Source organism: Haemorhous mexicanus, chromosome 11, assembly GCF_027477595.1.
Source record: "Haemorhous mexicanus isolate bHaeMex1 chromosome 11, bHaeMex1.pri, whole genome shotgun sequence".
NCBI classification, from domain to species: domain Eukaryota; kingdom Metazoa; phylum Chordata; class Aves; order Passeriformes; family Fringillidae; genus Haemorhous; species Haemorhous mexicanus.
The window spans coordinates 18,404,445-18,692,139 of record NC_082351.1 but is presented as its reverse complement, the minus strand read 5'-3'; the positions used below and the strand labels follow the sequence as shown (position 1 = coordinate 18,692,139).

The 287,695-nt window shown below is 45.5% G+C and overlaps 3 protein-coding genes and 1 long non-coding RNA gene across 12 annotated transcripts in view; 1 reads left to right on the top strand and 3 right to left on the bottom strand.

Moving 5' to 3' along the window:
- KBTBD8 (kelch repeat and BTB domain containing 8) overlaps window positions 1-3,735 on the bottom strand; it is a 9,349-nt gene extending 5,614 nt beyond the window's left edge. The window contains exons 1-3 of the mRNA XM_059856773.1: window positions 3,613-3,735; window positions 2,152-2,362; window positions 418-1,532 (exon numbers count right to left, since the gene is read on the bottom strand). Of these exons, the coding sequence (XP_059712756.1) occupies window positions 418-1,532; window positions 2,152-2,362; window positions 3,613-3,628 (1,342 nt within the window). The 5' untranslated portion in view covers window positions 3,629-3,735. The remainder of the gene's footprint in view (window positions 1-417; window positions 1,533-2,151; window positions 2,363-3,612) is intronic.
- Window positions 3,736-107,509: 103,774 nt separating this feature from the next.
- On the top strand, window positions 107,510-198,536 carry LRIG1 (leucine rich repeats and immunoglobulin like domains 1). The gene is made up of 19 exons (XM_059856763.1): window positions 107,510-107,747; window positions 141,504-141,575; window positions 146,408-146,482; window positions 164,175-164,312; window positions 165,238-165,381; window positions 167,590-167,733; window positions 168,902-169,045; window positions 173,404-173,547; window positions 177,562-177,642; window positions 182,607-182,678; window positions 183,967-184,038; window positions 186,121-186,284; window positions 188,228-188,548; window positions 189,545-189,826; window positions 190,795-191,214; window positions 192,489-192,611; window positions 193,192-193,338; window positions 194,398-194,694; window positions 194,933-198,536. The coding sequence occupies exons 1-19, from the start codon at window positions 107,581-107,583 to the stop codon at window positions 195,163-195,165; spliced, it is 3,240 nt and encodes a 1,079-aa protein (XP_059712746.1). The 5' UTR covers window positions 107,510-107,580; the 3' UTR covers window positions 195,166-198,536.
- On the bottom strand, window positions 155,921-161,145 carry LOC132332432 (uncharacterized). The gene is made up of 3 exons (XR_009487899.1): window positions 160,491-161,145; window positions 158,606-158,696; window positions 155,921-157,462 (listed from the first exon to the last, which is right to left on the bottom strand). It is a non-coding gene; the product is annotated as an uncharacterized LOC132332432 (long non-coding RNA).
- A 2,394-nt stretch (window positions 198,537-200,930) lies between the features above and the next one.
- On the bottom strand, window positions 200,931-284,737 carry SLC25A26 (solute carrier family 25 member 26). 9 transcript variants are annotated; one of them, XM_059856764.1, is made up of 11 exons: window positions 284,582-284,737; window positions 281,069-281,225; window positions 279,414-279,523; window positions 265,945-266,049; window positions 264,719-264,766; window positions 226,134-226,178; window positions 218,308-218,385; window positions 215,149-215,218; window positions 207,231-207,295; window positions 205,792-205,865; window positions 200,931-201,376 (listed from the first exon to the last, which is right to left on the bottom strand). In XM_059856764.1, the coding sequence occupies exons 1-11, from the start codon at window positions 284,675-284,677 to the stop codon at window positions 201,280-201,282; spliced, it is 945 nt and encodes a 314-aa protein (XP_059712747.1). In that variant the 5' UTR covers window positions 284,678-284,737; the 3' UTR covers window positions 200,931-201,279. The 9 variants fall into 9 exon arrangements, with proteins under 9 accessions (XP_059712747.1, XP_059712749.1, XP_059712750.1 ...); XM_059856765.1 differs by lacking the exon at window positions 200,931-201,376 and adding an exon at window positions 203,831-204,112; XM_059856766.1 differs by lacking the exon at window positions 218,308-218,385.
- Window positions 284,738-287,695: the final 2,958 nt, after the last annotated feature.

Here is a 287,695-nt window from a genome sequence, read left to right as displayed (position 1 = left end):
GAAGTCGTTAATCAACTTTGACAAGTCACCAAGAATAAGACACCAAGAATTTTCTCAGCTTTAGCCAAGTAAAATGCTAAGTGTTTTTTCACAAGACAGGATCTTTTCTTCAACATTGGTGCATTTCACACAGGTAAAGATTTAATGAAGAATTTTCAGAGTTAATTTTAATACTGTATTGTTGACTCAGAATACCAGCAAAAATGCCATCTTTGCAATAACTCAGCACTATACCTTAGTGACACATTCCCAGGGCATGAGAATTAAAGCAGCAGTCTCCCTCTTCCTAGTTCCCCCCCTTCCCTCCGACCCCATTGCCCAAGGGACTTTTCCAAATTGCTTAAGAAAACATGGACAGTCAGAATGAACAATCCCCACTTCCAATAAAACACCACAGAGGCAGTCAAACCACCTTACCCTGTAAAACATAGATGTTATCCTTATACTCCACAGCACTGTGGAACTCCATTGCCACGGGCATGGGACACACAGCTGTCCAGCAGTTCTCCCGGCTGTCGTAGCACTCCACAGACTTGAGGGAGTTGCGCCCATCTCCTTCGTAGACTCTGCCCCCGATGGCGTAGAGCTTCCCACAGCAGTGAACCAGCTTGCAGCCTATTCTGGCCCGCAGCAAAGGAGCCTTGGGAATCCACCTATTGCCAGAGTGATCGTACATCCAAAAGTCACTCTCGGCTCGGTGGTCGATGGAGACCTCGCTGCTGCTGGGCCTGTACCCACCCGCAATGTAAATGTCGTTATCAGGAGACACCAGAATTCCCACCTCCCTCAAGTCATTTGGTGGCTTGCATAGTTTAAACACTCTCCCTGTGACCGAATCTAAACAAGGCACTGTTTGCTTCTTTCCTGAGTGTTTGTGGGCAGCATCGAAGCATATGATCATTTCGGAAGCGGTCATTCCAAGCCGTTGTGTGTAGCCATTGGCACTGGGTTGTCCCTTTTGTACACAGCTTTTGGCCATCGCCTGTGCAAACACGGGAGGGATTTTCTCTAAAAATGTCTCGTCCAACAGAGGCATACGGATGCATTTGGCAAATATTTCTGGAAGGTGCATTTCTCTCTTATTTTGTTCATGCTCAAACCACCTTATAATGCTCTCATAAACATGTTCTTCTTTATCTACATTTAAATCATCACTGTTGAGGATACTTATCAGTTGGTCTTTTCTCAACTGAAGAAACTCTTGCTCTTTGGTGACACTCAGAAACTTCTTGCGAATGTAGTCTTGTGACCTGTCTTTGAGTTCCTGATGACCATAGTGATCAGCAAAGATGAACACCCCAATGGAGTTCTGTGGGTCCAAGTGACTGATCATGTATTTAGCACACTGGTCTTGTATGGAAGGGATCTGGAAGATACTGGCTGCAGTGAACAAAGCTTGAACGTTGGCCTCTGTCAGCACTACTCTGGAGGTATATGCATAGTTCAACACTAAATGCATCGACTCTGCCTCGACACCAACGATCCGAACTTCCTTCTGCGTGCTCTCGGTAAGGCCGCTCGTGAACATCGATCTGCAAGGCAGAAACACCCAGCAGTTTGTCTGCAATTACCTCTAGCTACAGGCATAAAATTAAACATATTGTACTGCCAGTCCCAATGTGTTTGCACAAACACATTCATCACAGGTGTTACACTTTCCTGTTGGGGTACCTAAATGTAAGATCATTTCAGCACTTACTGAAACAAAAGTGGAAATTCTTGCTTAATTATCCCATTAACCCCTTGCTAAAATTCACTGAGTTTACAAGCAAAGGTCTTGACATATCCAAGTCTTTGTATTCAACCTTCAACAAGTTATTTCAGATGTATACTCTAGCATGCTAAAATATGTAACTTGAGAAGAAAACAAATAGTTTCAATATGTTCTTACTGTATCTCTGAAACTCTCAGTACAGGGGGCAGTTTTGCTTGGTTTAAAATTGTGACATTGTCTCCAGTGAAACTTTCCTTTGAGAAGCAGACACTGTTAATTCTTTAACCTTAAGAGAACAATAATATTTACTTGCTAGGTGAACTATATTATCTGTAAATACACAGAACTTATTTTCATTAAATGAAAATCTAAAAAAATCATATCTATACTAATATTCTATCTATTTTGATCTCCACTAGAACAAGGGATGGTTGTACCTGAAATAAGGACTGATTGCAGCAAGAACATTCCTATGACAGGAGAATGTTTTCCCATGATCCACTTCCACCACAATATCTGTCAGCTGTCCTTCATCATACATGGTCTTCAGCTGTTGGAGAATACTACAGGCATGGAAGGGGTCCATTCCACTGGTGACTTGGTTTGAGGGAGGGACTCCGTTCAGTGTTTGTGAAAACTGACTTGGTTCTACAAAGCAAAATTGAAACTTTAACAGCAAACAACCAACAACAACAAAAAGCCTCCAAAAAAAATTCACACACCAGCCAAAAACCCATGCATGTCCAAGAATTAGAACAAATTGATATTCCACACTTCCTCAGCATCATCATCCTTCAACAAGCAAGCCAAACACTGTCAAGGGTGAGTAAATACATAAACAGACCTCAATACTTTTTTTTCCTTTTCACAGTGTCAGTTACCATTCAACTATAAAGTTCTGTTCTATAAAGTTTATATTCATTAAGGAAAACAATACAAATACTTCATACAATTGGGAAGGGGAAATGAAGTCAAGAAACACAACACTTATTGACCTTTAAAACAAAAAGGGACACAGAGGAATAAAATAAGTCCCCAAATTGCCCCATCATTACACAAGCCTGTATGTAAATATTTAACTTCACATTGAAACAGGAACTGGCTCCTGCCTTACACAAGTAATGGTTGGAGCAGAGGCTCATGAAGAAACAACCCTACAATAAGCCTTAACTTAAACTCCCATAAATTTGTAGATAGTTACAGGTTTTCTCTACAAATAAAACAGAATTATAATTCGAAATTTCTCAGGTGTGAAGGAGCTCATATATCACCGTGGAAACATATTTAGCAGAGCATATGCTACTAAATAACATGTGATAAGCCTAATGAAGCAAATCCCAAAGTGAAAATTGAGCAATAGCTCGAGCATAAAAATCTGTTTCGTAATAGCACCAAAATTTTTACGCAACAAAAACAACAAAGGAGAGCTCAAAAGAAAAACATTAGGTGGCCAGAGCTGCAAATCAGGTAAAGCTGCTGACTGCAACAGAGTGCTTCCAACAAAATTTAGGCAACACAAAGGGGCAAAGAGGAAAGAGAGCACACCTATTTTCATAGAAGCCTTTCATCAACCCCACTCTCCTGTCCCGGCTGCGCCCCCCTCACACAGCAGGGGGGGTCCCTCCCTCACGGGACAGCCTCACACAGCACACTGCCTCGCACAGCCCCCTCGGGCGCCCTCTCCCCTCACGCCATCACCTCCCACAGCCGAGCACCGCTGCCCTCCCAGGGACCCCTCTCACCCCCGAGCCCCTCACACGGCGCTCCCCCCACCACAGGCCCGAACCCCCTCATCGCCACTCTCCCCCCGCCAGACACCGCTCAGCACACAGGCCCCGGTACCCTTCACCAGGACCCTCCCTCTCGCCCCGGGCGCTCCCCCGTCGCCCCGCACCGACCTCCCAGCGCTGCCATCCTGGGCCCCGCTCGGGCAGCGGCTCCGGGGGCGGCCCGGCAGGAAATGTCACCGCGCCGCTTCCCCCGCTCACCGCCGGCCGCGCACCCCGCAGCATCAACAACAGCGATTGGTCGGTGCCCCCACTGCATGCCGGGATATGTAGTGCGGGCCGGCAAGCCTTCGCGCGCGGGGCCTGCCGGGAGTTGTAGTCCCTTCGAAGAGGGATGTCTGGGAGTTGTAGTTTTAGGGGGGAGGAGGGCCCTGTCGGTCGCGTAGCAACGAGGCGGCGGCGCCTGAGGGCGAGCCGCCATTTTGGGCCCCGGGGCAGGGCCCTTGGATAGCGGCAGCGCCTTGTCCCGGGGGTTTGGGACCTGTTTCCTCCCCACCAGGGACACCCGGCCGAAGTGGCCTCACCAGAGGGGTAAATTACCCCCCTCCACTCCCAATCCCTGCGGTTCTCCTGCCGACGCTGAGCTCCTGGGGCAAGCCCTGGCTGAGGGGAGCGGAGGTGTCCCCCGGAGATGCCCGGCAGGGCTGCCGCCACCGTCGGTGCTGAGGGCCGGCAGAGAAGGGCACAGGAATGCCTGCCAGCGGCCTGGTCCTGCAAGGGTGTGCTGAAGGGCAGTTTGTGAGCCCCACAGCTGTGCAAGGCTGAATTCACCTTTGACAGAAACCAATAATTGCCTACGTGGCCTGAAAACTTGTTACACCAGGAATATTCTGAATTTTTCCAGGGTTGGTAATCCCAGCACGCTGTGGGCAGCCAGATCATCCGTACCTGTCCCACTGAGCTGCTGAATGACTGAAGCACACAAATCACCATTTTGTTGTCCCTGACCCTTGATATCACATTTCTCTCTCCATCCCAGAGGTGAAGTGAATGATAGTCATCAGGTTTTCCAGTTTTCTAAAGCAATTAGCCACTGGTCTCATTCTTGGGAACAGTGTCATTATCACACATTTGCTGTGAAAAAGGTTTTGAGTTTTTTTTTCTTTGTGAAACGCAATTAACAAAGAAATAAATAATGGAAGCGTTGCAAAATCAGGTATATTTCTCCTGGTTTTATGCAAAATAGATGTAAGACAGCTTCACAGCTTTTACCTGGGAAGTTTTGTTCAGGGAAAAAAAGCAAACAAAACCAATTGGAATAATATTTTTAAATTAATTTCCCATTAACTGTCAGAAATTAGTAGCCTGAGTAGATGATCACTTCTCCAAAGCAGGTGAATTTAAAGGCAGTGCCACCCCACTGGTTTTACTTTTGCTTGCAAGGCACAGCCTTCCCCTCACTCAGCAATTATCAGTGGTGTCCAGGCTGCTCCGATGATAATGCTGCACAAGGCAGGAGTGATGGAGACTCTGATGAAGGAGGTGTAAAAGAAAATAGAACTTCACGTCTGCAAATCGATTCTGCAGTTTTCCAATTTCCCCATTCAGCGACGGCACAGCCTGTGAAATTGTCCCTAGAAATGTGAAACGAGGGGATGGAGAATTCCTCTGCTCTTACCCTTTAGCAAATGACATTGCCTGATACAGTTCATTTCCTTCGGTGTGGGTGTGTGGGCCGGGCTGGATTAGTGTTAAAATGCAGAAGCCAAATGTAGAATGTTTTTTAATACAAATCCCGCACTGAACTGGCACTTTGGAGCACTTGAAATAGCTTATCTTTGTATGGTTTTTGGTGAAGCAAGCAAATTGCCATACAAACAGGTTTAGATGTGCTTTAGGAGGTATCAGTAGCAGCACTTTTGCTGAGGCTGAAGCCTTCCTCAAGTGGAATAACTCCATCACCCTCTCCCCTCCCTGGAAACCTCCATCAGCACTCCTAGGATGCAGCACCATGGAGCACTGCCGTGGAACTCTAGGGATCTGGGTTTTTCACCCCGTTCTGCATCCTATTCCCTGGAACTCTGAAGGGCAGAATGAGATGTGTTGTCTGTGCAAGCTGCTCTGAAATCCATAAAAGTCACACACCATGTTAAAGCTTCATATAAATGGCATTTGCATTGCACACAAATTTTTGAGCCTGTTCTTTCATAAAGCACAAGATGCTTAAAGAATTCCATCTCCCTTCTGCTGCATCATTTTCTTTCTCCTGTTGTTGTTTTGTCTGTGGAGTGATGCAGGCCCATATTTGAGTGTAGAAGTGAAAAACTGGGTTCTTAGCTTGATGATGCCACAAATTTCTTCATGCTGTTGATCAAATAATTTGATTTCATAAATTCTGGCTTTCCAGGAGACAATGGGGAGCTATGAATAGACATATTCATGTAAATCCTTGTATCTTTTAACAGTTTTTGGTATGTATTTTCATAATTTTTGGTACTTTTTTTTTTTAGTTCTTCTGTCAGCAATTCACTGAAACCTATTTTAGGATTTTGCAAGGATTCAAAGTCCTTATTATTGAGGGACCAGGACGCTTTCACTTGTGCTTTAATTTCACACCTAATTTATCATTTCTGGAAATAGAGCTTGAAAACATACACTTGGTGGCAAAATTTTTCCATTTGATATTCCAAAGGTTCAAAATAAAAATGAAATTGTGTCAACTGATAAGGAACAAATAGTCTGTCTGTCTTTTATAAGTGATTAGAGAGATTGGACTCCTTATAAACTCACAATTGGCACTGTGTGTTCTGGGATTCTTGCCTTCAGAATAAAAATGTCTTTGTCATGAGCTCGAGAGAGAAAAGAGGAAAAGTAAAATGTTTCAGGAGCAAGTGGACAAAATACAAACTTTTTCAGATATTTGAGAACTTAGAAGATATCCATAAAAAGAGTTTAAGCAAACAATGAAGTTATTGAAAAGGTTTTCCTTTGGCATTGCACCTGCAGAACAAGTTAATTAGCAAACTGGTTCATCTGGTTGCCTTCAGCATAGGGACAGAGAGAACATGCTATCTCTGAAATGGTTGGTTTGGGTCACCTGGGAGGAGCCTGCCCCAGTGCTCCTGCTGCACAAGGGAGGGTGCACAGAGCCCTTTTGGAACAGGCAGCTCTTGCCACACAGTATTTGGTGTGTAGGAAACTCCCCATGTTTTCTGCTGTCAGTAAAATGAAAATAAGAAAAGCAACTGGAGGAAGGTTCAAAGAAAATGTGAATCATGATTGCAGCTTTAAAAAGGAACAAATTTTAATCCACATGAATATTCCCATTTTCATTTTGGATATCATGTTTACTTTAAAGTTGTAGGAAGAGGTCACAACATCCTGTTTTCCTTTTTCTCTTTGCCCTTTTTTCTGGTTTTTTCACTGAAAAGAGGGCATTGTGAAAGAAAGGCACAGCCTATCCCCACATATAGCCTGCAAAGAGAAAACCAAGGGCTGCAGAAGCTCTTTAGCTTTTTTTGACAACATTATGAATGGTGACATTTTTCATGACTCTTGAGTTTAAACAAGAAAACAAAAATCCCACCAAAATAACCCCACAGTGATTTCCAGCAAAATTGTTTACCTATAAAATTGAAATACAAACTAGTAAAAAAAAAAAAACAGTATCACTTGCTAACTCCCAAATATGTCTCAATTACTATTTCCACTTTTTCAGTTATTTGTACCTGTTAATTTGCACTGTGACACTAGGTGAGAAGCAATAGAGCTGATGCAGCTCTGAAAACCCCTCATATTTTAATTGGAAAAATCTTGATATTCACTGTGGAACAATCTAACCTTGAAAAACAATCTTTTACTAGGTTGTCTTTAATGCATAAAACACTGCTCATTTTCTGCAGTTCTGTCACTGAGGGGCACATTAATTTAGCTGCACAATAATTTAATACATCGATCCATTGATTGGAGCAGAGAGGTTTTTGTTTAGCGGTTCCAAGAAATCACACATTTCTTGCAGAATCTGTAAAAAGACACTTCTGGCTGCAGTTTAAGTGGGGGGAATTGCAGATCATGAGGGAAAGTTGCCCTTCAAAGGCGATCGATCGTGCCCCACCGAGCACAGTGGGCGTTCCATCAGCAGAGAGGGCAGGCTGGCAGGGGGCAATTAATGGGGCAGATATGGGAGCACCTCCCTGATTACCCCATGCTGGACAGTGGGCTCAGCCGTGCTGAGCCAGCCTGCTAGAAACAAGAACCCTGATGAGATATGGCTCTGCTAATGTCAAGAAGTGCCACTTCCTAGCAGCAGGAGCAACTTTATTGAAACCATCTGTTGTTTTGGAAAGCACATGTGCGCACACACACACGTACTTCCTCCTCCCAAAGTCTTTAACCTTTCTCTTAAGGCTGACTGAAATCACAGAGCTAATCCCTCCTTAATCTCACAATGACAGGCTCTGCTGCGGTCAGCAAGTCCCAGCAGCTGCTACAAACCGGGGTGACTGGTGCCATGTAGGTGATGTGACAGTGATGTATCCTGGAGCACTCACTGCAGAACAAAATAGCCATTCTTCCACTGTCAAAATAAAATTTGGCAGGAGCGGTGTGTGGTTAGCAGGAGCCTCAAAGAGAAGGCTGGGGTACCTGCACTGAGACAAGAACTCGGTTCTCAGCTGGATCTCACTGCTCTGTGCAACACAGGGAACAGGAAGAAGAGATTTAATGAGTTTGGTCTCCCTAAAAACCTCATTTTTCAGCAGATATAACCCAAAGCCATCTGAAAGGACACAGCTCTGTTCCAGCTTGTCAAATCTCTAATCATCAGTTTTATGATGCTCCTTTCTTAAAATACCAGGACTCTCAAACTCCTCATGGCTGTGTTAGAGGTGAGCACAGAGCCCAGGTTGCCAGCAGAAAATGTGGCATGACCAGAGCATCCTCTGAGACAGAATTACCTCCAGCCTCTTTGCAAGTTAAGTATTTTTTTGGTCTTTCATGCATATCTGTGTGCTTCTTATTTCTAATTCCTAAAAATGGTGTTTAAAAGCACCACTTAAAAAATAACCAGCTCCCAGCTCATTGGAACAAGCACTGCATATCAGACCTGGAATCTCCAAAGTTCCTCCTGCCCACAGACATGACCCATATCCCCCAGGCTTCCTGGTCACTCTGTAAAACAAACCACACACACATGTCAAATAATGCCCATCCAGAGCAGGAGAAGGTGTGTTTGTGTCCTTGTCTCCAGGGTTTGAACAAGTGGTTCAATCTCATCTCCAAGCCCTTCTGGCTGTGTCCCCTCTACTTCCAGACAGCCCAGATCAAACAGGCCCTTGCAATGATGGAAGAGGTGAGAACAGAGAAGAGCAATGATGTCTTGCTGCTCCTTCTTTCCTCCTTCCAGTTTTGTTTCTGCCTGCATGTGTGGTACTGAAACTGCATCTTGCATGGACAAACCCAGAGCAGCCTCTGCAGAAATATGTCACTGCTGGCCTGACAGTGACAGCAAAGAACTGGGACTTGAGTGCACTGTTGTAGATGCAAACTGATCTCACTGTGGTCAGAATGGGATTCAACTGTGGGAAGAGCAGAGCTGGATAGAGAAAGGTGAGAGCAAAATTAAAGTGCCATTTCTGCCTAGAAGAAGCCAGAAAGGCAAGAGCAAACTAGCTTTCCTCCTTAGTTGTGGAGCCAGTGAAGCCAGAGGGATCTTTTAGCTGAAGTAAACTTGAATTACTCAGCACCATCCTGTACCCTGGGGTATTCTGAAGTCATCACTCAGAGCTAGTGTGTTTTTGAGTTCTTCCTTTCCTCAGTAACTTTTTTCTTTTGCATTTTGAAGAATTTGAATATAAAACATAGAATCCCCAGAGCTGCAATAGGAAGGAATGTAGCATTCCCCTTCATCCTTTCAGCCTAAAGAAAACTGGAAGCTTAATACACTGGAGTTCTTTTTATGTCTCAGAAGTCCTGTAGCTTAAAAACAAACATCTCAGACCTCTAACTTTTAATGGCTATTTTGAGTCAGTACTATCTGAAAAGATGGGCCAGTGTGGTGTTCCTCAGAAAGGTAACAAGCAGAAACAATCTTAACATCCTGGAGAAGGTCATGGGTAGTGTGGCCATTTTGATAATAGAGGAAAGCCCCATTTGTCAGCTTCCACAAGGGAATAGTTTTATTACAGGGAATTTGTTTATTTTTTAAAAATAATGAAATAATGGGTATGTTACAGATAACCCAATAGCTTCCCTTACTTACTTGCCCCATCCAAATTCAACTGCATAATTTATATTCTATGGGCTATGATTATATTCAATTTCGAATATTTGACTGTAAAATTTCAGTTTACATATTTCTGTTTATTGGAAATTTTTACTTTCTCCTTGTTGTCAGTATCTTTTTTATTGAATGGAGGGACACTGAGCTGAGGTCCAGAATTAATAAGATAACTGGAAGTCAGACAGTGCCTGGATTCCTAGAAATTATTTGCAAATACTGCATTAGAATGTACAAAAAGGAAGATGACTGATTCTGAAATCTAAAGCAGCAAGATGGATAATGGGCTTTTCCATCATTTGACCCCCAGCACCCACATATAAGGAAGGCCACACAGGCTTTGCTCACTCATTCTTTTCCCAGATAAGGCTGTGTCCAACTGCAGTCACTGAGCTTTAGCCTGCCCCAGAGAGATTCCAGCAACATTTGAGCTGTGGTGATGCCAGCTGGGATACAGAGCTTCCACCCAGTTTGGGCTCCTAAAGCCTCGGTGACAAAGCTGCTCTTGGGTCCCTGGGCTTGTCACAGTGTACCTGGCTGCACTTCCCCACACCTCCTACCGCTGCACCTCTGAAGCACAGGAGCCCTTCCAAACTGAGTTCTCCTCCACAAACCTGTCTTAATCATCTATGGGAGATAATTCCAGTTTGAAAGGCCATTTGGAAAAGTGTCTTTTTGAAAGTCCTGACACGGCACAGCTTTAAAGCCTGGAACTGTGTTCCACATACAGGAGGCCTTGAACTCTCCCTGGGCAGCCCACTTTCATATCCTCTTGGATGGAACACTTTCATATCCTCTGAGCTTATGTATTTCATGGTAATAAGCTGTGGGATTTAACTGTGCTGAGACAACATGCCTGCTCCTTAACCTAGTAGAATAAAGAAGAGCTTTCCAAATAAAAATAGTTAAGATGAAATGGTTTATATTATACTGAGACCCGGCAGAGCTTTCACTTTTTGCTGTTGGGTGGCAAGGGGAAGTCTGTCCAAGGTTTCAATTCAGAGGTTTTAAAAACTACACCAAAAACCACTATGTTGACTACTGCACATCCCTAGGGTGTTTTGATAAACTGATATATAAATAAAAGTAGAAGTTGATATATAGATATCTGTATTATCCTGCTGTAACATCCATCCATATTTAAACTTATTTTGGTCTGCTACACAAGTTTAAGAGCAAACACTAAAGGCCACATGGGAACTGAAAATCAGGATTCTTATTTATTCATTTGCCCCAAGTCACATGCTAGGCAAGCACAGGACATACAATTCCCATAGGAAATCCAAGACAGTCACGCTAGGAATCAGGAAAGCACCCACCCTGGAGGATCCATCACTGCTACATCTGCACATTTTTAAAGCCTGCTTGTGCCTCCAGAACTAAACCTGCTGATCAGCCTGGGTACAAACTGGTCTGGCTGGGCCAGCGAGGGCCCTGTGTTCCCATGGGCTCCTGGTGAAATCCTCAGGCCACTGCAGCAGCTCTCCAGCAGGCTCAGCCTTCCCTGCCCACACCTGCCTTGGGAAGGGCTCCTCCCCTGCAGGGAATGACCTTTGTCTCCTGCTGCCCCAAACTAATAGGAAGGGAAAACTTGTCCACCACATGAGGAGCAGGGCAGGGAAAAAGGAAAGAATATCTTAACTCATTTCCAGATTTGTCATGCTTGCTTGTCATAGGCATGAAAAACTCTGAGTTTGGTTCTTTTTCTAATAGTAGCAATAGTACAAAGGGAAATAGTGCTAAAGGTACAAGGTACAATAGATATAAAGGTACAATAGTGCTAAAAGGGAAAGTCATTTTATTGCTACTTCCTTCTTTCTGAAGGAGACTGTTCACATTTCAAGCATGTGCTATGCAGGCAAGATCTCAGGGCAGTCCCTCTTATTCACCACTCTTTTTACATTTCAAATCAGGGGAAATTAAAATTTTCCTCTATTTGCCAAAGATGGCAATTGTACTTTGGGGACCTGGTAAGACAATAAAGTACCATTTTTAGCAGCCAGCATAGCCACTCAGCTAAAAGATTCAAATCTATATAAATAAGGATTTTATAAATTCAGATCTGAATAAAAGTTCATCTTTTTATCATTAAAAAAATTTTAACTCAGTTCTGTCATAGTCAATATGAATATCCCTTGGAGGCAAAGGAAATGCTGGGAGAATATTCACTGTAAGCCAGCATTTCTCCAGAGTACTGGAAATGAAACTTGGGACAGAACTTAGTTCTTTGAAAGACTGAAATATCAACAGTTGGGAAAGCAAAAGCATGTACTTGTTCAGGGGGCTCCTGTCTGCTAATGGTAGTAGTGCTCTCTGTCTTCCTGAATTTATATGCAGATTATTGATCTTGGCATTGCAGCTTTTATGTCAGGAGTAATAGCCCAAAGTATATACACATTAAACATAATATACATAATTTGGGCATATGTGTAATACATTATGTATTGTATCTACTTCCCATGAAATATATAGGCCTTTCATTCAGCTAAACAGAGATAGACCTGGAATTAGATACAGCACACATTCATAAGTGTAAAGCATCTGTTTCAACTAATATATTAAACCCTCTGCCTTGGAGCCAGGGGCCAGGCTCAGCTCCTGCCTCATTGTTCTCCTCTCGAGCTGAAATGTGGGATTAGTTCCACTCCCTGAATTCAATGCATAGCTAAGCTTACCTGATGTGACTTGAGGACAGCTCCTCAGCAGGGAGGTTTGAAACCTGATAGTGGAACAGGAGTAGAGAAGCTCCCCAGCGAGCGCAGCGCAGCAGCGGGTGAGAGGCGGAGCTGTCCCGCGTCGGGGGAGCTGGAGCTGCTCCTGGCAGCACACACGGGAGGAGCTGGGGAAGCTCCTGGCAGCACACACGGGGGGAGCTGGGGATGCTCCTGGTAGCACAAACGGGGGGAGCTGGGGATGCTCCTGGCAGCACACACGGGGGGAGCTGGGGATGCTCCTGGCAGCGCACACGACAGAGCAGGATTTAGCTCCAGGAGAAGCTGCTGGATTGGTCAGGGAAGGAGTGCCAGCATTTTTGAAAATTAGCTCGATTGAAAAGTTAGAATTGCAAAGTCTGGGATTTAATATGGGAGTCTCTTCCAAAAGCCTTTTGGTGTTTCAAGAGCATCCCGGTTTTCTTTCTTAAATGTTACAGTGTAGAGAGGAGCACAAAAGAATTAGCAACGGCACAAAGGAGATGAGCCAACTCTGAGTGCCAGAGGAAGGTATGAATGTCACACCACAGCACTCCACACTCAACAGCTGGGGCCATGTCCTGATTTCTGCCACCTCATCCCCTGCCAGACCTTACCTGGTGTGTCAGATGGAAATTCAGAGTGAAAGAAAGAGCATAGAAAATAAAGTGAACACACAGACCAGAGGAGAAGAGAGATGCCTTGCAGAGACAGGGAATTTGTGTCCTGAAGCAGTGATCTCACTCCAACCTCTGCTTCACCAGGTCTGCCCACAGAGCTGCCCATATCAGCATTGCTCTGTGAAATCTGTCAGCAGCACAGCCCAAACACTCTCCCTTCAGTGACACACTCCTGCCAGCAGGACTTGGCTGCTGTGCATGCCAGTGATTTTAGTTTGCTCAGACACAAAGGGCTGGTGCAGATCCACAGACAAAGGGGATGTGTCACCAGTTTAGTGACTTCTGGGTCAGGAGCAGCTCCCAGACAAGAGGCCAGGACAGTGGGCTGCCTGCTGTCATCATCCCAGCAGCCAGTGTATGCCAAACCCCCTGGGTTACTTCTGCTGGGCTTCTTCCATGAGGAATACAGGATGGATGCTTAACGGCATCACTAATTGAAATTTTCACTTCTAATTTACACAAACAAACAAAATACCCAAAACCAAAAAACCAAAGACTGTTTTGCATGACCTTTAGGTGGAAACAAAGAAAACAAACCCCAACCCTGTGTTTGCCCAGGCTGGCATTTCCCCTTCACTTTACTCTGATCCAGTTTACCTCCATCCTGTTGATTTTGAGGCTGAGTATTTCTGAACTGCAACTGTGCAGCTCAGTATCATTTCAGAGCCTAACTTTGCTGTTTTACAGCAGTGGAGCATCCTTAATCAAAGAAAAAGCTCAGGAGAACAGCAGCATGTAATGAATGCAGTCCAATTTCCATCCAGCAATATTCATTTCAAGGCCAGGATCTTTCAGCCTCCCTGCACTGCCACACATTACCTGCCAAACCTTCCCACACTTGTGGACTGGAACAATACCAGAAATGTTGATTAGAGTTAGTCAGTAAATAACATAGGATGAAAACAAATTAGGTAGTAAAAGGACCCTTGAGAAATTAGGAAAAAAGCTCTCTAGGCTTTCAGCTTATTCATGATTTACCAGAAAGTTGTATAATGTAGCAGGCCTAAGAGCCAGCTAAAATACTTCTAAGACCAAAATATCCCAGTTTGAATTATTATGGTACCTACTGAAAGCCTGGGGAAGTATTTAAAGTAAGTTAAAAAGAAAACTGACACCCTCCCTTCCCCCCACCCAAACCTTTGATTAAAAAAAAAAAAGGCAACAAAAATGCTAATCTTCTGTGGTTAAGCAGAAAGGCTTAAGAAGTGGCTGACAAACAACATGAATTATTCAGGGACAAGGTTACTGCTATTCCATACACATTGCTCCAGAGTGCCAGCACAAAGCCACACAAGCACAATAATTTCTACGAGTGTTACAGTGATAAAATAGTTTCGAGTAACCTCCTTTAATTGCATCAACATAATATAGCCTTTCTGGGTCTTTAATGCTCCATAAAAGACTCTCTAAAAATGAAGGGCCTGATCCCAGCCAAAATGGAACAAGTTTTATAAATGATGGGACTTAAGGAGGGAAAGTACTGCACTGTGTTGAATGGGAATGGTCAGAAGCAGCCCCATTCTTCCATCTGTTATCGTGACTCAGATTTAGAGTTTCCATGTTCATGATCATTACCATCTTCCCTGAGTCCACAAGAAACCTTGTCCTGTGGCAGACTGCAGTCACATCTCTATATCGGTACACAGGTACATCTCTTTAGCAAGAAAAGGAGAGGAGGAGCGGGCAGTCAGCTTTTAGAGATGAATGACCATGGCAATTGCCCAGACCTCAATGCACAGGAGGAAACCTGTGCAATACACTTGCTGCACATGTTTGGGAGGAGGCATTAACAGCCTCCACAAGCCTACTCTTGGCCCAGCTCCCAATTCAGCAGCTTGGGGTCTTGCTGAGAGGCACTGGAACACCTTTGTCTCCATTGTATCTTACTTTGGGACTCATCTGCAGATCTGCAAATCCTTTGGCCTGCTGCCCCACAGAGCTCATTAAAGAAACAAGGTGAGGCCTGGCTGGGGGAATCAGAATAAGGGACTTATTGATGAGCTGTTCTAAAGAGGGCTGCTCATGATCCAGCATCTCCAAAGCACAAAGCAGGGTCAAGTCTGTGAATGTATCTCTGACCAAACACCAGGCTAGTCAGAACCATACTTGCAGTTCTGTTAAGGAGCCCCTCAGCCCAGAAAGTCCCTTTATTGCCACCCATAACTACACAGCTGTGATTAGACTCTCAAGGGGCACAACATGGTGCTGGTGTTACAAGGAGCATCATCTGATGCTGCAACACATCAGGTTGATGAGGAAGGCAATGTGATTGCAAACAGCAATGCTGTTGACTGCACAGCTGTATGTAATGATTTGTCTTCTGCCAGTGGGTTTTGGAAGTGGATGGGAAGTAGAAAAACAGTCCCAGAGAAGCTCAGTTACAAAAAATCCAAAGGTAAAGCTTCCAGTTAAACACATAGCAGTCAAGTTAAAATTATAGGTGACAATTACTGTAACTTGATTAGGCACAATAGCAAATTCACTTCCCTAAATCACTTTCACAACTCTCCTAGGAGGTCTGAAAGATGTAGTATATGAGGTTCATTTAATTTCTAATGTAGTAATTATCACTACTGAAAAAAAAAATAGCGGTGACAGACCCAGGAAATAAATTTAGCACTTGAGGTTTTAATAAAATTTTTATGTGCAACCCCGTTGCTTAGAAATTGTTTAATCAATCTTATCTGGTTCACAGACTTTCTGCTGAGCTTTTGCTTCATGTTATTACAAGGCAATATGCTGCAGCACCTTCTCAGCATCCCAAGTTGCAAAGCCACAACACTGTTGTATCTAAAGCCAGTGCAAGCTCCTCTTTCAGTTGTGAGCACCCACAGTTTTGTTCATGTGCCACCACCAGTTGTTTTCAGGTTACAGAGCTGGTTTAAGAGCTGGTAACTCCAGAGTAGGTAGGGTCCTGTCCACTCTGCCTGGTGTAGGAAGGGATCTCTGCTCTAGGCAATAAGAGCTAATCCAGTGAGCTAAATCAGGGTTTCAAGGCAGCAGTGTGTAGGAGACACTGCCAGTCCTGTCTGAAGGGACTTCATGTTCCAAACTCTGATACAGCTCCTTGAGAGGGATCCACCCCAGCCTCTCCTGGCCCCTCCAGGCTCATCCCATGGGCTCACCTGCAAACCAGGCCAGAGGTTTGCTCAGGGGTAGTGGAGACAAATAAAAGAAACTAAGCCTGCAATCCAGGATTTGTGGATTTTCTGAGGTTTTCCTGACTCCAGAGGTTTTTCCTTAAAATTTGAATTTTCCCAATCTCCTGGGCACAGGTGAAGAGAATACTGAGCCCAGGTCTCCTATCCTGCTACTTGCAGGGTCACTGCCCTGCATAAATTAAGCTGTAATGGTTTGTTTCTGTTTGCATACCAGTGAGAGTAGCACAGAAGTTAAAATGCAATAATTAGTATCTAGGAGGAAAAACCCAGCAGGATTCCTGGACTATATCAGTATGTCTCTTATTTAGCTTTAAAAAGTCAAGCTCCACTGTTGAACCAAATGATTCTGCTGAGCTGTTTAAAACTGTTTTAAAGTGTGCCAGTGTGAATTACTTAGCACCACTTTAGTTGGTTTTGGTCCCATTCCAAAATCTGAGGAACAAGTATGGCACTTACTGGGGTTTCTCTATTTTTGTCCATTATTAAAAGTGATCCTTCAGTCAGTAAGATTTGGCTCTGTTCTTTCTCTTTGCTGGAACTCTCTGCCCCAACACACAGAACAGTCAGTCATCCAAGCTGGGTATTCTCTTTTCCTGTTTGCAGTTAGTACAGTAATAATCTCTGGAGTGGCTAACAGGTAAATTGATAGCCTCCAGATCAATTAAAAGAAATTCAATAAATATTTGGGCATCATCATGAACAAAATGCATTCAGGGCCTCATATTCCACTCCTGCAAAGGAGGTTTGTTAGGTGAGAGCATCTTAAAAAGACATAGCCTGTGTGTCCTGGCCCAGCTTTTGGTCCTTGGCACAGTTTCAGTGCTGACCCCTCAGTGGGCCTGGCAGGCTGGAGTGGCAGTGCAGGATTGGTGCCAGGGCACAGTGGACAGGAGGCTCTAAAATGATGGATCCAGAGCCATCCCACATCTTCCAAAGCCTCATGAGACCAAGGGCCAAAGATGCAGGATGCCACAAATCCTCACTTACCCTCAAGCAGCTCCTCAGATGGTCAGTGAGCAGTCACTTTAACCAGGCACCCTGAAGTTCCCATGACCTTCAAAAATCCTGGTCTTTGCTTTCACCTGTCAGTGCAGCATCAAAGCCACAAAATGATTAATTAAAGCACACCTGAAGATAGGAATTCTCTTTCTTGACTTTCTAAGCTGGCCTCTGTGTATCATTTTGATACACTAAATAACTACAGCATGTAGGTATTCGGTGCAGTTTCATTTTGAGGGCCCGTGCAGGAGCTGATTGAGCTCAAGGAAAGTGCAGAGAAAAGCTGGGATGCAGAGAAATATTTTCCAGCATCTTCACCCAGAGCTGCATCCGAAGGCCACTGCTGCCATCTGGTGTCACTGTCACCCTTGAGGAGAGCTGCGGCATCGCAGGCAGAAGTTGCAGCTGGATAAATGAGAAGTGACTTGATCCCAGACAGAGGAAGAACAAAGACTTCCCTGGCAGAGGAGGGCTCTGCACATCCAAGCTGCCTCACATCCCTCTCCATCTCAAAGGAACCAATTTGTGTGCCTGAAGGTAACAGCAGGAGATGCAAGAAAGAAGGGAAATTGGTTACAAGACTTTTTGCTGACAGGAGACACAACCTGGCACTGTGAGTTATGGATCAGCAGCTCTGGACATCCTGCTCCATAAAAACACCAGGAAATGCTCATGAAAAGGGGAGGTTTGCAAATTACAGAACAGAGCAAGAACTTCAGGTCTTTGGGAGCTCAAACTGGAGCCATGTGGGGAGGAGGGACTCTGCCATGAGTCCAAGACCTTCAAGCCTTGGCCTTAAGTAGTTTTACATAAGAAGGCAGCATTCTCTTAAGGCTAAGATGCATCTCACATTTCCCAGAGGGTGGTGTCTATTATGGCACCCACCTTGTTGGATGGGCTTATGGCTCCAGTGTTTTTCTCAAGTAACAATCATGGTGCACACCAGTAAAACCCCACAGGGGATGGGTTTCAGAACTCATCAACAGGCAAGGCCCCCTGAAATGGCTCTAGGTTTGGACAGCTGAACTTTAATCATGACCTGGGTTTTGGTCCTCCATTCTCACCAGAGTTTGCCAGCCCCATAGCCACAGACATGTCTCTGAACTTGCATGGAGAAAAGTAAAGGGATACAGCAGCAGTGGTTTGCTGCTGTAAATCCTATAAGGCTGTAAATCCTACAAGGTTGTAAATCCTGCAAGGATTTAGATGTGGACTTGACTTTACGCACTGTGAAGAGCTCCAAAGAAGCTGCAGGAGGGTGATAAATGGGGATTGGGGTGTTGGCCACAGGAGGAGCTGTGCTCAATTCCCTGCTTTGGCAGAAATCTCCTGTGCTGTTTTAAGCAAATCATGTAAGTTCAGCACCTCAAAGCCTCATGGGAGTCAGCCTTTTACACCCCTGGAGACTTAGCCTGAGAGCCACAGCTCTAAAATGAAATTCCCCTGCCCTGAGGTGAAATTCCCCAAAGGTGCTCTGATGCTAAATCTCATCATGGGACTTGGGTGCAAAGCTAATGGGAAAAGAGGGATTGTTAATCAAGAGGCCTTGGGCAAGACTGGAAAGGCAAACAGCCTGGACAGACCTGGTCAAACCATGAAACTGCTTTGAGAAAAGAAGAAAATAATCTCTTGGGAGAGTCTGTGTGGATAGAAATGTGATTTTTGGAATCATTCCCTAGCTAGTTTCTGCATCCTCCCCAGTCCTGGTGTGGCCAGTTCCTTGCAGCATCTCCCAGTCAGAGCCCAAGATGCCAGAGCTGGGGCAGGATGGGACCAGGATCATCCACCCCTCCACTGTGCTCCCCCAGGTCTGGGTGAGCTCCAGGCTCCCCAACCCCTCTTGGGTACAGCAGAGCCAAAAAACCCCAAGAAATACATAGAACATTTTCCAAAAACCTTCCTTTTGCTGCAATTTCTGTTCTTCAGTCACTGTCCCATTAAAAAAATAAAAAAAAAAGATCCAGAAGTTAAGCATGAAATAAAACCAGCAGTAAGGGAATAGTAATTATTTGATCAGCTCCCAGGGTATCAAACGGCAGTAAATTGAGCTTCAGTTTAAAAAGCAGACAATTTTCAGTGTCATACCATGACATTTTTCAAAGCTAATTTAACTATTCCATTAAAAAATGAAAACATATTCAAATTAAAACACCCATAAGATATGAAAAGGGGGAAAAAGCCTTGTTGGAGAGAGGACATGAAGTGCATCAGTAATTTCCCATCAGGCAACAGTTCCCTTAACTGACCATGACAGTCAAAGATGAAATAGAAATTTCTATATCAAACAGGAACACAAAGGAGAGCTGACCTTTGATCAAATGTCTGTTTGTAGTTTTGACAAGAAAATTTGCATTAAAATAATTTATGCTGGACACTTACAGGAGAAGTTAACTCCCAGCATGTAAAGGAAGAGAGAGGTCAAACCATCCTTAAAGAGCCTGTCAGATGAAAGCCACACTCTCCCAGCTGCACAGCTATGTGAAGTTTCCAGCCATTCAGGTTCTTTTTCTAAAATCCCAGTGCTGTGGGTTTTGTGATGCAATTTTTCAAAGTGCTATTTATGCAGGGGTGGGAAAAGCCTGCTTCAGGCAAACAAAGGCTTTCTCACACAAAGAAAACCCTCTTTTAGCATAGCAGCAGAAGGCATATAAAAAAATCAAAAGGCACCAATTAATTATAATATTTAAGCTATAGGTTTAGCTAATCCTCCTTGTCTTCCAGCAGGAAAAAACAAATTTTAAAAAAAAAAAAAAAGAAAGAAAGCTGAGGAGGGAGATGTGGATCTGTTTGGACCCAGAGCACTGCTTTGCCAGGCAGCTGCAGAGGGGTCAGTGCTGCCCCTTCCTGAAAGCAAATGTCAGTTCCCAGCTTACAGCTCAACTCTGCTGTGAGGTGCAGGTGTTGAAAGATGCAGCTGAGAAATATCAGTTGAATGAGGTATTTTCAGATGGTTACATAAATAAGAGGAATTTGTAGACAGCCATAAGAATAGGGGGATGTTTGGCTTATCTTGTCAGGAAAATTACTGCTGCTGCTTATTTGAATTCTTACTACAATTGCACAATAACCACAACCGTTTTTCATACAGGTTTAGCTGAGAGATTTACCAGATTCCTTCAGGGAATGATGCCCTTTCAAATACATGTGATAACCTCTTGGATTTTCTCCTTTCTTCTAATGCTTATTTAATATTTCCCAGGTTGCCCAGTTTCCTCACAGGCATCATTTTGCAGCCCTCAGTTTTGTCCCTTATTTTTCCCCAGTGAGGACTGTAGGACTGAGATGGATTTTTGGATGCTTCCAGGTCTCCTTTGTCCCTGTACTGTGATTTATTTCTGCAATAATAACTCACAATCACAGATGCTTTTAGTTTGTTAAGGACACCACAGAAGATCTCCTGCATATCCCCAGAGGGTTGGTTCTGCTTCTTTTGTTGCCTTTTAACTGGAAGTTGTGCCTTCCCAGCAGGAATATTTTCCCAGGGATGGTGTTGAGTTGGGAGTTGCCTGGGTCTGGCCAGGAGAGGTCAGTGGACACCCACACACAGAGCCCACGGGCTGCAAACCTGCCAGGAAACTTCTGCATTCCATGAACATGAGCGTTTGGCTGGGCTGCCAGCTGTGCAGGTGAACAGCTCACCCCAGGTCTCCCAGAGCTGAGTGCACATGGAGAGGAAGCACTCAGCATTTTGAGAATGCTTTGGCTGCAGAGGAGACATCTCAAGCTGATGTTTTCCATGGGACAGTGTCTCTGCTTCTCTCTCAATCAATCCCAGTTGATTGAGCTGCAAGAGCCCAAAAGTCCAACCAGAGAGGGGATGGTAACGGTGGCCTTGTGCCCAGGGAGATGTGGTGACACCAGGGATTGCCCTCCAGAGATTGGTGGGAGTGGGAAGAGAAACTGAGCTGGAATTTACAGCAGCAGCCAAGTAACCAAGGTTTCTCTGCTCCATCTGTTCCTTGGGAATCACTACTTTCATTCCTGTTCAATTAATTTTATAGATTTTGAGAACTCTCCATGAGCCCAAAACACCTATTTCCTGAGCCTGTTATGGTGAGCTGCTTATTTCAAATATTCACACTCTTGGTGTTTCCTCTCACTGCAGTTTGAGATTTAATTAAAGATTTCTTCTATTTCTTAGTAAAAAGGTCCTTCAAAATTAGGGTAGCTTTTTAATAAACTTCAGTTTGAATCAAGCATCTGCAACATTGTCAACACAGGTCCTTCCTTCCATCATGAGGCCCTTTAGAGGACAGGGTTACAAATACCATGTTGGCCCTTTAACATATTTAGGTAATAGATAGCAGATACATGCTGATAGCAGGCACACACTTGTCCTGGGGACTGCCAGGATATTAAATTAGTGTTTCAGAAGTGCCCTGAAATGCTTCTGCTGGGAGCAGGTGCACAGCTCAAATGCTACCACGGCATTTAGGGCAGGAGAGGAAATCTCCTGGTGAAGCTTACAGGCAATTTACAGCACCCACAAAGAGGGAGGTTGGGATTCATGACTGAATGAAAATGAATTTAATCTCAGAGGGTGGGATCAGGGCTGTGATCCCCAGGAGCAGCACAAGCAGATTTGCCTTCACCACCCTCTTTCTGCTGATTGCTTAGTGCTCAAAAGGAAAGACTTCAGCTGAGCAACCTGAGCTGCTTTTCCTGCTGCTTGGAAATTAGAGCATCTCATTTCAAGCAGATATTATCTGACTTCATTTGAGCTATACCATTTCATGCCAGCAATGGATCTTGTTCTCTGAATCAGAGCTGCCATACAAGAAGAAGATTCTTGCCCTGGTCCACCTGCTTTTTTACCCCAGGGCAGGGATTTTCATTCTGTGGCATCTCCACAGGGACCCCAGGGATGGTGTGAATGGTGCCTGGGAAAAAAAAAAAAAAAAAAAAAGCCCATATTCAACCAAGAGAGCCCTCCAGAAACCCCAGGACCAAATCTGTGGTCACTGGAAATCAGCTTTTATGAGTGTGGAAGAGTCTCTACCTGCCCCACAGGTCTAAGTATGCACAAGGGTGAAGGAAACCACATTCTAAGGTTCCTAAATTGCTGCAGCTGATTTTCTACCATAGATAATGAGTGAAACTTATGGTGAGAAGTTACCACAGTGCTTGGAAGGCCAAGTCCAAGTTTGATGGCTACAGCTTGTCCACAGTAAATGTTTTCCACCCAAGCTCCTGACTGTGAACTAAAAGCCAAAATTGGCTTCTGAATTATTACTTGCTGGCCTCTGTGGCACAAGATCTTGGTGTTGCAGGAAAGCAAAACCCCCTGAAGCAGAAGGCTGGGAAGGGTGAGGCCACCTGAGGCTAGGGCAGCTCTCTGCAGCAAACCATATCAAGCCATGGGAGAAGAACAGTGTGTTCAAAAGTAAACCCACAGGAAAGCAGCAGCAGTGCACAAAGAGGCAATGCACCCAGCTATGCTCAGGACATGTGGCCAAGTGTTTGGTCCTAGCAGGTGGATGGAGTTGGAGCAGCTTTGCCTGCAGTGCTTTGGGGACAGTGAGCAATGTCACAAGCTCCCAATGTCACCCCCAAGGAGTGGGTGGTGGCTGCTGTGGCCAGCAGTCCCCTCTGCTGGAGGTTCCTGCACAGGATGAGCACAGGGCTGAGCACAGCCTGTCTCTGCTAGCAGAAGCTCTGCAGCAGCTCAGAGCAGTCTGGTTTGGGGCTGAGCTGATCTGACTGTCAATATCCAAATATTTCACTCTGGGGAGGTGCTGTCTGCTCTTCCTCTGTGCCCTCTGTGCTCTTTGTGGTTTGATTTGCAGCCCAGAGCCACAGAAGCTGTGAGTGAGGACAGAGGGGTCTGTCCATCTTATTTCAAGGGTAGCCTTCTGCCCCCATAAAGGCACATCATAAATCCCTGCAGCACTGGGAAGAAGCAAAGGAAGGTCACAGGAGGTGGAAGTAAGCAGGTGGCCTTCTGTCCTGCCACCCATCCCTCCTTCACCACCAGGACAGGGACAGCAAAGCCAAGGCAGTGTCAGAGCTGCTTTCATGTCCTGCCAGCACAGTCCCCCCAGCCCCAGCTCCCCCCAGAGAAGGGATGGTGGGTCAAGGAGCCCTTCCCACTCTGGCACCATTCCTGGGGGCAGGTCTGGGGCTCAGCACCCCTTGGCAGGGCTGTGAACCTACTGGTGTGACTTGTCCCCACTTCATCCCCTCTTGTGACCACTGAAAACATTTGTGGGGTTTTTTTGTTTGTTTGTTTGGTTAGTTTTTATTTTTTTTTTTCCTCCCCTGAATAGTCCTTGGTTATATCAGCTCTTTTCCTTGCATGTTTGGGAAGGTGGCCAGAGACTATTAAACATAGAAAAGTCTCCAAATAACCTCAAAAATTAAAGACTTCCAGCACATCCCCTCATAAGCAGTGGCTGGGAAGAGCCTCCTTAAATCAGGAAACATTCAGGGACACACTTAAGCCCCACTGACCCCTGTGTTCTCCTGCAGAGAGGCCACGATCCCAGAGCCAAGGTGAAGAGCTCTCACCTGGTCCCTGGATGGTGTCTCCAGCAGGGTTTTTGGGTTCCATTCCACTGTTACCTCATTGCTACCAAATCAAACTGAGCTCAAACAACCCTGAGCCTGTCATCCTGCTGGTGTTCCCTGCCAGTGTCCTGTTCAGAGCCTGCTGAGCAGTGACAGGCCAGCTGCAGCAGAGGGACAGCACCAAAAACCAAAGCAGGTGGATTTGGTAAGGAAAACTGGCACATTCCTTGTGCTGTGTGAGAAGTACCTGGAGGAGAGCAGAAAGCTGAGCCCCTGCCAGAGGAATAATCTGGTAAACTTCCTAATGAATATTTCTGCAACACAAAGTCTCTTTGTGGATTTAAATTAATCTGAAGCACATTCATTAATTCATAGCTAGGAATTGAATTATATTTTGTTGCTGACCTCCATGTTGTTTGTCTGTAACGAGATTTCCCCTTAAAGGCAGCAGCCCTATTTAATCATAATGCCAACCTTTGGATCTACTTCAGCAGCAATTACCCTGAGCTTTGACTTTGATATAATTTATATTTCAGAACACATCATAAATAACTCTTTCTTCTCCTTTCAGTACAGCTGTGTGAATGTGCACAAACCCATGGAAATATGAATCACAGCCTATTTATCTCATTCAGGCTGTGTAAGTGAATGTTGCTGCCTTGGCCACATGTCCCTGACCACCCCTGTCTGCCCCTGGAGACATTTTCATGTTCTTGTGGTGTGAGATGAGAGCTGTGTGTGCTCATCATGGAGCTCCACCAGAAATACCACCAGGCAGAGGGTCCTGAAATTGCCATAAGATGGACCAAAACCCCTTGCTTGGATACAGAAGAAAGACAAATTCAGTGCAGGTATCAGTTAGGAAGAGCCTAAGAGCAAAATTTGAAAGCCAGCAGTTTGAGATTCCCAGCAACCCTAACAAAATTTAACCCCAAATCATCAAAAATCCCATGAGATTTCTGCTGCTTGGATCTGGTAGCTACAGAGCTGCAGTTAGCAGGAGAGGTAACTCATGCTAGGGCAAACCTGGTGGCAGTGGGCATTTTAGATGCTGGGTTTGCACCCACAAGGGAGTTAATCCTGCTGACTAACACTGCAGCTGTTGTGGAAACACACTCTGAATGCACAGGAGGGTTTGCAGGTCTGTGTTCATGAGAGAAGATAACAGTGAAGGTGCAGCACGAGCTCTGTCACACTGCTTTTCAATCTGCTGCCAGTAAAATGCAGAATTTGGAATGTGTCTGTCAAGACTGGCAGGAGGAGGGGGAAAGCTGCAGAAATCTTCAGTGTGTAATGAGCAGAGTTGGGTCTTCACAGAAGAAGTGGGTTTTTACTGTTCCTTAGTTTGTTCTGGATGAGTTTCACCCAAGAGGATGGCAGATGGCAAAAATCATTATGCATTGATTTTTTTTTTTTTTTTCATTTTTATCCTAATGTGAAAATGAGACTACAAAGTACTTCTGCAGGAGTCCAACGTAGCCTTGCAATTAAATTCAAGTTGCTCTCATGAAGAATGACAGCCCAGTGGTGGAAGAAACCTGCAAAAACAATGCCTAAGACTGTCAAAGCAATCAAAGAACATCTGTTAACTTCTGCTCAGGAACAGAACTTCTGGCATCTCCCAAAACCTCCTTAATCTCAACAAACACACAATAAGCCTGCATGATGAAGGCACAGCTTTCATGAATCCAGTGAAAACCCATGGCTCCCCAAATCCCAAACTGTTGTTCCAAAGAAATGTTTGTCACATCCCAGTGGTTGGGTACAGACCCTGCCTTTTGGCTACCCTGGGGCTGGTGCATCTCAGATGAGGCAGCCCAAAGGGGAACCTGAAACCCCAAACATCATAGCCATAAATTTAGGTCTTTTTAAAGGATGGGCAGTTCCCATAAATGTTTCATGTTGCTCAGCCAGCACAAGGGAGGACCTGAAATGTGAGGGCTTTGGAACATCACGATGCCCCTTGGCTTTACAGTGATTTTTCAAGAGAGTTGCTGTCCATCTTGTTTTCCACTTTGACCTGATGGGCCCAAAAAATCTCCCTGGCAGCTGCTGTGATTGTGAGCAGTTCTTGCAAAAGAGCTCCTGCCATCACTGTCTGGCCTCTCCCATCACTGGGAGAGCTCAACCAGTGGATTCTGTGTCAAGTTTAGCTTTGTGCTTCAGGCTGGTGGGTCAGGAACCTGCCCTGAAGGCTCCAAGTGGAAGAGACATTACTGATGCCCATCCTTTCAAAGTAAAATTCCTGTTCAAGTTTCTGCTTCTCAGCTTGAACAAGGCTCTATCACCCTGTCAGGATATCAGTCCTGCCTGTGGTGCCTTTCCTGGCCACAAGTCACACAATGGCTGATACAGCTGCACAATCCTCTGCCACTTTTCACTGTCTCTCAGTAAAAAGCCTTTGAGGTAACAACCTGTGTTTTTTTCTACCTGATTATTCTTCATTGGGATGCTTATAAGTGAAGTGCCATCCAGAGACAGTAGCCATGGCCCATAAATTTAATTACTAACCTTTAATTCATGGGTGGCAGAAACAGTTCTTCAAGCATCTGAGTTAATCAGGCTTTGCTGACAGTGGCAATCAATTGTTCAGCAGCCTGCTTTTTGCTTAATTACTGTTGGACTACATTGCATTTTCAAAATGTCAAGAATCCTCTTTTAGAAAAGCAATAAATCATTTCCATGTGGTGTGCCAGGCTGGGGTAGGAGACTATTATTCTCTCACACCTGACCTTGGTTACAAGGAACAGAAATTGATCATTTACTGTACCACTGAAATATCATTTAAGGAAAAGTGAGTATTAACTAAGAACTTCAGCTCACTGAAAGGAAAGAGAGTTACTTTCTGGCCAAGGAAGATGCTGGCAGGGGGATGTGGCTCCATTAAAACTCTTCTGTTAATGAGGCACCATCTACCTGGGAATCAATATCAGAGTATCAATTTCAGCAGGAATCCACAGAGCACTTGTGCCCAGGTTTTCAGGCAGAGACCCCCTGGTTCCTGTTCTTCTGGTATGAGGCCAGGATATTTCCATGTCAACCAAAGAGTTATCCAGTCCCTCTAACTTTCAGAAAGTTCCAGTGAAGGCAATTTAACCAGTTTGAACATGTTGAAGACAAAAAAACTTGGCTGTTGGGGATTGCATTAATTAGAAAGATTAAGGCACTTCTCAGAACACATCTCTGGGGCCCACCAGCCTCACCTGGAACATCTCACTGCTGGCACCCATGACCTCTGTGGGTGTGGGTGGAGGGACCATGAGGGGAGCTGTGGCCTTCACAGCAAATGCCTGAGACAGGCAGAGAAGAGGAAACTTTCCAGAGCACAGCCCAGCTCCAGCTCCTCAGCTGGCCCTGATTCTGCCCTGAGGGACTGTGCCAAGGCTCTGTCCATTCCCTTTGGCCTCCCTCTGTAAGAAGTAGTGAGCAGTTTTTAATTGTGTGTATTTACATCAACTAACACAGAAGAAACCTGCTCCCCATTCAGTCCCCAGAGACCAGTGGAAGTAGAAGTAATAAATGGGTAGAAGTAATAAATGGCACCTTCCTGGCTGAGAAATGGGAGGTGTCTTCAGCAGCAAGATTGTGCTCAGGTATGTTGGGAGCAGGACATGGCTTGTGGCTGGTGTCAGCCAGGATGAGATGAAGATAAAAGACATCCTCTGCGAATGCTGCCAGAAATAAGAAGGAAGAGGCTGTGTGGAATCATATGGATCAAATTTCCTTTCTCATTGTGTATAATAGAAAAGCTTTTCACCTCCCAAGGGTACCAATGAAAATTTTCTTCAAGCCAGAGGTAGGATGAGTTTTTGGGCTTTCTTTTGTTATTGAACATACATGCATACAGAAAAGAAAAACTTTTTTTCCCTACTAGAAAGCAGAGCTGATTAGACCCAGGAGCCAACAACAAACAAACTGTGATCAAGGAATGAAAATGAAGCCATAAAATGTTCAACACTTGCAAGACAATAAAAAACATTTCTTAGTGGAAAAAATAAAAGGAAGAAGGATACAAAAGAAGTCTCTAGCCTAAACTAATATTGCTGTTTTCCTAATTCAAAACAGATTTAACTTTTCTCCCCATTTTTGCCCATTTTTCTCACTAGGGGTGTGACTGTTATCACCTGTTGGTTGAAACGTGCTGCTCTGGTGGCAGCAGAGTGTGACAAGTTGTAAAGGAGCCTCCCAGTGTGAGTGTGCCACCAGTTTGGAGGAATCCTTGCCACCCGAGTGACATGAGGCAGCACCAGGAGAGGACATCCCTGCAGATCCACCACCCACTCTCCACAGATATGATCCCCACTCCAGACCTTCCTGTGATTCCAGGGGAAATCCCAGTGCCTAATGGGCTTTCCTCTGTGTCTCACCTCTCACAGTGTCCCAGTGTCTCCTCACTACTGGCCACCATGGCCACCACCAATGCAGCTCCTCCAGAGAGAAGGGCGCCCCTGCCCGGGGTGCTGGCAGAACTTAGGGATTCCTGTCCATCTGTCTGCGTCAGCTCAGACCAGAGCTTTGTTTTTCTCCTTATTTAACATTCCCAGCTTTGTCCAAAAGGCAGCAGCACTAGAGGGCACTGCTTGCACGTGTGAGAGAAGGAGACACAGCTCCAGCCATCTCCCAGGACACCCAATTTTGGCTGTTTGCTGGCACCTTCCCTTCTCACCTGTGCCCTTTCTCTGGGGAAAAACATGGAGCCAGCTGGGGCCGTTCATTTCCTGGCTGCAGATGAGGTTGGCAGCACAAGGTGATGTACAAGATCACTCCCAAACAAACAGATTTGGGGAAGCCAAAGTGAGACATTATCAGGCAAGCTTGTTCCAAGCCCAAAGCAGGCAGTGAAACAGCTGCACCCTCGTTTAGGCCGAAAGATAAAGTCATGCTGGGGGTGTCCAGGAGCACAGGGAACACAGAGCCTCACAGAGCCCCTTCCTGGGGTGGCCAGCTGTGCTGGGGGCAATCTCACTGCTGCATCTCTGCTCCAAACCCCTCCTGTGCACAGAAATTCCTTTCTGGAGCCAGCCACATGGGTAAAACCAGCCCATCCTGCTGCTGCGGCAGAAAAGGGCTCATGTCTGGAGAAAGCTGCTAATTCACATTAACCCAAAGTACCTGAGCCAAAGCCTTCAAGCAGATTTGAGCTCTGCTGGGCTGGCCTGGGTTACAGGGAGCTCCTCTCAGCCCTGGTGACAGGGGAGCTGAGCCCCTTCTGTTGCCAAAAGCATCTCACTGAGCCCAGAAGGAGCCAGGCTCTGCACCCAGCGCATGTCACAGGTTCAAAGTGCTCAGCAGCATGGCTGCTGCTTTGGTCCCTCTTTCTCCTTGCCACATCCAGCTTCACCTTGCCCCACAGATCCTCACAGGCTCCCTGGATGTCACTGTCCACACCACAAAGCCATCAGGCCTGGACAGTCTGCTGTGTTAGACAAAGTCCAGACAGAGCCAAACTCCTCCAATCTTTCCTCTGGGGCCCTGTGCAGCTGAATTGACACTGCTGTGACTGATTTCTTCCAGTCTGAACTATTTCCCTTGATGATCTGCCCTAATGGAAAAACAGCTTTTCCACCTTTCAAATGAAAGCAAGATAAAAAATGCCTTCCTGGTTCAAAAAGCATGTGGAAATGCTGCCAAAGAATATGCATGTTAATAACATATCCTTTGTATGAGAAGACAGTGCTGAAATTTCAAGTGATCTCCTTAGAATACAAACAATACCCAGAGAATGGCAAGGAGATTAAAATAATCCTTGGGATGCCTTTCAGTTTTCATGGCTTTTGTCAAATAAATAAATAAGTACAAATTAGCAGTGTATTACAGTCTTCTGAAAGCTGATGTTTTCACCCCAAAGGATTCCTCTCTGCAGTTAATAAAAACTACTTGCATAGATAGCAGGTCCCCGAGGCTGAGGAGTTATTTCTAAAATAAATTGCTTATTTGAAAAATCACAGGGTAATCATTGTGTTTGGGATGTTTGAAGACTTTTCTAATTAATCCAGGAGCATGAGGGGAAGGCACAGAATCCCTTGCCAGAACAAAGTTTCTCCAAGTGCTCACAATGTAAAACTGAGCCTGCAGCCCCAAGGAGTTTGGGGACTTGTTCCAGAGGAGAATGGCTTGGTGATGCTGTTATGACACTTTTTTTCCACCAGCCAGCAATCCACCAAGCTGGTTTGTCTGCTGGAATCAGGATCAGGGAGTGCAGCACTGCAGCCACCTCCACAACAGAAGATATTTCTGATATCTGATATCTTAGATAGAGAAGGACAAATCTGCCTTCTCTGGGGCAGTGCCTGGGCTCTGTTGCAGGGAGCATGTTTCCTTTTCCCACAGGGGGAAATGAGGCTGCCTTGACACCCCTGAGCATTCCTTGGCTGGGAGCTGAAGGCCCAGAGCAGCTTCAGAAACCTGCACGAGCTTCATGACCATTTCTTCTTTCTCCTGGTTAGAAAAAAGAAAAAGAAACACTGGCACTCCCAAGACAGGGGGGTGATATCCTCACTCAGAAAACTCATCTCCTGTGCTTTGTGAGAGTCCTTTCCACACTCTGGCACTTCCCTGTGGAGCTCCCCCATGGGATTTGCAGCCCAGTGCCCAGCTCAGCCCTGTAGAAGATCCCTGGGGCTGTGGCCTTTCCATAGGGCACCACAGCACACATCCAGATGAGATGAGTCCTGGAGCCCTCCAGGACAGGACTGTCCCTTAAAGACACAATGCCAAGGTCCAGGATGTCTTTTGGGCTTTGAGTTGTTGAAAGGAGAATATTCTGTATTAATTAAAGTCTGTGATGAATCTGCCAAGAGATATTCCTTGCTGCTGGAGGAAGCCATGGGCAGATTTGGAGATCAGAGAAGTCCAACACTCTTTTTCTCAGTGACAGCTGAGGAGCACAGCCCATCACAGGCATGGGTAAAACAGAAGGATGCTCTTGGGTCTGTTCATCTCCCAGTTCCTGAAACTCCTGCCCAGCTCCTGGAGGCAGGCAGAAGGAGACCATGCTGGTCTGCCATGAATACAGGTCATGAGAGAGGTGCAGGTGGACAGGATCTCCTCAGGCTCCTTTTTATTAGATGGAAACCACACTGGTTTGCCCACCCATGTCTTATCCCAGACCCCAGGCCTTGCCATGGACAGGGCTGAGAATTAAACCACCAACCTTTACCCAGCCCATTCCACTGGCTGTGCTGGCATTTCCCAAAATGTGTGGAAGTGCTGTACCCGGAGACAGAGAGGAGGGACAGTGTGAGTGAGGCACTGAGGGAGCCCATGGCCTCCTTTGGTTAATGGCCCTTGCAGTGGGCAGCACAGTATATTTTTACTCATTAAATCAAAGTGGCTGCTCCTTGCCCTTCAAGTCCCCAGAGAGCAACTATTTCTGATAAAAGTCAGTCCCCACAGACTCATTGAGCTTTCTGGAAGCTGTTTGCAGAGGCAGGGTGCTAATCTATGGAGATAAGAAGTCAAACCTTTCACTATGAGGTTTTTTACTACTTGTCTCCTGCTCTCCCTTGTAATTTCATCAAAGGCCAAACCTAAAAACCTATCTAATCTGTCAGAAAGGCCAATCTAATCTATCATTATTAAACACTTTTATGGTGAAAAATGGATTGCAACATTAGAGAACTTGTGATTTAGCACATGAAAGAGATGGAAAAAATGTCTCTGAAATGACAAACAATACAAAGTCTGCTTTCCCAAAAGAACAGATTAGCTGGTGACACAAATAAATAAGTAAATGCAGTTAAAACTGCTTAGGTTTACGGCAAGAGGTGTAGAAAATGCCTGAGACTTGCCAGTGATTGATAGCCTTTTATGGCAGAAGTAAATTTTATTTGAGTTACATTGAAATGAACCTTCACCTACTCTGGGAGCTCTGGGAGCCAAGTGCCTTGAGAGCAAACCATGCAAAGTCTGTCCTGGGCTTGGAAAAGCATTGAAAGGTGGTGGGTGAAGAGAGGGGTGGTGTTTAATGGAGAAAGCATGATGGGGAGAAGATTAGTGCTCATATAGTCTGTGGAGAAAAATGGGCTTTTCCAGAAGATAATCAAAGACAGGAACAAAATCCAGCTCAAATGTCCTTGTGGAGCAATTCCCAACACTTCTCTCTCCAGGAAAGACCTGGGACTTTCCCCTGTAGACACAGAATTGTTTTCTCCATCATTTCCACCTGAACAGGGAGGGCAGAGGCCTGGCCACAGGAGTTTTGGATGCTCTGGAAAATTCAGTCTGAGCCCTCCTTGCACCCACAAGGTGCTCAGTGAGGTTCAGAGCTGCCCACAGCCAGCAGCAGGGCTCTGGCACTCTGGGTGCCACGCTGAGTCCAGGGCTTTCTGCTAGAGTAAAGAGTCTGATTTCAACAAGAGGAAATTTGTCATCATTGCAGACAGAATAATTAGACTTGGCAGGTGTCTCACTAGTTGGAAATGAGATCTGCAACCATGAAAATGAGGGGGAAGAAGAGGCACAGGGTGATTTGTACAGGGGATGTATTTGCCTTGCTTGCCCATGCAGCCTGGGCACTGGTTGGCAGCACTCCCTGGAAGTCAGGGTCCAAAGCTTGGCCTGTGCACGGCCAGGGCTAAGATGGCATTGGGATGTTGTAGCAGCCCCAACCCTTCTTCCCTCAGCTCCTGCAGTGCTGGGGCAGGACCAGGGCTGGGGGTGACCTGGGTGTTCAGGCCTTGCATTGCTCCAGCAGTGCTCACCCAGGGATTGACTCAGACTGCCACACGTGAGTGCCAGGCCACCAAACTGCAGCATGAGCCATTGTGGCATTCACATTCTCTGAAAAAACTCCTTCACTTAGGATATTTCTTCTGGGAAGCTGAGAGGCCTCAGAGAAAAGGAAAAAAATTCTTATCTCATTTGCTTCTCCTGTGTTGTGCTCATCTAAAATGTGTTTGGAGATTGTTTACCCACAGGTGATTGTTTTATTAGACTCTGGTGTTTCAACTCATTGGCCAACTGGGGCCAAGCTGTGTTGGGACTCAGGAGAGAGCCACTAGTTTTCATCATTATCTTTTTAGCATTCAGTAAGTATCCTTTCTGTATTCTTTAGCATAGTATAATATAGCATTCTTTAATATAATATAGCATAAGAAAGTAATAAATTCACCTTCTGAGAACATGGAGTCAGATGCTTCATTCCTGCCTTCGTAGGGGCACCCCACAAACACAATAAGCCATGGATGGCATCTCCTGCAGAGCAAATGCCCCCAAGAAGGGGAGGGATGCTGAGCCTGGCTGTGCCTGCAAAGGGCTGAGGACAGGACCATCCCACCTGCACAGCAGGATGTGTGCCCTGACCCCTCCAGTGACATTTAGCTTAGAAATCTGCTCTTTAACTGCGCTGAACACTTCCAGATTTCCAGCATTTCAAGGGAGATTTGGCAGGGCTCGCTTGTGCTTGATTTTATTTCAGAAGCCATAACATTTGGGCCTTTTTATGCAGCTTTTGGCTGGTGTTGAAGCAATTTCTGTCTGTTTCTTCTTTCTCTTCCTCCTCTCCCTTGCCATCCATGGTGGGAGGCTGACAAAAGTCAGTGACTCAGCCCTAGAAGAGAATGGAAAACTCCAACAGGGCTTTGAATTGAAATGCAGGCAAGGAAGGAGAGACCCAAGGGGAGGTTGGAGAAAGGAAAGGAAAGGGATTGTAATGAGAAAAAACATGAAGAGAGCAAATAAATGCTCTATTTGAATAAGCAAGCAAGAATAACTTCTTACAGGAAAGTCACTCATACTTCACAGGCTGGGGGAAGATAAATTTGCACACAAAAAAATCCCAAATTATTTTAACAAACAAGGAATTTCAGAAGCTGCAGAACTATAGCCTGATTGAGCACAAATTTGTGTCTTCTGTGCCCTTATGAGCACTTCCTTTGTGCCTTTTACCAAGCAAGAGACTGTCTTAGGGCTTAAAATGTGAGCAGAGGGAAAAGCAGGAAAGAAAATAAGTGCCCCTAAACTTCATGGGGTGTGAGAGACATCATATTAAAATCCAGCAGTGGGTTTGAATGCCAGTGCAAGGCTCAAACAGAGTCCTCCAGCAAAGCTGTGCACCCCAGTACATCCCAGTCTGGAGGGGCAAAGACTGCCCCCTGCCCAGTGCATCAGGAAGGTGGCATCCAGCCCCGAGACACAGGTTTGTCCTGAGGACACTGAAGGACCTCTGTTCCCACTGGCAGGGTGCTGCATCTGGTGTCCCTGCAGCCACATGGATGCACAGCCTCCCCTCCAAATCCAGACCTGTCCCCACAGCAGTAACAGGGTGCTGCTCCCTAGCTAAAGGCTCTCCTTCTGTCACATTCCCACAAATCACACTGGGGCTTTGCAAGTGTTTCAGCTCCTCAGAGCAGCCAGCTTCTCTGCTACCCCAGGATTTGTGCACACCCCGAGCATGCACCATGGTGGGTGTGTGGATATCCACATCCTCCCAGGGTATCCCAGCACCAAATTGCTCAGCTGTTTGCTGCTCTGGGTCCTTGACACGTCTGTGCAACGCACCATGGAAATATTTCCAAGTCCAAGTGTGCCATTTTGGGCTGTGGGTCTCCCTCAATGCCTCATTGTGCAGAGGAAGGGCGACAACCGAGGCTTTGTCCTGGCCAGCATTTCTCACTGCTCTGGGGCCCTGGCTGAGCTGGGCCCACTCTAAAGGGCTGCTGTCTTTTGCTTGCCACCACACCACCATAACATATCTCACACATCCATGGCAGCCTACTCGCTTCCCATTCACAAATTCCTGCCTGAATAACACCAAAGAGTTAAGGCTTTGTCAAAAGGTTGCGCTCTGGGAAGGGAAACTGGAGGGAAAATGGCTTTCAATGCAAGGCAGCACAGACAATACTGTTTTGTAACTGCGCCGTTTGATGTGCAATGACAGGAATTAATCATTTTACTTAACAGAATTACTCTTTGTTATGTAAACTTTGTAAAGTCAGTCTCATGTGACCTCTTTCAATTAGGAACAAATTGTTTAAAACTGTCCTCTTTCTGAAGGCGCAGTATTGCTAAGAGTGACCTCGGGGATGGGTTGTCATTTCACCCTGGAGTACTCACAGCTGTGCAGTTCCACACCAAATGGAGACCAAAATGTGCAGAATTCTTCTTCTTTTTCTTCTTTTTTTTCTTTTTTTTTCTTTTTTTTCCAGCAGAGCAAGAAATCCCTCTGCGCTGATTCTAATATGGGGTGAACATTTGTTTCCCATTTCATTCCCAGTTCTGACAGAGCTGGATATATTTTTATAGGTTTCTCATCACCTCAGTCTGCAAGCACCTCAGTGGTGAGAACAGACGTGCATCCTGAGAGCCCCTTGGAGAAAAGGAAGCATTTTCCATCTACCAAGAGAGAACCCAGACCAGAAAAGATGAAGGACCCCATCATCAGCAAATTAAAATAATTTCTTCACAAAAAAAAAAAAAAAAAAAGGAAAAAAAAAAGTAGAGCTAATGTCATGCAGAAAGTCTGTAGCAGGGCCAAGAAGAGCCTCCAGAGGTCCATGATTTCCCCCCAACATCTCAGCCTCCTCTCCTGGTTCCCATAACCTTGAGAGCTGCTGCAGCTCCCTTTGCTGCCAAACTGTTTCACACAAACTATTTGACCTGGGAAGGCTGGAAGTGTCCTCTGTTACACACAGGGGTGCTCAGACTTTGCTGTGTTGGCCATATTAATGCACAAAGTGAGGCAGGCAGGCTGGTGTGTGCACCACAGATTTGCTTTCAAAGCTGCTTGCAGAAGTGAGGCAGCAGCAGCAGCAGCCTCGGGATGTGCTTGCCCTGACAATGCTGGGGATAACTGAGCCCCACCTGATGGGCTGTGAGTTCAGCCCTCTTTGGAGATCCCATTTCACTCTGCTGCCCATGGATGTGGCTGCCCATGTTCCCACTCCAGTCTTGTTTCTTGGAGAGGAAAACTCACTGCACCCTCATAACCTCTCTCAGCAGCATCAACAGGCCAAATTTTTGTCCTCTTAATCCTGTGTTCAGCTAATAACCAGCCCTGATTGCTCTGGGTGATAAAAGCATTTGCTCTGGGTGTTTCCCATACATAATGCAAGGTTTATGCTGGGTCCAGGCACTTTCAAAGGGTGGCTGTGCAGCTTTAGTTAAGAGCCCAATCAGAGGTTACACTGCTGCTTAGCTTTGAAGGCTTCGGCTGAACTTTGATCTCATTTCCCTGCCTGCCCTGCCCAGCAGCATTGGCTGCATTAGGAAAAACCAACCAGACAAGGAGAAGGATCACATCCAAGGGCTTTCATGTTGAGTTGAGCCATTATATACATCCCCCTGAAATCAAACATGGTCAGAGATTGCAGAAGGAGCAGTGACAGCGGCGCCCGTCAGCTGAGCTTGTCCCTCATGTGGCACTGCCCTACAGCTCCCTGAAAGGAGGTTGTGGACAGCTGAGGGACAGTCTTTTCCTCCAAGAACAAGAAAAAACAGCCTGAAGTTGCATCAGGAGAAATTTAGATTGGATATTAGGGAATATTTATTCACTGAAAGGGTGGTCAGGCATTGGAACTTGCTGCCCAGGGAAGTGGTGGAATCACCATCCCTGAAAGTGCTCAAATAGCAGGCAGATGCCATGCTTAGGGACAGGGTTTAGAGCAGGCAGATGCCATGCTTAGGGACAGGGTTTAGTGGTGGGCTTGGCAGTGTTAGGTTAATGATTGGATTCAATAATCTGAGAGTTCTTCTCCATCTGTAATTATTCTGTAATTCCCTCCTGGCCCATGTGGACTTCCCCAACCTGCAAATCACCAACATGACTGGTATGGCCTGGGACTCACTCACTGCTCACCCCAGTGTAAGGTGAGGAATCTGTGGGGTCTACAAGGCTGGATTAAAGCTGCAGCCACAGCCTTGTTAAACAGTAGCCCAGGGTTGCCCTAGGAATTCAACCACTGGAGTAGGTTTTTCTCAACATGGGAGTAACTGAACACATCCCCCATCTCCTCCAGGTGAAAGGTGCAGAAGGATGAAGCTCAAGGAGATGAAGCAGGTGCATGAAGGGGTCTGAGGAGCCTGCAGCACGGCTCATATCACAGCTGACATCCCCAGGGACACCAGCCTGGACTTTGCAGGATGCTGTCACGGGATGGAAACCACGTGGGCTCATGCTCTGCAATAAACCATGCTGCAAACCAAACTCCACGAGCAGCAGCTTATTGAACAGGCAGGCTGCAAGGATCTGCAGGAGCTAATAATAGTGTCTTCCTCTAACAAGCTCATTAGCTTCTGGAACAGTGAAATCATCTCTGGCATACCCCTCTCCATCACTGTGGTTGTATCTTGTGTTTCTATCGAGGCATTACTAATAGCTAATATTCATTGTGGTATTTCAATATGGGATTTACTCCCACTCTGCAAAATAGCCCTTGTTCAGCCCCAGGGAATAAAAACAACAGCAGCTATCGGAAGTGTTAAGTAGTTGAGAATTTTTCTCCTCTATTTTTGCCAGTCTTTTACATCATTTCATCAGTTCTTTGTGGAAAGGAGCCCTTCCTCCCTGGGACAGAGGCTGTGTGTGCTGGGCAGAGCCTGCCCTGGGGAGCAGCTGGGCTCAGCACAGTGCCCCAGCATCGAGGAAGGGAAAGTGCCTTGGTGGCACCATGGGTGGAAATAGGCTTTTATCTTGGCACTGCCACAAATATATCCCTGCAAACAACAGCCAGTGCTTTTGACCCCCTTGAGCCAAGGAAATCAGCCTAATGGTGGAGAACCAAGCTCTGATCCCATGAAAGAATAAGGCTTCAGCCCATGAGACCAAACTACCACACAACTGAAACCCCAGACAAGAGGATGTCCACTCTGCAAAACCATTCCCCAGCCTTCAGTGTCCTTCTCAGTCCTCTTCTGCTCTCTTTATGTGACACTGCATTTTCATACCCAGCCACAGCCTTCATGTTCAATGATGCTCAGGTACTCCCAGGGACCCAGAGCACACACTGCTCACTGGGAGCCACCAGCACTACTCACAAGCTGCACCATCTGACAGTACTGCAGCTCCCTTCACCTGCAGCATGGTTTTTGGTACCTTTAACACAGAGTGTGGACACTCTCCAGCCCCAGCTTGGATCCTGCGGATGGAGCCAATGGTTATCAGCAGAATCTGCCATCATCCCAGCCTCCTGCCATGTTTTCAGTTACAAGCTCCATTCCTCATGGGTTTTATTTTCACTGAGAATTCTTCATAACTTGTATTTATTTGCTCAGTGTCAGTTAGATGTCTGCTTTTCTGCCTGGACTATCTTTAGCTTCCAAAATATTTTGCAACTCAGGGAAGTATTTGAGTAACTTTTCTGAGAAGAAATAAGGAAGAGCATCAGCACACAGAAACTGTCCTATTTGCTTTTTCTCTTTTCTATGTGGGGGCATCCACCGTGTGTCCCAAAATGACTGAGTGAGGCTTGTACCCAAGGTGAGATTAGTGGGGCTCATAGAAATAGGGTGGGCATAGCAGCACACAGCCATGCACAGCCCAGCTCACAGTTTTTCACCAAAGAAGGATTTCCATCTAATGCCCAGGGACGGAATGTGAATAAAACTGAACTCCCAGAAAACTTGCAGGATTAGTTTTCTGTTTCTGTTGTCACTGAGACAGTTTGCCTTAATGCTTGCCATGTGGTTTAATTCCTGGTTTTCCTTCTCGAGTATTTTCCTTTAAGAATTAGAGCCTGCACTATTTGCAGGCAATCATTAGCATGTTAAATTCTGTTTTGCATATGCAAATTAGCTATTTGACTTTTTGATTTTAATTATAGCACATAAAAATAACAGGCAAAGAGAAGATCAGGAATAGATTGCGTTATAAATATGTTATGTTATATTATCATATAAGATGGGATATTTTGGAAAGTGTTTTGCACACAGACTCAGGCATTAATGGTAGGAAGTCCTCTTTGAGATAAGTGAGCAGGAGAGGTTTGACAGTGTCTGTCTAGGACTGTCACAGTCCCCAGCCACCCATCCTTCCCGTGCAGGCTGTCACAGTGCAGATCAGCTCTGCTGAATGCAGTCTGGGGTCTGCTTGGACCATGAGCATCACTCAGGGTAGGGGTTAACTCTTCCCACTGACTTTCACAGGCCTCTGCCACTTATGAGGACAGTTCACTGGGAGCTGGACCAGGTCTAGTTCTTCTCAACCCTCCCAGCACACACGGGTGGACCTCACTGCCATGGGGTTGTGCTGATGCCCAGCTCCATCCAAAGCCTCTCCCCGTGGTGCTGCAGAGCTGGCAGGGCCATTACCTCTGCTGTGGCTGTTCATCAAAACCCTGCCTCTGTGTGTGTGTGTGAGGGGGATAGACAGAGGGCTGCAGAGCAGCCCAGTGGAGCTTGTCATCCTTAATGAGATTACACTGCCCTAATCTCACAGCAAATCCAATTGTCATGCTGTGCACACTGACGGCGAGGGAGCGCGCAGCGAGGCGGGGGCAGCGCAGAGCAGGGCTCTGCAGCACGGGATCCACTCGTTTGCTGTCTCCTGAAACCAGACAGGAGGGGCTGGAGGTGGATTTGCCTTGGACCCCCGGGACTGGGAGTGGGTGTCACCATGCAGGAGAGGGCAAGGAACCCAACCGAGGCACGCACCTCTGGCAGGGAGCAGAGCGCAGCCCTTGGCGCGCTGTCCGGCACCAACAGCTGTGCTGTTTTCTACAGGGTTATGCAACTGCTTTGTTCCCAAATAATATAACCAGTGTTATGTTTAAATTCATACCAAATCTTGTTTATCTTGCTGCAGTTTCCCTGAGAAATCATGTGTGAAATTTTCGCGGGGCCCGAGGATCTCTGGCCACAACCGCAGCGCTCGCTGCCTCGCGCAGATCCTTCCAGGCAGGCTGGGGGCTCTTCCAGGCCTCCAGCCCCACACTGGGAGTGGGTTCTGCTCCTGTTTGGGGACACAGCCTCTTGTGATCACAGCTTGTCCTGTCTCAATAAGGGCTGCAATCCCAGAGAAGCATCCCCGTGGTGAAACCCCGTTGCCTGATCAATGTGGACACGGAGCAGGAGATGAGATGTGAGGCCTGAAGGAAAGGGCCTCCCCAAAAAAGACCCAGTAGGAAGAGCAAGTGCTCAAACCACAGGACATCCCTCAACCTAAAGGAGACCTTTCATCTCCTGGTGAGCCCAAAGCAACAATTACATCTACCACCAGCCAATCTGACAAAACAGCCACATTTCTTTTCATGCACTCATCAGAAACGTGGTAAGATGCCAAGGTTCTGCTCGGAGTGAGGAAAAGAGGTTCCTACAGCCTCTCTGGCCTCCTGTGCAGCCAAACCCACACTCCTGTGAAATGCAAGTACAAACTCAGTGTCTGTGGCATTGCTGGAAGTGGGAGCAGCATCCCTGCATGCTCTGGGCAGAGACTGCACAGGAAGTCATGTGTGTGCAACTGGATTTTAGGAGTCCCAGCCCAACTGTTCAGCTACACATTTAGGACAAAGTCACAGTAACCAGAGAGGCTTTTGAACTTGGGAACAATAGGAGCTATTTTCAATGGGTGAATAATGTTGAAAATCTGTCCCTTAATGTCAACTCACAAAATCATCATTTTTCCCAGCAAATAATATAAAAGTTTAATTTTTTTCTCAATGGATTTCAATGCAACATTTACTCTGAGGCTGTTTATTCCTCATCCAAGAATAACAGGGAGACACGCTAAAAAGGGGCAAGATAATCTTTATCATTTTAAAGAGAGCAATTCCAATTTTTTTGAACCATCTCACAGTTTGCATGCTTAAATGCATGCCAGAAAAGCAATTTTATTAAATACTTTCTTTTCATGTTTTTTGTCACATGCCTTTGATGAAGAGAAATAAAACTGAATCTCACAGATACTGCTACTGTTGGTGGAAAAAATTAAATAATTACTTTTCTATGCAAAAAATGAAGCATGTCCAAAGTAATATACTTCAGGAGGCTGTTTTGATGTTTAAAGGAAAAGAAACATTATTCAACTGGATTATTTTTCATGGTAATAATTTACAAATGTTCACTGAAGGCTTAAATATTGTAGGAGACATGTATTTTGACTGGCATAATATTTTGACACTACTAAAAAAAGTTTCTGAATAGACATTTCAGAAATCCAACTTGGAATGGAAACAAATTTTGAAATACTGGAATCTCTCTGATTTGAATGTAGGTCTCCTCATTACTCAGTGGAAGTATCTCTTCTTGATTAAAAGAATACTTAGAAGCATTTTTCATAGGCTGGCAGCAGTGTGCTGGGCAAATAATGAATCTTGCATTGTCTTTTTGGCAGTGCAGCCCTTTCCTGCAACACCACTTGGACAAAAGTTTATCCCTGCATGAACTAGGAGGGAGCTCTGCTAAAATAAATTTCTGATGTGAATATATTACAAGGACTGAAATTTTATTGTCACAAAAGCAGCTTTGCACAACAATTAGAAAATAGCAGTTTATTTAATCCTGTGTTTCATGAACATGGGTCTCATTTTGTCAACTCGGAGATACCATCCTGCCCACGTCAGACTCTGTGCTTGCAGTATTTCCTTTTTTGCTTCTTGTTGTACACATTCAAACATCTGTTTTCCATTACTGACCCCCCAAAATGCAACTTGCCACTGTAGCACAGGCAAAAGCGTTTGAGGATGGCCATGAAACCCCAGCTCATGTTTAGAACAGAGTTGCCAGATAAGATTATTTAAACTGATAAAACCTCACACAATCTCAGGGTCACCAATGTTGCTGTTCTGGCCCACTTCTCTTTATGAGATAGTTTTGGCCAAGGGGCTCCTGCTGATCTTGTGGCTGCTGCTTGTAACCTCCTGCCCAGTGATGATTGTAGCTGCTTCTTGACACCATGCTGCTGTGATTAGAAATGGTCATCTAATAACAGGCCTGAAACAGAGGGATGGGCAGAGCTTATGTCTCAAATACATTTGGGCAGTTTTCTGGTGCAATTCCATGAGTGATCAGCTGTGACATCCATTTCTGTGCTGCATCCTGTGACACCAGCTGGGTACAACAGGAGTGCCCCGCCCTGCAGCACCCTCACCTCAGTGCTCACCACAGGTTGTTGCTGATACAAGAGGGAGTAAGAAGCTGGCAGCAAGGGAACCAGCAAGAGAACCACCATCCTTTGATGATGTTCTGTACATGGAGGAGTTTTGCTTTAACTTAAAGGATTTCTGTGTTGGAAATCCTTTTAGTTAAAGCAAAAGGTGAGGATGGGGATGTTGGCTCCCTGCAATGTTCATCCCTTTAGGCAACAGTAAAGCAGAGCTGGAGCAAACTGCATTTTCCCCATAGTGACAACAGCAGCTGCTTCCCAAAGCTTCTGGCTGGCTGCTGTCCTTAAAAACCACCTGCTGCAGCACAGCCCCGGGCTGGGCTCATGGCACATCTGACAGCCACGCACCCAGCAATTTCCTGCCAGATTTCCACTGCCATGAGAGAAGGTTATAAATGCCTGGGTTGCTGCTGCTCTGCACTAATTGATGCTGTAACTCGACACAGCCCCATTTCGGGCCAGCGCTTTCTCACGCTTTGTAGCCCAAATGCTTTCCCTGCCTGTTCCAGCACTTGCTTCTCCTCTGACAGAACAGGGCAGAGTCCAGTGAGCAGTTTGCACCTCCCTTCAAGGCCCTGACACACTGGCAAGCACAGAGAAGGTCCCTTGAGTTTAAACTTGAACAGAACTGACTGAATGTGGCTGACTTCTACCACAAGTTCAAGAACACGGAAATTTTTAATGCGTGTTTTGATATGTCCTGGGATAATCTATGGCCTTTTGAGTCCTTTTATATCCAAAGCAAACTTCAGAACACAATCCTGGCAGATTTCTTGGAATCGTGACGCTGAGTGATTCTACAGATATCCCAAGTGATGCTCTGAGAGGAATGAAAATATTTTCAAATTATGTCCCATTTACCCAGGGATGAAAATGAACAGTAAATACTGAGTGCTCGTTGCATGGGAAGCTGTCAGAGGAATCCATTTGTATGTCTGTATTGTGTGTCCTAGTCCCAAAGGAATTCCTTGCATGTTTCTGTAAAATTTAAATAATGCCCACTCTTCAGAAAACAATTTGTTTCACAGCCTTCATATGCTCTTTATAGCATTTGGGGGTAGGGAGTTCTGCTCTTTCTCAGGGTTGCAGTTTATCTGCATTTGCCCATTTTACCAGCACCCAGAGTGTCCTGAGACACAGCTGCCTGGGCACAGCACAGCCAGGTGTCCCTGCATGGCTGTCCCCGTGGCCAGAGCAATGTCAGCATCATGTCCTTCACCCAGAGCAAAGCAAACTGCCCTAGAAATGAGATGGGACTTGCTGGAGACAGCTGTGGCTGAGCAGGCTTTCCTCAAGGACACCAGGACAGCAAGTTATGTTTTCAAAGCTGAGTTGCTCCCTATGCATGCAGAGCATGAGGAACTCCTCATTACTGTCTCAGTGAAAAATTTTCCCTAACCCTAACCTGTCTAAACTCCTGGAGGAATTCCTCCTGCAACATTTCCATGGAGCAGGGCAAACTTGGTAAAGGACTTCCAAATAAGAAGTTTTTAGCCCAGGATATCACTGCTCCCCTGCAGCAGGAACAGAATTTCTTTCACTCCTAAACTCTTGTGGCTGTATCTAACCCTACTGACAGCCAAGAGAAGATCATTCAGTGTTCCTCTAATGCCAAGTACCCATTTAACATGTTCCATTTTCAATACAACCCCTGCAGAAGCTCTGCAAACACCAGCCAAATGGATCACAGCTGAAACCCTGTCTCAGAGATTTCAAACAAATGCTTGACTCTGTGTAGGCGCAGCTCAGCACCTTTCTCATTGATCCTGGTTTCTGGAGTGTTTAAAGGATTATTTTAGACACCTGCTAGCTAATAATTTGGATTGGATGAACCTTTCTTTAGCTACTCCATCATAGCAAAGGGAAGTTCAAGGGTATTTGCCACAAAGAGGAAGAAGAGAGGACAATGATCTAAAACGACATAATGAAGACATAAAGGCAGTGGCATCTGTCAGGAGATGTTGTTGTAGGAAACACAGTGTTTGTGTGTTTGTTTACTTCAAAATCACTTTGTTTAGCTGCCAGGAGGACATTGCATGAGGAACTTGCTTTCCAAACATTGTGTAGATGCCATCAGCCCCCACTCCTTCCTTCTCCAGATGAGTTTGTTGCATGTGATTCCCAAGCAGAACGAGTGGTTGAACCTCTCTATTGAACTTGTTCTCGTTCCCATAGTGAAAAACACACGGTCTTGATTCTGGAGAGGACAGCAGCATGTGTGAAAGTCCATCTTTGTTCATCAAAGCACTCAAGCTCATGCTTAAGCTAAGAAAACACTTAAGTGCTTTGATAAAAAGGAGGATCCGATGAATTGGGACCAAAGGGATGCTACAGTTAATTGATTTCCTTTGAGAGCAGCCTGTATTCTCCCCAAAGGGCTAATACTGTAGTTCTTCTATTCAACTCTAAAGCTGTTCCAAAGCTGCAGCATGTTTGATAGAGATGGCATTTCTTAGAAGCTGTTTGTTCACCCATGACCAAAGTATTAAGACTCTCTCTCTCTGCAGTAAATATGCACAAGTGGACACACACTGGGAAATTCTTTGTCTTGTCCTGTTCTGCTGCTGAGGGAAGACACATGGTTTCAATGATGTCTTTGTTATCTGATCAAGCATTCAGTCCAATTTGCAATTTTAATGAAAATCAGACACCTGCACTGCAACTGATCTCCACTCCCAGGATTAACAACAACAAGGAAAAGAAGCAATCCCCCTTATCGGCAGAACTGAAGCCTCCAGTATCCTGTTACCAGAGCTCAGGCTGTGATTTCAGATGTTACCCAGAAGAAAGGAACCCTTTATCCCTCTTTGGACAGTGATCTCCTCAGATGGAGAACCAACCCAAAGTGGCCAGCTATGGGTAACATTAGCTTGAGTGCAGAGCCACTGGCTGGGGAGCTCTGGCTGCACCAAAGCTCTGCAAGCTCCAGAGACAGGCTGTGCTGCTGGCCCTGGAAGCACAAGCATTGCACTGACCACAGAGACAGCTCTCCTTTCAACATCATCTTCCCAGAATTATTACCAGATCATGCAGCTTTTGGTGTTGATTCAAGGTTTTTTTTCCCTCTTTTTAAGTCAGTAGGTTTATTTTTAGTCTGTCTTGCATATGAAGATGCCAAACACTGTAGCACTGAGAAAACTCCCAAAACGAAATCAGAAGGGGATTTGGAAATGGGACAGGTGTCCTGGCTCCAATGCCACCCAGGAGAGGTCCCCCAGCACATCACCTAGTCACAGCTGAGCCTGAGCAATGCCCAGGAGGGAGGATGGGCACAGGCTGCACAAGGGACGTGCAAACATCAGGGGTGAAAGAGCAGCTCAGCACATGCCTGGTCCCTGTTTGCAAAGCCACAGCTCCAAATGTGTGCTCCAAAAATCTCCACAGCTCTCTAAAATGGGAGAAGGATATGGTGTGTGCAAGAAATGAGAAATCATGTAACAGACTGCACCAGAGTGTATTCACCACTCCAAGACGTGAAGAAATCCACTTCCTCAGAGTTTTAGCCAATGTTTACTGAAGTGCTTTCCAAAATGTCTCCTGATTTCTCCTCTTGCCTGAAGCCCATTTCCTCCTGTCATCTGGGTTGTTTGTGTTGGTTGGTGTTTTTCACATAGGGAGAGAAGGATAAGAGAAGGAAAGGAGGAAGTAACAACACTAGTGAGCATCTTCAATGAGTTCATAAACTTCAAAGACTTTTGACCCCAAATCAAGCACTTCTAATAAAATAGGCAATTTTTTCCCACAGCCTTTGGTGTAAAACTTGTTTCAATGGAACCCCCACTCTGCTGTGGAGATGCTCAGGCAGATCTGATGAGATCAGGGGAGATTTACATGCCAGAACTCTTGGGATGTTCCTTGTCCTGGGAAGAAAGTTTTATCTGCAATAGGACAAGGAGAAATGGCCTCAAATTGCACCGGGGGTGGTGGGAGGGGTGGTTAGGTGAGGAGTTAGGAAAATCTTCACAGAAGGAGTTGTTTTGGAAAGCATTGGAACAGTGCCCAGGGAAGCTGTGGAGTCACCATTCCTGGAGGGATTTAAGAGATGTGGGGATGTGGCCCTGGGGGACATGGTTCAGTGGTGATCGTGGCAGTGCTGGGGGCATGGTTGGACTCGATGCTCTCAGAGCTCTTTTCCAGCCTGAAGGATTCTGTGATTCCATGATCTATTGCACAGCTTGTTGTCTCCTTTAACTTGAGCTCCCTCTTTTGCCCTGCTGAAGGTAAGTCAGGCAGCTCCAAAGAAAGGCCTTGTCAAATTGTTTCAAGCCGTGTCTCTCTTCCTGTCCTACAGCAAGGCAAACAATTTGGAGACCCCAGGTCACATGTATTGCTGAATTGAGCTCTTTATGTGCCTGGGCTTATGTTTCAGAGAGGCAATGATGCTTTTTATAGCAAGACTATTTTCTATTCAGCTCTGAGCTGGGCTCTGCTTCCCTGATAAGGATTCTTCACCCCATTTTGCAAAGGAAATTGCACTATTTTGAAACAACATTTACCCACCCCAGCCTCAGAAAATATTCTTGAAAACACTGTGCGCTTGAACCTACCACCCATGGAATAACAGAGGGAGCTTTCTCCCCAGGCTGTTTCTCTTTCAGTGTGGTTTAGGGACAGCCATTCCACCATGCAGTGGTTTGTGTCCTGTGGTAACACACCCAAGCCCAGCAGGCTGGTGCTGCTGCTGAGAACATGCACACTCATTTCTAACGTGACCCACGGCTCGTGTGAGTTGATGGAAAAATTCTCCCATTGATTCCAGGAGAGCTGGACACCCCTAAAACATCCCTGTGTGGCATTTGGACACAGCAGTGCAAGTGCTGCAGCAGTTCCAAGGCAAAGGAGGCTTTTTGATGTTCCCCTGTTCACCCAAATTACACCCACAGCACCTCAGCTCTCTTCCTGACTCCTGCAAACACCAAGTCTAAAAAAGTTATTAAACAACCACAAAAAATGTTTAATCACCATGTTCAGGCCTCTGTAATGTCCTGGATCTCTTCTCCAAGTCCCACTGTCCCTGTGCATGTTGGTTAGGGAGCATTTGGGGAAGATAGTCAGGAGCACAGTGGGACAGGAACAGGGAACTGAGAGATGGCGTTTGCAAACACCATCCAGGGGTGGGGTTATGTGTCTTAGTGCTGAAAACTGAATGTTTGTGTCCTAAAGCTCAGGGCTGTGATTACCCCATGGCCAGGTCTGCCCTGCAGAGCAGTCCTAGGAGGAGTCCTGGAGGCAGTGCAGCTGTGTTGGCTCTTTATCCAGTGAGGAGCTGTTCTGATACAGCCACGCTTTCTAACAACCCAAGCTTGATTTTTGACAGCTTCCAGGAGGATTTGTGCCCACCATGAGCAGAAGTGCCTATTTCAGTTGTGATAAAGGAGTTTTAGGAAAATTCTATGCAAAGAGATCTATAAGCTGTTATAGAGGGGATGTCACAGGGCTGAGCACAGCTCCTGGGAATGTGCCCCTGCTCTGGGAAGGGCCAAAGCAGAATCAAGCCTGTCTAAGAGCTGTGCACATGTCCTGGGCACCAGCCCTGCCCACTTGTCACTGGCTGAGCTCAGCGTGTCCCTGTGAGCCATCTGGGTATCTTCCACCACAGCCTCGAGGGACCATCACCATCCAAAACTAAATCAGCAACTTCAGCTCTGCCTCCATCCAAGGTTTTTAGCAGTTGTGGTGTAACTGTTGGGAGGGAAAATTTAAAGCTTTGTTTTTATCTCCCTCTCTCTCTCTCCGCTCCATTTTCCTCTCCTTTTGTTTTTTAAGCAGGCAAACATCTGCAGAGCACTTTGAGATATCCATAGCAATGACATGAGGACAGTTGGCAGGCACTCTCTGTGCTCCTCAGCTGTGATTCACTGGCCCAGCAAGGAGGGACCTCTCTGTACCAGGACCTTGCCCCGGGGTCAGAGATAGAGCAACGAGAGCTTTCATTGGAGCAGAACGGGGGGAATGCAGATATCAGGGGATTTTCAATGGAAATCACAGGTGTTTCTTCCCTGCCTCCTCCCTGTGAGAGGCCCCTCTATGTTCTGTTACAATTTGTTTTTCTGGCAGCCAGCGTGCTCTATTTTTCTTGCCTGTGTTTTTATGACTTATGTTTGGTTTCTGCTAAAACAACAGAAAACAGCGCAGGATTGGGGGTGGTTTTTTGAGCGGGTTATTGTCTCTTTCCTTTTCCTTTTAGGAACTATGCAAAGGGTCATTTGGAAGCCCTGGTTCCAGTGAAACTTTGCAGAAGGATTGATGGAGGTTTCGGATCAGCTGAAGGTCACAGGTCAGATGGTTTACCCCCCAGGCAGGCGAGAAGATGAGATTTGCAGCCACGAAAGGGGACACGGCTCCACAGGACACGCTCAGCAGCAGGAGGAAGGGGAGCTTTTAACAGTGGGCTTGCAAACAACTCCTTCAAAATGTCCCACTGAAGAGCCTCCCTTCCAGCCCATCTCAGCAGAGAAAGTGAATTGCAGCTGGCCAGAAGTGAGGAATTGGAAGGAAGCAGACACGAATTCACACAAGAGCAGGAGAATAAATATCTCATTTTTTAGGGGAAGAGGTTTTTTTTTCATTTTGGTGGAGGACAAAGGGGTTTTTTAAAAATATCTGATATTATGTTTAAAAGCAAAATCAATTGCGATTCAGTGCAGACCTGAGCCAAAAAACAAGCAGGGAGTAAGAGCAAGTTTAAATAAATCTTTAGAGGAGTTGCTTTCAAAGGCATCTATGCTGTGCTCTAGACATGAAGCATTGGTGTTGGTAAAATGCATTATCCACACACTTCCATCTAGCCAGTGAAGGATTTTGGCTGTTTCAAAGAAAAAAATCAGTGGCATATGGTCTGCATAAAGCATAAACATGACTTGTTCTTTTGGCTGATTTTGGCACAGGGGAGGTCACGAAATCATCTTTCAGAAACCCCAGCTGGACTGAGACAGAGCCTTCTCCCATTTTCCTACTTCTCCTACCAACGCCCTTATTCAGAACTGTGACTATCATTGTCATGAAACATATCTTCCCAGGACCAAAAATTTGCTGGTTTGATGCTACAGAAACATCTTGCTTTTTCCCAAGGAAAGGGATAGATGTTTAAAAAAAACCCAAACAAACCAACAGGTATTATTCCCTGAGAAATGCATGTAATTCCTCTGCATCTTTCATTATCATTATCAGTAGGGTTGGAAAAAACCCTTGAGATCATCAAGTCCAAACTGGCACAGCCAAGCTCACCATTAAAGATGTCTCTTAAGAAGTGTCCACACATTTTAAACACCTGCAGGGACTTGTAACATTTCAGATTTTTCCCCTAATGCATCTCTATTGCAGGGAGAGGAGTCCAGGCTCTCCACAGGGCTCAGGACCCAACTCGTGTTGCACATTCAATATTCACAGCAGCAATTGCTGCCAACTGTGCATCCCCAGCCTGAGGTAATGAGCACCCCTAACTTCCATGAGTAACCCTACCTGCAAGGCAGCTTTCAGGGGGAGGAGGACAGTGGAAAGTCTGGAAACAGAATATGGAAAGGAAAAATGCAAGGCCTCCATGTTATATGAGCTCATGGAGGCAAACTGCAGAACTCTGTAAGCAAACCCAGCAGTGCCTGTTGGCATGAACAAGCATCCTTGCTCTGCCTTCACAAAAGGTTTGCAGAGTTAAGGGTTTGGTTACTTGAGATCATGCAGAATGAATAAACCTTGTTCTCTGAGTCCTTGAGATGGAAAGAAATGTGTTATCCCCCAGCCCAGCTGAGAAATGTGTTTGCAGGATGGCCTGGGCATTTACAAATTTCCCATAGCTGGGAGGTTTTGCAGTGGGTTGGTTCCTCAAAGCAGAAAAAGAGGCTAGGCTGCCTTTTTTCTCTACACAAAAGGTGATTTATTTAAAGCCAAAAGGTGTGAAGGATTATCTTTTGAACCTGCCAAACGGACTGCAAACATCCTGAAGAGCAGATTTTATTGTTATTATTTTTCATTATTCTCTTTTTAAAAGAATGAAGGAAGCATTAGAAGCAGAGAGATGAAAACTGGCTGTCCCTTGACATATTTATTCCCAGATTAAGTGTGTGTAACTGTGCTGTACACCCAGCACTGCAGATAACAGAGGTGTGACTGTGGGACACTGCACATCCAGGATGTAATTGATATCTCTCCCCACGTCCTCACTCTCAAACACATGTGGTTCATCATGTTAGGCACTGCTGGACTCTGGCAGGCCCCAACATTTCAGCAGTCACTGTTCTTGAGGGGCTGGTTTGTCAACAGCCATTTCTGCTGTGTTTATCCAGGTATTATTCAGCTTTGTACCTCTGAGACAAGCTGGTTCACGCCGGTTCTGTTCCTCACATTGTTTATTCTCTGGTGTTTCTAACCTTTGAGTTCATCTATGAAATGTGTCCAACCAGCACTTCTAGAAGCTGCTGGGAGGCTGCAGAGAGGAGGACAGGGAGAGGATAGGATAGGATAGGATAGGACAGGACAGGACAGGACAGGACAGGACAGGACAGGACAGGACAGGATAGGATAGGATAGGATAGGATAGGATAGGATAGGATAGGAGATGGTGATGCAGAACACCAGTTAGAAAAAGATGAACTTGTCATTCCTGATGAACTTGATGTCTGTAAATTTAATACACAGCAGAGGCATCACTCCTCTGTCTCTAAACCTCATAGCATGAAGGTCAATCACAGCTTTGCCAATCCACTGAAGATAAGGCTGGGATATCTCAGGAAGGTACTTTTTCCCCTTGTTTTATATTTAACAATCACAGATTTTATCTCAAGGGGAAATTCTGCCCTTTTCCCACTCCAGCAAGTACAATTCCAAAGAAAATTAAAGCATCAGAGTACACCAGGTGACATTTGGAGCTCAACCCCTCTGCCTTCATGGAGCATGACTCTGGCAGAACATCTGAGGATGCCAGTGATGCTCCACCAAACCCAACCTGCAACTATGAAAGTGTCTGTTCCACAAAGCCCTGCAAGGACTGGGTCCAGACATTTTACAAGCCCAATTTCAGAGGATGGATATTCAAAGCTTTCTGAAAACCAAGACCTTTAGAAGTTTCTTCAGCTGGACACCCAATAGCTGAGGCATCCCAAATCCCTGGCTATTTCTGATCATCTTGGCACACAGTGCTGAGCATAGGAAATGCATGAGATTAACAACTTCAAGTCACACATCGAACAGGATATGAAGGGCTACATGTGCTATGTGCATAATATGTCCCTTTTGCCAGTGTCAATCAAATTTTAAAGCACATAAAAGACATTGTACCCACTTGGAGACCAAACATTTCACTTCTCTGGGCCAAAACTTAAGGGAAATATTCTCTTTCTTCTTGTCCTCCTGCCATCATCTGAGCTGGAGAATACAGTTATCCAATATTAAAAATAAAAGTAGATAGAGCAAGTAGTAGAGCAAGTTCACAAGCTAAAAATTCAGAGGGAACTTCTCCCTCTCTATGAACTCCTTGTGTTCTTGTTGCCTGAGAGAAGATTGAGGTTTTGCAAAGGTGTATCCAAGGATCTGGCACAAACACCTCTGCAGCAGCAGACATTCCTTATCAGCCTGGGACTGTGAAAGCAGTGATAGGAAATGAGCCATTCATTCACAGGGCTGCTGCTGCTGCTGCTGGGGATCTGAGGCATATCTTGAGCATGTTATCACACGCTTTGTATTGTCTACTCCATCCTGGGAAAGAAACACTGTAATCAGCTCGACATTTTCTCCTTCTGGAAATCACCAGCTCTTTTCTGTGCCTTTTGCCTTGATTACCTTGATTAAACACCTTCCTGTTGAAACAGTAACTGGACAACTGCAATAGCAGCAAAAAAAAAAAAAAAAAAAAAAAAAAAAAACCACAAAAAAACCCCTTGGAAACTCAGTATCAGCTTCCCAGATTCCTGTTCTCTTTCACATGAGAACAGAGTTATTCTGAATATACAGGCAGGGAATATGAGGAGAAGGACTGGAAGAAATTTGGGTGCTTGGTTTAATAATGTTCACCTCCTTGTGCTACCCTGTACCTGTGTACAAGTGGCTTGGATTTGATTCCTTATGGTTTGAGTAGGGCTCCCCTGCATGAAAGGATCTCTGGAGGATGTGCTGCTGCTGAACTCAGGGAGATTTCTTCCGTCAGCAAATTAATACCTACTTGAAATACTGAGGCCAAAAAATTGAAATCTGACACCACCCAGAAATTCTGGGAAATTTTACAGTTCACTAATTGAAACCAAGTCTGAATTTTTTCCAGCAGAATGTTTTTCCATTTTTCTACAGAAAAATGTTTTCCCATTTTTCTATCGAAAATGTTTTCTCTTGCACCAACTACACTCCCCATTTAGATATGCTCATTCTGATAAATTCCAGCTTTTTGAATACTTCTAACTGCTCTTCCCAGCATGGGATACTTTTGCTGTGTCCTTTTACATTAGCTAAAGTGTAAAAGGATATTTTCTAATAGGAAGGAGACCTCAGTCATTAAAAATGTACACACACAAGCCTCTGAGGCGGTGCACATGTAAGAGTAACATTTATCTAATCACACCAATATCAACCTGCTGTTACATTGCCTCCCAGAAAGGGAAAAAATTATACTAATGTTAACATTGCAGGAAGATAAAGGGGGTTTTAAAAGTAATTGTGCCTTTCAATTAGCTTCTAGCACTTCTGCTTCTAGGCTGTCCTCTTTACAACTGTCCTTTCCCTAAAGGTTTTTTTAACTTTTCCCCTCATGAAAATTCAGTGGAAGAAAACCAAAACTGCTCATCTTTTTTTTTCCCCTACACTAGCAAGCATCTAGATCTCAGGCTGCTTCTGGGACTATCCAAGAAAAAATGCAAAAATATAACATCCTGTCTATACGGGAAATTAAACATTCTGTGGATAACAAAATATTCCCTGTATTACAATTCTTATCAGCAGAAAGAAGAGAAATAATACATTCCAGAAGTTATTTTAATTTCAGGAAGCCCATAGCAAAATTCTAACTGCTCAGGGAGAATCCTTAACCCTCTCTTGTTTATGTCTGTATAATAACCAAGTTGAGCACTTCTCCCTTTCCCAGGCAAATCCTGCCCTGAACTTCAGGATGCTGTCTGGGTTTTGTGTCAGCTGCAGCTCCCTGACAAAGGACCCTGAGTTCAGTGGGGCACAGGGACTTTGTGAGTTTGCAAGGCAGTGATATGCAGAGAACAGGCTGGGTGCAGAATAAGCTCATGAGAATGAAAAGGCAATGCCAACAGACTTCCCCAGACATTGCTCAACCCCATGAGGACATTCAATTGTCCTGCTAAGGAGAGATCCCAAACCCATGGTCCCCCAGACTTCATCTCAGCTCTGCTCTGGATCTCTTCTTTGTTCAGTGCTCATGTTTCTTTAACCCTTATTCCACCAGCTGAAGGTTTTTCTCATGGCTACAACAGCACTTACTCTGGTGTTCTTGAATGACAATTTGGGGTGAGTATATTTAGCTTGGGCACTGCCATGTATGAAAAATACCAAAAAGTCAAAATGGCCCATTGCTCCACTCAGTGCATCACACACTGATGAAATAGCAAACAACAAGCTGTTTCTTGGTTAAAGACTTATTAGCAAGCACTTAAAATCCTTACAAAATTCACTTTATACCAGAGTTTGGCTGAAATTATTCATCAAATTCCACTCAAATCTGAGGCAAACAGTTCCCTGAGCTTTGTCTGGAAGGATGCTGAGCAGGAAGATGGAGCTGACTGCTCCATGCACACGTACACAGACATCCAGGGAAGATTTAAGAGCCACCTTCTGATGCAGCTGTTTTCATAATTTAGACCCAATGTTCTCACTCACTGCACGTAGTTGTATCAGTCAGGCTTACAGGCATGAGGAGGACCTAAAGATGAGCTCAAATCTAAGCCCTTCTCATCCATCTTAGTCATTTTACAGGCTTGCAGCAGGAGTTTGTCCTCAGCAGAGCACATAGAAGGCTTTCCTCAGTCAGACCAGAGCTGTAATTTATTGCAATCCAGGCACTTTGGGAGGATGACAGTGTGATGACAGCAAGCCTGTGCCATCAGTCTTTCTGGGAGCACCATGGTGATAACATCTTTGATATCTCATGAAATTCAAAGCTCATACAGAGCACATTGGAGTAGCAGTTTAAAAAGGGGATGAAAGTTTAGGCCAGTGAGAATGATCCAGACTCCTGAATTAATGGGACCCTGTTATCTGTGTGATTCCTGCCATAATTTGCCCGTCCTGTTACCAATCCTGAGCAGATTTTGCGTCAGTTCTTGCATTCTTAACCAAACTAGACACCCACTTTATAGTGAACTGCCTATTGTTTCTGGTTTCTTTACCTCCCACAGGTGCTGAGTTCCCTCTCAGAGCAGAGGCTGTGGGTAGCTGCTGTGCACAAGTGAAAGCTCACTGACAAGAAATCTCACAGTAAAAGGATCTCTTTGATCCAACGCCTATGATCACTCCCGAATATTACTGATAAGCTGAGATATTGTTTTGAGAGAGACAAAACAAATAATACCACAAGAAGAGATGGAGAACCACTTAGAGGAAGAGAGGCCTTAGGCATGAGAGTGAAGCTGTCTTTGGTCTGATCCATTTCCATTTAAAATTGCTGGGTTTTTCTGGGCAATCCTGACTCTTGAGACATCGGCATAAGAATGAATTCCTTGTTTTATTTCTACACAAAGCTCCCTCCTCTTGATCTTTCTTCATAAACTGTGACAGCTTCTTCTTTTTACAGCTGCTTCCAAATGCAATCTATTTTGTTTTGGGGGCTTTTGCATTTGGGTTTCTTTCTATTTGTCCACAGACCTATGCACATATATTGAGTATAAATCAGATTTAGCCATCAGTGATAAGGGAGGAGTCATTCCTAGAGAGTTTGCCTTTGTGAAGCAGTCCAATTTTCTGTCAAAGAATATCTGAGGTGGCTGCAGCTGAGCAATCCTCTGTAAATTCAGCCTTGCCTCAGGCAGGAGAAGTTGGGCCACAAGGCTGGGTCTCGTTTCTTGTTTAGATCACATAGAGCAAAAGGTGGCATTATTGCTGCATATCCCAATTACTTCTGCAGTTTTCCTGGGTACTACTGGCCTGTAGGTCAGTCTGTTGGATATGTGCAGGATACTTCCATTCCCTGCAGCATCTCCTCTCCCTTCTGTAAGAGGCTTTGTCCAAATGCCAAAATTCCATGGCTGGATTTCCAAAAGCACCATTTCTATAACTTTGTCCTACTGACTGCCCAGTGAACTATTAAAACACCAACCTCCAGGTCTAGAAAATTGAATGGTGGGTGATTTTCAGTGTGGGAAAATTCCCAGGTTCAGTGTTTGGACTCTGAAGGCACCTCCTCCATTCCCATCAGAGACCCAGACCTCCTTCCTCTTTCACTGACTGCAGAAGGAAAGAAGGGACTGAATCCCTGATTTAACACTCCAGCACTGGCTGGCCACACCTTCAGAGGGCATGGGGCATGCCATGGTGGGTGCCACGCTGCCTAGAGAATCCTCACCAAGGACAGCATCACATCCTGCTGGTTTCACAGCTGTCAATTTTTTTCTTCCTAAAATGGAAGCAAACCTTTGCAGACAAACTCATCCCTGGTGTGAGTACACTGAAGCCAAGCCCAGTGTCAATAAATCAGTGCCCTCATCAGGAAAGCAATCACATGGTTGTTTTTATCTGCTATTATCTGTAAGTTTAATTGGAGTACAAAAAGAAAGTAAATTTTTAATGACAGCTGCATTCCCCAGCACAGCCTGTTGTGTGACCTTCAGATATTGAAAACAAATGAATAATTGAAAACAATTTGATCATGCAACTTTTAGGTGTTTTTGAAGCTTGGCTAAGAGACCTCAAAAGACTCCTTGCTCCTGCCAGAAAGCAAATACTTCAATCAATCCTGATATTAACCATTTCTCTTTTAAAAATAATTAAAATCTATTTCTGTACCTCTCTGATATGGAAAAAAAATCTGTATAGAAGCTAAGTTCTGCTGGTTTTCCTGTGGCTTAAGTCAAACAAATTGCTGCAGATTTACATGAAGAATTCACTGTGTTTATGTTGGGAGATTTCAGCTTAGGTACTCATAAAGTCAATCTAAATTTCATGTAGAAACACTGAATTTTCTTGCAGGAAGAGGAGAAATTTATTTTTCCATAAATAAATTCGACAGGTCAGAGGTTCTGAACCAGCTCTGGACCATTTTGGCTGAGACTCTGTGTGTCTCTCCCAGGCTGCCCCGGAAAGAAACTGCAGGAGGAGCATCAGGGCCACACAGGGAGAGCCTGGAGATGTGGTGACAATCAGGAGACATCACACACCCATTCCTAAACACTCCATGTGAAAACCAAACTAACATCCAGCTTGCAGAACTGGGAAATGCAGGGAAATGTCAGTGGGAAAGGCAGGCCAAAAGTGTTGTTTCCAGTGAGCACTTGGAGTGATGGGGGACCAGGAGAGCATCAGCCCAGCAGGATGACAAGGGTTTCTCCCATCACACCTGGCAAGGTGATGCCTTGTCTCATTGCCCACTGACTCTGGGCTAGAATTCTGCCCAAACCCTCTTTGTTCAGGGGTCCAGGGTGTGGGAGCAACAACTCTGCCCATGAGCTGTTTCCTTGAAGGAAAAGGAACACACAACCAGCAAGTTCACCTTCCATATGCATCCAAAAAAAAAAAAAAAAAATAAAATCCCCCACTTATACAGAAACCCTCCTTTGCTCTGGCTGTGAGTCTCAACCCAGCATGGCCCACCCCAGCTGCTCCCCAGCTGCTGCCTGAGAGGTTGGGGCACATTTTCCAGGGATGGGGCTGAGCCAGTGTGAAATGCTGCACATTGCAGCCAGGCCCAGGGCACTCACCAGAGGTTTAGAAGAAGCCCCTGAGATTTCCTTAGTTGGAAGAAAAAACATTCTCTGAATTCCCTGCTTGGGCTTTTGCTTTGTCTTAAAGGAAAATAGCAGGGGGCAGGGAGGGTGTCCTGCCCATGCTGCTGTGAGGGAGAGAAATGACTCCTGCAATTGTAAATAATCACCTGTGCATGAAGCACAGAGTGGCAGGCAAGTGCTGCCTGCAGCAAAACTGGACCTGGTGACAGAAGACCAGGGAGAACAGGCTGTTGACAGCAGCATGAAGGAGTGCTTTAACACAAGTGCAGTTGCTGGTTGCAGATAAACCCCCCTTAGCTGATGTCCCTACACTGATTCAGTGCTCACAGGTGTCATCACCCTGGCTGGGCATCCTGCTCATCCCACTCACAACACCTTACTGTTCCTGGAGTTTTCTTGATTTTAAAAGCCTCTTAGAAAGGCTGTAATAGATTTTTTCCTGCAGGTAAAGTCTTTCCCAGTGCTGCACTGGGAAAGCTGAAAGTTGCCCTGGGGCAAAGTGCAACTGGAAAGGTTTTTCTGGAAAAGCTGGTGTTTTGTTTTCATTTTTTTTCTTTTAACTCTGAGGTGTTAGAAGAAAACAGTGCATGTAATAATGAGAAATGTGCAATATGTATATAAGTGTGTGTGTCTGTGCACCATTTCATATTTGATATTGCATAAAAAATGTAGTGTCATTGAGAAAATCATTCCCCAGGGCAAAACAGTCACTAACTATTAATTTCCAGTGTGGCAGGAGATAATTCTAATACCTGTAGCAGATTGGAGCACTTTTACCAGTGACAGTCTAACGTCTTGTCCCACTTTATGCCTGCAACTGCCAGTTCACTATTGGATTAATCATTATCCTTGGCAAGGAGGTATGGGGTTTTATTGGAAAAAAGTATGAAACTGATGGGGGGGTTATTTAAAGTATAGTGGATTTTAAACTGACTAAATAACTGGTGTTCCAGTTATTAGAAAGGAATATATTCTCATTTTTACCAACTAGATCTCCTTCATAAAGAAAATTATCTCTGTTTAAATAGCTAAATCAAGCAGCATTTATCCAAAAAGGAAAATGCTGTTTGCAGGATGTGACTGATCAACAGCTTTAGAAGTAAACAGGAACTGAGCACTATATCCCTAAAACATCTTTGCAAACCTCATACTGCAACTGTATTCATATGCCTTGACCCCAGTCTGAATGAGGCTTCCAGCCCAGATTTCTCCCCTTATCCTTTTTATTTTTCTTGAATGTACATTTTACCTATAAGAAATTAATCTTTTAAATATGAATTGCTCTTCTGAGATGCCTGGCTATGATAAAAGGCTCCAGACACTGCCAGGAATGAGATTACTATGAATATTGGTATTTGTCATGATTTACTGCCTCTTTGCCATTTTATTTTATGCTTTGAGCAGGATTAAACTGGGCCATGCATATTAAGCCCCTGTGGCTGCTGCATTCACAGGCGTGCAGAGAGAAAAAAGGACAAGTTTTGCTTCAGAGGGGCTGGGCTGCAGCCCCAGCCCATAGCCAGGGGAGCATCATCTCCATCTGCTCAGCAGGAGGTGACTCCCTCCTTTGTCAGGTTCTGGGGAAACTCAGAATTCCTGATGTTGAGCACAGCTGGCCAAAACACTCCATGCCCATGGTGGGGTTCCAGCCTGGTTTGGGTGCAGCATTGCCAAGGCAGGCATTGCAGCTGGAACTCAGGCCACGGGCAGCTGGCAGCACTGCTCTGTGCCCAGCAGGAATCACAGCCTGGATCAGGCTGCAGCTCCCAGGGGGGAGCCCCTGGGGGATGTGGCACAGGCAGGGCCCCGGTGGCACCTGGCACCTCAATCTGGCACAATGCCACAGGTTCAGGGTGAAGAAGGCTCTGAGTTTCAGCTGGCTGAAGGCTGATGGGGCACAAATTGGGAGCTCCTCCTCGCCCACCCCATCCCCATGTCCTCCAGCCCATGGGCACCAACCTGCCCAAACCACTGCTGCCACCAGCTGGGCCACAGCATTCAGAAATGGGCAAGCCAAATCAAACTGTCTTTTGCCCTCAGTAAGAGCTTCTCAGGCCTTGTTGGCAAAGATAATATCTATTTTTTTGGAAAGTAGATGTGTAAAGGCCTATCAAGTGCCCCTCCTTCCTTCCTGCTTGCTGGCCCCCATGAATGTGGGCAGTCGTGTTTGTACACCCTTGGTCTGTTCCCCATTCACTGTGATTTCTCTTGATGGAATAAAGCATTAATAAGATAATCAAAACAAATGCCACTCTTTGTCCCTTAAGCATGTTTGAAGCTACATAAATCATTTGACATGATGGCTGGAAAATGGGAATGGCGTAAAACCGTGCACGCTGTGCCATGTGGCTTCCACACAGCTTCATGATCAATCAGCATCAAATTAAAAGCAGGAATTATTATTGAAGTTGAAATGAAGTACAGATAGAGAATGTGAGTACTTACAACTTCTGGGTCACGCTTGAGCAAGGAAATGATGCTAAGAGCTATAATCGGTTCTTTTTCAAAGGAGCCTTTAGTAAGAGCTCAAAACCCTTTGAGAAGGAAAAGACTCCTATGGTTTAGCCACAAAGAGCAGCAGAAGGCAGTGAGCTAAGGGGGTGAAAACTGGGGCCTGGCTTTCCCCACTGGAGCCACTTTTTCTGGTGCTGCCTTAGTTCCTGAAATCTGTAACGTGGTTTGGTATTCCTAGCAGCCTTGAGAGTGGATCAAAGCAAGACACTGGAGACCACAGCCAGACCCTGTGCACCACTGCAGAGAGTGAAGCATGGCCACCTTTGAGCACTGAAAGGAGCCTGGAGCACCTTGAACTGACCCTGGGCCATGCAGCCTCTTCTCAGCAGAGCAGGGTGAGGCTGAAGGGAGCTGTCACAGCAGGGATATTTTGCATTTCTCCTCCCAGCTCTTCCAGAGAAGTGCATCGTTCCCAGTGCAGTTCCTGGCTTGCAGTGCCCTGGTGAATTGATCACATTAGAGATTTTCCAGGAAATCTCCTTTCCAGCAGATTAGCAGCTCCCTCTCCCCACCCTCCATACCCTCTCTAGCCCACGAGTCCTGGAGCAGTCAGGTGGAGTTTTGGTCTGCAGGGCAAGGTCTGGTCCTACTGCTAATTTAACTCACTTTTCCTTTTACACCAGAGCCCATGATGCACCAAGGGTTGCAGCATGCCCAGATGCCCACTCTCGCTTATTTCATTAAAATTTGTGGAATTTTTCCCATTAAATCAAAATATCTATGGTATCTTTGGGCAGTGCCATAAAAAATCAGTTCTCTTTTGAAAAGCAAGAGAGGCAGACTGAGCCAACAGCTAGAGGTTTGGGGCTCAGAGGACATCAGGATGTTTGGAGGGTTTGGGTTTTCTTCCAGTCTTTCAGACTGAACTAAATGAATTAGGGCAAAATGAAGATGAAAATTTAGCCAGGAAAATTACCATGGCTTCTCCTGCCTCCCCATCTAACATCCAAATGTGGCTTAGGACTGGGGCAGGGCAAGAAGGAAGAGTGGTTTTTAAAGTAATAAATGTATAAATGAGGAATAAAACAAACATTGCCAAAGGCCCCAAGTCCAAAAAAAAATCTCCAAAGTGAGCTGGAATGTTATGTAATCCAGGGAGCATCTGGGAGCACTTCCTTCACTGTTTGCATTACAACCGACACCCAAAAAAGTTCACACCTGTGCTGGGAACCTTGCCTAGAAAAAGCCCAGCCAAATATTTGAAACAAACATATTTTTTCAGATTTTTCTAACCCCAAGGCATTTTTTGCAGGCACTGCCAAGGCTCCAAGTCAAAGCATGGAGAGGAGAACAAACAAAACATCCATCAGCCAAGCCCAGCTCTCCTGCTGGGCGACCAGTGGGGGTGACCACAGCCAGGTTGGGAGCTGGATTGGGCTGGGATGAGTTTCCTAAAGAAAAGGCTTCTCCAGCTCCCAATCCCACCTTCCACTATGGGCATTGTAGAGAGGAACATTATCAGCTTGGTGTCTTCAGGAGGAGGGGAAGAGCACCCTGATTCCAACCAGAATTCTGGAGAATCAGACAAAGTCACTGTGCTAGGTTGCCATGAAAGAAAATTCAGAGCGACAAGAGGCGAGTCAAGCAAGCGTGCTGTGCTCAGGGAGGTGTTCTGCTCACTCTCCCAGGGAGGTTTGACAGTAGCTTAGTAACTCCATGTCACCAAAATATTGCTGGGGTTTCCAACCTGGCAGAGCCTGTGGACTGCATGGAGACCAACTGTGTCAACAAACAAAGCAACCCCTCAGTGCTGCTCTCTGTTTAGCCAAGCACATCTTCCTGAGAGAAAGAGAAAGGTAATTCCTCAGCTATTTATAGGGGAATTTACAGCACAAGTCTCTTGCCCTTGCCATGTCCTGCAGATGCCTGGGCTGTGTGTTTGAGCCCACCTTGCTCCGTGTGCAGGGGTGGCTCCTGCCAAGCAGTAGCCAGACAGCCGGGCAGACACAGATCATTAGCAGAGTGCTGGGATGGCCACACTGCCTGTGTGGTCCTGCCCTTCAAAGCACCCAGCCTCCAGCCCAGAGCCAGCACAGGAAAGGCTCAGGGGTGGTTTGTGGAGAGGACAAACTCCCTGCTGGCCGTGCCTGGAGGAGCTGGGCTGTGCTGAGAGCAGCTCTGTGCCTCACTCAGAAGGGCACAGGGAAGGGGAGCTGGCCCTCCCTGCTGTCACCCATCCTGCCAGACGTGGGGTGGGACATCAGCCCAGCCCCATGACAAATGTCCCCCATGGATGAGCACAGAGGTGCCTGAGCCAGGCAGCTCCACCAGGTAAAGGCAAGGTTCAAAGTCATCCCTGTGAGGCATGGATGGATGGCAGAGGCACCAGGGCTGGATGTGAGCTCCTGCCTGCCTGGGAGGGAGGCTTTAGGTTCAGGTCTGCCCTGCTGGGTACCACCAAGGGCCCCACCAGGAGCTCTGTGAGGGCTGCTGGCCTCATGGTGTCAGTGCCACTGACAGGAGCCCTTGGAGGGGATTTATCTAACACTCACATCAGCCCCATTGCCCCCTCAGGTGATGCCAAGTGAGAAGCCTCTTGTCAGTACTGATTTTGGGCTTCTTTTTAACATGGAACACCAGGCTCCCTGGGTAAAACTAATCCTTAAATTAAAATCTTTGGATTTCAGGATGAAGAACGGGAAAAGACCTCTGAATCCTAACTCCAGCCATCACAAAAAAAAAAAAAAAAAAAAAAAAAAAAAAAAAAAAAAAAAAAAAAAAGTGCATAAAACCTCTTTCAAAGCCAAAAAAGCTCCTTTTGGAAAACCAAAGGGTTTTAGCTCTCATTGTTTGTCCCAGGCTTGTAGGAGAGGAAGGTTTCCAAAGGCAGAGCTCAGCCCACCAGCATTCCCCTTCCAGTTAAGAGAAAAATAAATATATCAAAAGCTCCAAAAGAAGTTGGGACAGGCAGCTCCTAGACTGGCATAAGCCAACAAAAAGTTTTTGCTTCTGGGGCATCTTGTGTCAGCCAAAGAACTGTCTCAAGGTCTACAGGTGAGTAGTGAAGAAACAAACATCCTCATCTCCTGCTGTGACAGGAAAGAGGCAGCAATACACCACTGCACCTCCAGCTTCCAGTTATCTGGGAGAGGAGTCAAAACCTGCTTGAATTAGTCAAATCTGTGAGTATCCAGACCCCATATTCTCCTTTCAGCATCTAAAATCTGAATTCCTGACAGGAAAGGCAGAAAGAGTCAGCAAGGGAGTCAAAGGCACTTTACAAATGCCCCCCTGCAGGGCAGATTTTCTCCCACAGTAGCCCTGCAGTTTTCCAGCAGAGAAGAGCACTGCAGTTTGTTCCTGAGCTTCATCCCACCATCCTGGCCTGTCCTGGCTGGCATTGTGCTCAGCTGGCACCCAGCTGGCACCGTGCTCTCCAGTGTGGGTGGCACTGAAGTGACCTGAGCTGTGGGACAAATGGTGCCAGCCTAGGTCTGACTCTGTAGTGCACCAATGTCCCCATCCCCAGGGCAGCTCCCTGCATGCAGCATCTGCTCTGTTTCTCTCTCTGCTGAGAGAAATGTAATGGCATGTTTGTGACTGCTGCACACTTGCTGGAGTCTCAGCAGCTCTGCTGGTGTCTGGGCTCCTGAGGGAATAAACAGAGAGGGGAGAAAGAGCCAAAGCACCAGGGGAAAGGAGAAAGGAGGCAGGGAGCTGCCAACAAAGGCTGCCTCCTGCCTGTTCAGACAAAGCTTGTCTTGCTGCCAAAGTGGCAGAAAAATGCTGCCCCATAAAAGCAGGCAGGGAGAAGGAAAGCAAGAGGTGCCCCTCACTGCTGCCCTGTCACTGGGGTCTGTGTGCCACGGCCAGCCCTGCAGACCAGGAATGGCACACCAGGGAACTGCACACCAGGGAATGGCACACCAGGGAATGGGCACACCAGGGAATGGGCACACCAGGGAATGGGGACACCAGGGAATGGCACACCAGGGAATGGGCACACCAGGGAATGGGCACACCAGGGAATGGCACACCAGGGAATGGGTACACCAGGGAATGGGCACACCAGGCTCCAGGGAATGGGGACACCAGGGAATGGGCATGCCAGGAACTGCCCCTGCTGTGTGCACAGCCAGAGGGACACATCTGCACCCTGCTGTGGAGGATGGGAGGGAAGAGCATTCCCAACCTTCTGTCTCCTTAAAATGCCCCTCCTGGCATTAAAGCCGTAGGGAGCTCTATAAACTCCATTTTAAAGAACCTCTGTCTCCATCTTTTCTGGATTAAACTGTGCTGCCTGTCTCCAATCAGAATGTGAAGTCAAATCAGCTACATGTCTGCAGAAGCCCTGAGTGGAGCCTGAGACACTGTCTGGGTTTGAAAATACCCCTTTTGAAAATCCCCCAAGGTTTGAGCCCACCAGAGCTGCTGATAGACATCCCTCTCCTTCCTGTGGGCTTTGGGCTTGCTGCTGGAGCTTTGACAAAAGTCCAGCACTTTGGAGAAGACTGGGGTGGCCAAGCAGAGGAGGAACCCAGCTGCAAGTCAGGAGACTCAGACTGAGCTACCAGCTCCATGATTGTGGATGTGCTGTGTCCTTTCCCCATTTATTGCTGACAGCATGATAAAGCCTTTTGCAGCATCAATCATCTTAAAACAATAAAACCCATAAAGCAGACCAAACATCTTTCTTCCAAACACACCAGCATTAGTGACTTGAGATCTGCATTGGCTGTAAGAGGAACTTTATTGTAATAAAATAGGTTCTGTCAGTCCAATGTTCTTAGCAAAGGCTACTTTAATGGCCTGGAGTCTATTTTCCTGAACTGCCACACACAGTTAGCACTGAGGAAAACAGAGAGGGCTTGATGAGACTCCAGAGCACGCAGATATTTTTTTGCAGCTTTAAAACTGATTTACAGCTTGCACATATGCAACGCTTCTGGATGTTTTGGATTTTGACAAGCTGCACAGAGGGTTGTGCTCAAGGTGTCCAGGGGAAAGCTTTATTTGGGCAATTAAAACACAGAGACACCCCACCCTAACAAGCACAGGGATGCTGCTTGGCAAAAGCTGAGCTATTACTTGGTGCCTATTACCCTTTTTGTACTTGGCACTCCAGAAGCCATCACAAAGTCAACTTCAACTCTGAGAGTCCAATTTTCCTGGCAGCTGTTATTCAGCAATATCTTGAATATTTCCTGATTTATTTTTTTTCTCTTTTTCCCTGCATGGGAAACTAAAGCCCACTTTCTACAAATACTTATGGCAATGACATCCTGGTTTCTATGCTTGCCTGCTGCTGCCAGTAACACCTGATGGATTGGGTATCAGTAAAAAGTGGATACAAAGGGTGTGATCACAGGCAAATTCATGTGAAAATCCCAATGAATATTCATGATATTTTTGAGGCATTCAACAATCGACAGCATTTTGGATTTCCCCCAGCAGCATCACAGCCAGATGTGGGGAAGGGGAAAAGCTTTGCTCTTCACACAGGAGTTAGCAACCCTGCACTGCTAAATTAGGACCAATACAACTTCACTTTCCAGCACTTAGCACAGCCTGTAAACATCCTAAACACAACCCTCAATCCCTCCAGTTATCCTTGATGTGCTTTACCCCTGCAGCCTCAAAACACAGGGCAAACACCAACCTCTCCAAGTAATTTCAGATCCACTGACTCCTCTGCTAAACACCAAACAGCAAGTGGGGGACTGCCTTTCTCACAGATTTGGAGAGCATTTGGCACAGAGCACAGAGCCTGAGCTCAGCCAGGACCTCTGGGTGCTGCTAGAAGACATGCTAGGAGTAATATTTTCCCTTATCAACGAAAATTTTAACAAAACCTTTTGTATATTTACTCCTTGTTCATGGGAACCTTGTTGACTGAGAGAGCCTGTGGGTGAAGAACAGACACACTTCCCTCTGGCAGCCTCAGCCACCTGGAATATCATCTCCAGAGAAACATCTTCATTAAGACAGATAATGTTTGCTTGCTGCAGTGAACATGACAATAAATTTTGTTTAAGCACACCATAAAAATTAAATAGTACATCCATTACATCACAGCTACCACATTGCCAGGGTGTTTGGTTTGTTGGATCCACAATCCTTTAGTGAGAAAGGCTCTGTAAATTCAGTCAGCTTGTGATATTGCAAGATGCCAGGTCATGTCCTTGAAATGTGTTGTTTTATTGTGAAAATTTGGTTTACCAGAGGTTAATAAACCAGCCACTGCTGCTGCACCAGATTTTAATGCAATCCTGACCTGGCAGCAGGGCAGTGGTGCCCAGTGAAGGATGTCAGTAGGAGCAGGAACCTCAGCTCAAACATCTGAACACAGCTGGGAAGCACTGACACATTTTTTGGGTCATAATTTGAGGTTTCTTCCTGCCACCCCTTCCACTTCACCAAGCACACTAGGAGACCTTAAATCCAGTTCAAAACCCACCAAAGCCCTCTCCAGTCTCTTTTGAGGGACGTGATAAACTTGCACCAGCAAAACTGAAGGCTTCAGTCTGACCTGATGTAGCTCTGCTGGGATCAGGCTGACTTGGCCAAAGAAAAGACACAGAACAAGACAAAGCTGCAGAACATTGCTTGACAGCTTTTTGTCATACAGAGGCACTTTCAGAGTTGTCAGGACATGAAAGCAAGCGCTACTAAATAATATTTGACTTGAGTATTATGTCACATGAAGTAAACATCATCTGTTGCCCTGATGGCTTGCTTCGGGTTGGAAAACAACCACCACGGCCAAGGCACCCAGCAAATTCCTGAAAGAGGCTCTTGCCCAAGTGCTCAGAGCAGAGATTTGGCTCCACACTGCATTCGAGCTGGGGATGGACAGGCAGATACAGAGGACATTTAATCCCATGGGGCTCAGACAGATGAGTAGGACTGCATCCTGCTCCTTGCCTGATTCCCAGATGTTCATGGGCAGCCTGTGAGGCTGGGACTGGGTTTCCAGCTATGGGATAATCCCAAGGAGTCACTCATTTGGAGACCAACAGCCATGAGGAAAGCTGAGCCAAGCATGCAGAACCACAGGGGAAGGTAGAAGAGGTGTGCAGAGATTCTGGCTGTGGTAAAAGGCTTATCCAGTGCTATCAGTCAAGAAATTAAAACAGCAGAGAAGACTCTCCAAAAATTCACCCTGGAAACTAAACTGCTTGAAGGGTAAAAAAAGATGCAGGGGGAAGAGTCAAAACCAGAAGGAAGTGTTAGACTAATGGTTGGACTCAATCTTAGAGGTCTTTTCCAACCTAAACAATCCTATGATTTTGCTTGGGAGAGGAATACCACCTGATGCACCCAGAGAAACTAATCCCAATATGGAAAATAATGCTATAAAGAGCAACCTGGAGCAAACCCAGAAAAGGGTTTTGTTTTCCTCTAAGAATGTCCCTGGAGACACCAGGAGGGACAGAGGGCCCAACACTGTCCCCCTCTCCAGCATAAGAAGTTGAGATCATGGGGATGCAGCGAGGGTCTGTGCAGTGTCACAGAGAAGCCCTTGAGGAGTTCAGATCCTGGGCAGGGTCATGAGCAGCACAGTCACCCAAGGAACACCCACAGCATTGCAAAAAACCCAGCACCTTCAGCTCAGGGCAGTACAAAGAGCACCTGGAAAAATCAGTTTTCTTGGGAAAATTCCAGCGAAGTGCTGTGGAAGTGACTCCACCCCACAGAGGTTTTGCACATGGAGAATCACTCCTGCATGGAGGAGTCACATTTTTGGGGCATGCATGGTTCCCCCAGAGATCCCTGCAGGAAAACTGTCAGAGAGGCTGAGCTGAGCCCAAGACAATGGGGTTGGCTTGGGAATGGCTGTGATTTTTACAGCCCTAAATTTGATAGATTACCAAGATTTGTTCTGTTTGTTTTTTTAAGGGAAACGTTTTATGGAACCCAAAAGTATTTTGCTAACGAAAATAAAAAAGCCACTTACAGAAGGCTTTGTGAGCCACCACACAGACAAATGCTACTAAACACAGTGTTTAACTGGGATTAGAGACATGGACATTAAATACCAACAGGCAACTTCTGGTGTGGGAAGTCCCAAAGCCATCGAGTGCTGTGGATCAAAACAATGCTGAGGGTGGTATCAGGACCCTTTTGCTTTGTCCTTAGGGTTTTTTTCTCAGCATCTGCTCCATAGTCCCAAACACAAGGCAGGGCTAAGCTCTGATCTGGCCCACAGAAGGGTCCTAACACCCCCCACATACAGGATCCTGTTTTGTGGTCAGATTGCAAACATCTCCTGGAGATCCTGGGGATTTTTCCTTTGGATTAACTACAAAGGCCTGCTGGAGGTTTACAAACAAATGCCTTAAAGATAAACGCACTAATTTTTTTTTGTAGGAAAAGATGTTCTTTCAGGAAGAGAAGGAAAAGAAAATGTGAGCTAATCAGGGCAAAGACAGAACAAATGAGTTCATGGCCAAAAACCCCCTAAATTCATTGCCATAAAAGATAAAAACTGAATGAGTAATGAGAGCACAGCTCCATCACAGTGGGAGAAAAACTGGATAAAAATGCAGAGATCCTTTCACCAAACTAATCTTTTCTACAGGAGGAAAAATGGGAAAATATAAGAAACACAATTATCCATCAACTGCTTTGGCAATTTTCTCTTAGGGTCCAGTATAATAAGTGCCATTTAACACTTTGGGTTCACAAAGCAAGAGTTGTGTACTGGACCTGACAAACACATGATGGACCTTAGTAATGGAAATTCAAGTCTTCCCAGGCAGGCAGACTTGTCCTGGGAAGGGGCCACACTCTTACCAGTGAGGAAAGGGGAGAAAAAGAAAACAAAGACAAGCTAAGGAAGCCATCAGTGAAGTTGGGGTAATAGAAAAAAAAAATCCCAAACTTAAATTAGGTCCAGCCAGTCTCCCTTGATGTCTTGGCGCTGGTCCAGAGTGTCCTGGGAAGTCTGAGCATCTCTCCTGATGTGTTTCAATAGGGCAGGTCAGTGTCAAACCACACCCCAGAAGGTCTCCTCTGGCTGGGGGGCAGCCTCTGCCAGTGCCCAGCCTGCCCTTGCTGCAGCCCCTGCCCATGGACAACTCCACAGCTGCAGCCCTCTGGTTTTGTGGGAAAAGCTGCTTGAAGGAAGGAGAGGAGAAGTGAGCGGCAGCTGCCCCGGCAGAGATGGAGCACACGGGATGCTGGCCAAGCAAAGTCACTCTGCTGGCCAGCACAAGTCACTGTGAGCTCTGCTGACACTTCCCTCAACAACTGGGCTGTCCCAGTGGTGCCCAGCCCCACTGGCCAGTGGGAGACTGTACACAGTCCAAAATCAAGGAGAACACCACATGCCTGAAGATATCCTTGCCTGTTCGTTCATCTGCACAGCCTCCCCTGTGCATTAAATGATTTCCCTGCGTTTATTTTATGTTGCACTTCTCAATGGTTACGGTTGTCAGATGCTTTCAGTGACAAGACACTGGTTTTTCAGTTGCTGTTGCCAAAATTCCACTATCGAGGCTTAAATTTTCCAAGCAAGCATCTGCTACAGTCTGAGTCTTGGGGGGAAAACACTTGAAATAAGTCTCATGTTTTGCAGAATGAGCTCATGGAAAACAGGGTTGTTTGGTCTACGTTTGCAAAAAAAAAAAAAGAGAATAATCAATGTTTCACAGAGCAACACAAATATTTCCATACAATAGAGTGAAACATTTAAGCCTGCTGGAGGAGAGAAGAGATTGCAAGCTCAAAGCCAGGAGAAGGAAATCATCACTGCTGGGGAGGCTGAGCCATGGCCAGGACATTTCCTCCATCGCTCCAAATGGGAATCTGCCATGGACAGGGCCACGCCTGGGACAAGCCCAGCACCCCACCAGGAGCAGCTGGAGCAGTCAGTAGACCCTGACTGGGTGGAGCAATTGCTCTGAAGATATTCCAGCCCTGTCTGGGTGCAATCCTGTGCCCTGTGCTCTGGGACAACTCTGCTTGAGCAGACAGGTTGGATCTGATGACCCACTGTGGTCCCTTCCAAGCTGACCCACTCTGGGGCTCTGTGTCCACATGTGCATCTGAGAGGGTCTCCCTTGGATGCTTGGCCTGACACATGGTTTTTTGGAGGACAAATGCAGCATGGTCCTGTCTGGAGAGCACTGCTGAGGTATTTTCCAGCTACTTCAAGATGCAGCTGTGATTACATCATTCATTAATTTGTGGTAGAGACAAGTATCCCATAAGTCAAGCCCAAGAGAGATTTCTAGAGCTTTGACACTAGAGATTAAACAGAAATAAACATCAGTATCAGCGAAAGTGACTGCAAAATAGCAGAAAGGGTAAGTGGTTAAGAACAGATAAAGATCAGTTGTGTTAGCCTACAACAAGGATTTAACTGCAGGGAGGAGAAGGGCACATAGAGACCATGACAAATTGACAAGTTCTTCACTGTTTATGAATAAAGGAAGTATTTCAAAGAATAAATAGAGGGTTTCTAGAGAGGGGAGGTGTGTGCAGGCGTGGAGTTGTGCATAGTCCATTAAGCTGACTGTGCTGCATTTCAGACTTGCCTGGCTTGAAAAACGGCTCCAAGGTACCTGATACCAGCATGGGCTGCTGAACTTGACAGACTAATTAATACCTGTTTGTCCAAAGGGACAAATATCCCTACAATATACCTAAAACAGTGGTGCTTCCACTGGACTCAGCAGCTGCCTCCAAGCACACTCATCGCAGTCATGAAATCCTACTGCTTTCTAAATGTTTTGGAAAGAAGTGCACAAAAAAGGCCCATAAACAAGGACAGCAGCAGCAGATGCATTCTTCTGGGTCTTTATAGTGATGTGGGCTCTGCCATGCACTCCACAAGGAGTCAAATCCTGTGTTAAGCAATGCCAAAACCTTCCTAAAACCTCCCTTTTTTCAAGGTATTCCAGGGATTCACCACCCTCCATCCCTTTAGCAGGTCCCTGGCACCACCACAGCTCTTGCCCTGGCAATTGAGGCCAGCAGGATTTGGTCACTATGAGCCCTCACCCTGCTCTGCCCTTCACATGCTTTTTTGCCTTTTTAAGCCCCAAGTTTTCAGATGTACTTGACAACAACCCAATTGTTTTGTGTTTGTGCCATTGCTGGGGGGGCTGCACACACTTGGAAATAGCACCTTCATAATTTAGGCATCAAACAAAGGATGCCATGATACTGTTTCAGTAAGAAAGTCAAGAAAAGAAAAAAATGTATAAGTCAGTGAGTGATTAAACAAAATATGTTATATATACCTATTAATCTAGACCCAAAAGGAATGTTTCAGGAAAGCACACTCCTCTCCTCCCTACCCTTTCAGAAACTTCAGATAAAGTCTTCAACACATAACATGTTTTTTCTTCAATCAAAATAAAATATTCTGCATCACTTTTGAGTTACTCCAGCTTATTTTTTAAAAACTGCTGTTTCCAAAATTCTGAAATACACTCAAATCTGAAGGATGATAGAAGGAAGAGTGAGGGTTTTTAAAAAGCTTTAGTAGGAAAAAAAAGACTCAACGAGTTCAGTCTCAGCTCACAACAGTGCTACATATCCAAAAACTAATTTTAAAACTGTGTCCTTCTCTTTGAGGATTTGCCAGCTCCTTTGCAGCATCCTGTATGTAACCTGATGGAAACAGGACTCAGAGAAGCTCAGGGACATCAGTCTGGGCACTGTCCATGCCTTCCTTGCACCTGCAGGACATCCTCTTGCTGAGGGACACTGGTGACACAGCAGTGCCACAAGTGACTGCCAGCCTTGACACCCTGCAACACCTTGCCCCAGCCAAGACAGCCCTTACCCACAGGCAGAAGCACACACCTGGGAAACCCCCAGGAATATGAAAAAATCCCATAAAGGCCCATAAACCTGAGGAGTTTCCCTGAGCAAACTGGGCACATTCACGTGAATGAACTTGTGCAGGTTTTCCTGTGAGTGTAAAGAAATGCCAAGAACTATCTGTTGTGTAGGAAAGGGCTCCACTTCTTGCAGTACCACAGGCTCCACATCCTGAAGAGCTCAGAATGGACCAGACTGCAAGGAGGACAGGGACGATTCCCCAGACTGTCCTTAAAGGGTATTCTAAAAATTTGGCCAGCACGTGGAAAATGTTTGGAACAGCCTTCATAAAAAAGTTTTTGTTCTATCTGTTGGAGTGAAGATATTTATGGTGTCTGCTGTGTCATTCCAGATTTGTCATGGGCCATTAAATATCCACCTGGATATTGCATCATTTAACTACTGGAATGCATAAGCATTTCTGCTGCCTGTGAAAGGGCAGCTCTGAGCTGTGCAGAGCATTAAGTGCACTGCTCTACTTTAACAAATAAATCAGGAAGTGGAGCAGATAATACAACTGTGTTCAGTTGTGGTGGACTGACTGTTATGTATATTTATTTCTTTTAACTGCTCATGACAAGAATGTGAGTAGGGACTGTATATATTATTTCTGGCCTTTCCTTGAGTTTGTTAATCTTCTCTGGGTGTCAGCAGTGTTTTGGTGATCCATCTGAGCAGGTCTCTTCTCAAACCAGACCCTGCACAAAGTCAGAACGCTCACACACAGGCAGATGCTTGGCACGGACACAAAAAGCTCATCTTGATTCAAGACCATGCTCCAAACTTTGTGCACCTGAAGGTGGAAAACCACTGCTCAGCCCAGGTGGCTCCAGCCTGTCAAGATCTGGAACAGGATTCTGAAACAGCACCTCAAATTCTGCTGTAGTGCATGAAATGTCCACACAAATGCTGAAGTTTTTTGGCATGCAATGCCTCCAAGGTGTATCCAGCCTCAGGCAATGCTTTTCAGACTTGTCCCCATGCTGGCTGGTCCAGATGCTTCACATTTGTGCTCCAGTACCATCCACCTCTTTTAAGTGTGGCTGGTGACACGCAGGAGGGACCTTGGGGTCATCCAGCTTTACTACAAACATCAGCACAGTCTAGGGTGGAAGAAAGGATCCATGGTTACACAAGGCACTGAAATGGATACTCCTCAAGAGAAAGTGTCTAGTGACATATGACTACAGACCTCCTTGGTGGTCCTGGTTTATCCCAGTTTTTTTTTTTAATGTCACATGCTGAACTGATGGAAACAAGGTGACATTGTGGTTTATGTTGGCACCTGGCATACATACAGGGACAGACCTGGAAAGAGCTGATTCTGCCAAAGCTAGGGGGTTTAAAATACATCTATTTCTTTCCAATCCTCAGTGGGGGTGGTGGAAAGGAACCTAAACCCTCTCCAAAATCAAAATGTAGTTATAGAGGGTTATTAGGGAAATAAAGTGGTTTCAGTGGGAGTGATTTACCCAGGCTGGGGTGGGAAACTGGATATTTGGGCTGGATCTCCTGGGGCAGCCTGTGAGGCAAGTGCCTGCTTGAGGGCCAGCAGCCCCATGGCCTTTGGCCTTGGCACACATCATCTCACAGAGTCCCTGGGGGATGTGGATATTGGGAGCACGTCAAAGAGGTCAGGAAATCTGGCAGGTCTCTGCCCAGATGACATCAGCTTTGGAAGAACTTCGTAGGAATCAGAGTCCTGCTGGGGAGAAAGCAAATGTCTGCAGATCCTCAGCTGCAGGGGAAAGAGCAGCTCTTTCTGCAGGGGAGTTTTCTGGCTGTCTGCAGGTTGCCCAGCATGCTCAGGCTCCATCACATATCTAGTTAATGTCTCCTGGTTGTTACTGGAATGGCAGCAGCAGCTGCAGAGGCACAGGCTGGTCTCAAGTAGGAGGTTGCTCCCTTCCAGAGCAGCAGAATGTTTTCTTTTGCAATTCCAAGGCATTGGACTCTAAACCTGATGTGTTTCCTCTGATAAGCTGCTCACAACAGAGGCCCTCACCCTCCTGATGCCAGCAGCATGGAGCACTGGGCAGGCAGAGGAAGGAAACTCAGTAAGATCAGGTCCTCTCAGAGGACAATTTTATCAGCAATTCCTAAGCTGCTCAGCTCTTCCCAAGCCCAGCAGAGGCAGGTGTTCCCAGTTTACTGTAAACCACCAGAGAAGTGTGAAACAGCTCTTGCTCTACTGGGCCATACAGAGAGGAAATCTGTCTCCAGGACAAATGCATTTCAATAAACCCCTTCTCGAGACACACTCTAGGTTTAGCCTATAAAGTAAACTCTGTAGCTCTCATTTTGGAGGAGAGAGGGGAACTGTTTTCTTTGGCATTTCCCATCCCTTTTTGCCTCAGCTGCAGACAGAAGGAAAGCAAAACACACATGTGGTCCCTGGGACGGGAGAGGAGAGGGAGGTTTTGCAGGGATTGGCATTAGGATGCTGTGGTACTCTGGAGAGCCCATCCAGTGCCACCCAGCATGAAACCTGCAGCTCACTGTGAACAACCAGAACAGTATCTGGAGCAGATACTGCACTGATCAGCAAAGGAAAGCCTGGCTAAAATGTCCAAGCACAGCCTGTCAACACAAGGCAGAGAACAGGCAAATAAATAATGACGGCAGGTAGAAAAGTGATGAATACAAAATTTCCATCCTAAAAAAAAATGTTTTACTACTGCTCTGCCCACTTACATTCTATTACCTGAGTTTCATCAACAACCCTAAAATCCACAGGGTGGTTCATATTGGTTATTCCTCTAGTTTAAATACAAAATCTGCACATGACCAGCCATTACAGAGGAAGCAGGAGCCTTGGCAGTGGAACCCATTGTCAAGCAACCTGTCCTGATAGCTGTGAGCAAGCGGCAACAGGTAAGATGAAGGCTGATATTTGATTTGCTTCTTTCCCAGACTAAGATCTGGCTAGTAACAGCTGCCTACTTTATGGTGAGTCTCTTTTTATTACTTTATTCACCGCTGTGCCCCCCAAAAAGTGGGGGGGGTGGGGAAGAATGGCTAAAATTTACGGCTAGAAGAAACCGATTACTGTTGGCAAGTGAACTGAAGGGATCAATTGTTCCATACGGCAGAAGCCAAAGAACTCAGGGCTCTATTCACAAGAAAAGACTGATGTGCTAAAGGGCACAGAAATGCCACTTTTGTTGTGTGGCAGAGAATTTTCACATTTGAATCCAAATTCCATAGGAGAGCGTGGAATGTGAGAGAGGCAGCTCGGAGGGCTGGCCAGACGGCGCGTGCGAGCGGAGAGCCCTGCGCGGGAAAAGCACAATGGCCCAGCACAAAGGTTCTGTGTTCACAGCCTCCAGAACAGCATCAGGCTCTCACACAGGCAGGGAATTGTGTGCAAAATGCCTGCAAGTCAGCACCAAATGTGCTCAGAGACAGGCAAAGCCAGAGCTATGTGCTCCCCTTCCCCAGCCAGCGTGGACTGTTGGGTCTGTTGCTGGTGGTGGTGAGAGAAATCTTGGTCAAACTTGTGAGAATCCCTGGTTTAGTGCTGGGAGAACAAACCCTTCATGTTTCTATGCAATTCCCAAGCTGAGCAGGCTGGGACCAGGTGCCTGCAGGTGGGATCAGGGATGCGGGACAGAGTGAGCACAGCATCATTTACAGCATGTCAGGAAAAATCTTCAGAGTTAGGATGCGAAGAAATCAAGACCCTTGGCTCCAGGACAGACATGCAAACTGCTGATGTGTCTGTAGAGAGGGGCATGTTGACAGAGCAGTTAAGCATGATGGGTCTGAAGAAGCCAATCCATTTTTGGACTTGCATCAAAGGCAGCCCCAGTGGGGAAGAGAAGGGTTTGAGGCACCGCCCTGCCATCTCGACCCCACATGCTGAGCTCACTGGGGTGAAGTTTCCAAAGGTTCTGGGTGCTGCACAGAAAGTGGGGACAGATGGTTCCTGCTCAACACCAGGGACAGCTATGTATTACCAGCTCATTTGGTGTTTTCCCATAGACAGCTGTACAACAGCAGGGAGGAATTTTGATTTTCAGTTTTGCAAACAGAAAATGGGAGGTGGGCACATATTTAAATAAATCTTCCAATGACAGCTAGGCACCTCACTCCCCAAAGACCCCTGGAAATCACAGTCCTTGCTCAATAAAGTGAAAAACAAAAAAGTTCTCAGAGCAGCCAAGTACAGATTCTTCTAAAGCAAATGCCAGCTTCGAGATTTTCCAGGTTTTGTTTTGGGATGTTCTGTCTGCCGGTATCCGAAACTCAGGACACACAAGTGTTTATGCATTTCAAAGGATGCTTGTGGCTAAATTTGGGCAAAGGTTTGTGAACTGGAGGAGGGGGAAAGGCTTTGGGAAGGACTGCAGCAGTCATTCCACCAGTGCAGGCCTGCAGATGGGCGTTGGAGCACAGCTCCCGTGGGGCGGGATCGATGGAAGGCTGACAGCACAGATGTACTGCAGCTCAGCTTGTGACTAATTTTAACAAGCTGCTTGCACGGTTACAAAAGGCAGATCTGTTGGCATTTTTACTTTCAAGCACCTGGTCTTGACAAACATTTTCTGCAAATAGCACATATGTCATCAGGCTGGACTTGGGGAGGCGTGCAAGGCAGGGAGGAGTTTAAATCCTGAGGATGGAGGCAGGGGCTGGAAGTGGGGATGGCCAGGATGTCCCACCAAACAGTCCAGGTCAGCATAACCAACTGTGGCCAACAGGCTGAAGGAAAGCAACACTCAAAGGAAGAGATGAAATATTTATAATATAAATGGTGCAGTGGGACAGGTCTGCCACTCATGATGGACAAGGAGCAGTGTCCAGGCACGGGCTGGAGCAGATTCCCTGCTCAGCATCACCTACAGTGCATTGACATAAGCCTTGCACCAGTTCCTGTCCTTGCTGGGTCCATTGCTCTTCAATGCCAGAGAGAGAGAGACAACTTGAGGGAAAATGCCCAGAAAATGACAGAGGTTCGACCCTTTGAAGGAGAACATGTTGAACAGTTTTTATAGAAGGTTTCAACTTAAAAAAGGTCTCTCTGTGTTCGAGCCAGCAGGGGAGGACACAACTACAGAGATGTGGTGCTTTCAGGGATAATCCTGGATCCGTTTGCACCCTCAGGCAAGGCTGTTCTTTTTGCATGAGATCCAGAGCACAGGCTGATCTGGTGGACCTAAACACGCAGCAGTGACCTCCACACTTCTCCTTTTCTCACCCCACAGTAACACCCACTGCCAAAACTCAGGAAGGACTGGTGTGAATTTGTGTTAGAGATGAACATCCTGCAATTCAAGCTTCATGACTAAGCACAGAGATAACAAAGGAGCTACTAACAGCCTCCATCCCTTGATGTCTCCACTGGCAGGCCATTTTGGAATAAGAGTAATTGGGCTCATTGCCAGAGTGGCTGGTAAATCCCATGATTCATGAAATGTAAACTTCCAGTTGTTGATCTTGCGATACTCTCTGCCCTTCAAACTAATCCAGCTGTTCACAGAAGTTTTCTCTGTTTTCCTGGAGCCTGGCACAATGAGGGAGATTAAATGCAGGAGAACAAAAGAGTGAAATGATAAACTAGTGGGGCCATGACTCAACTGTTTCATAGGCTTCTTTTTGAGATGGGGATGGGGAGGGACTGCTGACAAGCTGGGCTTTGATCAGACCAGGGAAGGGAGGAGGACACCAAGTGATGCAGAAACTATCTCAGTGAATTTTTTTTCTTTTACAAGGATGAAGCTGGTTCTACTCTCTGCATCTAGAATTAATTTACTTTGGGTTGGGCAAGGAGCAGAGAAGTAGGAGAGCCCTGTAGTGCCTTTCCCTGATTAAAATATGTCCTGGCTCCCAAACACGAGCTGTTCCAGCTCGTTTTCAAGCTACACTGGAGCCATTTTCAGACTTCAGAGTAAATCAAAAAGCAAACCAAGCAAACAAGAAATTTATGTGTCAGATCAGCTGAGAAACTGGGTCTCTCCTCTCCAGAAAGCATTTCATATTTTTACTGCAGCATGACCAAAACAGGTCTCTGCTGACCTATTACATAAAGCTCATAGTCAAAACCAGACCACCAAAACCCTTCTGCACACAGCCTTACCCCCAAAAAAGGGTCAGTCAGGGGCCTCCACAGTTGGTAAAACACACATTTTCAGTTGCCTGCCCAACACACAACCTCTCATTGCTTGCTCTGAAATAGTTGTGGGACAGTGGAGAGGAATGAGAAGGAATTTGAAAAGATGGAGATTTAGGAACAAATGATAATTTATGTCTTTCAGAAAATGCAAGTCAAACCTTGCCTGCTCTGGCCCTTCAGCACTCCTGATTGCAACAGGATATGTGTTTAGCATATCTCCAAGGTATTCTCACATGAACATGACAACCAGGTGCCTACTGCGAGGACAGCTATAACAAATCACCCACATTCTTGTCAAGCCAACGCTGCAATTGTTCTCCTCAGATCATCTGGCTGCAGTGTGGGCTCCCTTCAATTTCTAACAAGGAAAGTATTTCCAATAGTTGACAGATGTCTTTCCTCGCTTTACACTCCTTTCTTACCCTCTTCAGTGTCAGCCTTGCAGGAAATACCGAGTTAATTGGAAAGATTAGGGAAGGTCTCCTACAGCTATTGCAGGAGAAAGTGGGAGCAGACAGAATGCAGTTAAGAAAGAATAATTCATTTAAAGTTTTTATTTTAGTGTTAAACTTTAAATGTTAACAGTCAGAGGAAGGAAAGGCTCTAAAATTCTGTTGGATGTTTGTCATCACTCAGCACAAAGCAAAGTGATCCCTCTCACAATAATTTTAAACTGGTAGGTTAATTCCAATAATTTTAAACTGGTTAATTCCTTGTTCACATACAGAAGACAGTTTCCAAGAAGCAAGCATTTGTAAACAGTTACTAGAAGTACATTTGATTTTGCTCTGCAGTACTAGAGTGTGTGGTTCAGCTCACTGGTTTATCCCACACACAGATCTCAGGTTTTTTGCCCATAAATTTCTCTCCTGTGGAAGATGAAATACTCATTCTCAGCAGAAAAAAAAAATTAAAAAGGAAAAAATAAACATAGAGAGGAATTTTTTGAGCATGTAGATAATGAGAATTTCTATAGAAATTGTCTCATGAGTCCATTGGATTTGAGTCAGGGTTTGATGCCAAGATTTCTAAAGGACAAGAAGTCCTCCTCAAGGATCCAGGAGTGGAATCCAGGTTTTCACCTCCACCCACTCTCCATCATTTCATAGGCAAAAAGAGCATTTTCACATTGATATTGGTTTGATATGGAGTTTGATCTGCTCTGATTTACAGGCTATATTCAAGTGTGAGAGGTTACCAAGAATTTTCTTCCTGAAAAGACACAAAACACAACCTGTGCTAATTATCTCCCTCAATGCACTGGAGCCAGCTCAGCTGTTTGGAGCCCACAGACACGAGTTGTAAGGGAAATATGTAAGCATCTTGATTTATTACTGCTTTGCAATGCTGTCCTTGCAGCAAGACAAGCACCATCCTCCTCAAAAAAAGAGGTTTGTACTGAGAGGTAGAGGAAGGAAAAGAACACCACTGTGCTGCAGGGACCAGCTGCAAAATCCCTGCAGGAGGAAAGTCAACCAAAGGAAAAAGCTCTGCATGAGCAGTGCTCAACATGCAGCTCTCAGCTCCTCAGGACCAGTTCAGGAGGACAGAGAGTGGGCATGGCTGAGCAGGGATATATGAGCAGAGAATAAATCAAAAATTAGTTTTGTATTTAGACCTCCTGAGGAAACAGGGACAATTAGCAGAAGTATGGTAATTCAAGGTACAAGTCAGTGACAGTCACTGCAGGGCTCTACAGGACCTGGCAGGAAATCACCCTCTGAGGGGCAGTCCCTGAGCTGTTACCTCCATTACAACCAGTGGGGATAATTTGAGATAATTTTCAAGATTGGTATTATTTGTGTCATGCCAGCCAGCATTTATCCTGCAGGCCAAAACTCAGCACTCATTTAAAACACATTTCAAAGCATTACCTGCTCAGGCATCTGGAAGTGCTTAGGCACATGAACCTGTTTGCTATTTACACTGCTTAACTGCTCCCATGCTGGACTGCCCTGGAAAGTTGGGTGACAGCAAAGAAAACAGCAAAGAGCAACACCCAGTGCCTTTTCCAAGGAAAAAGGAGGATAAAAGTCCACTGGTAGCTTTGTTTGCTCTTTGGCTTCTCCTTTTCTCATGCCTTGAGAGCCCTGGGGAGCAAGTTAAAGGACAAGGGATAGAAAATGAAGAGTAGCCATGACTTCAGATGAGGATCCACCCCAATGGCATCAGGGTGAAGGCTGCCAAAGTCTGGTGGAGAACTGGAGCATCCAGAAGGGAATCTGCAGGGAAGAAGACCTGAACAAAGGTTGCCTCAGCTGGGATGCTGAACAGATGGGATCCAGTGAGGAAGGATCTTCTGCCAGGAGCCAATAAAGCAGAAGGAAAGCCCATGAGAACTGCAATGAAGCTCTGCAAGAGCACTTCATGGGCACTACTGTACTGCCAGAAAGGAGTCCCAGCCCTGCAAGCCACAGAAAAACTGCCCACAGCACATCCTGGGTGATGCTGGCAAAGTTCAGTGCAGGTTTGCAATAATAGACCACACCTCCACGTGCCACATGTGGTGGCTGGCAGAAGAAAAGAGCAAGATTACAGCAGGAGGGAGGCCAGGATGGTTAAAACCTTCCAAATAGCCATGGTCCAGAGGCAGGACTATCTCCTTAGGACACAGAGCAGCACCAATGGAAGTTCAGTGCTGAGAGAGGCAGTGCTGGAAGGTGCTCACAGCCCTGCCCGGGGCACAGAGTGACCTGCAGAGGCAGAAGGGGCAGGGAAGAGCTCAGCTGAGTGGGGAACACCCTCCAGTGAAACTCCATCCAGGAGAGCAAGCCAGAGACAAGCAGGGATGTGCCACTCTGCCACAGGACACTCCATCCCTGAAGGGCAAAAAAGGATTCAGAGAAGAGAACAAACACTGAGGTAAAAAGTAAGCTCCTCTCTGAAGAGCCAGAACCAGTTACCTTAAAAGGAATCACAAAAGGAGGAGACAAAGGAATCCACTTTCTATTATTTGAAGAAAGCTGATGAGGAATTCCTGTCATCCTCCTCCCAGAACTGCCAGAGCAAGACCAGCCCAGAGAACAGCAAAAGGCACAGATTTGCTCAGTCTCATCACTGGGACATGAGGCCACTACTGCAAGGTGTCTCTGAAACTGAAGTCCCCACTAAATTCAGCTGCAGCTAAGATGGGTGTGAACATCCTGAATTACCCCTCAGACCCCAGGCTGGGCACGTTACATCTTGGAATTCTTCTGTGGAGCAGTTTCAGAGCTGCTGTGCATGGATCTGAATGCCCTGCCCAGCAGCAGGATGAGCCCCCAGAGCAGGGGCAGGGCAGGCAGCAGACGTGGCAGTGCTCAGTGCCAGGTGACACACGTGAGGACAGGCACCTGCCAGCTCCCAGAGCCAACAAATTCCTGAGCCAGCAGCAGGAAAACAAACACAACAACGACTTGCCCCAACAGCAACTCGAGGCTGCAGTTCCAGCTTGTCTGCAGTATCAATAAATTGCTCTTTGTAAAAGTGTGAGGTTTATTTGCTCTGAGAAGACCCGTGCAAATATTTAGGAGTATTTCTCAGAATACTCCTCCTGAGCTTGGGGGTTATTTTAAATCTTCACCCTGTGACCACCCCTGGACACAGAGCCTGTGGCAGTGCTGCCCTGCCAGCCTGCACTGCTCTGCATGCCACGCTGTGCCCATGGGATCCTCCAGCCAAAGTGCCCATCGTCCCACATCCAGATCAAATTTCATCCTGGGAATGGATGAAAGGTGCAGCCACAGCCCAGGATATCTTGCACCAGACTGAAAACTTATTTTACCCCTTAATGTACCTTAAGATAATTCAAAAATTTAATGGCAAAGTCTCAGATTCTTTTTCTCACCTCAATCACTCCACAGGATAGTTGGCAACAATTTTTCTTCATCGGGTCAGCTCTTTCCCTCTTGGTCTGCCAAGACTCGTACTCAAGTTCCAACTTTCTTTGAATCCCACCTTCTAATTATCATTGTTATCTAATTCTTTTTCAAGAGAAAGGAATGCCCCTTGGTCTTTCAATCAGCTCAGATTTGTGACCTGACTTTAAATACATTCAGCTGAAAGCCATTAGCAATTATTCAATTGCCTTTGCTGTAAAATGGCTTAAATTACTTGACATTAGTCTGTTATTTGAAGAAAAAATATCAATTAAACCTTCAGGTTTAAAGAACTTACATTTCTACATTAGAGGCATTTAACAGTATTTTGTTTCTAAATTTTTTCCATCAGTTTCATCCAGAGCACAATTGTGCTTCACACGAGTCCTGTTGCCATCTGAGGTGATGCTGGATCCAAGTGTGGCTTGGACCAGCATTGCCCCAGGGCTGGGTCCAGGTGTGCCATGGACCTGGGATGGTGCTGGGTCCAAGAGCTCACCTGGGACCATGGCTGGGCTGAGAGCACCCCCTGCTCCATGCCACTGACCTCCCATCACTGAACACTGTGTCCCAATGGTGTTGGCAGCAGGATTTGCTCTGATGACAAGGAGAAGGAATAAAACAAAAGAAGAGCAAAAGAAGGAAAGAGTCAAGTGAGCAGTTTGGTGGCAGTGCTGACCAGAGCATTGTTTCTGTGTCAGCCCATCCTCCCTGCTGCCTCTTGGCAGTGAACAGGGCTCAATTTCCTCCCCTCTTGCTCTGAGTTTGACTCTTCTTCAGGGCCTGGGATGTTGAAATACTCAGATACTGGCCATTGGAATCATCAGTCAGCACACACTTCTGGCACTGTTCTCAAGGAAGAGTGGCTACAATTGTAACTAGAATTTTAATGCAATTGATTTGATTTCAGGAATTCAGCTTTTCCCTAAGAAACACTAAACTGCATTTAATCTCTCCAACCCATGGGAAAATACATCAAAATTTTCCAAAATCTCAGACAGAGCCTCAGTGGAGGGTGCAGCATTCCCAGGGCTTCCATCCAGCCCAAACCTGTGAGGTAACAGAGGGAGCTGGCAAAGCCCTACAGCCAGACTATATATTCCAGCCTGTTTCTTCTGCAAGGTGCCAGGTCATCACCCCACTCATGAGTGAAAAACAGAGCAAACTGACAGCTGGATTAGGTTTGAGGGGACACAGACTGACCTGGGGACCACAGCATGAGAGACACCCAGGTGAGAGTTCACCCTTCAGGAGCTGCTGGAGCTGGCTAAAGCTGCTTGGGGCAGTTGTCAGGTGGCAACCCGGGGTGGGTAAGGGGCAGGGGATGACTCCCTACATGAGTTTTTGGGCCAATAGCACTTCCATTCAGTTACTCTGGAACCACTGTTTAGATAGTCAGTTTCCCCTGGATCCATCTTCAGTGCACTCTGAAGGCAGGAAAGGGCAGTATTGTGAAACAGACAGGTGTGAAACCTCTTCAAATGGGAGAAGAGAAGTTCAGGTATTACTGATGCTGTGCCTGATGCTGCTGCAGAGAAGCAGCATCAAACTGTCCAATTCAAACACCAGGCACTGTCCAATTCTAACACCAGGCCAAACTCAGATGTGGCTTCTAAGTGGCACGGATAGAAAGGCATTAATTGTTCAGAAAGAGGGAGCAAAATTTGCAGAGCATAAACCTCCCCCCCCCACCATTCTGCCAATTCCCTCTGGATTGTTTTCTTAGCAGTGCTCTCTGAGGCTGACAGTCCCTGCTGCAGAGGAGGCCAGCATGGATCCCTGCACCACAGTGGTGGTTTGGCAGCTTTATGATGTTTTACATCACTTTTGCAGAGAACACCAGAGCTATAAAATTTGTAGTTTTCCTAAACCCCCAGAATCCATTTAATCAAAACAGTCCGGTGGCCACACCAGGGCATTATGCAAGTGCATGGCTGCTGCTCCTTCAGCTGCTGGAGGAGGAATTTGCTGACAAGTCAAGATTAAACTTTCAGTTCCTTCTGCTCTCTGCACTCATTACAGGCTGTTAAGAAATTTCAAGTTAATTAATTCAACCTCAGGAGAGGAAAATAATTGTAGGATTTAACATGGTGCAGCTATGGAAGGGAAAGGCTGAGTGTGTTTGCAGCTGAGCAGAAAACAGTCCTTGTTCTTTGAAACTCCCTTCTCGTCCTCCACTGCGCTGGCTGTTGCCATGGGGTAGCCTCGTTGGAAATCATTTCACATGAAATTAATTCTGTAGCACCTAAACAGATTTGCACCACAAAACCGAGCGGTTTCTGAGCCACTTCTTGTCATGCATTTTGTTTTCTTCCCAGAAACTGCCTGTGTTCACAGCCCATAACTTGGCACGAGCACCAGCAGCCGCACCTCGCCTCCTTCCAAGCCAGGGGCTGGTAGGAGGCAGGGGATAGAGCCCCATAAAACACAATTAACCTTTTCATTAAACAACAGCTCCCCAAGTGAGAACCGGGCTGTACTGACAGGAACGAGACTGCTTTATGTTAACGGTGTGTCTCGAAACTTAAAATAAAATATTTGTGCTTGCAGAAATAGTTGGAAAGGTAAAAGTGTCATAACAGTGGGTGTTTGTTATTGGAGCTGGAGCTTGCCTCCTGCCTGCAACAAAATGTCATAACAAAGCCGGCGTGGGGCTCGCTGCGTTTACTCCTCGCTGCAGTGTTTAAATTCTGGTACAAACCCCAGCCATAAACAGATTGCAGGACAACTCCTGGCACAGGGGGCTTATTTTAGCCTGCCACGGACCCAGCATCGTCCCAGGGGTGCAAAGTGTGTCCTGCAAGCTTTGCACTCCCTGAGATGGCACCAGGTCCAAACAAGCCGTGGATGGAGATGATGGTGTGCCCAAGTGTGGACCCAGCACCTCTGCAAAGCTTTGCTCAGCTCCTGAGTTGATGTCAGGTCTGCAGAATGGTTGGGGCCCTGCCCAGCTTGGAACCTGGGACCACCATGGGTCATGGCAGGCTTGGAGCCAGGGTCACCTCAGTGATGGAAACCACAGCATGGTTGGGCTCACCACCATCTGGGGTCCACAGCACTCTTGTGCCCAGGGCCATCTCTCCTGCACAAAGGTTTGTGCCCCCTGAGACCACTCTGGGCCCATGGCAACCTTCAGCCCGTGGCTAGGTAGGTTGCCAGCTGCAGAGCACCAAAGCCTGCCCCAAAATTCTCAACAGAGAGTTGACTTCAGCCCATCCTGTCCTAAAATCTGCTTTTTGCAGAGTGCCTTCATCTCAAGTGCAAACTAAGCCAGGCTTTCCAACCCAGCCCAGCTTAGGTGATGCTGGAGGGAGACTTTTATCACACTTGGCCAGCAGCAGCATTTTCCCAGCTGCTCTCAGCACCAGAGCAGCCAGCACTGGGAGCTGTGAGCACTCCCTGCAGCTCCTCCTGGCCAGCAGGACCCACCTGCTGCAGCAGCATGGGCTGGCAGCCTTTCAGCCCTGGGTCCATGGATCCCATGGCTGGGAGAGGTTTCAGCTGCAGAGGAACCAGCGTGACCCTGGTATGCTGCAGAGTGCAGCAGGGGGTTCTGTGGCTTTTTGGGGATGGTTGCTGTGTCCCCACAGCTCTGAGGATGAGGAATTGGCACAGGGCTGCACAGGGCTCCCATGGCCAGCTTTGAAGCAGCTCTGCTCTGATGGTTGCTCCAAAGCAAGGACCACCCCCAGCAGGTCCCTGACACCCTCCTGCCTCCACCAAGTGCTTGTAACCCCTGGGGCCACACAGGTGCCTGTGCCACATGCTCAGTGTCTGTCCTCCTGACCTCTGCACCGTGACCCACCCTGGCCATCCAAAACCTGGATGAGGAGCAAGGGGAGATTCAATTCTGGACACCTGAGGCAGGAAAACCCAGCATGCACTCTGGCACAGTGTGACTGGGCAAAGGGCAGGAAAAGTAAAAGACATCTGGGAAATGTACCAGCATCCTTTTTATTTTAAAATCCTTTTTATTTTAAAATGCCTTAGGTAACCTACAGTTTACAGCCTGCTTTGCTAGCACAGATGAGTGCTGGTCTCTGTCTGTGTGCAAAGGTCTTGGGGAGCAACTGGCACTTCCCATGAAGCCCAAAGCAGGGACAGCCCACATGGCTGTGCCATACCAGCAGCAGAACCTGTCCCTAGGACTGCCTGGCTAATAGACTTCTGCAGCTGTGAGCAGCCACGAATTAACATTGAGCATAAAACAGCATGGTTCCCCCAGAACAGCTGTAGAAATGCTTAGCCTAAATTAAATAAGCATTACCATAGCAGCTAGGTGCTTATTTACAAATGAAGGCCTGGAAGCTGCAGCCAGATCTGCTTCCTCTGGTCCCCACAGGCCCCCAGGGTCAGCAGAGGCAGCCTGCAGCACAGGACTGGATGGTTGACTGGAGGAGCAGGGCTGTGGGCTGGACTGTCTGCAGGTCTTGGAGGTCATTCAAGAGGTGGAGGTCTCCAGGGGTTGGGGGATCTTTCTCTGAAGGGCTGAGCCTGTGACAGAAGCCACCCTGCTGCTTGGAGGTCGATGCTCTGAGCAGGGCTGATGAGGGCTGAGCAGCCCCATGGCAAGGGGTGTCCTCCTTGAGCTGAGGCACATCTCCATCAGCCACCAGAGACTCTCTCTGCCAGGGAAGGAGGTCACCCTTGTCCCTGCACCCAGAACTGTGCCCTTGCCAGCTCCCTCTGGCTCAGGGACCCCGCTCTGACACAGCAGCCTCAGCCCAACTCAACCCCACAGATCCTTTCCCACGTCCTGCACCCAACTGGTGCCCTTGGCATATATTTTCAGAAGCAGGTGTCTGTCTGGGGCTCTTCAATCCACACAAAAGCCCCTTAAACTGCCTGATTTCCTGAGCTCCTGCCCACTCAGCAATCTTCTCCAGTCCCCAGAGAGCCATCAATCATGGCAGTGAGGATCCACAGCAGGGCTGTGGCTGCACTCCCTGCCTCAGGAGAGCCCCAGTTTGTGTCTGTGCCTGCGTGGGCTGCAGCTGCCCCACACAGAGCCATTTTCTGCTCCTGTGGGGCTGGGGAGCAGCTGCAGCCTTGTCCCTGCTCGGGGTGAAGGCCAGCAGGAGGGGACAGGCAGCGAGCAGAGCGTGGGTGCAAGACCTCAGGGGAATAAGTGGAGGTTTCTGTTGCCCTGTCCCACCCCACAGGAATCCGGGGTCACACCGTTCCCACCGGGAGGGGACTGCACAGCTGTGTCCTTCCCTGCTCCCAAAAACCTGCCTTGCTGCAGCAGCACTTCAAAGGGCTCCACTCCTCACCAAGAGCAGAGGATCTGGGAGCCAGCAGTCCCAGGCTCTGGGGCTTCATTAAAAGTCCCTGAGGGATAGAGGGAAATCCAGATGCATGGGAACAGGGGTGGGTGAAGGCCTTGGGTGTTTACTGAGCTCAGCTCCCTCCTCCCCATGACATCACCTGGGGCCTTGAGGTTCAGTCAGTGCAAAGCTCCTGGCACAGCACCCGGGGGCCGGGGGAGAGCCCCGGGGCCAGGCACAGGTGGGCAGCACAGGTGGGGCTGGGGGGTGCCAGCAGGGCAGGGAGCCATTGCCACTATCACCCTGCAATCAAAGCCTCTCCTGTGAAATGCCTGGGCTCCAGCAAGCTGGCACCCTGCTATGGAAAAATGTGCCTGGAAGCTCTCCAGCCATGCCTGCTCCAAGGAGTCACTGATAACCCTGCTGCCAGCCAGATACCCTGGGATGGTCCTCCTTCCTCCCCACTGCAGAAGGACATTCCAGATCCCATCCTCTCCCTGCCTTTCAGAGCCTTCCATTTCTCAAAAGAAATTCCTGCGCAGCCAGAAGATTTTACCACTTTGTTCTCAGAATATCATAATATTTTCTTTTTTAATTAAATCGCATTCCCCATCTGCCTTGCATACATGTTTTGGGTAGTCTACTTTTGCCAAACATAAGGTCAACATCCCTGCTACTAACTTTCAATAAAAGCTCACTGGTGCTAGAACTGTGTTTTATCTAAACCCGATGTCTGCTCACAATTCTGACCACACCCAGACCAGGGCTGTGTGACTTCACTGCCCCGGATTCCCATCAAGAGCCTTTTAACATGAGTACACTCATTTAGCAGCAGGCATTGTCTTGCTTTCTTCATTAGCAAACTGAAAACTCACAAGAATGATTTACAATATTTCTGTAACAATGATGAACTTGTGGGGAAGAGTGGCTGTGTTTGATTTGAGCTGCAAGCAAATTAGCAGAGATGTCCTGGTTCTTAGTTTTAAAGCTCAAAAATGGGCTGAACTCAAGGGAATTCAAGAGAAAAAAGCTACAGCGAGGGCATTAATAAAAGAGGCTGAAGGGGAGACAGCCAGGAAAAGCAAATCCCAACCTGCTGCATACAGACTGAAAAAAAAAGGAAGTCTATGCAGTTGTACTGGAAAATGGACTGAAAAATACAGATATAGCAGGCATTCTCTGATAAATGCACTAAAATGAAAAAAAAAAAAAAAACAAAAACAAAAACAAAACTTCACAGAACTCCTACAGGTTTTTTGTCCAAAGTAGTCAAACTTTTCCAACAGAGGTTTCAACCTCAAACTCTCTCAATTTACAGAACAGAAGCACAAAGATTAATAATTCATAGCAGCTTCCATCTATATCTTGCAGTATGGAAAGGAGAGAAAGGAGCCCAGACTGGACCATGCATTACTGAAGTCCAGAAGCTCTATTTAACTCACAGGAGAAGGATTTTGGAGAAGAGCTCACCCATCCACATGTTGGGAAGCACAGTGCCTTCCCTCCCCATGCTGAAGCTGAAGACTGCGCTCAGCTATAAATCTGGACTAAGATCTGCAAGGCCAAATCAAGATAAGCACAAAGCAGAATGCCTGCAAGTATAAACTCATCTTCTTCAAAGCATTTCAGGCCCCAGCTGCAAATTGGTTTATTCCGAGAACAAATTGTTGCTCAACTACTTGGAAGAATCTCCACAAAACTTCAGGCAAAGTATCTTTGATTGAAAAGAACTTAATATCAGTGATAAATAATATCAGGTGAGAACACAGGAGGCTTTAACCTCCCCCAAAAGTGAGAGAAGTAACATCAGACATGTTCTATCACTTGCTGCTCCACAGCAGCCAATACATTGCCCAAGAGCCTCCCCAGGGGTTTTGAACAGAATGTCCTTTTTCCTCTGTGCAACTCCTAACAATCTTCCTCCACCAAGACAAACTCACAGTAAAAAAGGACAAATAATCCCTCTCTGTGAACAAAGGGTTGGCTGGCCCAGGAATTTGGGATGAGCTTCAAGGATGCCCTGAAAAATAATCTGACACCCTGTTAATATTAACTCCTGTCCTTGCCAAGGAGAGCACAGTCACATGTCAAGTACCTAACACTCTTTGAGAAAGATGTTACACAAGAACAGCTCAGGTCATCTGTGAATTCACCTTCCTTGAGCAGCTGGTGGCACTCTGGATTCAGCATCAGAAACACCTCCCACCTGCACAGCTATGGCAGGAGGAAAGGTGGAGACCAAGTCTCTCCTCTGTTGTCCCACTTGCTGCTCTCCACTGGCACCATTTGAACACGGGGGTATGAAGAGCCATGGAGCTGTACAGGCAGATGGTGTGATACTCTCACAGGTTATAATCTTATTTTTCATTTTGGTTTTTCCTACAGACTGAGAATTACAAGAAGAATATTTTACCTCCAGCATGTTCTGGTTTTTCAGGTGAAGAAACAAACATCAAACCTGTTCCTAAAACCCAGTCATCTCTTTCTTTCTCTTCTACTCCCCATGAGGAAGGGTGCATGATAAGGAGGGACAGAATGTGGGAGGACAACGGGGCAGGGAAGGAGGAACAGGAGAAACAATGTGAGAAGGCAAGGAAATAAATAGAAACACATGAGGTAAACCAACCCTAATCTAATCACCAGAGAACTCAGCAGGGTCACAGATGACATGAGCAACAAGCCCAGCAACCTCAAGGAAATATTGTCCAGGTTGTGTTAAGACAAGCTACTTTCCCCTCGAGCCCATCATAATTTGGGTTTGCCACCACGTTGGGTTGGTCAGAGGAGGTGCTGCTGGTGCTCAGTGGTACCTGTCCCCCAGAGACCAGAGCACAGAGCAGATGTCAGGTATCCCTGAGATCCAGCACCAGGACGATGTGCACACACCTGGGCAGGGTCCAGTGACCAGGGCTGTGCTGCAGGGACCCACCTTGCAGCAAGCATGCAAGATAAAGCCACTTGCAGGCAGAACTGCAGCAGAATGAGGAGCCTCAGATCTTGAGGGATCAGGCTATGGGAGCTCTCTGGAGCAGCAGAGCATCATCTGTAAATACTTTGCTGTTTCTGCATGGTCCACAGCCACCCTCCACTTGGTGGCCACATCTGGGGAAGAGCATCCACCTGCACTGGATTATTCTTCTGAGTGTCGACCTCATTTTGGCTCTCTTGCTTAGTGTTTGAAGTTCCTCTGCAGAATCAAATTTAGCAAGGTCCATACCTAGGCTGAAAAAATATATGTCCTGGGGGCACTTCCTCGGTCATCCTGGCTTTCATTAACCCAGTTTCTCCACTGTCCTTCTTTCACACCCATTAAACAGCACCAAAGGGAGCTGGCAATACATTTTCCTTTGCCCTTCTCCTTTGTGCTCCTCCTTGATGAATGGCTAAAGCAGATGCACAGTTGCCTTTGAAGGCTCTGGCCCATGAGCATGTTGAATCAATGATGGATTGGACCAAATGAATCACAGTGTGGGAGAAAGCACAAGGCAATGATTTCTAAGTGGCCTTCACATCTTTACACTTCAGAACTTGCTTTAAAAGCCTGTTTTCTTCTTTTTATCTGGTTCCAGTTTCTGCAGTGCCTTTGCATATGTTGAGGGAGGTAGGGGGGAAGGAGGGGAACCTTTACATATAAACAGAAGAATCCACTTCTCCATTAGACAATAATGAAGCATTGTCATTTAGGGAGTTCAAATAGCTGGGAAACCACTTCAAGGCCATGCAAAACAACTGGGTAGCATCAGAAAGAACAGCAGTTGGCAAACTGAGCAAGAGAGTTCAAAACTCCAGTGAGCAAGCTCTCAAAAAACCCACAGCTGGTTCGGTAGCCTACCTCCCTTTACTGGGACACAAGAGCTGCTTCAGCAAGAAGCTTTAATGAAACTGAATTTTTAGGATATGGTGAATTGCCAGGAATAACTTGATCTATAACTGCTGCTGCTGGATCCCAACTGGAGCCCTGTGTGCTCAGCTGAATCCTGCTTGTCCCTCCTCACAGTGAGTGGGAAGTCTCCAAAACCTATTCAGAGCATCAGCTGCTTCCAGCTTGGCTGCTCTTGGGCCCTCCCTGTGACTGACACAACAGTGCTCATCAGATGGATGTTCTTCCCCCACAGGTACACCAGGGGGGATGTAGGAAACCAAACCCACCCATTTTGCAGTGCTGCTTGGAAGAGCGATGCCTTCCTGGGCACAGCAGAGAGGCAGAGTTTGTGAGAAAAGGAAATTGTCTTTTTGGGCTGACAGTGCACTAGAGGGAGAAGAACATGTGTGAGGCTCAAACATCTGAAAAAAATCCCAGCAAAAGCCATCCCCCAGGCTGAGAATTGGTTTTTATGGTTAAGCAACATGCCACACACGTCCGCCCCCAGGTCCTTCCACTCCAGGCTGCACAGGCACTTTGTGCCCAGACAGCCCTGCCAGGAGGAGGACACTGGTGGCTGGTCCCTGCCTGGGCAGAGGTCTTCCCACACACCCCCCTCTGTGGGATCTGCTTTATGTTACTGCTCGGGACGATGCCGCGTGTGGAAATGCAAGTGGAAGCTTGTTCAGACCACAGAATTTGCAAAGCCTGTTTGCTTAACCAGAGCTAAGCACGAGCCAAGGACAGCTTGGTTTGAGCTCCTTTCTTCTGGGTACCCCACATGGAGCCCTGTGGCTCCTGCAGTAGCTGTGCCAGGGCTGGGCTGTGCCTCCTGGGCTGAGCCCTTCAGGGAGATCCAGGGTTGGCACACACAGGAGGACAAACTCAAAGCTGCTCCCGAGGTCCTTCTTGGAGACCCAGTCTCAGTAGAAAGCAGGGAAAAACTCCCTGAAGCACATGAAGGGTTTCTTCCTCCAGCGCCCTCTTCCCAGAGCCATCCTTACTCACTGAGTTGCATCCACACAGGAATTGCAGCACCAGCACCCCATGCACCTCACTGCCTGCCTCCTTGCCAGCCCAGTGAGGGACAAATCCCTCTGCTCCAGAGATAATGGACTTGGATGCATAAACCCTTCTGGAATTCTCAAATAGTCACTGCCAGCACCTGGGCAGGGACAGATCCAGCCCAGCTTCCAAGTAAATATTCCAAATCTCCATGGCCTGGCAAACAGGGCTCTGGGAAGGGCCTAATGCTCTCCACACAGGCAGGGATTTTTATGGAGTGCTATGAGGTTTGGATGTATTATTTTATCTGTGAACAAGGGAAGTAGGGATGAGCTGAAACACAATTAGCTCGAGACTTTTCCAGCCTGACACCAAGTGCACAAGTAAAACAGTGGAAAGGGCTGAACAAGCCAGAGGATGGTACTGCAGGAGGCAAGTGTGTGAAACAGGGGTGTTTAGGACAAAGGGCAGTCTGTTAAAATAAGAAAAGCCTGAATAAACAGGGTTCTTTTTCCCCAAATACCACTTTCAGCTTCATCCAGCCAGAGCTTAAAGATAAAAGGAAAAGGAGCTGCTGATTTTCCAGTGGGGGAAACTCAGCTGGGGGCTTCCAGGCTGTGTTTATTAAGCACCATGCTCACACTTGGGGGCCAGCACAACCAAGTGCTCATGGGAGCTGAATCTTCCTTGCTTTACAAACCCCTCACATTTTAAGGGAAGTGAAAGTTCTCCAGCTGAACACTCCAGGAGCACTGTTTCCCCCAGACACAGAGCCCAGTGCTGGGACAAGTAGGGGATGCTGGGAGTTGTCACCTCTGGTGAAGCCCTGTAGTACACAACATCCCTGTCCAAAGGCAGCATTTTTAGCCACCCCCATCACGTTTGTCACTGATTTTCAGCACTCTGAGATGCACTCACTGTACTCCTGTGGGACACAGCCCCAGCTCAGCACTGCCCTGTGCATCTGCAGGGCACCACAGGCTTTGAAGTTTTGCCCCTCCAACGAGAGCCCTGGTTGGTATTGGAGCTCACATGCTTATTAGGAGGCGAGGATGATGAATTGCCTCTCCCTCCGTGCCCCTCTCAGGGGGCTGCTCAGTGCTGTCTCACTGACAGTGATGTTTCAGGACCATATGGCACTTCCACATCCCATTAGCACCGAGCCTGCAGCACCCCCTCCGCTCCACACCGAGTCTCAGCTTTCACTGGGGTGGGGAACACAAAATGCCAAAACTCCGGCTGGAAACTTCAAGGTCAGGAAGAAGTTTAGGGAAATGCATTCTGTGAAGAGCTAAACCTGTCTGCTGCCATCAGTGGTGCTGGTGTCACACAGCAGAGGGTCACCAGCTTCACCCAGAGAAGGCTTCCCTCTCCTAAGGGACCTCACTGCAGTGGCTGCAGTGCTGTGTGAGTCTGTCATTACAATGCACTTCCATAAAACCAACTGAAACCCTCTTTTCCCTTTGCCCCCACACTGTGGGCTTCCCCCAGGGCACACGGGGCTGTGTTTGCTCCTTTTGGGACTGGCAGCAATGGCAGGGAATGTGCCCAATGCCCACAGTCCCATGGGAACCTGCAGACTTTGTGACATAGCATGGTAAGGCAGTGCCAAGGTGCACAATGCTGCAAACCTATAGCTGTATAACAGATAAATCTGGGTCAAAATGGATCCTCAAGTTGTTCAGGTTGCTGTTTTTTAGTTGGTTGTTTCCATACTCCATGCAATCCACTGGTTTTTGTCTCTGTGCTCCCCTGACAGTGCAGCACTGTGCTCACACCTGCATGGAAAGGGTGCATCCCTCTGACCACGGATCTTATAGAGGACACCTACGAGGGCAAATTCACAGCAGAAGCAATTCCCACTCCCTGCTGCTCCTCACCAGTGCCCAAGCACACCATGGGGACCTCTCCCAGCTCATTTGTGTCCCAGCAAAGAGCCCTCTGCAGCTAGGCACCTGCAGAGAATGGCGTGGGTGCTCTTGTCCCAGCAGCTGGTGCCTGACAAAAGCCAAATTCCCCAGGAGGGCAGGCTGTGCTCACATTCAGTCCCTAATCCCCACTGCACAGCCCCCCTTGGCAGGCAGCATGGAAAATGCCACTGCTCACAGATATGGTCTCCAGGGAGGACAGTTTCCACAACCTACAGCAAAGCAGGAGAGCCTGACCCAGAGGCCAGGGTGGCCAGGGGCCAGCACCCACCTCCTGAGGTGGCAGAGAGCTGTGACACCTGGCAGGCACTTGATCACTCACCCTATCTCTGGTTGCTGTTTTTGCTGCAGAAAGAGTCCAGCCAACAAAAAAATTATAAATAAATAGAAAAGCCAAGAAGAGAGCAGCTTCCAAGTTACATTATTTTACTTGGTCATTCAGTTCCCATCACAGAAAACAGCTGGTTTTTTCCAGAAAAAATAAAATATGGTTGTTCACCTCTGTCCCCCCTGTGGGAGCTGAGCAGAAAGAGGCACCAGCAGTGGCTGCCACCACCTTTGGGGCTCAAAGCAGCTCAGAGACCATCTCTGCAACCCCAGCAAGGCCTGCAGGGGCTAGGGACTGCTGGGCCAACACTGCCTCAGGGGCCTGAGCTGGGATCAGCACTGGGATTTCTGCCCCACAGTCACTGGGAGAGCTGCTGGGCTCCTCTTTCAGTGGACAGGGTCCTTCTCCTGCCTGACCCCAGCAATGGGCTCTGATGCTTCAGCTCCCTCCCTGGGAAGGCTGGGAAAACCCTCCCTCAAAGACCTTCAGAGCCATGTAAGGGGAAAAGGAGAGAAAGAGGGTGAGGGGAAAGCAGATGCCACAGATGATCCCCTGTGCCCACAGCACACGTACCTTCCCAGCCCCACGAGCATGCCAGCAAACCTTCCTGCTGCCTAATGTGTTCCATGTGGAGCCTGCACCTCCAAAACATTACTTAAAATGGGAATAAATCCTTCATGAGACCTCAGCATGACAGATACCACTTGATTGAATTGCCAAGCAAGGAACTTTTATTTTAAGGAAAAGCCCACATTTAACCTATTGTCACTCTGCAGCAGGGGGAAGCAATAAACTGTGTATGTCTGCTTTGCAGCCAAGTCCAAAAGGTTTATCCACAAGCCCTTTGCAGCAAATCTCCTCCACAAGTTCTTTTGATACCTTGTGGATTTGCTAAACATTTATAACATGAAAGTGAGAATATTATACACACTGCCCTGGCATAAATCACAGGTCTGATCCTCTGTATACACTAGCAATGGAAAGGGGACCTGGGAGGAGTGAGAGGGTTCTAGGATGCAAGGTGAGTAATTGGAAAGGTTTCTCTCATCCCTCCACCAGCACTAAATGCACACCAAGGTATTAAGAGAAGCTGCTTCTCCCCCAGCCCCTCCAGTTTTTCAAGTTTTACACCTGGGGAAAGAAGAATGAACAGCCCCTGTTAGACATCAGCGAGGTGAGTGTACAGGACATTTAAGAAGTGGAAAAACATCTGTTTAGTCCAGATAGAAACCAGATGGAGGTGGGGGGAGGTGGAGGATGGAGAAAGAGACGAGAGGAAAAACAGAAACCTGGTCAGGAAGAAGGCTGAAGGAGGAGAGATGCTTCCAGGAGGAACAAGCCTCACCCACCCAGACCTGTGCATCCTTCTGGGCTGGTGGGCAAACAGCAGGGCACAGCTCTTGCTCACAGGATGAGGCACTGGGGAAGGCTCAAAGCAACTGATTCTGGAAACTCAGATGCTGCCTGGCCCCTCTGGGACACCACATGGTCACCAAGACTGGGAATGGCTAAGGAAAAGTCTTGCTGGTGGGAAGAACTGTGAATGTGGGTTTGTTCCCACACCTCCCAGTTCTGACCTCTCAAATGCCCCAGTGGTGCCTGGACCAGAAACAGTTCCTACAAGGAAGGTACAAAATCCTACATTTGCAGTAGGAAGTGTTTTTGAAAGGGTCATTTGGCACCATTCCCCAGTCCTCCTTATCCTCACGTTCACCACGGTCATCAAGCACTTCTCTCCTGCCCTAGCCCAGCTCCCTCTGAGGCTTTCAGAGGCACAGCTTGGAGTTTTTCAGGTCTAGCAGGGGCAGTAAATGAAAGCTGTGCCTGGCAGACAGGGTGCAGCAAGCAAAATCCCACAGGGTATGGCACAAGGCAAGGCACACACACACTTGGGGAGCTGGTTGTGCTGCCTGCAGGCAGAGAACAGCAGAAAGTGCAGCAGGAGGGCTGGAAATCCCCAGAGCTGCAGCAGGATCCCGAGCAGAAACATTGCAACACCAGGGACACGTTCTCTGGGGGTGCTCCTGCAATGCTGCCAGCCAGGTTGGAAAGATCACTAAAGCCAGGACAGTGAGATGCAAAACTCACCCCTGGTCTGACAAACTGCTTCCTCCTGGTTTTGTGTCTGACTTTAGTCTCAGATTCCACTTTGGCTGGCAGAGTGAATGAAAAAAAAAAGAAAGAAATTTTTTTTAACAACTGTAAAAGGCTTCTCCAATAGTATCAAATGCTAGAACTAATGAGCTGTTTCCTCACTATATAATATTTTCCCACGGAAAAAAAAAAAAAATTTGCACAATGAACATTTTTGCAGGAAATGTTTAATTTTGAGGCCATTTTGATCCATTTCTTAAATCCAGGTGAAGTGTCTCATTTCAAGTGAGTGCCAAAATTGAAGGTCTTTTTTATGTTGCTGTTTAAAACGTGTCTGTTCCCTACATTGCAAGTAGGAAAAGGATCAGAATAACTTCTCCCTTGTCCCCAAACAAAACCCAAGTGTTAGAACATGGTCACTGTGCAATTTGAAAAACACTGTTCAAAGGCTGTCTGAAATATTCCCAGTTTGGGAAAATTCCTTCCTGCTCCATTTTAAAGAAATGCATTACAAATGGACCCAAGCTACCTCTAAACTTGACTACCACTGGATAAAAGGGGACCTCAAATGTCCAGAAATCATTTACAAAGAGGTGAGAACAAATCAGCCCTTTTTTGGCCAGGTCTTGCAGAGAATAAGTGGGGAATAAGAGAGAAGGAAGGATTGGAGGTTGTAGCAGCCAAAATAGAAAGGGAAGGAGGGAAAATGTGCCCACTGCCCCCCCACCACCCAAAAAAAAAAAAAAAAAAACCACATGGAATAGTTTGGGTTAGAAGGGAACTTTAAAGTCCATGTAGCCCAATTCCCTTGCAAAAAGCAAGGACATCTTCAACTAGATCTGGCTGCTCAGAGCCCCGTCCAGCCTGACCTCGGATGTTTCCAAGGATGGTGTATCCACCACCTCTCTGTGCAACCTGGGCCAGTGTTTTACCACTCTCATTGTCAAAAACCATCAGCAGACCATGCCCATGCAGAATCTACTTCCAGCCCCCGGTGCTCCTGCAGGCAGGACAGCCAAACAGGTGGCACTGAGCCACCTGGGCTTTGGGACCACCAGCTGGACAAAAGAAATCTGAATTCTCCAATTTTTAACCTCTAACATGAGCTCCCCCTACCCAACCACAGCAGGTCCCTACTCTTGAGTCCCTCACTGCAGACTATGCAGCTGTGCATTTACACCTTTCTTACCAGAGGTAGATCACTATGGTCTCCTCTCTGCCCTGATGACTATTTCTACAGAATTTTTGGAAACTCAGCTGTCCTGGAACCCTGCAAAAAGCTGTTCTCCCACCAGCTTCCTCTCCGGCCGGCTCCCAATTTGTCTGCAAACCACAAGTTTAATTGGAGCTGGCAAGTGCTTTGACTTCAAAAACGTCTGTAACACCTGGAAGACAACACTCAGGTTTAAGGGGGAGGAAATGGGATGAAATCCAAGTGCTATTGTCACGCTCTCAGCTGCCTGCATGAGAAGGAATGAGTAGCTGCAGGGTCTGGTGCATGCAGGCAACACCAGGCACGCACACAGCTCTGCCCTCCTCCAGCCTCAGACTGCAGCAGGCTTTTGAGGTCATGGTAAAGCTATGTAAAAACCTCTTCTGAATAAATAAATAAATAAATAAAATAGACACACCCCATAATGTTTGTGGAAAATTAATTGCAAGAACTAGGAAGAAATGGTGATGTGCCATTCCTGGAGCCCATAAAGCAGACAAATGATCTAGCAGAGAAGGCAGAGGATGGGAAAGGCTGCTCTGATGAGGGACATTGGGGAGGGGACTCTCAGCATGGGCTCTGTCAGCACCCTTAGGAGCTGACACTCAGTCTGGATCAAAACCACCACAGTGCAAATCTGCACACTCCATTATCCCAAAGATGTGACTTCCAGCTGCCCCGACCCCCCTTTTATGATCCTCCCCATTAGGGTGGGCAGAGTTTCAGGAGAGGCATTCAAGGGAGTCCTGGCTGGAGCTATGCCCTGGGCTGCCCTCCTGGTTTTTGGAAACTCTGAAAGCCTTCAGTGCCCACTGCTTGTTTGAGCTGTTGGAGAAAGAGAAGGAAGGGAGCCTGCTCCTGTTGGAGCTGCCCTGGCAGGGCTGGTGCAGTGAGTGGTGCTGTGAGTGCAGAGCTGGACCAGAACTACCTTTTATTCAAGAAACAGTGATGGACAAGTCTTGCTGAAACTTTCAAAGACCAGGTTGGGATAAATGATTCATTTCCTGTGACTTTACCTCAATGAAGGGTGGAGAAGATTTCTCCTCATTGTGTGTTTTTGTAATTTCAACCAGTTATGCCTTGTTATTCACAGTGGTCTTTCTCCAAAATGATGAGAATTTTGAGAATTTCTCTAAAATAAAGAGCTAAAAACCCCTTCCTCTCCCACAGCTTTGAGGGTGAGAAACATTAACCCTTAGAAGAGATTTAAAACAGGATAAAACTTCTATAGCACAGAAAAATCCTGCAGTAACATCATGTTTTAGTATATCATATAAACCTAAAAAAGCAAAACATCCATTTGTCAGCTTCTCCCACCAAGTTTCACCTTTTGTTTTTGTATATCACATTGTTAAAAGCCCCACTAGTTTTTTGGGGGTTTTTTTTCAGGTCAGTTTATTTTACTTAATTAATATCTAGATAGAGAGTAAACAAAATTTCAAAGGGGTCACTTGGCCATTTCTGCAAGTCTTTCATTCAAACCATTTATCAAACCTTTAATAACAGCCACTAACACATGAGAAATGTTACCAGAGAATGAATGCTTAAAAAAAAAGTAAGTATTTTGCAAGGTGCTCCAGCCACAGCCCTAGAGATCAGTGTGATTTGTGTAACAGATTTCCTTTTCTCTCAGGGAACCATGATGCAAAAGGACACAGGGGGCTACTGACACATTCCTGCTGTAAAAGCAAAGCATGCAACTAGAAATCAAGTAACTGTTTTATTTTCACCCCAAGCCTGCACATGCTGCATCCTGTCTTTTATTTTCTTGTAACAATCAGATGCTTTTCTAGGTTTTCAGTATCATGTTCAGTGAGTCCCCTAAACATGGGCAAATTCTTCTGAGCCAGATTTTGGAAAAAATCCCATCTGGAAAAACTGAGTGATAATTAAGGTTGTGACACTGGCATGATTGCCATGTGAAGGGATAGATAGTTTTGTTCATAAAAAAAAAATTCTCAAGAACTTCTGCAAGCAAGAGCAAGCATAACAAAAGCATGCACTGAGTTGTCTCCCATTAACAGAGACATTAGCACAGATCAAATGAGCCAATGCAACTGCTTCAGCTTTACCTAAATAAATGCCTGGATCAGCCATCAAAGTAGAATTGTTTTCCACAACACACTTCCTTGAGCACCCCAGATAGCCTTTGTGCTGGCCCCAGCAGTGATGTAATGGGAAAAGCTCCCAGGCAGGGTCAGAGCCCTGCAGATTGCTCAGACCCCCTTTCCCCAGGCTGCAGCCTCGCAGGTGCGCGCTCAGCGCCCGCCGACCCTCGCCGTGATGAACTGCCTTTTCTAACCTGCTGCCTCGTGCTAACACAGAGCCAATTCTATCAAATTATGGATCATCTGGGGGAGGATTCAGTCACCTGGAGGCTGCCATGTGTAAGGAAGCTGTCCCAGCCTGCACAACCTGGGAATCTCAGAGATGAGCCAGGTGATGCTCGGCACTGCCTACGAGCACTGTGGTACACACACACACACTCACACACACTCACACACACTCACACACAGCTCCTGTCTGCCTTGCTCTCTGCCAGAGGAAGACATTTGGGACAACTACTGCCCAATCCTCAAAGCCCTCAATCAAAGAAAACCATCAGTCCTAATGGAACCAATCTGAAAACGGTCCCACCCTAGAACCAGCACCCCCTCCTGACCACATCCAAGGGTGGGCTCTGTACAGAAGGCACCTGAAGTCCCAAGGAAACACCTCACACGGAGGCACCACTTCAAACAATGTCATTCAGCAACAATTAACAATAATAAAACTGGAGGTGAGCAGCCCAAAACAAGAGAGCACTTGATAAAATCACATTTAACAAGAGAAGGAAATCACTTTCACTTACCCCTTCCATTGTAGCTTGGGACCATGACAGATATTCCAAGTATCATAAGGCTTCACCATGCACTCAAAAATATCCAGCACACCCCAGATGCATTCCATTCTCCCAAAAAAAGGACAAGTCCTAGGGCTAAAAACAAGAAGTCACCTGAACCATAGCTCTGGTATTTCTGGCAAAATAGGCAGCAAGATCTTAATGGGGGGGGGAAGGCACCACCTGCTACTTCAGCCTCAGGGCTCCCTAGAAGGATAAAGGCTTGGGGCAGTGTAGGTGGTGCCTGGGAGGTTGATAGCCCACAGCTGGCTTTCTTCCCACAGGTGTAGCCCATCCAGGGACCTCACAAATTTTGGAGAGAGCAGAGATTATCTCTTCTGCAGATAGCCTTGGTTCAGAGGGATGGTTTGTGTAGCTAAGGGCTTGTGTAGCATCAGGTGGTGGTGATGTAGAAGAAGGGAAGGAGTTCAGCTCCCTTTCTCTCTCTCAGCAAGCCTGTGCACAGGACATGTGGCTATTTACTGTTTGGTTGCCAGCTGGAGTCAGTGACTGCAAAAACCTCATCAAAAGTGCAAAGTAAGAATGGCATTTTTTGGTTTCTTCTTCCACCTTCTTGCTTGGGGGTTCTGTTGGATGCTCCCTAAGTTGTGCTCAGGGAGAGCTCCCTCTTGGTGCCCCAGCAGCAGGTGATGCTGCCATAGCTCTGTGAGGAGCAGAGGGGGTTGGTTGGTCTGCCCTAACCTTCAAGGGGTCTGATTTTGGATCATCCAAAAGAAAATATTGTCCAGGGTAACCAGAACAGAGAGGTTTTGGCCAAGTGGTATGGAAGGGAGTAATTGAGGCCTCTTGGAGAAAAGCATAAAAGCTGAAGAACAGAAGAAATCCGAGCTGAATTTAGCTCCTCTCTGGAGCAGCAGAGGTGTGAGGCTAAAAGTTCTACACAGTTTCTTCTAACACAAAAGGCAAATCACTTCATGCTGGAGTGTTTCAGTTTAGAGAGTATTTTCTTTTTTAAATTTGGGTGGTGGGGAGTAGAGGGCAACTTGTGCCTCTTCACACAGTGCTTCCTCAGATCACAGGCTGGTAGGGGATCCAGTCTCTTTATTTCTGTGGGAGCTCTTCATCACAGTGTGCCTTTCTGCAGGGCTGATGGAAGCAACATCCTTAAGGCCAAATGAATGCAATCCTCCTGGGAGCCAATGGAAACAGTTGTTCTGCATCCCTGGAACCTCCCCTGGTCACTCACATCTTGTGGGAGAGGGAGGTATGTGCTGAGAAATGGTGTCACACACTGAGCTGATGCACAAATTCCAAACATCCATCACTGGAGCTGTGGACAAAGCTGTCCAGCTACTGCAGTGATGGTGGGGTATTGCCAGAGACTCATTCATGTGCCATGGCAGGCTCTGAGAGGAGTTTGAGACATTTTCCATCTATTGTTTCTAATTAGTTATGGTATTGGCATAAACTGGGATCTGTGTCTACTAAGCCTTTGTCTGCTCTTCCTTATTCCCACATGAAGTCATAATCCTTCATGTCACCCCAGCTGTTGCACTATGGGAGTGATTTAGGGTGTCTCAAATCAGAGGATCATAGCTCAGGTACTGAACAAATAGGATAACTGTGGAGGAAAACAAGCCTTGTGTCACAGGCTGCTGGTAAGAACACATGTGTTGGCACAGGGACACCAAGAGAGGAGTGGAGAAGAGGCTGATGCATCCACAGAAGAATTTGAAGAACAATCATGAGATTTTACACATGGCAGATGTCTAAGATATTTTGAGAGATTCTTCTCAGAGCCTCTAAGCCACAGCAGGGCCCTGCCACATATTTTGTTCTTCACATAATGATGCTGTGCCATTTGTATTGCAGTATTGATGCACTCCTGGGTGGTACCAGCAGGATGAGAAGTGTGGTTAATAGCTGGCTTCAAGGGCCAAACAGAAATATCAGCCTGCAGTTCAATCCCTAGCCAAGAATGAGGCACTCAAGCAAGGAAACAGATTTCTTTCCTAAACAAGGGATCAAAGTATGATGAAGCAGTGGACAAATCTTAATATCTTCCAGCCAGATGAAGCAACAAAAGGCAGTTTGGTAGTAACAGCCCATAGTAATCACAGAGGCAGTAACTGAGTCCCAATAAAAGTTGTCACAAGGTATCTTGCCCCACTTCCAGTATGGATAAAGATCAAGGACACAAGTTGGGAAAAACTAGCTCTGACCTGTGAAGGCAGTGCTTGCTTGCCAGCTGCTTCCAGAGCCTGGCTGCTGTGGACATTCTGCAATCATCTTCCTTTGATTGTTATATGGGATCTGGACCTCTGAGAACAGCCCCAACTTGTGCAACCCTCAGCTAAGCTTGCCTTGGAAACCCTGCCAGGCAGAGACCACCCCTGCTGATGGTGCCCTTCAGCTGCAGAATAAAGACTGGACAGTGAGCTATTAAATATGTTTATTAATTCTATATTTAAATGTTTATTAATTATTAACATAACTACTCAGCTTGGCAGTTTTTTTTCAGCAGGCACCCTGCATTTACTCCATGTGGGTTTTTCCTCATCTGAGCCCACAGAGAGGTCAGGGTTGTTTTGGGGCAAGGTGAGTTACCTTTTTTTACCATGGAAGTCAGGACAACAGCCATCAGCAAGGAAATTCAAACTTTATTCTGGAAACCCTTTGGAGCCCACTGCTTTCATTAAGCAACTCATGGCTCATCTTCCCACTTACACAGAGGCAAAGCTTACAGCAAAATAAAGCATCTACTGTTTTTCAGCTGTACAGGGAGTCTCTAGCCCTCTCTAGAGACTTATCCAGAGTGAATAATTAGTCTAGATTAAAGCATCCCAATCTGAAAGGTATTAAACTCCTCCACCAATATTTCTAATTTTCTTTTCTATTATTCTCTGAGCAGGGGCAGGTGACTCCAATTTTATCTGCAGCAGGATTCCAGTCTTCCTTGTTCCACTTGTATCTTTTGATCTAACACATTCCTCTGTGGCTGCAGGAACTTCGTGCTTCCCTCTCAGCCTAGAGGTGGGAGCAAGGAGCAGAAGTTGCACCATGTAATTATGGTTATTATGCCAGCTAATAGAGCTCCTCATGGCATAAACACTGCTGGGAACAGCTCTGCTCTTGCTCTTGGAGGCTTGGCACAGATCTGAGTCCAAGTCCAGATCTGAAGAGCAAAGCCCAAACCCTGCCAGCTCACACATGGGGCCAAACCTTTCCCTGGGCTTGGGGAAACCTCTGGGTTTTGGAGTTCAAGCAGGATTAGTGTAATGTTGTGCTGAAATGTGTGATCCAAGCAGACAGTGCTCAGACTTCAGGTCTACCAGCTTTCTTCCTGCACTTGGACTCAGTCCATTGTCTTGTCAACCAAAAAAAAAAAAAGCTTTTAAGCAATTGAGTGTAATCTCCAGGTTTGAGCACAACAGGTTTACATTCAAACCCTCACTCTTATCTTGTATTTTGCCCATCAAAATGGAAGGCAATATTCCAGTGCTGTCTCTTTCTCTCTCCCTTTTGTCTTGACAAGAAACTGCTCTCATGCTATTTTGCTTTCAGAAAGATGAGATAAATACACACACATTTATTCAACAGTTTTATGGGAAGTCCTTCAGTATGGGATAAAAAGGAATCGGAGGTGGCAAAGTTGTGACAGAATTTGGATGTAGTTAATTGGATCTACTTATTTGCACCATTTTTTGCTAACTGCCTGTGTCAGTCCTGGGCTAAGAAAGCAATTTAACTCATTGCCTGTGAAAAATGAAATGACAGCAGCTACTCAAGTGAACTTTCACATTAAGGAAGCATGATCTGCTCTTGATCAAAGACCTTGTGTTCCTGGAGGACCAGAGTTCAAGCACCAGCCTCTAATTTCAAGAGAAGAAAAGGTTTCTGTGTCATTGCAAGGTAAATTTCAGAGTTTGAGGCCAAGGTAAACTTTCATGTCAGCACTGTTAGTGACCCTATACTGAAGCTTGACTTGATCATCTCTTCCTTTAATTCTCACTGTCATATTCTGCCTCCTGCTAAGCTGAATTGGCTTCCCCCATTTCAGCAGTGAGAAGTGATGTTATCACCAGTCATTGCTTCCAGGCACTTGTGCACCACATCATGCATCTTGGAGGCTGTACCAACAAAACAAGCTCTGAGGAGTGGGGTTGGCATCCAAGAGAAACATGACACCAGCTTTGGGTGGCAACAAGCCATAAAATTGTCCTTGCAGGTCTGGTGTAACCAGAACAACTAATAAACCTCTGGAATGCTGATGCTGTGGTTGACCAGGTTACACCATCTCTTGCAACTGGGGTGGCAGGAGCCAAATCATGAGCAGCTGATACCAAAGGCCACTGCTAGAGATGTATTAATGTGACTGTTGCTGTGTGAATAATCACTGTGACTCTGTACACTGTCTCACAAAACACCTGCTGAAAACCTTTTAAGCATTTGGCATCGTGATAATATTGATTGGCAGCTCAATGTACCAAGTTGACAATACAAGGGATTGAAGCCATGGCAGCAGTCATTTTGCAAACCTCAACACCACTGGTGTTGGGTGTAAAGCCATCGTGAAAGTTATTAGAAGAAGACAAATGTTGTTACAGATGGATTTGTAGCCCTGCAAATAGAAGCAAATGGAGGAGTGAATGAAAAATGTCAGATACAAGGATGGTCAAAAAGAGCAAAGGTCCATCCTTTTCTATTTTGTTGCATCCAACCTTCAGCCTGCCCCAGGAGAAGTCAAATGCAGCCTTCCCAAAGCCTGACAGAGTTGCCATTGCTGCCCATGCAGTGTGACACCTCTGGGGTGCTCTGCAGATCACCAGGGCTCCTCCTCAATGCTGGGTCTTGCTCTGAAAGCCAAGACATCTGTAGAAAGGCAGCTGTAGATCCTGGGTGGTTAGAAGTTAATTGGAAGGTCTAGCTTTCAAATCAAACCAGAGAGAGAGATACTTCTGCAGGAACCAGCTCATGCTGAAGATGAAGGGTGCCCTGAGCCTGGGGCTCGTGTGAGTTCCTGGCTGTGCCCCAGGAGTGTGGGGTCACCCAAGGTGAATCATCTGGGGCTGCTTCCCCAGCTGTAAAGCAGGATGAAGCTTCTGTTCTCACCTCAGTTTGTCTTCTCTGTTTAGATTTCAAGCTCCTCAGGGCTGTGTCTGATACATGTATGTACAGTTCCTAGCTTAATAGAGTCATGATCCAAACTGAAGCCTCCAGGCACTCCTGGATATTATATCATTGCTAATTTCACAAGAGGTTGCAATCAAATTCCTGTATAGGGGGAAAAAAAAGCCCTGAAAAATCCCAGAAAATAATAAAGCAAGCTATTAAAAACTGAGGAGCATTTTTGCTGAAGTGGAAATAATGGTACTTTGTCCCAAAATGTATAAAATATGTATTGCAATTAAATTCTCTATTGGCAAATTGCTCTACAATTAAAAAACACAGAAGCTTGAGTGAGGCAATTAGAATAATAGTAGAGTGTTAATTATAGCTTGATGGATTTTGCATGCTGTCAGCAATTACCTTCCAAGTGTGCACTCCTGAACCAACTCCAAATCCACAGAAAGACACCGGCAGAATTAGAAATATCTTCCGTGTTGGCACGCCTTTACCATCTTAAAATTTGTTTTCATAAATACTTTTATAAGCTATTTAATTAGATTTAATGAGGTTTGAGGAAGAAACATCTTCCATGATGCACACAGGCTCCAGCCCAGGCGTTGACTTGGGGATGAGGGAGAGCACAACTGAGAAGTCTCATTTCCTCCCAGCTGCCCTTTTCTCTGTGCAAGGATATCTTGTGCACATCTGAGGTGATTGGACCCAGGTTCCAGCAGAGTTGCTTCTAGCTTTCTGTTTTATTAAGGTTATCTAAAGATTTTGGATCTTTCTCTCCCCCCATGGGAAACCCCATACTTACCCTCTTGCCCTAATACTGCAAAATATTTATATGAATTGTTGAAGTTAATTAAAAAGCCTGGTTGTCAAATCTGAAGCCACTTTAAAAGAAGCAAAAGGTCTCTCTATTTCTATGATACCATCCCTACTGAGCAGGAGAAATCCTCTCCATAAAAGTGCTTTTGGGTCCAGCAGAAGACTTGACTGCTGTCTGTGTTAGGCACCTGGCTGAGAAACTAAAAAATTCCTGTGCATTGTGTCAAATAAAATTCATGGCTCCATTGACCAATTTGTAAGCAACCTAGAAGAAAAGGAGAATAGGCAGGGGGTGAGAATGTCCTCACCCAGAGTGACAGCTTCCCAAAAATGTGTCTCTTCTCACACCTTCCTTCACACCATCAAGGCAGCATTTCATCACCCTGATCACTGATGCTGATGGTTGAGAAAGACCTTGCAAGATTTTTGCTCAGTTTTGGGACTACAGGCAGGAATGTCGAAGCCCAGGCTTCAAAAGCCAAATTGCTCATCACTCTAAAGGCTGGCTTGTCACCTGCCTTCCTCTTTTGTCAGTTGCTGATAATGCTCCAGTGTGCTGCCTTTTCTTGCTGCTGGTTCTTACTGATGGGTATGGAGAACAGATGTGCCTTCATCCTCCTCATCATACTCATGGAGCTGCCAGAACTCCACGTCCCTACATGGGGAAGAGACACTGAGGCTTTGACATGGGACTTTCACAACCTGTGGGTCAAATGGAGCTTCTTTGGCTGGGCTTACCAGCAGATTAACCATCACACCTGTTTATTTTGCTCAGCTGAACCTACTCTCTAGGTGACAGAAATCCAGCTTTGATGCTTTTCATGAGTTTGTACAGCTGAGGTCCCACGCTGAACAGCCTGAAATGCCATTGCCCTTGTGCAGCCTGTTTTTTTTTTTTGGGAAGAGATGAGCAGCACGATTGGAGCATCCTGCAGTGCAATGCCCCGTTCTGTTTCAGGAAGAAAATACGGCTCTGTCCCTGCACGCAGGAGGAACCTGCAGTAGAAGGCTGCAAATTTAATCAAAGGTAGTAGAAGCAGGACTGCCCTGTGATAGCTAAAATATCCCTTTCTTCCCACGTAACTCCTGCTGTAAGGGGTTAAATCACATTCCCGCCCGCCGTGGGTGCGCTGAGCACTCCAAGAGCTTCCTTCCCTAAATGCTGTGCTGGGCCACATCCAAACTTGACCCAGGGCAGTTGGATGCTCCCCGGTGAGCTCGGGAGCGGCCTCTCGGAGCGCACGGATGCTCCGAAATGAGCCGTGCCCGAGATGCTCCGGGTGCTGCCCCCGGCGAGTCAGGCTCGGACCCGCTGCGGGCTCGGTGCCCTCTCCATCGGCCCCGTGCTGGGCTCCCCACCCACGGGCACATCTGGGACGAGCAGCCGTGCTCAGGTGCGCTCTGGAACACGCGGCAAGAACTGACCCGCTCCTGCCACGGCGTCGTGGGGGACACGGGTATCCCTGCGGAGTGCAGCCCCACGGCAGCTTCGTGGCGTCCGGAGAAGGACAGCCCCGGGTGCGGGGACGCCCCCAGGCCCTGGTGCTCCCGGAATTGTCGGGATTTACGGGAGGGAGGGTTTGGGAGCGCGGGTCCGAGCGCGGGGCGCGGCTCCTTTAAGAGGGGCAGCGCGGGGGGGGGGCGGCCGCCCGCGTTCACACCTGGAGTGGGAAAGGGGGGCGGGCCCCGCCGCCTGTGATTGACGGGCATCGAGCACCAATGGGGAGGCGCAGCGCCGCGGCGGGGGGGGTCCCTGGCCAATAGCGGCGCGGCGGGGGCCGCCCGGCAGCCAATGGGCGGGCGCGCGGGGGGCGGCGCGGCTACATGTTGCGGTGTCGCCAACGTGGGTCCACGGCGAGAGGCGCTCGGGCCGGGCGGTAGCGGCGGCGACCCTGCGGGAGCGCACCGGGACCGGCCGACGCCCGCCGAGCCCGAGGCGTGCGGCGCGGAGCGGCAGGAGGAGGAGCAGCAGGAGGCGCTTCCCGCGGCGGGGACGCGGACTCGACCCGCCCGGCAGTGCCCGGTGGATGCCGGTGCCGTAGCGCCCCGCGGGGCCGGCGGCCAAGGCGATGCTGCGGGCGGCGGAGCGGCGCTGAGCGGCCGCGGCGTGAGCGCTCCCGCCGCCTCCTCCCGCCGCGGACGTTCCCCGGTGCCGGATACAAAATGGCGCTGCCGTCACGGGCGGCGGCGGCGCTGCTGCTGCTGGGGCTGCTGCGCTCGGCCGCCGCCGGGTGCCCCGCGGGCTGCGCCTGCGGCGGGGACACGCTGAGCTGCGGCGGGCTGGCACTGCCCACCCTGCCCCGGGACCTGCCCCGCTGGCCGCGGCACGTGTGAGTACCGGGGGGACCCGCGGGAACGGGCCGGGGGCGAGGCAGGGGGTTCGGGCAGCCAAACTATTGCTCTTTGGCTTGTTGTCAGGGCAGGAGAACTTTAAACAGAAATCCCCGCGAAACTCCGGGTTGTTTGTTTAAGTGGAGCAGGCGCTGGGCTGCGCGGTGCCGAACTTGTCCCGTGTCCCCTCTGGCACCCACCGGGCGCGGGGATGGGGGAGAAGGGGGCGGCGGGTGCGATGCTGGTCCCGGGTGGAAAGCTGGGGTTCCCCGTACCTCGGTCCTTTCGGGGCTGGCCTCCGGGTGTCCCGGAGGAAAGGGAGCGGGGAGCGGGTTTGGTCTCTTAGCGATGGGATCTGCTGGAGATGACGGCCAGCTTGAGCTTCCGAATCCTTATTAGGGCATCGTCCATCCATCCATCTGTCCGTCCGTCTGTCCGCGCCGTCCTGGGGCTGCGGAGCGGGGCGCGCCCCAATCCGGACCCCAGCGCTGCGGCCGCGCCCGCTCTTTTAATGCTGCCAACTTTTTAGGCTGTGAAATTCGGGGAAAGAAAGGGAGTCGAGGGCTTCTGGGGAGTTTCGGTAAAACCCAGGTGTTTTCCAGTCGGGGCTGGCTGCGCTCCCTCCGTGCTTGGTGTGTAGCGAAGTCATTCAGCTGCGCTGTATCGTGTGTCCTGGGCGGCAGCTGAGCTCAGAGCCCCGCACCTGGTGCTTGCTGCAGCACCGTGCGATGTTTTTTATCCCTGGAAGGATGGTTTAAAGTGCTCAGGTTCGTGTCCAAGCGCAGGACGGTGTCACTGCCATTTGCCGGGAAGCGCAGTGGGTCCGCTCCCGTTGGGTGGTCTCTGCTCTGGGCTCGTGGAAGTCGAAATAAAACGTCGGACACTTGATGCTCAGGAGACTTGGGTGGAAATGTGTGCTTAGCATCGACAGTTCGAGTGGTTTAACAGTCCAGGAGGACTGAGTATGTGTGCTCACAAACTTGTAAAAATAAGTGCCCTGAACTGCTAGTTAACTTCGGGAAATCAGTATCCAGAAAAGGAAACAGCGCTTCTGTTGCGGGGCTTTTCTGCTGTTTGAACAGATTCATAAATTATCGAATCTCTCAAACTCCTGGTTGTTACAGATACTCCTCAGTCCGGCCAGGAGAGAGGACGGTCACTGAAGTATTGCTGGAAATCATCCAGCTCCTTATTGAAAAGAATTGTTATAGAGAGTCGGGTTCTCCTGGTGGTATTCACTATTAGATGCAGAAATGCCTTGGTTTAGGTTAAATTATCGTGTCTCGTATTGAGAGGAACATGTGGTCTCTGAACTAAAGCCCTGACTCATCCCATTCACCTGTTGCTCAGAAGGATCTTTCCCTCACCTTTCAGAGCAAGCTTTTAATAATTCCAGCATTCCCATGCACCTCTTAAAATAGGACAGTGTATCTTTGTTTGGGCAAGGAAAGGCGTTAATAACCCAGACAGAACAAATTTATTTCGGGAGTGCTAATACCCAGGAGTGTCTTTTTCAAATGGAGCAGGTTTTGGAGTTTCTTGTGTTCAGTTCAAATTTTATTGGAGAAGTAAAAGCACGTATAAATCTTCTGTGGATGTTGATCTTTTAGATACGTAGATTACGGTTTGTAACTTTGTATATTGCAAATTAACCAAGAGTTGGTTAAATGATGGCTATTGTATTTGAAAATGCAACATCAAGGCTTTTTTCCACTCCATAGCTAGTGTTAAAAGAAGACGTTGAAGCTATTGCAAGTACTTTTGTTTTTAGAGTAATACTTTTTCTAGAGTTTTTAGAGTAATACTGTTTCTAATTGTTAAAAATTACTTATATTACCTATTTCAGTTTAGAAGCACAAGGATGAAGCATGTTTTTCAGGCTTAATGGGATCATAAATGTTCATTTTTTGTGCAGAGAGTTGATAACTCACTTCTTTACTGGTTTAATGCTCTCTATAAAAGCACCATGTGCTAGCGAAAAGTTATCTCTGTGCGAGTATCTCTGTTTCTTTTTGGATTTTTTTTTTTTAACGTGCCCTTTTAAAGAAAAAGAAGGGAAATGTGAAGGTCTGCAGTGGTCCATGGCTGTTGGGGGAGCGCAGCCCGGGGGGTGCGGGTTCTCCAGCCATGAACTGGGGCGAGCCAGGCGATGCTGGAGCTGCGCATCCCCATCTCCGTCTCTGCTGGGCAGACTGGATCCCGCCGGAGCTGTTCGCTCCCCGCCGTGATAAGCTTGGGCATGTTCGATCGCTAATAGGAGACGAGATAAAACCCAGCTTCCAGTGACTCTGGTGGCAGTGCTTTAACTTCATTAAGGCTCTATTGAACAATCCCTCCTTAGCAGTTTATCTTTATTCCTAACGAGTGCCACAATGCCGGGGCAGTGCTTGGAGTCGGTTTTCAGGGTGGTGGAGATAAAGCTTTTGTTTGTCGGCTTGGAAATGCGGCTCGGCAGCCGGGGAGGGTTCTGGAACAGACTTAATCACGCCGCGTATTTTGTCAACAGGACTATCAGTACCGAGGAAAAGCACTGGGGCTTTTTGAAACTATTGTTATTTCTCTGCTGGCAGCAGGGCTCGGAGTTGTCATTTTTCTCCCAAGCTTTCAGAAGGAATAGCTGATATGCAGAGGGGCTGTAGTTGCTCACATTTAATGTAGCGTGGCATGGATGTTTTTCAGGGTTGTTTTTGATTTTTTTCTTCCATAAAAGCAACAGGCAGCTCAGCACTGTGTAGCAGTTATATAAGTGTTCTTGACTTGCTGCACAGGGCACGTTGCAACACTGCCATGACCCATCCCGTCCTCGCAGCAGCACCCAGCTGCAGCTGGGAAGGGTGCACAGAGCTCCTTTGCAGTGCCTCCCTTTGGAGGTGCTTTAGTGTCTTGTGGTGTTTAAGTCTAAAGTTTGTTTTTACAGTAGAGTGTTACATGTGGCATTAAATTTAGGGCTAAGCTTAAGTACAGAATGCTTCGTGCCTCAAAAAAGTCAGGGCTTCAGCAGTGTTGGTGATGTGGCACATCCCCTGCATCCTCTGCTTCTGTCTCTCTATGCATCTGGATTTTTGAGGAGTGACAGAAGAGGTATTTCTTTTAGGCATCATGTATGACTGAGGGTTTTTTACTTTTCTATTTAGTGATAAGCAACAGTAAATGAAAAGCAGCAGTATTTTAGGTATAGCTTTTGGTGAGAAGATTTAGAGACAGTGAGGCTATGGCTGGATAGTTAATTCATTGCTAACATGGTCTTCAGCAGAAAAAGTTTTTATTTTAAGCAGAAGTATTGTTCATTTTTGAACCAAATGTCTAGGAAATATTTTGGGGGATATTGACCATCTGTGCATGGACCCTTCTGCCTCTGGGTCAGTGTGTGTGTGCCTGGCATGTCTGGGAAAAGGCAGCATCCCCAGGTCCCCAGGAGAGCTGGGCTAAGAGCTGCTCTCTGTTTCCCAGGAAGGCTCCAGGGTTTGGTATATGGATAAGTTGCCCCGAGGCACCAGCTGCATGCGTGTTGGCTCTTTGCACGGTGCTGCTGCTCTCCGGAGAGATCAGGGTAAAGTGTCTGAATGCTTTTTAAAGTCCTGTGGGTGCCTGGCAGTGGTTTCAGGGTCTGGAAGTGCATTTGAACTAGGAGTCAGGAGCAGACTCTTTCTGGGCTCAAGTGCATACGCACAAAGATTTTGCTCAGTGAAACTTAATGTTTGTGCTCAAAATTACCTGTAAATTTCTTGTTAAGCTGGGATTTTTACGTGTCAGACCCTGTAGCTTTGTTTTCACATGTTAGGGTGGCTTCTTTGCTTGCTTGGTAAGGGGCTCTTGCTGCTGCTGGTTGCATGGGATTTTTTGGGAGAAGACATTAGTGGCTCTCGGGCTCTGGGGTAAGTCTGCTCCTGCAGATGCTGGGAGAGGAGGAGGTGTGGGGGACTCTCCTGCTGGGAGGGGGGAGTGCTGCTGGCAGCACCTCTGCTGCACGTCCTGCTTCCAGGCCTGCTGAAATAATGGAACAAAGATTAAGTAATGGTCACCCTGGGCTCCTGGCCCCGCGCAGCTGCGCAGCTCTCAGCGTGTGCCGCTGCCCGGGGGGTTTGAAGGATTGCTTGGGAGAGGGATGTGCCTTGGTGCAGGTGGCTGGCCCCTCTGGCCACCCAAACACCCTGCCGGCTGGTGCTCCGAGCAGGTTTTCCTGCTCAGGTGGGACAGTGCTGGGAGCTTGCAGTGCCACACAGCTCTGGTGCTTCCCGGAGCGCCGTCCTTGCCAGTGGCCCTGCTGGGGACAGTCCCCAGGGCTGCAGGGTGGCTCTGCACCCTGCGGCATTGCAGTGCCTGCCCTGGTGGGGAACAGCAGAGCCTCTCCGGGCCTCCTGCTTAAGCACAAATAAATACATGTGCTTGCGAGTAAATCCACCCTTCCTGTGCGAACATGTGTCGGTGGATTCGCTGACCACCCTCAGCATGCCGCAGTATTTATTTATCAGCTCCTACAGGAGGGCAGCAGTTAACAGCAAGCCCTCTGCATCTGCTGGCTGAGCTTCTCATCTCCATCCCACACTGAGCCGCAGACGGGGCAGAAATTGGCTCATCGGACTAGGATTAAAAGTAAATACGAGACTGATAACAAAAGGAAAAATACCCCCACTTTAGAAGCCCTTCTGGCTCTCGCAGAAGCCCCTGGCTTCTAGTGAAAAGCTCTAGGACCTCCTCTGCATATTCCTCTCTCCTTTTGAGAAACTTCAAGGCATTTAATCACTTTGAGACTTTTCCTCTGCAGTGACTGCAATTTGAAACGCAGGGGTCCCATACAAAAGGAGCAAGTGCTCAATGGGCTGTGTTAATATTCAGTGCCTTTTACAATGGGTGCAGTTTGAAAAGGGGAGAATGGATGGTCTGGGAGCTGGGGGAGGAGGAGCTGCACAGGGAAAATTCCCAGGACAGGGGAAGCAGCGTCTCAGTAGGCAGTAGGGGAAAAAAAAAAAACAAAAAAACCAAAAAAAGGAACACACCATCAAGTGTTCTCTAGAAAAATCAACTATTATGTGTTAGGTACAGCTTAATATTTTTTTTCTTTGCTTGGGCAAAGTGCTCTACAGTCTTCTGGATGTAAGGTTTGGGGGTGGCTGAGCTTTGCAGGATTTCCTGCTTGGAATTTGAGGCGCAAATGCGAGGTTGATTGCCTTATCCCTTTACTGGTTGGCATCAAGAACCTAAAAGTGGTAAACTAATACGTTTGGGACCCCAGGCACTTCAACAAAGCACTTCAGGTACTTAAACGCTTCCTTGAGCATGGGTGAGATTTCACTTTCCTGCTTAAGCTGCTGCTGGAGTCCTGGCTCTGATGGGGATATAGGCAGATATAGAAGCTCTTGGAAGTGGGGCTTTATTTGGTGTGTGAGCCTCACCTGGTGCAGGTGAGTCTGAGAGCACTGGAAGCGTGGTCCCAGACTGCAGCTTCACAAGAGCCCGCTGGAAAGGCTCAAGGTGGTTTCATGTTGAGGCAAATCCCCCAAGAACTGTCCCTGAAATGCCTTTCTGTGCTTGCACCTGGGCTCATGAATACAGGAGCATCTCCCACCGCTTTGCAGGGCAGCAGGGAACTGCTGGGTGCCACCCTGGGCATGCCCAAGCAGCGCCTGCCTTTGGCTCCTGAGCCCTTTGATCCATCCTAGAGGGGCTCAGGTTTGGTCTTGAAGTTTGAGTGGCTGCAAATTGGGATGATGGCTCTCATTCTTCAGTGGCCAGCTCTGCTCAGGGTTTGTGTATTGGCCCTGATTTGTGTATTGGCCCTGACTGGTATGTTAGCCGCACCCAGAAACTCTCAATTAGGGCTGCAGGGCTTTTAATTGATCTCGTTGGCTGCCCTGCCAGACACCTTGAATTGAGTTAGCTCAGCTCATCAGCTTTTAACACAATCATTTTGTGCTGCTAACCTAATCACCCAGTGTGACTCCCTTGTCTTGCAGCGTGGAGCTGGATGGGGTCATGTGGATGAATGCAGCACAGATAATTTAGAGTAATGTTGCTTGGGAGAGCCATCTGTGGAAAATCCAGGCTTCAGGTTGATCAGCTCTGCAGGATGTGGGCCGGGCAGGAATTAGCACCTCATGCAGGGTGAGGGGAGTGATTTAACATAAAATTTAGCTTTGGTGAATAGCAGTAAATCAATAAAGCACCTTGGTCTGGATTGTGGTTTCATAAAAAACCTGGGCACCCCCTGACAGCTCTCCCTTACTGGTTTCTAGTGGCCTGTGAAGAAAGAAGCAGAGTGTGAGGCTCCAGGGTGTGCAGGAAGAAACAAAGGGTTTCTTCCTGCACACCCTGGAAAAATACCTGTTTCCTGCTATGTCCAGCTATTAAATAATGTACTACGATATTTTTTTTTTGTTTCCTAGCATGGATAGAGGCCTAAGTCAAGGACCAGGGTGCCGTTGTGCTAATGCACCACATGAAATACCTATTCCTGTTGTAGCTGAGTCATCCATTAATAGTTAACCAAGCTCTGTGCTGCAGCCCAAGTCCTACAGCCCCAGCCTCCTCTGGCTTCAGAGCAGGACCACAACACATGTAATATGTTACACTCCCTCATTATGTTTTCAGCACGTTGTCTCTCAGGCCACAACCATATAATTTTGGAGATGTCTAGAAGCAGGCCCTGCTATTTTGGGGACACCTCTCAAGACCTGATGATGCGTCACATCCAATTCCAGGAGCAGGGTTCACTTGGTTCATGTGCTTCCATTTTCACTTTGAGTAAGAATTGAAGGACAGAGCTCAAACTGCAGCCATGTGTGTAGCTTTTATTAACCATGCTAGATGTGCAGACAGAAAGGTTGGTTATTTGCACCTGCCATGGCAGTTTTGTAGCTTCCCACAGTGGCTTTGTGTGGATTTCAGGAGGAAAAGTGTAGGAGATTTAACAATTGAACAATTTGATATAGAGCTACAGATTTTTAAAATGTGATACACAAGTTGCATTTGAAAATGCGTTATTTGCCTAAAGCTTTGTTCTGGAAGTAAAAGTTTTCTGTGCAAGAGAATTTGTCTTTTTTTGTTTTGGTGTTTTTTTTTTTTTTTTTTTTTTCTTTCCGGGGTGGGAGGCAGGGCTTGGGTAGTGCTGCTGTTGCTACTCATAATGGGACAGTAACTTGTCTGGATTTTCCTTTGAGGTCTTTTCTTGGACCTGTTGGGGCAGTCTCATTGTTTTTTTGAAATAATTTTTAGCAGAGGTTCAGTCTCAAAAGTAATTCTTGTAAATCCTACTCAACTTTACTTGGTTGCATGTTGCAGAAGTTTCCCCTTTTGAAAGTGCCTGTTTTTAGAGGAATCCTTTCAGATTAGAGAACACACCCTCCTGAGTTCTGTGGCAATTTGGCTGTGAAATCTTGAAGTGAAAAGCTTTTTCCTAGACCACCTCCTCTGATTTTTAGGTTTTTTTCTCCCTATAGGAAGGCAGACAAACCCTCAGGTGCAAGGAGGAAATGAGAAATTCAGAATGCCAAGTCTGGGCAGTGCTGTTTCCTGCTTGCCCACACACACAGGGACAGGGATTCATCCTCACCACTTAGATGTTTCTCTGGTTGCCCAAAGCCTGTGATTTTGGGATGGGCACTTTCCAGGCTAGAACCCTGTTGTCTTTCAGTGCTGTGAATGCTCCCCTGCTCTGGAAAGCTTCCCATCAACACCAGCCACTCACAAGCCTCTCCAAAATACTGACTTGCAAATTCCAAATGCACTTTGCCTAACTGGTGTTCAGGCTGCTTTATAACTTCACTTATAGTGTGTTTTAGCCTGCTTCATGCCAATATAAACACAAGTTTTCTATGTTAACTGTCATCTAAAAATACTCCTAAGAAGTGCTGGCTGTCCAGCAGGGCAGGATGTGCAGCCTGTGTGGCAGTGCTGGGCTGCTCCCCTGTGCAGAGGGGGACTGGCTGAACTGGTGGAAGATACTCAGTTGGAGGTGACAGGTTTGGTGGATGTTGATTGTAGCTGTGTTTATGAATGCAGTGCTGGAGGTGTCCTGTGTGTGTAGGTGCTCCACTGGGGTGTGGTGAGTGGGTGTATGTCTGTGTAGGAGTGGGGTGGTGGGAGATTTGGGCAGGGGAAGCTGCTGGTCTGTGGATTGTGTCCTGGGTAATAAAACAGCAATTGTAGGAAACGGCCTGGCTGGAGGCCCTGTGAAAAATTGCCCCCTAAATGTGTTCCAGTTGTCCAAACACTGGTGCCTCTCCTGCTGGGCTGTGTGCAGGGGGAGCCTGGAGCTCTGCTGCTGCCTGGGGAGCAGCCCCAGGCACCCTTTGCTGCCTTTCTGCTGTGGCTCTGCCATCCACACAGGTTTCAGAGCTGTGGAAAAGTCCCAGAAACAATCCTTTAGCACAGGTTTAAAAAATGTCCTCTAGTCTGGACAGGATGAGCTCTTCTGCAGCAGTCCTGAGCAGGCAACCTGAATTTGGCTGTTTCCCAGCACAAGGTGGCTGCTTTGAGATGGAGCTGGAAGGTGCATGGAGCCATGGGATTTATTTCTTCTTCTCTCAGGAGTCTTTGCAGCCTCAGGGGAATGAGAGAATGGAGGGGTAAGGCAGGGATGTGTCCATGGCCTGTGTTGGCAATGACCCCTCTGTCACTTGCAGAGGGTGAGGAGGTGTGTGTTCATCCTGGGTGTTCTGCTTCTCTCATGCTCACTTCCTTCACTGCTCACCCACCTGCCTGGTGGTGGCAGAGGCATGGGCAGAAGTGCCAGGTGCTGTGACACAGGGCAGCTGTGACCTGCTGGTAGCCAGGAGAGCATCCCATGCTCTTTTTGTCCATGGAACTCACTGCAAACCTTTGTCCCCTCGTGAACTGCAGCAGGGTTACATCCACACTTGTATTTCATTTGTTTTGGCAATATGGGGAGACTTCTCCTGTTTTAGGAGATTTAACGAACCATGTGATGTTTTATTTTGAAAGGTGTCATAATAGTTTGTGCTTTTCCTTTGCTAAGTGTATTTTTGTGCTGTTCCTGTCTGTTGGTCTATAAACAACTCTGTTCATTCTTTTTCCTCCTTAAACAGGTTATCTAAGTCAGAATTCCTGGCTTTTGAACACCTTTGGATTCTTTTGGAGTAGTGCATGCATTTTGCATATAAATCAGTAAATAAAGGATATGTGGGGTTTTTTTTTTTTAGACTTCTCTGAATTGGAAGGATTTATGAGAGTTGTTCCATCTTTGTTTCACATGGTTATAAACCTCTGGTGGTTTCCTCTGTGTCTAAAGTGATGTCACCAGTGCAGTGAAGGAGCATCTCAGCCAAAGCAGCAAGCTCTTGTGACTGCCACAGCTAGAGATTGGTTTTTGGTGATGTGCTGCCTCTCTTGAAGCAGAATTTCCAGGAAGAAAGTGCCTTCACAGCCTGCTGGGCATGGGGCTGTCAGCTGTGGAAGAGAAGGAATGGCCCTGGGTGTCTGCATCCCTCAGACTGCTGCCTGGGGCTCCTTCCCTTGCTGGCCACTCAGGGGTCTGGGATTTACAGCCCCTGTGGGGAGAAGGCAGAGCCAGGCAGCTGGGCAGCCTCCTTGGGAGATGCCAAATCACAGCCCAGGCTGTTTACTGCAGTTTTTCTCTCGTGGTTCCTAGCACTTGTCTCAAGTGTTTCCACTTTGTGGTCGGCTTCACAAGAGCCTGAGCTGTCCTTTCAGCTGGCAGGGACACTGGGGCTGTGCTGCATCCCTCTGTGTGTGATAAGCACAGTGTGCTCAGGCTGCCCAGGCTCTGTGTCCTGCTGTTTACTTTGTTTGCTTCTCTCTCCAGCTGGGAATAGCTGAAAGGCAGGGCTTGAAGCACTGCAAGTTGTAATGCTGGCATGGGGCTTGCTGGGGAAAGGGCTGTGCACCATTAAGCCATTTAGGTTTGTCACAGATCGTTTTTTTTCAAGTCAAAAAACACAAATCCTCTCTTTTGGGGGAGGATGAGGTGACAGCTGGACACTAGCTGTGTTAATGAATGTTTCTTTGTTTGTGAGAGGCATGGTTAAAAGAAGAGGAATTCAGCACAGATTTACAGGTCTGTGCATTTGGAAACAATGGGGAAGTTTTCCTGTCCAACAAGTTCCAATTGCTTCCTCTATGGTTTCCTGAGTAATTCTGACTGCTGGTAATGAACAGTCTCTCCTGCCATGGCAGGGAGCATCATTCCCCAGATCTCCCTTTGGACCAGCACCTACCTGCCATCCCATCCCTGCAGGCTCCTGGGCTGATGGCAGCTGGTGGCAGGGCAATTTCCAATCCTCTGGGAAGTCAGTTTCCTGAACACAGCTGTGGGAGAGACAAAACCAGCAACAGCCCTCATAAGACTGGGATTGGGAGTGAATTGAAAATGTGCATTGAAATATTTTGGGGAGATTATGGTCTCTCATAACTGAAAAGCCTTTTGATGGTCTTCCTGCTTTTTAGGCTTGCAATGCAGAATTCCTCTTGACTTGTTTGAGTGGCATTGGAGCCACCTGACTGTGCCAAATGTGGAAGAGCAGAGCTGGTCCTTCTCTTGGCATTCCTGTGGTGTTGGGAAGGGGCTGCAGGATGCCTGTTTAGGTCTGGTCTAAGGGGACAAGGCAGGAGGGACAAGCCAGGGCCCTCCAGCACCTCTCACCCTGCCAGGGCTTTACCATTCACTCTGGCCACTTCCACTGAGGGCTTTCAAGCCAAGGTGAGCCAGCTCTGTGTGTGATATTTGATGGTGTTTTGGGGCAGTTTGTGGCTCTTTGACCCATGCCCAGCCTGCCACTGTGGTTGTTTTCCACCCTTGCTCTGTGTTTAGCCCAGTGCCACAGTACTGGTCCCCCACAGCTGAAATCATCCCCCCAGCCCTCACCTTATGAGGTCTGTGGAGACTTGTTGGGAAGCAGGGCAGGAATAAATGCCAAGCTGATGCAGGCAGGACCTGGCCTTGCTTTGGTGACACTCCTCAGCCTAAAAATAGCCCTGTAATTAAAGCAGTGAAGCATCTCACCTAATGTAACCCTATAAACATTAGGCTTTATGGATAAGCTAGAGATTTACTTTTCTCAGTTTTGTGGAATGCAGTGGGTATTTCCAGAGGACAAGTCAAGTAGTGTCCAGGGGCCCTGCAAGCAGAAGTCCAAGTGTGGCTTGTCCTTTGTGGATGGGGGGCATTGGGATGTGGTTGGATCCTGTCTGGGAGAAGAGAGAGACTCTGCCCAGAGCTTTTTCACAGCATGATCATCTCTGCAAAGGCCAAGAAAACTTGATCTGGAAGCCTGTTTTATTTGTTCATTCCTAACTCCAGCCCTGCTTTGAGGGGAGCACATGGAGGCCACCAGCCTTGCTGTCCTGGCACAGCCATGTTCCCCTCCTGGAAGAATGGGTTCAGAGTGAAATTTGAAATGCAACAGAAAACCCATATTTCCTTCAGAGTTTTGACTCTTGCATTTTTCATCTTGGGCAGGGTTTAAAGTTTTCTGCAGCATTCAAGGAAAGTTTTGGTTTCCCTTTGCCCACATGTCAGCATTCCTGAGCAAAGCAGCCTCAAGATTTGTGGAGCAAATTCTTGAAATTCTGCAAATGTTTTGAGCCAGAAAATGTTTTCCAAAACTGCCTGACCTAAGAAAGAGTTGGTAGGACTTGAGCATGGCTTAGGAAAAATGAATAAGGCATTTTATCCCTCTTTAAATTAGCATCATTCTGACCAAAACCACCATTCCCAGTCTTGAGAGCTGCTGCACTCTGCCACTTTGTTGTTCTTAAACCACAGCTGTGCTTTTTTGAATAAACCAGATTAAAAAGATACAGATTTTAAAACTGAGCTTTTCCCCATTCTTGAACCGACTTCCCCTGTGATCTTAGTGTCATTTAAATCTGAAAAGGAGTTTGGATGCTTCAAAGTGGACTTGAAAGAAAGGGAAGTAAGGGTGTGTGTGGCAACTCCTGTACCTGCAGGCACTGCAAACATGCTTAAGGCTCCTGGGAATGTTCTAGAGGTGATCTGGGTGTGCTGCCACCAGCACCCCATGGTTTGTGCTCTGCAGCACCCATGCTGCTGTCATGATCTGTTATGGATCTCCAAACATTGGGTTTATGCCCTGGATATCTCCTGCCATGAGCTCTTTATAGAGGCAGGAAGACTCCTGAGTCTGGGACCCCTGATTTGTGTATCACATAACCTTGCTTCTAAAGGTGAAACCCCAAAGCAGACCCATGGTGTTATTTTTTTTTTTTTTTTTTTGCCCAAGTATAGGTTTTGTTTTAGGTTTTTTTGTTTGTTTGTTTTGTTGTTGTTGTTTTTGTGAGCTCATTCATGGTGCTGGGGGATTTTGGTATTAACATCATCTCTTCAGAGAAGAGGTTTGACTCAGACTGAAATTGCTGATTGATTCCTTTTTGCCCTCCCACTTTTTCCAGCTGAAGTCAAGAACCACTTCAAAGGCTCAGATGTGTTGGTGCCAGACGCCACACAGTTATTGTTAGAAGAATTTGAAATATAATTGAAAACAAACCTTTGCTCAGCCAGGCGTATCTGGCTGTTGACTTTCACTCACGACAGAGGTGGGTGCTCAGCCTCTTCTGCTAGATTTGATGTCTGCACGCTTGTCATGGCAGATGAACTGCCCCCATGAATTTACATCTGGTAAATGTTTGCAAAATCTGGAAAATGCATATTTTTAAGGAGGTTTTTTCCTACCTAGGAACCCGCACTGACGCTCAAAAGTTGCCGGCATATTTGTGGAATTCCTTGCAGTAATACAACACATCAAATTGGTCTTGGCAGGCTGATTTCAATAGAGATGCTCCAAGTCCAGGTTTCTCAGCTTGGCAAGCAGAGTTGTCCCACTTCCTTTTAAGACTCGTCTCTTCTGTGGGATATAAGGATATTGTTCAACGTAATATCGAAAACATTTGTAAAAGCATGGCTAATACAGATGTCTGCACTCATTTCAGCTTTGTTTGCTGAGACAGCAGAGGCTGGTGTGGCAGCTTTGCAGCCCAGCTCAGTCAGTTCTCATGGTGAAGTCCAGGAGGTTGGAATTCCAAAAGAGCCCATCAAACCTTTGCCCACAGCAGCCCTTGCTTGCCTGGTGCTGAGTACAAGCTGTTGATATCATACCCCATAAGATGACATTTGCAGACATGGTTTGCAAGGTGCACAGTGTGATTCAGGTCCCTGTTTCTTGTATAAATTTCCTGTACAAATTTAGAGGAGCACAGCAGGTCTGTCTTGGATCAGAATTTGGACTGTGCTGGTCCACATGAACCCAGAGTTTTGCCCCAGGACTCGTGTGCCACTCCATGCTATTTTATGGTATGACCCCCTGGGCATCATTTTGTCCCTCCTTGCTGCAGGTCCCTGGGTTTGGCCTTTCCTTCTGCCATGGTGATGGTCTGAGACCTAAAAGCATGAGTACATGGGTGCAGGGAGTTGAGTCTCTGCTGGAGGTTACTCCTGCAGCCAGATTTGGGTCCCTCTGGAATTTAATAGCTCTTCTCACTGTGATTATGTTGCTGGATTTGGTGTTTTTTCTCCTTTTAATTTGCCTCCCCTACCAAAAACACCAGTCTCATTGCATATGGCTGCCTGTCTGTTGTTTATTATCTTTGCTACACTGTGGTTAGTGCTCACACATGATATTTCTTTGGTTTCAGTACAGGCTGAGCGGGTTGTCCGCCCCTGGATCCAAAAAATGTAAACTATTTATAAATGAAAAATACTCTTCCAGTTGGAAAGTGCTGTGTTGTCCCCTTTCCATCCAGCATGTGCACATTTGTCTGTTCTCCTGTAATCCCACTGATGCAAGTCCAGATTTCTAATAATTTATGGCACTGGGGGCTGTCTGGAGAAATTTTGATGGGACCTGGTGCTCATGGGGGAGAACAACGAAGCAATAGTGATAAAAAGTAATGGAAAAATGTTATTTGGCTGTGCTGCATTCAGTGCAGATACGGCCCCAAACTCAGATAATCCTTCCTGCAGAGTTCAGGGATTCTTGATTTTGACTTTCCAGTTGGGCTCATCTCCATAATAAGCAACTCTTGAAAAACTGGGACAAAAAACTTATTAGTGTGGCTTAAAATGGCCAGAGAGCTTTTTCTGGTACTCCTTGCAATTAAACTGTGTTTGATCTGTTTTGAGCATGTACTTAGTTTTATATTGAGCTAAGAGCCTATGTTTAGTCTCCTAGGGAAGAAAAATAAGACAGGATATAATAAGATATTATGGGAGGCTGGGGTAAGTTTTCTGTGCCTGTTTGGACAGCAGGGCAGGAGGTGATGCTGGGTGGGCAGGAGGGGATGGGCTGGACCAGAGGCTGAAACAGTCGAGCCCAGGGGCCGGAGAAGAGGAGGCTAGGAAGGAAATACAAGGTGTTTAATTGAGGAGCTTGTTAGCCAGCAGCTGATGGGTTGTTTTTGTAGAGAACTCCAGGGGAACTTGAGCTGAGTTGGTTTCCTGGTTGAAATGAGCCTTGCTCGGTGATGGGGCTGGTAGGAATGAGGCATGTGGGGAGCAGAGCCCTTCAGAAAGTGCTCCCAAGAGAGCAGGAGTTATTTTGATCTATGGTGACATGGTTTTCCATGCAGCCACGGTGATGGTAAATGAGGTAGGGCTGTCCTGCTTCCTGCTCAAATCTGGAAGATTAGAGGATAGCTGAAAAAACAGGTGGTGTTTTTTGGAAGACTGTTCACAGCATCCCAGCGATTCATCATTCAAATGCAAATAGTGGAAACTTTCTCACTGCCAGTGAGTTCAGGCAGCCTTTGCCATGAAGCTACGATCAGTCAGTCTGTAAATGGTGCAGAGCATCAGTAGTGTAACCAGTGCAGAGGGGATTAAAGCATAATGACTGTAAATTCAGCTTCGTTTCCAGCTTTTCTCTGGACACTCTTGGCACTGATGGTGATAATTCCTTGCTCTGTAAAACAACAATTGGTGGGAATATAGGGCTTGGGGTTTTAATTTTGACTGTTTGGGAGCACCTAAATGCATTTGCACGTCTGTTCTGCACAAGACAGCACTTGCTGGAAAAGGCTGCTGCAGCCTGGCTGGCCCTGTGGAACGAAGCCTTTAATGCACTGATTGCATATTAATGAACAGCCAAGGAGGAGGGACTGTGCCAAAAAGCAGGGAGCAAAAAAAGCCAACAATATCAGCACGAACTTTGCACTCTAGAAAGTGTGAAGTGATGTCGGTGAAAGGAGTTTACTGCACAAGTGGAACACTGTGGTCCCCTTTGATGCCCAAATTTCTGTGCTAGTAAACCGAGGAAGGATAATTGGCCAGAGGAAGGATAATTGGCCAGTGGAGCTCGGTGGGTTCCTGTTAACCCCTTCTGTACCCCTTGGAATGCTCCCCACTCCTGAGTGTGTTTTGGCACTGTGGGTGCTTGCTCTGGAGTGTTTGACGTGCTGTGTCTGACGTATGGAGCCGTAACACCTCTCCAGCACATGGGGTTACCATCCACATCTGGTTTGTATCACCCTCAGTGGTTTTATTGCAAGCTGTAGTGTTCCATCTGCACCCTTTCCTTTGCCCAGTTCTGTCCCACAGCATCAGGAAAGTGAAATCCTCAGCCTGGAAAAAGCTACAAAATAGGCTGGTGTATGAATTAATTACTATAATGGCTACTGATAGCAGTGTGCTTTTCCTGGTATTTGGCAGAAATTGGATATCTTGGCTCTTGCCTTTTCATTAGCCTGGTTTCCAAATCCCAAGCTCATTACCAAGTCCCAGGGATGTGGGTTTTGGGGTTCCCCACCTGCTTGGAAACCTCCCACAGAGGCTTCCCCACAGAGCCTGGGCGATGCCGGTGGTGGCACTGTCCCCATGGGGTGCTTGGGGACAGACTGGCAGCTCTGTGGTGGCTGGTCAGTTCTGTCTCCCTGCTCCAGGAATGTGCAGTATTCAGTGTGGGGGCTTGGGTCCCCTGTGCAGCTGGGGACTTTCCTGTTAGGAGCATTGGGAGTGTTTAAGATGATCTCGCAAATATTTTTTGAAATTTTTTGGGGGTTTCTTTTGGCCCTGGGCCAATTTTTGCTCATCTCTGATGCATAAAGCAGGTTTGAAAAAAATGTTGTTTCTCTCTCTTCCCCCATTTAAACATTTCAAGAATGTCAAGTCTTGTCAGCCTTAGCTTTGCTGGGAAAAAAAAAGAAATCCCTTGAGGAGCTTGGGGATGTGTTTTGTATGTGATCTCAAAACCCTGAGGGGAAGGTACGTGAGGCAGGGAAAGAGGAGGTCATTAACAAAAGCTTCCTTTATCCCACATTTTAATGAGGCATTGCCATTAAATAGCAGCAACCACAGAAAATTTCAACCAACCTGACTTTGTTCCCCAGTGTTTAGCCCCCTGGTTTAAATCATGCTCTCACTTTGCTGGTTCCCTGCTATGACCAGAGTTTTCCAAGGAAGATAAACTCCAAATTTGTAACATAAACCTGTTTGGTAACATGGACAAATTAAGAGAAGACTTCTCATGGAATTTTTATGCTGCAGTTACTTCTAATCGGAGTAATATACATGAAAATGGGCACAAGAAGTTTGATTTCCTGTGGGCTTGTGTCTCCAGGGCTGACTAAGGTTTTAATTGACTTCTGCAGAGTGTTCCTGTTATCTCTGGATTGTATTTTATCAGTGCCCTCCTTTCCCACCTTGGCTGTGGTGTACTTTGGGAGTGGGGGGTGCTCCTCTTTTCTGCAGTGATGGGCCCAGGCCATCCCAAGGCTTTGTGCTGGCCCTCGGCTGCTCTCCCCTGCTTGCCTGTCCCTGGTTCTGCAGCCTGGCAGGAGCTCCCTTACCCTTCCCAGCCCTCTGGTCTTATTCCAGTTTAAAACTTATTGGGGAAGAGGACAGACATCCACAGACCTTCTCCTTTCTGAGCATGGCTACAAACAACTTCCCCCGCTGATCATGCAGAAATGAGGATTGGGGAGATTTGGTGGCTTTGGTGCATTCACTCTCCTTTAGTGGTGCAGTGGGATGGATGCTCAGGGTTTCACAGAGACCCTCTCCTGTTTTCTGGGCTAGTTTTTGTGGGAGGCTCCAATGGACACCTGCCCACCTCAGCTTTCCTCCTGCTTTTCCCAATCCAGGGGCATCTCTGTGCTCCATCCCCACCACCAGCCAGCTTGGATGCTTTTGGGGGTGGTGGGGAGTGAGCTGACCTCTCAGAGCTGACCATCCCACCTCAGTCCTGTGCCTGCTGCTCAGCTGGACTTTGGAGCCCAGCTCTGGATGGGGCAGGGGGAAATCCCGAAGGAGGAGGAAATGTTTATTTAATTCCTGACGTGGTGTAAGGTTCAGATTGTGAAACAGCAGGGACAGAGCAGGGCATGGTTTTTCCTGTGGTTTGCAGATAACATGTGCAGAGCAGGCAGCCAGCGTGGGGCTGGGGGAGAAAGACACTGAGGTTTATTTGTTTGTGTGGCTTGTTTTTAATTTAAATAACCTTTATAATTTCCCCTCCCTCTGAATAGTAAGTGATTCCTTATTTGTAAGGGCCTTGCCTTATTATTCAGCCTGAAATACAGGCTGCACTCCAGCTTTTACAATTGGGATTAATTTTTAAGATGGGGGCAGGTAGTGTGAGCCCCCTGTGTTTGCATTTCCTCTGCTGTTGGAGGCCTTTGGCTTCTCTCTGAGCATAGCTGGGGCCAGCTGCCTGCTGCCCTTGCAGCCCTGGTGCTATAAAAGAGGCAGCAATGTGTTCCCAGCTGGAAGGGGCTGGGTAATTGCTCTGGGCAGGTTTATGGTGGGGAGGTGTGAAGTGCCCGCTGTCTGTCTGTCTGTCTGCCCCCCTGCAAGGGGCTCTGCAGATGGGCTGGGAGGCTGAGTGGGGGCAGGGGGACCTCTCAGGGAAAAAGTGCTGTGTTAGCCATCTCCAGAGTTATGAAGTCTCAGAAAGGCTTGGGTTGGAATGGCCTTGAAACCCATTTAGTTCCCATCCTGTGGCCTGTGCACCCACCAGACCAGGCTGCTCAGGGACCCATCCATAGAATGGTCCCTTCTCCATAGGGATCCAAGGCACAGAGTGGGGCTCTGGTGCTCATGCTGAGAGTGCTTGGACAGAAAAGCCACCCTGGGATTTCAGAGTGCATCTCTGGATTTCAGACTGAGTTTTACTTATTAAGGTAAGGGGGGAAATGTGTCTAAGGAGCCATTTGCCAGCTTTTCATAAATATCCTGGAGATTGCACAGCAGAGTGCAGAGACTGTTGAAGCTGGCTGGGCATACCAGAAACTTTATGAAATAGTTGGATTTGATCAACACTTAATCACAGTCAGGCTGCTTGGCCCAGTCTCGCTCCTCTCCCAAGCCCAGAGGAGGCAGGAGGTGCTGGGGCTGGCCCTGTGCCCCTGCTGTCAGCTGCACGTGTCTGTGAGCTGGGTGGTGGCACACCAGGACATCTGCCAGTGCCCACGGGAACGTTTATTGCCATAAGGAGAGCAGTGGGGCTGCATCAGGTGGCTGCTGTCCCCTCAGGTACAGGGCAGTGAAGTGAAATGCTGTCCACCCTCCTCTACCTGGTGTATGGGGCATTGCAAGAGAGCTTTTCCAGGCAGCCTTGCAGGGATTTTCAGAAGTTCAAGGGCTGTTGTGGTAAGGCTGTGCTCATTTGGTGGTGTTGGCACCCAGAGGCAGGTGAGGGTAGAGGGGTGAATCCACTGAGTACAATGCCCTTGATTTAACTGCCAGTAAGTTTTTTGGGTGTTTGCTGTCCTGTTTGTCCTGCTCATGTGAACAGCCTCCCTGCTCCTGGCTGTCCCTGCCTATTGCAGTTCCTAGAGACTTGTTCTTCTCAGGTTCAGAGGAGCTCTGCCTCTGCAGGCACACACACTCACGTATTTCTCTTGAGCCAAGTCCTTCCTAGCCTGGATTTGTACTGCTCCTACACTGCCTTGTGGGCCAGCATCCAAATTCAAGCACTAGAGAGATATTTGAGGTTGATTCTTTGCTGAAAACCAGCTTGTTTTGTTTTTTTTTCCCCTACAAGAACTAAGCAGAGAACTTTAGATACGGCTAGGAGTTTTCAATTAATTTTATGAAGTTATTAGTAAACAGAAACGAAGCATTTTCAGCAGCAGCAATGTTTTTCAAAAGTTTGCCTACGAGCAGTTTATTGATTTAACAAATAGGTGGATAACACAAGCCTGGAGGTGTATGATGGTTAATGTGTAACCATTAAATAGACTTATTTGGGCACTTTTTATGGGTTCTCATAGCAATTAAAGCTTATAAACCTGTGGAGAGTGTTTTTATGTGGAGCAAAATGAGAACCTTTATCGCAGTGAAGGTGTTCATGGAAAAGGTACAGTTTATGTAATTGTGTTCACGTGACTTGACGTAAGTGTGGGGCTGCAGGAAAAGAAACAACCTACTGGAGCTAATTCCCAAGGCTGATTGCAATATTCCTGTGCATTGGCTTCCCTCCCAGTGGCTCTTTCAGTATATTGAATTCAGTGTCATTCCATGGGGGGCATTTTATTGTGAGCCTCCCTTGCTCTAGACTGATTTTTTGGCTCTCTCCCCCATGGGTGTGGTTTTTTTGGTGTGCTTTTTTATGTGTCTTGGACCAACTTTGGTGGTGGTGTCAAATTTGCTGGGGAAAAAAAAAAAGAGCATGAAATGGTTTCCTGCTGGCTAATGTGATCAAGAAGTATTCTGCAGTTCTTGAAGCTCTGTCCTGGTTCAAGGAATTACACAGGACCCAAACTTTGTTTTTTTTCTTAGCTTTTTTTTTTTTCATCCCTAATACAGTGTATTTAATGGAAAGTGAAGACTGAATGAAATGTTGGGGACTCAGTAGATGTGTGTGTGTGTAAATATCATGTATAAAGCTGTAATTCCTCCTTTTCAACTGAAAGAAATGGAGGCTGAAAACCAGACTTGTTTCTTTTCCACCTTCTCCACTCTGGAGCCATGTGGATGGTGAGGGAGAAAGGATGGGGAGGGCAGCTTGGCTCAGTTTGTGGAATTGTGTGATTGCACAGCTCTTGGCAAGTATTGACACCAGGTTTCTTGGCAGATGTGCTGTTCCTGAGGTGCCTTGGGAGCAGAAGATCCTTCCCTGGCACTTTCTGCAGCCCTTCCTGGGCTGGTGAAGGTGGTGAGTAAAGGGAGAGAAGCTCAGTGAGTGTTAGTGATGGGTGCTAAGAAAAGGTTTCACCCACAAATACTCTGATATCACATTATGAGATCTCTACCAAAGGGATGGATGTCTGGCAGATGTGCAGAGGGATGGGACCCCTCGTGGTGTGTCAGCACTGCCAGCCTGGCACAGGTCTGAATGCAGGGCATGCAGGCATCTGCTCTGCTTTCTGCATCTTTAAAAAACAAAATTAGAACCAATTGCTGGCTGAGAAAGGGAAAATTGCAGAATGCTGTTTTCCATCAGCAGTTGGCTGCCTGGGCTTTGTGCCGTGGCAAGGGTGAGCATGTGTGAGATAACCTGCTCTCTCTGCTGCACTTCTGGAGAATACACCAGAGCATTGTTAACATCAGCCAGATTTCTCTGTGGTGTGGCTCTGGAGTGCAGTCTGGACAAAAGGTTAAATTGGGCAGTCAGTTTTGCACTTACTTCCTATACAGCACTCTGGAGAAAGTCCAGTATCACTTAGTTTACTTTTGCAGAGCCATTTCCTGAAGGTTTTGTTAGAGAAAAGCAAGGTTATGTGTTTCCAGTTGCAGCAGAGTTATTTTCCCCTATAAAATGCACTGCAATTTATTTTTACACAGTTTTGATTGGTTTGCTAAGACTTGGAGGGTTTGGAAGATCTGGAAAGTTTTGTTTTTTTTTTTTTATTTCATACCTCACTTGCTGTGACAAATTGAGGAAAATGTGTTTTTTTTAATGTGGCATTGCTGAGGTCTGGCCAGGCTGGGAATAGGGAGTGTGCAGAGCATGTGCTCCCACACTGATGTCTGACCCAGGGCCCTGCTCCTGGCAGTGCCCAGTTTTGGGAAGCACTGAGGAAGTTTTTCTCCTTTTTCTCCTTCAGGCAGGTCACAGCCTGGCAGTTTGCTGCAGCTGCCTGTTCCTCCTGGCTGCACAGATGTGCTGATGAATTGCACAGGGGTTCTTTCCTGTGGTTTTTCAGCTATGGAGGTGCTGTCACCCTCTGGTCTCCTTGGGCTTGCCCCCTTCCACCTCTCTGTGTCCCCTCTTTTGGGGGGTGCTTTGGCTTCTCCATCAAGGTTCATCTCAGGATTTCTTCATCTTTTCATGTGAATTGCTGCATTTCTTTTTCCCAATGCTGTCTGTGCTTAAAGCAGCAGTGCTTCCCACAAGCCCCAACTATTCTTTCTCTGATTTCCTTGAAATGGTGACATTTATTATTTTCACAGAGATCAGTCTGTCTCCTCTCAAAAGGACATGGTTTGAATTCTCCAAGCAGTGAGTGCACCTGTGTCCCTCACTGTGCAGTCACAAACCTTGGGGCACCTTCTGCATTCACATTTCCCAAATAATCCCATTTTGGAGCAGGGCTTGGTGTGAAGCCAAGGAGCCCTTGGCCCTGTGAGGGCTGCAGGTTGTGCAGTGAATGGTGAGCCCCTGGCACAGTGCCTGGGCTCACAAGGACCACTCCTAAGAGGGAAGGGGTATTTCTGTTCCTGGCCAAATTGCAGTGTTAGCTTTTCTATTTTCAGGGCAGCCAGGTGGCCACCCACATGGAGTTTCATTATGAGACTTTTAAAAAATATTTTGAGAGGCCATTAGGTAAGTTTAAGATGGCATCTACTTTGGGTTATGCCTGAGTGAGGTGGGCTCAAAGCAAGAGGGAAGGACCTGGCTGCCTTTTAACATCTTCCTGCAGAATTTGTTGCTTGACTGCAGCATCCCTTCAGAAGAAGGGATTCCCTGTCCTCGGAGCTGGAACAGGAGCTCCTGTGACAAATGCACATCCTCTGGTGAGCAGAAACTAAGATAGTTATAACAAAAAAATCTTATCTGAAATGCCAAGAGGAACAGTATGATTCTAGTAATAATAGTTAAGAGATGAAAAAATTAGTTTATCCAAGTATCTTCTGAATTCAGCAAATTTGCAGGGAGAATGGGTTCTTTATTGTTTCCCAAGCAAAAGAATTGGGAAATGTTCCCCTCCCCTCTGCAATGTGGAAAGGACAAAAGTCTGCAGAAGGGAAAGTTTGTTCTTTGACTGAACCTTAAAGGTCTACATTCCCTTTGAATTAGCTGTGATGCCTTTAGCTGAGAAACTCTGCAAATCCGAGGGAGTTCATTGAATAATAAATCAAGGCATCCATCCAGCCAAGTACATCAGAGCCCTTTGAAGTGGATGAAAAAATACCTTTCTGATCTGAAAGAGAGCTTTGGTGCCTGCCCGATGCTAATGCAGGGTTCAAACTCAGCTGCAGTGGCCCCCAACAGAGGTGGGGAGCAGGAGCAAATGTGGGCTTGTGAGCAGCTGCTTCCCCTTGGCTCTGCCTGCAGCCCCATTTGCCCAGGGCTCCTGAAAATTGGAGATCCAAAGAGCAAAAAACTGAAGCCAGTGGAAGTAAGGACTGATTTTTAATCCTGGAAAGTTCTGAGATACCAGACTTGGGGAAGAGCAAGCTCATTTGAAGGACTTTCTAAGATTTAATTGCCTATAACCTTTTCTCCTTCTGAGACTTTCTGCTGTCTGGGTTGCACTAACACAGAAATCTGGCTTTGTAAGTAGAAGGAGCTGAAAAACAGCACCAATAAAAGCTGTAAAGCTCTCAAAGATTTTTAAAATAGTGCTTCTGTAAAAGATGTGACATTATATGCCGGGGCAGAGTGCAATAAAGATATTTTACTAGCACTCTAAGTTGTACAGCTGTCCCAAACTCCCCTGATAAAGCCTTTCTAGCTGTGTACATCACTGTAATTGTATTGCCTCTTGCATACATGCATGTGTTTGTGTTTAGTGTAAGTTATTTAAGCATGAGTGCACATGTGTGAGATTCTGCTGTGTGTAAGGAGTGTTAAGGCTGGCATGGAAAGCAGCAATAGGTTCAATTGTTCCTTCAGTGGCTTTATGGCATTCTTTGGGCAGAGACTTGAGCTTCAGCTCCATCTGCTTTGACATTGTTGTTGTCCCAGGGGCAAAAACCAATACAGGAGTTATGCCAAAAAAGTCTGATTGTTCTGACAGCTGACCCTGATGTTAACATCGAGGTAGGAAAGTGCTTTTTATAGAGCACACTCTCACACACAGTCACACTCACTCACACTTGTGTTACTCTTGATCTAAGTGGGAATGGCTTGTTTTAAATGCAGTTTTTCCATCTTGAAGGTCAGTTAAACCAAGTTGGAGGTCAATATAGAAGGGACAGAACATTTGCTTCTTGGTGTATCTATTTCTGTAACGTTATCAGTGCGTGTGGTTTTATTTCCAGCATTTTGTTCCCGGGGCTTCCTCTAAGGCTGAACAAATTGGATCAGTTGGATGTAGTACAGCTTCCAATTTGGGGTTAGAAATCCATTAAATTGCTTGGTGCTTTGTTGGCAGTATGAAAGTGCTTGGAGTGGAAGTGCATTATGATTGGACATTGATTACTCGAAAGGAAAGGGGATGGATGCTTGTGTAAACCCTACACCTCCAACTAGGATGGCCAGCTTAGGGGTTTTTTAGCTTAAAATCTTCAGGTTTTGCCCTTAAAATGCTGTTCTTTATTACAGAGAAGAACTATTTTTAAACTGGAAATGGAGAGCTGTCTGCCCTGTGTTCCTCACACCTCTGGGGGATTAGAGCTGGCCCTGCACCATGCAGTGCTGCCAGCCATAGACAGCCCATGGGTAACTAGTCCTTGAGATGCTTTGGGGTTATATACATCATTCCTTTCCACACACAAAATGTTTGGGTTTGGCCAATGTCTCAGTTTCAGCCCGTGGCATTGGAAGGTGCCAGGAATGTCCTTGCTCTGGTAGGTTTCAAACTGAGTGAGTTTATGGTGGGCATAGGGTTGTAATTGCACTTGGACTGATCAGAGAGGGCTTTATTTCCAGTGTGCAGAGTTGCCTGGGTGTTCTGTGAGATCAGAGTCACTGCTGCAGGGGGAGGAGGGGGCAGAGCTGGCAGGGCTGACCACTGCCTCTGTCCTGGCTGCTCCAGCTGGGTGGGCTGTGCTGGCTCTGCTCCCTGGCTCCATTAAACTTTGCAGCCCATCTGAGGAGGCTGAGCTTCACATCAGTCCATCTGCTGGGAGGTTTCTTGGTGACAGCACAGCACATGCCCTGGGTGGCTGGGGAGGAGCAGCCACCAGTGAAACAGCTGGGTGTTGTGGCCAGTTGGGTGGAGAACAGGAGCAGTGGTTCTTTCTGGGAAGAGCCTCTAAAAACATTTGGGTACCATCACTGTGTGAGAGCAGGAGGTGATGCAGCCCCTCAGTGTGGGTGGAAAGCAGCATCAAGTGCAGGAGAAGCTGGAGTGAGCCCCCATGCCTGGGCTACAGGAAAAATCTGCACATTGTTTTTTAAAAAACTCTTCCCCCAACTCTTTGCCTGAGTAATTTTAACCAATGCACAAATATTCCTTGGTGCCACTTCTCAGCAAGCATGTTCTGGGGGGAGATCAGTCCTTCCTGATTAACTATTAATGAGAGCCAGGAGAGAGAGGCTGAGCAAACACAGTGGGAGAGGGTTGTGTGCCCTGTCCCCACCATTAATGATTGACTGGGCAGGGCCATGCCAGTGCTGCCACCATGGCCAGGTCTCACTCAGGGTGGGCTCTGCAAAGGGGTGATGCCAGCTGTGTGCTGAAATTTCATCCTCAGGGCTTGGGGATCCCCCATCCTGTGTGCAGCAATGCAGACATGGTGCTGCTGGGTAGTGGTAGATAGTGGCAACCTGCTGTGCCAGGTTGTGCATTAACTAAATTAATCTATCTGATTAAAAAGTGAAGTGGGAGCAGTGGAAAAATATTTTGGCTGGTTAAGGTCTCTGAGCTTACCAGGAACACTTGCAGATAGGATTGAAACCATTTGAATGCCAAAGAGAGCAGAGCACATTACAATTCTGTGTTCTTTGAGACAACTTGAAATACAGATTATTCAGTATTACTGAATGTTTAACCTTGGAAGTTTTCTAAAATCATGGAAATCTTGAACAGTGTTTGAGGAATTTCTGAATTCTCTCTCTCTTCTCCCTGCACTCAACTTCTAACCCACAGCTGGATTTTGCAAAGTCATGTGGTGAGAGGGTTTGATTGCTAGCAGTCCAACATGCTGCTGTGGGTCTTCCCAAACATCTGAAAAAGCCAAAGGTTTAACATGGTTTATCTGCTGTGAGTACTTCGGAAGAGTTGCACAACTTTCAGAAGAAAATATTTGCTTTGCAAAAGGAGCCATTTTTGAAACTGTAAATAGCACTTAATGCTGATTTATCAGTGTTGCTTGTTATTGTTAATGGAGGCTGAGCAGTTCTAAGGTAGATGTGTGTAGTAAATTATGTAGTTATTAATCCTCAATAAATTGGTTTAATATGTTGAATACACAGTGGGGAACCTTAATTGAAAATGTTAGTAAAGAAGTCATGGCCTGTATTGATTTACCAAAGAAAAACAGCAGTGATGGAAGCAGGAGCAATTTGTTTGGTGAATATTTTGTTTGAGCTGGGCTATCCAGCCCTTGTTCCAGTGGTTCAAGGGACAGCCTGCTTTGCTTTGTGGATGCAAAACCACCAAGAAAGAAATTTTACTGTCAGATTTAGAAAAAGGTGAGTTTGGTCATATACAGTCAAGCAACCAACTTGCAGACTTTTTGTTTTAGGGCTGTGTCTTTCTTATGGCAGTAGTCAGCACTTTAATCAAAGCAATAAACCCAGAACAAACCCTCTAGGTGTCAGGGCAGATGGTGGGTGGAGTTTTGTTTGTGGGTTAAAAAACCCTCTACATCCTGCTTTTCCTTCCAGCTGCTTACCTGTCGCTGGTGGCAAAGCAAGATTGCTTTACTTGAAATTAAATACAGTTATTCTTATTTAGATGCTCATGCCCCCTTTGAAATGTGTTTTTTCTTTGATGCAATCCTTGGAGCTGATGCCTCAGTGTGTTTTGGAGAGGATTGTTCTCCTTCAGGCAGTGCAGCTTAATAGAAGAGGCCAATACAGAGAAAGATTGCTGCAATTAAATCCTGCCCTGAGCCCTGCAGCATCCCCTGTTCCCTGCACACAATGCTGCCTTTGGCTGGGGGCAGAGGAACCTGTGGCCCCAGCAGGAGGGTGAGCAGCCTCAAGGGCTGCAGGCTGTGTGCCTGTGGCTACTGCTCTTCTCAGAAGCAGGAAAAGCATTGTTGGATACCTGGTCATTGCTGCTTCCTTTGCCCTGTGTTGGTTTGAGTCCCTGAGCTGCTGGGAAGGGCTGTCCATGTGCCCAGGGAACAGAGGGGCCTGGGGGGTCTCACTGCAGGGACAGGGGCTCACAGCCCTGCCTCTGACACCACTGCATGACTTTCAAATTCCTTCACTTCTTGAAACCTCACTTCACTTTTTTTTGAAACAATTGGAACAAATTTTTTTGAGCAATTGAAACACTGAGAAAACTTGTTGAGTGGGCCAGGATCAAGCTCTGGTGAAACTAGTATCCTTGTGTCCCTTCTGGTGGTGCAGAGTCATAGCATGAGGTCCATGAGCACCTGAGTTACCCAGGTGATTTCTGCATGTGTTATTTGCATATATGTGTGATTATGTAGATTAAATTGCATCCAAGCCTTCTGTCTTAAGAAATAAACCAGGGGTGTTTATAAGAGACGATCTTTCAAGAAAAGTAAAGAAAAAAAGCAGACAAGAACTCTACTTGAGTTTTGCTAAGGTTATTAAAATAGGAGGAAATGGGATCCTAGGTTTTGTCAAAACACATTTGTGTAAGCCAAGCAGGGCCTAAAATAACCTGACACTGCCCTGCTGAAAGAGACAAATAAGCCTGTAAAAATCCTTGGTGTAGGAGATGTGGAAGCCCCAGCAGCCTTGCAGTGTTACCCAGTGCCCCTGCAGAGGATTCCTGCCTTTCCTCAGCCCTGAGAGTGTGCCTGCTCATCCTGTGCTGCCTCTTGGAGTCTGGCAGTCCACAGTGGCAGAGATATTCACATTTACAGCCCTGTGTCAGCTGCCAGCTGTGGTGGGTGCTCACCAGGCACCTCTGTGGGGCCAGATGTGTGATCCCTGTGCACCCCAAGTTGTGAGTGCAGAGTGGCAGAGCAGGAAGAAGGGCCAAGGCTGACAGTGTGTCCCTGAAAGTCACCTGAAATTAAGATCATCCCCAAGTTTCTCGAACCATACCAACCACATGCTAAATTAAATTGTAGTCTGGCATAATACTTCTCAGTGATGTGGTTTTAATTAGTGTTCTTTGCATTAATGGCTGCATGCATCTGCTGGGATCCGTGTGGTACCAGTTCTTTGGGGATCATGCTACAGGAATTTCCTTTAGACTGTTTCACTGGTCATGACTGAGAGTGATTCATGGTGCAGTTTTCTTGGTGTCTGGAGGACCTCTCAAAGTTTGTCTTCACTGTCAAATTAGCTCATATTATGGCTTGAGGGCTGCCCTTAGGTTGACTCCCTCCTGCACATAAAGCCCCTTATGAGATACAAACAGGCTGTTAACCCAAGCCAGTGTGATGCTGCTGATTTGAACAAAGACATAAGTAAAGCCTGAGTGAGCACATTACCTGAGCCACCAACAGACCCCCTCAGTGGTGGGGCACAGCTTCACCCATGTGGGTGCTGTGTCCTGCAGGGTCCCCTTCTCTCCAAAGCACTTAGAGCAGCAATCTGGGGCATCCACCTCTCTGGTGCCCTGTGTTTTGGTGCTCTTACCTCCTTCTAGAAGGTAGCTCTTTGCCATGCTTGGTGTGGGCTATTTCTGGGCTTCATTTCAGAGTCTCTTTAAGGTGGATGCTTTGCACTTGTAGGCAGCACCCTGTGCCCAGAAATCACAAGGGGCTTAGCTTGGGGCACATGGCTGAAAAGCTGCCTGGTGAAAAAGGACCAGGAGGTGCAGGTTGCCAGCTGTCTGAACATGAGCTAGTGAATGCCCAGGTGACCAAGGAGGCCAGTGGCACCCTGGCTTGTACCAACAATAGTGTGGCCAGCAGGACTGGGCCAGTGATCATCTTCAGCACTGGTGAGGCTGTGCATTGAATCCTGGGTTCAGTTCTGGGCCCCCACTACAGGACACACAGTCAGGTGCTGCAGCATGTCCAGAGGAAGGGACTGGAGCACAGCTCTAATGAGGAGAGGCTGCAGTAGCTGTTTGGCTGCTCTTGCCTCATTGGAGTCAACTTTGGACCTGTCCTGTGCACAGGAATCAAAAATGGACTAAAGCTCCTTCTTTCTGTCCTGTCTGTCCATACAACCACCTGAATCCATGGAATCTCTGATGGCTCTGTGCTTCTGCATTAATGCTCCCCTGTCACTGCTTACAAGGACGCTGCCATCTCCCTGGCACCTCACAAGCTTGTTTAAAAGAGACATCTGAGTGTGCTTTCTTCCTGCACAGCTGTACCCCTGTAGCATGGGCAGTGTGCTCCCTCTCTTGCTCCCCTGGCCCCCATCCCCAAGCTAATTCAGCTGCAGCCATGCTTTTCATACCCACTCAAGTGTGCATGGGGCCTCCATTCCAGGGCTGTAAAGCCATCTACAAACATGTGGGAAGAGGATGGTGCCTATTCAGTGAGCTGCAGACTAGGCAGCTATCTTTCGACAGATGAGCCAGAGGAATTTCTACTGCAGGGCTCAATTGTTCTGGCCCTCAGCTCCCTTTTGTGCAGGAGCAATGAAAAGTTGTGTTATGACAACGGTTGACAAAGTGTTCAATGAAAGCCACAGTTGGCAGTGACAGAATTTCAAGCTATCCTCCTTTTCTCCAATGCCTGTCATCAAAGGTGCAGAAATACTTTTGACATAATCTTCTGCACTGACAGATGAATGGTTTTGATGTAAGGGTTGGAAACTTTCACCTTGCAGAACAGAATTCAGCCATCATTGTGGTGGACAGAGACCAGGAGCCATGTATGTCTCAGTTCCTTTGTCTGGTTTTCAACAGAGAGGTAGGTGGCTTTTCTCTGCACTGGTCAAGGTCCCAAAGCAGAGCCAAAACTTGGACATAAACTCCTGATCTACCCTGCGCCTTGCCCAAGGGGGCAGGGTTGGCCTTTCACAGGTGAAAGAATTGACTGATCCCTCCTCACTAGTAAGGACTCTTTCTGTGCCAGCATTGTTCCTTTTGGGAGGTACTTTGAGCATACCCAGTTATTTAACAAGACTTTCACTTGAGTCTCTGCAGAGTTCAGTGATCCACAGTGCCACTTTCATAATGCCAGCTAAAGGCAAACACTGCTTTCTTATTTAGAGACTGGAATAACTGAAAAGACAGAGCAGGGCCCTTCCCATATTGATTTTACAGGCTCTCAGTTCCTGATCATGGGCATCTTAGTGACAGGAGGGGAAAACCCCACATTGTTGGATTAGCCAGTACAAGGAAGACTTGAAGTCTGTAATGGATAAATAATATGCAGAGCACTTTTCATGCCAGTAAATCAGAATAAAGTTTAAAAACATTTACCAGCTTTTCCTTTTCAGTAGAAGCTGATATGGGAAAAAACAATCTGAATGTTAGGGGCCGCTCAGGTTGGTGGTTCTGCTCTTTCTCCTCTGCCAGCTGTAGAACTTCTAACCTTTGTAGGATGCTTCCCTGAACTCACAGCTCAGGCTCTTGAATTTATATTAGTGGACTTCAGTTTTATTTCCACAGTTGCCTTGGAGGGATCAGAACATCCTTCCATGAGTAATTCAGCATACCAATGCAGAGGAGCAGGGCACTGAGCAGTTTGTGGGCAGTCCCACTTTTGGGCTCAGCTCACCTCACATGTAGTTGCCAGGAAATGGGCAGAACAGGCACCAAAGCCATGGGCTCTTGGAACTGGCATAAAACACTGCAGGTGCTGCTTTATAAACTGGCATTGAAGAGATGCTCAGGGTGAGAGAGACCTCAGAGGGCTGGGCAGGTGCTGATTTGGGAAAGGACAGGGTTTTGGTGTTGGGAGTTGATGTCTCTTTGAAGAAGGCATGTTGGAAAACGGATGGCAGGAACATTTGTTTGGTGATTCATTGGGCAACTGTGGCATCATCCCAAGGGCTCCTGGAGAAGGAATGCATTCTGTGCTGCAGAGGAACAGCAAATGTGCCAGCTTTCAGTGATGGGACAGCTGTGCCCCCAGGCTTGGCATCTCCAGGCAGCTTCCACTGCTGGTTTGCTCGGTTCAGAGAGGCCAGCCTGGTGGGGACATTAAAGCCCTGCAGTGCTTCATTCACTGCTGGACATTTGGGACCCACACTTAGGGCTGGGAGAGCATCCTGTGCACCCATGACCTCAAGTTTTGAGCTCCCTTCTTTATTTGCATTACTGGAGCCCAACCAAGGTTGAGGCCTCATTTCATCAGCATCAGGCAAACCAAGACAATACCTACCTCAATTTTATTTACAGTCTAAATAGACAAGACAGACAAAGGGTGGCTGTGGAAACAAAAGCTCTGGAGAGGTGATGTGACATGACCCGGTCACACAGCAGGAGATGAAGAGAGCCAGGAACAGACAGAGGTTTCCTGACTCCCAGAACCAATGATCTATCTATTGAAACATGTTAATTCTTTCTCTCACTTAAATGCTGTGACTGGCATGCCACATACTGCCTAGTGAGGGGATCAGAGTTCTGGGAAACACATCCTTTGATTGCTAATGCTTCAGGCTAGAAATTCTTGGGTATTTTAATGTAAGTTAGAATACAGCTAGTGCCAGAAACTCAGTAAACTTGATTTTGGCATATCTGTGTAATTTCAAGTCTCCTGTTGATTTTGTACTGACTCTATTTCTAGCTTTCATTTCCCTACTGATTTTTGAGCAGTGTAGTGCACGTTTAGTGAGGATACTTGGTGGTTGGGGTGAGTAGTGTGGGGAGAACTGAAGACTTTGGTGTTCAGGAGGATGGAGCTCATCTGCATTTCTGCAGCAGCTGTTGGGAAGTCTTTCTGTTGCTGGTGCAGCAAAACATCTCTGTGCTATCTGAAGAGCCAGCTATTTGTGCAGTGACTTTGATGTTCAAATGTCCTGAATGGCAGCAGCAATAATCAGAAAGTCACTTTGGGTGATGTTAAACTGTGGCTGTGAAATCCTTTAATTTATGAAGAGCTTTGTTTTTTTCACGTGTGATCTTTGGAGGTTCATGACAGCATCACTCAGTGCTTGAGCACAGGCTAAGCCAGGGACCTGGTCCCTCTGGCAAGTGCAGGGAGGATCAGTTTTGGTGCATGTGTTCTTGTTTCTTGCTTCATAAAACAGCCTCTTAGCCTATTGCAGAGGAATGTATTGAGGAGAAATACATTACCTGAAAAATGGGAAGTTTGGCTGCAGTAAAAGGCACAGAAATCCATGGAAACAGATGGATTCATGCACCATCATGTCTGGCTGTATTTCCCCCTTTTAGTTTGTCACTTGTGTTTCTGTGTTGGCTTTATTGTGCTGAGCCTGTAGGACGTTACCAGTTGTATTTTCTCTTTTTCTGCCTGTAGATGAGGCAGGGGCAAGCTCCAACCTGATCTTACTGTGTGGTTAAAAAAAAAAAATAGTAGTAATGTAATCTGTGGGCAAATTGCACTTTAATTCGTAATTGTGCTATGAATATGGACTTGGCTTTCAAACACACTCTGAGTTTAAACTGCAGTTTGACTTTTATTTAGATAAATGCCTTTGAGTTCATAGTGAAATGGATATCTGCTGTAGGCTGGTATTGATTTAAAGGTCTCTTGAGTGTTTTAAAAGACGGTAGGGGCTTACAGGACAGCATATTTTAAACTGAGATGCTTGGTTAGGTTTTACACTCCTCTATAACTTCAGCTTTAGGCTCTGTTAAGAGCCAGCCTGTGTTGCTGATTTGTGGAGCATTCTTCCACAGCAGGTATTGGCAAAAAAAATCGAACATTTTGGGCAAGATGCAAGGGGCTGCCTTCAGAGCTGAAATGATGGGGAATGGTGTGATGTGAGAGCCATCAAATGATTCCCTCGTGCAGGGGAACCTTTGAGGACTTCCCATAAATGCATTACAAGAGGGCAGGTGATCAATATCTGCTTTTTAGCTTGAAAGAGGTGTTTATCACTTCCTGCAAAGTTGGTAAGCTTTGTAGTCTTTCAAGTCTTGGTATTTGCAAGGCTGCTGTGAGCCTGGATTTCTCTCTGCATTGCCACAGAGTGCAGTGTGTTAAGTGTGAGCAGTTCAGGAGATCTTTTCCATCAGTGCTCTTCTGGCAGCTGCCTTTTCTTTGTGTGTGCCTCAGCTCTTGGGTCATGGAGCATTGGTAGAAGTTCAGTGGGTGCCTCTGTGACTTAGATCCTGTTTGGGTTCCAGACCTGCTTTCTTTCTGTGGGCACAGTTTTAAAGCAAAGAAAAAACCCAAACCAGGGAAGATTGGCCAGTTTTCTAGTCAGACTGGCTTGGTGGTTTGAATAAGCAGCTCAATGTTTGAGGGCTTATCTAAAATCAGGACATGAATCTTTTGGGTTGTGTTCAGAGGTGCAGTAAGAGGGTGTAACCTCCCTGCAGAGGAGGCAGGAGGGTTGAATTTTACCCAGGGTAATATCCGAGAGCAGGGTGTGGAGCAAAATAAAATTAAAGAAGTCCCCCTCACAATTTCCTTTCAATTTACTGTGGTTGCTTTTCTGCTACCACCCATCAATTTGCCTCCTCCCTCTTTAGATTACACTCTCACAGAAACATGCCAGCACTGCATACAGAATGGTAATTAAAGCACTTGTTACTTTCTGCATCATTAGTCACTTGGTCTTAATTGACCTGGTTAGTGCCTGGCTGCAGGTTTGACCTGTCCTGTGTGGTGTGCTGAGAGTGCATATCTCGGAGGGAAGGCTCTGCTCTTGCCCTGTGTGATGCTGCTGCAGAGCATGGCAAAGCTCTTGCTTGTGGTTTCTGGAGCTGGCACTTAATTTGCATGATTTTGCCTGCTTGCTGTCCCTAGCAATTCTTGCAGTGTGTTCCTTCCTGCAGCATGTTGAGCTCTGGATGTGTTTCCAGTCAGGGGTGTCCTGTGAGGCAGATCTGCTCTCCCAGCAGGCTGCTTTCAGATAATGCAGCACAACCCATTTGTCATCCATTGGGGCTAGATTATGATTTAGGTTTAGATTTGGGTTGTTGGAAAGTGTTGGCTGGGGCTGTTGAGGAGCAAAGTGTGGGCTACTGTGTGGCTTGAAAGCTGTATTCACTGATTAAAATAAACATTTAGTGATAGACTAATTATATAATCTTGTTAGAAAATGTAGAATATATTTTATGTTTACACATAGCAAGTGTCCTTATGTGTATTTTGTGTGTAACACATAGTGGTATTAAAAAAAATCCTGTGTGAATATAGCTATAAAATATTGAGTGGAAGGTTTGTTGATTGTTTCAATTCAGACTTTAATTTGTCAGGAAACATCCTATTCATCTGTGATTAGTTTTGTGGTTGGAACTAATCAATAGTAGAATAATAAATGTAATTGTGTAAAATGAAGACAAATTAAAACCACACTAATCTAATGCAAAAAAAGAAGCAGCTTGGGGTGAGCTAGATAAGATTTTTGTCATGGAACTAAACTCGTGTATTCAGCAGAAAAGTGCTGCTCTCCTGTTTAAGTTCTCTTTTAAAAAATCCCAAAACCCAAACCTTCCCAAGTGCTATCCAGAATAATTAAGATGACTCTCTTTTGCTGAGCAGGGTGTCTGTATTTTGCTGATCCCACTGTCTTTTATTTTAACAGAAACCTGAGCTACAACAAGTTGGCAGAGATTGATCCTTCTGTCTTTGCAGAGCTGTCGAACCTGCAGGAAGTGTAAGTATTCCTTCAAAGGTTTTAATTGTGTTTTGCCAGGGCTGCTTGTGGGCTGTGATGAAATTATATCTAGTTTCCTAAGACAGTACCTTCCTTTAACTAGGCTGAATGAGCAGGTCTGATTTGGTGTGGAGGTTTTTTCCCCTCCATATTGTATCTGGGCTGCTTTTTTTAAACTAATCAATGAGCAGAACAAACATCCCAATTAAAACAGCAGAGCTGTTATTGGAAATCATTGGAGTTTGCCTCCCTGGGTGTTGTGCAATGCTTGGAGGCAGCAGTTCAGCACACCTGAACACACACACAAAGCTCCTTGCTGAAAGCATAACCCTGAAGCAAGGCACAGCAGCCTGGATTGTGACACCTGATGCCAACCTAGCCCAAATCTCCCAGGAAACAAAGGTGTAGTGTAGTGGATAACAAAGCACTTAACTGTGCCTCCTCCTCTCTCAGACATTTGTGCTCCTTTTGGAACCAGACAAATTCTGTTGGAAATCTTGCTAGAAGAGGCTAAACCAGCAGAGCTGTCTTCTGCTGTGGTGGGGAGCAGAGGAGCTGGTGAAGGTCTGAGTGGCTGTGCCAGCCCCTCCTTGCTGGTAAAACGAACCTATTTCAGGGAACTGCAGGTTTTCCAAGCTCCTGATCTCTCTGAAGGCTCAGCAGTTTCACTCAGAGAGGGGCTGCACTGTCAGCCCTTCACAGGGATCCCTGGAGTTCTGATTTTGGGGTTTAAAAACAAAAGTGACTGAGATTGCAGGCAGTGGGCTGAGGTAATGAGCTGTGTTTGCCTGGTGAATCGCTGGCATACTTGAGGTTTGGGCTCTGTTTGAAGAGCTACTGGTGCCTCATGGGAAGCTGAAAAAACATTTCCTTTCAGAAACAATACTGTGCTCTATCAAGCATTTTCTCTTGTCCTCTGTCTGTTTTCATTAAGTGTTGGCACTCGTGGAGGGGCCAGATCCTGTGATTCTTAAACAGGCAAAAAGTGGAATTCTCCCTGACTGATGCCTGCTGGATTGGACTGTGGAGATCCATGTAGCATCTCTCCCCTGGCTCCTCTGTTTACATGAACAGTAGGGACTTGCTGGGAATCACAAGGAAGTGAGGAATGTGTATCAGAAGTGACTGCAGTGCTCTGAAATCAGCTCTGCACGGTCTTGAGAGAGAAAGTGATGTGGCCCAGCAGAACACTGCCTGCAGGATCTGTTTTCTCAGCTTCTCTTTTCACTGTGGAAAGCCTTAAATTGCTCTGTGCCTAAAGAAGAGAATTGCAACCCTGACTTAGAATTATCACAACATGACTGTGGCTTAGCAATAGCTTTTATTCGTGGAAGTGCCTGAAGGTGTGTGAGTGATTTCGGGGAGCACAGGGTGGGAAATTGGGAAATCTGTGTGGCTTCTGATTGCCCAGGTAGGGAATTCCCTTGAGCAAAGTGCTGCACGTGTGTAGAGCAGGGCAAGCCCTGCACTGAGCAGTTCCATGCTGTAAAATGGTGTCAGGGTTTCTGGGGAGATAAGTGGTGCAGCCACAGTGTATTGGGTAGATAAGAGCTGCTTGCTGTGTCAGAAAGACAGGGTGAGGGAATAGGGAGAGAACAGGAGAGCGAGTAGGAGGGAAAGGGAGCAGTCAGAAATGGGAGACTGGAGGGAAGGCAGAGGTCTGGAGCAGAGCCTGGAAGGCAGGCTCTGGGAAGTCTGAGGGAGAAGCTCTATTAAAAGCCCTATCTACTAATCTTGGTTGCTTTTGAATAACAGCTAAACCACAGACCACTGAAATAAACTTCATTTCACAAGGAGAACCACATCTATATTGCCAGAGCATCTTCTTTCTGAGGGTTTTTTTTTAAGCACTTGACAAACATTCATGAAATAAGCATCATGCTGTGGCATGTCTCGAGAGCAAGTCAGTGTTTCTCTGTGCATGCTGTGCTGGGCAAACCAAGGCACCCTCAGGGAAAGAGATTGCCCCAAATAATAGATGCATTGATAAGACCTGAACCTCCCATGATGCTTCAAACGTGCTGTCTGTGGTTCCTGAGCATTACACAAGGCTTAAAACTCTGTGTGTGTCTCTCCATGTGAATAATTAGTGTGGTATATTTTGAAAACATTTTGTTTTCCCTTGATTTAAAGAAAATATCTGCAGACCAAAAGAGTTAAACTTCATCCCTTACCTTCAATGCTCTGCTTTGCTTTACTGAGATTGTGATAAAGTCAGAGCAGAATTTACCCTACACTTCTCCCTGAGTTTAGGCAGTTGTCTGTGTGCTTTGTTTTGGTGGCATTTATGAGAAGCTTTTGGAAAAGTTTTCTGTACGTGTAGATGAAATTTAGTGGCTCAAAGTGATGCCAAACCCTGTGATCCCACTTGCTCTGGAGTAAGTGGTGGAGGCTCAGGGTAGGGGCTGGACTGGGACATTATTTTCCTTCAGGACACTTGATCTTTCCCTCATCCCCTTTGGTGCCTTCATCTGGTGACAATCCCCTGGTGTCCATCCATTCTCATGGATGGGATGGATGGATGGAGGGTGCTGCTGTGGGGTGGGCCCTGTGCTCCTTTCTGGGCTTTCCTCATGTCATGTGGATCATGGAATCCACCAGACTGATGGCTCTCAGGCTTTCCAGGCTCACTGGTAGCAAAGAAAGGAGTAACCAGGCTGAAATTCCTCTCCAAACAGCTCACCTTTTCTTTTCTAAAGTGCCTTTCACTGAAAGCTCTGGAGAGCTGTGCTATTTTTGAGCAGGCTCCATTTCAGCTTGACACCAGCCTGGCAACTGGACTGTAAATATTTTATATGGGTGGCCCCCCCTCCTCCTCTGCCTCAGCATCCAGAGGGTTTGTGTCATCAAAGGTGAGGGCTGGGGAAGAGACTGAAAGTTTTTAAAGTTGTTGAGCCCAGCTGCTCTGTTTTGAGGATTTTTTTCCCCCTCTTTTTTTATTTTTTATTTTTCAATTCCTTTACATAGAGAAAAAGGGAAGATGAGTGGGAAATCCCAGGCAAATACAGAGCTTGGCTGTCTCCTCTGTGTCAGCAAATGGTGCCTGTGAGCCAAGAGAGAAAATGAGGTGGGAGAACCACTTCTGACTGATTCCTGCCATGGCAGGAGGCTGATATATGAATATCACACTTATGTCAGAGGAGGGTTTGACCAGTTCTTAGATGCTGGTTGGTGTCAGAGCTGCTTTACCAGAGCTGACCCAGGCTGCTTCTTCTCCTGAAGATGCTTAGTTAGGTGTTAATGAAAACATGCCCAAATGAGCATTTTAATGCTCTTTCCAGCTTGCTCTGTGCCTTTGGAAGCTCTAGACCATGTTGTAATATGAGCAACAGTGAGCTTTTAGTTGCAGAGTGGAGCTCCTTGCTGAATTGCAATGCATCTGGCTTTTTTCCCTTACATTTTAAGGCATGGGTATAATGTCAGAGGCAGAGGAAAGCTTTTATCCCAGCAGTGCTTGGAACTCCTCGTGAAATCAAATATCTTGCCTCCTCTCAGAGGAGCCAGAAGGGAAGTTCTGGGATAAATGTGCCACTGCCCTCTCCCACCTGCCAAAAATAGTGCTAAACGGAAAGAAAAGGGGAAAAAACCCAACATAATTTAAGATTGCCCCTACTCATGCCTGTGGCTTAGCACCCCTTGGCTGTGCAGCTCTGGGATGCTGTGCTTTGCACCCAAATTGTGACCTTGTCAGGATTTTCTGCAGAAGGGGAGCACTTGGAAGGCCCAGAGTGACCCAGAGGCTGTGCCTGGAGCAGCAGGGGTGGGAGCAGGGGTGCTTTGGGGGTCCTGGGGAGCCTGCCCAGGGCTTGGCTGTGCCTGGAGCAGCAGGGATGGGAGCAGGGGTTCTTTGGGGGTCCTGGGGAGCCTGCCCAGGGCTTGGCTGTGCCTGGAGCAGCAGGGGTGGGAGCAGGGGTGCTTTGGGGGTCCTGGGGAGCCTGCCCAGGGCTTGGCTGTGCCTGGAGCAGCAGGGGTGGGAGCAGGGGTGCTTTGGGGGTCCTGGGGAGCCTGCCCAGGGCTTGGCTGTGATCACTGCAGTGAGAGGGAGGAGTGGGCAAGAAGACTGAGAAATTAGGTAATTTTCAAGCAGCCAGACGAGCGACTATTACAGTAATTAATTGACTAATTCACCGTACAAACAAGGGCTCTTTAAAGCAAGGAAGAGCCAGTCACATGGCAAGGATCTGCTTTCAGTCAGAAAAACACTTGAAGCATTAGGCCCTGCCAGGGGATGTGTCTGTGCTGGTGGTGCCATTAACCAGGGGCTCTCTGTGCTCCCCCAGCTGCCTGGGGCAGGGCCCCTGTGCCTGGTGACATTGCTGTGCCTGGTGACATTTCTGTGCCCAGCACTGCTGTGCTGCTGCTGCTGCCTTTGAGGGGAAATCCCTCTGGGATTTCCAGAGCTGGGCCTGCTGTGCAGAGGATGCCTTTAGGTTGTGCCCCCAGGCCCTGACCTGGTCTGAGCAGGAGCTGCTGCTTAGGGAAAGGGTTAAATTCCTGTCCTGAGCCATGGGACACACGGCCTTAAGGTGCAAAATTCTCCTGTCTCAGGTTTGACTCTGGAAACACAGGCTAGTGGAGGGCTGTGGCACAGTGTTTTCCTGCCTGGCACTTTGGGGAGTGGGTGGCAGGGGGGGAAAGCCTTGTTCTTGGAAAGGCAATACCGTGGAACCAGCAATGGTGGCTCTCCTGTATTAAAGAGCAAGGTGTGGCCAGCACAGGTCCAGAGAAACCCGTTCAGATGGAGGCTTCTGCCCCAGTGCCAGCCCTCCCCTGCTCCTCTGTGCCTGGGCACTGGCTGCTTGCCTTCAACCCTCAATTTCTGTTTCTTGCAGGAGGCTGGACCACAATGAGCTGAGTGCCATTCCCTCCCTGGGATCTGCTGCTTCCAGCGTCCGCGCCCTGCACCTGTAAGTCACTGCCCCCTCCTCTGCCTCTGGGCTCTCCTGGGGAGGGTTTAGCTGCCTCTCAGAGTTTCATGGGTGTCACACTCATTCCTGCTGAATCTAGGTTTTGGTTTTTGGCTTGTTAAGAAATTTAGGAATTAATTATCCTTAATTAAGAAACATCACCTGGAGTAGTGTGATTTGTACGAGGCTGTGTGTTGTGCTTATGGTCAGTGGTAACTTATGTCAGTAAATTCCACAGATTGAATAAAACTTCTTTTTTCTCATCTGCCTTTGGGTTTCAACCATTAGGTCATACTTGTGCTATTAAGTTTTACATTTTCTTTGTTGTTCTTTTTATTCCTGGCCCTGTTCTGATCATTTCTTGTTTCCTCTTAAAGCCAGAGACTATTCATAGCTTAATCTTTTAGGGAACTCATTCCAGACCTGTTTTTATGATTTCTTTCAACTTCTTTTTAACATTTTCTTTTGAGAGAGCAGTGATTGTAAAGCATGATCTGCAGAAGGTTTGAAGTTCCTAACTTTGGTAGTTTAGATGACCACAGAAGCATCAGACACCTGAGAGCCCTTGTGTATTGGCCTCCAAGGATCTTGGGCCCATGGTGCTGCTGAAGAGGATAAAACATTAAAATATCAAACAATTTAGTATCTAAAGAGTGTGGACTTCTAAAGTGATTTTTTGCATGTGTCTGCTTGTACTGTGCACTGAGAAGGAATTTTGCTGAGGTATGCATGATACCCCCCAGGCTCCTGGGAACTCTTTTTGGCTAACAGGGACTCCAGCAAAGTGCTGGAGCAGTTCAGGTGGTGGCTTCCAGCCTGCAGGGGCCTGCAGTACACCTGCAGGCAGGTATCTGTGTCCTCCATGGGTTTGGTACTTCTTGTGGTGGAAAATGCCTGTGACCACACTGCCAGCTGACTGGCCTCTCTTGCTCAAAAGGCTCTGACTTACTCTGATGCAGTCTTTATCTGCTGGCTTACTGTGCTGCCACATTTGTGCTGTGCACCAGGCTTTGAAAAAGACCTCCAGAAATCTGATTTATGGATGGAAAGCTTGCACAGAATTTGCCATGCAGGGATATAGTTTTAGGCCCCCCCAGATTGTCTTCTCTTTCTCATGAAGTCTATAAATGCTCTGGGTTCCACAAGCCCCTGTTGTTATTTTTGCTATTAATTTAGCCCTTGGCAAAGAACCAAATTGCTGGAGCTTTGGGTTTTTTATTCCTGAAATGAAATAAGCAGTTTGGAAAGGGGGAATAATGACTTGTGGAAGGCAGTAGATTTACAGCTCCTCTGAAATTTCAGAGTGGTGCAGAAGGAAGGAGAAGCTACAAAGCCAAATGATAAAAGAATGGTATTCTGAACAAACCTGCTTAGTATCGCTTTCCAGAAATCTGAATTGCTCTCCTCAGCTGCTGCACATAAATAACTCTGATAGCAGGATTTGTAATACTGCTGTCATACTTCTGCAAGAAGGGTCTCTTTGTTCAGCTTGTATTAGAGAATGCCACTTCTTTTCCCCCTTGCATTTCCTTTTAATTTTTATCAGAGATAAAAATAACCTGAAAGATGTTTTAAAGTACCTGCTCCAATCAATGTTGCTGACTCACATTGGAATGATTTGCTGAGGAAGTGAAGTTTTCTCCATCTTTGGGAGTCTTTAATCAATTGGTTGGCTTCCTAAAAGATGGGCCTTTAGTTCAACCCTAGGTTAATGGGCTTGATAGGCAAATTGGTGGGTAAAGTTGTTTAGCCTTGTGTGATGTAAGGAATCAGATTATATGGTCATACTGGTTTCTTCTGGCCTTCCAATCTGTGAAGTAATAATTGGGGAGGCTGCCAAACCAAACCCAGGGTGAAGACTCATAATGAAGACTTGTGTACTGAGAAACTGGTTTATGTTTAAGTGTATAGTGTTACAGTGTAGTCTTAATGCTAAAGAAAAATAAATACATTTCCTTTTTTTTTTTTCAGTGTTTAGAAATGTGTGAAGTGTGTTTACCTCACAAACCTCTGAAGTAGGTTTTGTATATTGCATGTGGTTAAGTATTTCCAAAGGACTGTTAATGTATTATAAAAGCAAGGCTTGTATATTTGTCACTCAAAACATCCCTTCTGAATGAGTTATTTCATCTCCTACTCTTCCTAAACAGGAGAACACACTTTTTCTCCTTTTGGGGCTGGGAGAAATGATACTGCCAAACTCAAATTTCCCATTAAATTTGGTGGTCGTGTGAGGGTTTTTTGGGGTTTTGCTTTTTTTTATTTTTAATGAGCTTTGCTTTGCATTCCCTGCTTTTGGGTTTTCCTTACCTGTCTCCATCACCCAAAACTTGCCTGACCCCACATGTGTGAGGTACAAAGGCCAGTTAAATATATATGTAAGCATGTGAGAATCTGCTGAAGACAGAATTCTCAAAGCTTTCTGCCAGCCTTTGGATGTCCCGGGCTGCAGATGGATGCAGACATAACATATGTATCAAAAATGCTTTGTCCTGATACGCTGCCATGAAGTTTGGTTCAGTTATTCCTCGAAGAATCAGTTTGTTTGCCTTGCATGTTGAAAATATTGCCAAAGTCGTTCATTTCAGCAAGAGCAAACGTAAGGGACTTGATAAGGCTTTTAATAGAACAGAAGGGAAAAATAATCTATGTAGGGGTTACCAAATAAAGACAGACATTAAATGCAAACATCTGGTAGTGCAAACAAAAGCCAGGAAATTCAGCTGGGAGGGGGAGAGACAGAGTCTGGATTCATTCCGAAATTACATCGGAATAGCTGAGAGGAGAACCTTGCCTGAAATTCCCACAGCATTTGTAATTTAGTTACAGTTCCTAGACTTGGACATTTGGGAGTTGATGGCAGGATGTTTTCACTGACATGCCCTTGGCTGAGGATTTCCCATCCCAGTGCAGCTGCAGTGTGTTAACTCTGAAGGCTCTTGAGGAGACCCTGCTACCTGATCTGGTGGGGAAAGGGGTGATGGAAGAAACCATTTATTTGCAGAACTTAGTCTGTTTATATCCAGCTTCCTCACTAACTTGCATGGAAGAACTCTTAGGCCTGCCAGGTTAAAGGAGCTGCAATCAGCCCTGCACTGGTCTGTTATTATGGGTTTTCTACAATCCCATGAGCAGGCACAAGCTCAGCCCTTACTCTGGGGCCTGTCTTCACTGCTTCTGCATCTACCTGCTTGTGAGTAACTGCACCCTGGAGGGGTTTTGGGGTGTTTGGACAGATGATGGAGATGGATCCTTGTCCTCTGCCCTGGCTCCAAGCCTGATTCAGTCAGCATCCTCAGCCACAGGCTGTTGGGCAGCTGTAGGGCTCAGTGGAGAGTTCTAACCAGACCTCTGGAGCAAGCATGGTAAACAGACAACACTCTGCCACATCCTTAGCTGGCTGGGAGTTAAGGAAGTTAACAGATTAAACACTTTCAAATTACTTTCATTTCTTTCACTGTAAGTCTTTTAAGCCTCCAGCCCTTGAGGAACAAAGGGGACAGTGACCCACAGCAGTCAGCTGTGTGTTAGCAACAGGCAGAGCTGTTTGAGGTGCTTTGGCCCCATCATCTTGCTCTGAATAAGCACAGATAACAAGGAACTCAGAACAGGGATTTTTAGAGCAAAAGAGTGTGAAATAGGATTAGCTGATTCACAAGAAGATGCAATGACACTGCAATGTATTTACCGGGGAAAGCGAAATCAATAGGACTACTCTGCTGCCAAACTGAGCAGAAAAGTCTCTTGAAGAAAATCAATCTTCTTTACAGACTCATTAATGTAAAGATCAATTCACATTAAACTGTAATTAAACAGAGAGCTAATAGGAGAAGGGTAAGTGATCTGCTGTGCCCCAGGCAAAATAGATCATGTAAAATTTGAAAGCTAAATACGTGGAGAATTGGAAACTGGGAGTGGCAGGGAACATGCTAGGACTGCTTGGAAAAGGGCTGATGAGCTCAGATGCTGGTTGGGGCAGCATGATCCTCATGGAAAGGAGGGTACTCAATGCTATTCCAGCTGGATGTCAGGTAAGACAGCTCAAAGACTTCAGGCAGTCTCTTCCATTTGACTTGCATGGTTTCTTGTAGAGCTTTTCCTCAAGTGCTGGTGATTTCTTTATAATTCTGGTTAAATTAGCCACATTGTTAAAATTGTGACCCTTGTTTCTTGTCTAACTTTGATTTTCTTTGACTCTCATTAGACCTTTATACTAGATTAAAGTTGACTGGTGTAGGAAGTCCATAATGTGGCAGAATCAGGATTGCACTTATTGAGCTGTTGCCTCATTCTTCCACAGTGAAGGCTTGGGAAAGCTGCTGTTATTTTAGTGCTGTTTGCACTGCCTCACTTGTGTTGTCAGTTGGGTTTGCAGAGACTTTCTGAAAACCCATGTGGTCCATTAGATTCTTTGAGCTGCTGTTTTGCTTTCATCCAAGACAAAGGTGTCTTGCTTTGTGAGCTGAAACAATGCCAGCAGCCTGTGCTCTGCTGCTCTGAGTGGGATCTCACAACTACACCTTCCTTTCTGCAAGATTTCCTGGGAGCTGGGGTGGTGGGCTTGAGATCTGTGACTTAACCTGAAAAGCAAAGGTGGAGTGAACATGTTGCAGACTCTGTTGAGCATCAGGACTGCAGCTGCAGCTCTGTGACCCTGTTAGAGGGAAGGGCTCAGAGCTGCTGCCATCTGTGCTGCTCATAGAGCTCAGCTCAAGCCTGAGCCGGTCTCTACACGAGGTGTGAGCTCACTTTGTGTTCCTGGCTAGGCCAGAGTAAAAACCTCTGTGTGGGCGGTGTTGAGAGCTGGGAGGTTTGGCTTGCAGGAGGAATGAGGTTTGAGCTAACAGACAGCACAGACGTAGCCTTGGAGGCCATTTGTGGCCTGGGATCCTGCTGTGCTAATTGCTGTACAAACAGAACAACTGCCTTGACCCCCAAGGGGTTTAATCTGCAAGTCATCTTTGCTGGAGTTAAAAAGGGATGATCTAACAATTAGAAATAAGGAGACTACTCTGTTAATTCCATCTGGGTCGCAGCAAGAGGTTTTGTGCTCACAAGCACCAAATCCAGATGAGTCAGAGGCAGCCGTGCCTCGCGGGGTCTGCTTGGAGTCAGCAGCTCTGCCTGTGTGCAGGACGTGCCTTGGGCAGCTCAGAAACCACACTGCCTTCCACTCTTCCTCATTACTGGCCCAGAGAAAGTTTTCTTCACTGAGGTGGAGTGGTGTAGATAGATAAGTGGGAGCAGATTCACCCCCAGCCCCTGCTTGCATCACCTACGTGGTGTAATGTGTGGTGGGGCCAGTTCTCCCGTGCTTGCTTAGGTAATTCCCCTTGGAGATGGAGAGAGAGGCTTTCTGAGAGTTTGGCTACACAGGCTATACTACTGAGCTTCTGGGTTTGCATGTGAAATACATTAATATGGAAAGGGAAAATTAAAAGAATGCTGACAGGCTGTTCAGTGTGCAGCAATGCACAGGCATAAGATATTCTGAAACTCACCTCTGAAGTTTGTTTTGCTCAGAGTTCATATTAAGGCTCTGGTGTGTAAAGTCTGCAAGTTTTTGAGGCCAAAGACTGCAGGAGCCTTTCCCAGTGCAGAAAACTCTCATTAATCATGTACTCCCAAGCACCAGAAGAGATGCTGTTTTGACTTTTCTTTTGTGCTGTTGGAACTGTTCTAATCATTTGCATGTCCTCTTTGAGCTTTTAGATATAACATGAGTGCATGGAAATGGCAAAGGATCTGAGGCTATTCCAGGGAAATGAGTAATCATTTCTTCTGGAAAAGCAGCAGCAGTAAAGCACACAGTTATCAGACTCAACAAAAGAGCATCAGAAAGTAATCTGGGCACATACAGTGGAGTGTAAAAATTGGCCAGAGGATAAAGATAGTGAAAGTTGGTGGCAGCTCATGAAATACCAGTTACCCCTGGAGGCTGCTCTGTTATGTATTTAATAACAAGCATTTTGTGCAGCCATGGCAGCTTCTTCTGTGAGCAGAGAATTGCTTTGAGCTAGGCCAGATCTGCTCTGGCATCTGTGTGCTGATTCTGTGTCTGGAGGGACGAGAGGACACCAGTGGGACAGAGCACAGGGTTAGGGGTTGGAATACTGGAAGAGGATCTTTTTGTGCATGACCCACAGACTCATTATACCCCAAAGTAAATTCCCCTTTGGGTGGATCTGCTTCCTCCATCTGCCTCGGGGCAGCTGGAACTCCTGGATGTAAAGCATCTCCAAGGGCAGGAACATATTTTCTGTACAGTGCACAAAGTGCAAGTTCTGTCCCTCTGCAGATCAAGCCTACATCAGTTGTTAGGGTCATCTGCAACCATGATCTTTTGCTAAGGTCAGTATGAAAAATAGCTTCATATCTGAGCCTTAGAATAGGCCAGAATTGCTACTATTAATATCTGTGGTGGATTGACTGTCTCATTTAATGGCATATGGCAAATAAAGCACACATCTACAAAAGCAATTCCTTTGTTAGTCTTCACAGACCAAGCAGGTTTCAAATATAAATAACTTGCTGAGTTAAAAGATTTTTTTTGGATATTGGAGTTTCCTGCCTAAAAACTGCTGGCAGTGGCAATTAAGTTTGCTCGGAGGTGAGTAAAAGTCAAGTTGAAGCTACAGTAAAAGCAAGTTGAATTATTTTGGGGTAAAATTCTCTCTCCATGCTCCTCTCTGAAAGCTTAGCCAATTCAGCTTTTAAAGAAAATTGCACAATATAAAGAAGCTCTCAGTATGTGTTCCCACATCCCTACTGAGATTGAGCAGTTAGTCCCCAGGTATCCTGGTTGTAGACAGTGGTGCTTGCTCAGAGCATGAATTAGATCCCAGAGTGGAGTAAAAACCCCCCAGGAGGGTGGGGGTAGAATTGTGGGGTTTGAGTTGGATGGCATAAAACACTGGCACCATTAGGAGTAGTGTAGGGTGAAGAAAATGTTCACTTGAATGTGATCCTCCTAGGTTAAGGTTGGAAGAGATTAGCAAAAAAGTCTGCAGAAAGCTCATTTCTAACTGAATAAAAGCCAGCTATGTGCTGGATTGTCTCTTATTTTTAACCCATGTCAAATTCCCCAATTAATTGCAGAAGTGAACAATAGAGATCATGTCAATAGTGATTATCTTGCAAAAGCAGCCCTGCTGGGGGTGTGCAGAGTGGAAAATGTGATTGCTGGTTGAGAGAGATGAGAGAGTGATCTGTCACACCTTCAGATGGAGTGATCACTTGAGAGGCCACGCTCCCTTAGGTTTGTGTGCATAACTCCTGCTTGTTAACAGCAATTCCACGTGAATATTGATTGGGAATAAGTGGTTGGGTGAGTACATGTTCTGCCTGTCAAACCATTTAATGTTCAATTGCACATCAGGGAAAATAGCAAAGGTAGCTGGAAAATGAAACTGGAGTGCTGGCCGAGTGAAAAGACAACTGTGTTAGTGGTCAGATCTCAGCAGATAAAGTGAGTTGGGGAGAGGTAGAATTAAAAGTTGATGACAAAAGAAAGAATCTATAAATGGCTCATGGGTTTTTTGACTTAAAAATCATTTCCTGTCCAGTCCATCTACTGCAGATCACAGACTGTGCAAGCAGTTGCTGACCAGGGTGGTGATTAGCATGAGCAATCAGGACAAGGGATTGGATTTTCTGTAATCCCTCAGGTACTCTGGAGAAGGAACACTTTTTGGTGATCTTACCAAGATATTTTTGCCCTCAAGGTTGTTTCCTTGAGAGAGCAGTCATCTTTTTCAAAATAGGAGGAACTGAAGATGTAAATGGTCTTACTATAGAAGCTTGAAAAACTTAACTGGCTAAGTGGTGGTGAGTGCTTACACTTGACTTTACAAGATCTTTACCAGGGAAGCTTGAACAGCCTGTTTTACACCAGCCTGGCTTAGCACAGAGGCAGTTCTACTCTAAACCCCAAATTTCCCCTTCCCTGGATGTTTTGACACCTTCTTCTGGGGTTTCCCAGAGCCACCCTTCCTACTTGGTGAGCTTCTTTACCAACAGGATGCCTGTTCTTGTGAAGAGCAGCTCTTTTCTTTGCTGCCTTGACCACTGCTTTTCCACATAGGAGCTATTCCTTCTTGCAGGCAGAGCAGTGTGAGCCCAGCAGAGCTCAGTGACGTCTGCCCAGAGGCAATCCCTGTTCCTGTGACCTTGCTGACAAGACAGATAAGCCCTTTCAACAGAGCACAAGTGTGTGTCATGTTGGAGCAGACAGAACAGCCAGCCTATCTACATCTCTCAAGTGTTAACAGGAGCTTGACTGGCCAGTCAAAAATGTGTTTCTTCAAATGCTGCCTTTTTCAAGAGGCAGATCTTTGCTGCAAGTTCCACGAGACTGAGAGTTTGATGGTGTGGAAGATGAATTCAAGTATGTTGTCCTGTTTTCATTGTGTTCATGTCAAAAGTGGGAAAAGCCCCTGTGTCACATTGTGGCTTGGAGACACAGACAGTGTATGCTATCAAGAAGTCTGCTTGCAGTTAAAATTTGGATGAAAATTGCAGCATTATAGGCAGACCCACTGCATTTGGTTTGCACTTGAATTGCTTCTCCCCTTGTGTTATTTTCCCCTCCTCACTCCCGTGGAGAGACAAAAGCAAAACAAAACCACCCACAAAACACATGCGCTCTCTAGGCTGTGGTGGATCTTATTTACTTTGATCATGTATTACACAAAGAGAAACTAAAATCAGTATCAGGATTTAAGGATGAAAGTGCCTCCATGCCCTGTGCTTTTGGATCTTCTTGGCTTTCAAATGGAAATGCCATCCTTGTTGATTAGTAGCACAAAACTTGCATGCAAAGAAATGAAAGGAAGCTGCTGTCTGTGCTCCAGCCCCTGCTCTCTGCTGTTCAGTTGACGTCTGGGCTGGATCTGATTTTTTGGGTTTCTGTTCTTCCTTATCACAGACCTGACTCATCTTTGAGGCAGTGATAAGGTGGGGGGCCTAGGCAGCACCCTGACACTAGCACTGGGCAGGTGTGGGGCTGTGGAGAGCAGGAGCTCATCAGAGCAGCAAAGTGGTGGGGTGAAGCTAACCTCTTTCTTGGCTTCAAAGAGTTGCTTATGCATTTAATTTGTGATAGGAAATTGAGTTTGGCTGGCATGTATCAGTGACAGAAGAAAGCCCTTGAGGGAGACGCACAAGGGGAAAAGCCAGTGGCAGAGCAAAAGAGTAGCACACCAAAGATATGAGATGTAGAGCATGGAAACACTGACCTGACTGTCATCTGCCAGCAACTGAATGACCCCTTTCAAATACTGATGCAGCCCTTCCTTCAAAGAGGCTCTGCTGAGTGCCACGACCCCGTTCAGACAGCTGGTGCAGGGCCCTGTGGTTTCCTGCATTCTTGTGTGAAAACTGCCATTTACCTTATTTGACTCCCTTCCTTCTATTCCCATAGGACAGTTCTCCAGTTTAGCACTCAGAAGAGCCTCTCCTGTCCTTTGCAGCCTTTCTCAGAGCTTGCTCCAGATGGAGGTCAGGGAATGTGAGAAGTGACAGGGGCATGGACAGAGAGCTGGAGGAGGGGGTGGAAGGCTTATACAGCTCTGAGTGCTTGCAAACTGCCCCTTTCAAAACCAGCAGTGATGGTGGCTTAGAGATCTGTCCCTCTTTTGTGCCTTTGGCCAAACTGCATTACAGGTTGGGCAGCCCCTGCTGAAGATACCTGGCCCCAACCCTTGCAGGTGCATCCTCCATTGAGGGGTGAGCCCAGGGTGGTGTGTATTGAAGGGTGTGCTCAGGGCTCTGCACATCATCACTGAGATGCTTTGGGGTCAAGTTCACCAAAGTTCAGGGAAGCTCGTTACAGAGAAGCTGTGCCAGACAATGAGAGATGCTTTGCACAGCCTGTTTAATGGATCTGTGCCCCTTGTGAATACATCATTTTAAAAGCTGCTGCAGAGCACAATCTTGATGAAACATGCAGTGTAACCAGAAGAGAGCTGGTCCTCTTAGAGCCACCCAGTTGCTGATGGGGGGACTGTGCCCATAACAGAGACTGTCTTGTCTTCAGGAATCTCTATTTGCTTTGATGTCACAGCAGGTTGTGTAATCTGCTGAAGAGATAAGACAGCCTCTGTTGTAAAGTTGACTAAATTCTAATCCTGCCTGTCCCACACATTTTGTTCTCTCAATGGAATGAAATGCTGAAGGCTTAGGAAGTTGTATGTTGCAAGAAATACCCGAAATCATATGGTGGCAAGTCAGAGTCCAGTGAAAGGAAATGCAGATCAAAGTGAGGGAGGGGAGAGAGCTTTGAGAAATGACATGGCTTACCTCAGTGGATCTAGCACACAGTGTAAGGTCATGTAAGAAGTCAGAAAGTTTACATAAACAGTGCTAGTTCAGAAATATTCAAAGAGTGTGTATCTTAGTGGGTATGTGGTGGTTTTGGTTGAAATAGCAGAAGGGCTTTCATTCAAGCTGTTCATACTTACCCCAAGAAATCCCATTAATGACTGTTCATCAGACCCAGGCCTTTGCTTATGTCCAGCTGCTGGGAAAGATTGTAAAGAGAATGCTTGATCCCTTCATCTTATCTATGTGGCTGCCTGTGAAGGAGCTGTGGGAGTGTGCCTGGTGTATCCTGCCTGTCCAGCAGGATAACATCTGCCCATGCTTGGTACCCTGGGCACGAGGATGCTCTGAGGCCACTGGGAGTGCAGCAGGGTCAGTGGTTGCAGTCCATCAATGTGAGAGGCAGATGAGCTTGGTCCTGTGAGTGGCCACAGAGTAGCCTTTAATAATAGACAGTGAAAACATAGCCCCTGGGTCACACTGGGCTCACATGAACAGTCCTGTTGACTGCAGTGGAACTATTTGTGTGAGTAAGAGTTTGCTTGTGGGAATAGAGTTCATAGCCCAGCCCTCTGCAGGTGGCAGCTGCTCCTGGGCCCAAAGGGGTGAATTAGCAAATCTCATCTCCCAGACTGATTTCTGCCTCCAAACATCCATGACCTGGAACAGAGACACAGTCACTTCACTGTGAAAGGTTCCATTTTTTCCCATCCCTTCCATCTTAAAAAAAAAACCCCAAAACCAGGTTGTTTTTTTACCCCCTTGTCTTGTTCCAGCTGTGTGTAGCTGGGGGTTGTTTGCTTCATGCTACTCCATCCTAAACCACAAAACAGGGTGAGAAATGACCTGATAAATAAAAGCCCCCTGGAATATATCTGGTTTGAAGCTGATGTACAGCAGATGAATAAATCCTCTTCAGATTTTCTTCTGTAGTTAGATATAGTTGGAATAGCTCCATCAGCTTGTTTCATGCATTATTCCTTTATATGATTTTAGGTGAAAAACACTGTAAAATGGTAATGGATTTTGTTTCCTTCATCTTAGACCTTTTTCTGAAGGAGTACTAGGGAGAGGGAAGATCCTGACTTAGTCTTAGGTAGAGCATATGAACTTTAAGGGAAAGTTTGGATATCTGTAAAAAATATACAAGTTTTTTTTTTTTTTCAGTGGTTTGGAGTTTTGGTGTTGGGGTTTTTTTGGTTTTTTTTGGGGGGGGTGGTGGTGGTGTTTTTTAGGTTGGTTTTTTTTTGGTGGGTTTTTTTTTGTTTTTTGTTTTTTTTTTTTTTGTTTTTTTTTTTTTTTTTTGTGTGGATGACCCTAAAATGCAGTGGCTGCCTGGCCTGCCACTGCTCTGCTCTTGTTGTGTGTGCAGCCAGCACCTGAACAAACAGAGCTGTATCTGTGACAGCCTGGGAATCTGCCAGGATTCCTCAGGGAAGGAGTGATTCAGAGCATCTGAGAAAAGTGGGGGCTGCTTCCATGCATCCTTGCTTCCTGTCCAAACAGCAACCCATGCAGCCTTGCTCTGAAAGGACAGTGGGGCACTTCCCATAAGCAAATACAGTTTTTGTGTTGGATAAAAATACATGTTCTTGTGACAGTACAAAATCTTGTGCCTCATGGATTATTCTGGAAAGGCTGATATGAAACACAAAGTGTCAGACAGCTAGTGGGGCTTTCCACAGCACTTGGGAAGTGTGAGGGCTCATGCATATCAGGCAGTTCATTTTTTGGGAAAGGTCTCCTGTGAAGAACTAGAGAATGGTGTGACAGAGGCTTCCAGCATGTCACCTGCATGCTTACTTCATCTTCAGCTGCAGAGATGGCTTCACTGTACTCCAAGGCAGACATTTCACAAGTCACAGTAGAGAAGAAAAAGTTTTCTGAAAGAAGTCTTTGGAAGTAAAATTTGTGAGTAAAATGTTAAAACCATGTAAGAAGTTCTACACTGATAAATTGTTTGAACTTTGAGTCAAAGCTGATGTGCAGGTCCCCATGACATTCTTCCCTTTCCTTCTTTCCATATGCTAATAAAAATCACTTAGGAGATCTTTAGTTTTTGAATATAAGAAGGTGACCAGGAAAAGCAGGAACATTTATGTTGCTGCTGTTGTAATCAGGAAGATGAATTTGTGTTTATCAGTTACCCTTTTTGCCTTGTTAGGAAATTTACTCAGGCATTGCACTCTACTCTGAAACACTGATTTTATGTATTATTTTTTGTGTTTGTGCAGTGAGTGACAGACAAAAATCGAATAGCAAATCATGTGAGGGGAAAGCTTAGGACCCCATGTCTTTGATCTTCTTCAGTGTTTCTAGAAGGATCAGTACTGGATCTCCATCTCCTCTGAGCTGAGGAGGAGGAGGGCAGGTAGTTGCAGGCATGTGTTAGTCACAGTGTGTGTGATCCATCTCTGGTTACGCTGCCTTTGATCTCCCTCTCTTTGCACAGCCAGTCTGTGACACCAAACCTTGCCTGTCCTTCAGTACCAAACCCCATAACTCTTTCTGGCTCCAGCATTTTGTTTCTTCAATACTTTGTCAGGATGGAAATACTAACCAAACCCTGCACTTTCTAAAATCTCTCTCTTTCTAGTCCTGTGATCTCCCTCGTACGCTAATTTTGAAAGTGTGCTGGCATATTAATAGAACCCTGCCCGAGGTGCAGAGCCCCTCTTTAGAAGCTCGATTTTATTTTTGATGCCTATAACAGGTGCTGGTTTAATAGGTTTGCTGTGTTACAGCTTTCCTTTTTTTCTGGTGAGCCGGGCCAGATCTGTAAGCTGACACTACATGAAGGCCAGGCATGTGACTTCTGCCTGCCTTTAGCCTCGCTTCACACTAAGCATTTACACTGCTGCTACAGCAGCCTTAGTTCAAGCTTTGTCTAAACCAGGAGGTTTTGTGCTGATTGTATTGAAATCAGCCCAAGCAAAGCCCCTTGTGCATTCCTGTCTGAGGGTCTTGCTTTGATTTTCTGCTGTCAGCTTTGGAGTGGGCAGCTGCTGGGGGGAGTGAATGTGGCTCAACAACAAAGGAGCGTTTTTGTGTTGCTCTTTGCATCCATTTCACACGAGGAGTTTGAAGCTAAGGTATAAATTAAACTGAGAGGTGTTCTCCTTGCTGGCTGCAAAGAGGAAGGTGAATTCTTCCCCTATTAGGTCTGGTGGAAAATGTTTCACAGCTTGTTTATCAAATAAATATTCACAAAGACGCTTCGAATGAGGAAACGCACCGGGATTAAAGTGTAACTTTACCTCTAAAATACAAGCTGAGATTCCTGGAAATGCTGCAAGCCTTTGACTTTGAGCCACCTGTTATTTTCCTGCCACCCCCCCTTCAGCTCCCTCCCGACTCAGAGCAAACCCAAAGAGGCTTTGGCTGTGCTGGAACGTTCTGCTTGTTTTTCTCAGCGTTTGTTTCCTCACGGGCTCCTCACGGCCTTGCTTCAGCAAGGAGCTGCCTGGGCATGGTCCAAATCTCCTGTAAGCACAAAGGGTCTGTGCAGTGCAAGGGCTGAGGGGCTGTGCTGCCCTGGCCTGGTGAACCGAGGGGCTGGAGGGTGGATCCACCCAGCTCCCCTCTCCCTGTGCGGCCGGAGCTGGTGCTGACCCAGGGTGAAAAGGTTCCTGAGCGAGTGCCATGTGCACAGGGAGTGTAGGAGGGATCACTGCTGACTGCCACTTACCTTAGCTTGGCACGGAGGTGTTCCAGCTCCAGGTCTGTGTTAGCTGCAGATGAGGTGTCTCTGGGAATGACGTTGGGTATGAACTTGGAAGTTCAGTTGTTTTAGCCAGATCCTCCCATATTCATAAACAAACCTAAATGGACTTGGATGGGCTCCTTAGGTCCTATGATTTCTTTTTCGCTGGAGCTGCTTTCACTCTAGGTTTTTAGTCCTCAGCAAAGACTGCATCATCCTAGCTGGATAGTCCTTTTCCATGCACATTGGAAAGCCAGAGGTAGAGAGGGGTTAAGGAACTTGCCCAAGGCAGATGAGTCTGTGCCAGAGCTGGGAATAGAAACCAAGAGACTTGGCTCCCACTCCAGGCTCTAATTGCACAATCTCACATTGAAGCCCTGTCATTGTACACTCACTGGCTGAAGTGAGGCAGGGAAGGCTGTTTCCAGGCTGTGATACCCAAGGAGTGGGGAGAGGAAAGGATACCTGGAGGTGTTGGTTGTGCAAGCACCAATTATTCGTGCTTTAACACCTGGTTTCGGCAATTGGTTCTAAAATCTGATCTGTCACATTTGAAGCCAGCCCAGTGTGAAGTGGCTGGGAGAAATCCAGCCTTTTTCCAGTCAGTGATAAAGGGGAGAGGCAAATTCATAACATCACTGTTTTTGTTGTTTTTTGTTTGTTTGTTTTTCTGCAAAACTCCCTTGCGATAGACAGGGGAACAAAGGCAGGAGAGCTGAGAGGATCCAAGTAGTAACAGTAAGGGTTAAATCACATTTGGGCCCTTACCAAAAGAATGAAAAATAAATTGTAATCAAGCTAGTAAAAGGTTTGGGCTATGTTGCCTTCATATCACATGCTGTGTATAGGAGAAGTCACAGGCTTTGTTTGAAGTGCAGTGCTTTGAGAGGGTGCAGTGCTTTGCAGCAAACTGTCTGACATTCCCCAGCTGGGACTGGCCCGGGATGGTGTTTGGAGCTGAGAGTTACATTTGGAGTCAGCCCATCTTTGAAGAAAAGGGGGAGAAAGGAGCCAGTTTTTCTGCCTGTGTAGAATAATGTATCCCTCTCATCTGCCAGCTGCAGCACATGAAAAGCGAGAGGCGAACAGACAGAAGTCACCTGGAAACTGCGAACACGGCTCAAACCAAATAGTTCTTTCCTGTCCATTTCTTCCCTTCTTCAAGTCTGTCTTCTGGGATGGGTTGGGAGATCTGGCAGGCAGGCAGAGTGGATATATATTGAGCAACCAAAGCACAAAAATATTAATACTCCGAAAGAAGAAAAAAAAAACCACCAAAAAAACATTGGCTTCTGAAGAGCATTTCATGTCCAAATTCACTCTGTGCTCTCAGTCCCTTGCAGACTTTGCTGCCCTGTGTAGGGATTGCCAGGTGATTTATAGATTCTCCACGTTCGTTTGTACAAGCCTTCATTTCCTGTTAATTTACAGCCAGATTCATCTCAGCCATCTCAGCTTAGATGAGATCAGAGCTGAACTCGCAGCCCCTGCTTCAGGAGAGCTCCAGAAAATGTGCTCGTGGTTTGCTTTCAGTTATGTCTGTGTTGAGGTACTCTCCTGAATCAGGCTTGGATGTACATTTAATGAGTGCTCTTCTTTGGAGGAGGAAAAAAAAGATTAAAAATTTCTGAACCTTGTGATTCTACTAATCAAGTTAATTGCAAAAAAAAAAAAAAAAAACCCCAAACCAACCTAGTCCTAGGGGTAAAGAAATTCCCCTTGCCCATGTGTTTAATTAATGGAGGTCACAAAATTCTGGGTATAGTGATTTTTCCTGTATTTTAGTCTCACTGTACTATAAATTCAGTGCACCACTGTCCTACTAGGTGCATGGATGTGAAAATTCAGATTTTATTTCCAGCTGTAATAGAATATTGGTCTTTTGGATAGCAGCCATGTCATTACCTTTGAAATAGTTGTGGTTGTAGAGACCTGTGTGCAGGTAACCCATGGAATAACCAGTTTGGAGACATAAATTATTGCTTTCCTTTGATTTTTTTGTGACACCTTGTTGCATTCTATTAGCAGCACACTGCTATAGTGCTGTAAAATTTGTCCTTAGTGTTTTCTGAGCCTGTACTGAATTAATTATGATTTAAACTCTTCAGTCAAAGTAGTGTTTCTGTGCCTGTTTCCCCAGCATTAAGCAAGGGCCATGTGCTGGCTGTTTAAAGGGTGAGTCTCCCAAAAACAAATTGTTCTGGGGTTGCAAGATTTTTCACTCTTCCTGTCGTGGACACCAGCAAAGGTTGTGGTGAAACAATCTGGTTTTAATAACAGGGAGGGCAAAGGAGCAGATCACGGTGTGGAGAGCAGGTCCCTTGCCATGTGCTGCTGGCATTTTCTGTTAAAGGGAGGCTTTCTTCCAAAAAGGCTTGTCTGAGCCCCTGGGAGAGCCTGAAGAGGGGGTGAACCTGGAGAAGATGGGCTCCTAAACAGCTGGAAGTGCCTGAAAAGCTGTGTCACACGTCCCTCAGTTTTTGTTTTAAAGGGCTGATGCCTTGTCAGGGGAGCTGGAACTTGCATTCAGGAGCGCTTTCACCGGCTGCTGTCCCCTCCTCTGCTCACCCAGTAGGTGTCTGGATGGATTGAGGCACAGGACTTGTCTGAACTCTCTTTACTGTCTCTTATTATTCAGCAAGTTCCCAAGTGTCTGGTGAGCGTCTCTGTTTGGAGTGCCTCGCTCACAGCCCTGCCAGTAACAGCAGTGACTGCTCTAAATTCACATCAGGCATGTGCTCTGCCTCTTGTGACTAATGCACAATGTATTTTTTTAATTGATTACTGTTCTCCACTGACTCAGGCCAGAAAGGAGTCAGAGGAAAGGACTCAGTGAGGGGGTGATTTTTACTTGGGCCTTGTTGGGTACAGATGAGATCTAAAGGTATTTAACTGTTTGGTGGCTGTGGAAGCAAACTGAGGGCAGTTGGTTGGACTTTCTCAGAAGAAAAACCTTAGGTGAATCCCTCAGGCTGTCCTGGTCAGGCAGCAAACACAGGTGATCAGTGCAGGTCTGGTCCTGCAGCTGGTGCTTGGGCAGGCAGGCACTGGCACTGCAGAGTTGTCCTAATCCTACAGCAGGACAAAAGCAGCAAAAGATAAGGAAATGCCAGCAAGAAGATTTGCAAGACTTCTTATTTCTGTGTGTTATAAATCACTGTAACATAGTGCAAAGCTGGGAAATTTCTGAAGAATCCTTAGGAATGAAGAATGTTATGTAACTTTTGTTGGGTTTGTGTTTACTTCTTTGTTTCCTTCTCTGAAAGTCACATTCTCTGGATAAAACCTTGGCATGTTGAGCATGCACTCCTTGCCTTTGGGATTCAGAAACAGCCCTGTAGCCCTTGCATGTAACAAATCCAGCCTGGAAGTGCAGGCATGTGGGAGAGCCCAGATTAATGGAAGAAAAACTGATGAGTGGAGTCAATAGTTCTGTAGAAGGTAAAAAGTGGAAGCCTGCAGACACCTGTGGGCTGGCTGTAGCCAGAGGAGCAGTGAGGGGATTAGGGAATCTCTGGGATGGGTTTTTTTCCTCAGCTGTTAAAAAGCCACCATAACTCCGAGTGTACAAACTCAGGGCCAGCCTGGGGGCCTGCTGCAGGCTCAGATATTCTTTCTGTTTTTCTAAGAGACCTAAACAGTCCCTTTTTCTGCTCCTGACTGTTTCAGGCATCACAACAGGATCCGCAGCATCGAGGGCAGTGAGCTGCAGCCCTACGTTACCCTGGAAACGCTGGACCTGAGCTTCAATGACATCACGGAAATCCGAAACGGCTGCTTCCCGCAGGGACTGCACATCAAGGAGCTGTGAGTTCTTCTGCTCGGGAACTGCTTTTGTTCAGTCACCACAGCAGAGAAAAGGGCCTCAGACCTTTAGAAAAAGAAGTCATGAACATAAAATCCTGACAAATAATCCCATACTTCTTAAGTGCAAGGGAGAGTTAAAAGGCAGCATGTTGTCACTGTCAAGTTATTTTTTGAGTGCTGTGTTTGGTTTCTGGTGTAGCCATAAAGAATGCAGATTATTATTGTGTTTCAAAGTAAAGATATCTTTCAGGTATCCTACATCCTTCATGTGTAGGTGTCTTTACATCTGCAAACCCGTGTGCATCTAGAAGAGTGGAGAGAGAGCAGCTAATTCATCATTAAAGTGACTTTTTGAATATTGAGAACAGACATGTCTCTGATTATTTGAAGAAAATGGGGTCAAGCAGAGTAACAAACTCCCACAGGATGTTTGCCTATTCAGAGAAGCACGAAATAATCTGTATTTTAGCTACTTTTGAAGAGGTGCAGGCAAGTGGTCTGCCTGCATTAAAGTTTACACCCAAGTTTGTGTTGCTGGTTGCAAGAGGGTATAAGAGGGGTGTTGTGACTGATGTCCTGCAGAAACAGCCCCCTGTGGCTCAGACTAGCATCCAAATAAAAAAGACCTCTGGGACAGATGCTGAGGGAAAAGTGGGGAATGAATAGCATCATCCTGCACTGGAATAGTCTCCAGTTTCTGGCTTCCACTCCTGATTGCCTTGTTCAAGTAGGAGGGTGTCAGGGAAGTGCCCAGCAATTCTCCAGATTCATCAGAGGCTTGGGGAAAGGCTCTTTGTGCAGCCAGAAATTCAGCTGGTTTGAAGCCACCTCTGTAGTTTCACCAGCTTGTCTGGAGATCAACTAAATGCTGATAAAAGGTAATTTCTGACAGAAGCATTCATTTTTCTGCTGTGATTTATTGCAGCTACCTGGGGAGCAACAGAATCAGCACCCTGGAGCCTGGAGCCTTTGATAGCCTGTCCCGGTCCCTGCTGACACTCCGGCTGAGCAGAAACAGGATCACTCAGCTTCCTGTCAAGGCCTTCAGGCTGCCCAGGCTAATACAGCTGTGAGTACAAATGCCCGCTTTAATTAAGCTCAGCCACACTTCATGGAGATAAAATGATCCTGGGGGTGTGCACAGCAAATGTCACTCATCCTCACCTACTGTGTGTGAAATGTAGAATTCACTTGCAGGAGCTCTGCCAGCTCCTAGAAAGACATTCTGGGAGAGGGTTTTGTCTTCTAACTCTTGGCTTTTCAGGTCATTATTTGGATCAGGTGGGGAGGGAGGGAGGGAGGAATGTTGCAGCAGACATCAACATCTTTTGGACTTAACAAAGTGAGACAAATCCATTCCCTTGCAAGCTGCTGGTGTCTGTGCTGCAAGAAAGGTTTGCAAGATGTTTCCATTGAGAGAAACAGAGCTCAGCTGCTGTGTTAATGTTTCAAGGCCACACAGGTATCTTTATGTGGCAGTAAAAAAGCAATGAGGGAAAGTTGTTAAACTGTGAGGTGATATTTGGGCAGAGAAAATTGCAGCTCAGATGAGTTAACACACACATGGTTGTTGTTCTGCCTGCATGGGGACACACAGACATCTGCAGCTATAAACATGCTTTATGTGTAAAAAAGTGGCACTAATGGTTGAGCTTTTCCCTTCTGGTGCTGTTGGAGAAATGGGCCCAGCCTAAGGCTCCTTGCAGTCTTTCCATCAAATTGGATAGGCAGAAGGTCCACCTCTGTCTGTTCACATAAAGTCCACAAATGCTGTTGGAACTTGCACCTCTAAGTGTCAACCTCTTGACTGAGAGAGAAATCCTCAAGCCAGGGTGTGCCCAAGGAGAGTGTGTGCATTTGTGTCTGCATACATGCAGGATTTACAGCCAGTTTGGGACAGGATGGGGAACACAATAGGAAAAGTCTTTTGCCTCTCAGCTGGAAATTGCTGTCCATTGAGTGAGGGCTTCTAATTCACTGTGTTTGACTGCATCATGTGCAGAACTTTAATGCAAACAACTCAGTCTGTTTAGGAACATGGTTTGCACTCAGAGATGGAGTAATTGGTGCTCTTAATGACTGCCTCAGAGCTGGTTGTTTAACTCTGCAGATAAACATGAATGAATTGCAAGTTACCCAGATTGGTGTGTTGTAGGATTTGTGTACAGTTCTTTTTCTGGCAAAGCCTGTTTCACTAATAGCCCAGGAAATGCAGTACCACAAGGGCCTTTAAGCCTGCAAAATCTTTATTGCTTACTTGACTTTAATTATTCTCAACTTGAGCTCAAGTTCAACATTATTTTTTTAGGCAGTTGAAAAGTAAGCCTAAAGTCTCTATGGCTTCTTCATCTTTTCCAAAACAAGTTTGGATGTTGTAACCTCCACCATTTTCCTCAACACAAACACTGAATAGGGAACTATCCTCAGCTTAATCTTGTATGTGTGGGAAAGTATCAGTTTTAAAAGCTTTAGCTTCAGCTTTTAGTGCATTGTGTTGAAATTCTCCACTGATTTAACAGAACTGGGTTTTCACCTGGTATGTCTGGGTCGAGCAATCTCTAAGACTGATATAGTTTGGTAAAGTGTGCTGTGATGATGTTCATATTGCTGTTCAGAAAAAAAGATATTGCCAAAATTTAGGGGTCCTTCCCCACCCAGGGAAACTCAAAAGAAATTTAATGAACCAGGCTGGAAACCACTGTATACACAAATACTAAGAGTGAATTGTTATTGGAAACATTTTCACTCTTTATTAGTTTCTGATATTAGGAAAAAAAAAAGTGACATTTTTCAGGGAGACTGAAAGCTTTCCTTTCAGACTTGGCCATAAAGTTTCCTCTTGGGCCCTCACTTTTGGGGCACCTGCATGTTTCAGAGCACATTTTTACTGGGCAATTACAAGTCCTATAAAAACAATGGATTGTAAAGGAAATAATGCCAATGTTTTGGTTCAAATGATGTCTGTACTTGAGAGTGGGAATTGATGAGAAGGATCAGTGGTTGAAAAGAAATGCAGAGAGAGGAGGGATGAAGAGGAATTGCTGCACTGTGTAATTTCTCTGTAGTGGAAGCCTGTCCCAGGGTTTGTTTAGGAGGTCACACCCAGCTGCCTTCCCTGGATTGCTCTGGGATTGAAAGTTTCCGGTGCTGTGCTGCTGTCTCCTGGGAACCACTGACACAGGAGCTGTTGGCATTGCTGTCCCCATTGTGTGCTGCAGACATGACTTGGTGGAAAGAGCTGGGCTTTAATAAACTTGTATGGCCTTGGTGATTTCAGGGAGCTGAACCGCAATCGCATCCGCCTGATTGAGGGCCTGACGTTCCAGGGGCTGGACAGCCTGGAAGTGCTGAAACTGCAGCGCAACAACATCAGCAGACTGACTGATGGGGCTTTCTGGGGCCTGGCCAAAATGCAAGTTCTGTAAGTTGGTGCTGTCACATCCTTCTCTGTACTTTAGCAGCGACCCGTGCTGCTTCTTGTGCTCCTTTCTTTGTGCTGCATGCCCAGAGCTGCTGCAGCAGTGGTGCCACATTTCTCTTCACAGAGAAAAAGCAAGGCATAATTTCTCTCAAGAATATTTTTGAGATTCACATTCTCTGAACCTCAGAAAACACAATTCTTATTTTATTTGCTGTGCCTATGTTTGTGTAAAAGTAGAATGCAATATGGAGATTGTTTATCTAAAGTAATGGTGTTTTATTTCCTTGGCTTATCAGGGCAAAGAGTGTGTGTGTGTGTCGGGACTGCCGGGTGACAGTCACGAGATTCTGTGCAGTTGTGTGCAGAGTTGAGAGCTTGGCAGATTCAGTTTAGATGTAATGTAAAATAGGGTAATACAGTATAGAATAATATAGTATAATAAAGTAATTAATTAGCCCTCTGATAAGATAGAGTCAGATACATCATTGTCTCCCCTCGCTGCCTACAAATTCGATACAGCAGCTTCTCTTCAGCTGACCCACAGTTTACAAAAGCTCCCTGCTTCAGCAGGTGTTCAATAAAAACAGCACTGGTTTTTAAGCTGTGGCACTATTCCTTTGAAAGTTTGACAGTTTAAACGTTCAGCATTTATCTCAATTGGTCTTTAAATATCTGGCTTCTGCAAATTTGTTTTGGCTAATAGATGGAAACTCTGTGTTGCAGACGGTATCATTCCACCTCGTGGGATACCTAAAAACCTTGGTGATGTTTTCTTTCCATACCAGAGAAAAAATTAGTCACTGCAGAGAAACACCTGAAGCTTCCAGCACCCTTGGCTTGCAGGTGTGTTTGTGAGGTCCCAGGTGATGGAGGCAGCATGTTTCTGGGTGCTGCTGTCACACAACTGAGACTCTGCAAACACAAACTTGAATGGGGTGCTTTAAGCCCAGTTTACTTGCAGTGGAGCTTCTCTCTGCAGTCACCTCTCCTTGTGGGCATTTCCTTTGTGTTGTCTTTGTTTGACAAGAAGTGCCCACACATGCAGGTGTCCACGTGGGTATGTGGAAAGATGTGTAGGAATAGCTGAAATCCCAATTCCTTTTGGAAATTCTTTCAGTGTTTGACCAGTGCTGCTTATCTGTCAATTCCTTCTGATTTTTCTCCACAGGCACCTGGAATACAACAGCCTGACAGAAGTGAACAGTGGCTCTCTCTATGGCCTTTCCTCTCTGCACCAGCTTCACCTCAGCAACAACTCCATATCCCGCATCAACCCCGATGGCTGGAGCTTCTGCCAGAAGCTGCATGAGCTGTAAGTTGGTTCTGTTGTGTTGTGTAATGTTGGCAGGAGAGAGGGGAGTAAGGAATTTTCTCAAGGCTTACAGCTTCCACTGTATCAACCTGGAGAAATGCAGGAACTGCAGGCTCCTAAGTGATGCTCTGGTTATTTATGATGTTATGACCTTCAGAGTGCCTGTGGTGCTCTGTTAAAACATATTTGTACCAGAAACAAAGGCTAGAACCCACTAAAAGTGCCAGAAGACCTGGAGGGTTTCTGAGCTGTGGCTTGCCAGTGTTTTGAGCTAGTGAGTTACAAGACTTGTAACTTGCCATATGATGACTGTTCAGCCTGAAGCTTTGCCTTATCCTCTGTATTTACAAAGAACAACCATGCTTTCAACCAGCAGAGATTTGGCCCTTTAAAGGCAGTTCTCCTTGTTTCTCCTGTTTACACTTTATCCTTCCTGTGGGGTTCAGTTGTTGAAAAGTAAATACATGGGCTTTGCTCTCCTGAGGTGCTGGGAATACAGCCTGGCAAATGAAGGAAAGCCTTGCTGCTGAGGGCAGCCCCACAAGGTGTCCTTTGGGTCTGTGGCACTGCTTAATGCCTTTTTGAGGAGGCACACAGGGATGCTTGCAGTATTTACAGAAGATGCTGCCATCCCCTCTGTGGCACTGTGCAAAGCTTTGGTTTTTATTGACACGTGGTCAGTGGAACTGGAATTCGTTCTGCTTGGTGCAGGAAAATGTTAAACAGTGTCAGGGAGTCTCCCATCCACCAAAAAGCAGTATGGTAGAGCAACTTCCTGCTGCCAGAGGCCTCAGTCTGCTCTCACACTAGAGGTTGGTACCTGCCCCCCGAGCTGTGAATCCTGAAACCTTTGGGTTGTGGATTCAGAGATGGGTATACATGACACGTGTAATTTCTTTATGTTTAGAATTAACATGCTTGTCCTGTGATCTTATTTGTTCATGTGTTGAACAAATTATTTTTGTTATTTTTTAGGGGCACAAGGAAGTAACTTATTTTTTTGTTTTAATTAAATGCACACCTGATTGTTGAATTACCAGATTTTTCAAATTGCTGCAGAACTGCCCATGCCTTGCACAGTTCTGTGGACAGCTGCAGTTCCTTCATGTGTGGATCCTCACATGATATTTTGCTAGATTAAAGCAGTGTTAATGGAGAGATCTTCAAGGCAGCAGATCAGAACTGGAACTGTGCTCTGCCTTTGGTCTGTTAAAATCTGAAGCATCAAAAAAAGGGGAACCTGCCTTGCCAAGGCACTCACAGCTGGATCCTTGGAACAGCCAACTGCAGATCACTGTACTGCACAGAACCAAAAATCTGTGCCTGTGCTGAGCTTTATTCCAGCCTGGGTTAGGTGGGATGGGTCAGGCCCACCTGCACCTCCCAGGGCTAATGGCAGAACTCTTTTAGGGAGAGCTAAGCTTGTCCTCTCTACATGACTCTGTCTTGCAAACCCTCAAGGTTTGCATTGGAGGTTGCTTGTCATGCTGAGTCCTTTTTCTCAGGTATGGATTAGGATCTCATCCAACAAGCAGTTCTAACAGTGAGCTGTCCTGTCTTAGAAGCAATAATTGCAGAAACTGGGGTGCAGGATGGGGTAGAGTTGGAAAATGCCTGGTGGTGTGAGGTGGTGTGAGGCACTGGGGTGTGCCTGACCTGACAGGCAGGATTGTGCTGCAGTTTGAGGCCATGGCTGAGATGGGGAAGGTGATTGTGTGGGAGTTAACACAGCCCTGCAAAGTGCTACAGGCTCTTTCAGGTGCTGCCTTTAGGGTAAGGCTGCTGCAGGGAGCCATCAGATCTCCAGCTGAAACTCCCACAGCCAGAGAGTGCCTGTAGGAGAGGTCTGTGCTGAAATGCCAGGGTGAGGAAAGGAAGCCATGGGCACATCCAGACTGACTTGTGCACTTTGTTAGTTGTGTAGGTTTCATTCCTGATTGAAAGATCCTTGCTCACCTCCACTGTTGCTAAACCTACTGGGTTGCAGTTACCAGAAAACATTGTGGCTGTACAGGGAATGAATTTCAAAGTCTTCTAAGGAGGGAGTTGATAGTCTGAAGGAGGAATTATCTCTCATTCAGTTGCTGGGACAAAACATGAACCCAAGGCTCTGGGCTGATGTAAGAGCTGACAAGGAAAGAAAACTCCTGCCTTGTTCTGAGCATGAGAAAGGGCTGATTGTATTCACCAGTCAGGTGCTAGAGCATCAGCATCATGGAAAAAACCACAGTGGGAGCAGAGGATTTCATCAGAGGTAAATGGTGACTTGGCTGCTGATCTTTCCTTTCCCTTTTTACCTGTGGCTTGGTCAGTGGGAGTGAAGTGTGTTAGAGGTACCTGGTCCAGGCTGGCAGCAGCAGCTCCAGTTGCACAACAGGGTCCTGGTTAACCCCTTCAAAATCTCCTATTTCTCACCAGGCTGGAAGGGCTGTGTAGACAAACACTGCCATTGATTCATGCCAGGGATTTCTCACTGGTAGAGATGCCAGGATCAGGGAAGCAGTAGAGATCTGCTGGCTTCTCTCAACCAGATAACCCAGAGTGCTGAGCTGTGCAGTCTGCTGCCTGTCCTGTGGCAGGAAGCAGAGCCCTGGCAGGCTGAAGAAGCCACTGCCAGGTGCAGTAGCTCCTGAAACCTTCCATGTGTGACACCAGTGAGAGTCACCATGTCCTGCTGCTGTCTGTCCATCTTGGGGTGACATCCAAACAAACAGAGGGAACATGCCTTCACCAGTTGTGGCAGGAACTCTCATGTGTGGAATCAAAAGGAACTATTTATTTTCTCAGCCAGGTTTAGGATTACTTTTGAACAAATTTTTTTTTTAAAGCCAAATTCTTTAATAGCAGGTGAGGACATAATTTTGACCAGATGCCAGTTCTTCATAACTAACACTATAGCTTCTTTAGCAATGAAAGTATGTTGTCCCATACCTTCAAACTCATTAATCTTTGCTGAATTTTTTCCAGAGCTTGCCCTCTGCCCACTCACAGCTAAAAGACAGACAGCCCCTTTGCCAAGTAAATGACACTCTTAGTGCTCTGGAGTATGTGTCTGTTTGGACTTTGGTTTTGGCTTTGCAGTGAATTTCATGCAAGCCCTAGACACATTTTTAAGCAGACTCATTAACAGGCAGTACTAGGAGAGGAATTTGGAGGTTTGGAACTCAGTGAATTTTTTTTTTTCTTGTCTGTACAGTGAAGAATTTCAGTGCTTGTGTAAAGCTGTTTCACTTTTTCAAAAGTTGAGCAGCTCAAACTCTCTCATCTTTTGGAGTTGCACTCCCAGGTCACTAAGAAGGTGGTTTTGAAAATCTGGTTCCTGCTGTTACACTGAGAGGTCCCACCTTTGAGAATCCAGGCTGGCCTTCCACAGCAGGGCTTTATTCTGGACAGAAGATGGTTGCACAGTGTGTGAGGTGGCTGCAGCAGCTTCCCAAGGCTTGCCCTCAGTGTCACATCTCCAAAGCCTCATCTGCACTTTGCTGGCAGAGAAAAGCAGCTGCCTTCCTGCCAGCTTCCACACTGCAACAGGAGCAGTGCTTAAAAAAACCCTCCCAGACCAGAGATAATGCAGGCAAGGGGAAGAGATAGATGGAAAACTAGGGGGGAAAAAAAATCAGCCCTCCAATAGTCTCTTCTAAGTGGAGAAGATTTAAGGCAAACTGTGCTCCTTGACAAAGGGGAGTGGGAGGAAGGAAAGGTGGCTGGTTTACAACAGACACCTCCTTTCTGTGGGTGAAAGGAAGCATTCAATTGCCTTGTGGTGAAATGCTTTTGGCTCTGGACTGGGGTGGAGCTGAGGCACCCACACCCAGAGCCTGGGGCTGGCTGTGCACAAGTGCAGAATGATAAGGCACCTCCTGAGCACAGCAGTCTGGCCCCTGCCAAGAGCCTGTGTGAGCTCCAAAATCCATCAGTGTGACATCACTCTGCACCTCACAGGGCGTGGGGAGCAGGACCTGCTGTTCCTGTGAGCCTCAGAGGGAGTGGGGATTGAGCACAGCCAAGGCTCCCTGACCCTCACCCAGCTGCATGGGGGCAGGAGGAGCTCTCCTTGCTGCAGCTGGCAGAGGGTGTGCTGGGTTGTTACTCTCAGTCACTCCTGGGACAGCCTCTCTCTGTAGCCTGCACAGAAAATTGCCCCATAGCTGGGTAGCAGCTGCCTCCTGCTCCTCGGTGTCACCCAGGCTTCCCCTGGGTGTCTGGGGGCCATACCTGCAATCAATCCTATTTCCTCACCCAGCCAGGGCATCACCTCGTGTCAGGTGGTTGTGGGAGGCAGGCACTGCTTGGCACAGAGGTGTTTGGAAAATACCAGATGGATTGACAAGAGCTGCTGTTGCATGTTTTTCCCTCAGGATACTCTCCTACAACAACCTGAGCAGGCTGGATGAGGGAAGCCTGGCAGACCTCGGGGGACTGCACGTGCTGAGGCTGAGCCACAATTCCATCAATCACATTGCAGAAGGTGCTTTCAGGGGACTCAAAAACCTCCGTGTCCTGTAAGTTGCTCTCAGCTTTTGTCAGACCACACCCATGTTCCCTCCCTCCACAGTTTGTGTTCTGCCCGATGGTTCTGCTTTGAAGATGCTTTGGGTGCCCATGTCTGGCAGTTTCAGGTCTCTGAAGCCACCTCAGCTGACCAAAAATCCCTGAGGTCTCATTCCTGCAGCTAATAACAATATTTCTCTTGCTATCACATTCACTTTAATTGAAATTCTTAGAAAATCTTCATTTCTTATGGGTCATTCTGCACTCGGAAGGAGCAGGGAATGATTCTTTCTACTGACAACACTGGAAATTTGAATATCCTCTTAAATGTGCTATTGAACACTTCTGTATTGTTACTTTTTTTAAACTGACTATTAAATATAAAATGATGATTAAATATAAAATGATGATTAAATATAAAATTACGATTATCGTAAGATGATGTTAAGAAAAAAAACAATGGCAAAACAAAGAAATTTAGAGGTTGGGCTTGGCCTCTGTACCAGAAGTGTAACCACACATGAAGCTTCACCCAGCCTTCAGCCCAGTCACAGAAATGAGAAGCTTTTGCAAGTACCATGCAAGTAAGCAGAAGTCTTTAATGCAGTTGAGCCCATGAAACATTCTGTGCTCTGATTTTCATGGGAAACCCTGAAAAAACAAAAAGTTGCCAAGGGCAAAGTTTCATGTGCCCTAATGCTGAATTGCAGAAATGATCCATCCAGTGCTGGCTGTGGCCATTAACCACAGACTTTTATTTTAAAACCACTGACACAATACCTGGAAATGTGATACTGGAAATGAGCTTGCCTAGTCCAAATAGCAGCTTGTAAGGTTTTAGGAGCAGTAGAGCCCATGAGAGCAGTGTGGCCTCCTGTGGGGTGCATTTGTGTTGTGTTTGTGGGACCCCTGATGAGGGAAGGAAGGAAGGAATGATGAATTTGACTCTATAATCTTAGAAGGCTAAGTTATTATTTTATGAGCTATATTATATTAAAGAATACTGTACTAAACAATACTAAAGAACAGAGAAAGGATACAGACAGAAGGGTAAAAAGATAATAATGGAAACTTGTGACTCTCTCCTTAGAGTCCAACACAGCTTGGCTGCAATTGGCCATTGAGTCAAAACAATTCACAGCAGAAATCAATGAAACCATCACCTGTTGGTAGACAATGTCCAAACACATTCTGAAGCAGCAAAACACAGGAGAAGCAATCAGATAATTGTTGTTTTTCTTTTTCTCTGAGGCTTCTCAGCTTCCCAGGAGAAGAATCCTGGGCAAAGGGATTTTTCAGAAAATGTGATGGTGGCACAGTGGTACCATTGCACACTGAGAGCTGTGTGAGACTGAAGTACATCTGGGCTTGTCTCATGAACATCAGAAGATGGGGGATGCAGTTCCATTCCTGCAGCTCTGTCTCCTTACAGGAACCTGCAGGGCTGCTGGCTGCTCTCTGGGAGCTGCAGGCTCAGCACCTTCATCTGGCAGACCACAGAGTTCTCACAGTCCTCGTGACAGCACCAGACATGTTCCCAGGCTGGTTGGGTTCAGCAAACTGATTTAGTTCTTCCTTCCAAAGGAAAAAACCACACTTTGATACTTTTATTCCTCTTCAGAAGCCCATTGTGGCCTGAGTCATTAAAAGGAAATGGGAACAGAAAACTCTCCCCTCTTTACAGTACTTTTTGCTTCTTACTCTTTTCTTTATTGAAGTTCATAGTGAAGGAAGTGACTGGAAAGTGAGTTTGGGTTTTGTTTGCTTTTTTTAAACTTAAGCCAAAGCCTTTCAGCCACTGGGCATTGAGAAAGGGACCTCTCAGAGGCAGCTGTCAAGACCGGAACTAAAGGTTTCCAAAGAAAAATGGAGGGGAAGGGAAGCTGCTCCCCCTCTTTGCCCTGCACTGAATGTGGAGCCTCTTTTATGTCCAGGGCAGAGGGGGGAGGTGGAGAAGGGAGTGTGTGAGCGAGCTCTAATTTAATAAAGAGAAAGGCCTATTGGGTCCTGCACCTGGTGAAAAAGAGCTGAGCATGCTTTAATTATGGGCTATTGTTGGGGAGCCTTTGGTGGGTGTGAAACTGCTGAAATGTGGGGCTATTCAAATAGAGGTCAGGCCCGGAGACCTCTGAGCACAATGATTAACAAGGCTGCGAGCATTCAAGCTCAGCCAGCCAGAAAGAATAGGAAATTGGCAACAGGGGCTGGGAGAGGAGTTGGAATACAAAGAGAGCAGAGCCAAAATACCCCACTCTTTTTTTTTTCCCTCTCTCTATTTTCACTCATTTGTTAAAAAGGTTTTTTATTCCTCCTTTCTAACACTAAACCTTTGAGTTGCCACTGGATGAACAAGCAATACCATTTTCTTTCCCTTTTTCAAGAAAACACAATGTGTGGCAGTCAATTAATAAAAGTGTGTGTCAGAGCTCCTACAGGCTGTTCCCACTTGTCTCTCTCTGCCATGGGAAAGGGTTTGCTGCTCCAAAGACCAGTAGCCCGTGGTGAAACCGAAGAGGAGAAATGTCTGAGAAGGGATTTTCCCTTAAAAACAAACAGAACAAGGGACATTGGCTTGGCAAGCCTAGGGAAAATGTAGAAACTGAGCTCCAGGAGGATGTATTTGCTCCTGTCCCACCAGGATGGTGCTGGAAATGCCAGCACATCAAAGCATTCTCCTGGACTCCTCTCTTTGGCCACCACAGCATTCTGTGTGCCCAGACCCCTCGGGGATGTTGAGGTTTTGTCCATGCCTTTGGCACAGAGCAGCCCAGAGATCTCCCTGACTCCACAGTGGTGCTGGCTAAGGCCAGGGCTCTCCAGGGATGTGAGATTCAGGTCTCAGGCTAAAGCCAGCTGAGAAACAGGAATTGTGGCTTTTGGCATCTCCCTTCACGTCTTTAGTTCACCCCAAAGCAGAGAAAGGAGCAAAGGCTGAGCCAGCTGAGGGGAGAACATTCCCATTTTGAGACTGGGCTTGCTTTTAAATTTGTTTTCCCTTCCTGTGAGTTACTGTGTATTGTGCTGCCCAGAAGCCACACTGTGTTGCCTCTGGAAAATGCAGGGGGGACTTGGCTTTTCTTTATTTGGTCTTAATATTTTTTTTTATCTGGAAACGTTCTGATAATCATCTTCAAAAGGTGTGAAAGGAGTACCTGAGGGCTCAGGGGTTATCTGGATGGTGAAGTTTGCTTTGGTGCTGTGTTTTGCCAGGTTTTAAATCAGAGTGATGTAACAAAACCAACAAAGCCTATTTAGTTTTTCTTTCTTTTCACTTAACATTGGAAATGATGAATTTCTGTCCGTGTTGCTGGGTATTCATTGCTAGCTGGATTTAAAAGCTGGGAGGGAAGGATTTCTAAACAGTCTGTTTAAACAGCTTTTGTGGATCTCTGTGTTTGTTCTGTGTGCTTGTTTTTCTTCAGACCTCTTTGACTCTTGTAATTGATGGTCAATTTAAAGCCAAAAGAAGCTAACTCTGAAAAAGGAATTCTCTTGGGTTTTTTTTTAAATGGTTATACAGAGTTAGGCTGGTGTAGTGATGCTGGCACTTTCCTTTGTTGAGTTTACAAGTTCATTGCCATAAAAAATGCAGCTTTGTAGAAAATACACCAAATCATCTTCCTGAGATTCAGCTATAGACAAATACATGTATACACTGGAATACCCAAGGTGATCTTATTTCATGGCAGTAGCATTTAAGGACAGCTGTTTCTTTCAGTTTAATTTGAGCACTTTATTTTCATTTTCCTCCTCCTGTTTGGATGCACAGAACTAGAAAAGGACAGAAACCTGCTTGATAAAAAGTATCTGTCAGAGGGTTTCAGCTAGGAACAAGCCAGAGCTCTGGAATGCACCACGTGTCAGGGCAGAAGTGATTGGTGCTGCTTTGCTTTATCTGCATTTTCTGATAACTGTCAGGAGAAAATGGGAAGTTCTCATGTGGCACTCGGCTTCCCCCACTTGTTTGTAACAGTGACATTGGGACTGAGGTGCTGATTCTGAGCTCTCTCTTGTCCTCTCCCCAGGGAACTGGACCACAACGACATCTCTGGCACAATAGAAGACACCAATGGAGCCTTTACAGGCCTGGAGAACCTGAGCAAGCTGTGAGTATCCCTGGGCTTGAATCCTGCAAGCCAGTTTTGTTGTGTGCCTGTGTGGGTTGGGTCTGTCCCTTTCATGCAGCCTCTCTCACCTTGGAACAAGACAAAAATCAGCAGAAAAGCTGAGCTGTAGTAGTTTTGCAGGCGCACTGCAAGAGTGCAAAGGTGGTTTTCAGGCACTGATGTTTTTAAGCAGGTATGGGGCAATTATTTCCTTTCAAAATGGTGAGCAGACAGTGCCACATACTGCAGCTCAGAGAGGAATTTAAGCTGTTTTCATGTATAAAACTCAGCACAACCATTCCTCACTTCTAAAAGCAAACAAGCTGCAAAAACCACCCCTTGCAGTCTCCAGCGAGGCACTGATTGATGCAGCAAATAACAATAAACAGAAGAGAAAAATCTCCCCACTTCCTGTTACAGCAGAGGATTGAAACAGGATTCCTTTCTGTGGGATACTCTTTCTGAGAGTGATCTTTTGGGCTCAGTTCCATGTGCAGTGACAATAAAAGGCACCATGGGGCACAGGCTCTTAAAGAGATAAAAAGACTCCCGAGGCAAGCATGCGCCTTGCAAATGTTTATGGCTTGCTTGGCCTTGGCCAGGATTTTCACATTGCTCTGTGCAATCCCTGTCCCATTTGAAGCAGGGGATATAAATCAGCCCTGTCAGAGGAGCCTCTGATGGCTTGTGACAAATCAAGAGTCTCTAATCATTACCTCTTGCCTTTGTTGAAGTTCTCAGCGCCCCCCGTGCTGCTGTCTGTGCTGCTGGGATGGCACAGCCAGAGGTGCAGTAAAAGCACCTCGATGGAGAGCAGATGGCTGCAATGAATCCTGGCAGGAGGAGGGACATTGTCACGCTCTCATCAGAGGCTCCTGGGGGAGTGGGACAGGCAGGGATTGTGGGGATGCAGTGCTCAGAGGAGACAAACCTGGCATCACAGACAGAGATGGCATTGCATTGTTGCTGAGGGGAGTCGCTGGGTCCACGCAGAGGGGACCAAGCTGCAGCTGCAAGTAAAGTGGGGCAGAAGGCAGAGGAGGATTTAAGGACAGGGGGAGCCAGGCAGGGAAGCAGAGGCAGTGTGGGGGTGAGAGAAAAGTGAGTAAGAACTGCTGTGCATGCAGAGTCAGGGAATCTTCCCATGACTGCCAGAAAAAAAAAAGGCAGAGGAGCAGATGTGGTGGGTAGAAGAGTTCTTGGCTGCCTGACTGAAGTGTTTGGTTTGTCTGAAGAAACCAGAGAGAGCATGTGAGCAGCTGGAAGGATGATGGGAGCAGAGACTCTGTCCAGTGGGATTTGCAGGCTGTAAGGGTTTTGAGTGTGTAGTGCTGCTTTGACAGGGGAAAGAAGGTGGTGGAAAGGAGCAGAGAGAGCTGTCCTGGTGGTACATCCCTCCAACAGGGCCACTGGCATGGGAGCAAAACTAGTGGTCCCAAGTGATTAGGATATGTTAGAAATGCTGGGTGCAGATAACAGGAGAGTGGTGGAAAGTCCAGAGGGGACAGCATGGAAGGAAAGAGTTCAGTGAAAGGATTGCCTTGGAAAGCAGGAGCAGTGAGCTCTGATGAGCTGTGGGGGTCAGGCAGAGGCCAGGAGGAACAGCAAGGAGGAGGAGGAGGAAGGAGAGGAGCAGGGGCAGCCTGTGGGGTTGTGTGCTGGCAGCTCTGGGCAGAGCAGCTATTGCTGTCCCCTGTGAAATGCCCTGGCCTGATGTGATGTTTGTCTCCCAGCACAGGGAGCACCTCCAGGAGATGGCTGGTTTGGGCTGCTGGTAGCCAAGGATGCACCAAGGGCTTGTGCAAGTCTAAGGGAGTTTGGTTTATGTCTTTCTTTCCTTTGTTGACTGATGCCTGTCATTGCACGTGGACTCAGGCCAGCTCTGAGGCTGGCTGAGGGATGTGTGCAGGGAAGGTTTGTGCAGGGGATTGCAGCACATTTCTTAGCCTGGAAGAGCGTGTGGATCAGGTTGGTTTGGGGCAGATAGGAGTGGTTTAATTACCTGCTGTGCGACAGCAGCTTGCTGGGGTTGTTCACTGTGAGCCAGCATGTAAAGCTAAAAAATGCTCAGAAAATGAAATTATTATTATTTCTTTTGAGGTATTTTGAGAATACTTGTGAGTGGTCACTTTTAAAGGGATCTCCTCAGAACTGTTTTAGCTTATCAGCACATAAATCCCAAACTGGTGATTTCTAAGGTTGAAGTGAGTGTCAGGATTTTTTGGTAAAGAAAAGATCAGCCCTTTCAGCAAACATTTCACTGTGTGATTTAGGGCCTGTGTTTAAACCGTCAGCCTCTTTAAATGCATTAGCATACAAAAAATAAATGGGCACTTCAGAGGAGACCTTCCAATGAATTAATAATCACCTCAGCTCTGTGGAGATTGCCTTAAAAGCCCTTCCCCTTTGATCTGGCACAGATTAGCCTCTGAAAGGATTTAGCACAGAGAGGGTTGTTCGCTGACATGAAGGTGTTAAACAGAGAGGAGAGGCCAGTCACTTTAGCCTTCCCTGAATTATATATGAAGCTCTCCAGGATGGAGAGCCCAGGCCTAAATTAAAATGTTGCTTGAAGAAAGAGGGAGTTGAGAAGCACTGAAGCATAAAAAGCACCGGTGGAATCACTGTGGAACAAGGAGGTTCCTAATTATTCAAGCTGCTAAATGTAACCAGCTTTTTGATGGCTCACTCAGCGAGATCTTCCTGCAGGTGCAAAACTGGCTGGAGGAGAAAAGGCTGCAATGAATTGTGTGCTTGGCATGTAATTACACTGCTGCAGCCTCCAGGAGAGCTTGTGCTTGGCTCTGCCCCGTGGAGGAGGTTCAGGCCAGCAGTGGGATGGCTAATTGTGGCTGTGTTCTGCTGCCTTCACATTCCAGCCTTCAGAGCCCTTTGATGGGGGCCTCTAGGTTCAAACTCTCAGATTTGTAGAGGCACTTAATTGAAATTAGTTGCGAGGAGTAATGAGTTTGCTGAGGCCTGACTAGTGACGTGTGTTAGGTATTTCTCATGGCCAGGCATGGAGCTGTGTGCACCTTCACAAGTGGGGTAGCTGTGTGTTCCCTTCCCCAGATGCACTCCTTATCTCTGCACAGATAACTAAACAGGTATCAGCAGAATCTCCAATTTTAAAAGACCAAAATTCACTGAACAGTAATAGAAATCTGCAGCTATCAAACCCAAGCTCAGCATCATTTTTTCAGCAGCAGTTGCCCATATAACTTCCATTAGAATCATAAAGGTTGGAAAAGGTTTTTAGGATCATCAAGTCCAACCATTAACCTAGCACCATCACCATGTTCATCATTAAACCATGTCCTGAAGTGCCACATCCACATGTTTTTGAACAACTCCAAGGATGGTGACTCTGCCACTTCCCTGGGCAGTCTGTTCAATGCTTAAAACTCTTTCTCTGAGGAAATTTTCCCCAAAATCTAATCTAACCTCCCCTGGGACAGCTTGAGACCATTTCCTTTAGTCCTTATTTTATCCTAGCCTTGTCCTTAAAACACATTTATTAGTAATATGGCTGCAGAAATTAGTATGTATGGATGCAGCCATTTGACCAGAGTTTACATATAGTAAATTATTTACTGTATTAATCATTCTAATGGATTTCTCAAAGCTTTCATTAATGCAACATCCCTTTTACCAAATGATGGCGCACATGATTGCACACATCCTTTGGTGCTGGGGGTATTTGAGACTGGGCTTTCCTGGAGCCAATATATAACCAAATTATCCTGACATTTGAAAAGTGCTTTATGGAAAGCCTTGACAAGTCCTTGGAAATGTATTTGCTCATGGAATGGCTGCACATGCTGCATCTTGTACTCCTCTCCCTGGCCAGTGAGCAAGCAGTGGGGCCATCAGAGCTGTAAGTCTTTTTGGGGTGCAGATAAGGCCTTCACACCCTACACTGAAGGGCAGCTCTTGAATGAAGACTCAAAATCAAATGCAGCACCAGATGTGCTCTTTTCCACCTGGGGTGTGGGTGGCTTGCCCTGGACACCACATGGTGATAACAGATGCACCTGGAGGATGAACCTGAGAGGGAGCCTGGGGAAGGAAAGCAGTTCCTAATTAATGACACTGGTTGATGGTTTATTAAGACAGGCGAGGGACTATCCATTTGGCACAAACCCTGCCCCTGGCCACCATCCCTGGTCAATATTTATGGAGAACTGTTGCTCTGGAGATGGCAGCTGGGCTGGGATCTCTCCAGCTGGCTGTTTTCTGGTGATAGCCCCCTCATGCCACTGCTGATTCAGAGGAATGCTCTCTGCTCACAGAGGCAAGCAAGATCACTCCTCAGCTCTGCACATTACCTGGTCTGCCTTTTGGTCCTTGAAATTGTCCCTTGGCTGTGATCTGTTGCATGGTGTTGCTCTGCTGTTGTATTTAACAGGAAGGAATGAGCAGTGCCTCCAGTCAGCTGCTGTGTGAATGTGCAGCTCAGGGCAGCCTCAGCTCTGTGTGCTGATGGCTGCTCAGGCCAAGGACCAGGGGATAAATCACCACTCTTCTTCCTGTCTGGGAAGAAGTCAGACATGAAAAGTTTGTGGGCAGAAACCAATATCTTGTTAAACTGTCACTGCACTTAATCCTGTCCCCAGCCAGCCTGTGAAGAACAGAGGGGACCTTCTGTTACTCAGCAAGCTGGTTCCCAAGCACAGGAGCAAACCTGCCTTTTTACATGATATGGCACAGTCCCTTCTGTGCTGTCATCACTATTAAATTCAAATGCAGATAAAAGGATTTAATTTCAGGAGCAGGAAAGCAAGTGTGCTTCAGCCCTCTTAATCTCTGTGCAGTTCAGATTTCCTGGGACTTACACTGCGTGTGTATATCAGATAAAGCCACACTAATTGTGTTCCTTTTTTTTTTTTTTTTTTTTTTTTTTTTTGCCCCCCTCTCCCCATTTTCTTTCTGTTTGTCTGGCACTGGATGTTTGGAAACTGCAGAACTCTGTTTGGAAACAAGATCAAGTCGGTGGCCAAGAAAGCGTTCTCAGGCTTGGAGGCTCTGGAGCACCTGTGAGTAACCCACCATGCCTCAGAGTTTGGGAAGGGGGGGTCTGCCAAAAGTAGCTGCTTGAGAAATCTGCTAGCAATTTAATAGTGTCTTTGTAAACTGAGAAGCCAGTCCATTTGTGGGGGCCACCTGCTTCCTTCTCATTATAAGTCCGCCTCAACTTTGGCCTTTTTTTGTGCCAGGAACAAAGTTATAGAACATATGGGAAATTTGCATGCTCTTAATTTTTGAGAGTTTCACCTTGACTTGCACATTACTGCTTTGCAGGCTGTTAGCAAGGGAAAGAGGCTGGTGCAGGCACAGCACTCACTCCTCCTTTGCCCCAACTCCCCCTAAACCCAGGCTCTGGCAGAGACACGTGTTACAGATGACTGGGTTTGATGCATCCCCACTCAACATCCCCATTCAGCACAACCCCCTTAGAGCCATTTGCAAGAAGTCAATTTTGGCTGCCTCTGTGTAATTTTTTTCTGTGTCCCAAGGCTGATGACTCCAGCAGTGATTCATGAATAACCTCCTTTCTTGGATTAAGACAAGTTAAAGTATATGTGACTGTGCTCTGCATGTTTTATTGGCTGTTGATTGTATGAAATGTTATGGCCATCAAGAGCACACTGAAAGATTTGGGCTGCCTGACTGGGAGTCCATTCCCAAATAAAGGTGCCCTTAATGCTCTACTGAGGCTGTCCTCTTTGGGCAGTGCTCATCTGCCCTACCTGTCACTTAGAAAACTTCAGCCCCAAATCTGACACTGCTTTTCAGAGAACAAATTATTTTTTTAATTAGCAATAGTTGTGAGGGAAGGCTTTAACCCCTTCCTTTGGAAATACTGGGATGTTTTTTTAAAGCCAACAGTATCCTCTCCAAGTCATTTTCAAATAATTCCTCAGATGCTGCTTAGTGCAAGTATTTCCTTTCTTTCATGTTTGCTGAAGGTCTAGCCTGGGGTACCACATTCCTGACTGTCTTTGGTTATCGAGGGGGCTGAGGAATTTCTGAGCTATGGATGATGGAGGTAGCTCAGACTGAGAAAGTGCAGTGAGAAGATGGGGTGGGGAATGACATAGTGATTCAGTTAAGTGTAATTTTTCTCGGCTGGCTATTGTTGAGCAATATTTAATAGTACAAAGGTGTTTCGAGGAACATTTCCATGTGCTGCAAGTGCTGAAGGCCTTAACAAGGAGCTACCAAATCACCTTTTACTGGAGTCATTGCTTAAATCAGTGTGGAGAGGCTCTGTCCCAGCCGTGGCATCTCTTTTGTTGACCCTGCTTGTGGTTGTGCCTGCAGGAACCTGGGGGACAATGCCATCCGCTCCATCCAAGCCGATGCCTTTGCCAGGATGAGGAGCCTGCGGCAGCTGTAAGTGATTGCCCTGCTCACACCCAGCCCAGGCAGGGGGGATCCTCCTGGCCCTGCACCTCAGCAGCAGCTCAGGTCCTACCCACACCACCACTCAGGCATTTCCCCCTCCCCTGCATCCTCCTCTGTGGGGTATTTTTACACACAAGGAGCTGTCATTGCATGTAATAGTGAGTGAAATTAGATCATGGGGACGGGTTCTTCCAGCAGGTTTGTGCCTGTGCAATTACTCATCTCCATTCAGGAAGTCCAGCCCTGCTCCTGTTAGCCAGCTCTCCTGCTCACAGCACCATGGATTTAATTCCCAGTGGTCCATCTGCTCCCTTGCTGTTCCTGTGTTTAGGGCTCACACACAGGACTGATACTGCAGTGATAAGCACCATTTGAACTGCATCCACTTGTCATTCAGCCTTCTGGTGTAAAAATACAGATGTGTTATCAGAGCTGCTGCTTGTGCTCCAGGCTGGGGCTCTGCACTGTTATCTGACACTGTTTCCAGTCTTGCCTGGTTTCCTTTTCTCCTCTTCCCCATAAATATTTAATCCACTGTCAGTGTGTTGCTATGCCCCAGAGCAGTGCAGTGTCTGTGGAACACAAAATCATTTATTTGGTATTTGGGCAGGTACAGGTTCTTGCTCCTGACATTGGGAATGGGAATCAGATGGTCACTGCTGGCAGTGACACTTGATACCAGTGACTGGGAGTGAAGAAGATAAACACTGTGTGTCTGTTATGTGATTAAAAACTTTATCTTCTGCACTGGCACTTGAAACAAAATTGAGATGAAGGATTGATCTTATTAGGAAGAGATAGTGAGATCCCAGATATTGTGAAGGAATGTTTATAAAAGGGAGAAGTTCAGATAGAGGACATTTACATGCAGAATGCATTATGCTGAAGGATCTCCTGATCTGTCCCGAGTAGCCAGGAGGGTTTTATGCCATCATATGTGTTAGAGGCTACACATCTTTCTAGAACAGGAAAGTGGACAGCTTTGAAAAATCAAATCCCTATATTCCCTCCTTCTCCAGTCAATTTCTTTCTTTTCCCCTTCCCTGCTCATTTCAGACTTCAGGATTTCCTGAGGTATGGGGTAGAAAATTAGCAGGAGATTCACATCTTAGAGTGCAGTGCTGGAGTTGGGATTCTGCTGTGCTCTTGGTACCCTGCTCTTGCATAGCTTGTAGGATTGCAGGACAGGAGCTCTCTCTGGGGCATTTCCCAGTCTCTGAGGCATCCTCACATTTAATTCCAAGGATCAAACTGAGTTTTGCAAACCAGACCAAGTATGAATGAATGCCCTGTTTGTGTAAATTTACAGTTCTTCACTGGCCTTAGAGCTATGCTGAGCCATAATTTGGCCCAGAATATTAAAAAGAACCCACATTAATCCCAAAGCTCCCTTTTTCCTTGCCCCTTTCCACATCTTTTTTCCTAACAGAAGGCTAAGCTAGTGTTGGATCAGAGAATTACAGAATCCTACAGCGGTGGGGTTGGAACTCAGGATGCTGAGAAATGTTTATGTGCTTTGTTTTTCAGACTAGTTACTGTTCCTGTGGGGTTTACACAAATATCTTTGGTCATTTCTCCTCTGCTGCTTCTTTTAATCAGTAAACTCAACTCCAGGGCCACCTTATGGAAGGCAGGGTCTGCTTACTCTGCCATGGAGGGAACTGGAGGCCTTTCAGTGGGAGCTGGGTGTCCTCTCTCCCTCTGGTCAGCAGCTAAATGCTGAATTTGGTCCCCACCAAAGGCTCAAACGCCACAGGGGCAGAGCAGGAGCTCATTGATGTGTCCTGTCTGTTCCTGGGATCACTCTGGGGCTAGGTAATAATTGCAAAGATCTGCAGTGTCACTGCAGTACAGGAGGGGTTTCTCTGTGTGGAGGGGAAATGTTGTCTAAACGTGTCATGCCTGTAACATCTTCAGTGCCTCGAGGACATCCCTGCAGTCCTTTTTCTTCCTTCCAGCCATGCTGGGGGGGCAGGAGGAATGTGTTTAACATGAAGGGGCTGTGAGTTTCCCAGCCTTCCCTCCGTGCAGGGCTCACAGCAGGCTGGTGTTGGTTTTGTTTCCCTGCAGCCACATTAACAGTGACAGCTTCCTCTGTGACTGCCAGCTGAAGTGGCTGCCCCAGTGGTTGGTGGAGAAGGAGCTGCAGTCCTTTGTGGTGGCCACCTGTGCCCATCCTGAGTCACTGAAAAGCAAGAGCATTTTTGCCATCCAGCCAGAGAGTTTTGTGTGTGGTAAGTCTTGCCTGCGTGTTTTGAGGTTGTGTGAAGGGTAGGAGTCACTTGGGAAACATTTTCTTTGAGTACCAGCATGTTATTATGAGAGGGTTTCTGTTTTGTTTTGTTATTCAGTGGGATCAAAGGAAGCCCAAGCCTGCATTTAAAAAATTTGTCATTGGCTACAATTTATTTCCCACTAAAACCACACAGTGCATTGCTTGCATCCAGAGTATTCCTTACAGGGCTCCCTGAGTATTAAATCAGAAGGGACTAAGGCCTGTTCCACTTCCAGATGGGGCTGCACAGACACTTCCCCAATCCTCTCTGTTTGATAGTATCAGGACTGCAGCTGTAATTTTTTTCCTTCCGTGGTGTTCTGAGCTGTTCTGTGGGTTTGTGTTCTTCACCCATGTTTTCTCCCTCTTGGAGACAACAAAGAGTTAAAAACAAACCCCAGAGGAGAGTCCCTCCATCACAGCTGCTTCTTTGGGGCCAGTAAGGCCCACCCAAATACTGCAGATCACTCTGCACCTGAGCTATGGTTTCAGAGCAGCTTTACTTAAAACCAGCACACATAAACATCTACTACCTTTCTCATAAAGAAAAAGAAATTTAAATCATCAGAAGAGGCCAGATCGGTGCTGCTCAGGCATCCAGGTTTTAGGGAGAAGAAAGGCCTGGTTTGGGAGCCAAACCCTGTGCAGTGGAGCCAACCAGTGAGGATGCTGGGTGGAGCTGCACATGGCTGTTTGAAGGAAAAATGAGCTTTTGCAAACACTATTTAACTGAGCTGAATGCATGACTTGCACTGAACAGGGAGCAGAAGCTTTGTTCCAGTGTCCCTCCTGATCCCCCAGTGACACCCTCTGCCTAGGTGGCCTCTCTCTGAGCAGGCTGGGAGGGAGCCTTGCTGTGCTCATCTGGAAGAAGAGATCCTGAAAGCTCCATCCCCACAGCAACATCACAAAGCAAAAGCAGCTTTGCTTCCCAGTGCCTGCCAAGTCCTCCAGGCACTAGTAGTCCTGGTTCCAGAGGCCTGGCTGTTTAATTAAACCTTAGTCAAATATTAAATTACACCATTTGTAGAAACCTAATAAATGAATCTGCTTGGATCCTTGCTAAAACCAACATCTTCAGGGCAGAGAGAGAGTGTGCAAAGCTTTCCACCCTGGTCGGGTGACAGGCAAATACAGCTGCTTCTGCTTTGACAGCCTGGGCTGCACAGTCATGGAGTCCTTTAGGCTGGAAAAGACCTCTAAGATCTTTTAACTTTAACTTACTTACCATTAACTTCCTGCAGCCAAACACAGCACTAAACCAGGGCCATGAGTGCCACATGGACACATCTTTTAAATACCTCCAGGGATGGTGACTCCACCAGCTCCCTGGTCCCTGGGCAGCCCGTTCTGGTGCCTGACAGCCCTTTTGGGGAAGAAAGGTTTCCTATTAGCTGATCTAAACCTCTCCTGGCACAACTTGAGGCTACTGCCTCGTGTCCTATTGCCTGGGAGAAGAAACTAATCCCCACCTCACTAAAACCTCCTGTGAGCAATTTTTCCTGGAGGTGACACTAATTTAAATGCCCTCTGCCCTCCTACTTCATGCCATTACAGGTCTGGAGGTGAGGTTTTAAGTTCAGTCGTGCTCTTCATGCATGGATTGTACAAGGAAGGACAACCTGAATATGGTCTGACTATCATCTTCAGACCATAGCATCTTTCTTAGATTCAGTTGGTGAAGGAGCTGGGTGTCTGGTTGGTGTCTGAGGTCAGTCAGTGACCATCTCAGCCCACTGAAGGGACCAGGGAAACAACATTCCCACATGAACCAACGACTCAGTGCAGCTGTGTGTGGCACACCTGCTCTACAGAGCACTGCTTACTTCTCATTTCACCTCCTGGCTTGCTCCAGCCTCCCCTCAGAGCCCAGCACTGACTCTTGCTGCTGTTTCCTCCCAGATGATTTCCCCAAGCCCCAGATCATCATCCAGCCCGAGACGACGGTGGCTGTCCTGGGCAAGGACATCCGCTTCACCTGCCTGGCAGCCAGCAGCAGCAGCTCCCCCATGGTGTTTGCCTGGAAGAAGGACAACGAGATGCTGCACAATGCCGAGATCGAGAACTTCGCGCACGTGCGCGCCAAGGACGGCGAGGTGATGGAGTGCACCACCATCCTGCACCTGCGGCACGTCACCTTCGCGCACGAGGGCCGCTACCAGTGCGTCATCACCAACCACTTCGGCTCCACCTACTCCAACAAGGCCAGGCTCACCGTGAATGGTGAGTGGGAACTGCTGCCTCCTCCTCTTCTCCCCAGCCTGAGCTCCTGCTGAATTGTGGTACAATTCTCTTGTATTTGCAGGGTGCCCCCATGAAGGGAGGAATGAGGAATCTGACTCCATGTTGTTATTATTTTATGATGCTATAATATATTAAAGAATGCTATACTGAACTATACTAAAGAATACAGAAAGGTTACTTACACAATGTAAAAAGATAATAATGAAAACTCATGGCTCTCTCTAGAATCTTGACACAGCTTGGCCCTGATTGGCCAGTGAGTGAAAACACTCACACCAGAAGCCAATGAAACAATCACCTGTGGGTAAACAATCTCCAAACACATTCCACATGAGCACAACACAGGAGAATCAAATGAGATAAGAATTGTTTTCCTTTTTCTCTGAGGCTTCTCTGCTTCCCAGGAGAAAAATCCTGGGTGAAGGGATTTTTCCAGAGAATGTGAATGCCACACAATTCCTTGCTCCCGAGGGGCCATTCCTGATGGCAAGCTCTGAACCTCTGCACAGCAGCTGTTTGTGTCTTAGTGGATGCTGGGAAATGCCCTGTGAGGAGCACACACCATTTTGTGTTGGCTGCCATCCATCCAAGCACTTCAGCATGCATGTTCTTAGCAGCTTGAGCTGCTGCTCTTTAGATTCTTTGCTGCTCAGGTAGATTCTTTGCCCACTGAAAATGAAAATACAAAGGGATGCAAAGAAAAGGGATGTAGCAGTTGGAAGTTCTCTGTAGGAGAGATAACAGATTGTTTTCACAGAAGAAAATTAGCTTTGATCCCTGCTCTAATGATCTGAGTTGGGGGTGTCATGGACTCTGCAGACAGGTGGGTTCTGTAGAAACACGGGGTCAGTCCCCAGCAGTTCAGAGCCATCCTCCTGCGCGTGGGTACCTGTCAAAAAGGAAAACAGAACTGCCCAGAAGATGATGTTTCCCCACAGAACCATTCACACCCTTTCCTTGCTTTTCCATTATCAGTGCTGCCATCATTTATCAAAACTCCCCACGACATCACGAGCCGCACGGGGACGACGGCGCGGCTGGAGTGCGCGGCCGAGGGCCACCCCGCGCCGCAGATCGCCTGGCAGAAGGACGGCGGCACCGACTTCCCCGCGGCCCGCGAGCGCCGCATGCACGTCATGCCCGACGACGACGTCTTCTTCATCACCGACGTCAAGGTGGAGGACATGGGCGTCTACAGCTGCACAGCTCAGAACTCGGCGGGCTCCGTGCTGGCCAACGCCACCCTCACCGTGCTGGGTGAGATGACTTTTGGCTTTTGTGTTCTTCGTGTGTTTGTAGTCCTGCAGTTCTTTAGTGTATGGCTCTAAACTCCTGTTCTCCCATTTTGGTCAGACAGCAATTCCTCTCTAGGCCTGGGAATCAAGGACACATCACTGTCTCAGGGTCTGAGAGATGGAAACAAAAGTCAGTTGGGGGAGGAAGCCAACTTGGGCTAAATGACTTCATTACCTGAAGCTGTAATTGCAAGATTAACCCCCAATATGCAAATGAACCAAACTGATAAAAGTGTGAAAACCCGTGACTCATCATCTGTTTTTGGGTGTAGTCCCTGGGAGCACTTCATCTGCCCTAAATAAACCTGAAGACCCTTCAATAAATATAACTGCTTTTTTCCCCTTAATTTTGTTTTTAGGTAGCCTCTGTTTTTAGGTAGTCCCAAAAAGGCATCACCAGTGCCCCAGGAGGCTGAGTGCAAGTGGGAACGGGGAGGGATGGCCATTCAAGCTCTTTACCAGTTGCAAATAAAAGAGAGGCAGAGACAACTGGTCTGCTTAGTCTTGTTTCATTCTTTTACACTGTAGTTCTCTAATGAAAAATACCTGTTAAGTAAGAGAAGAAGCTGTAAGTTGCATTTCCTCTTGTGCTGAGGAAGCCCCTCCAACCAGCCTATTTCCTGTCTGGGAAAATGACTTCAAAAGGAAATTACACTTCATCCCTCTTGCTCTGTGAAATAATTCACGTTTCAGCTGTTGGCATATGACCTCAGAAATTTCTTGTTGGGAAAACCTAACACCAGTTGGTTGTGGGAAGTGAAACCTTGGCTGTGGTTGTTAGATCTGCTGTGGTGTGCAGCTGCCATATTCCTGAGCACGTGCCTGCTTTGTGCCTTGCTGTGTCTGCAGGAACACCAGGAACATTCAGTGCTGTTAAATGTGTTGTTACACTGTGCCTAAAAATCAATTTCTGTGCTTGTTCTCCCGCAGAGACACCATCCTTGGTCCATCCACTGGAAGATCACGTGGTGTCCGTCGGCGAGACCGTGGCTCTCCAGTGCAAAGCCACGGGGAGCCCCCCGCCCCGCATCACCTGGCTGAAAGGTGACCAGCCCCTGGTGGTGACAGAAAGGCACCACTTCACCTCAGGCAACCAGCTGCTGATCGTCAGGAACGTGGTGCTGGAGGACGCGGGGAAGTACACGTGTGAGATGTCCAACACGCTGGGCACGGAGCGCGCGCACAGCCACGTCAGCATCCTGCAGGCGCTGGGCTGCCGCAAGGACCGCACCACCGTGGGCATCATCACCATCGCCGTGGTCTGCAGCATCGTGCTCACCTCCCTCGTCTGGGTCTGCATCATCTACCAGACCAGGAAGAAGAGTGAGGAGTACAGTGTCACCAACACAGGTAGCTGCAGTGTCCTGAGGCAGCCTCTAACCTTTTGTGCTGGCAGGCATCCCACTGAGGCTGAGCCGGCTCGGCAGGGAGCCTCACAGTCCCCTGGAACTGCAGCTGGCTTGTCTCCCTGGTTCTGCTGGCTCCCAGGGCTGGAAGCAGCTTTCACTTGCTGCTGAAGCATGTTCAGAGCTGCATTTCTCCCCTTGGCTTGCTCTTCAGGAAGGTCTTTTCCACTTGGCTGTAGTTCCAGCCATCACTTTGCTACTTTGGTTTTCCATGACCATAAATGATAACTTTTGAGACAGTCTGGATGATGTTCATGATGCTGGGAACCTGTCTTGGCTTTTGGAAATCTGTATTTTCAAAGTCTTCAAAGTCAAAACTTGAAAAATTTAGACTTAGAAGCTGGAATCCCTTTTTCCATGTTGGCTATAAGAGCTAGCCCTGATGATGAGGAGGTATCTGTTACTTTTTAGAGGAAGAATTAACATTTATTGCTTTCTCCTGATACTCAGAGGGGATAATTTGGTGCTGAAATAAGTGTTGCAGTGAGAATAGAATCTCTGCCCTCCTTATGCAGCCTCAGAACAAAACAGAAGTATGAAAGAACCACCCTAAGACTTTCCCAGCCTGCTTGGAAATTCCAGCCTTCCTACATTATGCTTAGCTTTAGATAGAGTACAAAAGGATTTTTAAAGGCATGGGCTAGATAGGAAGTCTTGGATAGCCTATTAGCAGTGTGATGTCTTAGTGGGATTCTTTTATAACTCCTCAAAAATCCAGGGCTTCGTGCCCAATATAATTGAGTTTCACTTGGTTTTGTGTGGCAAGGGAAACTCACATTGCCTGATAGAAAATGGAGAAAGCCAAGAGGCTTAAGACTCATTTCCTGCTTAAGAGAATCAAACACCCTGTGCTGCAGAATACTTTTACTCCTGACTTCAGGAGGCAAAAGACTTGAGTCAAAGGAAGGACTGAATTTCAGGGGAAAGAGAAGGATTTACTTATTCTGAACAAATAGTTCTACTCCACCTACTATGTACTGACCATACCACATGCAAACACTCCAAGTGCCTTTATCAGCACTCTCTCCCACAGCTTTAAGCTTTGAAAAATCAGGAATGGGGCTTCTGAGGGGAAGGGAATATTTAGGCAGTTCAGTCTCCAATGCACCTACAGAAAATAACCAGTTCTAAATCTGGTCCCAAATCCCTCTTGAAAATGTGAATTTCCTTTGAAAAATCCAGCTGGGAACTGACTTTTCCCTTCTGCCATTGCTCTAGATGAGACCATTGTGCCTCCTGATGTGCCAAGCTACTTGTCCTCCCAGGGGACTCTCTCGGAGCGCCAGGAAGTGGCCATTGGAGTGGACACCCAGCAGCCCAATGGGCACATTGACAGCAATGGTGAGCAGTGGTTTAATTGCTCTGTAATGCTGGGTCTGAACTTGATATGGGAGGTAGAAATCTCAGCCCAGAGTACTTCTGTGTTTGTGTTTGTTCTGAGTTATCTGAGAGATCTTTATAATGTAACTCCTGCATTTATGCAGAGCAGGGATCTGTGTTTGACTTCACAGAGCTCTCCTCTCCCAGGAGTAAGTGTTCCTACAAGCTGGCTGCCTCAGAAACTGCTCAGTCAGGCCCTAAGGACTGGTTTTTTTGCTAATTCTGGATTCTGTTTTTGGCAGCAGAGTTACAATAGTCATACTAGAAAATGCATTAACATTGCCTGTCCCTGCCTTCAGGCTTTGAAATTAAATGTTGGGGTTTTACACTATTTAAACATGGCACATTAGGAAGGAGAAGTTAAGAGTTCTGAACAAAGATCCTCGTGAGATTGTGCAGCATTTACTCTGTTAAATGTTTGCTGAAAATTATCTTTTATCTCCATTTCTATTTTTTCTCACTTTTCCAGTGTAATACCAACAAGGCATTTAACTGTGAGCAGATGGCTGTGATCTTTACCCAGATGGTTTGTTTGTTACAGGGATGTGTCAGGCTGATGCTGGAAGGTGTCCAGATGTTGAAGCTCCTGCTGTAGGTTGTAGACAGCCCAAGCTGTGTATCAGCTATAACAAAGACACTTGGAAAACTGAGGACATGGCCGATGGAATGCTTGTTCCAGATAAGACAGGTACAAAACCCATTAATCTGGGAAGGCATTTCGTGTTTGTACAGATCACAAAGCCCTCCAAGTCAGACAGCATTAACACAAGAAATTGTTACCTTCAGAGAAAAAAAAGCTCAGAATGATTCTCAGGTGCAAGCACAGAAAATTTACTTTCTCCTGCTTGCTTTGATTCTCAAGCTTAGGTAGTTGGAATTTGAGGAACTGTCAGAAAGAGGCAGAGTAAAGCTCCCAGTTGCCATTCTGTGCAGCTGGCTGATGGGAATTTTGATTTGAAATATTCTTAAATTATGAGAGCACTTTCAAAACCAAGAGTGTTAAATTTTTTCATGCTCTTTTAAAAGGGCTGTTGACTTCAAAGCTCAGCTTTTTATTTTCAAAATTTAAAGGTTGTTTTGGGCACTACACCTGCCTCTGCTCTTTGCCAATTTCTGTGGTGTTCCACTCATACTTTTCTATTTTTAGGATGTGCTTTCTGTTCTCACACTGCATTGTAAAAGCCACAGAAAATCAGCCAATGAAACACATTTTCTCTCTAGGAGAAATTAATGTAAAGTTTAATAATGGAAAGTTGTTGTGTGCACTAAGGAAATTAACTTTCAACATTTAGAAACTCCTTGTTGCTTTGAATTCTGCTCATCTAATGGTACCACTACCATTAATAACATATCTTGAGATAACAGTGCAAGCTGATGCTGCTCCCTGTAAAGCAGCAGCACAAAAATAAGAAAGATAACTTGGTATTTTAAAGCAGCTACAGCAAAGTTCCACTTTGCACTTCTACCCTGATTAGAAAGTCTGGAAACGGAAATAAATGCATAGTTTATTAAAACAAAAAGAAAAAAAAATTACGAGTACTTTGGAGTGAAAATGAATCCCTAATTAACTAAAGCTGTTAATTGGAACTACCTTCAGTGATGGTGGCTACAGATGGTGGGTGTATAATAGCCCTGTGTAAGACACAAAGTGTCCACGTTATTTAGTGAGAGATTCCCCCAGGGAACCACACAGAACTGCCCTTTCCTTCCATGATTTGTGTGCTAATTTTCCCTTCCTCTCCCAAAGGCTACGGGCTGCCCGTGGTGTGCACGGAGTGCAGCGGCAGCACGGACAGCGTGGGCACCCACCCCTACCCCAAGGACTGCCAGAGCCTAAAGACTGTGGAGAGCACCCACCCCAATGCACTGAGCAGCAGGGAGCACCAGAGGAAGAGGGGTGCAGGCACCAGCCTTCTTCATGCTCCGCCCTGCAATGGCATTGCCAGTGGCAAGAGGGTGGAGACAGACGGGACCCTCTACCCCAGCAACCACGACAGGATACGGCCGGAGGGCGCGGCCGGCGCGCTGCTCGCGGACACGCACGGTGCGTCCTTCCTCAGGTCACCCCTGCTCCCCAGGGCCACCAGCGGGGCTGTAGCACAGCCCCACGTGCTCCCCTCAGCCTTTTCAACCAGCTCACAGGTGGGGATGGCAGTGGTGGGGTTGGTTTGGGCCTAGAATAGAATTGCTAAGGTTGGGAAAGACCTCCAGGGCCACGGAGGGTGGGAGTGCTTGGCAGGCTGAGCGTCACCTAACCGTGCTGCTCCTTTGGGGTTTTGCAGGCTCTTCACAAGCAGCAGCAAAGCCTTCAGAGCTTAACAACCTTAATTTGGTGAGAGCTTCGCCTGCAGGAGGGTCATTAAAGCAACTGAACGTGCTTCCTGAAATATCCTCAGCACTACTGGATCTGCAGGGGGAAGCAGAGCTGGAGCAGGCTCTCCTGCCCAGCAGCAGCACAGTCCAGCCCCGCGACTCCGCTCACGAGCCCAAGCTGCCCAACAGGTCTCTGGACTGAGAGCACAGACTGACTGCCACATGCAAATTAACAAACACACTATTACTTTTTTTAAATTTTTGTTTGTTTTTTTTTTTTTTGCACAGAGTATATAGGCTACTTACTTCTACCTCGAATCTTGAACTGATGGCCTGGCAAAGGCAACCAACTGAGGTATGAGAAACAAGCTTGTATGGGGAACAAACTCCTGTTCGAGCGTCATCTGATTGTACATAGTTTAAAACTTCCCTGAGAAGTATGAAGTGTTCAAAAGTCAACTTGCATATCAAGCACATAAATGCAAGGGATTATTGTGTAAAGAGAAAAAGTATTTGATACAATTGTACATAAGAGTTTTCATATATAAATATATATATAAATATATATATATATCTTTTACAGAGGCTATTTTAATCTTTAGTGCATGGAAAACTGAGTGAAATTTTACAATTTTGGCAATATTGTTTTCAGTATCAGGTTGCTGTTAAACTTTGTGAGAGAAATAATTCTGGTGCCTTAAATGCATAAACAGAACTTTTAAAAGCCAGACTGTTCCAAAGGGATTGTCCTCCTTTCAGTGGAAGTTCCTTTACACTGTGTACACCGGGGCTGGGGCAATCCCAGGTACTGGTTGGGTGGAAAAGTGACCAGGAACAGCCCTGTGGAGAGGGATTTGGGGGTGTTGGTGGATCAGAGGCTGGACATGCCCTGGCCATGTGTGCTTACAGCCCAGAAATCCAACCGTGTCCTGGCCTGCATCCAGAGCATTGTGGGCAGCAGATTCTCCTCCTCTGCTCCACTCAGGTGAGGCCCCACCTGGGGTTCTGCACACAGTTCTGGTGCCCTCAATGTGAGTGCTGTGTCCACTTCTGGGCCCTCAGCTTGGGGAGGACATTGAGACATTGGAATGTGTCCAGAGGAGGCAACAAGGCTGGTGAAGGGCCTGGAACACAAACCCTGTGAGGAATGACTGAGGGAGCTGGGGGAGCCTGGAGAAAAGGAGGCTCAGGGGTGATCTTACCACTCTCTAGAGATCCCTGAAATGTGGCTGGAGCCAGGTGGGGATTGGGCTCTTCTCCCAGGCAACCACTGACAGAATTAGAGGATACAGCCCTAAGCTGTGCCAGAGGAAGTTTAGGCTGGACATTAGGAAAAAATTCCTCACAGAAAGTGACTGGACATTGGAATGGGCTGCCCAGGGAGATGGTGGAGTCACCGTGCCTGGATGTGTTTAAAAAAAGACTGGATCTGGCACTTAGCCATGGTTTAGATGATAAGGTGGTGATAGGTCATAGGTTGGACTTGATCATCTCAAAGGTCTCTTCCAACCTAGTTAATCCTGTGATTCTGTCCCTTCCAACCCAAGACTTTCTGTGATTCAATTGGATTACTTAGCACAAATTTCCTTCCCCTTGGAAATTTATTGTGCTTAACACATTTAATAACAGAGATCTTCAGTTGTGTTAAATGAAATTTATAAAGAAAAAAAGCAGTGAGCAATTACATAGCAACCTGATATTTTCCTGTTGGTGGAAGAACTTGAATTCCATTATTTTTTCAAAACTTCATAAAAATTAGTATTTGAACTGTGACTGTGTGAGACTTTAGAGTGGACCACACAGGAGGCACTAAATAACTCTTCAACAGTGTAGAGCCCCAAAACAACCAGAGGAAAAGGCTGTTTTGGCTGGGAAGAAGTTGTTACCAAAATAAATAACTAGTGCAGTAAACCAGGGGTGGTCTCACAACAGTGCACCTCTCAAACACGTCATCACAGAGGTTTTACCTGCCATGTGTGCACAGCTCTGAGCACCACAGCCCTCACCACAGGCCCTTCCCCTCCCAAAGGGACCCAGCTCTACCTGTCTGAGGTGTGTGCAGCAATCCAGCCTTGCCCTGCTTACAATCAATAACCTGTGCCAGTGTCATGCATTTTCACACCCCAAACCCTCATCTGTTCTGTGAGGGTTTGAAACCATAGAGCTGTTTTGACAACAAAACTAAAATGCACTCCTAAGGGGACAGCTGTATCACTAATTCATCCAGTACTTTTTTTTTCCCTGCAACACAATATTACACTTTATAGTTGAACAGCCAGACTCTGTATATGAAAACATCACCTCCAAGTGAGTTCTGCTGCCTTGTGCAGCAATTCTGGGTCAGTTAGAAATACACTTTTTTGTAAGGTAAACTGTGGATTCACGGTTGAACAGACTTTTCAATGGCAATGTCCCAAATGTTTTTATGTGATCTTTCAAGTTCATCCATTAATGGGGGGTATAAAGAAATGCCCACCTCAGTCAAACAGATCTTTGTCACTTCTGACTTCACAATGACGCTTTTTATTTATAGGAAGGTTGTTTTCTGTTGGTGTTTGTTGGTACCTGTGGATGGAGGACTCCCAGTTCTTTGTGATTTGAGTTCTGCTAACATGAAGTTGCTAACTCTGGTGGTGACTACTTTGGGGCAGGTTTATCATGGGTGGGAGGGGGTGTTGTTACTTTTTTCCTTAGGAGCAACTCAAATACCAGTTCCAATGAGGCCAAGTCTGGGAGTCCACCTTTGCCAGGACTGTGGTTCAGAACAAGCAGCAGAGATAAGGGCAGAAACACTTCATGGTCACTTTAGATCCATCACTGAGGGACCTGTCCCAGTGCTGCTGCACCTGTGGGGTGTCAGGGAGTGGCTGCAAGCTGCCCCTTGGTTTTATCACAATCTGGTCCTAGCCAGCCTTAGCTCCTGTAAGGGAAGGACCTGGGGCTCAGGGGGAGCAGCAGCTGCCCCTGGATGAAGCCAGGCATAATTCAGCCAGTACCTGTCTGTCCCAGTCCCTGACTCTTGACACGTTTGCACTTTGAGACAGGTGGCGAATTATGTTGAGTGCCAAGTTTATTCAAAGCAAAGGAAATGGATGTTAGAAAATTACAAACTGAGCAGAGTTTTCCCTTTGCTGAAGGGAAAAGTGCTCCAGAACTAACTCATGGAACCAGGGACATGGGGGAGATGGGAATGATTCAATGGGCTCGTTTTGCTGGCAGAAATGTCATCACCAGTGCAGATACAAAAGCATATTTGCCATGTTAACATTGAAAATAATGTTTCTGGATAAAGTTAACTGCCTAATGTTATGACTTCCACTAAATATGTGAATTTGCTGCTTCTAAGAGGCAATGTGAAAGAGGAAGTATTACTTTTGTGTACAAATTTATTTATTTATTAGAGAATTTGGTACAATGTTGTACATTGAAAAACATGTAAGATATTGAAGTGTCTAACAAACGGCATTGAAGTGTCTTTAATAAAGGTTCATTTATAATATTACGGCTGATCTGTTGAGAGTGAGCTTTTGGGAGTTTCAGTTGAAAATTAAATAAAATTCTAATCCATTGCTATTTCTCTTTTCTGTCTTTCTGTCACAAAAATGGAGATTAACTGCCAAAGTACCTGCTCTTGAAATTGGGCCATGAGATCCTGGGGAACAGTGTGAGGCTCTGACAGCCTGGCATGTGGATGGGGTGGAATTTGGGGCTGGATGGAAAAATACAACACAGAACTTGTAAGAAATACATTTCCAGTATATCAGCTTGCTTTAGTATCTGGCAAGTCCCCTGTCTTGGCAGTGAGAACAGAACAGATGGGGGGGGGGGGGGGGGGGGGTGTGTGTGTGTGTGTGCAAGTAAAAACAGGGCCAGGACAGCACCAGACCCAGCTGCAGTTGTGAACACCTCTGGTGTTCCCAAACTCCAACCCCACCCTGGCTGGAAATTCCAGAGGTAGCTTTGGAGATAAGCCTGAATTCTTGCTTTAACTAAAAATCTCAATTCAGCTTCTGTAGATCTTTTATAAATGAAAACTAATTCCCTCTTGAAATTATCACTTTGGGTATAAAGCAGGTTGTCTGAGAATACTCAAAGTTCCTTAACACATCTAGGAGTTAAAACTTTTTAAAATTGTGAGAGGTTTTAAGAGGCTGTTGCCTGGTGTAAAATTTAAGTTCTTCTCCCACTTTATCCTAGTAATGGGCAGCATTAAATTTTGGTAAACTTGAAATAAAACATTGCTAAAACTTAAGGCAAACAGTCATAGGGGAACCCATGCATTTTTTGGTCTATTTTTTCTCCCTGCAGTCCCAAAACTAAAAATGTCCTTTTCATCCATATTAGGCAAACTGGTGCATGCAGAACAGCCCTGGCCACCTGCTGGGGCTGTCAGCTGCCTGCTGCCATTCCCAGGTACTTTTGGCCTTTGATGCAGAGCTGCTCCACTGGCACAGAGGAAGGGGAATCACTTTTTGGCTGGGTTTTGGTTGGGTTTTTTTATTTTAATTAAAAAAAAAAGTGATGACAAAAACTGATTCTGCAATATTAAATAAAAACAACAAAAAATGCACCGTTTGGACCCAAGTACATAAAGATGATTATTTACAGCTCAAGTAATCAAATGCATCAACTGTAGTGCTAACCCCCTCACCATGTTTCAAGAGTTTCAATAGAAAATGTGATAGATTTTTGAGACAGAGTAATAAATCTTCCTCCCTTCCCAGCCCCTAAAATTGAATGTGATATATATATATGGAATGTCACAAAAGAGAGTCTCAAAGTGGCAGGAAGCACAGCTACACCATGGTAATGAGCAGTGTTACCAACCAGCCAATACAGGACTTGGCTGAATTCCCCATTTTAATTGAAGATTATTTTTAAGAATTATGTCCTTTGTTCTGAATGTTTTACTTGTCTGCCAATTATTTTCTAAGTTTTGGCCTCTAAAAAGTCTTACTACTCTGTCATGGATAGCAGTGCAATAAAACATCCAGCCTGTGCTGTAGGCACTCTGGGCAGGGGCTCTGGTGGCACTGGTGTCCCCTGCTCAGGCCACTGACCTGGTCTGGCATTTGTTCTCCCTCTGCCAGGACTCCACACACCTGTACATTGTCCTCATGAGGGGAACAGCCTCACAGGTAAATTACAGCACCCCAAGGCAGCACAGCAGCCCTGGCACATCAGTGCTGGGATGGCAGGGATGGTGCCAGCAGGATGAGTGATCTGGCACAGCTCAGTGCCAGGGCCCTGTGGCACCCACTGCTCTCCCCCTGTGTGAGAAACCATCGCCCAGCAGAGCCCCTTGGCTTTGCCTGCCCACACAAACCCCCTCCACAGCCAAACCTGCCAGCCACCACGCAGCCAAAGTGCTGTAAACCCCCAGCACCCACCCTGGTGATGATTTTGAGTCATTCCAATAAGGTCTTTTCATCACACTCATCCCCACACCGTTTTGGCTGCTGCAGCTTCTGCTTCTTACATGAGAACAGCAGCAGAATTTTGCCTGCCAGCAGCCCCCCAAGAGCCCTCAGGATCCACCCCTACATCAGCAGAACTCTGATGTTCTCCTTGCCTTGCCCTCCCAGCTTCCCTCCCAGGCTTCCATCCCAGCACTTCCATCCTCCTGCTGCTTCAGCAGCTGAGGGATGAAGACCAAAAGAAGGCAGAGCTCCGTGTCTTTGCACAAGCACAGCTGTAAAATAATACAAGCCTGTGCTGTTACTGGAGAAATATGAGTGTGATTAATAAAGCTGCACTGGCTCCCACACAGGAATGCTTGCTGAGCACCTGTAGGTATAAACAGGAATATAAACTTCCACAAATACAGCTCGAATCAGAAACAAATGGATGATTGTCTTTGACAAAGAGCTCTCCCAAGCCAGGATCCTTTCGGTGCTGTTGGAGGGCAGCAGGCTGTAACTCTATCAGCCCCTTCCCCTCCCCTGTTACGAGGCAGGTGCCACTGAATGATGAAAACTTGCTTTATTTCAGCCTCCCCACTCAGCCCCCAAGCCAGAGCTTTCCAAAACACTTTCCCTGCAGGAGTTCTAATAATGCCTTTTGCAGCCACCGTAATTAGCTGTTTACCCCCCAAACGTTACTTTTTTGGCACAACTCTTCCCAATTACCTCACCCACTTTCCATGCAGGAAAATTTCATGTTTGGGAAACTGGATTATTGGAGGATTTACTTTTCTCTAGCAGGGAGAGTGGCTCCCAGCCTGCGGGACAGCTGCTGGGAGGGCTGCGGGAGGAAGGCTCCGCTCCCAGCCCGGCTCCTCCTCCGGCTTCTCCCCGGCAGGAGCGGCCGGGCTGGCTCAGAGCAGCAGCTGCCGAGTCTTCTCGTATGTCCCCAAGAAGATGAAGCCTCCCAGGCTGATGGCTGCCATCCGTGGGACAACACCTGCGAACAAGCTGAAGGCAAAGGAAAGGAGCTTTGAGAGATGAGCGGGGAGCGGATGCAGGGGCTTCGGGAAGCAAAGCCAAGAAAAACTCTCTCTCGCTGGTTTCTTAAATCCCACCCCACTACTCACTGCAGGGATCTGTCTGGACTTCCCTAACACAGCACTCCCAAGGTTTGTGGTTTTTAACCCCTCTCCACACTCCTCGGGTGCAGAAGGAAAAGGCAGAGGCCATTGTGGAGCAGTGGGATGGGAGCTCAGGCACACGGCCACAAAGAGCAGCACACAGGAGGGAACAGCCTGTCCCCAATGTCCCCACAGCCTCTTGGGGCTGAGTGAGCACAGCCAGCCCTGCTCACTGCAGTGGCTCATTCCCCGGAACACACAACAGTGAGGGAGCAGAAATATTCCATTTGTGGCACCTTCAGCTGCCACCCTTTCTAGGTGCCTGATCTGCATAGAAGTTAACAGGAAACCCGTGCAAAGCCAATTGCTTGACACATCTAAACTCACAGTTGGTTTAACAGCTTCAGGACAGGCCAGTGTACCCTCCCAGAGGATTACAGGCTTCCTTTGTGGCAAGCAAGGATTAAACTCGAATCCATTTGGCATCCCACCCCCCTTCCAGATCCATGGCACTCAGCCTGGCTGAGCCCCACAGGGATCCTGTCCCTGTTTGTCCCAAGCACTGCATGGTCCCTGCTGAGGGGGTGTCCACAGTGGGACACTCTGTAATTCCTGGTGAGACCTGGCTGCTCAGGAGCTCCCTGCTCCCGCTGCACAGGGAAACCTCTGGCAGTAATGAGCTCTGCTAAGGAGCCTGGAGCAGACAGGCAGATGGAAACATTTTATGGCTTTACTAGACAGCAATTGGGCCTATTACCATAATGACAGCTTTAAAACAGAGTAATTTGTACGAGGCATGTATGGACAGAGCACTGATAGGGCAAATCCTAGGGAGCAGCACACAGCATCCCTCTCCTGCCTCATTATGGGAGCAGGGGCAGACATTTGTTTCCAGAACAGCCCACTCGAGACACAGCTATTACACAAACAGGGGCCCATAACTGAGTTACCCAGAACTGCATCCCTGGCAACCCCCATTACCAACCATCACTTCCAAGAATCTGCTTCTCCCAGTTTCCTGTTCCCACCTGCCACCCGTGGCCTCTCCAGTGCACGCTTCCCCCATGGGCTCCCTCTCTGCGTGAGGGCAGAGCTCAACAGCTGCAGGGAGGTCCCAAATCCAAAGAGCAGAGCTCTGTGGCAGGTCTGATCCAAACTGGTCTCCTCTGGACCACGCCTGCCTCCATCAGCAGATGAGATAAATTGGGTTTATTTCTGCTGCCCCATCAGAAACCGCTCTGGTGGGCAGAGGTCTGCTGTCTCGCTGGATTTGGTCTGTGTCTGCAGATTTCACCTGGCACTCTGCCACTCCTCAGTTCCTAACAGGAGACTAACAGGACCCCTGCAGTTACCCTTTGGATCATTGAATCATTTAGGTTAAAAAAGGACAAGCCCAAAATAAGCCAGCACTAACCCACGTCCCCAAGCACCACAGTTACACATTTAGAACATTTCCAGGGTGCTGATTCTACCACTTCCCTGGGAAACAGGGCAAGGCAATGCAGGGTCTGGACACAGCACAGAGGGGCCAGTGCTGAAAAAAGCACTGTGTGCAACTTACAGCCCAGTGCTGGAGGCTTTCTCCCCCCTGCTTGGCTGCCAGGTGAAATTCCCCCAGAGATGGGACCCTTCTCTACTCCCCAAAGAGAATTCTCCCTGCTCTCCTCCCCTCAAGGGGCTGCCCAGCACCAGAGGCTTTCTCTGTGCATGTGCTGTTACTGCTGAGGCATGTGCCCTTCTGGTATTTTTCCACTGAAATTCAGATTCATAACCCACACTTCAACAAATAAAGCTAAACGATGTCGAGGGATTGCTATTTCAAAATCAAATCAGTACCTCACACGTGCCAATTCTGCTCTGGCCAGGAAGCTCATGGGAGGAACAGGACACCTGGTGCAACACCACCAACTCCATCCCCAGCTCTGCACAGGCCCCCTCACCAGCATCACCACTCCAATAACCCTCGTGTTTCTCACCAATAAATTGTGAAGCTTCATCCATGGCTTTCAAACACCACAATCTCCTTGTGAGAAAAGCCATCAGACAAGATGCAGACACCCTTTCCTGTGAATGATTCCTCTACTCTGCTGGCAAGAGCAAAGAGGTTCACAGATCCACTCACCCCATCCCTATCCTAACCCCTGCCAGTCCTGGCTCTCCCTTGACTGAAAGGGATGTGGAATTTCTTGGCATGGAGCAGAGGGATTTACTAGGTGCAGACCAGGAAGCTGAGCCCTGTGCTCTGGTTTTAATAAGGTGGCAATAAGCAATGCGTCTTTCTGCCCTCAGAATTCCTCCTCTTCAAGTATGAGATTTATTAGAGGAGCCATAAATCATGTCATGTTGGAACTGGCCAAAAAAGCCCGACATTTTTATTGGTTTTGATTAATAGATTTATAATTGGCAGCAGGCATGGCAGCCTCTGCGTTTATTTTTCCCAAGACTTTCTTCCTTTTCCTCGCAGCTGACGCAGCTTGGCCTCCTTTGCATGTTACTTTTTCTCCAGATCTCTTATTGTTTTGATTTCAACTGAATCGTGTTCCCTTTGGTCCTAGTCCACTGGTGCTATCTTTGGGCAGAGTTTAATTCTGGGTTGTTTAGAAAAGGGCACTGCTGAACCTCTCTGAAAAGAACACAAACACAGATTTTTACTTTCTGCTGTTGGCTGGGGGTGGGGGAGGTTTCTTCAGTCAAATCCATGCCTCTTCACACCCTTCAGAGCTCAACCTCCACTAGCAGCAGACATGGCCTCACTCCTCCCAGTCCCTTTCCAAACATGCCTTAAGAGTCCTCCAAGCCATGCAGGACCCAACACTCATCCCCTGCCACATCACCTTGTCCCCTCCGAGAGGCAAACCTGAGACAGCCCATCCCTGAGTGCTGCCGGGGGGCACAGCTGGATGCCTTCCTGGAATCAGTGTTCAGGAACTTCCTGCAATTTGTTTTGAATTATTTCCCACATGTGTAGGAAGAGGGTTGAACTTTTATTAGCTGGGCAGGCAGAGATCAGATGTTCAGAGAAAGCTGTCCCCTGCAAAGCTGTGTTGTGTACAGTGCTTTGGGCAGCAAAGGTTAGGACAGTGCCCTGAAGGAGTGAGAGGGCTAAAAATCTAGGGAAAACTACAGGGAAAAGCCCCAAGCTCCCAAAAATCCCTCTGTTTCTCTTCCAGGCCAAAGACAGGTGAGACACAAGCCCTGCTGAAGGCAGCACAGGCTGAACTTCATGGACTGGAGAAGTTAGGACACATATTCACTTTCAGAGGCCAACTACTGGTATAAGACATGCACTCAAAGAGGACAAGGAGGTCTAAGTGAAGCAGTGTCAGTAACAAACAATAATAATTTTGACACCTCCAAATGTTCTGGAAACACCAGCAGAAGACTCTGTGTTCCCACACTGCTCCAAGGTCAGGAGAGCAATTCTCTGTCTCAGGACTGGGCAAAGTGAGGCACTTGAGAGACTGGATGGACATCACCTCAGCCTTCCACAGGTGGTCAGAGGAAAGCCCAGAACATTTCCACACTCTGGCTACAGCAGGGAAGCCCTGCAGAGCTGCTCTGTGGCTGCTCAGACCTACTCTTGGTACTCAAGCCTGGCTCAGGAAACTTGCACTTTTGCAATGGGTTCCACACTGCAAAAAAACTGGGGGCACACCCTCAAGGCCAGAGCTAAGAGGAGATTCAAAGCTCACAGCTCCTCCCTCTGCTTCAGCTTGTCCCACTGCTGGCACCACACTGGCATTGCCTGCTCACACTGTGCTTCACTACAAGAATGGGGAATGGAACAGAGGAGACCTTGCTGGTGCTTTCAAATCTGCAAGAAATTGCCAGGAGGAGGAAAAATTGTCCATTTGGGGCTTGTGGGTCCTGTGCTGACCTCCTCTGGCTCCTCAGGAGAGGGGATTCACATCCCTCAAATGAAACTGCTGAAACATGTGCCTGAACTTAAATGGATACAAATCACAAATGTTCACAGGGAAGAGTCCACCATGGGTCATTAACACAAAGCCACCCTCACCTCTGACACCTGGAGCTGGGCTCAGAGGTTGGATACACTCCCAACAATGCCCCTTTTCTGTACTCTTCCCTGGACACTGCCCCAGCCAGGGCTAAGGTGAGGACACTCAACCTCCCTGAGGGATTTGTTCTTGGCTACCCCACTGCTGCTCCCTGCCCAGGTGTGCAGCAATCAAAAGGCTTTTCTGTATGCCAGTATTTAAACAGAAACAGATCCCACCCCATCCTCTCCCACCCCCTAAACCACACAGACAACACAACCCCTGAGGTGCAGCACGTCCTTACCCTGACAGGCCTTGTGTCCTCCAGATGCCACCAAGGGCAGCCAGAACATTCCCCCTGGCATTGCTGGAACCAGCCTGCACCACAGAGAGAGAGATTGGAAATGTTGGCAGAGGTTTAGTTATTTAGTGAGCTCCTGCCCCTGGTTAGTGCTACACAACAGGAATTACAGAGGAATTATCCTCATAACCTCCTTACCCCAGGCACAGGCAAAAGCTCCTCATCTCCAGGAATGGAAAAAAGGGTGGAAAGTGAAGCAGAGGCACAGAAGAACAAAACAATCAAGGTCCCAGAGCTGGTCAGTTCAGAACTGGGCAGGCAGTCCCTTCTGCACTACACTCAGCTCCACACCCAGCAGCTGACACTGCAGCAGGACCTTAATAAAAACACTCTCAAAGCACCAAGTGACTTTGCTGCTCCTTTAGATTTAAAAGAACAAAAAAACCCTGAGTAGTGTATTGCATGTGAAAATTGTCTTGACAAACAGCAGGACTAGAGACACCTAATTCCATCTGTGACCTAGTTAATGTGAAGTGATTGACAGAAACTGAATGGTCTCAAAGCACCCTCACTTCTTTCCCTGGCTGCTCAGGAGAGAGGCAGAGATAAATGCAACACAGGTTTATCACCACTACTATCCACAGACAAAGAAGCTGCAGCAGACACAACCCAGCAAGGACAGATAACACAGCAGATGGGACTCAGCTGGGGAGGAGCATGTTAGCAACAAGAAATACCCCAAATTGAGAGATGTGAGCAACAGGGTAGAAAACACCCACAGAAACTCCAGAATGCCCATCCTTCACCAACACTGCAGCTCTTTTTAGGGCTGGGAAAGGCTTTAGGAACATCTACCTGCTGAGGGCTCTTAGCTTGGTGGCTCTCAGCTCTGCCTTGGGTCAGTGAGATGATGATGGGAACACCAGACTCACCAGCAATTTCTAAACTTATTGAACTTACTGATCTTATAAGCAATCTTCCTTCTGCCCTGGTTGGCTGATATTGGCCATCACAATCTCTACAGTTTAACATTTTACAACAGAAAATCCAGTACCAAGCCCTCCTCTGTACCTCCTCAGATAGGTACAGACATACCAAAACAGCAGAATAAATCCCTGAGGAGCATTTTAACTTTGGGTTAACTCTGACTCTGCAAGGCTTTTCTTCTAAAGACACTGCATGAGAGTCTGGAAGCTGAGCACGAGCCCAGGACTGTTTCAGACAGCTCCCTTGGGAAGGGACCAGAGAAGAATTTAAGGAAAGGAACACAACAATTTCATTAGTTCTGCATGCAGTGTCTGTTCACATCTACTCCTGCCTTCTAGGACAGGAGCAGAAATGGTTATTAATAGGTGCTGGATTTCATTCTGTAAGGACCCTACAGAAACCCTGGAATGCCCAGGCCATTCCCTGGCCTGTCTGGTGGCCTCCTTCCCTCTTACCTTTGCCAACATAATTCTTGTCTTTGCTACGTCGAGCGGTGTGGTGACTGCAGCTGCAAATCCACCTGAGAAAATTAAAACACCAAGCACAAGTGAGACATTGTTGTGTGAATATGAATGCCACACTGCCTATAATTCCCAGGGCTGTGGTCAACACTGCTCTGTTATTAATGCCTACAGCACGTTCCCTCACGTCAGAGCCCAGGTACGTCTGTCCAAGCTCTGTACACAGACCTTTTGTTACTCTGTATTGACTTTAGAAAACAGCTCTCTGCTGCTAAACTGTAAATCCAAACATCCCCAGGGACATGACTGTCTTTTTGTTCTGTACTCTGTACATACATGAACATAGGAAGGTTGTAAGGATAACAGATTCCACTTCCAACATCTACAGCAAGTTTGGAAGGAAAAAAACTGCTTACTCATTTGCAGAGATGGGAAAATAAACCAGTCACACTGTGTTCTGCCTAGAGAATGAAAGTCTGACCATTTGAATGCTGGAAAGACAGAATCATGCTCTGTATCTGACACACATATGCTTGGGCTACTCACTAGATACACACAGACTGGATCTGGGACTGTTCCAAGGAAAAAAGACAAGTCATTGTTTGGGATGGAGCTCATCTCCAACAGATTAAATCAGCTCCACTTTGGATAACAACAATGTGAAGCTGCCCAAGGGTCTCAGGAAATTGTCAGAAGTCTGCTGTCACAAGTGCCATCTTACCCTCAGGGGCATTTTTATTCTCTACTCTCTCCCAAACTTCACCCTTGAAGCTCATTACTGTCACTTGCCCCAGCCAGCTCAGCTGTGGCTTTCCTCCTGAAAGTCAGAAATCTTCAGCTTATCCATCTGCATGTCTCACCCCCAAACGTGTGTGTCTGGCTCTGTATTTTAACCCTGTGACTACAGCCTGGCTTCTTGAGCTATCTAGGGACCAGCTCTGCTGCTTTTCCTCCCAGGATTTTATTCCTTTCCCTTATTTCCCCATCCTAAAAACAATTCTAATCTTTCTCTCATCTGTTCAAAATATTTCAAGAGAGTAATTCATGCTGAGGAAGAGCCAAAGTGAAGGAAACTTCTAAAATGCAGGAGCAGCAGTAAGTGAAGAACGAAAGGGGAAGAAAGGGGGGAGAAAAGAGAGCAAGAGACTTGTTCTGAAATCTTTCTTCTTGCTCCTAATTTTTTCTTTTCTCTGGAGCTTGCATAAATCCTGTATCTGCCACAGCCGGGAACAAAGTGACTCCAAAGACTGAAGCCTACACAGTGCCCAGGGAATAAGCTAAAAATAATCTATTTTCTGTTCCAAGTTTTATGGAATGTAGAAAAATTGATCTCTCTTTTCTTGGGATGGGAGAAGGGAAAAAGCATTTCTTCTAAAATCTGTAAAGTAATGAAAAAAAAAAAAATAAACTCCCTGCTGGCTTGTGCTTTTACCTGCATCTCTCTTTCTCAACCACCTTAACTTGAACATATTAAACCCCTGTTTTACGACAGAGCAGGCTGGGCCAGCTGGCACCCTACTTGACTTCTTACAGTTAATTAAGGAATGTCCCATGACAGTTCAGGAGATGCAGTAAGGCACATGTGCAGTCCCCCGGATCTCAAACAAGCATAGCAGGAAAATTGAGTTGGTGAGCAGCCCCAAATGCCTGGTTTTAGGAGCAGCTTCCACTCCCAGAGGGTTGGCCCACGTGGTTCACTCTGCCGGAAGCTTTCTAGCAGTGATACCTCACTAAAAAGCAGAAAAATGGGCTGTACTCGAGAAGTCAAAGCAGAAACTATGAGCAAGTTAAACTAAATTCCAGTCCATTCTTGGACCTTCTTTAAGGTCAGAAAATCTTTTTATTATGAGCCAGTTTTTGCGTAAGTGACCAAAAGGCTTTGAGAATGGTCCGGATAGAAACTTTGGTACTCATGTCAGCAATGTATTTTTAGAATGGTAAAAATAATCTCCATGGAAAATAGTGGCTTTACAAGTCTGGATGTAGAAGCCCTTCCTTTGCCCACAGACCAAGCTAAAATTAAACAGTGAACCACATGGCTGTCAGGCCGGTATCAAGCAAAAAAAATCTCAAAGCATCACCCAGCTCTGATGGCAGCACTTTAGTCAGACTTACGTCCCTTATCAGATCCCTGTAACTTTTTTTATGCATTTATTCCTGAGAGTTTCTTACTGGCAGCAGCTTCAGTCTTGGCTGATAGAGTGGTTAGAACAAACACAATTTATCCTGACACGATGTTCCCAAATTCTTATCTGAAAACTTTAATCAAGGCTGATTGGTTTTCATTTTTTCTCCAGCTGACATCTGGATCTTCCCTACTCCTTCGTTATTAACATTTCAATGTTTCTTTTTCCATCACTGGGAAGTATTTGGTACAGATTTACCAATCAGTTCAGAATGGCAACAGCAACAATAAAATGCTTCATAAGCACAACAAGCAGCAGGATAGCGGCTAAATTAAAAGCAAGTTTGTATATGCTTGACAAAAACATGAGATTAAAGCTAGCATTTGTTGGGGACTGCTTTTTATTGAAGGCAGAGAATCTGACAAAATGAATGTTCTCCAGCCTTAACTCTAAATGTCCAAGATAATTTTAGATTGACCTCTTAAACTTAGTACACAGGTATCCAGGAAGAGAATAAAGGAACTTAAAACTTGACTGCTTCCAATCACCAGATTGATACAACAGACACAAACTGTTAAAAGCCAGTCTATCCACTGAAAATAGGAGGGCTGTGCACTGCACTAATCCACAATAAGGCCCAACAGATCTTTAAATTACTTAATTATTTAATAATCATTCGGTTCCTGCTGTCACTGAACTCACCAAGAGCTGCCACAGGATGCTGGAGTCTGCTCCACTAATCAGCAACCAGGAAAAGCATCAGAGTATCAGGTGGACAAGAAAGGCCCAGACACATGGAGCCTCCCACTCCTAAATCATCCTGGTTTCTCTGCAGAGCTGGTGGAGAAAAAGGAACCTTTGCAGGCAGTCTGTGTCCAGGCTCACTCACCAACTCAAGGCTCCTCTCTCCCTTGCCCTAGACAGAGCTGGGGATGACTTGGGCTCAGCAAGTAGGCTTAAAGATGGATTTTCACATGAGAGAAGGCTCTTGGCTCATTAATACTTCTAGCAGAGAAAATTCCTCTATTGGGAAAATAAACCTTCATGCAGTAGTGGAAAATTCATCACCCATCTCCCAAGAAGTTACAATGGTCACTGTATATTCACACTTTACCAAGTCAGGGTGTTAAACAGAAAATCCCCCTGCTACTCACACTTTCCCAGTGACCAGTCCTTGCTGGAAGTGCTGGTGACAGACATCTGCAGAGCATGATTTACCTTTACTTGGCAATAAGAATAAAAAGACTTGAAGACTTAAAATATTCCCGTAGGTTGCTGCTGGCATTTTCTACCATTTTAGCTGTCATACACAAATAAAAGCATCAGAACTGAGGGAAATACTTTACCTGGGAACAACACATAACCCTAGGTTCTCACAGCCTGTAGAATTTGCTGCTGCAGGAAAATGTTTCTCAGGTACTTAGACACAATCCTCAAATAAAATCTTATGAAGGGAGAAAGACAAATTCTCCTTCAGTTTTGGCATCTTGCTTTTCTGTACCATTTTAGCTTCTCACCTTTTCTGCAGGGTTCAGGGAATCCTTCTGGCCATTACAGGGGTTCTCCCTGAGTCTGAGCTCCTGTCACATGGCCAGACCTCTGCTCTCTCTTCTGCAATACCAGCTTTGTAGGCCAACCTCATTTCAAGAGACAGGAATTTGCTCCTTGTTGGAATTAGCCCATCTTAGGAAAAGAAAAACTATTCAGGTCAAACTGTACTATTGGCTTTCTTCATTATTATTTTCTGTACTGACACCTGGAAGTTACCCAGGACCTTGTTTTTTGTTAATAAACAGGGTTTTTTTTAATTTTCACTCTGGTATTCATTTCTCTCATTAGCAAAAAGGGATTATTGGAGCCCTTCTCCTTAGAGGAAATGTTCATTCCAGGGCGTTTTCTCCTGAAATTTGTCTCCAAACCAAGACATGGGTTGAAAAATTGAGTGGCTCTGGTCCAATGCTAAACCTCACAGCATCCTTTTACACTGCCTGATCTCCAAGTTCACAAATGGCATTTTTCAGAACTCTTCAATCAATAAGTTCTTATTTGAACTTTTATTTTATTGGTATAATTTAAATTTTTTTTAACAGGAAGTTTATTCTGCTCCTTTATCAGTGTGGGAACGACACCTGTCTCTAGTAGAGCAAAGTGATCCAAGAACCTCTTTGGATTTCAGCAGAAATACCAAGACAAAGCACTGCTCCCTCCAGAGATTTAACCAATTCAGGGCTAGAAGCATGTTCCAAGCAGACTCTGCAGGGAAATCTTGAGAACTACTCAAAAATTTATTCAGAGCTATAGAGTTAAAGAGGCTTTTAGACACAGTGTGTAATCTTGTCAGAGCCGATTAGATCAAAACAAAAGTGATGGGAAATCCTCCCTGTTCATGTGCAAAAAGCTCTCCTTAGTGCATTATGACTCACTGGACTTGCACCTCCATTCTTGGTGACTTTGTCACCACAGAGCATTAATTATTAATGTTAAGCCACACTTTTTCTTATGGCAGTGAGAAAGAAGGCATCTTAAAGGGGGCAATTTGCAGTCACATTAAATGGATATTCAGGTTCTTTGACAAGCTGGGGATCTCCTCAATGCTCCAGGGCAGTGCTTTTCTTTTCCAACAGCTAATGCCCAATGGCAGGATTTCCCTGCTACTGTCCCACTTGCATGGAGAACACAGGAAGCCCAGCAGCTCTCCTGGGGCAGCCTGCCTTGGCACACTGCAGGGCTGGGATGGTCCAGTCTAAGCCCAGAGGCGAGGTTTGGTTCAAACACAACCTCAGGCTTAAAATCTCATTTAGATCTACTCTTGGGTTATTCCCCACCAGCTGCTCAGGTATCACCTCTTCCCACTCCCCAAATACTTTAAACATCTCTTTTAAGGCACCAAAGATGATGATAAAGCTGGACAAGGCCTTGAGGGATTAAATCATTAACAGATGAGTCAGAGAGGATTCCTAATCTCTAATTTATGTTCATGCCTATTACACTTCCATAAAAAGCCCATGGATCACATATCTCCATTTTACATATGAAGGCTGAAACTGCTGCCATTTCACAGGCACTGGGGATGGAATTCAACAGATTGTTGCTCTTGGTTCTGTCTTCACCAAATAGTTATAACCAACTCATACAGACACACATACACATGTGTGTGCCATAAAGGGAAGCTAAACAGGACTTTTCTTTCAGATTCTTTCAGACTATTACCCTGCCCCTCAGGACCTCTAACATATTTTTAGAAAGTATTGAATTCAAACAAAGAACACAGGAGAAAAGCCTGTCTGTGTGATTTCACCATCCCACTACCATGGTGGCATTTGAGGGCATCTGTGTGCAAAGGTTGCTTTTTGGATAACATTCTCCTTTTAAGGATAATAACACAATGATTTAAAATCACTTCTATGCACACAAGCATCTTGTTTTATTCATAGGGTACTGGTGAGGTTTTAATTTTTTTTGTTTTGGGATGGAAAGAAAGGGATAAAGAGTTTGCTTGGCCTTTCCTTACCTCATCTGAAGCTACATGCAGGTAGTTAATAATTTTTAACTCTGGAATCCATTGTTCAGAATGCAGGAAACTATTTTTCCACTAGCTCCCCTCAGCAAGAAGGCTAAATATTTTCAGTGAAACAGAATGGATGCAGTACCAGAATAGATCAATATCAGAGCCATCTTGTTAACATATCTCAGAGGGAGGCAATGGAGACAGAGGGGAAGGTTCTGATCCAAAAAGAGCTCAACCTCCAGAGCTTTGAAGCAGCTCCTCAAAGGACACATGAGAAAAGAAGGTTACAATGCTGCTGGTGAAAAGGAAATAATAGGTAGACAAAGAACAGAGAAGGAAAAGCTGTCTGGAGGAAGCGTAACCCAGAGAATATTTATCCTCACCAATTACAACATGAGCTACAAAATCAGACTCCTGCTCTGCAAAGATTTGTGCTTGGGGAATAGAACCTAGGAAGGCAACCAGGCTGAAGTGTCTCATCTACCAACACATGGACCTGGACTCTCCAGGACCTGATGTCTCCTCCAACACGAAGTGTTGGCGTCCCCAGTGTGTGCCAAAGGACAGTGACACATGTCCATGCCCAGCTGTGCCTCTGGAGGCTCCTCCTGCAAGATTTCTGCTGGACAAGGAGCAGACATTGCTGAACATCTATTAAACAGTAGCAAGTCCAAGCACAATTGGTCAGAATCAGGAAGGAACTGGAGGCACTGGGCTAAATTCCCAACTGAGGCACCAAATCTGACCTCAGGAAATTACTCTGCAAGGCTTTGGGTAAATCAGATAACCTTTCCAGCTCTCTGAACATGCCTGAACACAGCTTTTGTATCAATCTAACTGTAAAGAAATCAGCAGTGTTAAATTAATGAGCCCCATCACACCTGCAGACATACAGATTGCATTTTAAAGCATTTTTAGTCTGTTAGTTTGATTTGTTTCAAAACCAAAATGAACGATCTGCTTCGTTTGCTCTTACTGTGCTTGCACTGATTGATGAAGTCAGTGTAAAATCCAACAGCAGGATCTTAAGCAGAATAAAACTCCCTTCCCATCAGCATAAACAGAAAAAGTACAGCTGGACAAGACTACAAGAGGTCGCCTAAATATTCCCTCGGCCCCAGAATGGAATCAGTTCTACCTCAACCATTCCCTCATTGCTCACACACTCGATCTCTTAACTCTGTGCAGCCACAGCCATGCTGCCTCCCCTCAGCTGTGCAGTTTCAGTGCCCTCCAAAATGAAGCCTCAGTCTCTGCTGGAATTCTGCTGCTATAAATAATTCATTTTCCCTAACAGAACTTATTTTTAAAAAATTACATACAATGTAATGGCTCAGAGTTTGTAAATTATCAAAGAAGAAGCTTTGCTTTCGATAATCTCTATTTCAAGAAATGCTATAATTTCTCTTTAAACAGGATTTATTTTTTCCACATATTCTGTTACTAGTTTGGAATCTCAAAATGTATTTTAGCTCCTTGGGGAAAAAGCTCTGGTTATCCATCCCTTTACTATTAATCTGTTTTTTCTATTAAGACAGTTGAATCTCTCCTCCCTCAAACTTGTCAGCTATACTGATGAGTCATTAATAGATTTTTTTCCCCTCTTATTGTTTTTTTTGGAAGCAAGTACAGTAGGCTAAAATCAAGCAAGAAGCCTACTGAAGAATGCAATTAACTTCTGGCTTGTTTGGTAACAAATAGTGCAGTATTGTATTCTGCCACCCTTTATTCTCCTCGTAGTGTCTGGAGATTGCCCAGATGTTTCATCCTCTGGGGTTTTTTTGCTGCAGAAGGCTTTTGCCTCCAGGCTGAGCAGCGCTGGCCCTCTGCTCTCCTGCCTCCAGTTAATCTAGGTGGCTGTCAGAGCTGTCACAGGAATGGTGAATCACGGCCTCTGCAATCACTTCAGCCCCTGGGGAAGTGCTCGGAGCGAACAGCTGCACAATCCCCCACCCAAACTAAGTTTCTCCTGGATGAGGATTTTACAAATCAACTTTGAAATAATCACAAAGCCTGACTGACAGGCCCACAGTTTTTAAATAACAGAAATTTGTCAAAAACAAATTGGTTGTCTTTCAAACAGACACCCTGCTTGAGTCTTTTTTTTTCTTCTTCTCTTTCCTTTGCTGACTTTCCCATTTCCAAACAACAACTGGATCCGTTTTCTTCTAAACAAACTTGAATTACAAAGGAATGTTGTTCTGCTATACTTAATAGATTTGCACATTTTTCCCTTTCTTCTTTAGTCTTTCCCAGTATAACATATAATCCTTTGCACCTGCAAAAGCTCCACAGACTGCTGACTGCCAAGAATCCACCACGTGACCCTGCTTCCATGACCAGAGATCCTGTGTTTAAAGAGAAAGGAAAATAAAAAGTTATTAAATGTTTGAATCTATCTGATCCCCATGCGAGTTAACTCTGAGGATGGGAACTTAAGTGAAAAGCTATTTTTGTGGCATTTTTGAGTGATGTAATAAGTGATTTTTCCCAAGGAACTTGTGTACTTGAACAAGCAGATGGAGTGAGAAAGACGTCTGGAACTGAGGAGGGCTTGAAGCAAATTGCTTTCAGGGAATTCATATGTATGTATTTAAGCCTGTGGCCATGCAACTTTGCAAATATTTTGTGAATTTATTTTCTTTCTGGCAGATAAAACAGCACAAAGCAAAACACTGAGCGTGAGGGCGGCATGCAAGAACCAATATCAGCTCAGCCCAGATGTACAAAAGGCTCCCATTTAAAATGAACAGTTTCCATGAGACACAAGTCCTGTTCTCTCCCCTACATTTCTTAAACCAACCCTTCCCCTCATACTCCCCAAAATCCCCATCATTAAGAAATTACTCTTATCACTCCCATTATACCCCAAAGCAGGTGTGTCTCTGTTTTTCACTTGGCGTCCTTAGGGAGCACACACCTTCCTCTCCATGGCTCCCACACACCCTGCTCCCATCCATTTCCTCACAGCAGCATTTAAACACACACATTGAAAGCCCCAACAAGAACAGTGCCCTTCAAAACCACCTCTCAAGTCACATCACACAATTTGATGAGCCCAGTCAGTATCAGCAGCAAAGGCCAGTGTCTGCTGGGAGGGGTTTTCCCTGGCACCTACAGTCACTGAGTTCTCCCCTCCTGCACCCTGCTCCATCACCCCTTTCTCATCTCCTGAAACACTTCACATTGGAAGCTCTGGAAGAGAGGTTTCTGGTTTATGATGTGAGGATCAGTACTGAGCAAAAAGGGATGGGATCTACGGCCCTTCTGAGGCCCACCACTGAGAAATCATCAATTTCATTTTATAGCTGAGGCATTCTCCTTCTTCTTAAAGCCATATTACTTCTGTACTATAAAATTTTCTTAGAAGCAACTGGATAGCAGTGCTAGGCTGAGATTATTGCTCTTGGGCTCCTGGTCTGCAGTGCAGCCACTTTCCACTGGAGCAGGAGAGCTCTGCTCTCGTTTGCTGACTCTTCATTTAACATGCTGTCCTCGTGACTCGCTTCTTCCAGCTTGGCTGGCAGTTATATTTCAGTTGAATGTTTTAAAAATCAAACTGTTCAAGCAACAATGGCCAGCCACAATGTTGTTTGGTACCCTGCCACAGCTAAATAGCTGCAGCTCTGCTGTACGAAAGCACTAGAGGGGTTCCAGCCTCTCTAATGCTAGCCATTCTTTTCCTGGTGTTTTTGGTATGGGCTGCTATTCTGCCATCACCCACAGCAGAAACTGATTTTCATTTCATAAATAAATAAATAGAGATGCATAATTCTTCAAAACCATAATATGCTTTTCTGGAATAACTTACAGTCTTCGGACATACAGTTCTCTTGTGACTCAGTCCTGATGGAAGAAGGACACACTCCCCTAGCCAAACTACCTTCCAGAGTATCTGGGTACCATCAAAGCATAAATCCCACCTGCAGCACCCATCTGCAAAACACTTCAGGTGCTTAAGAAACCTTGAATTGAAAGCCAGGGTTTAAAAACTGAGCTTCTGGAGCCACAGCTTTCTTTTGATAGAAACAGAATTATGGTATTTTTTTTTTTACCCATTCTCCAAACATCTGTACATCTACAGTAAAGCCCAAGAACTCAGAACAGTTTCTGCTGCCATGTAAAAATGCACTGTGCAAGAGCTGCTGGAGGACTAAGAGGAAAACCAGGCCATTAATCCAGACATTCATGGCTTTGCCAGAAGCCCAGCCTATTCTCAGTCATGATGGGGTTTTATGTTAATGTCATTGTCCGAAGAAGAAGGAAAAGGTCATTCTGATTTCTTGGCATGTAGCTCTAAAATCTAGTTTCTGATCAAGCCTGGCTGCCCAGGGCAGCTCTGCACAAAGAGCCTCTGCCAAGCAAGGCAAACAGTGATGAATTCCCATCCATTATGCCTGCAAATTGACAACAGGTATTTGCAACAGTCATGCAATATGGAAAATGCTTTAAAAGGGTGGAGCCAGGAACAGTTCAATTAAATTAGAGAAAAGGAGAATTGAGGCTGGAGAACAGGAAGCAAATTCCCCAACAGTGAGGTCTACTGAACCACGGAGCCAGCCTCCCCAGGGAGGAGAGGAAAGCCCTCTCCTTTGAGTCATTTAAAAATAGATTGGAGAAGGCACTCAAGACTGAACTGTGGGGAATAATCCTGCCCTGGCAAGGGCAGGATGAGATGACTTCATGTGTTTCTTTCCATCTCCAATTTCGGTGATTCACCCAGAGCTCCAAACCTGAATATGCAGAAGAGCAAGAGGGAAGCAGGGCACGAGGACATGATCCTGGAGGAAGCCAAGAGGAACAAGTGTCACAGGGCCAAGAGGACCGGCAAGATTCCTCTCCAAATTCTTTCTAACCACATGTTGCTGTGGGCCAGGATGACGTGCTGGAGGTCACACATGTTTTCTCTCATAGCCCATGGACCAGGTAATTGACAGGGCTGGTAAGTCAGGCCTGTAAGTTCTTCAAAAACACCCTTTGAGCAGGTTTTAATACCATTAAGATGGGGCAAAGCACAGAAGCTGTTAGGGGTTTGTAGATTGCTATAAAACCAGGGCCTTGTTCCTGGAAAGAAAACAGAGGATCCATATACATATCTCCCTAAAACACTGACTTTGAACAAAACTGCTGGTTATTGCAGTGGTATGATGCTTAGGGCACACTCTGCCACCCTAGATGCTGAACAGAGACAGAAGAGCCTTCCACTCGGGGGGATAACGGGGAGAGCTCAGGCCAGGCAGAGCTCAGAGCACAAGGAGCTCAGAGGCTCCAAAGCAGTGCAGAAGTGCCCATGTGAGGCCTGCAGAAGCCCCAAGGACACTGCTCTGTCTCCACGTGCTCCTGCAAGATGAAACACAAGCCGGGCATGACGAGCAACACGACTGCAGCAGTTGGCCCAGCCTGGGTCCCCCACTGCCATCACCAGAAAGGCTCCTACCTGCTCACACTGTGCTCCTGCAGCAGGGGACACCCTGACTGTTCCAGGGCAGTACCCATTCCCACTAGCATTCACAGCCTAGGGAAGCAGAATGACAAGGAGCACATTACATGAAAGCGGCCGCCATGCCAAGCCTGTGTCATGTGTATTCTATTAAGCTGAAGGCTGAATAGAAGACTTTGTTTTCCACTTCAAAGGACCCCATCCCAATCTCTCTCTCTCTTCCCTTATGAATAACAAATTGGAAATAAATCTTCTGGCTGAAGTGCATGGAAACTCATACAGTTGGGGCCCTCTGCAGCTTCCCAGCTCAATCACATGGTAATTTTTTTTGTAAACACTTTTCTGTGATATATATGTAAATCTCGCTGTGCATTGCTGCACCGTGTAAAGCAATACAGCGGGTGTGGCCTCAGGGGATGGCACACAGCAGGAAGCCTGACTGCATATTTCCAATTATTCACAGGGATAATGTTCACAGAGAAGGGTCAAGTTTTATATGTGGGCAGAGCCCTACTTTTCCTCCTAGAGATCCCATTTCACCCTGCTCCATAGGCCAGTGTCCCCGAATTCTCACCACAAATGTTATTTAGCTCTTTTGATACTGAGAAAACAAGGACATCCCATTTTGTTGGGAAGAGTGAGCATTGGAAAAGTCACTCTCAAAGGCCCTTCAATCTGAAAAAAAAACAAATAAGGAAAATATTACCTCTGCTTTTAAATACTGGAGGGAAGTATTTGGTGCCCACAAATATGGACTCCTCAGTGCTGAGGGCACCTGGCCTCCAGATGGCCAATAACCTTTGACCAGTGCACACAACTCTTACCTGTGCATGCCTGTCACCTTTGCCACACATTTATAGGAAAAGTTTGTGGCAAAAATCAGCTGTCAGCTTTGTGCTCTCAATGTATCCAGGTCATGGTCTATATTCAGGACATCTAAGCTTTGGTAATCCAGGAAAATGCAATACCCACATCTCTCAAACCTGATGACCAGCCCAACACCACCAATGCTGCAGGAAGCATTGCAGAGAAGAAGACATCTCTGCCTTGGCCTTGCTATTCTTCAAGCAGAGCTCATGGCATACACTACACTTGAGGCCTGCAGCTGAATAAATATTACAATTCATTCCAATGATAAGTATCTACAGTATCTCTGTGTACCCCTCTGTTCACAACAGTGTTCAACTTCATGGTAACAGGGGAGAAAAAAATCAGTACAAATGAATCACATGGATCTGTGTGCATGTGAGGTCCTGCAGACTGAGGAAAGAAAAGCAATTTTCATGCTGCCCTTTCCTGCTAGGGATTTTACTCACAAGGTGGCATTCTGCATGGCTGACCCTTAGAGGTGCATGGCACATTAGCTACAGGAGAAGCAAAAACTTCACAAGTTGATTGCTGTTTCTATACAGAAAGTCAACATGGAGCAGAGAGCCAAATGTCCTCCTCAGTGGATTTTTATGTGCATATGTGCAGCATATGGGCAAGTACATGTGTATATTATCTTGCAGGAAACATGCAAGCCCAAACATGGGAAAAATTCAATGATCTAAGTTCACTGTTGACATAAATGCTGAGACTCCATTTGCACTAATGGAGTTGTGCTCACTTATGCCAGTACTGAATTCAGTCCTAGAATTAAACCCACCCAAATCCTAGATAAATTGAAAGAGAACAAAAGTTGGCCTATATGCAAGAGCATATTTTTCATGTTAAAAGCATTTCGTTCCCTTTTTCTGCCCATATAATACTGCATTGATGTCTGTGACCCATTTGGATGTAAATCAAAATGGATGTGCTAAAAGCCTGGTTAAAGGAAATGTTCTTCAAGCAGTGTTCCCATGGCAAGGCAGAACAGCTATGCTCAGTTTCCATGGCACAAAGGGACATATAGGGAGGGAAAATTCACTTCTGAAAAATCACTTTAAAGCCAGCAGGGTTTTTCTTGAGCACCTGCACTGCTCTTACCTAATGGATCTGTGCTTTGTAGGTGTGTGTGAATAAATTACGTGGAAGAATTGCATAAATCTGCTAAGGTTCTTCAGCAAATAACCAGTGTCCAAATCAAATCTTCAATATTCAAACATCCCCAGATGTCACTGGCAAGCTTAGCAACTTCTAGAGAACCTCTTGTGGCCTGGGCATGACCAAGAGGGCATCACAATCTGGCTCTGTATCTATAGACTGTGTGAGCCTGTTTTCCTCTGGTCTGTTGAAATGCTGTATTGATGATCCAAGGCCATCTGACTTTTCCCAAACGTGCCTGCAGTGCTGTGAGCAAGGCTTGCATTTGTTTCTCTGCCTTTGGTGCAGATGGTGTGCAGCATTCCTTGGGCTGTGCCCCAGGATGGTGTGAATGACACTTATTGTGGCAGCAATAAAGCCAGGGCTGTTTGCTCAACAGCTGTTGGGTGCATTGTTCCTTTGTGAGAAAAATGCAGCAGCTCTGCTCATGGCATGGACACGTTACATCCCACCCCCACCACCCCGTGCAAAGCTCTTCTCCTGGTTCAGCACCTAAGCAAATGGCAGACTGTGCTATTTAACCACGAGGACTTAATCCCAAAATCAGCCCAACTGTTACTCCAAGGCATGGTAGAACACTTACTGCACTGCCTGGGAGGAAATGGCTTTAAAGCTGGGCCTGGCTTTCATTTGCTCTTGACTTACATGCAGCTGAGCACAGAGGAAAGAAATACTAGACTGCTTCTCCAGGACAAAGGGAAAATGGTCACCTACCTGCAGAGCAGGGAAAGAGCCATTTAAGGCCCAGTTTGGCTACATGCCTCTATTTTCTACTTGCCCTGTTAAGCAGCAACAGATCTGACTGTAAATTTTAGGAGGGAAATAGCATGTGGTTTATTGATTCAATGGTGGAGTTATAAACACATATTACTGCTGAGAACCCCAGCTGCCTCGGCAGAAGTATTCTGTAAACTTTTCATTCTTATTAACTTTAAAAATCAGGTGCAATGAGCTTCAAGCAAGGTTAGAGTGTTCACTCTCCACAGAAAGCCATTCAGCAGTCTTTGCACAGCAAGCTTCAAGATGTATCTCAAAATCTATCTGCACTGATGACCAAGAGCAAGGCTGAGCTGACCCCAAAATCAGTTCACATCCTCTTCTGCCTACCCCAGCCCCCAGCAGCTGAGCTCTCTGGAGAGGGAACCAAGAGAACCAAGCAAATGAGCACACGTGCCTTTTGCCTCTAGATCTATGGTTCAGTTCACCAGCACACTCCCCTCCACAAAAATGCCTCATGCCTACAGTGACAGCTGCACCTGAAGAGAAAACAAAGGACCTAATCCCAAACTTGCTCTCCATTGTGTGGCCAGAAACCAGCTCAGGACCAGCCCATGGAATTCCTGTTCTGACCCAACCAATTTTCTGATCCTGCTCAGCCTCACAGGGGAACGGCTGGACTCTCCCCATTCTCTTTTTGTATAACACCTTTGAATTTGTGAGACCTACAGATTGGAGAAAATTATTTTATTGCTAAAACCAGTGACAAAAAAAACCCTGTGGGCTCACTAGAACTGCAGAAGGTCTAAGAGCTCTAAATTTTGCTCAGCACTCAGAGAGGGAAATCCTGTCCCTACTGAGTGCCAGAAGAGTCAGACATCAACTCCAGCCTGGTCATTTGAAGATTTTTATCTTTCTCTGAAGCTCCTGGGCCAGCAGAGCAGCACAGTGTGTGCCTGCCCTCCCAGAGAGGTTGGGTTTGTAGGGACAGGACTGGCTGACCCTGATGCTCCACAGCCTTAGCAATGTCCAAGTGTCTCATCTTAAGAGTCAGACCTGTCTAATGAGAAAGACAAAAGGTTCCCAGGACAGCAGGTTTGTTTTCCTTAAAAAAATCCACCAACTAAACAAACAAAAACCCCCTTGTTTTTCAAGTCAACTCATTTGAGACCTGTGTCCTCCTGTCCTGCCTGCTCCTTCCCTCCTCCCTGGCTACCAAAGCCTTTTCTGCAGACATACAATACACTGGCTCTATAAAGAGACCATTCTCCCTGTGCAGCTGCATTTGAGTAACTCTCAGAGGCTCTGAAGCACAGCCAACATGCAGAAACATAAAACCCAAGAGGACTGAGTCTTGTTTCACCTGAGAAGGGTTTATCTTACAGCACTGTTCTCTCAGGGATCTGACCATTGCCACTGAGCCTTAAGAAACAGGCATTTTTGACAAGATGTTTCTGGACTCAAACCTAACCAGAGGCTCTTGCTTTTCTGTAGGGTTTTAAAATACTATTTTATTGGAAAAAAACCCCAAACAAAACACCTGATGCCCTGTATGTCTGTAATAGCCCCACAACAGAATTGAAAGTTGTCTTTTTTCTCAGTTAGTTCTAAAAGAGAAGGATTAAAACATGAAACAAATGATAAATCACTTATGTGCTGCTGGTAGGAACTCTGATATGATGATTATAAGAGCTGAATAAAAGGTCTGAACAGAAAAGAATAAAAGATAAGACAGAAGGGATGGGCTCCACAGGGCCAGAGTCATCTGAGCAGAGACTGCACAGCCCTGGCAGCAGGGTGAACACAGGAGCTGCAGCAGGCTCCTGTAACCCACAACAATTTCATGCCAAATACACAGCCCACAATGTGAAATTCCCACAGTAAGGAACACACATATAGTATTTCCAAAACAACTTACTGAGGCACCCTGGAAATTCCAGGGCAGCAAACAAGGGGACTGTATCTTACAACATTAATTCCAAAACCTGAACTAATATGGAAGGCTCTGTGCTTGGCTGGTATTTGGGAAGAACACCACATTCATGCTCTGTTGCCTTTCTTCAGGGCCACCTGGCTTTGAGATGGGATCAGAAGCATTAACCCCACATAAAAGAACCTAAACCTGACCAAACTGACACAGTGATATTCAACCATGGTGCTCTTCTGAGGATTGGTGTAGCAGAAAGTGAATAACATTTGTAACATCCTTTCTTTCTGAGAAGAATTCAAGAGTGTTTTACCTGTAAGGCTTGGACTAAAGAGACAGAAAAGAGCTACACTAACTCACCCTAGCTGGGGATTACAAGGTCCTGAAATCTGATCCACCACAGCACTTTCCTTCTCTCTTTTGGTTGATAGCAATCAATCATCTGTGCCTCAAACAAAATATGGGAAAATGGAGAATTGGGAAGAGAAAGGACATTAAGCACACCCTTATAGCAGTGGATGCTACCTAAATAAAAAATATAAAAAAAAAAAAAGAAAAAAAGAAAACACTTTTTAAAATTGAAAGCACTTAATTGTTTATTGTTATTGTTGTTTTTTGGGTTATTGTGAACTAAGGAAGGAGTCTATTGCCTGTTCCTAAATTGTGTGTTCACCTGAGTCACTATCAGTAATGCCAGTATTTGAAGCAGTATCTGTTTCTTGCTAATTACTGCAATCCTCCCTTTGCCAGCACCCACAGCCATGGTAACCTTATAGTTCAGGAATCTATACAATGTTCTCTCTTTTAACAGAGTCCAGTGCATGGCATGCAAGTTTGCTCTCACAGGGGACAGCTGTGCACATTCACAGACAGGAGAAAACTGTGCATGTAAACTCTGTGACTAAAGTATAAGGAATAACCAGAGCAGCTTGGAGTAAAGCAGATGGAGAAAATGGGGTATAGAAACACACCATTTGACCAGCCTTTATTAGGCTTCTTTAAGCTTAACACCCTGCTGCTGGCTGCAGTCAGCACAGATCTGAAGGAAAAGGAACCTCTCTTCTTCTTCCATGTGCCTCTCTAACTGTCCTTTCACAGTGGAATGATTTTCCTTATTTTTATGGTGATTAGCTTGTTCAGAGAATCAGGACTGAGTCTCTTCCATCAGCTTATGTCACTCCACAGTAATGGTTTTAAATATGACACAGCCACAGCTCTTGTTCTCCTCTCCTCAGTGAGATGGCCCACACACATCATACACAACTGCTCCCACAGTTACTTTCTCAAGTAATCCTATTAATCCAGTGCAGAACAGTCCCTCAGGCATCATCTCAATAACTCTTTTCTGTTCAGGCTTTGTGCCATTTTTCTCTTGTCCTTTGCATTTCTATTTCTTTGCAATTACTGTCTGTTCATGCTCCCTTTGTGCACCCATGAGAAGGTGAAGAGCCCAACACCCTCAGCCATACCCCAGTGATGTTACTGGCCACATCCATCCTCTTGATGGGACCATAATGATTTTTGTCCTTTGTTAAACTGTCAGGACAATTTTTAAGAGCTTCCCTCAGATAAACAAAATGTGTTCTGCTTTCACTGCCTGGCTTTGATATGACAAACCCTGAGCTCTCTCCCTGTGCTGAGCCAAAGTGACTGGGTATGCCAGACTAATTTTTGCAGTTTTCTACTCCTGACTTCACATCAGAAGAATATAATGCAACAGGTTTGTGGAACAAACTGACACAAGTTTTGTTTCTCTTCAGATCTGCACTGACCTCCTGAGATTAAACATGATGCCTCATCCTGAGTGACTCACTCCTGTAGTTAGCTAAATTCAAACTGTCTTCTTTAAAGGCTGTAATGTAAACAATACATTTTACTGTCACAGCTACGTGGACATTAGTTAAAACAACTTTACATTCTGCAAACAGCTACATGATGTTGCTGGTTTATGTGGTTTTGGCATGAACACCACACTTTTCCCCTTTAAGCACTGCCACCTCTTGCTCCCACACATGCCTGCTGCACTAACCACCAGCAGGCTGGGCCAGCACCACTGCTGCAGAGTTTACAGAAAGCCATTCCTGGACACTGCCAGGGAAGCAGATTCCTAAAAAGGCAGCCCCAGGTTCCCTGAGCAGTGGGATGATGCCCAGACCCCACAGCAGGCTGAGCTCATGGAGTACCCACAGAATCCTCCACCAGCACAGCTCACGTCTGCCAAAGCTCTTGGTGATTTTCATGCTCCTCCTGCCTGTGGATTCACCTTTAAATTGAACTCCCTGAAGCCTCTACAAGCAAATATTCACACTGTGGGCTTGTCCCCCCCAAACAGCCCCAGCTACAGACACACAGCAAGAGGACAAACTCTTGTTCAAACCAACACACAAGGTCCCACTTTGGGTCTCTGTGCTGAGCTCGCTCAGGAGTCCAGCACTCCTACCAAGAAGAAAGTTTCTCTCTCCAGCTCCTCTTTTATAAATATATTTTGCTATAATGTTTTTAATGACTGCAATAATTCTCTGTGCTTCCACCCCATGACCTCCAAGTACTTGAAAAACCCTTCCTTTCATCTTTTGCAGTGAGTTCAAGGAAATACAGAGGAGAAATTACATCTTCAAATCCAACCCTCCACTCAAAAACCTAGATCCTGTCTCTGACCATGGTAACAACTGCACTGTTAAAACATCATCATTGACACCTTCTTTAAATGACCTTAAAATAAAGTACATGCAGCCAATCAAAATATCTTTTCAGTAATGTTTACAAAACCCAGGCTGAAACAGTTTTCTCATTTGCAATTTCCTTTTACCATGAAGACCAAAACACTAAAAAAAAAAAAATTAAAAAAAATCACACAACACAAGCTGGTTCCCACTCTTCTTAAGCAGTAAAAAAAAAAAAAATTAGAGTTGAAGATGAAATTTCTGGCATGCTGGGAGTAAAATCTAGCCTGCATGCCATAGATTAGTGGTTAGATATTCCCTGTTATTTTCCAGATATTCAGGCATATGATGTTCACATGCACAGGTAAGTTGGCACATAATTACTGATTCTTGAACATACCCAAAATCACAATAATGGAGTTAGATAAGTTACCATGGAAAGACTTTGCACAATGTATAACTTATATTTCCATCACTGAAAGAGAACTTACCTTTAAGGACTCCCAGAGGGGAAACTGTACCAGAGAGAAAGGAATCTGGAGAGGTGGGAAAAGAAAAAAAAAAAATAACAACAACATAATGTTACCAAAGTAAATTGGGTTGGCATGTTCCTCAACTGGCTAAATTAGGAACAGTTATTGTTCTCCCAGTGAACTGCAGCTTATTACACTTACAAATCTTTACGGACACTTTATGTATGCTGCCATTAAATGACTGGTTTCACTAAAGCAGTTCTACTTTGTTTATCACATTCCCTGCTGAGAGGTTAATGTATTGTTACCAGGGTGGCCTAGAAGTGCAATAGGCAGTGTGATCTAGTGCAGGGACATTCCTGGTTTGTCAGCCAGCCAAGAAAGCCATAAGGATGGTTCAAGAAACACGTTCCCAAGGCCAGGAACACAGCTTGGTAAAAAACATCCTCAGCAGTGCAGACTCTCACAGATGCTGAGCTCTTGTGCTGCAACCAGGGCTCTGCCCTTGGGCATCAGCTGCAAAAATGTTCCTGAACATGTCCCATGATCTCCCATGAACCAGCTCCCTTGAGAATTAAAAGCAGGTTGTGGGGAGCTACCACAGCCCAGCTAAAAGGGAGAAGCTTGGTGGTTCTCCTGCCCAGCAGGATCTCTGTATCTCTGTCTAGGCTCATTCCTGCTGCCTCCTGTCCCAGGAGTGCCCGTGCATTTCCATGTCCTTCACAGATCCTGCCCTGATAAAAGCCTCAGCTCATCACTCAGTTTGCATTGTGAACACACTGGAACACTGTGCAACAAGAGACATCACTTTCCAAGGTTATGCCTTCTATTGTATTTCCTCCTTTGCAAAGCCCTTCACTAAATTCTTCCTTGTCCTTCACCACTCAGAGACGTCCTGTCTAATACCTACCTGTGGTACCAACTCTGCCTGTGCAATCTCCAGGCTGAATATCTGTCCCAAGATATTTCTGAGAAAAGGGTCTCCAGGAAAGCACTGGCCTGGCCTAGGATTGCCCTACAGCTGTATCTGCAGGTCTGCTTTGCCCCCTCCTAAAGCTGCATTATCTCCTCCACTTTGTTAGCCCCAGTTGGCACCATTCTCAAATCTTCCTCCAACTACCTATTTTCTTCTACTTTTATCTTTCTTAATTTTCCCCCTTGTTTAGGCTGATTTGGCAGTTCATATATCAAATTATTTAGTCTCAGAAAGCACTTAGGCATCTTTTACCATGAAAAGGAGTAGATACTCAAAATGGATCACGCTTATTTAATGCAGATATCTTTGCTTGGAGTGATGTCAGGTTATTAAGCTTCACTATAGATATGAATGGCTTATTAAACCCAAATTCAGGCTACACAAAGGAATCTGAAATGGAACATCCATTCAACATCACAGGAGACAAAGAGTATTGTCTGCTTCTCTGTGCTGCAAGTAATGATTAATAAATGAGTCTATTAAGTTAATCTGCCAGGCAAAACTAAACTTGACAGACACCTGCCACAGAAAATTTGTTATCTATTCAGGCAGGAAATGGCAGTGAGAAGAAATCAATGTCACTGCTGTACATTGAGCTGACAAACTGAAATCTCAGAGGAAGTTTGTCATCTTGGACAACGAGCAATGTCCCTGGTGGCATCTCAGAGCCCCACAATAAAGGTCAGACATGGCTCTTATTTATCAGGGTCTTGAAACTCTACTGTAGCAATTAAATTTCATTTTTTATACTGGGTGAAAAAGCTCAGCTCTTTGACAGTAATGTGTGGTAATATATTTATGAGAAGATATATACACACCCACATGCTACTGCAGCATTGTTGAACTGAAATTATATGGAATGATTTCTTTGCAATGTAAAATAAAAAAAAAAAAACGTAATCTTCTATGATCTAGACCAAAAAAAATAGGGAAAAATAAGTAACAATAACCAATACATTTGCTTCAAATTTGTTAAAAAGAAGAAAAGGAAACGCTCTGTATCCAGCTGTACACCAAACAAAACAAGCTTTCAAATACAGCCTCCAAGTTTTGCTTTTTTTATGCTCGTGAATGAGTGGTAAAATTAAGCAGCTGTTAATAAGACAACAAGGGAAGCCTGTGACATAATCCCCTTTATATCACTTAGCCAGAAGCATTTCAATCAAAGGGGAAACTTGTTCACAAGTGCTGTTTGATTTTCAGTGTTAGTGGTGTTTGCTTTCCACACCCTGCTCAGGGGGAGCCTGGGCTGGATGGGGATTATGGGTTTCCCTTTTCCCCATGTGCCCCATGGGATGCAGATTTCAGATGTGTGTCAGGGTGACCTGCACAGCCACTGGGCTCCCTCCTCTCTAGCTGGGCTGCAGGATAAGGCTCTAAACATTCAAACATTCATAAGTCACGCTTTACTAGAGTTTAAAGACTTGTAAAACCCAAACAAAATAGGAAGCACCACCACCACCACCAAGCAGAGCAGCAGCATCTTTGCTGCACTAAGAAGATCCTAAGGAGATGCCCTACATTTATTGCAGTCACCCATTTGATCCTGTCTGACATCCTGACTTAAAAACAAAACCCACACAAGCAATTTCATGGGTATTGCAATGAAAGGGAGTCTGTCTTCCTGTGGATTTGGGTTTTGTCATCAGATTCTCTGAAGCCAAATCATTTCCAAGCTGCCTTCGGCAATCTTCCCATGACAGGGACCTCCATCACGTTTCTTCTCCAGATCTATTCCACAGCCCTTGTTGAAAGTTCAGCTCCCATTGAAAGCCTTCCCTCAAACCCCTTAATCACCTTTATCCTCCCCTCAAGAAAGTTATCAGAACTCCTGTTTATCTTCACAGCCTCTGCCCTTCTGCCACATTTCCGTGGTCAAGATGTGGAAGGGCCGTGCAGGCTGCTGTGTCCATGTGTGCAAACACCCTGCTGGCATAAACCTCATCTCCCTAAGAGACCAGACTAAACAGCCCACACCCAAAAGCAGCATTAATATATGCAAAAAGAAATAGCTCTGTGAGGGTAGCTCATCTGACCATGAAAAAGCCTTTAGATGGCTTCTTGCCCTTTATTCTTCCTCCACGGCAGACGTGACAAAATCTTGTAGTCTGGGGACACTTCTTAATTTGAACACTTACAGCATTTCATTCCTTTTTGTATTTTGCTTCTTCTTAAAAGAAAAGCTCTTCAGCAATGAACAGAATCACACCCTGTTAGGCAGAGATATTTCTGCGTGAAATAAGCTAAGGCAACAATAAAAATGTGGTCCACACATGTGGGTAATTTGCTGCCAGCAAATATGAAACCCTGGCAAGCTCCAGCAACCTCTCATTTGACATTAATATAAAATAGACAGAGAGTACCAGTTCTCATGTCTGGCCTAATGTTATATAACTATGCTGTTTGTTCATCAGAGGCAACCCTTAAACACACTCAAAAGGCAAATTTAAAGACCCCAGCCAGCTGCAAATAATTATTCTAAAATGTTTTATAGGTTAGTGAAATTATCATTTACTCTGGTCCCTGCACTTCTTAGCACCTGATACCTAACTTAAGGTAATGAACTTTGCAGATGCTTATTTCTACACATCTACTTAATTCCCTTGATACAAAGAATTTTAAATTATTATGTTTAACAAGTTACTTTTAGAAATAGCTGCACTTCCCCACCAGAGCAGCAGACACATCTTGCTTCTAAAGAAAAATACCAACCTGTAAGTACTGAAGATTGATGACAGAGCAAAACTCCTCCCACCAAATACTGTTTCATTAAATAAAAGAAATTTAAGGAGGAACTTAATAATGCTCTTTGTTACTACAACACAACACTTTAAAGTATTGTGTATATATAGCACTGAAAATTCACCCATTCGATATCTGATGGTAAATTGCAAGCTGACATTGTCCTGAGGAAAGCAGCAGCCAGAGCAAAGGCAGCAAGCTGAAGGAGTGGCAAAGAATGGGGGAAAGAACCAAAAGAAAAAAACCCAAAACCTCATCAGCCCCTTCAGAACTGGGATTCCCTTCCAAATATGAGAATTCTTTCACACAAAGAGGAAACAGATGTCCATGGCTGGAATTTGCATGTGGCTTTATTCTCTTCTAGGATACAATAAAACTACTCTTCTTCTCATCCTCCGAGCTAGAAATTAAACAGTGGCATGTCATGCAGAGTCCAGCTGTGCTTCCTACCTCCAACCTTTATTAGCAATATATTTAAAAAGAAGAAAAGAGAGAGAAAGAAAGAAAGGGAGAAACTAGAAAAGCACAAGAACTGAAAAACTGTGGTATGTGTTCTCAAAACAATATAAAACCTACAGATGTTCTTACTAATCTGTGGCACATGTTTGTTTATTCAGGTTTTCCCTGTCCCCAGTTCAGCAGGCTTTGCTCTCCAGAAGACTTATCTATTTTTATAAACGTTAAATAGTGGAGGAGAGATTGGCATAAACAGCCAGAGGAGGAACAGGATCACCTTGTAAGAGCTTTCTCAGTGTCCCTGAAAATGCACCTCCATCCCAGAAATTGCTCTCACCCACACCCCCACTGTTCCCTACATGAACAGCAATGGGAGGAAAGCCAACACTTCTGAAGAGGATTTTGAGAGTATGAATGTCACAAAGGCCAGCAGCAAGAACATCTGCTCACTTCAGGGAGAGCCCATTTCATCCTCGAGGGGCAGCTCTCAAACTTGCACCCCACCTGTCACCTGCACTCACCAGGACAAGGACAGAGGGGCCATAACTGTCCAAGTCTTTATTTATGAGGAGTACTGAGCTGCTGTGCCAAACTGTGCCTTCTCCACTGTAATTGCAAAGAAAACTCTAATAACCCACTTCTGTATAGCAAAAATATATTGTTTTCTAAGGATACATACATGGCAAATTTCAGAACAATCTTCCCTTCACCTGAGTCCCTTTTACAATCCCTTTTTCCCTAGCTTCTCTATAAAGGATAGAAGGGTTTTTTAATAGGTTCAAGTTAAAGCAGAATAAAACAACCCTGTCAGCCCACTGTTATGTGTGTTAATAATCCCAGCAAATTTGGTTCAGTGTCTTACCCTCCTGAAATTCTTCACACACTTGCCCAATACACCCAGATTAGGACAAACTGATGTTCCAGCTATAAATATACTTTCCCCAGGATGGGTTTTGAAAAGACAGCATGAAAAGAGGCAAGTCTGGCTCCTGGCCACATTAGAGGTCATAGCAATAGCCACCATCAAGGTTTGGAGGTTTCACAGCTTTTCTACTGACTGAAGGTGAAGGTGTTTCAGACCCATCATTGATGGGATACCCTAGAGCTGACAAAGTAGACTTCTTTTCTTGCAAAGTTTCAATTAATATTGTCCCCCAGGCCCTCCTTGAAAAACTGCAGACTCCACAAGAAACTGAATTATAAAAAGGTAATTTGTAACCTGAACATGAATGAAAGACTGTCAAAGCCATCAGCTGTGCTCCTGCAGCTCTGTGAGATGGAAGGTTGGGAGTGTAAGGAAAGAATGGACAAGTTTATATGTTAAACAAATGATGGAAGGCTTTGTTAATAAACACTGATGCAAAAACAAACAAAGCTTTTCAGGCAAGTTTAACAACGCTGGCATAGCAATGACCAGGGAAGAGGTTTTGGCTTCACTCCTTAAGGAAAACAGTGAAGGACCAAGCTCACACACAGCACCTTCCTGTAAAACTGCACCAAGCCAGAGAGGTGGAACCCCACGGGAAGCTCAGCCATCACAAGGAAAAACTATCAAGTTGCATTTGCAACAAACAACTTTTCACAGTCCTTCAGTGCTGAACACCAGCTCTGCAGCACTGCCAGAGGCAAAGGAATGGCGTTTAGGGTGGTAGAAACATCAATCTCAACAATGCCAAGAGTATAATTAAAACAAAGGTTTCAGATCATGCACCAGCAGCCACCTGAAGTAATCAGCAATTCTCTCATTTTCAAATAACATTAACTCTGTATGAGCTGGGAAAAAACCGCAAGCTATAAATGGGAAGAAATACAAAATTCCTGCACTACAGTAATTTTTCTGGTTCAGGCATCTGCTAACTCTCAAATAAATATTTGCACCTTGCTTCCTACGTTTCCCCAGCTCTAACCCCAAAGTATTTCACTTGTCACCTGGCATATGTGAATGGTTGGAACTAAATTCCTTTCCTAGACAAAACATTATTATGGCCCCACAGGGTTGCTTAATTTGGTTACAAGCCATTCTCACAGATGTCCTTTAGACCTGCGTGGCCGAACTTCACATCCACATTTCCTCTTAAATAGCATCACACACTCATTATAAATGCAACTTACATGGCATATTACGTAGTAAAGATAAGTAAAAGGAAAATTCAGTTTTTCCTCCATGAGAAAAAGGTTCTGTGATTAAAAAAAGCAAAGAATAATAACAGAAAAGGTGTTTTTCTGCAGGGGCAATATTGACCAGTGAAGGGGAAAGACATAGTCAGAGATCCAGCATGGCTGCATGTTTCCAAAACATGGGAAAAAGAGAGGCACTGAGGCAGATGCACAAACTCAATGCAGGCTGGATTGATTTAAGAGACCCTGATGATCACAGAGCCCTAACTTTGCACACGCGTGAGACAGACCATCACTGAGCTATTGAAGGCTCTTTCCTCAAAGAAACAACATTAACAGCCTCACATTCCACCCCCAACCCCTTCTTGAACCAGCCCCTTCTTACTCTGCTGGGAGAACAGAATAACTATTAGAGATTGCATACTGTCAGCCACAAAAGTCGATTTTATTGGATTTCAAACAGGAGCTAGACTGACCAGCCCCTAATTACACAAATAAAATGTTCTCCCATTTTCCAACAAATAAGCATTAAAGGAGATGCCTGTTTTGCTATTAATTTTCAACAACATATTAAGAAAACCTCTCAGCAAGTAAATGAATATGCTGACACCGATTGGTACATGCTGTTTTCAGGGCACAGATAAAAATCTTGTAGGATAAAAGATGAGTTTAGCAGCTCCAGAAGAATGAAGGTATTGTTTAACAGGAAGCAGATGTATGTCAGATGGCAAACTCATTAAAGTGTCCCATCGTTAAAGGAAACGGGATAACAACGAGCCATCTGAAAAAACCTGCAGTGATCAGGAAATGCACAAGCCGCAGCTAATCTCCTATTTATTGGTAGGTAATGCCTCTAAGTCATGCACATGCATTGAGTTTAGGAGCATGAAGGACTAATCTTTGTTCTCATGAAAGAAACAGGAGCAGAACCCAAGAGCATGGAGAGCAGCATTTCTGGAAGAAGTCTTCTGAGGGAAAACTCCCAACATTTGGAGGAGCTGTTACATCAACCCGTGGGTGCACTCACAGACAGTCTGGGCAGCATGAGTGCCCAGACCCTGAGAGCATTTTAATGGACATTTTACATACATGGGGCATTTTAAATGTAAACATCATTACAAAAATGCCTTATGAAAGGTACCTGTCAAGGAATAGCCTCCAAATACAAACTTGGAAACTCTAATCAAAGAAAAAAAACATTCACTATTGGGCACTGGAGTGATGGATTTGCAGTATCAGAGCTGAACAATTCCTCAAGTGAGAATTTTGCAGGTTATATAAGGACCTAAGCACAAGGAATTAAAAAAGCAGCATAGATTCACAAAATCATAGAATCATTTAGGTTGGAAAAGACCTCTGTGATCATTGAGTCCAACTGTTAACCCAGCACTCCCAAGCACATCACTAAACCACATCCCCAAGTGCCATCTACCTGCTTTTAAATCCCTCCAGGGATGGGAACTCAACCACTTCCCTGGGTAGCCTCTTCCAAAGCTTGACAGCTCTTCCAGTGAATAAATTTTTCCTGCTGCCCAACCTGAACCTCCCCTGGTGCAGCTTGAGGCCTTTTATTCTCCTCCTGGCACTTGTCACCTGGGAGAAGAGACCGGTCCCCACCTGGCTGCTCCTTTCAGGGAGCTGTAGAGAGTGAGGAGGTCCCACCTGAGCCTCCTTTTCTCCAGGCTGAGCACTCCCAGTTCCCTGAGCCACTCCTTGTGCTTCAGACCCTTCCCCAGCTCCTTTCCCTTCCCTGGACAAGCTCCAGCCCCTCCATGTCTTTCCTGTAGTGAGGGGCCCAAAACTGAACCCAGGATTCGACTCAAAGACAGCATGTTTGATTCACAAGGCAGGTGGATCTGTGGAGAGGAGTGAGAGTATTGCTTCATCCAGCAAATATTCAGTCTAAGAAACTGGAAAACAGTGCAGCTGTAATTGCACTGACATCAGCAAAGAACTCTGGTCCTCAGAGTAACAGCCACAATTAAAAAAAAAAAAAAAAAAAAAAAAAAGGAACATGTGTTTCTTCCATCTTGGATATATCTCAACCTATACCAGTTTTGCTACAAATGTCTTGTTCCTACATTATGATTACAAATATCACACAGCAGCTCTCACCATAAAAATTAAATACGTCCCTTGCCAGGAGTTTTCTGAGCATCACTAAAAAAAAATTTCCAAGAGAAAATCCATCTCTGCCTTTGGATATTGGCCTGATCCAAAGGCATTGAAATCACTGGGAATTTTGCACATGTGGCTTTGACAGCTTCTGGATCAGGACTGATGCTAAAGATGGAGAAAAGAGGAGAGGGTAGATGCAAAGGTTCTACAGCACAACACAAAGATCAGCTAACCTGGATTCTACCATGTCCTTCCCAGGGTGCACAGACCCCACTCATAGTGGGAGCAGGCTCTAGGATCTCCTTTTGTTAAACTTGTTTAGCAGGAACTGCTGCGAATTCCTTGCTTTTACAGAACATACACAACAGCCTTAATTATATCTGAGCCCAAACCATCAACTTTTAAGTACAATTTTAAGTCCCAATACAGTTAATGTAAGCTAACCAAGATTTTTGAATGTTTTACCAAATACAGACTTTGGCATTTTGCTGCATTTACCCTTGGTTATTTGGTAAGGGTATTCCTGCTTTTTTGTCCTTGTGGAGGAAAAAAAAAGAAAAATCCAAACTGTATGAAAAAGAAAAATAAGCAGACATTATTTTAAACAAAACACTTCATGGATATTATTGAGAAAACTACTCCATCAGTGGTAGTGCAAAACCAACATTAATGGAACAACTACTATAAACCGAGCTGAAACTTCTGTCCCTGAAGTGTAAGGCCTGTGCAGTACTGTTTGTGTATCTTACACCATCATCTCCATCATGTGGCAGAGAGAAAAAATGCAGACTAATGTCAAATTCAGGAAGTACTGCTCATGTAAAGGTATTTTACTTCAGATTCAGAATTTTGTATCTCACAAAATGGGGCTTTGCTAAGTTTCCTTCTGTGGGTGCCATGTTTGGCTGTTTTAATTAACAGTCGCATTGCTTTGGCCCAACCACAGGACATGATCTGGCAGGAGTGAAATCACCTACTATCTTTTACATATTAAAACTTTCCCGCACTGCAGCTACAATTCCACAAACTTTAATCTGATTCTACATCACAAAAGACCTAATCTAAAACTCATTACAGTGAACTGAAAAAATCCCAGCAAGCGTTTGGCTGATCCCAAAGGAGCAGTTAGACAATGCACATACAGATTCAGGAAGGATGGTTTCTTTGTTATTATTATTATTATTTTTACTCTCTATAATTCTTTTCTGACAGTTTAACCAATTCTGCAGACTCTGTAACTATTTAAACAGGAAGCCCCTGGACCCAGCAGACCTCCCTGCTGATGCAGCTGGAGAGTTACTCTGCTCCTAATGGAGCATTTCTCCCAGCCCCAGCCCGAGGTAGCAGCTGTAGGATGTGGGGTTGGACACTGCTGGGCCACCTGGGACTCGCTGCCCTCCCAGGTGTGCACGTGCAGCCTCATCCATGGCAATCCAGCCCCTGGGAAAGGCTGCACCCCCCAACTTCCTGCCTGTCAGCAAGCTGGGAAAAAACTTCAGTGAGGCTGGCTGCACAAATCCAGTGTGCACAGAGCAGGGAGGGTTTGCTCTCAGGAGCCTCTTGCAGGCTGCCTCAAAGGAGCCTAAACCCTCCTTGTACAATGGCATCACTGGTGTAAGAGCTGTGGAAAGAAAAGCCACGACTCTCAATGATTTGTTTTAATCCAGTTATGGAGAAGATGCTTTCTTCATAAGCCTTTGAGCTCCTTTGCATGACTTTATAGAGGCACCTCATTTCTGTCTGCCTTGAGAATCTCTCATAGCCACAATGTTTAACCATAAAGCTAAACCAGAACAAATTCTCACACTTGGTTACCCAGCTCAGATGGGAGGAAAGTGTGTGAGGCTACAAAAGCCTGGGAATAAGATCAAGGGGAACAAGGGTGCTTTGGTGGGCAAGACAGCTAAACAACTGGAACATCCCAGCACACACAAACCCTTATTTTGTTCATTTGCTCATCCTGCAGTCCCGTTCACACAGCCCAGGAGTAGCTTTGGGCTATCAGCAGGGCCTGAGGGAACTGAACTGCAGAGCACGACAGCAGCTCAGGCTTCTTCCATGAAATCCTGCTTGGAGCTGTGATCACCAAAGTAGATGCTACCAAGTTTCCACTTTACCATATAAATCATCCCCTCCACGTTTGGCAAAGCACTTAAGCACATGCTTAGCTGTGCTAGAGCTAATTTTCTTCCCAGCAGCCAGCATGGGGCTGTGTTTTGGATTTGTGCTGGAAGCAGTGTTGATAACTCAGGGATGTTTTAGTTATTGCTGGGCAGGGCTCACACAGAGACAAGGCCCTTCCAGCTCCTAACCCCACCAGAGAGGGGGCTGGGGGTGCACAGGGAGTTAGGGGACACATAGCAGGGACAGCTGACCCCTACCACCCCAAGGGACATCCCAGACCATGCGGTGTCATGCTGGGGAAGAAGCAGGAAAGGGAGATGTTCAGAGGATGGCATTTGCCTTCCAAGTCCCCATTAGGTGTGATGTCCCTGCTGTCCTGGGGATGGCTGATCACCTGCCTGTCCTCACAGTGAATGATTCCTTCTGTAGCTTTGCTTGGCTTTTGCTTTACCTGTTCAACTGTCTGTATCCACTCACAAGTTTTCTCAGTTTCTCCCTTCCAATCCTTCCCCCACCCCACTGGTGGCCATGTGGGGATGAGCTGCCAGCTGGGGTTAAACCATGACAACAGCTTTCACTATTGCTGAATGGGAACAAGATTAACCTTTAAGATGTTAAATACCAAACACGAGTTCTCAAACCTCCATGCTCTTCTTCACACTCCCAACTTCCCTTTAATCCAAAAGTTCTTCCAGAGCTGGAGCTGGGCCAAAGTGTTTTGTAGAGCTGAAGCCTGAACAAAGTGTTCTGCTAATTTGGGGCTGCAACCAACATGGTGACTGATGAGAAAAGCCAGCTAACAGCCTAATCTTTTCTGTGTGTTCCTTGAGATACACAGTGAGGAGCTCAAAGTGATCTCAAGCACCCAAGAGAGGACAAGCCAAGGGAACAACACGACTGGAGCTCCACCAAGAAGCTTCAGCACCACAGCCAAGCCGTGCCTTGCCAGGGCCCCACGATGGGATCAGATCCCACCACTGCCTCTCTCTCTCACGCAGCAGGTCTGAGCACAGCATCTGCTGCACTGATGGTGCCTTTAAGGAGCCTCCTTCTGTGGAAAACATTGACAGCAGAAGGAGAAAGCCAAGCTGCACGCCCACTGCAGCACGGCCTCCAGAGGGAACGGGATGGGAAATGCCATGGGATGGGAAATGCTGCTCTCACAGCTTCAATCCATTTAAAGGCCATTCTGCACCCAAAAGGTTTGACTGAGATGATTTCTTTTCCTCACTGGTTTTGCAGCCATGTCAAACGCCCATCACAGCAGATTTGGCAGCTCCCTGCTGGCACAGGGACAAAACTCACAGGGCAATGGCTCAGGCTGTGTGGGTAGGTGCAGGATTTTGACTGCAATACACAGACAAAATCAATGGGATTTACATATATATGATTTGGACAGTCTTCCCAATTGTTTTAATTGCTGACAGCTGGGAAGCAGTCAGCAATTCAATAATTTTCATGCTAACAGGCATTATTTGAAAGGACAGAAAATTGAATGCAAAATGAATTAAAAAATAATGAATTGAATGCAAAAATGTTGCTTGGAGAAATAGTCAGACATTCCCTAGCCATGAGGAATCGCCTGAAATTTTACCTTTTCACTGGACAGTAGGGTAGAAACTTGTTGGGAAACCTACCCTTAGGTTTCTGGATTTGTTACTACTCCTGCAGCCTCATGAATGGACTGGATGCCTTATTCTGGGTGCTACTCAATGCACTGATAATGCTCCTTCCACCCTGAGCCTGGCTGGGATATATCTGCCTAAATTAGTTCAACAAAACTGTGAAGCAGCATCTGAAATAAAAAATATTCATCCTGATCCTGACATGGTGTCCCAGAAGCTGCAGAGCAGCTTGGACTCAAGGAACTGGGCACCAGGCAGTGCAGTAAAGAAAAATTACCAAGCAAATTAAGAAGCAAAGAGAAAAGGAAGGAAAGAAATGCTACTGCCTAATACACTTTGCTGATGTCAAAGCAAGTGCCTTTTACAGTATAATTTTGTAACTTTTTGGGCTGAGAAGGAGCAGGCTGGTGTTAGCAGCATATAATAATAGAACAAGGTGACTTAAACCAGGATTTTTTCTAATGAGATTAGCAAACTATACATTACAATTCCCGTAATGTTTCAGCCTCAAGGCATTTTAATTACACTTTTCATTTATCTTCCCTGGGATTTTCTGACTCCTGCCAAAATCCTTTCTTCACTTAAAAAGCAATTTTTATCTCAGGGTAAGTGCTAATAGACCACTTCAGACAAAACAACCAAAATCTGCAGAACTCATACAAGAGCAAAAATCAACTGTGGCTTTCAATCAAAGGATATAATTCCATTAACACCTTTCTTTAAATAGTATCACCATGTGCTGGTAGTGGGCTTTGGGATCATGAAAAGAATTAAGAAACCTGCAGAACTGTGCAGATTCTGTGTTCTCACATGCAATTTAAAAAACTCAGCTGACCTGATGCCAGTGAATGACCTGAGTTTGTCTGGAAGTCATAGACCCACAGAATAGTTTGGGTTGGAAGTGATCTTAAAGATCATCTCATTCCAATCCCCCTGCCATGGGCATGGAATTTCCATTATTGTCACAGGCCCAGGACTAATCTGGGGTGGAAAGGAGGTTCCCAAATTCATTCTGAAATGCTGATGGACATGGTGGAAACAGCCTTTATGCTGGAAATTTCCTAGAGACACAAAAGACCCTGACATGATGCCCACAGACCAGCTGAAGAGTGCCCAGCTGAACACAGGGGAGATCTTACCCTGGACAAGAGCCTTTACAAGATGTGCTGATTAAAAAAACCAACAAAAAAAGTAAAAAACTTGAGTTTTTGCTTTGCAACACAGAGCAACTCAGAAAGATAAATTCCAAAAGCCTTTACTGTGGTAGAATAGTTAAATAGGATCACAATAAAATTCCACCTGTCAGCTCCAAAAGCACCCCACATGTAGAATTTACACAAGCTGAACCAGAGCTGGTTCAGGGCATGTCATAACAGCCATTTCTGCACTGAGCACTGTTAAAATTGGCCTCAAGATGAATTGAGTGCCTGGAAAGGGCAACCATATTTCAAGCAAACCAGGACATGCTCAGGGTGCTTGGACTGCCCCTTCAGCTGCATTCCTGAACGTTTAATTTTTGCCACTTGGTTTGCATGAAAACTATTTCCAGCACACTTCCAAAAACCTCTGCAATACAGCACAAATACCTTGTGGTAAACTAAAAAGAAGAAACCTGTTAGTTTATCCTGAAAGGATTTTGCAGAGCATTACTCCAACTCACACCCCTAAGTGAAGAGTCAGCATCACAAGTGGTTTTTGCTCACACGAGTTGTCTGCAATCTGTCATTTCTCACAGCTACAACATGGCATTGCCAATCCAATCACATCACAGGGAATGTTTTTGGAATGGCACCGTGTTCTGTTTGTGTTTGTGATGCTTTGCAGCAGAAGTCACTTGAGGTACAGGAAATGGCACAGCTAAAATGCAAATCAACAGGGCACTGTAACTGATTGCACCCTTGCTCCATTTTTTTCTCAAGGGGTTTTAACTCAAGAAATCTCACTGTGTGCAAAACTTTTGAACCAAACCAGTGATGCTGAGCACCCTCACCCCTTTTTCAAGTCAACTCCAAGCAAACAAGTATGGGGGAAATAATGAGGCAGGGCCCTTCCCTGGAGCTGTGCATTAGAGAAGCCAGTCTGACACAAATGAATTGAAATCCTCTTAGGCTTTTCCAGAAATAAATGCACCAATAATGCAAGATTAATATGTAATAATGAGACAATTTTCTTCCATGTCCCACAGACTACATGCACTGTATGTCCTTTGAAGCCAGCCAATTACACTGTCAGCAACAAATACATTTCAGCTGGAGCAACTAGAACCCTTGTTAGTGGAATTTTGCAGGGAAGGCTGCAGTGAAGCCCATGTCCCCTTTGCACATGCAGCTAAAATAAATCTGCAGATGCTCTGGTGCACAGTCAAACACTTTGGTAACACATTTTTGAAAGGGTATTTTTGAAGGTAAATATTTTTGTAAATGATTTGCTTTTAAAATGTTACTGTTCTCACATTTAACTGGGTTTTTTTAAAAATTGCTCTCTCTCAACCTACATCTTTAAAGCTGTATCATAAAAAAAAGTGGAGAGAGAGAATCAGATATCTTGGATTTCCTCTTATTCCAGGTAACTTATTCCATATGCAGTCCAGCCAACGAGTTAAAACTTCCTCCCTTTTCTATTTCCTGTTGCTACTAACATCCAACTCACAAAATCCACCATTTGGAGAGATAATGAGAAATCCAAATGGCCAGCTGGGCTGCACAAGTTCTGGTGAGCCAGAGGCTCTTCAGTGCATAAGGCATCCAGCAGGGATTGATGGGGCAGCAAGAAGTGATCACACATTAAAGAAAGAGAACGTTGAAAGGCAGCTAGAATATTGTCACAGGGCACTTTTGTACCAAACACTTCACAAACAACTGAAGATTTGCCCCAAGATCTGCAAATACAGGAAGGAAGGCAAATGTCATTGCTTAATTCACCTTAAAGAAATGCAGCACAGCCACTGCAAGCTAAGTGCCACTTTGGTGACAGTTTATTATTGATAAATAAATCATTTATACACCTGACACAGCTCGTTTCTCTCTTTCGTGATAATTATAGTCTTAGAAGCCTCATTTAAGGGGTGCAAATTAATTTCCAAATTCCACCTACTGTCAAAGAATGTGTTTTATTAGGTGATTAATTACCTGCAGGAGCACTTCAGGAGACACCTTGGGGGCAAACAAGGATTGCTGTGACAGCTCCTTTAAGATATGGCTCTGCTCCTAAGGCCAGATGAGCCCAGAGATAAAATAACTGCATACAGGTGTTATCATCTGCAGCACCTTGGGATGTTTGTGCCTCAGAGAAGTGCATTTCCCTTCTGGAACATGCAAGCATTTGCCTGGATGCTACAGCCCTTGCTTTGTGAGAAGTCCTACAAACTGCCTGGGGTGGGATCCACTTCCACAGAGAGGCAGAAAGCAGGAGCAGCTGTGGGAACTGCTCTTCCTCAGCCTCAGTGTGCTCCTGAAACCTTCTGTACCCCCAAAACACACACCACGGGGCCTTCCCCAGCTTAGATGCCTGGATATTTCAAAATTCTGGGCCAAGAATTCTTTTTGTGAGCTTTACTTAAGTCAGCTACATAAAGGTTGAAGGATTTATAGCAAATTTTACCCCAGTTTTTGTGCTGTCATTTCTAACCTCTACACTGAGCAGAGCTTCCAGCAGAGCTACTCTCACATAGCTCCTCTTTGCAAGCAGGTTTGGTGCTCCAAGATGACTGGGAAGAAACCAAGGCAGCACAGCTTATATACACACCTATGCACCAAGCTCAGGGACCTCTACACTCACAGGGACATTGACACTGAAGACAGTGGGAAAAACTCCCAGAGAAAAACAATTCTTCCAATAACTCAACTGGAGAAACACGGAATTTAACAAACTCTTAAGGCTTTATCCACCTGTTTTACCTGTCTCTTATTCTACACAACCCCTCAAGTACAGCTGCCAGAGGAGGAATTGCTCTGTTCCTGGCATTTCTTTTTCTCTTACAACTGCACCTGCCTTTCACAGGAATTACACTGATAGAGAAAATAAGGTCTGAAGGCCACTGACCAAGGGCAGGGCCTGTCCCCAGCCAGCCTGTCTAACCTGCATTAGCAGCCTCTCCTGATGGATGGGCTGCACAGATGATCAGCTCAGGTGCTGCTTTGTTGGATAGTTCCCCAGAGCAATTTAAGTCATTATTTCTTCACCTCCTCATCGTGGGCATAGGAACAGATTTTTCTTTTCCTGCTTGCAGAAAATTTTCAAGAACTTGTCTTTATTTATCATTTTACCTTCCTGTGGCTTTTCCTTTGCTCTTCCCCCCCTTTCCTGCACAAGGACATCCAAGACTGCTAAAGGCAACTCTCACTGTGCTTTTCATCAGCAAGCTTAAGTCAGATTGTTAGAAAAAGCTGTTTAAGTCTAAACCAACATTAACCCTTCAAGTCTGGGAGCAAAAGAAAACAGAAATTCAGAGTAGTCTGAGAGATTCTCTCGTCTAGTGGCAACAAATTTTTCCTGATCTCAGGGCAGTGGGATGTAAATCTCCCTTCAGTAAAGCCTGGAAGAGAGAACATCACAGATGAACATGTCTGAGGTGGGAAAAGAGAACAGAAAAGCAGAGTTCAAAAATCTGAGAACTTATTTCACTCTAACAAAATAATAATGAGTGACACAAAGTCTTTTCAGAAGCATTTTGCAAATGAGGAGACATGGCAAAGGGAGGATTGCTCTGGACTCTGAAAAGACCACCTGTAGCCATGATGGATCTACAACAGTTGTAATTTTCAAGATGTGGGAGCATAAGCCCTTGACATGACTCTCAGCTAAACACAATCAGAAAGCCACTTGCTGCACTTTCTTTCTTTCTTTCTCTCTCAAAAAGCCAAAACTCCCAACAATCATCAACAACAGCAGCCAAACAAAAAAGCCGAAAAACCAACAACATGACACAAACTTCCCAGAAAAACAATCAGATCCCAGTAAAGATCAAGCTGGAGATTATTGCTCCAAAGCTGCCCTTAATTAAGCATAGTCTTCCACCACTCAACAGTTGTTACAGGGTTAGAGAGAAACCTATCATCTAAAATACCATCTCACCCAAAGTAATTAACCAACCCTGACAACACTGTACTACAAACCTACTTCAGTTTTAACCCATTGTGTGTGCTGGAAACTTCCACAGCCAAACATTCTGTGTTTTCTCATTTGCCCACATACGCTTGTTATTAAAACCACATGCGGGCACTGAATCATTTCATGGTTCATTTAGAGACAAACACGCAGAAAATTGTGGGAAACAAGTACAGTCCTAAGAGTCTGTGCAAGCCTCTGTAGTCTGAGCTACAGAGCTTTGTTATTCTGGGGCTCAAAAGTGAGCAGAAGTCCCCACACACGTACACTGAATTTCAGAGATCATCAGCAGAGTCAGCCAGAGTGACAGCTTCACCCTCAGCGCCCTGCAGAATGCCACGTGTGTGCTCAACTGTTAGTCCACAACAAAACCCCTTAAGTGAGGCAGCAGGATGGTCTTTCATTCCTGAAACTGCTCTGGCAATGAGGAGAATTCCCCAGCTGCATAGGAAGTTCACAGCATAACCTCAAGCAAAGCACTCGACCTCTCTGGATCTGACATCTGGGAAAAATGGTAGCCCTTCATCTTGGCCCATTGGACTGGAAGGTCACCAGCTCAAAGATGACCTTCTGCTGAGAGGACAGTCAGTTAACAGTAAGGCTTTGCTTTTGATCAGGTTTCTGTGGATTATTCATATTCCAGCAGTGGCTGAAGGACCCAAACACAATGTGCCAGCTCAGATGTGCCAGCAAGGAGAACACACATGAAGTCCACCTGAGCACACAACCCCCTTCCGTTCACAACTACTGCTGCACTCAGAGGCACTGATTCCCTGATGGAAAAAACCTTCTGGATAAGCATTTTCTTTAAGAATACATCTCACCTGTGGATCTTATTTGCCAACAACACAGGGAACATTCATATTATGACCGCGAATTTCCAGTTTGGTTTTGAAGCCTAAACCAGCAAGTACATGATCCAGGTTTGTTGTTGAGCCCTCTGTCAGGATGGTAAAAGGTCAGACTGTAGCACAAACATCTTTAATAGGTGCAAGATCTCAGCTTTGCTCTTACAGGGGTGTATGTACACACATAGCAGAGATTTTTCATGGAACCCAAATGCTCCAGGATAAAATTAAACCATTAAATGGTGACATCTGCTAGGAAGTTGTAGGGGAGACCTCACAAAGTCAACTCTGATCAAACAGCTCTCTACTGGAGAGCCTCACAAAGAGGTCATTTGTGAAGAAAGACAAGGAAGATGACAACTGATGAATCTAAAGTTCTGTAAACCTCCTGGCCAGATATAGGGCACACAGCTCTCCCAAGAACCCTGCAGCTTTACAGACAGGAGCAACACTCAAAAGCACCAATGAAGCCTCAGCCCAACATTGTCATTTGTGTTTCCACCTTGCTCCTGTTGATGTAATGCTGCAAAGCTGGATTTCTAGCTGATATTAATGAGGCAGTAACACATCCCTTTTCAGAAAAGGGTGCTGTAGTTTCACACAGCTGCATATGTAAAACTCTATCTCCTTCTAAATAGCTGATTCCTGAAGAGGGAAAACAAAGAAAGCCCAGCCAGGTTCCCATAACTGGGACTTCTGATCCTTCTGATAGATGGTTGGAAAGGTGGAGGAGAGCAGGGAGGGAAGGTCACAAGATTAACAAGCATGTCACAAACACAGAGCAACAGAGAGAGATGGCTTTAGTACCAAAGATCTAAAGCATAGACTAAATTTGGGTTTTTTGACCAATTTTTTGGGTAATAGGAGCCTTTACTGGCTTCTCTTTACAGCTCTAGGAATCACTCTTCATTCCCACCCCACTTGCAATGCCAGAGAGCTGCAGACATAAGACAGTCCTTTTCTCCTTGTGTTTCTGAACAGAAACAAAGCTTTTTCCATGAGGAAAATCCATATCTTTGAAGGCAAGAACTTTATAGTGCAATCGAAATATTCATCAAAGCTCTGCTTGTAACAGCAGGAACTTTGCACATGGAAGCAGGTGGGGTGAATAAGAATTTATGGGATGTCTGTAGCCATATTAAATATCTGAAGTTCTTCAAAGCACAGGTAACACTGAATGGAGTTTACAGACACAGTTGATTTAAAATATGCACAGTCTCAATCCATACTCATATTAAAACACAGTCAGGAGATACCATCTGCTCTTTATAGGCACTGGTAATCAAAGGTTTTCTGTTAGTCTGAGCACAGGCATTAAAGGATATATTGGGGTAAAGCTCAGGCTAAAAAGGAAGCAATGCTCAGTGCTGCATTCTTTCATCCAAAAATACACCTGCATCCTTGATCAAAAAGTTTATTCAAGCTGTGGCATCTGGGCATTTGCACTATGTCCATATTCATGATACTTAAGTTCCTAAAACCTGAAAAATACTTTTAGTCAACAGGATTTTCTAATGCTATAATTTCTTTTGAATAGTCAAAGGACTATTTAATAATTTCTTTGCCTAGCAACAAACTTCTTTTCTCTCCTGATTATTCTCATGGAAAAATACAAGAAGGAGAGATACAAGGTATTGGTAACTTCCTGATAATTCAACATGCTGCATCAAGTAAGGAAACCAGGGTATCTTCCATCTCCAGGCCTGGAAGCAGCCTGACCCTGCAAACATCTCAGTCAAGCAGTTCACACTGAAGTTAACAGGAGCTTGTAGAGCAGAACAGCTCTTGATACACAGAAATGCCAACAGTTCTGTTTCAATGTGATCTTTTTCTCTCCATGTATTAAAACACTTCCAAATCTGCTTGTACAAAAATCTTTTCCAACCCAGTGACATGAAATGTTAAGGTGTGATTGAACAGAAGAACTTTAGGGTCTCAGAACACTATCCAATTTTACTGTCTCTGATCCAAGCTCTAACCTGGGTATCCATTTTCAAGCAGAACTAAAACACATTGGTGCTTTATGTTCTCTGAACTGTTATTAAGCTTCACTATAAATTTAATTACAGAAACACCTTTGACAGAATTAAATAGTAGTGCTTGCAGACAGAAATAAGATCACCAGTGGTGAAAATAACATTGACAGATTTACATAAAACCCCACTGACTGTGCTAAAGCTTAAATGCAGCAAAGTACCAGATATCTCTTTAAAAAAAAGATTTCTAATCCCATTCAAGTACCTGTGACTGTTATCTGGCATGGATACAATTAATTGTAAATAAACCAACAATGGAAAAACTCCACCTCTGCAAGCACACAGCATTTGCAAGTTTGATTCTCACTGGTTAAAGGCAACAACCCAATGCTCACAGAACACCATGCAATTCTAATATCTTGGTTTTTAGACTTCCTGATCCTCCTTTATAGGCTTTTTTTTTTTTTTTCCTATTTCAGGCATTTCACTCTAATAAACTATGGAATTCTGCTCATTCAGATGAAATTCCATAACTAAATCTTCAATTAAAGTCTCATATTTAGCAGGAAAAGGAAATATGTGCATCATGGTTTGCTCACTGACTATCTATAACAACTCCTTTAAGGAGATCTGTACTGATGAAGTCTGAGGACATTTTGCACCAACAAGTATTCCTCATTTTTCATACCTCAGTGGTTCCAGGAGTGCCCTGAACTAAACTTCAACTTGTTAATCTCCACAGGTATTTGGACTGCAGCCATGTATTTTCAATGGATACCTGACACACAATAAATGGCAATATTTGGTTCATACAGTAAAACCCAATGCCTTTGCCAATTAGTAATACTATTATTACATGGTCCTGATGCAAATTTCACTGGCCTTGTTGGGTTTTGCTTTCCATCAGCTGCAACTACACAATGTCTGCATGGTAAACTTTCAGTTAATCACTGGGATAATAATATTTAATCAGTACTAAGGTTTCCATCTCTACTATATGTTTATAATCTCACTCTAAAATTAATTATTTCACTGCTGTACCAGTAAGTAATGGAACATGAGCCATTCAATGGGATATTTACTGACGTATTGTTTCTGAGTGGATAGAGCTCCATTTTTAGATTGCTTTGCTATTGAAGTGGTGCAAGAATTCCCCTCTTTTCCCCTCATCCTCAGCTTTTGAACTCATCTGATTTTAGGCAAACAGGACAGCAGCAAACACAGAGCTCCTAAAACTCATGTGAACATCAAAGAAAGGCCTCAAACCCATCTGTAGGCATCTTGGTTGAGCCAAGAGACTCAATTTGGGAACCTCATTTTGCAGGAAAGATTGCAGAAGGAGTCAACAGCTGTGGGTGTTGCTGGCCAGGCAACCAACGGGCTGGCAAGCAGCACCTGGGAAGTGCCCACATCTGGCACCATCTGCTCCACCAACAGCTCAGGGCTGGAGGAGGGAGCTTTGGGGCCCCAAAAGCAGAGCCTGAGTCAGCACAAAGGGAAGCAGAGGTGCTGTGGGTACAGATGCACAGGAAGCTGTGGCTGTGCTGTTTGCAGAGCTACATCAGTAAGGACAAGGGAGCATGGCTTTGGGAGCAGGGTGCTGGTCCTGATCTGTGCCACGTGCAGAGGTGATGAGCTGGAGGCACAGGGAGGCTGCATGCAGGCAGCTGAACAAAACTCCAGAATTTCCTACAAATTTCCTAAACAAAATTCCAGAATGCAGAAACATCCAAAACACAGCAGAGGGCAAAACCACAGATGAAACAGCAAAGAAAACAAAAAGCTGCTGCAGACCTGTGTAGATAAATGGTGAAGCTGCTTAAACCTTGAGGATTTCTGGTTTGTGATGCTGGATTAAAGAGCAAAGCAAGAGCAGAAGAGATTCTGCCTGCATTCTGCTCTCAGAGGAAACATAATGCACAAAAGCAAGATTGGCAGCAGAAGGAAGATCCAGTGTTTGGGGATCAGTGCACGACTATTGAGGCTGAAGTGCTCTTAGCAGGGTTCTCTAACACAGAGACTCTGTGGGGAAGCTCTGGAGACCATTTACAGAGTGCTTTCCTGAGCTCAGGGCACCACTGAGTCGTTCTTGGCCACAAAATGTTATCTCTGGCTGTTTAGGATGTACAGAGTCCTCAGTCCTCCCAAGGAGATGGGGAAATCTGTGAGGCCAAGAGGCCATGAGACATCTGAGGAACAGCTGCTGAGAACTTTAGATGTTCCAGGGACCTTAAAGTTGATTAAAAATAGAAATAATTTAATCAAGGTCACATTTCTCCTCAAAAAGAAGGAATTCTCTCTAAATACACAGTATTTTGTTACAGTAAAAGTACTCCCTATGTTGGCAATTCATGGGCCTTTGGAATATAAATAACATTAAGTCATTCTAGGCCATCTTCTTTCAATCAAGACCATCACTTCCAAGGGCACTGAGAGGTCAAACATGAACCTCAGCAAGAAGTCCCATGGTTGAGTCTCTGCCTCATAACCCATGAAGGATCTTCCAGCAGGCTTCTTTGGACAAAGTTCCTACTGGATCCTTGATTGGCTTCTTCCTACCACTGCTACTCAGCTCTGCTCCCCTTCTCAATTCAAAATAGGGGGGAAATCCAGAGAAAGGAAATTCTTTTGTTAGGAAAAGAAATACAACTAGTCCCTTACACACACAAGATCCATTTCCAACTCATATACTTCAGCTTTATTTTTCTGGAAGTTCGAAGCTCCTTCCTCACTGTTAGTGGGAGCTCTGTGTGTCTGATGGGGTTTGGGAAAGCCTGAAGGTAAAATAAAATCACAGATGAGAGGACAATTCTTTTCAGGTCACTTAGTAATGCGCAGGATTCCTGTGGCCTGAATTAGTTAATTCCTAAACAGCTGGGACTGTCAAGAAAACCATGATTTTACATTCCCTTCCTTATGCTCCCTTCTGCTGAAGTACATTAACAAAAGAGGTTAATTTGTCAAACTGCTGATATTCCTATGCTGAGCTGAGATTCATCACACTTGGTGGTCTGGAAATCTTTTACAGGACACAGAACTGAACATGAGCTGGACAGAACAAGGAGAGGTACCTTGAGTCACTCTGAGCACAAATGGACAGATTGAATTTTCCTGGCATTAGCCACACTAAATACATCCCAGGGCATGAGGGGTGAGGGAACCGTGGAACAAGGAGTTATTCTTGGCTGATTTTGAAGGTTTTGTTTGTGCCCAATGGCTTAGGAAATTTGTTCATCCTTCCTTGAAGGCTACATTTGTAATGCTGTACCACTGCTGGGGTGAGGCAGAGGTTAACTTAATGCCCAGATAAATTCCAACTGCACAATTTCTGTTCACCTGACCCGTGGATCTGTGCCACACATTGACTCAAATATTAGAGTAAAACAAAGAACTAAAGATCTTTTGCATCTTGCCTTTCACCCCTCTGAACAAGGCACAGCCCAGTGGGAACTTGGGTAGAATTCTCTCCCTATAGTTTGCCAACCTGAAGAATTTAGATTTAACTGTCTTCAAAATTCTTCTCTAATTGTTATTTTTCCTAATTTATTTACTCTGGACTATTAAGGCAAGGTGAGTTTGCCCTCAGTCACAGAGGCCATGGTGGTTCATCAGCCTCTAAAGTCACACAACTACACTGCCTGCTTCAAACACCCTCCAAAATTCTGAATCAAGCATCAACAGTCGTGAAACAGGCTCTGAAAAGTACAGGAATGAAAACAAACACATCAGGGCTCTTTTGTTGGCTGGTGTTTGAAACTTCACCACAGCATCCAGTTCATGCCTCAGACATTTTTTCCATGGTTGTCAGATGTATAAACACTTCTGTTTTTTCAAAGCAGCTCATATTTCACATATTCACATCAGTCTGAGAGATGTGGATCATAAAAGGTGAGAAGAAACAGTAACATCCAAGTGTACCCAGGGAACATTTACCCACCAGGCACATTCATATTGTCTCTCAACAGAGTGTATGACCTGTATCATAACATCAGGGAAGGGGATGCTTCAGTGATCTGCAGAGGCCCTGTGAGCTTTATTCTTCTTCCAGTCAATGACCGCTGAGGCCAGAAGTGCCTGACCTGCCACAGAAATTCCTGGGCTTAGTTTCTAATTGCATTCCTTCAGACACTACATGCCCTCAAAATAACAGTTAGTACCATTAAATATTCAGAATAAGCATCTCTCAACCATCTAAAATTCAAAACTGACAAATTAAACACACATCTAGACTCATGAGCAAAGTGAAAAAACAATAAGAGAGCATTGGTGACAAGGCTGTGAATCCAAAATGGAATTCCTACTCATTACTTCAGGATGGAGTGGAAGCACTCAGAAAACGTGCATATTTTTCAGAGCACTAAAGAGGTAAATACTCTGGGGGATATCACACTGTACCTACATAACTCAGGGGGTTTGGGATGTGTACAGCTTTTTTACCTGCCCTGACACAGAAGTGAAGACCTCTGCCATGAGCAGGACAGCTGTAGGATGAAGCTCTGCCAAAGCTGCCAAGAATTTTCATGGTGAGAATTTCTTTCTGAAACATCTTCTCTGCCCACTGCTTTGTTAGAGGTTCTTCTGGTTATTGTTTCTGGACACTGAGCTGCAATTTTCAAAAGATTTTGGAAAAAAGGTAAGAGACCATCATGCAGCCACCCTGCAGAAGCCTCTGCCATGCAGGGCTTGCATTTTGACCCAGCTTGTCAGCCCACAGCTCTGCTGAGAGGGAAATCAGCAGGAGAACAGTGATGGGAGCCTGATTTGGCTCCCAGAGATTCAAAGTTTATCTGTGTAAGATGATGTTTTGCAAGGCAGAATGCAGAAATAAATAAGTGTGTTTTGGAGCAGGGTGTTGAAGGGAAAGAGATGGGGAATAACTAGGAAGGATAATTTGTGTTCCCATATAATAAATATAAGCTGCCTCCCCCTCAAAATATCAATCATTGGTGTAAGGAGACTCTAGGCCAGCTGCATCCATTTAAAAGGGTTAATGTGGAAGTTTAGGATTTGTAATTCCTATTTCTACAGTCATTTTTGTCAGGGGTGCTGGTTAGAACAAGGACTCACTGAAGGGAGGCTGAATGCTTGACTTGTAACAGCTGCCAGCTGTGAGCCTGAAACACAGCAGGGCACCTTTCCCACCTCCTGCCTTCCCTGAGGATTCCACAGCTGCTCCCAAGGAGGGACAAGATACTGCACAGAACACAGGCTAATCCCATCAGGCAAAGTCTAACCTGCCTGCTTGGGTTTTGTCTCCTGCCACCCACAGAAATAAAAGCTCCACGTGTGAGATGTCAAGGGATTATAACCAGAAAAGGGACAGGGGTGCTTAGACAAGAAGCTTGTCTTTCAGCTGAGTTTCAGACTTGTGGTTTTTGGGGGGAGGCTAGAGGGCTGCACTGAATTTTCACTGAGCTGTGTATTAAGGGTTGTATTGGAGGAGAACTTTTTACCTCAGTAGACCCCAAACCCCACACTACTCTGTGTGTGTGGAACTCGAGCAGTTACAGAACTCTGGAGCAGGAAAATCCCACTGCACCACCCCCGAATGCTGAACTTTTCTAAGCCAAACACTGGGAGGGAAATTAGAGGAATGGAGTTCCTCAGCTGGAAAGCTGATGGTAAAACACCAAGAAGCCACAACTCCCCACATTCTTTTGCTATGAAGAAATGACACAGCTCTTTTATAACCAGCTGAAATGCCCAGGGTAGTGCAGATACCCAACTATTGCAAGGCAGTGACTCTGAGTGAACTAGGCAGCACCTGTGTGTATCTTTAAGGAGTGGCAAATAGAACCTGTCTGGTCATCTCCAGCCACTTGTCTGCTGGCTGCCACAGCACAGCTCAAACCCCAAAAAAGGTCAGAACTAGCAAAAACACTGGTCTGTACAAGATACAGCAGGGAAATGAGATTACCAGATGGCACAGAGAAATAAACCCTTGGTTCACTTGTTTTAGCTGAAAGAGGAGAGGAAGACACATTGCCAGCAGGCTGTAGAGGATCTGCACCACAGGAAATGGTCACTTTGACTTCACAAAGCATCTGTTGATGTAGTCTGGGGTGCACATCACACCAGAGAAGTCTTTGCTGCTTTTCTTAAAGTATAAAGAATGAGAAGAGCTCTCTTTGGTAGCTTTCTCTAGGAAATCTCCAAACATGAAGAGTTTTATTAGTCTGATTCAAAACTGGAACTAGAAGTCAGATCTACATGTAAAAGCAAAAGTCATGAATGCTTTTGATGTATTTTAAGCAAGACACTGAACCACAGTTGTTATTTACAGATCAAAGAAGCTCCAGCAGTGTCCTGAAACAATCTAAGTGAGAAATGCCAAAATCTGATTTCATCCATGTCCATGTGTTGCTTTGAACTCGTAATTCACAGAATTGGTCACTATACTGAACTAATTATCAAGCTTAATGCGTGCCAATTTTGATGGCTGTGCTCCCTTATAAAAAAGTCAGGTCTGAAGGGAAGTGGAATGATATACTGGAAGATGTGAAGCCTTTATTGAAATCTGGGGAGGAAAAACAACCAATATACCAAAAACATCTCTTCTTGCCAAAGCCCAAACATAATTTACTTTTCTAATTAGTTACTGCAACACAGACTAGCAAAATAAATAGTTTGCATTAACCAATACACTTAAAAAAATAAAGTGGTTAATTCCTCCTCCCTCACAGGAAAAGTTTCTTCTAATGATTAAGTGAAAAAATACCTACACAATCTAAAAATCTAATGAAGCCACATATTGTACATGGAAGTAAAACAATAATTTCACAGCACAGCCTAATACATTTAAATTGAAATACTAGCAGCAGTGAAAAGAAACACTGATAAAGTATTTCTGCAGGCAGGAATAGAGAAACAAAGTCTGTTCAGATATCAGTGAAGACTTAAAAACTACTTTTTTTGGCAATTACTTATTGTGGTTGGAAATTATCACAAGCACTGGTTTGCCAAAGAAGTGATTTCAGGAATCACACAGCTTAGGCTATAATTAAAAAGCAATCTTTGGGAAATAGGTTATTACCAGTATTTAGTAGCTAATTTGTTCGTTAATGCCTTAACAAAGCTCTCCTCTGATTGCAATGGAGGGGGAACAACTTCAAGAGGATTATTTGCTATTAAGACTTGTACTCAATTATTGAGAGTGCTGCTGTGCTGCAATTACAATGGCAGAGCAGTCATCAGGAAAGCTGGATGGATCCAGCCTGTGCTGCAGCCAGCAATTCCCACCTGCAGGGGCTCTGAATTTTAAGGATAACTTGCAGAATACTCTCACCAGTTTGAGTGCTTGCTGATTAACAGAGAGGTGCAAGCTGAGTGTTCCTTAATACCAATCACACATTTTATTTCATGGGGATTTTCCCCCCCATATTAATTTCATTTGTGAAGGAGCAGTTGTGTAACTGCTGGAGTCTTTAGGTAACATTTTTCACCAAGATAATATGATACTAATTTGGTTTTCCTTCCGACAACACTTCAGAAAGCATCTTCTGTCAAATTCTATGAATACCATGTTTAAGTCACATTATGGGAGATAAACATGACAGTAACTTAGAAACATGTGCCAAGTATTGACAGGTTATAATTGACTCAAAGCTGCTACCACTTGTCACTGTCTCCTGTAATAGCTCCTGTCCTGCCGATCAGCACAAGGAATTCAACACCTCACTAACCCCAGATTTAAATTCTGTCTTGGGAACCATAACAAACAAACCTCTAGGTAACAGGACTGAGTTAAGAAATCCAAACTCACCCATATTTATGAATTGCTTTTCCTGCCAATAACACATCTTCAGTTTCTTATTACTGTTTTTCAATAGCAAAGACAAAATCAGGGAAATCAGGGAATACTTTTAACAACATAATTGAACCTGAGACACAGAGAGACAATTGAACCTTTCTGTGTAAAGGTTGGTTTGGGCTGCCCAGCTGACACAGGAGCTCAGGAAGCCTTCAGCTGCAGAGCAAAGCAGAGAGGCCCATTAATCATATTTATCAAGATTGTCTACCCTGGATTTCATGCAGTTAGGGGAAATGTGCTATTCTACTTCAGCAACAAGGAGTGAGGCTAAAACAAACTGACCTAACTGCATGGGTCATTTCCAGAAATAGAAAGGATATCAGCAGCACAGCTGCACAGGCCAGGAGGCAAAATGCTGGGGTAAGAAACATCCACCCAAAACTTCTGAGGTATGTAGCCAGTGGCAAAACTAATAATGGGCTAAATTTTGCTTTAACTGGCATTCAGTACATTAAAGTCAGCAAGACAAGATTCAGTTAAGTGCCTTATGGTCTTGGATTTCATGAGCTTCCTAAAATGTTTTATTGCACTTCAGGATTTCATATCAGCAAAAGCAAGAAGGGAGCAGATAACCTCCCACTGAAGTAAGAGCATATTATTTATTCTGATGCTCGTGGAACCTTCTTCATTTGCCCCTCTCTTTTACATTAAGAGACTGCACAATGCCAAATGCAACCACAGAATACAATGTACTGGCTGTTCTCCCATGGGAGAGCAGGGGGATTACCCTGGTTTATGATTCCCTCTCTTTCTGAGGCTTTGCTCTGTCTGAAGGAGCATTGAGATGCCTCAGTCTCCTCAGGACAGAAATCCATCCATGTCACATATTGTGCATCACTAGCAGCCTTTAACTGGGAAAGGTTCAAGCCTGGGATACCAGACCTGGCAGAGGGATCCCAGCACTGCAGTCATGCCAAAACACTCAGGGCAAACTCTAGACCTGCTGGCTTTGAAAAGCAAGAACACAGTTTGCACATATTCAACCAACATAACAAGAAAATGTGCAGAGCTTATGCTTTATTGGCTTCCATAAAATTAACCCAAAAATAAAAGTGAGATAAGAGCCTGGTTTATTAGCACTACTTCCATCTGCAGTACACACACCAGGCCTGCTCTACCTAAGTTTCTATAAAAATTATGAAAATCATGTTACCACCCTGCTCCACCTCCTACAATATGCAATGCAATACAGTTGCATTTCCAACTATATTATCACTAAGAAGTGACGTAAGATTTTCAAATTAAGGCACACACCACATTATAAGATTATAAATTTAGTTGTATTTCTCTTAGAAACAGATAAACTACAGAAATGCAGAATACTAACAGATGTTGAAGTAAAATTTGAGATAGGTTACACAGCCCATGAAGACTCAGCACAGATGCTGCCAGGTGTTGGGATCAGACATTCTCCTTTCTCCTTTTCATGGCACATGGTCATTATTCCATGGGGCAAGAATACATGGAGAATGCTACAGACCTCATATAACCTATTTATATCAAACGAAAACCTCCTTAGCCAAAGCTAAAACACAGGAGCCCATAAAACCATTCCCAAGCTAAACCTCACACAAGTGAAACTCAACGGGGCTAGTTCCCAACATCGAAACGACAATTTCACATTTCAGAGGTTGAGTTTGCTTTGCAGGCGGGGTGAGAGGTGGGATCACTGCCCGGATCCCCGGGATGAAAGCATGGATCCCCGGATCCCCGGGATGAAGGGATCACTGCCCGGATCCCCGGGATGAAAGCATGGATCCCCGGATCCCCGGGATGAAGGGGTCACTGCCCGGATCCCCGGGATGAAGGGATCTCTCCCCGGATCCCCGGGATGAAGGGGTCACTGCCCGGATCCCCGGGATGAAGGGGTCACTGCCCGGATCCCCGGGATGAAGGGGTCACTGCCCGGATCCCGGGGATGAAGGGGTCACTGCCCGGATCCCCGGGATGAAGGGATCACTGCCCGGATCCGCGGGATGAAGGGATCACTGCCCGGATCCGCGGGATGAAGGGGTCACTGCCCGGATCCCCGGGATGAAGGGGTCACTGCCCGGATCCCCGGGATGAAGGGGTCACTGCCCGGATCCCCGGGATGAAGGGATCACTGCCCGGATCCGCGGGGATGAAGGGGTCACTGCCCGGATCCCCGGGATGAAGGGGTCACTGCCCGGATCCCCGGGATGAAGGGATCTCTCCCCGGATCCCCGGGATGAAGGGGTCCCTGCCCGGATCCCCGGGGATGAAGGGGTCACTGCCCGGATCCCCGGGATGAAGGGGTCACTGCCCGGATCCCCGGGATGAAGGGGTCTCTCCCCGGATCCCCGGGATGAAGGGGTCACTGCCCGGATCCCCGGGATGAAGGGATCTCTCCCCGGATCCCCGGGATGAAGGGGTCACTGCCCGGATCCCCGGGATGAAGGGATCTCTCCCCGGATCCCCGGGATGAAGGGATCACTGCCGGATCCCCAGGATGAAGGGATCTCTCCCCGGATCCCCGAGATGAAGGGGTCACTGCCCGGATCCCCGGGATGAAGGGGTCACTGCCCGGATCCCCGGGATGAAGGGATCACTGCCCGGATCCCCGGGATGAAGGGATCTCTCCCCGGATCCCCGGGATGAAGGGGTCACTGCCCGGATCCCCGGGATGAAGGGGTCACTGCCCGGATCCCCGGGATGAAGGGATCACCGCCCGGATCCGCGGGTTTCACCCCAAACTCCGCCCGGGGCTGCCGCGGGCGCTGCTGCCCTCTGCTGGCCGAGCGCGGGCAGTGCCACGGCCAGGGAGCCCCGGGAATTCTCTGATTTCCCTTTTCCTCCCCCAAATGTTTGCTGCAAGGGTGAATTCCTATCGCACTCCCGAGGTTTCCCTTTGACCAAGCTAAGAAAGCTGTTTCATTTATTCTATCTGCTAAAACCAGCCAATCTGGCCCTTAAAACATCCTAAAGTAAGGTATGGCTTTCAGTATTTTCTCTTTTGAGGGGCACTTCTCCAGCACTCAAAACAGTGGGACCAATTCCTATTTCCTGCTAGATAACAAACAGGTAGTCTTTCAAAATAATTGAAGTATGATATGTCTTAAACACTTGGAAGAATTGTTCTTGTGGCAATCAATCACAAGTGCTTCTCTAGCCATTCTTCCAATCCTTAGCATAATTGATAAATTATATAAACTCTCTGCCATAGATCTGGTTTCTTTTTCACACCTTCACCATAATCTTTGGGTATAGATTCAAGTATCGGATTGCTGATTCTTTTAACTGTGCTTCTGTTTTTAGCAGGTGCAGAGAAACCAGAAAATAGTACCCTAACTATGAAAAAAAAACAGGTAAATGCTATTGACAGCAGTGTGATCCTGCAAGTGGAAGCCTTCCACTGTAAAATCATGTTTTGGTCTATTTCAGGCAAGAATTTCATCCTTGAAAACCAGTCCTGTACTTCCAGGAAATTGCTAAATTGCTTGCTGTTCCAGACCAATCACACACATTTACAGGACTAGTTGCTTCAGAGAGTCCAAGACCCTTGACAATAAGTTATTAAAAAGCTATACCATATTTTACATATAGAAATATCCACGTGTATATTTGTACATATTTTATATAAACATATGCCCTACATATATCCTTTTGGGGTTAGAGAATTACCCACTTCAGCACACACATGCAGAAGTTGCTTCACCCACCAATGAAATGTGACCTCCACCAAAAACAGCCCAGCAACCCTCCAGTCATCAGCAGGATGGATCTACAACTTAGCAAAACAGGAACTGAGACCTAGAGAAAGTATTTACACGGACAAAATACAGTTGTACAAGTTGGAATGCAGCTGAGGAATTAAAACTAAAAGCCACCACTCAGCCAAAAATTCAAACCATTCTGAAACATGTAGAAATCAAAGCAATCAGTGTAGCCAATAGAGTTCCTAGGTTATTTAAAAGACAAAAACAAATCAACAAAAAAAAACAACAAAAGAAACAAAAATATCACAGCACAAAGAAAACCAGAACTTTTTCTTCATACTATTATTTTCTTCTCAACTTATTATTGCCCACAGTGCTGCTACCCACCCACAAAACACATTCCTACACCATGAATGCTGCATTTGCAGAAACACTTTAGCAAGCTGCTTTGAGAATGTATGGAAATGGTATCTTTGTTGGAAGCCTGGAGCAGGACACGCTTCCTGCAAGACTCTGCTTGCACCCACATTGAGCTGGAAAGAATCTGCATTATCAAATCACAGCCTGTGCTTTGAGTGCACATGGCTTTCCAAGTGGTTTTCTCTTCAAAGACCCCAGCTGCAAGGCTGTAGCTTTCAAAATACAGGAATACTCTGCATATATGGAATTCTTTTCATCTGAATAGACCCACTGATGTCAGAGAGGTGCAGTGACTGTGTGCTCCACTGGCAAACAGCACATCCATGGCACCAAGGATGGCTGAATTCTCTGAATTCTGCTTCTGGCCAGGCTGTATGGACACTGCACCTGGCACCAAGAGAGTGTTCAACCAGAACATTTTGCTTGTAAACATGCTTGACCAAAAAAAGACAAAAAATCCTCATGCCTTCCTCCCAAACATCAAGGAATTTGCTTTAGGATTCTGTCCACCATTCAGGCATGTCACAAAACCTATTTCCCACAACTGGTAAATTAGGAAAACCAGGGTTATTTTGTAGTCTGTAAAAGCCATTTACAACTGCTTTGTGAGATCTCCATTTTCATCTCCAAGTACTATTCCAGCATTTGCAGGGAGAAGGTAATGAGCACAACCTACAGCAGCAGAGTTATTCATTTTACCCATTTGCTGCTGTTCCAGGTCACAAACCAGGGTGTGCCTGAGGCCTTATCCCAGACTTGTCTCTGCTCCCACCCCTCAAGAATCCCCTTTAACCCTCACAGCCCCCTCAAAATGAAAACCCCTTGAATATTGATACCTAGGATGATAGAAGTGATACAGGAGCTGATGCAACTCCAGTGATGGGCTTTCCAAGACAAAGTGATGTTAGAGTGGGAAGCAGGGACTTATTTTTCAACTTCCTCCCATTAATCCTGAAGTCACATAAGCTCTGCACAATTTTCCACAAAGCTCTTTAATCCATTTTACAGCCCCTATCCCTTTCATGAGACTGCTGATGCTCTATATGGAAACACCCAAGCCAAAGAAATGCTGGCTGCTCAGTAAAAGTCAAAAACCAGTGTTACAGCTCCTGCCTGGCAAATTCCTGGTTAAACCTAACCCATCCAAAATCACAAAATAACATAAAGCCAGCCCAGTTTTCCAGAAGGTAACAAAAGACAGATACTGCACATATTTCACTAAGGAGGATGTTTATTTTTCCAAATATTGCACTAAGATAGTGTCCTGTTTGCCTCTTTCTATCGACATCTGCTCTGTAATACACAGAGAATGACAAAAGATCAAAGTTTTAATTGTGCAAGTGAAAGAATGTATTAATAACATTCTTTCTGTCCTACAGCAACAGAGATAAACTTAAAAAAACCCTCTCTAACAGCTCAGAGAACAGGATATTTATATAAAGATGTCCTAACAAAAGAAAAGCATGCACAACTACCTTAAATGGATAAACAAACTCCCTGTTTGCAGTGGGCCATGTTGAGCTCAGCCCTCAGAAATCCCCTCCAACCCTCACTCAACAGGGTCAACATATCTCAGCTGGGTCCTACATTTTCATACAAACCCCTCTCAGCATCCTTTGTTCACCAACCCTTTAAAATTAGGAAAACTCAAGCAGGTGTGCCTTTAAGGCCCATTTTACTGCTAGTTGCTTTAGTTTTCCTCTTCTAGGCAGTAAGTTGTTTAAGAGAGTTTTTTGTTATGGTTTTTTGTTTGTTTGGGGGGTTTTTTGTTTGGTTTTTTTTTGGTTTTTTTTCACTTCTAGGTCCTTCCTCATCTGCAAAGGCTGCACTGCAGGTCATCCTCAGCCCTTTTGAGACACACCTAAAAGGACAGCAGTTCTGTGGAACACATACAACAAGCAGTACCTCCTCTTCAGGAGATGCCATTTCTCCTTGGCTCTCTGGAATTTGCTGCTCACAGCTGCTCTACCTTAAAGAACTGGGACTGCCAAAGGTAGCAGCCGAGCTGCCTCATCCCAAACAAAACCAGGAGCATGTGGTCTCCAAGTGGGGTCAGGTTTGTCAGGGGTTTCCTTTCAAACTCAGAGCTCTGAGATCTGAAACAACATCAACAACAGAGAATCACTGCCACCTCCACCTGAATGGAGGCCAACACAAGCAGAGTTTGAATTGTCTCAGAAAAGTCTAAGAGGACAAGTGTGGTATTCACATTCTCTGAACAGAGAGAGACATAATTCTCTCTCCCAGGATTTTTCCTGGGGAAGGTAGTGAGAGCTCAGAGAAGAAGAGAAAACAATTCTTACCTCTACTTGCTGCTCCTGTTATTTTGCACATGGGAATGTTTACCCAAAGTGATTTGTTAATTGGACACTGGTGAAGGTTGTTTTGATTCCTTGGCCAGTTGGGTCAGAGCTGTGTCCTGGCTGTCTGCAGACAGTCACGGGTTTTTCTTTAGTATCTTTGTAGTATAGTATTCCTAAGTATAGTATCTCTTTAGTATAGTATTAGTGTAATATGGTATAGCTTAATAAAGCATTGCTCAGCCTTCTGAATCAAAGTCAGAAGCACATTATTCCCTGGCTGGGGGATTGCCTGTTTCTACAATAGACAAGCTCAGCCAGGGCCACCTCACAGCAAACACTGACATTTGAAAGTGACTCTCTGTCTCTTCCCAAGACATCTGTGAGTTACAGAGAGCCAGTCATTCTCCATCCCTTTTGTCTTAAAGAAAGTTTAATATTAATTTAGCTCCTTTTGAATCTACTTCCAAGCTAGAGACCAGTCCATTTGCAGTATTTTTACAAGTGACACCCACTCTGGACTCACTCACTTCTTCCAAGCCATGATAATTCAGGACAGGAGGGACACCAGATTTACTGAGAAGCTGCAACCTGCACACAGACATGCCAGTGAAGTAACTCACTGTACACAGGGAAAGGGACAAAGCACTTCCTTTTCTTTTGTGCTGTCCCCTCATTTACAAGAATGTCCTCTAAGACATCTGCTGGAGTCCTGTAACAGGAAAGGAAATGGAAGAGCTCCAGTGGGAACTTCTTTCTTTTTCCCATGAACTGAACATTATGGAATTTTAACAGATGTTCTACTTGGTCATAGTTAATAAAATGAATTATGCAGGAATTAAAAATCTGGCTCCATTTGCCTATATAAGATCTCAGCAGAAGAACTCCATTCCCATTTAGGAATTCTAAAGGATTTGCAGTGGATTTATAGTCTGCTCCTGCCTTATTATGAGATGGTTGGAAATTTTAGCAGTTAACTTTTCTCTGTTGTGGAAAATGTGAATAAATTTACCTGTTCATTGACTGATCTTAGTAGCATGATCCAATTTCCACAGAGCTGCCCACTGGTACACTACAGCCATAGGAAGGGGCAATTCTCACTTGGATTTGCTTTGGTAATGACATCATGGGAATTCCACATCATTTCACAGCCTCTGATTTCTGCCATTTATTCAAAGTCTCATTGAGCAACCTAATAAGCATACTCCCACTTTGTGCTTTATTACAAAAGCCTTCCTCTTGGAGCACAGATGTCTCTGTCAGGCTTCTGCTGCCAACAGAATGATGCACTGTACCTCACCTCCCTTTCCATTTTAGGATTAGTTCAGTGTAACTCTATCAAAGGAAGATGTAAAGACCAAAATGTAATGGAGATGTGAGAGAAGAGGCACCAAAAAGGTGAAAAGAGTCACAGCCAAAACTTTCAAGCCTGGAGGTTCACTCAAAGTTATTTCCAAAAGCATTATGTATTTAGCCATCTTCTTTCTCTTCTAATATCCATCTGCTCAGAAAGCATTCTGAGAAGATAAAGGGGATAAGCCAGAGTGAGAATCAAAACTGAAGGATGAAACCTTGCACCAGCACAGCAGCTAAAGCCAATTACATGGAGCAGAGTAAGACCTTAAAAGATCTTCTATACTAAAGCAAGATGAGGCTTCCACACCACACTCCAGTTATAAAAAGACTTATTTTCACTGAAATTCAATCAACTGGCAAGCAAATCCCTGTCCAAAAAATCTTCTTGATATTATACAAAAAATTTTATCCCAATGCAACAGCTAAAATTAACCTTTCTTAAACTCCAGCTCAAAAACTTTGCCAACATAAGAATATAATCACCTGAAAAGCATCAATATTCCCAGCCTCTTCCATTTTTTTTTAAAATGAAAAATCATGTATTGAAGACCCTCTATCAAAAAATTCCCACTCCATTAGAACTAAACAAAGGGGTTTGTGTAGGCAGAGAACCAAAGCATGTAAACAAACCTTGGAAGTATAAAAGTCAGCTGGAATTAAGTACCACCTGGTGTATGCTATGTAGCTACCAGGATGTGTCTAATAATGAATTAATATAGATTTTATCTGAAAATAAAGACCCTAGAGGAAGAAGTACACTTAAAGAGAAGGAAAAATACCCAGATTAAATGTCAGGCTTACAGCAGCTCCAGCTGAAGGTGCAAAAGGCTGTTACTCAAGTGGGCATTGCTTTACAAAATTTAGTGTCAAAAAAATGCAACAACAGTGTTAAATTCAAAGATTTTTTTTTTTAAACATCACCTATGATTTGCTTCATTTTTAAGAGAAAGCACATTTCATTTAGTAATCATTTACTTCTCATTCTATTGGACAGATTCTTCCAAAAAGCAATACTTCAACTGAAATCAGTTCTGAAGGATCTTTTATGAATATACATAATGAAGAGGACTCCCATTAAATTTCCAACAAAGTGTTGCCATTTTGAGTAAACAAAGTTATCTCAGCAGGGTCACACACTGTGCCATGAATATGGTCTGCAAATTAATTACCACCCTGACATATGTCAAAACAAATTTTAAGGAGAATAGCACACAGTAGCAACCATGTGCTTTATCTACCTGTTAGTATGCAAAATCTGCACTCAATGGGATCTAAATTTATTCATTTATTCAGAACCCCTCTGAGAAATCAAAATGATTCGTATTCATTCGCCTTTTTTGCCCGTCAGCAAATGAAATCTGAGTGAATAACACATTTAGTGAGCCAGAAAATAAGTACAGGACAAAGCTGTGGTGTGGGTTACATTTCAGAAAAGCAGGTGTCATCTTTGCACAAATTACTAATTTTTTTAACTCTCAAAACTGCTACAATAAACTGCAGTGCATTGGCATTTGTCAGCACTTTAAGGAACACTAAGTTTGATGTTTCTTATTTTAGGTAATACCCATCTTTATTCTGTACTTGTAACAAGAGCTGGCCAACATAACTGTCCTGAAAACAGTTTTCAGCATGAAGAAAGGCTCTAAAAAGCAGAGCTATTGAATGAGATTAAAAAGCCTGTGCAACTGGCTTTATTATCAATGGCAACACAGAGAAGAGATCTGAGCCTGTGTTTAAAGCAGAAGAGGGAAGATCCAAACTTACCTTTAGGTATCCAAACCTAACCTCCATCCACCTGAGTTACATGAGGAGCAGACAAACCCACACAGCACATCCAAACTGTCCCATGGAGAGCCCTTCCTGGACACCAGGCTGTGTCCAGCCACAAGCCAGGAAAGAACTGCTCCCTGTGAGGGTGGGGAGCCCCTGGCACAGGGTGCCCAGAGAAGCTGTGGCTGCTCCATCCCCAGTTCAAAGCCAGGCTGGATGGGACTTTGGGCAACCTGGGGTAGTGGAAGGTGGGGGGTAGAAAAAGATGGGGTTTTTTTGTCCCTTCCAACCCAAACCTTTCTGTGATTTTATGCTTTCCTAGGATCCAACTGATCTCTCAGGTACACATATATCATGCAATTTCTGTTTTGTCAGAAGATGATAGCCTGGGATCTGATACTGAAACAATTTTAGACAGGGAGTTGATCAGTAGGTTTTTCTACTTATTTTATAAACTGCCTTCAGTTCACACAGCATATCAAGCACTTCCATGACACTAATCCTGGAATTCAGGGTAAATTTAGAAAAGATTATAGTTTAGGAACTATTTTCTTCTGAGTGGACCAAAATATTTTTAGCCCTATTTTTTTTTTTCTAACAGTGAAATACTTCTGATTTAGAGTTAAGTAATGCCATATCAAATCTACAGACTGGGTGACTAAATGCATTTCTTTCACACATTAAAAAAAAAAAAAAAATTAGAGAGAGCACAATCCTCTCTATATACAGATGATAAATAATCCCTTGGCATCTGCTGACGAATATATTTAAAGAAAGCCTAAATCTGTCTGTGCTAAACTTGGCCTGATGCCACCAGTTCACCATTGTTGGCATATATAGTTCACATGATGCAATCACAAGACTTGAGAAAGTTTCCAATACTTTAGTTTATGGTTTTCTCATGTTAACATATATCTTTCCATCCTTTTTCAATTCAGCAGCCACAGAACTGGGAGACAGGATGGCAAATAAATTTTTGCACATATCAAAGGTTTTCTTAGTGCTCATTATTGGTGTTCTATAAAATTACAGGCTGGTAACTTAACTAGAATGAAATATGCTGGGATTTAGAGCTTAAGGTTAGAGCAACTGATCTCAGTTGTAATATTATCTCTTGTTAGAAAACTGAGGCAAAGAAAGCAATTGAGAAAAAAAAAAAGAGAAAAAGACAAGTGTTTTACCTCTCTCAATACGGTGCTTTTATAACCCCGATAAAGGCCTTGAATACCCTGTAAAGCAACAAAAGAAAGCATCATCCAGGGGGAATGAGTTTGTCAAAGACCACAATTTATTGGTGATTATGAGGCAAGCATTACAGCCCTAAAGTGTCACACAGCTTCAAATTGACTGTATTGATTATAACACTGTATACTGTATTCCATTATTTACAGTGCCAGAGGGTTTTATTTTCACCTCCTTAGCCTTGATTCAGAGCCTTTATCAAGACAAATGTTTTATATTTTTAACCAGCTGTAAATACTCAAAACAATTAAAACTTATTTTATAAGTGTATATAAAATTATGTTGTTTATTATTATTATAGGGCACTTAATTCAAGTGTTTGGCAAGGCTTATGGTACTCTAGCCAGCTATATGGAAAGGGAAAAACATATGGTTTTGACAGAATCAGCTTTTAAAGCAGAATCGAGTGACAGAAAGAAGGGTGCAGGGTTATCACAACAGTTTCCATTTGAAAGCAAATAAAAATCAAGTGGATCATTTGAAGGTCATATTTATGTCTTCCTTTCCCTGGGTTTTACACTTACAAAATGTATTATACTATTTTTCCCCACACTGTTTTTAGAAGCCACTTTCTCTTATGGAACACAGCTTGAAAATCCCCCCCTTGTGAAACTGCTGAAACAGACATCAACAGGTTTTCACAGGAGGGATCAGCATAACTCCTGAAAAGAAGACAAAGGCCCTTATTTTTCAAAAGTAACTAATACTGGATGATAACTCATTTCCAGAACTTCTCCTGGCTCCTCCAGAGCCTCTCTGAAATGGTGCCTTTTGGTCACCCCCTTCAAATCCAGCTTCAAAAACTGGGAACCATTCAGCAAACTGCACACAGAGACTCAATGTCCTGCTGCCCCAGACAAGGACTGTTTGCATAAATACAAGCAGAGCTTTGGAATCTGGAAGCTAAATCCCTTTTATTTTTTTCCCCCCATCATCTTCAAATGTAGGTATCCCATATAAAAAGAGAAAAAAGAGTTACTTGAAACAAGCCCCAGGGGGCTTGGTTTCCTCAATCATAACATGCCAATCATTTTAAGAGCAGAAGAATAGATGGAAAAGTGCTGGGAAAGCACAGAACTGGAATAAAGTTGTAGGAATGCTTCTGGACGTGTATGGCACTGAGTGAGAAGGATGAAAATGTTGAGGAATTTTGCTCTGAGCTCACCTCATGGTACAAGGTGTGGGAGAGGATCCGGAGAGTGCTGGAGGAAGGAGAAACCTGAGCCCTCTGCTTGACCACCTCGGATGGAACCCGGATGAGACAGGCAACCTGCAAAAGAACCTGGGGGTCAGGCAGCAATGCTGGCTTCTCTTCATACAGCTAACACTCCTTCCAAGAACAGATACCTGACAAGTGAGGTTTGTCATTATCAGGTTTGTCATTATAGGGCTTAAAAGGTGTTCATGAGCAGCCTATGTATTTGTTCTGAGAGCCATGTACTTTCTGATCACAAAGTTACACTAACAGGAGCATGGAAGCACCCTTGGAATTTTTAATTTCAAAAGCAGCAGTAGATTTGAGTTGAGAAAATCACTGATAAAACCAAAATTTGAATCCATCCTGTCTTTTGGCAGTCACAGGAATTGACTGTTCCCATTCCACAGGACTGTTCCCCCGACTTTCACAGATTTAAAGTGGAGATTCAGGACTATAAGACCAACAAACTTCTTTCTTTGGTAATTCCTTTGTGCCCTCTAGTGACTGATAGCAGAAGCCATTCTGGTCAGCTTTAGACTCAACATATTCCAAGGTTAACCTTAAAATGCACACCATGCTTCATTCAAGGTAAAGCATTGGATTGATCCTTTCCTGCAAAATGAATTTCCTGGACTCTGCAGCTGGATGTAATAATGTGGCTGCTGCCACAAAGCTCCAGCTTTGCTGAAAAAAAACAGGCTTGGATTTTAAATATTCACCTGCCACTTTAGCTTCAGGTAGGGGTTAAATTAAGCTTGTGTGCACATCAGTTCACAGAATGAGGATCCTGAAGTGTGGGAGTTACAAGCCTCTCATCTCTTTAGAAAATGCCAATTCATCAGCACTTAAAATTTGAAGCAGAGTTTGTCTTCAGTTGGCTCCAGGGATACTTAAAGCAGTGATGGGACTGGTGGCAAAACTGCAGACCCCACAGGGCTTTGCCAGACTTTTAGCCTGCCTTGAGACCATCCTGTGCTGGGCTCAGGAACAAACTGTACCTCCTAGACACAAAGGTGATCACAGAGTGCTTCAAGTGCAGAGCAGCCCAGGTGAAAGCTGTCAATCTGAAGTGGCAAACCAAGCAGCTAACTGGGAAATCCATGTGTGCCAAAGAAAGTACAGGAATTCACTGGAGATTGCACAGACACAGTAACTTGAGTGGTCATTTGTGGGTAACAGAGTACGAGGTTTAGGTTTCATTTTCACAAAGACACCAAGAAAAAATCTGTTATCCTGTTACATTCTACAAGTTTACTGGACAACAATATCCAAAAGTCATTACAAACAGATCTAACTCCATGTGCTCTTCAATTCTCAGGGTCAAAAATAACAAGTGACCCCAATCTGTCAAGAAAATAAGAACTGTCAAGTTTTTTTGATAGTTCAGCATAAATATTTATAGAACTTCATGCTTCATAACACTCCATGTCCTTATATTAGCTTTTTATTCCTTAAAAATACGGAGGCAGGAGGAAAGCTTTAAAAAGGCTGGGATGAAAACAATCTAGTCAATCAAGACCAGACAAAGAGCTCAGCGTGGCTTCCTGACATCTGGGGTGCTGCAGTTTTGGCAGGAGGAGGGTGGCTACAAAGTAATGTCTCCATTTCCCCCTGACTACTTGGGGTGCATTTCATTTCAAATTAACTTTGAAGTTTCTTCCATTTGAATCTGTGCTTATAAGGGAGTCTGTGGCTGCACAAGAACAAAAACAATGATTACACTGTGCTGTTCTGAAAGGAAATAAAGGCTCATGTCACCTGGGCAGTGCTGTCAGATTGCTTCCATAGGGCACTTCTGGTATTCAAAAAGGCATGAGTTGCAGCTGCCAACATCAGACTGCAGGGTGACATTTTCACTGTGCTCCTGAACTTACAGCCTTGTTTGTTCCTACACATGCACCTTCCTGTCAAAAACAACCCCAGCAGGCTTTTGATGTGGAGAACAGGGCTCTGAAGGGAAGTATGCAAGATTAAGTTCACATATATCTTATTAAAAAACTAACAGCCTGGGCTGGTGGGTGCAGAAGAATCTCAATTCTATCATGCTCTGATCCCAATCACTGCAGCACCTCCCAGGTAATCCTGCCAAAGGTAAGAGAGCACAGTGCACCTCTCCAGGCTCTGCTTTCTTGGACAAGGGTGTTGAAGCAGCACCAGTATGGTAACACCAAGAGAGCCCACATTTCAATTTTCAGATGTGAAAGCCATGAGCAAATGGCCCAGGAAGGGTGAGGGATGCAGTGTGCAGCTGTCCCACACTTTTACCTGCACCCACCACAGGATTAACACAGACAGTACACAGACATGGCCTCACACAGGGGGCCCAATCAGCTCCCCAATCACCCAGCAAGAAATTGCTTTTTAATCTCTTGGCTGTTGCTTGACACAGAGGAGCACAATAGAGCCCACCAAGCTCAGGCCATTCCTGGTGCATCCTGCTGGATTTGGGGATGACCTGGTGACAAATCAGTTCTGGGCTGAACATCTGCAGAGCCATGGAGAGGGTCCAGCAGTGGGGACCCAGCCACCCCAGCTAACATTAGGGCATCAGACAACAGCACCCCATTGACTGGGGCCATGCTCATTTTCCCAAGCAAGCTCTGGAGCCAGGGGCTATTCCCATCTTTTGATGGGAGCAGAAATCAAGATCCTGGGAAAGTTCAGGTGCTGCCCTGTAACCTTCTTCCTTATTTACCAGGTCAGGTAACACAATGTCAATGCACATGTATACATTCCTTCCTAAAGGCAGGAAGACAATAATACTAAAATAAAAGGTTCAAGAATTTTCAAATTTAAGCTATAGGAAGACCTGATTTTTACAGCTACAAGCAAAGCTATTAATAGTTTACAGAGCAGGTGTGCAGAAATGACAATATTAGCACCTACACCTTTCCAGCTTTTTAATGCTATGACCACTTCTGAGCAAGAGTGTACTGAATTTCAAAACCCTTGTCTCAAATCTTTACTGGGTCACAGGGTGACTCCAGTATTTAGATAAAAACCTACATGCATTTTCAATTTAATTTTAATTTACAGACTTGCATTAGCCAGTCAGGAACAAAAGCTAAAACCAGGTGTATTTCATTAACATTTATCTATGTATTGCTAAGACCGAGTATGTTCTAATTAAATTAAGGTAATTCCTTTCCTCTGTCAGCTGAGGGAAAAGCGTTCTAACTTTCGGGTACTCCTTGCACGAACCAACGCTGCCATCTCCTGGTGGATTTATGTTGGAACCAGACTGCCCTGGCTGCTGTGAAGAATGACCAGTGCAAATAAAGTCTCCCAAGTGCCATGAAACTTTGTATATACACCAATTTAAACAGTTTGTTTCAGTATGAATGTGGTTGTAGCTAACAGAAAATCAGATCTGCTGAAAATAGCACCAGGAACCCACCCAAAACCTTTCCTATGGGCTCACCTAAGTTTACTGGGAACACCTGATCTTAAAACTGGAACTTCTGCATAGGGGCCAATCCCTAAAGCTGGAGCAGCTGTTCAGGATCAGGCAGATTCATCTAATGCAGCACAAGAGTACCCACCACTTTTCTTTGAATAATAAAAAAGAACAAAGGGGGCATAGTCCTGCTTACACAGAGGCTCAGTGCAAAGGGACAATGCCAACATCTTCAGAAAAGAACACAACAACTCCCAGTCTTCTGTGCTATATTATGATCCAAATATTAACAGAAGTTATTTGGATTAACAGCCTTTTCCTTCCACTCTTTGTACTCCAGGAAAAGTGTTTCCCCTGGCTGGATTTGGAGGGTTTGGTAGAGAATAAAAGATAACACAGAGATTTGTTTTTAGGCACCTCCACTACAGTTTGACCACTAACCTTGTGGGCTGGGCATGAGGTGTATCCAGGAACATTTGGAAGAGGACAGAGCAGGTGCCATAATGGCTATTGAGGGCATTTAAGCTGGGTTTAAATGCACAGGTTTAAGCACAGGTTTCCTCAGAAGCAGAGACACAGCTGCTACAACACTTTCAACTTTGCAGCTCTAGGGAGAGCAGCTTGAGGAAGCATTTATCTCCTCCTGCAGCACCCTGCACAGCTGATGATCTGACTCACACACTCCCAAAAGCTCCCACAGCCATCGAGTCTGAGCACTTGTTATCTTTAATAAGAGACAGACATTAGCCCTGCTGTAAGCCCACTGAAGCAAGAGCCCCATTTCTGGCACCTGATGAGCTCCTGGCTAATGAGCTGGACTGTTCTCTGCACTGGGCTTAGGTGAGCATCAAGACCAAATATTTTTCCACTTATTAATTAGCCAGCCATTCTGCTCCATGGCAGGAGAAGGGCAGTCTGAGGACAAAGACCTGCTATGGAATTTGTGAGTGGCTGGTGATTTAGGAACCTGCACTCAGTGACTCTGAGATCTCTGGCTTGCACAGCTCAGCCTACTTGAAAATTTAGTACAGAAACATGGAGTAAGCTCCAGAAATCTTTTCTTTTGTTACTGCTTTAAACCCTTTAGAACACTTTCTGAAGGATTTTAATATTTAAAGTTCTCAACAGGATGTTAGTTTTAAGGACTTTATCTGTCTGAGTAGCTGGAAAGCTTTAACTGATGTTCACCATATTAATTCAATATTTAACACAAAACTAAAGGAATATGCCTGGGGACAGTTTCTCTTAAATATCATCTGCATAAGTTTATCCTTAATCAAGTAACAATATAATTTATGACACTATAAAATTTTGTATCCAGAGAGCAGTAACTTTAGGCTAAAGCTCACAATACCTGTGCAAGATAATCACCAACCCATTAGTGAGGAAAAGCTGCTGCACAAAAATGACAACAACAAAGATGCTGTGATTTATCAAAGGACATATGTTTAGGCTGCAGTCAATCTGCTAACAAAATCCTAATCTTTCACCCCATTTCTGAAGGTCAGAAGGATTGCCTGCTGAACAGAATGTAAAATAAGCAAGAAAACAGAACAACTCTAAGACCCTGTTCAAAGAGAAGCAGCAATAAATTGGGATTTTTGGGGTTTTTAAGTGTAACCTCCACTAGCCCTGACAATAAAACTCTGCAGACAAAAGCTACCTTGGAGCTCAAGTTTGCTTTGTTGTTGGTTTTCTGTGTGTTCTGTTTCTGGGGGGTTTTAATATTAAAAAACAAAAAATGCTGCTTCCCCAAATAGGTTAATATGTCATAATGTGAATGTCTCAGTTTCTATGTCAGATGCTCCCTTCCAAGTAGGAAGTTACTATTTTTAATCTGAAACATGAAAAATGTCCTTTTCCCTTTCTCAGATAACTGAATTATTAAAATAATAGGCAAGTTTAAAATTGAAAGTACTCAAATTGCACTGATTTCCTTTGAATCTGGAGAATAAAGGGGAAATTTCCCTCTTGGTTCATTTCAAAGGCTCTCAACAAAACTTGAATTCAGCACTGCAGCTTTCCATGCCTCTCCAAATCCTGTAAATTTATGCTCGGTTCTTCAGTTCTCCCTGGGATGCCCCTCTTCAACAGAAGGGAAAAATGCAATATTATGAGACTAGCAAAGTATTTCATCCTCCAAATAAGTGCTTCTAACTGTGGTCACAGCTCTTGGGTTGGAAACCTTAGCTAGCAGGGAGCATGAGCTGTGAGCTGCAGATGGAAGATGAACTGCCTCACCCTTCCCACCACCAGGAAAATGAGCAGAAAAGAGGAGAAACATGAAATATCCTGATATTCATATATATGATTTCATGTATTCCTTGGACAGAGCACCTGAACTGCTGCAATCACAAACCCAAAACATTTCAACCACCAATAAACCTTCATCTAAATTACTGCTGCCCTTTTGACCAAGACAGAACGAAATACAAGTTTCTCTGGTCAGTAATTCACTGTGGGTCACAACTGCAGCTGTGAACAAGTCCTTGCACACGTGCCTGTCAGCAGGCTGTGCCAGCTGCTGGAGCACAGAGAACACAGAATGGAAGAGTTAACTCCTGTTTTAATGAGGGAATTGTCCCCAGGGATGACAGAAAGTGCCCCCTGCATGTACTGTCCAGTGTCTTTAAATGCCAGCCCCAGGGAAAGTGCTCACCTTCAGCACAAAGCCTCAGAATATGCTAAATCTTGTTTCCCCCCTCACAGCACAGAGTGCCCTTCCTGCACAGTGCAATTCAGTCCTGTGTAGAGCTGCTGGGGTCATCAACAGGTGACTCCACTCCTAATTTAAACCCCATGGAGAGAACAAGTTTTGACTAATGGGCTCTGGATGGGAAAGTTTAGACAATGCCAAGCTCTTTGTCCAATCTTATCCTCTGACTGACACAACAAGGTCTTCATTAATTTAACTGCAGTTCCCCTGTATGCTGGTAGGAAGCATTTCTTCAAAGAACAATCTCACCCAGCAAGATCCCTCAGATCTCAGCACCCCCCAGAGCTTAACAACATATTATTTCAGAGATGAGACCATTCACAGGGACCAAATGCCACAAGCATTTGGAAAACTGGAGTTTCTGCACAAACACCTTCAACTTCCTCCATGTTCCCACCTTAGATGACTTTACCTGGAATCTGCAGAGCTGTTTTGCAGATTTATTTCATCCTGTCATTTTCAAATCTATGACAGCTCTGTTTTATTCCTTCCCAGAGCTGCCTCCTTCCTGCTTCAGAGCATCATCTGCAGCACCACACACTTGTTCCTTCACAATGGCCATCTTGGCTGAGCCTTTTCATCTCAGCTGCCTGAAATCCCCAGCTGGCTCCTCATCCATCATTTCAGGAGCCCTCTCAGGGCTACTGGGCTCCTGCCCCTCTCAGATTTCCTTCCCCACACATGGCTCTTCAATTGCCCAGATCCATTCCCAGCAAATCCTGCTGTGGGTTCCCTGCCTACCTTTGCTTTAGCCATGTCAGATACACCTCAGAAAACTTCTGTCCTCCAGCACTGGGAATTTGTGCCAAGTTCTGTTCACAGCAAAAAGAAACTCTTACTCCAGTTACATCAGCTGACAGGCAGAGAACAGTGAAAGTTTGTGAAGCTGACAAGGCTGACACTAAAAACTGCTTTGCAGAAGTACTTCTCACTGCAGATGTTTTGAAAGTTTCTGTGCTTTGCATAAATCAATTGGTCTTTTAACATTTAAGCAATGTAGAGTTTTGTTTCCTTTTTAAAACTAGACCTAAAGCTTACCAAAAGTAGCCTGATGTTACACACCCCGTGTACTCCAGCACAAACTGTGTCCCAGAGATTTTGAAGTTTCTCAGTACAATCACAAGCAGTTGGTTTAAACTCAGGCAGCAAAATCAGGCAGCTGAGTAACTTGAAAAAAAAATCTTCCTTAACCTGGTGGATGCATGAGTCATAAATTACTACCACATTTAAAGACAGAAATCCTTAAAACCTAAGAAAAATAGACCCTTAAGTCAATGTACAGAACCATCTGCATGATCCAATCTATTCCAACAATACTTTCACCATGAAAGTCTGTTAAATTTATTTTAAAAGGCTTAAGAAACTCATTAAATCCAGCAGCCAAACCATTCTTTCAGCAGAAGTGGTGTGGTGCATCCCATCCAGCATGAAACTGTTTCCAAGCAGCCAAGTGGGGTCAGGCTGAGTTACAGGAGGACCGACAGTAATGAGATTCCAGGCAAGAGAACACAGGCAGTATTTTCTGAAAACACATTAAGTCTCCTGTTGAAAGAAGACTAGTATTTTGCAATTTGCTCACTCTCTTGGGGTTACATTGGCCCAGAATATGGAAATTTCAACTACATTGTATTTTATTAAGTATTTTTCCTTTAATTGATACCTTACTCTTTCCTTCAGCCTTTTCACTTAAAGAATTATGGGCTTGTCCACATATGGAGCTATTCAGAGTTATTTCTGACAAACTCTGTATAGAACATTGGTTAAGGTAAGCTTATCCCAAAGTGTCTCAAACATTTCCAATGCTGACTGGTACAGCAAGTCAGGAAATCCATTAGGAAATACTTTACACTTATAACTTTTTAATCCAAATTTGCTTCCCTCTGAAGACACTCTGAGCTCCAAATACTTCTAAAACAACTGATTACCAGCCCTGTGATCAAAAGACATGAAACCATCAAGCTGTACTCCAAACCAGCATGTTCTCTAAGCCCTGAACTGAGCAGGTTACACAAAGCAGAGTGGGGAGAGCAGCTGATGAAAAAGATGCACTACATGCAGTTAGCATGGAGCATACAAGAGAAGATCAGCATGAGTGGCTGGCTGGGTATCTGACAGTTCTTAATTTGCTGTTTCAGCCTCTAATTGTATGATGAATTTGTTGGCAGCATTTGTGGATTCATGCCCCCATTCATCTTTATTTACAACCAATTCCCAAACGCTGCTCTGAGTTTCCATCCGTCCTCTGTTCTTTCTCCACTACCTCTCAAAGGCAGCAGCCTCACCTTCCCAACCATCTCCTAACCACTGCTTCTGCATAAGGATTTGGCAAAAATCCTACAGCATCTGTATTGCAGACCTGACCTCCCATAGATTCATGTATGAATATTTCAAACCCCACCACAATTAATTCAGAAGACCGACCACCTACGTTGCTGCACTCCCCACCACTGCTCATCTTGCCAGGGTTGGAGTATCCCTTTCTCAAAGCCTGTGTGCAGCCAGATTTGCACAGCACAAAAGGCACAGTCAGAGCTAAAATGACAGGCACTGATCAATGAAAATAGAAAAAAAAGTTTCAGTATTTTGGAAAATGTCCCATCAAACTTTGACTGCTGTCATTTGCACACTACTTATGAATACTGTGATCTGCCAGCACATGCCACACTGCTTGAGAGGAGACAGGATGCAAAGCACAAAATGCAGAACAGCTTTGTCCATTTATTAGTTCAGCTTTTAGAAAAGGGATAGCTAAAATATTCAAAGCCATTAGCCCAAAGTCTAGACACAAATACTTTATCTCTTCTTTGCTGAACTAAAATCAGTTCTCCCTAGAGTGTCCAACTTTCCTGTTGAACTGAAAAGTCACATCTTCCAACACTGCAAGTTTTAGAGTTTGAAATACCTAAAATCCTAACTTCATGTCTGGTGTGAGTGGTTGTCTTGTCTCTGTTAGATTGGGCTCTTGCAAGCTGATCTTCCAGAGCTTACCATGCTGTAAAGCCCTGGCCAATTATCCTGCTGGAGATTTTCCTTCCATTACTCTGCGGATTTGTCTGACTCATGCTTCTGCCTTCTCCTCAGAACAGGCATTAATAACAACTTTTTTCTCTGACCTCACCAGTTACTCTCCTGGAATCCACACCAATACCTTTTTGGAGATTCCCACTCCTCTCTTAAACTGAACCTAGCAAAATGTTTCAAACAATGCAGCCAGGGCAGAGGGATTAAGTGGCTGATTCATGGACAGTGTTGTCCATCATGTCAAAATGCCTCTTTTTATGCACCAAAAAAACCCCACAAGCATAAAATAAAGTAAAACATACACTTGGCTCTTTAATTTGAATTAAAAGCACACTTAAAGTGTTATTCTACAGAATCATGATTTGTAAATCTGTAAACTTGCTTGCATTTGAACTTGCTTCTTCTAAGAAACAAGTTCATACTAGAAGAGAAAGGTAAATGAATTCCCCAGAAAGATAACTCCTGTATTAAGAAGTTTTCCTATTTGATACATCCTAACAGCAGATAAAAAAATTCCAAAGTTATTAATATGAAGGGTCAGATGCTAATCACAGATGAACCACACACTTTGCTCTTATCACAGAAGTACCTCAAGTTGTAAGGCACTGGAATTCCAAGTGAGCTTGGAATTTCACCTTGAAATACCTGTCCTCAGCTTGCCTTGTGGAGTCACATGATCCCCTCTCCTTACTGAAGTGACAAATTTTTGAGCTTTTCAGATCTGCAGACTTTTAATCCCAAGGTACTCTAGAAACTTGCACAAGGACAAAAGCAGCTCAATGACCTCAGCTGGTGAAGATCCAGAGCATGGTCATTGCCACCAGCTGCCAAAAGAACAGGACATCTCCCTCCCATGCTGGTCCTCAGTCCTCCCCCTCACTGCCTCTCTGAAAGTCACGGTGGTTTGCTGTCTTGCAAAAAGTAGGGGAAAAAAAAGAAAGACAATGTCATCAAAAATAGCCAATCCAGAACAAAAGGTCAGAAAGGTAAGAGTGAACCCACAATTTACAGGCAACAACCCAAAACTTTCACCAATATCTTGCAAAGCTCATATTGTAACCATAACAATATCTAAATATTAGATGGCAAAGGGCTGTTGTCAGCTCCCTTCTATGGAGTGTGAGCCAAACTTTATTCTCACCTCCATGGTAAAGCTAGTGGGATGTAAAATTATCTGTGCTGAATCCAAATCAGCTGTGCTGAATTCAGCACTCCTGAGGGAAACCTCACTGGTCAAACAGGGACAATCTTTAACCTTGTCCCATAAAACCACATTTGCAGGAGCTTGGTGGGAGAGGCTCAGAGGGGGAGTTCTATTTAGCAAAGTTTCTTGTAATTAATACACACACTCATATTAAACTGACATTAAAAAATCTGTACAGTTAACTCTGGGCCTGCAAGACACACCTGGTTACTACTGAAAATGGGCACTAGGAGCTTAAAAATGCTGCTCCTTCTCAGAGTTACTTATACCACCTTAGAATATTAAAAGTAACATTTCAGAACATCTGGTTTTCCTTTCCACCCCCTATGATATCACGTTTTCCAAGCACATTTGGCAGCTCACTGTAAAGATACAGGCAGACTAAACATAGAGGGCAAAGCAGAGTCAAGATGAAAAATTCCAAATTCCTGGATGCAGTAAGTGAGTTTTCTATCTCTAGATTTCAGTTACACAAGTGGTATAACAAGGGCTTTTCCCCCATTGGCAACTCATGTATCCTTCAACCTTCTCCTTCCTTGATGAGATAATACACCATGTATCTGCCCTCTAGAGTTTTGGATGTGCCTTTGTAAGCAGTTTTTAATATATTATGGGATATTCAGAGTCCCTGTACAGTGAGATTCGGTTGTAGGGAAAAAATAATTATGTTTAACATGGTGAGATTTTGTATGTACTTTTCTTTATCTCTCTCTGGGAGATGAGATTAGCTTTCTATATTCCTCCTGCCTAAAAGGAAAAAAAAAAAAACCAAAAAACAAAACACTGCTACAACCCCTGCCTTTTTATTGCTTGGCTTTGTCTCTCCCAGCCTGGAACTGGAAAAATGGACCAAACCAGTTCCAGGGGACTGTTTCTCCTGTAAATTTCCACAGCCTGTAAACAATACAGGAGAGTGGCTGTTATAAAAACTAAAAGTTCTCATTTGACAGATTTCTCACATATATTTTATCATATCTTGAAACAAACTTTTTATCTCTTCCTCTATTTTGTTATTTTTAACAGGTCACATTCAAAACACAGATTAGTCACCACAAACATTTAAGATTTGCACATACTCACATTTTATTGGTGCCCAAGAAGGTATCTGACTCATTACACTCACCAGTGAAGGAACAGCAAACCTAGAAATCTATCAACACTTTCTTGCTCTAAATTCTAATTTCTCTGTTTTATAAAAAACTAGTGTGGAAATGCAAAGACAAGCCTTAAGAATCCTAACATGACAGTCTTTGGCTTAATGCTTCACATTGAGAAGCAATTTAAATCATGAAGTATAAAATGGAAGAAAAGTACATATTATCAAAAAAACTACTGACAAAATAATAGTCCCACTGGTTATGCCCTGATGGAACTTAATGACTAATCAATAAAACTGTAATTATAACTTTCACCCTGATGCAATTTGGACTAGTATATTTTATGTAAAGTCTTAGTTGAGCAATATATATTTCTATTGCTCAACTAAGACTTTACATAAAATATACATGAGAAGGTCTTGCTTTCTGCTATTTTATTACAGATTTGTACTAGCAAATCTCTAGGTATTTATCTCAGTTATTTTAGAGCTTAATTGTCTCCTCACACTCATCACTCCAAGAGAAGAAGAAAAGCCAGCAAAACCAGGAAAATTAGGTAGAAAATGGCTGTTACAACATGACAATTCCCACATGATAAAGCCACTCTACCATTTCAGTGGCTACCATTACACATTTCTGTATTATGGTATATAGAGCAGTCAGAGCCAAGCACGTGGGACAGCCCTGAGCAGCTCATTTACCTCTGCTGCACCATCTCTGCCAGCCCCAGAATGAAAGCAGCAAGTGCCTGAGCTGTAAAGGTCACAAACCAGCACAGGGAACAAATGGCTACAGGCTCTGTTGGAAGGAGTCATCTGTAGCCAACTGGGCTTTGGCTACTGCTGCTTCAGTTACTGGCTCGTAGTTTTCTCACAGGATCCTCACAGGCACAGGGTGTGTACCATGAATAACCTATTCCACAAAGAAGAGACTTTTTCTTCTGGTGGGTTTTATTGCATAGCACTGGCACCTCTTCATGGGCCCCACTGTCATTTTGCTTGATTGTCTAATAGCACTTGAGAAGCTCCAAACACCTCCTGGCTCTGCTGATGTTCCATGGCACATCAGGCAAACAAGGAGTTTTAGGGCTGTGCATCAGTGGTAAATAACCTCCTGCTGATTTCTAACAGCCTTTAGAGAATCTTCATGGAAATAAGTTCTGTGCACTACCTTAAGTTAGAAGTTACAACCTGACAGCACAGGCTCTAACCAAGCTCAGAAAGAATCCACCTGAGGCAGCAGCACAAACAAATCCCACCCAACCCTACCTCTATCACCTTCTATCTACCCCTACCAGAGTGGTTATAGGTGCTGCACTCTTCTATCTTCATGCACTTGGTATGTTAAATTAAGTTTCCTGGCTAAATCTCATTTAATCTAATCAGTAGCATTTCCACAGAAGAATAAAAATTACTTGGGTGTCAAAGCTGATCCCACAGAGAGCAGGGAGAGCTGAGCTGCTTCCCATGGGAAACAGCCAGGCTGTGCTGCTGTAGTAGTGAGGCACCTGGTGCTCAGCTGAAATAAATGGCATCTCCACACTCCTGGTAGCTTGGGGACCAACATTCACCTAAGCTAAGCCCCCATGGGAAAGAAAAGAAAAAAGTCAGTTAATAAAAGCAGTAAATAAAAGAGTATGGAACCACAGACACAACAGATTCTTCTGCATCATGCCATCAGCTAAGTTTGAGTTGCAAAAGAGCCAGAAAAGCCTGTTTGTTTCCATACAGCCCATTTCCTTACCTCAAACCTGCAGAGAGCATCTGCTCCCCATTTTATTAGGGCACACTGTGCCAAAAACAGGAGAGCAGAGGTGGCCAGGGCTGGCAGGAACAGCCTGGGGTGTTCAGAGCTCAACACCCAGCCCCAGACACTGTGCCAACAGTGAGAAACCAGGCTGCTGTAAGAACTGTCACAAGATATGACACCAAACCTGAGTTCCCATAACTGAATGGTTTCCTCCCCTCCCCTGGACACACAACAGATGAATTTCCTTCTTACCACTTCCCCAAGGGAGGCAGCCACCATGTGTGTTGCAGGGGACAAGTAAGATGAAGATCCATGGGGCAGCACAGATTTCACATTCTCATAGGTGATAAAAAAAGCAGCAGCTGAAATTCAAGAATACACGCAATCATTGCACTGTTCCTCCATCACAGTAGTTAAAATTAGGGTATTTTTACACCAAAACAGTAAACAGTATCAACAGAATCTGTGAGAGAATTCCTTCAGAAGTTGATGCTTCTGGCGACCCCTGGCAAACCTCCCATTAATATCGAAGGTGTCAGGACTCCAGGCCACTTTAGTAGTGAGCTACAGAAGGATGTGTTAATTAGCCATGGATGTCCAGCACATTTTGAAAAACTGGTGTCTTCCATATCCATTGACAGAGTAGAGGGACCATCTCTTGGTTGAACAGAATGAATGGTCCTTTTTTGGAGGGGGGGACGAAGGGAAGAACAAACAAATCAGTTGATTATCAAAAAGAAAAGCAACCTCAAAAAACATAAATTGATACAATTCTGTTATCCTGCAATGTGCAAAACTGTTTTAGCAGCAGTTTATTAATGACTTCTTCCTAGCTATTGTCAGTTAAATATTTTGAATTTAGCTCCATAAAATTTTTTCAAAGCTTCTGAAGGATTTGTAAAAGTTCTGTGCAGTGAACAAGAAATACACAAAACTAAACTGAGCACAGCAACTTGAGCTGTTTATTCACTTCAACAGACAACTACAAAGGCACTTACACCTTAAGGGTTATTCCTCTTCCTAGAGATAATTTCAGTTCTCAGTCATACGTTGGAAAGATAAAACTACAGTGCAGATTTTGGAGATGTAAATACTGAAAAAAATGACATGTCTTGCGGGGGAACAGATTTTAATTGTAGAGAAGGGCCATGTGAATTGCCTTCTACTAATCAAAAGATGCTTATCACTTCAAAAGGAGATAACAGAGCAGCCAAGATAAAGAACTGAATTTTTTTATATCACCTTATGAAGGACATCAAACATCTGAATGTGTCAGTGGATTTGTCAGCAAAGTTCTCCTAACATTTATGCCCGACAGCACAGACTGCTGTTTTTTCATCCCTCCCTAAAAAGACAAAATGGACAAAGGCATCAGGAATTTCAGATGCCTTTTCTCTGCAGGGACTAAAAGCATCTACTTTTGTAAAGCCTTAGTTTCAAAAGCCTTCCTGATGTCTTTACAATTTAAGTGCTGCTGTTTCAGGGAGATGGGCAGAGCACCCCAGGGCAATTAACACAAGCACCCGCAGTGCTCAAGCACTTTGAAATTCCATTCATTTAGAGTGCCAAAAAAGAGTGGGTCATGACAAAAACGTCCAGGACAAGCAAGACTCAAGCCCTCCTCTGCACCCAGAAATGCTTTATGTGCTCCTGTAAGTAAGGACAGGCTTATATCCAGAAATGCTTCCAAGGAATTAGGGTTGCTTTCCAGAGCAAACCTGCAGCAGCCTTCACTCCAGTCTTGCTCAAGTTTGCTCAATCCTGGAATTCTAGAAACTGCTCTTCACATCTGGACATGGACTCACAGAATCCAGGCACCCACAGAAGAGGAAGCCACAGACATGAATGTCCTATGTGACATAAATTACTACTTAAAGTAGACAAAGCATAATCCAAAGAGAATTTACCATTTGGAAAGGATCCTATTGCAGTGGAAGGAACACCAGCGTAGATGCCACGAAAACCACCAGCTTTCCTAAATCCTTGAGGACTCTGAAGTCTTGTTTTTACAGTATCCAGGGGAAAAAGGATCAAGTCAACACATACACCAGCAACTCCACCAGCCTACAAGACATAACCACAGAGAAAAGTGCATTAATATTCTCACAAAATATGATGTGAGTAACTGAGGCGTGTGTAACCCAAAGCACTGCTGACTGTATCTTTCCTGAGGTCAGTTTATAAACTGATAGTCTTACACACAACTCAACAGCTTCCACAGAGATAACAAGGAGGGTTCAACAAAAGAAAGCAACAGATGTTACAACTTTTAAACCATTTTTAAGGTATTTTTAAAACAATCTCAGTGCTTTGAATAGTGCAAGCAAAGCAAGGCAACACTTCCCCATCCACGGAAAAGCCAGACAGTGGATGTCACTTGTGAAGAGACAGCACAGAATGACCAACTCCTCCAGCAGTTGTGTGACAAAATGGGAAAGACTGAAGCAATTCTGCTCCCCCCCTTAGGCATCTCTAGAAAGCACATTCACATTTTTCCAGCAACTATTTAAATTTAAAATGTTCACACTCCCTCACTGCCTTGTCAAACAAAGCCTAAAGTAAGCTTTCTTTTTTCACTTCTTTTTTGATAAAAGCCTATAGAAAGAAAAAATGGTCAAATCATTGAAAGGTTTAGATTGGAAGGGACCTTAAAGATCTAGTTCCAGCCCCCATGCCATGGGCAGGGACACCTTCCACTATCCCAGGTTGTCCCAAGCCCCATCCAACCTGGCCTTGAACACTTCTGGGGATGGGGCAGCCACAGCTCTTCTGGGCACCCTGTGCCAGGGCCTCACCACTCTCAGAGTCAGTAATTTTTCTCTAATATCTAATCTAAACCTACCCCCTGTCAGTTTGAAGACATTCCCCCTTTTCCTCTCACCACGTGCTCTCTCCACCTTTCTTGCAGACTCCCTTAAGGTACTGGAAATCATATTAGAGAGGTGTTTTCAAAGTCTTAAAGGGGAAGGTTTTTATCCAAATAATTCATGAAACAAAATCCTAAAAAATTGATTCAACTAGGCCTCAATCTTTTTCCATCTGTGTTCCTAAATGACTGGGTTTTTGGGTTTTTTAAATTACCCCATGACATGGCTGATTGTAGAAAATAATTATTTCACAAATACCATGAGGAAAAGGCTGAAATAAACAACAACAACAACAAAAAAAACTGATTCAAAATAAAATACCATAAATAGTTAACATCAATCCACTATGAGACATTATTTAGCTGCAGTGCTATTCAGAAAACACAGTTTGAAGGGTCCCTCATATAGAGCCCAAGAAACAGCTGCAGAGATTTTTAATTCTGCTTGAAAACAAATCACATGTGTGTTACTCCAATAATTTTTTTCAGGGTAACAGAGGATTCAGAGAGGTGTTCACTGTCTACCACTAAAGGTTTAATCAATAAGTTGATTACTCTTTTAATCTAGTTGGCTATTTTGAATGCATTGATTCTTCTTCACTCTTTTTCATCAAAATCCTTATCTGCTCAAAATAGCATTGATCAGATTTAATCTGGCCATCTGTTAAAACATGAATCAAAAGTTACTAATTGCTTCTTTAAGTTCTCAAAGTTCTGTATCTTAAATGTCATTTAAATTCATGAGGTAGCTAACAGAGCACCTACCAGGGGGTGACAATAGCTGTGTGTTTGCAGCAGCTGCAGAGAAGAGAAATGGCTTTTGGTTCCTAAGGCACCTGGAGCACATCTCCTCCCCCAGCTGTGAGTAGCAGCAGGGTTATCAAAAGAACCTTCACCAGGAGATGGAGCAGGATCAGAGCTCACAGGGCTCTGCAGCTTCCACCCAAGGGAAGTGGAGGGACAGCTCCAAGCTCTGCTCTCTGATCAGGGACAGGGCCCAGGGAGCAGCTGGAGCTGTGCAGGGGAGGTTGGGGTTGGGATCAGGGAAAGGTTCTACCCCAGAGGGTGCTGGGCACTGCCCAGGCTCCCCAGGGAATGGGCACAGCCCCAAGGCTGCCAGAGCTCCAGGAGGGTTTGGACAATGCTCCTGGGCACAGGGTGGGATTGTTGGGGTGTTCTGGCAGGGCCAGGAGCTGGGATGGATGGTCCTTGTGGGTCTCTCTCAACTCAGGAGATTCAATCACCCTATAAACTCCATCACAATGATCAAGCAAAACCAGGACCTAATTGCAGTTCATGGAGCCAGGACCTCACTGCTCACATCCCTCTGCCTCAGAGCACTGGGGGCAGGCAGCTGAACTCTCCTCTCCTGCAGCTTTCCCCAAGGCACCACATCCCTGATTTTCCACACAGAACCCACTGGGTGTTTCCAGTGGAGTCCCCAGCTGTGGTGACTGGGCTTCACCTCCTTGCTGAGCCCACACATGGAAAAGCAGCTTTTAGACTGGGCAGTGCTTCACAGACAGGCCAGGGGCTCCCTTTGGCTCTGCAGTGACTGCTGAAGCCACAAACTGTGGCCACCCCTCAGCTCAGCACCTCGGCAATGCTCAGGCAGGACATCTGCAAAACGTGGAATATGTAACATTTTTCCTAAGCAAGGATGTTCCTTGATGTTAGAGCCTTGTAACTTGCCAGCCTGATCAACAACAAAGGAGATTTAACTGTTGAATCAGAGGAACCAACAGGCTCTGTGCATGTCCTGTGTTAGAAACCCAAAACACTTGTCAGGAGAATTGCTAATTTCGGGGCTGCACATGTTTCAATAATGTCAGACCTAGAGGGATGTTAACAAATGCTGGGAAGAAGGATGTACCACTGATGGCAGACACAAAGGATGCAGAATTTATGGGCCACAAGGACATTTGGCAGAACCCCTAAGAAAAGGAAGAAACTAATAAAGGCAGCTCATCAACTGAGCAGAATCAGCTCCCATTGGGTAAAAGGGAATTCCAGCAGGGGCACATCACAGGAAACCCACTGACCCAAAGGCAGAGAAGGACTGAGCCTGTGGATTAATTACCATGGCAAGCCAGAGAATCATTAACCAACAGACGACCCCATACTAATTAATAAGAGAATCTGTGTAGCTTGTAGCCAGTGAACACTAATGCTTTTGTTTAGTAAAGGGCAGAAATAGTGAAAAGTTTTGGCAGCGGCAGTGCTGGATTTCTGTGGATTTGCCAGGCAGCAACCCTTTCTGTGCAAAGAAAAGATATATATATATATATATATACACACATATATAAGATATATATGTGATTATATATGTGTATATATGTATGCGCCTGTATATATTAAAAATTAATATATATAATATATGTATATATTATATAAAAAGATATATTATATATAAAAATATATTAAAATATATTTATAAGTATAAAAATATATAATATATACACATATAATTTCTATTCCCTAAAAATACCTCTACTCTGTGGACCGGGCTCTTGCACACATGGTAAAACAACATGTTTCGGGCCCGCTCACTCACCGCCAAGGCCGCCCATGACTCCCGCGGCTCCATGCAGGGCTGCTGGCCCGAGCAGGGATCAGCAGTACCTGTCCCGGCGCTCCGGGCCCACCCCATGCGCGCACATGGGCGCAGCCATATTGCCGCCCCGGCCCGCGGTCACGTGGGCGCGGCTCTCTCTGCGCCTGCGTGCGGCTCGGCGCATGCGCACGGCGGGCAGCTCCCGGCAATTAGCGCTGAATGTTAATTAATTAGTTGGCGCTTAGCGGTGGTTTGATGTGTAATACCAGCACGGCCGCTTTCGGCTCTTCCTGGAGCCCCAGAGGTGCTGGTGCCTGCGCCAGAGGTGCATGGGATCTGTTTGGAAAGCAAACAGCTTTTCCATGTGCCCTGGAAAAAAATAAAATCCTGAAGGAAAAAAGAGTCCTGAAATCCTGAAATTGAGTTTTTCATCAATTGATGTTGATGTCTTCAAGCTGAATTTTCTGTCTCCAGGATGAATTTTCTGTCCTTTTGTGAACGTAACTGGTGACGTCAGATAACTTCTGCAATAAATCTTTGTGTTTCCAGCATTGCGTAAGATCATATTACCCAAATAAATATGCATTGGCAGGTGGAGAATATATATCAGGTAGGCTGGTTCGGGAAAATTTTATTATATAGTAGATGTAACATTTTACCCCTTGGGGTGCTGACTTGTGGGAACTTCCACCGTGCACTCTGTGTGGAATAAACAATGTTTCCTTTAGAAATTAAATTGTTTCTGTGTTTAGAGAGCTCCTAAAATCGGCAGCAGGGTCTGCAGCACAGAGCCCGGTGCCCTGCTACTCACACTTCCCATGGGGTGTCCCCCCAGGCATGTTCCAGCCAGGAATGTTCAGGAATTCCAACCAGGAGTGAGTGCCAGAGCAGTGCACAGCAAAAGCAATAAACTCTCCTGGCCAGGGGCATTGCCCCTGCCTCTTCCCAAAGCTCTGCCTGCTCTCCCGGAATGGAAAATGCCATTTTTCACCCCATCCCGAAGGCATTTTGTTCTGTGCTCCTGTCCCGCTGGCTCTCCCCCTTTCTACAAAAGGCATTCAATTCATCAGTGGTTCCAAAAGCTGCAGAGAGGATTTTGGCACGGAGTCCTCACACAATCCTCACCCAGCAGGAAGCCACACTTGAAATTACTGGAAATGTGATTCTAGAGGAGGAAGAAAGGGTGAATGTTGGACAGCACTGCAGTGTGTGCAGAACCAGAAAATTCAGGCAGGCTCCAATTTCAAGATTTTCTTGGCTGCAGACACGTCTCTTGGGATGAACTTTGGATGAGGAGGTTTGGAGTTTTGGATGCTGGGAGTCTGATGATGCCTCACATCCAGCTCAGCTGCTCAGGTGGGAAGCACTGTGCAGACCTGGGCTGTAACATCTGCCCACAGCAAGCACCATGACTGCCATTAAAGTGCCTTTGCCAGCTCCAGCAAATTCATTACAGCTCTCCTACAACACTGATTTTTTTTCAGAGCTGCCTCAGTCCCTGGAGACAGGTGATGTTAGAGCAGTCTTCATTTCATTTAGTCTTCATTTTCATTTTGAGTGAAAAGCTCAAAGCTCTACAGGCAAAAATATAAAGAACCCAAGTGTGTTGCATTTCTCAACCTCCTTAGATTTTTAAGGCAGCTCCTTGGTTTTTGTCTCTAACAATTTTAATGGTAGTCTCTTGGGTTATCAGTACGTTGCTTTAGTTTGGGCTGTGTTGTGCTTATTAAGAAACACCTGTTTGTTTCATATCAGGAATGATCAACAAGTGGGCTCCTCTGGCATTCCTACCACAGCTGTCTGAGCACCTGAAGTCTAAGGCAGGCTGGTTTGCAGTCCTAAGAATTAATTCCTGAAAATTCCCATGGCACAGGGGTCAGAACTAGATATTTAAGGTCTCTTCCAATCCAAACCATTCTGTGATTCTACAAAAGCTTTGATCCTGATTTCTGGAAGAAGCAGGAGCCACAGTTCCATGTTCCAGCTGTAATATAGGGATGACTGCACTGTGAGCAGTTATTGCAGTAACACCCATCACAGCATCTGGCTCTCTGAAAGAGCCCTGCTATTTACACAGAAATAAAAAGAATCTGAAATCTACCATTTCCAGATGGTTTTCTGTTGAGTGGCTAAATAAACTCAAAAGCTGAAAGTTCCTCACTTTCCAGGTCCGTGTCTGTCATTAAATAAAGCACATTGGAGCCATATTGAGGGAAAAAATCTGACATCTGCAGTAAATGAAGCAGGCTTTTGGACTCACTGCTATCCCCCAGAACACAGCCATGGCAGCACTTAAAACAAGACCTTTTTACCCCCACGTGCCCAGGAGGTTTCTTGATGTAAAAGTTCTTGGGGTCATAGCAGGCATTCTTCACATTGCTCAGAGCGAAGCTTTCAGATACACTCCGTGGCACTGACTCCTTTATTTATCACCTTCTGTCAGGAGAACTGCTGCTGCATCAGAGAGGTCACAACCTTCTATTCTTCCAAGCCACTGTCCTGTCTTAAATGAACAAGCTCTGCTTAATGCCATAGGCCAGACATCAATCTTTGTGCCAAGTCCTTCAGTGCAGGTCCCCTGGGCTTGAAAAGTAAATTGAGTGAAGAAGGAGATCTGGTTTCTCACATCCTTTCTTCTCTGCAAGAAAATGCTGTGGGTGCTCTCCAGCCTTGCTCCACTGTGAGGGAAGGAGATGGGCCAAGCAGAGCCTTGCACAGGTTCTGCACCTGACTGCACCTGAACTACAGATGTTCATGGTCAACCCTATTTTCAGCTTCTCCCAAGCCTGAGTCCTGCTGTGGCTGGAGCTCAGGGCTGGAGAGCAAGCTGGGGAGGCTGAGGAGCAGCCACGTGGGGCTTGTCCCAGGCATTGCAGGGGCAGTACCCTGAAGCAGAGGAGAGAACAAACACTTGTGTTCATCCTGCTGCAAGTGTAAACTCTGACAGCACCACAGCCAAAATTTTTGTGCTCAGCCCCTCCTTTCATCTTCTTTTTTTTGTTCCCTGCTCTTCTTTTCTGCCCAACCTGGCTGCAGGTTGGTAAGAATGCTTTTAAAAATGGCCATTATGCCTACACCACCTCACCTGCTTCCCTCAGCCTTTGCAGCACCTTG

Coding starts and splice junctions, on each gene's coding strand:
- LRIG1 (XM_059856763.1), top strand. CDS start 107,581: ATGGCGCTGCCGTCACGGGCGGCGGCGGCGCTGCTGCTGCTGGGGCTG. Junction 107,748..141,503: donor CCCCGCTGGCCGCGGCACGT/GTGAGTACCGGG, acceptor TTATTTTAACAG/AAACCTGAGCTACAACAAGT. Junction 186,285..188,227: donor GCCAGAGAGTTTTGTGTGTG/GTAAGTCTTGCC, acceptor GTTTCCTCCCAG/ATGATTTCCCCAAGCCCCAG.
- SLC25A26 (XM_059856764.1), bottom strand. CDS start 284,677: ATGGGGTGGGCCCGGAGCGCCGGGACAGGTACTGCTGATCCCTGCTCG. Junction 279,524..281,068: donor AATAGGATCCTTTCCAAATG/GTAAATTCTCTT, acceptor CTTGAATTTCAG/CTGCTGCTTTTTTTATCACC. Junction 215,219..218,307: donor CAGGAGCACAGTGTGAGCAG/GTAGGAGCCTTT, acceptor CTTTAAACACAG/GATCTCTGGTCATGGAAGCA.